General features: G+C 40.5%; 3 protein-coding genes across 4 annotated transcripts in view; 1 reads left to right on the top strand and 2 right to left on the bottom strand.

Annotated features, from left to right (window-relative positions):
• Nucleotides 1-46,924, top strand: part of TMEM255B (transmembrane protein 255B) — a 61,195-nt gene extending 14,271 nt beyond the window's left edge. Inside the window, exons 4-9 of the mRNA XM_079316939.1 lie at nucleotides 12,359-12,448; nucleotides 30,045-30,125; nucleotides 33,985-34,070; nucleotides 36,514-36,673; nucleotides 43,473-43,616; nucleotides 46,285-46,924. Coding sequence (XP_079173065.1) covers nucleotides 12,359-12,448; nucleotides 30,045-30,125; nucleotides 33,985-34,070; nucleotides 36,514-36,673; nucleotides 43,473-43,616; nucleotides 46,285-46,452 — 729 coding nt within the window. The 3' untranslated portion in view covers nucleotides 46,453-46,924. The remainder of the gene's footprint in view (nucleotides 1-12,358; nucleotides 12,449-30,044; nucleotides 30,126-33,984; nucleotides 34,071-36,513; nucleotides 36,674-43,472; nucleotides 43,617-46,284) is intronic.
• Nucleotides 46,925-50,981: 4,057 nt separating this feature from the next.
• On the bottom strand, nucleotides 50,982-89,770 carry GAS6 (growth arrest specific 6). The gene is made up of 15 exons (XM_079316788.1): nucleotides 89,544-89,770; nucleotides 89,089-89,255; nucleotides 75,585-75,609; nucleotides 74,763-74,825; nucleotides 70,086-70,208; nucleotides 68,438-68,557; nucleotides 66,315-66,440; nucleotides 64,982-65,103; nucleotides 64,749-64,867; nucleotides 64,187-64,376; nucleotides 59,307-59,471; nucleotides 57,659-57,827; nucleotides 56,021-56,193; nucleotides 54,976-55,201; nucleotides 50,982-51,568 (listed from the first exon to the last, which is right to left on the bottom strand). Exons 1-15 carry the CDS (start codon nucleotides 89,611-89,613, stop codon nucleotides 51,417-51,419), a joined length of 2,010 nt encoding a protein of 669 aa, XP_079172914.1. The 5' UTR covers nucleotides 89,614-89,770; the 3' UTR covers nucleotides 50,982-51,416.
• A 43,800-nt stretch (nucleotides 89,771-133,570) lies between these two features.
• RASA3 (RAS p21 protein activator 3) lies at nucleotides 133,571-261,906 on the bottom strand. Of its 2 annotated transcripts, XM_079316762.1 has the most exons (25): nucleotides 261,617-261,906; nucleotides 224,632-224,749; nucleotides 213,485-213,588; nucleotides 201,704-201,798; nucleotides 189,204-189,280; nucleotides 167,262-167,342; nucleotides 164,476-164,548; nucleotides 160,172-160,251; nucleotides 156,127-156,231; nucleotides 155,478-155,634; nucleotides 154,535-154,683; nucleotides 152,584-152,698; nucleotides 151,643-151,717; nucleotides 150,669-150,792; nucleotides 149,416-149,522; nucleotides 148,703-148,780; nucleotides 147,697-147,774; nucleotides 147,088-147,161; nucleotides 146,052-146,099; nucleotides 143,323-143,429; nucleotides 142,313-142,395; nucleotides 138,729-138,940; nucleotides 137,915-138,018; nucleotides 135,984-136,167; nucleotides 133,571-135,406 (listed from the first exon to the last, which is right to left on the bottom strand). In XM_079316762.1, exons 1-25 carry the CDS (start codon nucleotides 261,669-261,671, stop codon nucleotides 135,331-135,333), a joined length of 2,559 nt encoding a protein of 852 aa, XP_079172888.1. In that variant the 5' UTR covers nucleotides 261,672-261,906; the 3' UTR covers nucleotides 133,571-135,330. The 2 variants fall into 2 exon arrangements, with proteins under 2 accessions (XP_079172888.1, XP_079172889.1); XM_079316763.1 differs by lacking the exon at nucleotides 146,052-146,099 and having other exon boundaries at nucleotides 261,617-261,905.
• Between the last annotated feature and the right edge of the window lie 26,452 nt (nucleotides 261,907-288,358).

Below are 288,358 nucleotides of genomic sequence, written 5' to 3'. Positions count from 1 at the left end.
GCAGTCATGGATTGAGGAGCAGTGCATAGCTGGGTCTTGTTTCATTCCAAAGGCACACACAATCCAGATGGGTGAAAAACATGATCCTGCTCAAACCAAATGGATTTGATTGTAAGACATGAAGACTTCTCACTTGTTTGCTTGCTTGCCATCTCCTCCCATTACAGTGCAAAGTGTTTGCAGTTAGGAAAGGAGATGCTGGAATTCCATACAGGAGCAGGGAAGGCTGGGTTGCAGGGGGCTCCTGGCAGCACACTTGAGCTGAGAGCAGTGAGTATGCTGAGGTAGTGCTGCACCAGGCTTCTCCTCAGAAAGCATGTGGAGGTGGCACGAGCTTGCGCCCAGGAATGAATCCTCCCTAAGTGTGCCATGTCAGTATGACACCATGCATGTAGTTTTACTAACCCAATGGATGAACCGAGCTGTGGCTCACAGCTTGCACTCACACCTCTCTCCAGTGCCAGCCTCACCAAGCCACACTGTTTGCTAGGCTGAAAAGGAGCACCCTGAAGCTGTGCTGCCTACAAGGGCAGCATAATAGCTGCCAGGATTTTGAATGTTTGCAGTATCACAGTGCTGCCTGCAAGAGCCCTCACTAGGGCTGTGGGAGCTGCAGGGACAGCAGCACAGCTGAGGCAGAGAGCAGGCAGCAAGGGCATGGGAGGAGGCACAGCAGAAAAAAGGACACAGGGACGATGGGGAGGGGTCACTGGAGCAGGAGTGACCCTCATGAGATGGTGAGTAAGCACAAACCTTGGTACTTGGGATGGAAGCAGTTGTGTGCAGCACATCTGACACCCGAAGTCATTCACTGCTGAGTCCTCCTCATGTTTTCTTCATGCTAAAAAACATCTAATTTTCCCACTGACATGTCTAGGATATACTCAGATATAAACCTAGTGCTCAGCCTGATCCTTGGATTGTTCAGAGAGAGGGAGGCAATGCTTACAACAAAGCAGAACTTGAAAACTTGAGGAAGGTACAAACATGGGGCTCTGCACACAGACAGAAAAGGCAAAGCTATTTATTCAGGCTTCTCAAGGGAGGCTAAGTTTAGGTCCCTTAATATGCTTGCTTCCCAACCTCTGTCAACAAGAGTTAGATTTCAAATGAAGCGTTAAAAAGACCTATAACTGAAGTTGGAGAAACAAAGGAATGATTTTTCTCTCCTGTTTTCAGTTGATAGACTTCTCTGACAATGCAAACATCCCTGCCCTGCACTGACATTGTGTGAGGTAGTATTTTAATATCATCTCTGATTATTTGCTTGACAACAGACTTTACATCTATTTCAGAACAGAGGAATTTTTGAAGCAGTTACATGTGTGAGCCAGCTTTCAGAAGAGCCAAACCTCTTTCCCTTTTTTCAGTAGCAATATATCTTGTAAATTAGTTCATCTGAAAATGCCCACTGGGCATTTTATGTAAAGGTGATGGCTATTAATATAAACAGCCCCCAAAAATACTCTTATATATACACCTAACTTTCTCTGTTCAAACATGTTCTGTTTCATTTGCTGTCTGCAAATCAAACATTCTGGAAGAAATTAGCTTTAGTGCAGACTTTGATCAAAGATACTAATTACTGATTGATTTCATATCACATATGAGGCTAATTAAAGCAGCTTGTTTTAATAAAGAAAGACCCCTGAAATTCTGCAGATCCCCTGAGACTATCTTTGATGTTCCTGTGCAGATAAATGGAAGAAGCTTTTACTGTTGCAGGGGAAATGCGGAAAATGTAAAGGCAATCTTTGTAATTTCTAAGGTATTATTTCTCTTCTAAACTCAAGTTTCTGACAAAGTTAACAGCACTTCTTTCTTTCAGTGTTGATTTTCTGTATGCTCATATTTCACACAGTTCAGAGAAAAACAATTAATGCTGAAGTAAAAACATTTATAATGGAAGAAATTAGTAATCATCCTTCTCTTGTTTAGCACCTTTGAAATGATTGAAACTGAAAAGACCTGCTAATACCTTTTCAGGCATAAATGTGTGCTAGGCTTTGTGCTGTGATCTAACTGCACATTTCAGAAACAGACAGGATTTATATAAAGATTATCGGAATAGGTTGACACTGACACTTGAATGAGCTCAAGTGGCTCCCCTTTATCTACCTGCATTTTTTCAAAATATAACAGTATCTTATTAGCTGTTAAGTTCAAGCAGTTTATTCTTTGAGAATGTCTTCCTGCTCTCATGACTAGCACTTCAAGGCTGTAATGAGGTGCTCTTCAGGGGCATCTTGTTCTCTCCTTAGCTTCTGGAAGAGACCTTGAAGGGTGGTTTAAACTACATTCTGCAGTTTTAGTTAGCTAAAGTCTGCTAAGAGAAATCTGTGGTAATTGACAATCATATTTCTCTTCTATAATATTGAGGATATTACAAAAGATATAACATTGTAATTCTGTCTGGTTTTGAGTTGAGAGCAGAGCAGTATATAGATGGCCCATAAGCACGGTGTAGTCTCAGGTATAAGCTGCCTTATTTTGCAGGAATCAGCTTTGGACCCCTTTTTAACCCTTCTTGGAAGGGATTTGGAATGTGGTCTATCTGTGGTAGGTCTGGGAAATCTGTGCTATTCCTGGCAGTGCAGGAAAACATTCCACAAAAACAGGAGTAGAAGTGAAATGAATAACTGGAGATGTTTTGAAGGCTAGGTTATTTCACCTGTGAGGAGGAGGACAGGTGGTATGTTGGTGGGTATGAAAACACCATCCAAAGTGAAGACAAGTAAAATTAAAAGGAGAAAGTTCTGTGGGCAAGTAAAATGTAAATAAGTGGAAAAGATGTTTATAATAGTGTAATACTATGAGAGACATTTTGCTGTTATTAGTGTTATATATTCCATGAATAAAGACTAAGTAAAATACTTTTAATTTCTTTATGCAGTTCTTTGACTTTGTGCACTTAATGTGAGGATTTCCAATTTATCATAAATGTAAATACTCAATGACACAAAGAGCTCTTTTTTTTTTTCCCTCCTCTGCTCCTTCCTCTATCTTGCTGACTCCTTTTGCTCCTCTTCCCTTTTAGCCCTGGTTAAAAATACTCTTCACTGCTTAAGTGAGTAAAAAGGTTCCCAGCCAAGTGAGCATCAGACATAGCAGAAGTTAACTGGTGGGGCTGCAGGGGTAAGGGAAGGTAGAGAGGAATCTGTGGAAGGAAGGAACAAGACTTGTCTCTTTTGCTAGGAATAATCTGTTATATCAACTCACTATGGTGTGAAACCATCATCTAAGTGTTGTCAGTGAGTGAAATGCCTGAAGATAGATAACATAAATTTCCCAACAGTGTTTGAGAATTTTGAAGTTCAAGGACTCAAAGACAAAAATAGATGCTTTCACTATGTGAATTACCAAAGGAAGTGTGGGAGATGTTTCAGCTCTTCCCTGATCTCATTCCTTATGGATTAGCATTTCATATTATATGTCTATAGGTGTAAGCTTTCAGGTTTTACCAGCACAGATTCATCAGCTAGACATACAAATATTTATTTACATGCAAATATTATATTATAGAAATGAGGCATTATATTACATATGACATTATAACCATATAATACATAACCTGTAATATATGCTCACACATGTGCAGGTATGTATTTACAGCTGACATGCCCTGGCAGATGCCTGTTATGATGACAAAGAAGTCTGTGCCACTGGGCCACTGACAGTATGTCTTTATCGTGCAAAATGCTTTTTCCACTCTTCACAGATGTGTGTGCCAGGTTGTTTCAGCAGGTAAATCTGTTGTGGGAAGCACAGTCAGGTCTGTAGCAATCTTTGGGCTCCCTCATCAGGGCTGTGTCTGTCTGACATAGCTAGAGAGGTGCCACCAGGTACCTCCACCTGCAGCCTAGCACTGTTCCCTCCCTCCCACATAGCCCTGTGCTGGTCCTCTGGTTGTACCAGTCCCAGGTATTACCCACCTCAGGTTTCTCACCTCATTGGAAGAAAGAAATGGAATATTGGTTACAAAGGGGAGAAATTTTGAAAGAGATTCTTTGATTTCTGTTTGCAGAGCTCCCTTGGCAACTTTAGTTTGCTTCTGGAAGCTTAAATTCTATAGAAACAGAAAGAAGATGCAAGCCTATATGAATGAAAATGTCTTTCTGCCACCAGAGCTTATTTCCAATACTGCAGTCTTTAAAGGCTGCAGTCACCATTCTTTTGAAACAGAGACTGAAACCACAAAGTCAGTTTAAGTTCTCTGTCTTATTAAGTGGCAGTCTTTTGGGATGTGGTTCCTTTCAGATCTTGCTTGGGAGCAGCACATGGGATTAAGTGCATAATAGGGCACTTTTTAACTGCCAGTTTGTTTTCTTGTGCTGTTTATGTAATGAAAGTGTTTCTGTCAGACAGTTGAAAATAAAAGTGAACCTTAAGACCCATGAAATGTGTTTGTGGAACAATAAAGATATCAATTACTCTTCCTAGCAAGCAGGAGCCCAGGACAGAAATACTTAGTAAGAAATCTGATAAAAGTTCTGGTGTGTGCAAGGTGAAGAAGGTGAGGTGGGGTGTACCCTATGAAAAAGACAGGCAGTTCCTGAACCTCTTGTTGAAGAATTAGTTCAAATTAAATAGCTGAACATCCCTGATGGACAGATACAATCTATCAAACTCTGCAGGTAGAATTTCACTACATGAAAACTTGTAATTTATGCATTTCTATAAAGAGTCTGTGTGTGTGTGTGTGTGTGTGTGTGTATCTTGCAAAATCAACACAGTCACTGTATATGGAAAGAGAACTTGTGAAAATACAGACTTTGGTGTAAAAACAGTTCTTGCTGCTAAAACAGTCAGCACAGTCTTTGTCTGTGTAAATTCCACCATTTTTTACCAGGAAGCATAAATTTTTACGGCACATGGTATGCTATGTGCATTTTTGGGTTTATTGTTCTCATACTGCTCTGAACAGCTGTTTAAATGATGAAATGAGCTTGTTCCAGCTTAAGCAATAAAAAAGCATCCATGAAAGGAAATACATGATGAATTCCTATGTCAGCACTGTTGATCAGTAAATCTAAATTTGTTTCATTTTTGTTCCCTTTCCTTTAATGCTGTGTTTAGCTTTTTCTTCTAGACTGAATTTGATATCCTTAAATGTGTCATAATTTTTAACTGTTCTTATGTGTTTTTGTTGGTGTTTGCAAAGGGGAATTCTTACCAATTTGAAGTGCCTATTGGACAAAGACTTGATTAAGCAGGTTCTAAAACCATTAGCATTTCTCCAGCTGTGAAATCCAGATGATTTTTTTCTCTTTTCTATATAAAGGTGGCCAGAGGGTGGCACTATCTGGAAAAGCACACTAGACTGAACTGCCCTGAGAAGCCCCAGTGCTGCCCTACTTGATAGTAAGAGTCTGAAACAGAGGATAGGGGGTTGATCATACACTCAGCACCTAATTTAATGAATAGAAGAAAAGTAGAGCATTTATAGAAAAAAACCAAACAGCTCTCTCCAGAAGGAGTGAAAACAGAGGTGAAGCAGAGCACATGCACTGCACCTCCTTGAAGTAGAGGTCAGCCAGTAGAGTGCTTGTATCAATTGAGACTTGGGGCAAAATACAGCAGAGCTGTTTGAATAATCTCAGTAAAGCTGTGATGTGCTGCTGCTGGAAGGAAATCAGTGACTGCAGCAATGGTTACTGGGATGATCTGGGGTTATTAGATGTTGTGGAAGCTTAAAACAGCACTGATAATAAAGCTAACCTTATACCGGGGAGAAAAAAATACTTTTTTTTTGTTTCCTTCTGTTTCTTGTCTTAGAAAATGTAAACCAAGTACAGTTCAGTCTCATTTAAAAAAAAAAAAAATCATTTTAATAATATCTGTTGGAATCCAGTGAAGTCTCAGATTCTACCAAAATCTCAGCAGACTTGATAGTGCTGCATCAGTGGTGGCATTTTTAACTGAATCAAGACAAGCATTTTACTAATAAGTGAATGAATTATCTTGAATTTAATATGTTCATTTGCACATATATCATATTAATTCTCTGATTGCAATGTAATGGTGATTCCAGTTTCAAAGTCTTAAGTGCACAGAAATTGCTTGATACAGGTTTTTTATTCTGTAGATTGGTCATTCTAGTAAAGATTTGCTTGTAAAGCAATTTGAAATAATTTCCTAGCTATTCTAAGTCTGGTTTTGTAGCTGGTATTAGATTATGAGAGAAGAAAGAATGTATTAATCAGGTAACCTTTCCCAGTAATTTTGTTTCATGTTTCATAATGGCTATTGATTTAATTCCCACCAATCTTCCATTGCATGAAGATAAAAATAGAGGAAAATTTGTCATTATTTCATATAACATCTTTCACAGAAACTGTATCTTCGTGTATTTTTTCAAGTTAGAAACAAAAGACAGGATGAATTACAGAAAAAGTAAAGCAAGTGCACTGGTATGAGCTAAGGATTAATGCTCAAGACAACATTTCTAGAGGAGGAAAACAACAGAGAGACCTAGACCAGGGAACTATGAGAGTCAGCATATTTTATTAGGGCAGTACAATGTTAAGACAAAATGTTTCCATGCTACTTTTATAGGGACAGTTCTGAACTCTGGGCTTTCGTGCCCTAAAGGGAAATAGCAAGCAAAGAGAGAGCAAGAGTGTGAGCCCTGCTGCCGTGGAGCTCAGCACAGCCATCACAGCCCTGGGCATGTGTCAGTGTCTTGGTCTGAAAGACAGATGTCTGCTAAGGCAGGACCCTCTCCTTGAAAGGGAAAATGTAAATCCCCTCCCTCTAAATAATTATAACTTTGAGATTAAGGAGCTCTCAGGCAAAGATATGGGAATAGGAATAGCAGTTCTTTACTAGGAAAATTAAAAGAGAAATACAATATTACAAAGAACAATTCCAAAACACTGACAGTCAGAATACAGCCTGACACCCTGTCAGTCAGGGTGTTGGTAGCAATCCCATTAAATGGTGGCTGCATCCTCCTGCAGTGACAGGTGTGATTCAGCTGGAGCAGTGCTCCTGTAGAAGGGTGCAGCTTCCCTCTGAAGGTCCAGTTTTCCTCTGGGAATCCAGTGGAAATGGCTGCTTTGGGGTTCAAAAATCTCAGGTTTAATCTAGGTAAGAAAGACTTGGTTCCTCCCCCTGGCTGGAGCATCTCCCAATGGGATGATGTAATTTTATCAGTCACACAGTGGGACTCAATTGCCCATTAGCAGATGATATCTTCCTGGAGGAAGGATGGGTTGTAGAAAAGATAAAGATGATTGTCCCACCTGGTTTAACAGATGGCCCATTAACAGAGGATATCTCCCACAGAGATAAGGATCACTGCCCCATCTGGTATCAACAGATGGTGATAGAATACATACTTTTGGACACATCCTGTATTGCAGCCTAGGGCAGTCGTGGTGGTCAGATGCTGAATTCCCCCATCTCCATAGCAAACTGCCACAGCCAATGGCACAAGGAAAGTTCCCAGCAGCTCCAGGAGTCTGTTCATCTCATCAGTAAAGAAGTAGTCCCTGTCCTAAAGATGTCTGTGTGTGCCTTTAGGAGCTGGAGTAAGCAGACTCAGAACCTGTGCTCCCTTTCTTTTCTTACTCAACTGTGCTGCATAAACCTTCTTGGGCTGGGGGAGAGCCAGGACCACTGAGTTACCTTGTTAGAGATTTCCCATCCTTGGATACTTCTGCAGCACCCTTGCTGTTGTGTGCAGCCTAAATGATGAATTATCTACAAAAGTTGAGCAGCAATGCCACTGGGAGCGAAAAAGAGTAACAATTTACTGATGCCTACATATGACAAAAATTAATTGTGAGTACCTAAGGTGTAACAAAAGATGTTGCAAATCCTGCCTTTCACAATTTTGCCCTTCAGGATGTGGGGCAAGGAAAAAAGATAAATTTTCCAAACGAAAATGCTACCTTGGTTTTGAAAGTGGATTTTGATCTTGTTTTTTCTCTTTGGCATAATAATTTATACCTCTCATGTGGTTTCTGTATTCTTTCCCCTTTGTTTATCTAATTAATTCGACCTTTTTATGCATGTGAGGTTGCTTAAATTTCTCATGGGATTTCTCTCCTGCCTATGTTACACCAACTGGCCTTTTCATGTTGCTGTTTTTCCTAATTATCCCTGACATGATATTGGGAAACAGCAGACTTCTTCACAGGCAGTAATACAAAAGTCTCCTTGACCACAAACAACAAAATCACCCCAGTCCTTATGATTTATTCATTACTGCTAAAACCTAGCTTTTACTTTGATAATCCCTGTGACTGTACATTACATGGAACAGGTGAAACAATCTATTAGTTGCTGTCAGCACTTCTGCCTCCTTCCCTTCTGCTGTGGCTACATGGTGTCACCTTCTCATTTGCGTTCAATCTAGTGTAAATCTCATCTCTCTCTTCAGTCTTCTGATTTAACTCATTTGAGGGAATAAGTAGTTTCTGCCTATGGAGTGAATTTCGCTGGTTTTCTGTGTGTTTGGGTCAGCACAGGAGCTGGGATGAAGGGACAGAGAGCAGGGGAAAGGGCTGGACAGGAGGGAACCAAACTAAGGAATAGAGAAAAATATGTCCTTTGAGTTGGAAGTCAGCAATCACACAAGCTCAAGTCAATGCCCTTAGGTGTTATTAACAACAGAGAGAGGGAAGGAAATCTGAATCAAAGATCTTTGGTTTTGCTGATAGTATGAACCACATATGACTGGCCTTGCTGAATTCAACAGTGATTATACTGTGAAAAGACCATAGTTTTCTAACTTGGTAATTTGATCTAAAGATGAGGCTTAACCTAAACACCTGACAACACAGGATCATAGAATCACAGGATGGATTAGCTTGAGAAGGACCTTAAAAAGATCACCCAGTTCCAGCCCCCCTGTCATGGACAGGGATACCTTCAGCTAGGCCAGGCTGCTCAAACCCCATCCAACCTGGCCTTGGACAGTTCCAGGGATGTGACAACCACAGGTTTTCTGGGCAACCTGTTCAAGTCCCTCACCACATTCATAGTAACAAATTTCTTCCTAATAACTAACCTAATTTTCCCTCTTTTAGTTTGAAGTCATTCCCCCTTGTCCTCTCACTACATGCCCTTATGAAAAGTCCCTTTTCAGTTTTTTTTGTAGGGTTCCTTTAGGAACTGGAGTGCATGGTTTGGGCAGTCATGAAAGTCTTTCACCATCATGAATTCCTGTCATTTTAACCAGTGCACAGCTGTGAGTGGGGTTGGCATTAGTGAATAAAAAACATGATGTAATTCCATCTCCTGTGGTGTGACAACCCTCCAGCAGAGCCTCAATTACAGCCAGGCCATTATTTAAGAACCAGCCTATGGAAAGCATATGTTGTCAGGCCATAAATTGTGGAGCATATTACCTGGTGTAGTGAGAAACCTCCTAATTAGCTCAGTTGTGAAAACTGTAGGAGTCTTGTCTATGCTTCATTTTCATCACAGCAGCAAAACACCTGTCCCAAGGGCAGGGAAAAGAATTGGCTGTTGTGTGAGAAGGGGCCACACAAGAGAGGGCATTCCAAATTAGAGAAAATTAACTCACAATTAAAGTACTTATATACAGGCCAATTTCACAAGACAGGCAGTGCTTAGTTGACAGCAGAATTGTAAACACAATGCAATGCAATGAGTTTAATGGTCTTAATTTTGTGGGCTATTAATCTATAGACCCGCTGAGGTACCATGGTAACAGATGCAGCTTCTGGCTGAGATTGGTTGTTCCAGCTCCCTGGTTGCACCAGGGTGGAAAATCAGTCTGTGTTTTGGACTTGTGATAAGAGTTTTTGTAAACTTCTACTCTTACATTATCATCATCCCCATTTAAAAAGAGAAATTTATTTATTGATTTATTTAATATTGATTCATTTATTTTATATAATATATGTATTTTATTTATTTATTTATTATAGCAGATTTATTTAAGCCTATAATTCTGACCTTGTGAACATGGGGAAATCAAACCAGTAAAAAGGCTCACAGAATTAAACTCTACTTTGGGCAATGTAATGGTAGGGGCAGCCTACAACAAACTGCCCTGTGCATTTCTTAAATTTCTTTTCTAAATACTTGAACCTGTGTGGGAATAAAAAATGACTTTACAAACCTGTGGCATAACACTTACATACCCTTTTGTGAACACTTGACTTTCTAGCAAAAAATATTGTGTGACAGTGGCTCTCAACTTAACATCCATCAGGGTAATTGTGATTCCTTCTCTCCCTTTTGCTAAGACTCCTCTGTTAAAGGGTTGAGTTCAATTGTTAGGCCCACACAGTACAGTTTTCAATGTTTAATACCTGCTCCCTTGTAAATAATCAAATTCTTTATTCTATACAAGAACCAGGAGTAAACATGCTCTGATGGCAACAGCTGTAGAGAAGCCTGGCTGCACACCAATGGAATAGCAAGAGCAAAACTGTTTATTGAATAACTGTTCAAATATATTGCTATAAATAATGAATAATTTTCCTGATGACACATAATGATGTTGAAAATATAGTTAAGATGATGTGATGGATCAGTATTTTTTTTTAAGTGCTATTTCTTTTTTACCTATCAGCAAACATTCTCTATCTTTAAATGAACTGCATTGCTTCTCCTTCTAGACAGTCCTAGGCTTGTGAGCTCTACCTGCTATTTGGGAAAATTAGCTTTTGAATTTACAACAGCTCTTCATTTGGTTGTCTTGGCAATTTTCGGAAGTAATTAATTTTGTACTTGGTTTTTCATGTGTCTCGCATTCTTAATAAGTAATGAGAGATTTGAGAGAACATATAAATCTGTAATTTTTTTAAGGAATTTTTTTTTTTAGTGGTGCTCTTGTATTATTACTTTTTTTGTCATTGAAATATATATAAGGCAATTTAAGTCATGAAAAACTCTCACTGTCATGTTCTGCCACTTTGGCACCATGATAAATATTACTTCAGTCAAGAAATGATTCTAAAGAGTCTGCTCACTGAAGTAGTTTCTTGTAACAATGGATAAGAGCAGCAGGCTCTGGCTGTAAACCTTTGCCTTGCACACAACTCCTTGGAAGGACAGGTGATCTCCAACATGACTGAGGAGTGCAAAGCAAATTCCATATCTCCTTTCTCTACTGTGATTTACTGCTGATTTAAGTATGGTCTCCTAAGGCTATAGGTGAAACTGAAAGACCAGCACACTCATTAGGTGATTTAAGCTATCTCAATGAGTGGAAAATCTTGGTTTGGGGATTGTAGATCATCAATAAATTGTTCATGTGTGAAATAAAAAGCCACCTTGAGGTCAGCTTCCAGTAAATTCATCTTGAGTTCAGGCAATTTGGAAACACCTGGCTTAGTCCACTAATTATTTGATTGATTACTATGACTTGAAAAACAGGATAGAGTTATCAGATAATAATGACTTAATCAGAACTTTTAAACACTGCTGTTTTTTCAAATAAAGAGCTCAGGATCTGTAGTGCATGCAGCTGCCACAGGGCAGCACAGCCTACTCCTCTGCAGTGACAGGAGTCCACAGCCTTCTCAGTCAGATGAATTGCATGCCAAGATCTTTAGACAGCCAGATTCATGAGACATAAGACATGACTTTCCACACTGGAGACCCACAGGATAGCAGAGGTTGAAGGGTGATTCAGCCAACAGTGTTTTCCCAGGGTTTCACAAGATGGAGCTGGCTGCAGGGGGAAGGCAGCAGGTTCCCCAGATCAGCCAGTACATCAACCTCAGCCACATTTGTGTGCCCCTTTTCTCCCCATGCTGAGGATTCCAATTCCACAGCAGTCCCTATGACAGTGCTGCCTCACCTCTGATTGCATGAGACAGGAGCTAAGGGGAGATTAAAGAAGTGTGTCAGAAAGCATTGGGATTCTTCTTGCTTTTAAGTTGTACTTTTTGCCAATTCTCTAAGAGCTCTTACCTCCAAGGGGTGATATTCATTTGACCTGTGCACCCTGTGGGTTTATAGGGTTGTAGTTTCTTACTTGCCCAATATAAATATTTTTGAGAAAATCACCACTGCTGCATCCCCTGGAAGCACTATTGACATTGTACTGTTCTTAACCTAACATAAGTTAGAGTGCGTTTTTCAAGTGAGTTAGTGATGCCTTACAAATTTGTGAAAATGGGCATCTAAAGCAGATTTTGTATAAGCAAAAGGATATGTGAACTGTATGGATATAATTTTGGTAATCTGTACCTGGGCATTTCAGGAATGCATGTTGTAAAGGAGCACTAAATGACTAGCAAATAACAAAAAGGTTCCACACTCTTAACTGATGAATGCTAGAAATATTATTGCATACTAGAAAAACTAGTGTAATTGTTTTACTTAAAGAATTATACTGAAAAGATTGCTCAATCTGTTTTTCTCTTCTCAGTTGGTGGCCTCCATTGTGTTTATCAGCTTTGGTGTTGTGGCAGCCTTCTGTTGTGCAATAGTTGATGGAGTGTTCGCAGCACGACACATAGTAAGTACAGGGATTTTGTCATCTTTCAATTTTGATTATTTATGGCATTTCTAGCAGGAAAGTATTTTCTTTTGGTTTATGTTTAGCAGTATATTTGTAGTTTTTGATAGTTCTTGGTGGAGATTCCAAATAGAGAGGTCATATAAAATGATGTCATGAAAGGCATTCTAAAAGGTATATCTGCATAGGAAAGGGAGACATTTCAACCACTACCAGCGTTTGTTTCCACAAAGGCTTTGTAGGCATGGTAAGGATTTGGAATGCACCCAGTGTGAGCACCAGAAGACATGATGGGATTTGAATATGCTAGTTTATATGTTAGAAATGTGTTATTTGCTGTTCTTTTGTGATAGAATACCTAAAAAAAGCCCCAATCTAAACCCTGTCTTTTAATTGAGCTTTGATTTCCAAAATCATCAGGGAGTAAGTAGTCATATGTGCTAACAGACATTAGAGGTCAGATGTAGTATGCTAAGTAATACAGCAAGTGTGATGGTATGTGAGCCTCTCTGTGCTGGGAAATACCATGGGCCTGCTCATCTTTCTCCTTATGTTCATTGAGGGGCAGCAGAACTCCACTGGCATCAGTGAGACCCTGCTTGAATTTCTGTTAGCAAATACCTCAGAATAATTAGGCTTTAGATCTCTTGGATGTTGTACTGTTGCTGAAGAGGGCTTTAAACCAAATGTGGGTTTCAGAGCCTCGTGTTCATTTCACAAGACAAGACATCTATTGGTATAAACAACTGAAGTGTGTAATGTGAGCATGGATAAATGCTCTGGATTGTAGTCATGTTTTGTGCTATGCAGACCCTGCAGGATGCCAAAGTGGCCTGTTTTTTCTTGGATTTGCCTTGTAGTTGGTCTGGATGACAGCTGGTTTACCTGCCTCTGACAAACATAGGCCCAGAGAGCCTTTCCATGGGAGCTCCTTGAAAGAGGAGGGGAGCAAATACCTATTTAGATTCCTTACTCCAGAAAATTCAGTGGTTGTGACCTGGAAAACCACTGTCACTTACTGAATTTTTGGATCTGTCCTGAGCAGCTGAGAGAACTGGGTTGTTTAGTCTGGACAAGCAGAGATTGTTTATCTGAAAGCAGGTGATAGTGCAGTGTGGGTCAGTCTCTTCTGCTGTGTCCCAGTTGAAAGTTTGAGAAGAAATGGCCTTAAGCTGAGCCAGGGGAGGTTCAGATGGGATGCTGAGAGAGTGGTTAAGCATTGGAGAAAGTTGCTCAGTCACCATTTCTGGAAGTGTTTGGGAGACATCTGGATGTGTCACTTAGGGATGTGGTGTAGAGGTGATTTAGGGTTGATGGTTGGACTGGATGATCCTGAAGGTCTCTTCAACCTTGATGATTCTGTGATTCTGTAATTTCCCAGGAACCTGAGTTATTTCTGTGCTGCTTTAATGTGATCATTAGGAAGTGTTCAGATGGCACTTGTACAGACTTGCACCCTGTAACTGCAATGCAGCAGTGCAGCCACAGCCCCCACTGCTGAGGGTGGACACAGCTTCCCTGAGGTGAGGTACTGAGCTGGGACAGTGTGACAGTCTCAAGCACAGACACAGGTGTCACTCTTCACACCTTTCTAGGTGTTTTCAGTAGGAGAACATCAGGGCACAAAGTCACCCTAGAAAAAGCATCTTACAATCTGGTGTGCAGTTCTGTATCTGGTCAAGTCAGTGGCTGGATATGACTGCATCCCCTGTGCAGAGCTGGAGGCTGGAAGGAGCAGGTCACCATCCAGCCACTCCCCAGAGTGCTGGAGATGTACATCCCAATAACATGATCCTGCTCCAGTCACATCACGGCAGGCTTCATGGAAACTCGTGACCAGTTGTTCACATTTGGGGCTTAGTTCTGTTTGTCACATCTGTGTCTTGCTGTCTCCTTCACCCATTACACAGCAAAGCAGTACTAACTAGAACCACTTGTTGGAAAACTAATTTGCATCTCTGCACTCACTCCAACCCATTCTCCTCTGGAAGGAGCTTTGCAGGATCAGCTGAAGTAGAGGTGTACTTCACCAAGATTCTCTGACTAACACACCTGGAAAGTCTGCAGGGATGATAGTGAGTGTGCTCCCAATTTAATTACAGAAATGGTGGGGCCTTATCAAGAGAACATGTGGCATGCAGACTGTGGTGTCACTGCCTTTGGGGTGTAACTGCTGAAGAGTTGGACTAAACTGTCCTCCAGTCAGGGGAAGGACAAATTCCTGCCATGTCAAAGCAGGTGTCTAGTCTATACTAAAGCCATAAACTTTTTGTGAGAAATGCTAGCTGTCTGCAGACGGACTACAAATACAACATCTTTCACATAAATTTGGAATAAGAAATGTGTCCCCTTTTTCATTTTGTTTTCAGCTTCATTTGAGCTGGGAAGGATGTGAAGAGGATAAATCACATAATTACAGATTTTTCTTAGTATGTGCCTGCAGTGAAATGGAGACAATTATTGTTGCACATTTTCTCTTGCTCTTATGAAGCTGTGAATAGAATGATAAAATACTTTCCTCTGTTTTATTTCCCTCCCAAGAAGGCATGAAATTGACAAAATTTCTTCCAGGAAATGGATGTTTTTCAGAAAAGAGATACGTAAATTATTTAAGACTTACTTTGCTTTATAGAAGGCTCTGTATCACCATTTATAAAATTAAAAACACTGAAGGAAATGTAGCTTGATTTAAAATAGCTGTAGCTTATTTAAACAATAATGCAGATATAATTCACCTTAAAAAAAAAGCAACAACCAAACAAGAGTGAAATAAATCAAAGTTGAAATTAAAGTGCAGTGCTGTTTTGTTGAAAAATATGGTGATTAAAGGAATTTGTGCATTTGTGTTTGCTTGAGACATTTGTTTTTTAGCAGATGAGAATAGTCCAATTGTTCTGTTGGAGATCATTCAACAACCTCCTCCCACCACACAGGGAGATGCTCTGTCCCACCTCAGGCACACATTCTCTGCAGTAGCTATGGCCTCCATTCATGACTGCAAACCTTGACCATTCCACATGATCTTTAGCTTTGCTGTCCTCCAGGAAGAACCTAAAATAGCCAACAGCAAGAGATCCAGGTATGAAGTGAGAAAATTGCCTTTTCCAACCTAGTTTATTCTGTGATTCTGTGAAGGAAAAGCTGGGTGCTGTGGAAGGCAGAGTTGCTTATTCATTGTGAGATTCAACACTACAGGCCAGATGCCCTAAAAAGCCATTTGAAAATGTTTTAAGCAAGCCTGCTGGCTTTCCCATTGAAGAAAAAAACAAATAGGTGTATTCCATGTCTAACAAAGTCGTTACCTTGACAACTGGTGGTAGAAAATATGATTCAAAGAATAATTTCTCACTGGAATTAAGTTAGGTGGATTCTCTGGAGTGCAACACTAAATGCATTTTATGTTCTCCATGTTGCCACATGAGACAAAATTACACCTAATTACTTTTAATTCCTTTTCCATCCTGTATGACTCATTAATATAATAGCATGGCATAGCATATACCATAAAAAGCATCAAAGGCAGCTTGTCCAGCAGGTCAGGGGAGGTGATCTGCCCCTCTGCTCTGCTCTGGTGAGACCCACCTGGAGTGCTGCATCCAGCTCTGGAGTCCTCATCAGCAGAGAAAGAACCTGGATCCCTCGGAGGGATCCCAGAGGAGGGCCACAGAGATGATCAGAGACATGAAGCAGCATTCCATGAGGACAGGCTGAGATTGCTGGGGTTGTTTAGCCTGGGGGGGAGAAGGCTCCATGGAAATGGGACTGGGGCCATCCTGTACCTAAAAGAGGCCTGTAAGAAAGATAGAGACAAAATTTGTAGGGCCTGTTTTGATAGGACAAGGGGTCATGGTTTCAAACTAAAAGAAAGTGGATTTAGATTAGATATAAGGAAGAAATTTTGTACAAGGGTAGTAAAACACTGAAACAGATTGCCCAGAGAGGTGGTAGGTGCCCCATTCCCAGGAACATTCAAGGTCAGGTTGGGCAGGACTCTCACCAGCCTGGTCTAGCTGAAGATATTTATTGCTATTAGAGGGACTTTAGAGGTCTCTTCCAATCCAAACTGTGCTATGATTATTTTAAAGGCTTTGCAGTTGTATCTTTCTTTTTGTTACTAGTTACTACTTTTATAACTGAAAACTAGCACTAGTTCAGTAGCGATTTTTATGCTGATGATCCACTGGGGTAAAAGAGTTTAATTGGCAAACTTCTTAATTACAGAGTGCTTAAGTTTGCAACCAGTTCATTTTGATGCCAATGATCAACTATCCCACTGTATTAATTCTAGTATTAGACCTTGCACCTGACACTGAGATGGGAAGCACTGATTGCATTCCTAGACTACCAGCCATTTACAGGGTGGGTTAATTCTTTTTCACTAGCTTAGTTCAAGGGTTGGAGTGAAGGAGGATTTTGCAGCCAGTTTAAGCCCATCTTCCAAGATTTCTAGAAGACAACCCCATTCACCCATCCAAATGAAGTTGACTATACTTTAAATCAAAGGGCAAATACTTTGAAAAATATTTTTCCTGGAGGGCCTGAAAAGCTTGGAGCATGTTGTTCTATCATTTTTGTTCCCATTAGTCTGATATATTTTCCCTGTGAAGCACATTACAGCTTGGAAGTGCCCAGTCCTGTGAAAGGTAAATTAATCAGAGGTATATAAGTCAAAAACCCCACAACAGAAGTCAGAAGGAAATCTAGTAGAAGAGAAGGCACTGACATTGCTGACATTACAGAAGAGTTTCAGACCACCTCCAAAAGCTATTTTGAAACCAGATCTGAACTGGACATACAATGCTAAGCTGTGTTGATGTGAGCAAAGTGGTGGGACCATGTGGAGTTTGGCCTTTATTTGGCAATATAGGAATAGCCTGTGGGACCATTGCTAGATTACTGATTCCAGCTCTGGTATTTCTTGGTGCTTTGCCAAAGACCTTATTGACTTGGAAAGAGTTTGGAGAAGAAAAATCTGAAATCTGAAGTGGTAGCTTTAAGAAAAAGTACTCAGAAGTTTGATTTATTTCATTTAACATAGAAAAGGCTGACAGGTAAATTGATTATGGCCTTTCTAAGGTATCTGTGTAGCCAAAGGTTATCTGATAGCAGAGGGCTTTTAGTCTCTCACACAAAAACAGAAGAAATGCAGTGAGTTGAAGTCAATGCTAAAGAGATTCAAACCATGGAGAAGATGAGGTTTTGACAATAATGAATTATAGAAGCAGCTTTGCCAAGGTTATGGATAACTCTCCGTCACTGAAATATTTTAATCCCAGGCTTCTTTTTTTGTAACCTTATGAAGCATATCCAGAGGTTATGAGCTTGAAGCATATGGCTTGGGATGAAGTTATTTAGCTTTTGTTATTCAAGAGGTCATTCTAGAGCAGGGTCTTCAAGAAAGGCTCCCATTAACCCTTTTTATAGTCAGGTAGAAACTCTATTGGCTCTTGTAAAACCTGTCTGTGTGGTACCAGGGCCTGTTCTCTGCTGGAAAATGTTTAGCATTTGATAGATTAAAAACATTTGAAAACCATTTATCAAGATTTCTGATCTAGGTTTGGTCTTAAAATCAACAGAAGAAAAGTAATCTTTAACATTACCTTAATAATATTTCTACTAAAACCACTATTCCTCACATAACACACAAGACAACCCAATGATGAAAAAATTCAATATACTAATATATATATGAGTACATATATATGGAATATATTGGATGCCTCCAGGGACTTATCAGCAAAACTGCCATCTTGCTAATATTTTCTGGTCTAGAGCACAGATACAGGGTTTTTGTACCCACAAATCTGCAGTCTGATATTCCTCTGTCTCCAGACAGGCAAGTCTGAATATACTGACATTACAGAAGAGCTAGCACTAAGCATTAGTTTGGTTGCCAGGTATTTTGCAGTAAGAAAAATAATGGCAACCTTTTTTTTTTTTTTTGAGAACCCCTTATGATCTTATGATTCCCCCTTGAGTTTTCAGAGCCTCTCACACTGTCAGGGATAAAGGTCCAGTTTATACACCTCTTCTTTTTTTCTTTTTTTTTTTTTTTCCCTGAAATTCCTTTCAGGTTTAGCCAAATTGCAAATTCTTTAAAATCTTTTTTTTTTTTTTTTTTTTTTTTTTCCTTTCCTGCTGTGACTTGTTTTCCTGAGGGAAAAGGGCTGTTATTGTGCCAACCAAACATAAATGTCTAAACCATTAGACAGCACATACACTGTGTTTGGATATCAAAGAGGAATTCACTTGTTGATGAGAAGGGAAAATAGAGGTTCAAGTTCCTTTCCCATCTGCCCCACTGTGTAGGACAAATGCCTTCACTGCTGACAAAACCAAGGATTGCTCCAGGATTCCCTGGATCCCTGGCATAAACACTGGTGCCTTGGTTTCCCTCTGTGAGATGTAACAGCCCAAACAGATCTCTCACTAGTGTCATTGCTTTGGTTGTTCAAAATGCAGCAAAGCAGCTTTGAGGGAAGAGTTGTGTGAAGATGCAGCACAACCATCCTACTAAAATTACATGCAATAGGGAGGGAGGAAGACTACTCTTTTATTTTAAGTTGGGAGTTGTGGGAAAATGTTAAGGGAATGACCCACATATTTCGATATTTGAAAGCTGATGGTTAAATGCCACTGCCATTTAATTGCATGATCCTGTTGCACAGAGATCACAATGTCAGTGTGCAACTGGGCAGAATTTTCAATGCATTGGGGCAGTAGCAAATCTAGTATTTCATATTTCTTTGGCTCTGAAAATTAATTTATTTTCTTTTAGCTTTCCTTCTAGTGTTCTTAGATAGGCATGAATTCCATTGAGTATATGGTAAAACAGCTCCAGAAATAAGGAAATAGTACAGGGAAATTCTACATATTTTACTGATATTAATAATCATATTATTAATGCAAGAAATAATATGAGATGTGAGAAAGTGAGAAGGATTTGATCCAAATTTAAAATTACACTGGGATTTTAGATTATAGTCTTCTGCATTTGTACATAGATTATTGGCTTCTGCATCTGTGTGGTTTCTACACATCCAAAAATCAGGTGAGTAGCAGAGACAGCAGAACTTGTTCAGCAGTGCAGAACAGCAGCCTGGGTCAGGGCAGATCTGTTGTCTGCTTCCATCTTCACTTCATTGCTTTACAAAGCACAGGCCATGATGGAATTTATGCAAAGCACACAAAGCAAGTTAATTACACTTTAATCCTCAGAAAGGTGGGTGACTGGGGCAAAGGTCTAGCAGTCTGTTCTGAAAGGCATAATCTACTCCACTCTGATGTGCTGCCAGCAGAAGATAATTTTCTTTATTGTTTCCTGTTCTCAGAAATGTTCCTAGACTAACAACAGATGTTTCTTTTCTATGAAAAAAAATCATGGCTTTTACATAGACATATAGAGGGAGAGAATGTAACCACCTGCAGACTTCAGATTGCAGCAAAAATACTTCATCGTTTTTTCATCATTTCTCAAAAGAAAAATACAGTTTTCTTTGCCCAGTGTAGGAACTAGTGGAGTGAAAAAATGGATCTGAAGTTGTTACATTCTACTAGAGTAAAAATTAAAGTATTATTGAAGTAAATATTTCAGTATGCTGCAATTTGCCCTTGCATTTAGGTTGTATTTGCTTCACCTTTAAGAAAAAAACACAATTAATATGAATAATCATATAATGGAGCAGGAATTTCTCTCTCTGTGGGTGGATGATTATTCAGTTGCATTTAATGTCCATGGAAAGTATGTTCCCAGGTATTCAACAAAGTTTTGATCAATGATTATTGATGGCTCTGTTAAGAGCTTATTAAAATTATTATGGAACTTCATGCTTGTGATTTATTAATTTAGTCCTTTATGATAAAACCAAGAAGGTAACATACTTAAGAAATTTCTTTTACCAAATCTGCCTAGAATTTTCTTGTATGGCTCAGCACAGTTCTCTCCACATCCCAACTGTCAGAATACCCAGTGACTTCTTCACCTCTGTAGCACTGGGCACCATGTACTTCAACATTTCTGATCTTTTAAACCATGTGAGCTTCAAAATTACAAGCCAGTGGAGATGTGGAAAAGCTAATTGTACCTGAGCAGTCCAGGCATTCATGAGCCATTTCATTGGTTGTTTAGGCTATTTTACTTTTAAAACTCATGTATTTTCATTCCTCTTGAGTTTTTCTCATTGACATATTCCTCTCTTACATTTTGGGTGCCAATTATGGAGTTCCTCCCATTTGGATGAGGCCTGTCAGCCTGGCTGAGGTGTGTCAGTGGGGGTCTCCCTGTTACAGGATTGACAGGGAGCTTTGATAGCAAATTGCTGGGTACAAACTGGCTGGTTTCTGCTCAATACTTAACATAAGAATGTCATGCATAATGTTGTTATTACATTAATTAAATTATAATAGGGATACAGTGCCACACCCTGAAAATTAAAATCAACACTGCAATGTTAATTATGCCTCCAGCATTTTATTTGTAGATGTAGATATTCAATATATTGATATATTGCTCAATTAGGTATATTTAGTGCAGCCTCTTTTCCTCCCTTTTGCTATAAAATAAATTCAAAAGAGCCTTATAAATTAAACCCCTGTATATTTCAGTCAGCAGGATATTCAGTATGTCAGATGCCTAAATGTCTTCCAAAATGGCATTTCTGGCAGTAATATACTTAGAGATTTATATGAGACCAGTGCAGTTGGTAAAGCATGGTGCTCATAATGCCAAGGTTGAGGGTTTGATCCCTGTGTGGGATCATTCCATTCACTTAAGAGTTGGACTTGATGATCCTTGTGGGTCCCTTTCAACTCAGAATATTCTGTGGTTCAGTGATTTCTTACATATTCTGATAGCATTAAGGCAATAGCAAGGAGATGGAGCAGTTTTTCATGTATTTGAGTCACATTACCAGAAACAGAATAAACAGTTCTTGCATTCTTGTGGAAACGTTAATTACTCACATGGCACAACATCATTACAATCAAGACAGAGCAATCAGTTCATATAACAAACTCTATAATCAAAGTAATGTAATCAATGTAAGTAATCAACTATAATAAGCAATTAAATACCTAACTGCATCAAGCAATAACTAAAATTACAGCCTTGAATAGTATCAGCTAATTGCACCATTAGAAACTTGTATAAAAGCCAGTTGTAACTCTAAGTTTTTGACTACACAACATAGCTGTTACAGGTGTTGTGGGAAGGTTTATAGCCTCATCCTGAGAGACACTGGCTAGCAAGACTTGACTAAAGAAAAGCAGACTTGTTCCTGAGCCAGGCATGGATTTGCTGTCAGTCCAGTCTGTTCGTGCCCATTGTCCAACAATGGGGCAGCTCCAGCACCTGAAGGCTTTTCATTTGACTGTAGCAGTCAAATAACTAGGAGCACTAACCTCACCAAAGTAAAGAATAAGACTAAGGTTACCACTGCAAAGTATTTGCATAAAATAAAAATAAGTGAGAAAATATAAAGTGAGACAACCATGTATGTGTGTTTTTCAGCCATGACAGTGTACAGGTATTCTGAATATTTACTGGTTTGAAAGACCTGAAATTAATTTGTACTGCCAAGTATTAAGAGGATTCTGTAAGATCCAGTCTTTCTGATTAAATAGAAATACTAAAAAGAACCTCAGGAAAGCACAATGTGAAGTATATCTGGTATTTGAAAGTAAAGTTTTAAGCCCCACCAGCTGCTTTTCCTATTTTCAGCACTGAAGTTGGGTTGTTTCAGCATAGCAGACAAAATAGGCAGGGTCTCTGAAGAAGATTAGCTCTTGAATTCATGCAAGGCAGATGTAGAAGTGCAGGAAAGGGTAAGTGCTGTCTGCAGTCTGCAGTGGAATTGCTCTCGTGGCATGACTTCACCCCAAGAATGTAACCAGATACCGTGGTGGCTGCCTCTGCAGTGCTTAAACAACACTGGGAATGTATTATTTGCACCAGGGGATCACTAATGTGTACTCACAGTAGCAGTATGGCATGGACAGAGGCATGTCTCTGTCTCTGCATCTCTTTGAAGGGTTTGATCAGCTGTGCATTTGGGAGCCCTTGACTCCTAAGGCACAGGCAGTAAGTGTAGGAACTGAATTAACACACACTAGCCATGGCTGCAGCTTAGGTAAAAAGAGCGCTTGAAAACCTAATTTTAGGGCTTAAAGTTTCTTAATATACTTAATATAAATATTGAAAAACAATACTAAAAGAATGGAAAGCATTCTGTTTCTGATGATCTGGTTCACTTCAGCCCTTGGCAGTGGCATGACCTTGGGGCTGAGCTGCTGCACTCACACAGGACTGTGGGAATCCAGAAATGGCTCACTTTTTTTATAGCACTCCCCCTTCCAAACCCCACCCAGCATGTGCTATGCACATCCTGACAGCCTAGGACTTTCCATGTCAGTAATCAAGGTGATGCTAGCAAAAAGGCAAAACATCAGAAAAAGTAGGAAACAATCACTAGTATCACAGAGGAGGAAAACAGCTGAAATGCAGACGTGGAAAAGCCTGGAGGCCACTTGATGAAGTGAAACTGGACTGACACATTTGGATTCAAAAGCTTATTATGACCTTAGTGGCTATTACATAAAAGTTGTTAATAATTCTAGAAAAGACTGTCTTGGTGCATGGTCAAAAGGTGAAAAAGGAAGGGATTATAATAGAAGCATAGAATTATTTAGGTTGGAAAAGACCTTTAAGATTATCAAGTTCAACATAAAATTAACACTACCAAATTGAGTAGTGCATTCAATTTTCTGACCATAACTGTACTTTCCCAAATTCCTTAATTTAAAAAAAAAAAAAAAAAAAGGTTTGTTTATTTCTGTTTTACAATTTCTCTCTTTCAGTCATCTCTCTATGATGTCCATAGCTTTATTTTCTAGCACCTGGACTTCCTTTCAGGGTCACAGTGGTTTTTAAACCTGAGGTTTTGTAGCAACCACAGCATTCCAGATAGCTGTCAGCCAAATGCTTACAGCCTGTTTGTTGTGTGGATTCAATTTCCTTGTGAATAAGAGAGATGGAGATGCAATGGCAGCCTCTTTAGAATCTCTGGCACTGACTGAAAGAGCACATTCTGGCAAAGGGCAGGAGCTGGTGCCTGGCACTCCATAAGGGCTGTCCCAGATATTGAAGGGAGGAGAGAGAAGCCCACTGTGCCTCATGGTGGTGGTGAAAATTTGATATCTCATGAATTATGAGTAAGGCATTCTGTTGGACTATCAGGAAGTTAAAGACTTTTTAACACAAGAGAGGATACAGGTCTTTAGGAAACTAGCTGTTTTGAAATTGTTATTTTAATCAGTTAGTTTTCTGGCAGTTAATGTGGGTTCAATAATTGGAAATACAGGCTTGGAGATTTCAGGGGTTATTATATCTTCTTTTTCCATATAACAGTGAAATTCTGCAAGATAAATTGTTTTCTGAAAGCCATTTCTGCTTCAGAAATTACAAACTGAGAACTGAATTGCAGGTTTATCTGCCAGTGAGTAAAAGCCCAAAAAACTCAAAAAATCCACCCTTGTTTCTGATTCTAGAGAGGTATGGTCATATGCTCTGTGTGGGGGTTGGGCAGCAAACTGAGGTATAAATGTTTTGTTCTTCAAAGCTGAAGCCCTCTCACTGCAGTATTGATGATACTAGCCTTGGACTCAGAAGTTCAAACTGGCCAGAGCCAATATGGAAACTGTTCATAAAAGTTTTTTAAATGGACATATTTCATTTGTTTATGATTGAAAGAACAAAGATTTTTGTATTAATTTCTCCTGTGAATTCCTAGGATTTGCCAGCAGTCTTCTCAGGAGAAGCCCTTCTCATTGGGAAAGCTGTTGTAAAAGATGGAGAAACAGCCCTTGGTCAGAGAGAGACAGGAATTACAAAAGACCTGTAGCATTTCCTCTCATTGTTTGTACAGGGTTGGATCCAACCAGCTCCAGCTTGGGCCCCCAGACAGTGATCCAGCCTGCCTGCTTTCCCAGGCTCCTAACATGTTGTCCCTTCTCTTAGGAGCTCCTTTTATCTTTGCTCTGAAAGCCCCCAGGTTTGTATGCTCCCATGTGCTGTGTGCTCTGGGCCAGTGTGGGGCACACACAGATACCTGTGCTCCATTACCCCTCCAGTGGAGCATAAAGCTAATTGCTAATAACATCTATTTGTTCATGTTTCCATGCCTGTTTTCAGGAAGTTAACAAAGAGTGTGATCTTGAAGGGAATTATAATCTCCAGAACACTCAGCTGTTGGCACAAAGCTGAGCTGGCATTGAAGGGTGATGTTTCAGTTTGTTTTTAGGATTAAACTTGAAAAATCTTGGCAGCTATCCCTCTCCTATTCATTGCTAGCTTTGATGTAGATGAAAACAACTGAAAACAGAAAATTAAAACTTGACGCTAATGAGACACTGAAAACATGATTCTGGTTTTGGACTCCTCAATTTTATCTATATTCATCTTTTACATGTGACCAGGATGGTTCCTTGCTCCCCAGGCCAACTGGCAGGGTGAAGCCCACGTCCTCACTCTCAGAGTCTCTTGGAATGTAAATGGAAATGTCCAAGATACTTGCTGGGAATGGTTCTTGGCCCATACTAATTTACAAACCATGCCCAGAAATTATTTTGGAGGGGTGATAGTTTGCCCAGGCCAAAGCCATCACCAGCAGAGTTCTAACAATTTAATGAGCTTGATGCTCGAGTTTCAGCCCTGGGAACATTCCCTGGCACTGATTAATCTACACCTCTCTCAATGCAGCTATGGAAGCTAAGACTAAATAAATACTGCAATTGGAAAAAAATAGCCCTCACTGTATAATTATTTCAATAAATTATTAGCTATGTTTTGTGAAGTATGGCATACATTTCAGTCAATACAGTTTAAGCTATATCTCCATTTTCTGAAAGTGAGCTTACACATAAGGGAGATGGAATTTTCCCTATGTTATCCAAAATATATCTGTTCTCCAAGGAAACAAAAACTGGCATAGAAAAAGTTTCTTTCCATACCTCAGTGAAGAGTCCTTCTACCTCCCCACAGACATTTTATCAAATCCACCAAAGATACTGTTAAAAGAGTACTTTTCTTAAAAACATACTGCAATGCTCCCACCATCAAAGAAAATGTGGTGTTTCTATTGTATGCTCTTAGAATGAAGCAATCAGCCAAACCAAAACTCTCTATATTTGTATCAAATCTTCTCTTCCTTGGCATAAAGCCTTCCCTCTTATGCATCTGTCACTCTCAGGTTTTAATACACATACTAGAAAAGTATTGAAATAAAAAATTCAAGAAGAGGGAAAGCTACAGTTTGCCTTGTAGGGTTCAAGGCTGAGCATTTCTGATTTGTCTGAAATTAAAGGGAAGTACTGGATGTCCTGGGTTTTGGGGTTTTTTTTGACACATCTGAAAATTTTCTAAACTTATCTTGATGGTGTTCTGACTGTACCTGCTCAGTATACACAAACACACTCAAATGTAGTTAGCTAAGAAATCATCTTTTCCAGTGCTCAGAATTGAATAAAACCTGTCCATTTTTCCTTTGCATCAATAAACAAACCCAAGAATATAACTACATTTTTTATAGATAATTCTTCCCCTTTTTACCAGCCTACATGTTTTGTCCTCTGCATGTATCAGCAGAGCTTTAACCAGCAGAACTTTCCCACCTGCCCATTCCCACTTAAAGGGACTTACACAAAGAAGCAGAGAAGGGGAATGCATTGTTTATTATATATTAATATTACACTTTAGGTATTGCATAGCTCTGTTTCAATAATAGTGGTTGAGGAAGTTCTTGGTATCAAATGATATTGAGTCAGTTAAAAAGAATATTGTTGCTATATACTTTAGAGTTACTCTTAATAGATGAAAAGTATACATATAGATACACACACACATATAGTATTTAAAAATAGCTCTGTCTCAACCACTATTGCTATAAACAGTAGAATAAAGAAGTATCAAGGACTGATAGGTATATATTATTTTCATACACAATCTGTTGTGAGCAATGTGAAGTATTTTAAGTCTGTCAGGAATACTTTTATAGCTTTAAAGTATAACTCAGTTGCCTTTGGTAAAAGACACTCCTACAAAGCCCTTATAGCACCCCTGGGTGCTTATGTGGTGTGACATACCACTGGATAACTTTTAAACACTTTTTAATATCTGTGTGGTGCCTTATTCATATAAACACCTTAGCAGACAGACAGACAGACCACAGCACCTCTGTGGCATGAAAATGGAAGATTTTACCAATGCAACCTTTTGGCATCCCTAATGTATCCTTACTTAAAAGCTGTGTTCTTTAGGTGTGAAATTCTGTAGGTGTCTGGACAAGGCCAATGTTATCTAATCTTTGGTTTTTTTGTACGCTTGATCATCACTCGTGTATTTGATTGCACATAGGGGTGCATTTAGAGAAAAAGTACTTTTTGCCATGACTGTGCATGCAAATGTAATAACTGTATTCATTGTGATCACTTCCAAGTCACAGCTCTGACCTTTTTGCTGCCCAGCAATATCAAGCTATAATGTCTGGTATGGATTAATCAATCACCTCTTTCCTCAGAGAACAGTGCTCCTTCCAGTCACAAGCACACTAGGATGAAAAGACCAAACCAATAAAAGGACCAATTTATTTTTTAAGAGCATAACCCAATTACCTGTGCTTAGAGCAGTGTCAGCTGGCACAGGTGGCTCAGAACTGTGCCCATTTTGAGTGTCCAGTCTTAGTTTCTCCAAGGATGGTGACTCTAAAACCACTCTGGGAAACCTGTTCCAGTGTTTAATCACCCATAGAATAAAAATGTTTCTTCTTATGTTTAAGTGGATTTTCCCACATTTCAGTTTGTCCCCACTGCATCTTGTCATTTTTCTGGAGATAAATATGTCTCCATCTTCTTCACTTCCCCATCAAGTGCTGATCCATATTGAAAATGTACATGGGAACCTTCTCTTGTCTTGGCTGAACAGTCCCAGCTCTGCTTCTCTTATGACAGATATTCCAGCCTGTCCATGGTCTATCTCATTCTGGGGAGCCCAGCACTCCAGCCCAGGTCTCTCTGAACAATGACATGGTCCTGTGCTGTTTCAGCCACTCATCCCAGTTTTGTATCATCTGCTAGCTACCCCTCATCCAGTTCAGTAATTGAGATGTTACACAATATTGTCCTAGTATTGACCCCTGGGGCAGACAACTATTAAATCACCTCCAGCTGGACTTCATGTCACTGCCCCCAAGACTATGACCTCAGCAGTTCTGCCAGCTTTCAGTCCACCTCACTCTCCATTTATTTAGCCCATATTTCATCAGCTTGGCTGTGAGAAAGACTGACAGAGGGATTTGTGAAGATAAAGAACCAGAAGCAGGTGAGTAAGAAGCTCCACTCATGCACCAAGCCAGTCATATTGTGCAAAAAAGGCACTGAATGCTTTGATCTTTACTATGTCTTTGTATTGTGTTGCCTGCCTTATTCAGTAATGTGCACATATTTTTCTGATTTCTCTTTTGCTCTAATACACCCGACAGAAGCTCTTCTTCCTGCCCTTTGCAACCCCTGGACTGAATTCCAGGAGAGCTTTGGCTTTCCTAATCCCATCTATGCATGCTCCTATAATTTTTCTGTTTTCCTCCCTGGTGATTTCCCGTTTGTTGTGCTTCTCATAGACTTCCTTTTCATGCCTGAGTTACATCTGGAGCTCCTTGTTTATCCACACAGGCCTCATGCTGCCTTTGCTTGATTTCTGCTAGATGGGATGAACTGTTTCTCAATTTGGAGGAGATGAACCTTGAATATCAACCCACTTTCCTGCACCTCATTGCTTTCCAAGGACTGTATCCCATGGGATTCTTCCAAACTTATCACTGAATAAGCCAAAGTCTCCTTTCTTCAAGTCCAGAGTTGGGATCCTGCTCCATCCTCTCCAGATTCTGAACCCCACCAGATCATTCATGGCAAGGCTGCCCCTGACCTTCACATCCCTGAGCAATCTTTCCTTTTTTGTAACTGTGAAGTCCAGCAGAACTCCCCTCCTTGTCAGCTCCTTGTTCTGGCAGAGAAACTACAATCCTCGTAGACCTCCCAACCAGATCTGTCCCTGGAAGTCATGGCTAAAGGCTAATTCTTTCCCAGGACTGTGCAGGAATGTTGACCTAGTTCAAGACATGGCATGCTGTTTGTGTGGTATTTGCTTTTCCTCTAGAGAAAAAGAATTACTAAAGCACTTTTTTCTTACACTTATGTAGTATAAATAAATATTTTTGGATGCAGGAAGCTAACCTTTCTGTAACCCTTGAGAGTTGGTGTCTAAACTTGCTTAAGTTTGCCAGAGTAATCAGAAAGGCAAACAAGCTGATGGAGGAGCTTTAGTCATTGATCTGTCTGCATTCCTGCCTAGCTCTGCATTTTAACTAATTATCTATTTTGGATCAGCACATTTATACAGTTCACACTTCATTATCCAGCAAGCAGATAATACTCTGCTTGTGATCTGAAGCAGTGCAGATCTTTCTGCAAAATTTGAGTTATTCCTAGATGGATCTTAATGGTTTAAAATGCAGTGAAAATTAATCAGTGAAGATTTCTGCTAACAATTTAAATAGTCCTTTGTAAGTTGGCATGGAAAGAGGGGATGCAGGTAGTGTGTTTGTATCTTCTGTCTTGGATCTGGTCTAACTGACAAACTGAGGAGCAATGATCAGATCAGGACTAGATAAGTGATGGAAAGTTGAAAAAGTTGTTTGTTTGGTTGGTTTTTTACACAAACATAAATAATTCCAGCACTGCTTTGGAATAGACATTGGTTCATAGAGGACTAAAGTTGTCAAATCCTCCCAAAACAAATATAGTCTAGTCCTGAAACTGACTGAGGTATGCACCCTGCAGCCTTCAAAGTGGCTGTTTGCCAAGGTCAGAAGCACACATTTTCCATCTGGCCAAGGGTATTTCATTGTGTTCTTCCTTTATATCAGTTTGTGGGAACTGTTACAAGCAAAATATGAAATATAAGCAGTGAATGCATCTTTTGTAATAGCATAAATGGAAAATAAAGCAAAACCAAACAATGTAAATTGCTTTATCTTTATTTCTTCATTATTCTTTGTTTTACTTCTGGGGTTTGAAGTGTGTGTTATAAATGGAATACTCAAACTATTATCTATTTTACTTTGTTCTTACCATGGACATTGCTGAAATTCTTTAAAAAGCAAGTTCCATATCTTGAAAAAAACCTGCAAAATAAGTCTTGGTTCTTAGGTAAAAAACTGTACCAGAAAAAAAAAGAGTGACTGGACCATTCTCAGAGCAGTACTATTTGACGTCAAGTGTGGTAAAATGACATCAAGTGGTTAAATGCCAGAGGTGGCATCTTTTAGAGAAAAACAGGATACTCACATAGCTTAGTGGTGGGGTGAAGATGGAAAATGTAACCCTGAGGAGAGGCATTCCAGAAAAGAAGCCAGCATAGGGGTGTGAGCTGTTTACCCAAGTGACTGCATCACTTCAGCTCCACAGAGCTGTAAGCATCCACATGGGGACATGGTGCCTTCCACTTCCTCCAAACCAATCACTTTTTTGGCTGTTTTTCTCTTTACAGGAACCCAGACCTCTGTATAATAAAAGATGCCAGTTTTATTCAAGTGGAATAGGATTCCTGTATGATGCCTACCAGACTGAGGTAAACAAACTGACCTCATCATGTCTTCATTTCTGCTGTGCTGGGGAGGAGTGGGGGGGATGTTTGACAGCATGTCTGTGCACATAGGTCATGAGTAGATAGAAATCCCAGTTCTTCTCCCACAAGTGATTCCCTGCTTGTCCAAGCCTCTGATGGTTGCAGATCACTACAGTCAGTTTTGAGGTTTTGAGTCATCATCAGTGTTTGTATCCAGCACATTACTCTGAGGCTGGAATGATTCCTAGTCCATCTATGCTGTAGAATAACTGTCTCTAATGTGTTTGTCACATTGGCATCTTCCTCTAAGAAGGCTTTCATAGACTCCAAGTGGAGTAGGAAATATCTAAAGTAATACATTTGTATCATCCAGGAGACTTCAAATCTCTGTATTTATCCAGCACAGCCCAAGAACATCAGTGGTTTGAATGCAGCATTCTTATTATCTCAATGACATTAACCTGGTCATAAAAGTGCCCATATCCAACTGCCTAGTTTCCTGGGAAGTCCAGATTTAGTTTCTTTTCCTATTTTATTATTGTGGTAAATTGGTGAGTGAATAGAAAAGCAAATGGAGAACAGCTGAACAGTGTGTAACTTCTAAGAAGCCAGTTGTTCTTCATCACCATTCCTGCCTTGGCTAGAAAAAGGTGTATGGGGAATGTTGCCACTAACACTTCTAGAAAGCTTAGTCAAGTATACTACCAGGTTAAGCAGCTCCTTAAATCTTGCTGCTAGGGCATGCTGGTGTTGATTCCAGAAAATGTCTGACAAAAATATTTCACTGATCTCCTCATGTAAAGACCGACCCAGACAAACTTCTGAAGTGTGACAACACCCTTTCCTGTAAGATTTACTTCTTCCTCTTCTAGAGTCTGCATGCACACTCAGACTCAGACATGGCCTGAGAAATTCTTCTGATTCCTTTAATAAGTGTGTGGTTGGTGTCACACTGACCACAGTTCCTTGCAGGTGACCCCAGCCTCAGGCTTCTGGCCAGACAGTTTTCCACAGCTCTGTTGATTCTGGGAATGCCTAAACTTGGGCCACCCAGAGCTCCTTCCTGTATTCTGGAAAAAAACCAAGCCCCATATCTTTTAGAAGTGTAGGTAGTTTCTAATAATATTCTTGTCTGGTTGTTCACTGATTTACAGTCAGTGTATGTTAATTCAGAGTTAAAGTTCTATAGCATTTATACTTGGCTTTTGCTTTTCCAAAGGCAGCCAGGTAGTGAGCAGGGGACATGCTCTGCATGTCAGGCAAACATTTAATTAGAAAAGCAGATTGTTTATTGACTGCAAGTTTCCTTTTGATTGACATCTCTCACCTGTAAGTGGTCTCCAGCTCATTTGGTTTGCCTGTTTCAGCTCTCTTTGCTCAAAGCAGAAAATTTTTGATTTTCTTGCAATTACTATGAGAGAATATATCTTCAGTTGGTGCTGAGGGGATAATAAATCACAAATGTCCAGGACATGAAAAAGCTGTGTGTCTGGTCACTGAAATGCAATAATAGGTCTGGACATGCAGAACACCCACAAATGGCCTCTTTCCACCACCCTTGCTCACACCACACACAAATTTGTTTATTTTGGTTTATTCACTGTTCCTCTAAAAAGGAGTGTCTTGTTCTATGCATGTTTTTAAAATGCAGAGATAAAAATAGATAACTACAGTAACTTCCTTGGCCAGTAATATGTGTCTCATAGTGTAGAAGCAGCCAAAAACATGTTTAAGATCATGCTGATCTCTGTGTTTTGTACTTCCAGCCTTCCCCATTAAAAGAGCAGACTGGCCTTATTATTGCTTGGAGAGGCAAAAGTTACATTTACTTCCTTTTAGAAGTGGTCCCCAAACCATGTATCAGAACAAATAACTTTTTAGCAGCCCAATCCATCTTATAAAGCCCTCCTATCCCAATCATGCATGTGTATTTTATTTAGGGTATTTTTATTTTTTATATTTATTTAGGGTATTTTAACTCTGCAGGTCCCAGGCCATTTTCCTGCATACAGGAGGTCAAAACCAAAGTCTGAAGATCCCCTGAATGCAAAAGTATAGGGCATCCCACAACATGGCTGAGGTAGCCCACTGTGCTCCAGGGTTGGTTTTCAGCCTGCTTTGAGAAGTAGGCATGTGGGATGGTTCAGTCTCTGCCTCTTAAGCTGATGCAGTCAGTGACAGTAGGTGCTCCTCTTCTGCAGGAACCTGCAGCTCAGGCTGGCAGCTGCTGCTGGATGAGACTTCAGGCCCTTAGGTGACACTCCAGTGAGTTCAGACTCAGTACAGCAATGGTGATGAAACAAGGTCCTGTCTCAGGGTGAGATGTCCTTGTGACAAGTGTCTGTATCAAACTCCATTTCCAGATTGCAGCCTAGGCTGAGACTGTCCTTTCCTAAGCTACATTTTGGGATTGAAGAGATGATTTGTATGAGACACAAGCCACAGGTACAGCCTTCTCCTGAGCAACAAAGCAATCCCAAGGAATAATTTTAATCTCCTTTAAACATTAGTTTTGTCACCCATCTTCCACTGCTCAATCAAATCCTGCCAAGGAGAAGTGTGGCAAGTTGGAGACCAGTTGTGAGATGAACTTCCTCTGTTGCTGGGGGTGTGTATTTAAGGCTTTCCTTTTTGCTGGGAACAAGCAGGTGAGGAGTACAGACTCACCAACAGTGACAGCTTTCATACTGAATGGATATACAGATCCAGGGCTTAGGAAGTGAGAAACATCTGGTTTAACATCTCTTGTGGACACTGTTCCATACAGAAACACATTCATGGCTAAGCCAGAGCTGTCTGATAAACTTGTCCAAAGCAGGCATGTATTTATCCATTCAATAATACATTTTAATTGCATTTTGTGAACAAAAGATCTATCAGTGTTACAGAGATTTTTTTCCTATCAAATAAAAGCTATAGAAAGAATGTATTTTCCTACTACTAGCTTTTAAAACCTGAAAACTCCCCAGTCAATTTCAAAGTCAATAAGCTAAAACTCTCAAGGAAAGAAAAATGCCTTACATATAAAGTATTTCAATTGGTCTGTACTGCCAAATAGAAGTGATTAATGCTTACCACACTTAAGGAGTCATTAAAATGATTTTGTGTCTGTATGGAGAGTGGCTTACGTGTGCCTGCCTTTATTTTTCCCACATCTGTCCATCCCTGCAATTCCTTCTCACGCAAATAAACCTTTTAAGTTTTGTATTCAAGAGCCTGCAATAAATGGTACTTATTTGCTGAAGTGCTTGGATCTTTTCTGAATTCTTCTGTTTGTGGGTTTCTTCGAGACTGTTCTTGCTGTTGTTCATAATTACTTCCTTCTTCAGGAGGGTTTCACTGAAAGGGGAGAGCTCCCATTTATTGTGAGCTGTTCAGATAAATTGTCTCCCTTGCTATTTCCCCACTCTAACAGACTGGTTCTTATCCATCTCAGTGTTTGCTGCAGTGTCTCTCCACACCCACTGTCAGTTTGTCACAGCTGCAGAGGTCTGAGTCTCCTGGCTGCAGAATAGCACCAGGCAGTGCAGCAAAGTGCTGGAAATCCCTGTCAGTCCTGGCTGCAAGCTGGTCCTGGGAGCTCTGGGCTCTACAGAGCAAATGCTCTCAGACTCAGGGGTTGTCCTGGTTAAAACTCCTGTGAGCTCAGGGAGGTCCTTCTGGCTTCCAGTCATGACCTTTGGAATCTCATGATCTTTCTGCACCATGGGTAATACAACTTAACAGTGTTATAGTAGCTGGGTTTTTTTTTGTTTGTTTTGGTGGGGTTTTTTTGGTTTTATTTTTTTTGGTCAGTGCTGTAGGATGATTCACACAATACTGAAACATTGAGGATAAAAGTAAGCTTCTACTTTTTTGACAGGTTACATGTCATACCTTAAACAGCAAGTGCCAGCTGAAAGTGAAGAGTAACACATGCTATTGCTGTGATCTGTACAACTGTGAGAAGTAAGTACCTGTGTGCATTCCATGGCCTCTGAGAAGTTCTTGGTAGGTTGTCCTTACCTGTAAATGGTAGGGCCTGCAGAAGTAACAGGGAGCTTATATGCTGAGAAATGCAGTTCCTCTGCAGCTAAAATCCTGATGGCAGCACAAAGGTCAGGAGTTGTTCATTAGTGTTGGCATTATTTCAGTTTCTTTAAATATGTCCATAAGTTTTTTGCTGTGTGATCAAAACTGATCATCCCTGTTCAGATACACTGTTGGTCTGGCAATGCATTTTTCCCATTAGATTTACTGAACCTTCTGTTTGGCTCATGCTTTGCACATCTCACTGTCATAGAGTCACAGAATGGTTTGGGCTGGAAGGGACCTTCAAGAACATCCAACTCCCCTGCCAGGGGCAGAGACACTCTCCCCTGGACCAGGCTGCTCAGAGCCTCATCCAACCTGGTCTTGAACCCTTCCACTAATGGGACATCCACAACTTCTCTGGGCAATATGTTCCCATGTCTTACACCCTCACAGTGAGGAATTTCTTCCTAATATCTAAATCTTCCCTGTTTTTGTTGTAAACTATTCTCCCCTATCTTATCTCTCCCTGCCCTTGTATATCATCTTACTGTGCACTCTCATGCAACCCTCTACAGTTCAGCCACAGTCACTTTTCCTTCTTTCCCCCTGTGTATTTCTCATCTTTCTTCCTTCCTACATCTATTTTATTTTGTTTCTACCTCTTCTTCCCATGCTAGCTGCCCTGAATAACCCCAGTCCTCTGTAAGACTTGGTAGTGTGGTGCCAGACATAAATATTTTAGGCATAGGGAACAATCAAACTTCTGCACAAGGCTTCTGCATGAAAAAGTAGCTCTTAGCCAGATGACATCTCAGCTAGAGAAGTAAAATGACAATTGGGACTAGAGGGAAGTGATTTATGCATCCATATTTATTATGCAGATGGGAATCATAAAATGAATAAAAATCTATAAAATGGATCAAAATCCTATGCAGAGTCTTTTGCTTTTGTAAGAAATGTTAAATCTGGACATGATGGAAGTATACAAAACAAATGACAAAAAACTAGGGAATGCTCAGCTTTGGTACTTTTTCTATGACAGACAGATGATGGAACATCATATTTGCAACACAGTATGTATATTGTGAGAATGCTTCCTTCTGTGGTTCACAGCTAATGCCTGCATGTTAACACTGAACCAAACAGCCCAACTCAACACAGAAAAGATCAAGGGTGTTAAAGGGATGAAAGTATTTGGATCTGTCAAAAAAAGTGATGGAAACTTGCTTAAAGCATAAAGTAACCACAAGGAGAGATCAGGCATATTTCCCTTTCAGATGGAGATCCTCAGGGCCATTTTTCTAAAGCATTGAGTTTGTTTGAAACACTTGGGACTGATCACTGCTGTGACATTATCCAATGATATAATTAAATGTATATGTTCTGCTATTGTCAACATTCTACAGTGGACAGCAAGACCTTATGGCACTGCCATGGCAAATCCAGGGTAAATAAGCAATCATGCTGCTCTGGACTTGTCAATTCCAGTTCACAGGATGGCTAGAGAGAAGTAGGAGGGGGCACAGGCCCACAAAGGAATTTGTTGTCAGCTATAGAATAGGCTGATATGAGGGCAGGATAGTACATCTGATGGCAATCTGATGGCCCTTTCCTAACAATGGAAAAACAGGCTTGGCATTTAAAAAAATCTTTTCAACTCAAATAGCTGCCCAAGGAGCTCATTAGTGGGCTCAAATTAAGGCAGGTACTGGAAAGAACTGCAGGAACCTGTGGTTTCAAATTTTGCAGTAGGATATTTCTGGCTTTTGGCAAGACAGTGATGTGCAACTTCACCACATGCCTGATTTACAATAACCAATGTGGTGTAGATATATGAACAAAGATTTCTGGATAGTACAATCCAGAGTGTAAAGACATCTTTATACTGTACTGTGTTGCATTAATTTGGAACCACAGACACCATAAACAAATGTAGCCAGTTGGCAATATCTCCCTTCCTGTGGTTGAATTAATGCTTCAGCAACTTGCCTTCCTCAATTTCTGAGATGCCAGCAGATTTCTAGGTGAGCTGGGAAAAAAAACAAAGCTAAGCAAGCTGGATCTGGTAGCTATATGACAAGGGCAGCATCCATATACCAAGATTATGTGTCTGTATAGAGACACTGAACAAAACACAAAGAAGGATCCACCAATCAGCCAAACTAGGATTGGTATTAGTTGGATTATATTTGATGCTGGCTTTAGCAGAGCCAGTTTTCCAGCAGGGCTTTCTCTAGTTCTTCTGAGCAGTTTTTGGTGGGAGCATGGATGTAGTGCTTTGCCAAAGAGGAAAGCAAACAGGAAGGAGTGGGATCCTTAGTGCTCTGCATTATGTGCAAAACTATTCCTGCTGCAATGACATTGCATTCTCTTTCAGTTCAGACCAGTCCTCCAGCTACTATGAATTTCTGGGTGTGAGCAGCTGTCAGGATGTGCTTCACCTGTACAGACTGTTATGGTCCTCCACAGTCCTCAACATCATTGGCTTGTTTCTGGGGATTATCACAGCAGCCATTCTTGGGGCATTTAAAGACATGGTAAGGCTCAGAGCTTTTTTTTTTTTTTTTTTTTTTTTTTTTTTTTTTTTTTTTTTTGCCTTATGTGGGGGCTTTCTGCTTGTTGGAATTATCAAATTAGATAAAACCAAGGAAGTATAGATGTTCAAAGGAGAAGTTTTAGATGTGTTTCCTGGGTGTTGTGGGAGTCTGGAATATTATGAGCCACCTCAGAAGGTACCAAGAGTGTAACACAGGTTCTTGCTAATAGCTCCCTTGGGGCAGATTAGAATGAAACACTGAATGCCACTGCTTTTAAATAAACAGTGTAGAGTTTATTATGGAATAAGTTGGTTGCAAAGGAAAACAGGCATGAGCCATTTTGGTGGTTATTATCTATAGTGATACAACATGAAAGCATTGCAATATGGAAGTTCATCACCCAAGTACACACACAAGGGGGAAAAAAAAGAGAGAGAGAGAAAAAGGACAGGAGTGTGAGGATCTCACCACCCACAGGAGACAGGGCTTGGTTGCTGCACAGTCATGGTCAAAGTGGTGGTCACTGACCACATCTATATGGTGGTGAAGAGAAATCCCCAGAACACAGCATCTATTGGAAAAATTCATTCTGGTTCAAGTGAGGATGCTCAGGTACTTCCCACTGGACAGGGAGCTTGATATAATAATGTGAATTATGGGGTATTTTGGGAGCCCTTGACACCTTCTAAGAAAACACATCCTAGCTGCATTTGAGTCAGTTATGTCCCATCAGCAGAGACCAGGATGCTGAGGCCACAATACATCCCTGTACTTCCCTAGGGAGAGGAGAGGGACCCCCTCAACCCAGGGGTTTGTGCAAGGGAGCACAACTTAGCATGACAAGGGGCACAGTCCTCTCCACAGGATCCAGCTCCTATCTCACTCACAGCCCATCGTTCACCCTGTGCCTTATCAGATCAGATATTTAGCCAAAAGTTCACCTCCTCCACCTCACCTGAGCACCTTGGTGTCTCAACAAATGGGAGAATGTTTTGAGTTGTTGTCCCTTAATAATTCATCCTCTCTCATGGATTTTTCCTTTAGGCGAGGCTGTTGCCAGCTGTTCACAGCTAAGTGGGTCAAGCCTGGACAAATACATGAATTGAAGAAAAAAACTACAACTATGTGAACAAATGCTGGCAATTCACTTAGTGGCATGCTTTTTTCCCTTCTAATTTATCACTGAAGTTGTGGGCCAGCACAGAGTTTGAGTATGCTAACATGTAAAAGTCAAGTCCTACCTGTGACTGCTCAGCCTTGTGTTGTTATTTTCCCTAAAAATGGGAATGAATTCTGAAGTACCAGTCAAGTTTTTATTTAAACAGTTGTGTGCTCAGGACACTTCAACCTCCTCTTTTGTTTCACTAGAGTGCAGCCTTGTAAGTACTCCCTGTGCCATACCACTGTGTTGTGCTGATGTGCACCACAGCATTCAGAAAAGACCCTGTGGTGGGAGGGATTCTCCAGTAAAATCCCTCATTTGCCTGGATTTACTGACACATTGAAGGGTGAAGTTTATGTTCCTGGGGTTATCCCTGTCAGTGGCCATGTTTGCTCAGGCAATGCCTAAAGACCAAGCAAGAGGCTCATGATTTACTAGGCTCTCAGGAGAGCAGTAGAACTAAATGGGCAGAGGCATGGAGATGGAGATGGAAATGAAATGCAGGAGCCAGAGGGAGGTGTGATAGTGGCACGGGTTATCTAGATCCATGGTGTGTCTGGTGACTACTGCAGAGGGGAAGAACTCAATAGAAAGATGGGTAGAATGAAGAAAAGAGAGAGAGAGAGCAGGAAAGAGAACGAAGAGAGATAGCTGAGATGTACATCAGGATAGGAGGGGGAGAACTGGCAGGAAGGGGCTGCTCAGAACTGGTACCCAATGAGCCAAAGACCCAGTCAGACTGGAGACCATCCAGGCCCAGCTTTGACCACCAGCATTCCTTAGCAAGCATGCCCAGGCTATCTACAAGTGCTTGAAACCATGCTTAAAATAGAGCAGGGCTATATGAATTGTTTGAAATTCACCTTTGTTAAGAGTTGCAACATTTCCTGGACATATTCCTCTGTCTAGCTTAAGCCAAACAAGCACACTGTGCTATGGTGTGTAAGAAATGTGCAGCTGAGCTTTATGTAGGGGACTCCTGCAAGGAATTGATAATAGATTGCAGCCAGCCACTAAAGAGTTGCAGCTGCCCAAAGGGAGTAAAAGCAGCTTTCCCATCTTAATTCAATCCCTCCCTGTGAGAGGAGCAGAAGGGGAGCAGAAACAACAGTGGGAAATGAGGTGAAGAGCAGCTTGCATGTGGAGTGAAGGCAGCCATCATCCCCAGTAAGTTTTTGGGAGAGCACTGCATCTTAGTATCAATCTTAGTACCACTAAATGTTTTCTCCTGCCTAGCAGATGGGTGTGAGTGCAGCTGTGGGAAGTGTGCAGAGAGCCAGCCTGAGTCCACCTAACCTGTCTTGCTCAAACCTAAGCTTACATGAGGTTTGGGCTGGTGCTTTGATACAGCTCTGTGCTTTGCAGGGCCATCACTGCACTGCTCATGAGGAACACTGAGCCAAGGAGATGTGCCTGGGATGTGGCACATTCCCTTGCTGGGGGACAGAGCCTGGGTCACAGTCTAGGTCCTCTGGCTGGGTGGCAGAAAACCATGGAAGGGAATTGCAGCAGCAGTGGCTGTGCAGCTTGACCCCAAGCTTAGCTGGAGTGAGTCTGTCAGGGCTCCAGCTAAATCCTCATCTGAATAAGCTGTTCAATGTCTCCACTGAGTGTGAGCAGAAAAAGGATGTCACAGTTCAGTGGAAATACGAGTTTGTGTCAGTCACCTCAGCTTGTGAAAGTATTACTAAAGCAGCAATCCGAAATTTGTGACCGCCCCTTGCTCCTGCCTGGGCTTTTTCAGCGTTCTTTTGAATTAGTACTAGAGATAATTTGCTCATCTGCTGCTCCCTTTCCTTATAAAAGGAGTAAACTCTTGGGGGAAGACAAGAGCCAAGAAAACATCAAGCAAAAGAGGGGAAAAAAAGGGGGCATGAAACTGAAATAAAAAGACCAAAAAATAAAAATTAAAATTTGTGAGAGAACTATTTAATTTGCTTTAAGATGTCACCTTCTCACATAAATGCTCACTGGCATTTTGCAGGGAGAACTGCAAAGCCCCCTGAAATGCCTCACGGCATTGCTTTGGGGTTGACTTCCAGAAAACACAAGGCCAGGCTGACTAGTCAAACAAAAAAACATCATGTTTATCTCTGGGGAATGCTGGCAGCCAAACCATGCTACAAAGGGGAGTTTGCAAAACAGTGCCCTTTCATTTAAACCCATCATATTTCCTGGACAGAAAAAAAAAGTGTTGTTTTGGTTGTTTCGGCTTTTCTTTCTTGTGACAAATTCCCTGCAGACCCTGGCACGCTCCCTGTGGTTTTGCTGCCTGCCTGAGGGCTGTACTGGCTCAGTGAGAAATATTTCATTTTCTCCTGACCCCCAGGGTGTCAGCTCAGTGGCTGCTGTGTCACCCATGGGGATGGTCTCTGTGTTCTGCAGGGTGCTGGGGGAGCTGCAGTGGTAGCAGCAGGAACCCTTTACAGCATGCTTGGATATAGGACATGGAGGCAGCTACCTTAAAGTCACCTATAATAAAAAGGAGATTAAGATACTACATCAATAGATGCAGCCAAAGTACCCCAAATGATAACACTCTGTAATTATTTCTTCCATAAGATGCAGGTAAAAAATTACATAGAAAATTTTACTTGTTGATACTGAGTTAATCTAGAAATTCCTTTCCCCGTCCCAGTAGTCATTTGATGACTTCTGGATTTTTTTCTGACACACCTTGCCAAGGAATCTGCCTGCCCTGAATTTAGGACTGCATTAATCTGAACTACTGATAGTCCTGAGGGGAGGATGGGGGGAGTGGAAAGAGGATGCCTTTTAAATTTCTTTTTAATTAGTCTCCTTGCAGTCCTTAGAGGAATCTGAACACAATAAATAGCATTGCTTTATCCCCTCTCTTCTTCCTTCATCCTGCTTTAAAAAGGAAAGCAAAACTAACCCCTAATTACTGAACTACTTGTCATGGGTTTATGTCTTAGCACTCTTGCAGCCAAAGGTGCAGTCTGATGTGAAAATTAGCTGGAGGTCAGACATAAATGCTCTGGCAGGTCTGTGTGAGGCCAGTGAGCTGACACTGTTAGCACTCCCTGGCTAGTTCATTGTTCCTTATCTCTTTGACTTGGGTGTTGGTGCAGTTTAGAATGTCTCAACCTCCCCATGTATTTTAGGTGAGTGATTTAACACAGAGTAATTACTGGAATACTTGATAAAAGCATCCAACCAGCTTCAGTAACCCCAAATTGTTGCTGGCCCTGGGCTGAGACCAGACAGCATGGTAATAAGGTGCTGTGATTAGTAGATGTAGCATGGATGATTCCCCAAATTTGTCTTCTAGGACTGTTGACATGTTCACCCTTAGAAATTAGAGAGCATTGCTCTGTGGGTGGATGGAATGTGAGAGCACTGAGAGAGGTTCCCAAGACAAGCCAAAGGGAGTCAAACAGCAGCACCCAAAGACACCCACACCAGAAAGCTGGTGACAGATGCAGAGCAGGCATCTGTATTTCACATTTGTGGGTAAAGCAAGTGTTTCTTGAGTCATTTATGTCAGAGGGATCTGATGTTGTCCCTCCTCTGAGGGACACTGTGCACTGTGGGGCTGTGGTGCTGGTTCCAAACCTTTGGGTCTGAAGCAAGCAGGTCACCTGCTCCTCCTCCTTACTGCTGAGGCAGCGTCTTTTCATCTCTCCCCACCATATCCACTCAGCAGGGCAGGTAGAAAGGTGGGTACTTTGTAGGTGAGAGTGTTTTGAGGGGGTACCTTGAAGACTTGCTTTCTCCCATGAAATAAACTCTCTGACTTTGATCCCAGTCTTTCTCCATGCCAGCTCCTGAAATGCCAAATTTATCCAGGAAACTAAGGCCTAGATTTTTCAGTAGCCTTATGTGGTACATCAGTGACCTAGATGATGTTTTCCACGTACAAACACAATTAATGTACCTCTTTCTCAATCACATAGAGATCTCACACTGTCTCCAGAGGATGCAGTGGTTTATATCTCCCACTGATAAACTAGAAAGAAAAAAAAAAAAAAATCCTGGCTGCTGCTTTCAGCATTTGTCTGGCAACTACCATATTTTATTATTTCAATGAAGAGAAAATTCCATGCTCTCATGTGGAGGAATCTGCTAACAAAAACAAAGGAAATAAAGGAAACCACTGGATTTATCTCATGAAAATATTTCACAAAGCTCTGTTGCTCTGTTATCCTTCACAAATTGTTATATAGCACAGGGTTTTGGGGTTTAACACAAACCCTCTTTCATATTTAGCTTTTGTTCTTTTTTCCTGACCAATATTTTTTAGCTGGTTTAATGTAAGCTATTACTTCTTCCTGCAAACTTCATTTTGCATCATAATTAAAATACATGCCACTAATGCCGTGAGAGAAGGATTTTCTGCAGTAGGAATTGAGCACATTGAGAGTGATGCTGGAGAGCCAGCAGCAAACTCCATTTCCCAAGTGAGAGTGAGCTGTGAAAGAGGAGCAACTGGTCTGAAGGGGAGATCTGGGTAACTCCATGCAGGAAAGCAGAGAAAAAAGACTTGAGGGCATCAGGGAGTTGCTAATGGAAGGAGTCTGCAGCAAATGGTGAAGGACTTGGTGTTTGGTGCTGGATGAATAAGAAGAGGCAGCCAAAGCTGTATGCTGTGCTCTTCAGGGTGTCTCAGATCTGAAGTCCTGCCACTGCTTCTGTAACTGTTGCTAGGAAAGCACCAGCAGCCTTTTTCCAAGGGAAGAAGATTAAAAAATAGTTGTGTATTTTTACTCAGAAAATTCATTCCAGATACACCCTCCTCTCATTCTCTCTGCTCTTTGGTTTTTGTACTGCTGGTGTTGTGTTATTAAATAGAAAGTTGTTAAATTATCTTGTTGCTTGTGTTAGGAGCAGTTCCTGCTCCAGCCCTCTGTGCATTTGTCCTGGTTTGTAGGACAGGTGTCTGCTAAGAAAGGCAGGAGCCTCTGTTTGAAATTGAGAATGTAAACCCTCTCCCTCCAAATTATTATAATTTTGAAATTAAGGGGTTCTCAGGCAAAGATATGGGAAATAGGAATAACTGTTCTTTACTAGGAAAATTAAAGTAGAAATACAGTGTTACAAAGAACAATCCCAAAATACTGACAGAGTCAGAATACAGCCTGACACCCTGTCAGTCAGGGTGTTGGCAGCAGTCCCATTCAATGGTGGCTGCATCCTCCTGCAGTGACAGATGGGGTTCAGCTGGAGCAGTGCTCCTGTAGAAGGTGCAGTTTTCCTCTGAAGGTCCAGGGATGATGTGGAAAGGTTCACCTTTCCTCTGGAATCCAGTGGGAAAAGGCTGCTTTGGTGTTCCAAATCTCAGGTTTTATCTAGGTAGGAAAGGCTTGGCTCCTCCTCCTGGGTGAGCAATCTCAAAATGGGATGATGAAATGTTGTCAGTCATACAGTGGGACCTGATGGCCCATTAGCAGATGATATCTTCATGGAGGGAGGATAGGTCATAGAAAAGATAAAGAACATTGCTGCACCTGTTTTTTAACAGATGCCCATTAGCAGAGGATATCTTCCATAGAGATAAGGATCACTGCCCCACCTGGTTTCAGCAGATGGTGATAGAATACACACTTTTGGTCACATCTTGTATTGCAACCTAAGACAACATTGTACTGATATATTGTTGTCTTCTGTGCTCAACAGGTACCTCTGTCCCAAATTGCTTTCAGTGCTGCTCCTCCTCCTCAGATCCTGTACAACCCTGCCCAGCAGATCCTGACATACGCCGGATTCTGTCCTTCTGCAGCAGCGATTTCTACGTACCCGTCCTACCCCCTGCCCCTCCAGGTACAGTACAAAAACACCCTCAGCAAAAACACCTGCAGAAAAGTGTCAGCTGCTGCTCGGTACAAACCTTGCAGAGGTCTTAGCTGGATCCCAGCTCCCAGGTCTGTGGGATGACTTAGTCTGTGCCTAGATTTATGGTCTGTTCTCAGACCTCAGGCTTTCTCTGGTTGTGCTTTGGACTCTTACCTGCTGATGAGGTAAAATTAGCCAAGAGCAGAGAGGGAAGGGGATAGAAACACATGAAACTAGACTGAAAAGATTCATGTAAGATCATGAGGATCCATTGTGACTGTTCAGTCCTGTGTCCACTGGGAAAAAGAAATCCATTGCATTTACCCCAAGTTCTTATCTGCACTCCAAAATAAACACAGTTATTTCCCTAGCTTTCTAGTTTTTCAAATAAGTGTGTTCATTTATCTCCCTTCCCCTTCATAACATTCAGAGGCAGACACCACTAGCTGTCAGAAGAGGTTAGTGAGAAACACTGGGGTGGTTAGAAAGAAACAATGGGAAAATTTAACTGTGTTCCTGGGAAAAAAATAAAAGCCACCTCCCTGTATTTATTAACTCATTATGTTGCAGTTTGGAGAGAAGTAATTTCTGCATCAATATATGAATTTAAAAAATCATTATAAACTTATTCAAAGGCACAAATCATGAATCATGGAAGCAGGAATAATTTGGAACAGCCAGAAACTTAACTGTCATCTGCCTCCGTTGCTTGAGAGCTGTGGGATGGCAGTCTGAGGTCTTCATGTTCCATCTAAGTGCCTCAAGCTGCTGGATTCAGACCTTCACAAGCCCTGATCAGATGGCTGTAGTCCTTAATCCCAGTCTGGGCCTGGGATTCATCTGATTGAACACGGGCTGGTGGCATGTAGGAATCTGGTGCTGCCTGATAATGAGATCAAGTGGCCACCTGCCCCTGCTGCTACTCTGAGAGGGTCCAGGTTCAGGTCCCATTGTGCCCTGGTCACATATCCCATATCTGGGATATCCCGTGGCATCCCAAAAGGGCTGGACACTTAGGTGTGGGAAACTGAATTAAGTTTTAGCTGTCCACAGAGTAGAAGACCCTGTCTGAGCTGGTCTATCCTTTTGAGTCACCAGTGGATTATTTCAGGCTAAAGGTATATGACATTAATTCCTGGTCCTCTGCTGAATCCAGTATCTCACTGAATAAATTCTTGTCAGAGAAGCAAAGTCTATAAAATAAATCAGCCATATACAAAAAGAAAGGGTGATAGCAGGAATGCATTTTGAAAGGATGTAACTAGCATTTCTTTTGTTTACTTTGACAATAATGGTCCTGATTAGCTGGGCAGGGATGATGGTAATGACAGCAGTTATGGGTTATGCCAGTTATTCCTGCTGGAGAAGAACTCACTGCAGAAACAATTCCAGGCAAACAGACAGAAGCAGTGGTTGCAGTGTGAGAGGGGAGGGAAGCAACAACTCCACAATTAATAAAACCCCAAGCCAACCCAAACCCACACCAACTAGGTTTGGAGCTGATGTATCTAGCAGGTCTGTCAGTACACCTGCACTGCCTCAGAGTTAAAGGGCATAAATGAGCCTTTCTATTGGGATGTCCCCATTCTCACTCACTAAGTCACCATGTGGTACAAATGCAGGACAACATGCTCCTTGCCAGGAGGGTTTGACCCAGGGCAGCAGCTCCAGCTCATGGGGCCCCATGGAGGGAACAAGCACCTTAACATGGGGTCTGCCAGCCCTGGACAGCTCTGAGATGCCATTGTTCAGGGGCTAGCCCTGGCCCCGGCCTTCTAGATTGTGACTGTTAATTTTTTTAGCAACAAGGAACATCTTTTGCCTAGATTTTTCATTTCCCATGAAAAAGATCCATGATTACTTTATATTATTTTTAAATTCCATGTACTTTAAGTTCATTTACAGGCTGAACCTGAGGGGAGCTAACCCCAAGTCTTTAGTTGAAGCCCACAGACTGCTGGTGTATGAGAGGAGTAATAAAATCCTCACCCTCTTGAAATCAGTGACAAAACTTGGTTTAAAGCAGGAGTAGGATTTTATCCTGAATATTATTCTCTACATGCATTCTCTTGTTTTAATGAACCTTGCTTGTTCCTGAAGATGGGCTACTTCCCAAGCTCTATTTATTTTTCATGCCCTTTTCAGCCAAAGCCCCATCATAGCTGACAGCCAAAGAGGGAGACACATGCCTACCTGTAAAATTTTCTCTTAAGATGAATTGGGATTTGGCAAAGGAATAAGACCTTGCATTTATGCAAGTATTATAGCTGAGATTAATTACATTCTGAGGTAATTTAAATTTCACAGTGATGCCTGGAAACAAGCAGCTACACGTAACCTAATCAGTCAGGTGCTGTGCCTCACCCAGGAAGCCAAGCACCTTTTCCTGCAGAAATTCCTGTTCTGCTCTATTGCCTAGCTGTCTGCACAATGTCTATTAAAAATGGCTTGAGTTACAGATGGAATCTGTCTTGTTTCACTAGACACCATCATTGCTACACTTAAGCAGGTGCTTTAGAACTAAAGTTAATGTTGTGCTGCAATGTGTGAGAAATTTAATCATGGGGTTCATTATGTAACACATGGCAAGCAACACAAAACTGCAATGGGGTTGTAATGCTTTACTGAAGAAGTTATTTTTCTTTGTCTGATACAGCCTGCCAGCAATTTTCCAGGAACATCATCTACTGACATTTCTTTATCAGAAGAAACTCAGCCTCCATCTCAGTCCAGCTCCAGCTATGGTCTTCCCCCGAATGCTCCAGCCCTCTATACACCAACTTACTGCTTGCCTGGAGAAAAGCCTCCACCATATGCACCATAGAACAAAGAATTTATTTTAGTAGGTGGTAGACTTTTATTTTGTTTTACAGAAACCTCTGGGAACTGTGCTGTGCAGGCACTAGAGTTCCCAAAGGAGCCCAGCACAGAGTGTGTTACTGCCAGTCTGCTTTTACCACATCTCCCTGTGAGCTGGGCAGAGCACACACCACTCAGTTTGCTTGCACTCAGATGTAGTAGAACTTTCTGGCTGCTGTAAGCATGAGGTGTTCCCCTCTCAGTCCACTGCAGAATAGATTTCCTTCAAGAGGAAAAATGAAGAAAACACTCCAGATATGTGTTCTGCTTTCATAAATCAGTATGAAGGGGTTTTAGCCTCTGTTGTCTGAGTGGGTAATCAGGAGCTCTCAGAGTCAATCATTTTGGGTAGCAAGAGTTTGTTTGCTTGTAGTATCTAATAACTCTTCTGGTGAAAGTGTTGTACCAATAAAGTGTGGCAATTATTTTACAATAAAGTTCACTGTGTACATTTATACTATACCTAAGGCTGTATATATTTGGAAGGAAAGGAAAACAAAAGAGCAGAGGAAAAAGTATCCTACCAAATAGTTTTCCTTTCCAAGTTTCAGATAGAAAGGCTAATTCTATTTGGGCTATTTTATCTGAACTTTGTGCCAGTCTAGTCTGCATATTAGCATGTCACATTAATGCACTAAAAATACCATTTCCAGATGTGTATTTTAGGCTGCACATTAGTGTTCAAATTAATTCCTTTCTTGTCAAAAAAACACCACAACCAAGACCATTTTAGGTTAAACATCCCTTGTTTAATTTTAAATTAATCCAAGACCTGATGCAGGCCTTTTACAATGAGTGAAACACAGTGAATGAAGAGGACTGATTCCTTTATTTATTCATTTATTTATTTATTTTCTTCAAAGGCTAAGCAACAATAGCTTTGGCAGTGCTCTTGACAGGAAAAAAGCCATGTCCCTGTAGTCTGCACCTTGCCTCCTCGCTGTGCATCACATTAGTTGGGATTCCTTTTGGCACAAACCTGCCATATTTTGGGACAGTACTTACAACCAGCTTGAAAACCCATCTAAATGCTGCATCCCTTCACTGCATTTTGCTCGTGCAGGAAGGGTGTTGGTGCTGCTTGCTCCATAGGTCTTACAGTCTAGACAGGCAATGAAGCTCTAGAAATTTCCTGAAATGCCAAAGAGTAAAACAGGGAAGGTATTTCTCACTAACATTTTAAGCAGCTGCTCTGTATTATGAAGATAGTAAAAAAAACTATATAAACAAAACCAGCTTACTTGACAGTTTCCTTTGAAAGGAAATTACGCCATCAGACCTGCTTAAAATAGAAAAAAGAGCCATCATCCTTTTGGATACTTCACAACTTCCAAAAAATATCTGTTAATTCATGTGTTTTACCTCTATGTATAAAAAGCAGATTCAGTACTGATACACATAAGAAGAGAGATTAATTTTTATGGACCATAAAAACCACCTTTTGTTCAATTAAGGTTTTTCTGAGATGCAAAGTTTTAGGCCAGGCAGCAGTGATGAGGTGCATTATGTGTATTGCTGACAAGGTGAGTTATTCAAACGTGGCTGAGAGAAACAAAAGTCAGAGAAGAGACCATTGGTTTTGTTTTAAACATTAATTTAATGCATCCAAAATGCTTAGAGCTTGTGCAAATACGTGCTGTGAAGAGCACAGTCACTGTGATTATGAAATAAGTGAAACTACACATCTACTTCTTTTTACTTGCTGTGAATAAACCAGGGGAACCTCTGGGGTTCATTTTGAAGGCTCAGAGTCCAGAACAGACTTGATCACTTTGGGTTGAGCACCTAGACTAAGTGAACAAGGATGAAATCAGTGCTTTTTTTTGGTTGAAGCAAGTGACTGAGAAGGAATGAAGGAATGCTTACTGCAGCTTCCTCTTCCTCCAAACCTTTCTCCAGTATGGTACTGCAGTATGGTATTAAAAAAAATTCACCTTTACACAACCCTCCCATCCCACCTCTGCCTCTTCTGTCCTTCTCCAGACAGAAATTCCGAGTTTCTTTTCTAAACCACACTTTGAGTCAGGATGCATTGTGGTCTATGCAAATTATTTTCACATACATGTACACATATGCAAAGGGAGCAGTTTCTGCTCTGAGTTAGAAAATTAAATGCTGCTGTACATGTGACATTTAGTGTGGAACTGCAGAGTACCATAATGTACCCACAGGATTCACATTTCCAGGACCCAAAATAATTCTGGCCTCATAAACAGGGTCACTTACATTAACACAAAGGCCAGACATGTTTGTGATTCATTTATGAATCACATGGTAGTTTTTTGGGAGCTACCGCAGAGATTTTATAAAAATACCAGACATAAAACTATTTTGGTAGCATGTTTTATTTGAAGAGAACAAAGTAAAACAGGGCTTGTTTCATCTTCTTGGTTTAAAAATAGGTGTCTTCTGAGTCTGTATTTTTTTTAGTGGAGTTACTCCAAGTTTAAAAGATGGGAGATTTTTGTGGTTGGACCCCAGCTGGCAGCCCAGCCCCAGGCTCTCGTTCACTGGGATTGGAGAGAGAATCAGAGGGGTAAAAGGGAGAAACTCATGGGCTAGATAGAGACAGCTTAATAGGTAAAACAAAAGCCACACATACCAGCAGAGAACAAGGAATTAATTCACCACCTCCTGTGAGCAGCCAGGTGTTCAGACATCTCCAGTAAAGCTGGGCAATGTCACATGGAATAGTGACTTGGGAAGACAGGACCATCACTCTGAGTGCCCTCCCCTTCCCCTTTGTCCCCCAGCTTTATGTGCTGATCATGATGCCATATGGTGTGGAATATGCCTCTGGTCACTTGGGATCAGCTGTCCCAGCTGTGTCCCCTGCCAACTCCTTGTGCACCCCCCAGCCCCTCACTGGTGGGTGGGGTGAGAAACAGGAAAGGTCTTGACACTCTGCAAGTTCTGCTCAGCGATGGCTAAAACATCCCAGAGCTATCAACACTGTTTTCCAGCACAAACCCAAACTACAACCTCATACTGGCCACTGTAACAAAAACAAGCACAGAGCTGTATTTCGGTAAAGGACAAAAATAACCATGAAAAACATACAGAAAATAAAGCACTGCAGTGAGGACTTTCTATTAAACAGAATATCTTCAGGATTTCCAGCTCTTAGTGAAGAATATTAATGCAATATTTCTTGGGTACTCCATCAAATCCAGATCCAGAGTCATCAGCTGTAACATAAAATACTTTCAGAAACAAGGTGGTTTCCCTTGCTCAGCTGAAAAAAAGCAAAAACATAGAACTACTCCTGGATTTTCCTATCCATCCACAGTCTGTCAGTAAGTTATTACTGCCTAGTGAGAAATTCCTTTCACACTTGTGTCTGGTCAGACCTGACACTAGGCCCTTCTCCAAGTATAAATGAGTAGGTTGGTTGAATGTGATAAAGTTCTGGTTTTTTCTGCCCCTACTGCATTACTGCTGATTGATTTGCTCATGGTAAGAAGCTATGATGCCATGTCTAGTGGCTAATAGAGTACTTTCCTCTTCTCTGCTAAATAAAGCAGGGATCCTTGCCAGAAAATATGCTTGAAATAGTTTCCCCCTTCTTTTCTCTTCTCCTCTGGACAGTTGTATCTTCGCAGTTTGGTCACAGATGTCGCCACACATGAGGACTATTAGACTAATGTGTCATCCCCTTATCTGCTTAGGGAAAACATAAGATGACTGGCCAAGAATAATTTATAAAAGACCTTGTGGAATTAGACCTTTTTAATGCTAATCCTCTGAAGGATGGTGTAAACTTAGACACCCAGTACTTGGATTTTGCACTGCAGCATATACCAATATTAGTTTATTAATTTGATGCAAGACAAGGACCAAATAAAACAAGATTTAAGTGACTCAAGACAGGCTAGGCAAAGCCCATCCCAGCTTGAGAAGGATAGCTGAAAAACTGAACACACTTTATGGCTCTGAAACCTTTCCTGCATAAACCCCCGTGGATATTCTCATCTCTTGCAGTTCAGCCTGGCTAACTCTCACAGCTCAAGCCTCTCTGCTCCCACTAGGCTCACAGCAAATGAGCCAGCCTAAAAATGCAGCAGCAAAAATATGTCATCACCATCTAATATTCTCCAATTCCCAACACCTCATCATTTACTCCAGCAGCTATTGATACAAAAGCCGTATGGCTTTCAACTTATTGAGTCTTTTCATCTAAATGTTTCCTGCTGACCCAACTTCATTTTCCATTTTCTGTTGACCAAGAGTTTTTCTAAAGGTCACAACTGAGTCTTCTTTCTGTGGTCCCAGAAAGAGAAACTCTAGCAATAAGAATAGCAGCCACCATTTGCTCTGCAGCTGAGAAGATACGAAATTCTGATGTAAGCATATAAACCCCCAACCTCTAAAGGGGAAAAAAAAAAATCCAAATCAAAAAGCAGCCCTCCCCCCTCCCCCAGTCTAACCCCCACATCAGGCACAGTCTGAGTCATTGTCTCCAAATACCAGAATACAGAATAATCTCAGTACAGGTAAATTAAAAACTTGTATGTAAATATTTTATTCTCTCATATTTTGCAAATCAGAAAGCAGTGTTTGGTAATAAAAAATAATACAGAATTATTATTTTTCTTCCAGTCCACACTCATATATTACCAAGTTTCCCACATTACAGATGAAACTGTCCCTTATAGTCTAAAGATAGTATTCACTTTCAGTATATTCTGTACTTTTGACTTATTTAATATTAGTCTTCTGAACTATTTACAAATATATTACAACCTTTAAACCTCAAAGCAAAGAGTATTTCAATAATCAATCTGACATAAGGATCAGTAGCTTCTACATAACTTCAGTGTTCAAGAGAAACTATACACGCAGTGCGGTAGATCTGAATAATTTATATCTTTTAAAAAAAGAAAAGCACTGAAAGTTTCTGAGTATAAAACTTTCTCATTGCAGTGGTACCTACTGATCCTCCTGGACTGGAGGACAGGAGTGTGAGGTGATGTCACTGTGCTTGTAGAGAGCCTCATCCAAGTCCAGTGCCGTGTTGCTCAGCTTGAGGGTCATGCAGCCGTGGTAGGACGCGGTGACTGGAGTGGAAGTGACAGGAACGTCTGTTGAAAGGGGAGATAAACATCTCTGACAGCTGTTTCTAGATAAATACCTGCCCTGCCCAGGCTCAGGTGGCTCTCACTTCAATGAATTCAAGCTCACCTGTTGCCATGCTGGCGTTTCCACCTCCCCCTGCCCTCTCGCCAGAAGGCAAGAGCACAATCCCGGGCATGAGGAAAACACCATCTGTTCTGGTGCACAAAAGCCCTTCTCCCAGGCTGAACCCTTCCTCAGCTGCTGTGTGTCTCTGCAAGGCCTCCAGACCTGATGAAACCATGAAACTTTGTGCTGCAGAGCAGCAAGGCTTCGCTGCAGCCCCACGTTCTCCCCCCTCCATCTCTGAACCCTCTGCTTTGTTATTAGTGGAAATGTTAGACCCTCCTCTAATGCTCTTTCTCTTCAAAACAGCTTCCAAAAGATTATAGGAAGAATTTTATGTCAGGGAACTACTTTCCATATGCTGCCTCTACTCTTTGCTGGACTCATTTTTACCCCAATTTTGCTGTGTATGAGCACAGGAAGGTAGCTGGCTTTCATCAGAAAGGTGCTGGAATGCATCAGTTGAATTGGTCAGGCTAATAAGACTAATTTTTACTTTGGAGATCCACAGTGACGTTCCTTTAATCAGTTTACCAGGGGCAGAAAACAGATGGCAAGGAAGAAGACACTAAGTACAATCCAATAGACCAGAGGAAATTAGTCAAACTACTAACTTCTGTAGTATCATGTACACACTGACGGTAAACAAACAAAAACCCCACACAGTAACAAAACAACAAGAAAATCTACATGAGCTCTGTCCTCTACCTTTCCCCAAAGGTCATTGGTTTATTTACAACCCAAAGCTGAGCCAATCAAATTGGTTATGCAATGGAAAATAATGAAAATCTAAGAGAATATTTAACTTCACAGTGATTCAGGTAGCTAAATAAATCACTTATCTTTACATTGAAGCAAGGACAAGTTGAACAATAGTTGTCCTGTTGACCCAAGATTATATGAAATTTAAAGTGTTCTGCCTGGATATATGCAGGGCTGATGGGATCAGACACAGCTCAGACAGAATCTGGGACTGAGTGGGAGAGAACATTTGTGGGAGATCTGCAAGCCACAAAGAAATACTATAAATCTCTACAGCTTCCTGGGGGAGAAGTACCATTGCTTGGTACTTGCTTTAATTAATGATGTTATCTATTTCCCATTCCTCCCCATTTACCAAAGTTTATCTGCAAAGTCTGCTTAAAGGAATGCAGCATCTCTGTTGTAATACCTCACACAAAGGTAAACTAAATTTGAGTCAGAAGGAGTTGAAGTTGTGATTTAAAAGCTTGAAGACACATCTAAGGAGTTAGGCAGATTGCTACTACATGTACCACAGGGCTGACTGAAAGGCAGTGTGGTCTTTCTGATGAAATTGTAAGAGATTTTAAAAAAAATATTTCTTTTTGTAGTTGTAAATCATATGAAATATTTCATTTTCTGTTATGACTAGAAATTGATCTGTCCAAAATGTGGTCATGTTAAGATCTGAAAGCCCAGTTTAAATGTTCCTTCACCTGGTGGAATGCAGATTTTCTGAAAAACCACCTATGCATCCCATAAATTACATAATTTAGGATTTGCCAGAACTGAAAAGCCTATAGAAAATGTAATAAATATCTATGTGTTCCCTCTTATCTGTTGAAACTCTAACTAGTATTTGTTCCACATATGCAACATTAGCTGTGCTTAGGATCAGACTTATTACACATTTGGATCCAGAATCCTTTCTTTATTTGTGGCAAATGGAATAAAGACATGAAGTTTGACCACTATACTGTTTTTTCCACAGAGTATTGAAGCATGGAAAAACCAAAAAACTACGTAATGGTTTCAAAATCTGAATGATCCAAACTCACTTAGATCTGACCATTTGCTATTGTTACTTAACCCAGGGTGATTAATCCAACTGAAGTGCTGAAATGTTTACTTATTTGGCAAATGACAGGGTTTCTCATGCAAGCACTGGGTTCCTTTCAATGGCAAAAGCAGAGTGCTGGCAGAAATTCCTGTTGCTAAGCACAACAGATCAAAGGGTGGATAGCAGCTAAACCTACAGCAGCCAGCTGAGTCTGAGCTGCCACAGCCATGGCAACTATGACACTTAGTTCTGGCTGCACCAGAAAAATTAAAAAAAAAAAATAATTAAAGATTAATTAAAAATTAAAACCTGTGCTGCACCCAGCGCAGGCAATCTAAGCAAACCACAGAGAACTCGGGACAGTGACAGAATGAGATGATTTTCTGAGCTGTGGAAGCCTCTTCTGTGCATCTGAGAGCAACTTCAAAGAAAGCAGGCAACCTCACTTGCCTGTACAATGGCCAGCTTAGATAATTCAATCTGAGAGTAGAAAATGCCACGTTTGGGATTTCAGCCTTGTTCCTGCCACAGTGTGAATGTCCCAGAGTATGTGGCCTCTCCCTTTCAGGTGTGACTGGGAGCCATTTGCATCATCAGCATAAAACCTCTGCAAACTCTTGCTCGTGGTGGGGACAGCCTCACCATGTCCTAGCACATGTGGCACCTCAGCCACCCTGTTCCAGCCTGACTGCTCAGCACCTAACAAGAGGCCAACCTTTGTACCTCTCCCTTGCTTGGGCAAGTAAGGGCAAGATTCTGCTTAGCTGCTAGCATCATGTGCATCAGAGACATGAGTGTTCCTTTAATAGCATTCCTCAGCAGAAGGGACTGATAAACCTGTCCAGGCAGAACAAGAAACAAACTCCCAAACTTGGCCAAAACTCACTATTCAGATGAAAGTTTGATCTTACAGGTTCAGAAGAGAGGCACAGACTGACCTCCCAGAAGAAACCCTGTTGTTGTTGAAAAGGCAGAGAAACTACAAATGGTGTTAACCCCTTGATTGTCCCTGCATGCCCTCTGCTGGGAGGCAGTCAACTGTGTTGTGCTGTGACCAGTTCAGAGAGAGCATCAGCCAATGAAAATCCCACACTGGACTTCCCAAGTTCAGGCAAAACAACTTGAGGCCCTAATACACCCCTCAAAGAGTGCTCCCATGGATTCATTACATTAATAAAACAGCTGGAACCTGCAGTCCAGCTCCTATGGATTTTACCAGGTTTAAGATGATGACCCATTTTACAGCAATCCTTCATATTAAATAATTCCTATTGTTGAACAAGCAAAACCTCCTTTTTCTATTCTTGCCTCCAGCTGCCCTCAGAAGGACACAATCATTCAAGGAATGTGCAACCCCAAATCCATTATGCTCCTGCATTGCAGACAAAGCCTGCCCAAGCAGAAAAAGAGAAGGAGTCTCACAGCTTGAACAGAAACTTTTTTGCTGACTCTCAGCTCAGCAAGGTGAGTTGGAAGTTTGTGGTCCATGGTACAAAACTGGAGGCTCACCTGGCAATCCTCCCACGTATGTCTTCACTGACTGCAAAGAGCTCTCCAAGGTGGACAGACTCTCCTCCAGCTCAGAGGTGCTCAGCTCACTCTCTCCTGCTAGCCCATCCACCCTCAGGGATAAGTGATCTTTCTTGAGGAGGATGTCTACAGAGTGTTCCTTCTTATCACAGAGGTTTATTGCCAGTCTGGACACAACTGTGTTCTCCAAGGCCACGATGATAAACTGAACAGCAGGGAAAAGAAAAAAAGAAAAACAGGCAGTAAGCAGAAAAATACCTAGCTACACTTACCCAATACCAGGATGAGCCCAATGTGCCCTTTATTACAAATATTTTGCAGAGCCTCCAGAGAATTAGGCTTATTACTATTGCTGATTGTGTTCTGAGCTCATTTGCATAGATGAAAAATCAATGAACAAGTGGGACTAATTCTCTGAGAAAACATGGTTTTAAGAGAATTCTTATTGGGTCTTGCAGAAGTCATCATATTGCACTGGAACCAAACTGAGTGGAGCTGCTGCACTATAAATGAAAATTGGCTCATGGGATTTAGTGAAATGCTTTCTGGTTTACCCTTGTGAAATGCCAGAATATGAATATGCCAGAATGCTTTGTTATGAATGCCATTAAATAGTAGCTCCAACACTCCTCTATAACTGGCCTTTCCCAGCACGTTTCCCATCCCTAAAGCCTGTCTCCTGGTTACTCTGGGACAGTTACTGATAAGTGAGAATGGAAATCCCTGGTTTATGGCACTAAACAGTTTCTGTGCCAGAAAAAAAAAAAAAAAAAAAAAAAAAAGTCTGCATTCAGTAGAGCAGATCTTTTACCTAGGCCACATTTGCCAAGAGGTCCCTGTTAGCATCTGACACCCACACCTGTAAGAGGCAGAACTTCAGGGAAGCACTGTTGTTTCAGACCATGCTCTGAATGGGAGGGACAAATAGTGAGGCAGGCAGCAAACCTGACAACTGCTTCTAAAATTGACTTCCAGTTACCAGGAAACAGCAAGGAAACTTCTCTACAAAAATACTTGTTTGTACCTGTTGTTTCAGTTTCTTTGTGGAGTGATAGTCAATCAGGGATAGTGATAAAGGGACAGATGCTTCTTCTGTAACTAGGGCAAACAGCACACCAGTATCTGTTGCTGGTTGAATTACAGCATTTACTTCTATTTCCCAATTTGTCTTGGTTTCATTTCCAGAAGAAAGTTGAACTGCAGAAAAAGAAATTAATGGGACAATGTGTCAAATGGGTAAGCTGTTCAATTTCTCCCTGGAGAAGAGCATAGGCAGATGAGCATCTGAAGAGATTTTTTATTAAAAAAAAATAATTCCAAAGCACCTGAACATAAAATCAGACTAGATAATGGCATCCAGTTCCTCCTGTTACCTTATGCATTCTGCTGCTTTTCAGAATGTCAAAGGATAAAATTAAGCTTTTTTTTTTATCACAAAGATTTAGTCAAATTCCCATGGCTGCCAACCTGACACATTCAAAGATCTGCTCCAAGATTAGTCAATCAAAAATAAATTTTTGAACCAGTCTGCCCAAAGATCATTGAGAAATCTAAGTTGAAATTCGACACACAAAGGAAACATTTCTATGAAAGCCTGTATTAAACTCAAAATTTGTAGAAGCATACTACATCCATCACCTACTCAAACTCTTCCTGATCACCAGTCTATCAGAAGTGTGGCATGTTTTATTTCACCTGTTGAACCCTGAATTAAACTTCCTGGTATCTTTTTATTGCCTCAGTGCCCTTATAATTTAAAAGGTAATGAAGGCTGCAAAGAAAGTTCTCAATGCTGCTCCTGCAACCTCCCTTCACAGGAGTATTAGGTTTGCTACTTCACCACATCTTGAAATACAATTAAAAAAAAAAAAAGACATAGACACTTCACCTGCACTTTAGATGATGCTTTGTCTTTACTTTGCAACTTTTGAATCCATGTGCTAAGTAATATAACAGACACCTGGTACTCCCTAATTTGCCATGGCACAACAGAAAAATCCACATAACACTGAACAGATGGCTCCTGCAGAGCAGGACTTACACACCCCACTGAAATTGATGGCCAGCACTTGTGTGGATTGAGAAATACTGACAGCTGATTACACAGATATGCATACACAATAATCTAGAACAATAAAAGGGTTTGTGAGTGCTACATTAGTATGGACAAGTTTGATTTGAAACCTGTTATTACTGTGTGCCAATTTAATTGGCTTCTATCAGAGATATACTTGATGCATTTGTCCCCAGTGTAAGTAATGACACCCCGTGATTAAAAGTGAATCCAAGACAATAGACAGTATTAATTTTTCTGTCTATCATAACCTCAAGATACATCAACATGGCTTGCAGAAAACAATGGTAAGGACTGGAAGTACCTAAGCTGCTGACAACTCTAAGGTTGAGGATGAGCTGGAGCCAGTCTGGGTGTGAAATATATTAATGGAGCTACACAGAAAGAACCTAACCCTTGCTGGGAATATTTGCACTGGCTCAAACTATCATATATAGGCCTTCCTTCACTAAGAACCACAAGTTTAATCTTTTCTGCATCAATCAACAGTGATTCTGGCATACATCTAAGTTTTACACTGTTTATTAACCAGGTATGGTTAATGGCAGGACAACAGGTCAAAAATAAAAAAAATCCCAGCCTACTTACTGTAAGTAAGATTAAACACAGCAAAACCTCGGCCAGGGTAGAAGGAGCCTCGTCCTGCCACAGCAAAGCACTGCATCTTTTCATTCATCTTTATGGTCTCTTGGATAGAGGTGTCCTCCCCATTCAGCCAGTTCCACGCCCGCATGCAGCCGTCCAGCCGAGGGTTTATCTGGGAGGACAAAGCAGTGTCTTATGCCTCAAACTATTGTTCAGTGAAGGGCAATTGTGTGCAAAGGAATGCTGAGTTTTATATGATACTAAATAGAAGAAATAATTTTGATGTGTTATGCACGTGCAAACCATTAGGCAGCAACGCCAATCCTGCAACCACAAGTGTGTGGTCAGTATTTCCCCAGGAAACTTCTCTGAGCTCAGCTTGTCTCCAGACCAAAAGGGCCCTAGCTAGTGCAGGATTTGGTTGTGTTGATTCTGTAAGCTCCTCTATGTGTTGCCCATCATTAGCACAACTTATTTCTAAAGCTCTGTAGCCAAAGCTCCATAATTCTGCATTGTGAATGCTGAAGGCTAACCTGAGGCTGAAAATCCAAATCTTTTGTCACTGCAAACAGCCTGCATTACACAGAAGACAGACATTGGAGCTGATCACAGTATAGGATTTTGGGTTCTGGTTCAAGGAGGCTGCCTGCACCACAAGACCAGCACACCACTCTGTACACATCTTATTCCTTCCAGCTTCTAGTTAGCTATCTTGTACCTAATGTCAGCAGTCAAATGTGAGTCAGTGTGCAAAGAGAAGGTTCCTTGCAAAGCCTCTAAATCAGCACCACTTCTCCCAATTAACTAAAGGAGGGAGAGAATTAAGTGTCTGAGACAGGATGAAAATCTGAGGAGTTTCTAGCTCTCAATCCTAGATTCTGACTACCCTGAGCTTACTGTTTCCAGCATGCAGGCCCTGAATGACTTTTTGTGAGGCACAGGAGCTGTGAGGCTCAGCTGCTGCCAGTCACAGAGCCACAAGCTTGTCACCTCATTTAGGAATAAAGAAATGCAAATTTGGGTTTCAAGGTGCCAACTCTGCTTGTGGTGGACATTCAAACCAGCCTGAGCAGCAGCTGTTCCAGAAACACAGCAATCATCCAATCTCACCCAAGGACTGCCTTAACTTTTACACATACACTGTATCTGCTTCAATTAGGAAGAAATAAAGAAAAATAATCTTCTGTTTTTCCTTGGGTCTCACTACACTGACACAGCAAATGCAGTGAATTGTGATAAGCTACACTTGAAAAATAAACTTTGGTTTGTTTTTGTTTGCTCTAGACTTAGCAGGCACAGTGGCACCCTCACGCAGCAGTGTGCCCACCCACCCCTCCCCTGGGCCCCTTAAGCCCTCCAAGCCAGCATGACCACTGTGAATTTTGGCAAGTGCTCCAGTTTTGCTGTGCCCTTACTCTGCAGGTGGGATACATCTTACCCAAACAATCAAAAAAACTGGAGTCTCAACTTTGCTACTGGCTTAGGCCCCTGCTATAATCAATGGACAGAAAGCTGAAACCACAAGGTGATAATTCCACCTGTTTCAGGGCAGGCTGAACTGCTCTCAGGAGAGACCTACATTACCCCAGGAGAAGATGAAATCAAGTCCTTCAGGCATGCAAAGGAACACAGGTTATTATGCTATACTTACTGGTAGAATAAGGTCCTTTGTTTTGAAAGGAATTCCTCCTACTGTCAAATTCAGCTGATACACTCCCTTGTCTAGTGTAAACAGGTCCCCTGAGACAGCTATTTTCATAACTGCATCCCTGTTGACTTTTACAATCAAATTTCTTTCGAGTTCCTCAACAGAGATCTGAAAAAGTAAAAATCCAAATTGTGAAATTCAGTATGAAGAGAACTTAGTATCTGCAGCCTCAGCTACAGGGCAGACCCCAGAGAAATCCCCAAGACAATGAAATATTTGCAGTCTTCAAACTTCTTTGTTCACTTTTTAAGTCACACTCCATCTTGATACATAAATCTACTCTAGAAAGCAGTCTGTGATTACCCTTAATGGTGAAGAGTGTCCAGCTACTTCAAACAGCTACAGAAAAACATGAGTGGATTAAATACATTACTTTTGTAGGCAGCTATATTCAAAATGTAAATGAAATAATGAGCTATTAATGAGAAACTTCCTATTGCAACTGCACATTAAAGGAAAACCTGGAAAGACAAACAAGATGTCTTTTGTTGGATCAGTGTAAGATAATACAGAAGCCTCCCAGACCTAGTCTTTGAATACTGACCTCTTCAAAAAGCACAACAGAGGTTGTAATTTTTGAGAGGGTAATAAAAATGTGTAATAGGCAATAACTTCTCTCTCAAAAAAGCATCTGCAAATTTTCTCTCCATGTCTCTGCAAAGCTACTGCTAGGAAGATTCTATTACCACTGAAATAAAAAATAAAAAAATAAAAAAATAATAATTTTGGTTATGACCAGACTGCACAGAGAAGCACTGTAAAGGTTCTTTGGAGGGAGAGAAGGTGAAGCCCAGAGGTGATGCACCAGACTGCTGAACAGCAGCCAAGATTCTGCTGCCTTGGGATGTGGGTCCTGCTACCAACAGGGTGTTCTGTGTTCTGTGGCTGTTGCAGAAGACAATCCCAATCTTCTGTAGAGAAGAAGAAAAGAACACACCTCTTTCATAATCTTCTTCCCACTCTACAACAGATACTTCACCTATTCACTGTTCATCTGAGCAGCTCTGCTCCCTGGGACACCCAGATGCTGCTTCCACCAGTGAGCAGAACCAGTTATCTATTTCAGAGGATGTTTAGACATGTCCTTCCCTCTCCCTGCTAGCAGGCTGGGTCCTGAGCATTTTTCTCTCTGCATTTTGACTAGCTGTCCCAAAATTGCTCTTATCAGCCATTCTGAGCTCTTACTCTGTGGCTGTAACATAGAGGAGGACAGGGTTGAGCAGGTTTATACCCAGGCACTCCCTTTGGATTGTAGTCTTCAGCAATGAAGATAAAGTGAATTTGATAGTTGGAAAGATTATTCACAGACTTTCCTCCTCTCATGAACCTTTTTTCTTCTCTTGTGGATTCCAGTACAAGCTGGTTTATATTGCTACAACACTGTTTCCACCTGGTGTGTTGCTCTGTGCCACATCCTACAAGATTGTGAATTTATTTGTCTGCAGCTTGCTTGTTTAAAATAGCACCTACATCTCCAGACTGCATTCCATGGAGACACACAAGGCAGTCTCAAACAGGCTTTTTTTGGGTATTGGATGGTAGTAAAGCCCATTCAGTGTGTGGGAACATAAGCCCACAGGTCCTGACAGCCCAGCTGGCTGAGCTACATGGGCTGTGTAGCCAAAAACTCACACAAACACCTCTGCTCAGTGTCGTGGTCACCACTGCCCTAATGCTCTGGGCTGTGGAGTGCCACAAGGAGCTGGCACAGACCATGTCCTTGCTGCTGTACAGACAGTGGGCAGACACAGAGCTAGCAGGAATTGGGAAAAGCCAGCAGCAGCAGTGTCCATACTGTGAGGAAATACTGCTACTTACAGGACCACCAGAACACAGGGCCTTCTGAAATTTTATTAGATTGTAGAACAGGTAATAACATAAAAATAAAAAACAATAAATTCTGAGCTCTTAGCTTCCTCTGATCTTGGATACAAGCAAACCCAAATCAGTTCAAACTTCCAAAAGAAAAGGGGTTAGTCCCTGTGGGAATTCTCAACAGATTCCAGTTTAGGAAATCACATTCTGCCTATTTTACAATGCCCTCTGGCTGTTTAAGCTCCTGCTTCTTAGAGTCAGAGCTTAACTCCTGGTGCACCCCCATCACACACAAACCAAAAGAGGAAGCATTTCAGCAGTTAGCCTCCTGCTCCAATTCCTTGCTCTTGTGGCAAGGAGAAGCTACTTGCTGCCTGCCCCTGGGGACATTCAGGAGGACAGTTCTTATAGCTAAGGGTTCCCAAGTTGTTAGCCATATGGGCACTCAGCTTTGTGGTTTGGATTCATGTCCTGGATAGGTCATAGCATATAGCCAGCCTTTCCTCTATTTTTGAAAAACAAGTAGACAGCACTGAAAAGGGACAGACCTACAGTCAGCTGCAGGGTTAAAACCAAATACCAATCTTGTCATTGCTCAACTTCCAGCCCTGACATTTAACAGTGCAGGTAAGTTATTATTTTTGCTAACCAGACTGTGTCCTCAGAGCAGTACTAAACTAAACACTGAAAATAAGACAAAATGATGATTGTTTTTGGAAATGCAAAACAAACAGAAGGTGAGTGCATCCTCTACTATCATAATTTCCAATGTGCCACTTCATCCAGCTGGATTACACACAAATGACCACATTAAAAGTGGTTCCTGAAGTTTGCTTGTTTGTGTTTTCAGTGATGGTTCAATGCTCATTTCGAAACATCTTAGGAAGGGTTAACACCAGAGAAAATACCTAGGTAGAATATTTGAAAATGCCATGGTATTTCCATTAAAGTATACAAGTTTTGCTCAAGAGATGAGAACACTGCTGGTGCTTTTTCACATCTTTTGCTTTGAAATACTCATTGTTTTTCCATCTGCTGAAAGCTAAATAGTAAAATTGCTATTTTCTCATGACCCATATGAAGATCTCTCCAGTATCCAAAGTCCTCTGGTTAAGATCTAACCAAAACTAAGGCCTTGATTCTGTGCATACTGAAGTCCAGACTAAAGCTCACAACTGCACCTGAGCCTGGGCTGTGATATCTGAAGATTGTTGGGGTTGTGCTTCATAGAAAGTGAGGCTGCAAAGTACACACAAGTCCATACTTAAAGTGAAATGTGTGGCTACATGTTTTATAACAGGAGACAGTAAAAAGAGATTCTTAAACAGGATTTCCTAAATTTAAAAGCATGCCAGACAGAGAAGAATGGAGAAATGAGGGAGGGGATAAAATGTAGGAACATATTTATAGTTGTATCCCTCAGCCATAGATATTAAATGGCATTTAGAGCTGTGTGACACTAGATGTCAAACAGAAGAGAGCCAAGTATCTCTAGGGTGAAAGCAAGAGATAAGAAAATACAGTAGACCCAAACTAATATGGGGTAGTTTGTAATTATCCCATAATGAGGTCTGGCACTTAACAAGTATGTTAGCTCCTGTGTTAAACGAATTAGCTTAGTGACTGCTGATTTTTGTGAATCCCAAGTCACCCCAGTGGCATCCACTGTGCTTTATACATCTTCTGTCACCATCCTCTCTTTGCAGGCAATTACAATTGTCTTATTTCAAATTAGCAGAACAACTCTTACCATAAAATTCAGTAAGAACTGGCTTGAAGCTGTTCTTATATGTAAAGATACAGCATGTCACACATTTTGTCTACAGCTTTCCAACAGCACTGAACCTCTACAGTTCTCCATTTGGAATCTAAAATTGTTTTCTGACATTAAAGAAACTGAATCAAACATCACCTCATCTGTTGGAAACATTAGCAAATATCAGTAGTTGATAGTGAATGTCTTCAAGGACTTCTTCATTTATTAATTAGAAACAAATTTTTTCCCACCTTGCTTATTTCTTTAATGTATAATTTTGAGTTTTTATATACTAAAATTGTAAGCCAGAAAATGATTCACAGTTACCAGTATCTGCATTTGTCTCATATATGTGAGTTAGGTGAGAACTTCCCACCCACTCTACAAGAGGCACATCAACTTAAAAGTTAAAAGAACTAATTAAGAAAAAAAAATGAAAGGAGAGGAAAAGGCAGAAGTGAGAAAGCATGATAAACTGCTCATCTAGTGTAGATCATACTGCAGGATGTTTTTCATGATCCTGACACAAATGGCAACAATCATAACAGTCCCAAAATCACTAGTGGATGTTCTGTGAGAGTGCCAAAAACATGAACCCTTACAATCCTTACAATCTCATAATCTGGGATTATGGTATCAATAAAAAGATGCTTTAGGGGTTATAGTGGTAGTGCTGGGTTGACAGCTGGACTTGATGATTTTAGAGGTCTCTTCCAACCTTTTTAGAAATTCTATAGTTCTATAATACACCCCAATATTTTTACAAGGGAAACAGTCTAGTTTGTATATAAACAGTATAAAAAGTATACTGTAGCATAAGAGATTTGTCAAGGCCTCAGAAAATCTGAGGCCTGTGACTAAACAAATTAACAAATAAACAAAAGCAACCACACACATTCCCAGACCAAACGCACTTGGAAACTTTCTTAAAAGAACAGATACAGAGTTCCTTCCCTCTTAATCACTTCCAGAGGGCATCTTCTTGAGGTCACCTTAGTCCTACTGCATCTCAAAGGCACTGTTTGTGCAGGTGGTTGCTCTGGTTGTACAAATTAGAGATGCAGTCTATATTACAACGGATATCAAGTATAATTCAATTCATTAGGAAATATACCCCATTCTCACCTAGAATGTGTAACATAGCGGCATGCATGGATAGATAAGCTGGAAAAGCATTTTCCCAAGAGTACCCACAGTCTATCAGCCCTTGCTGAGCACTCCCCAAGTGCCGGAGGGAGGGCTGTGTGCTCACCGTTTGCCACATGCCGTGGTTGATGAGGGGCCCGGTGCTGGTGGCGCGGCCGATGCCGCTGTACTTCAGCTGCAGCTCCAGCCTCCCCTTGCGCAGGGCCAGCACTACCCACGTGCTGTCTCGGTGGCCTCCAGCAAAGAAAAGGATACCTTCAGGATCAAAGGTTCTAAAGTCGAACTCGGCCACAAGTCTGACCGCACAGGTGCCAAGAAATAAATTAGTTATGCAGAGTTCAAAAACCACAGGGTACTTTCCATACAGATAGCATCAATTCTAGCAGCTCTAAACTCTGTTAAAACATACTAGCTTTTAATGCATTCCTGAAAGCCTTAAGATGTGAATACAGCTTTTAAAACATCATCAAGAGTAAAGAATGCAACACTATATTTCAGTAATTATCCTAACAGCTCTGTGGTCAAGACTGCCTTTCTTAATTACTGGTTTAGGACTTCATAATCCAAGCAAATAACAATGAATGTAGGGTCAATTATTATTGTAACAACTCCCTTGCATGCATCAAAGCCAGTCAGAGCATTTCAGCATTGTTCTAAATTGTCCTCACCTCGTCAGTTGTTTCCTCTTGAAGCGCAGCCTGATAACAGGAGTGCCGCTGAACATCCTCCCCAGGTGCAAGGATTTAATGCTCCTTCCAACAGCAAAAGGCACACATGGCATGATGTTCTACAATCAAAACACATTTATGAGTGCTACTTCTCCTCACACAGCAGAAAGAGAATCAGAGAGTGCTGCAAAGTAAAGGTCTGTTTGCAGTTACAGCAATGAACTCTGACATACCTCACATGTATTCATGTCCTGGGAAAGTTTCACTCCCCCTCTGCCATCACAATGACAGGTGTAACTCCCTGGTGAGTTGACACAGGTCTGTTCACAGAGCTTTTCTTCACACTCATCTATATCTGCATAAGACCAGCAAAGAAGATACAAAAACGCTGAATTTGTTTAAATATGACAGAACTGAGAGAAGGCCTGAAGTTTTGTCAGAGGAGGTTTAAGTTGGATATGAGGAAAAGGTTTTTCACCCGGAGGGTGTTTGGACACTGGAACAGAATCCTCAGGGAACTGGTCACAGCACCAAGCCTGGCAGAGTTCAGGGAGCATTTGGACAAAGGTCTTGGGCACATGGTGTGACTCTTGGGGATGGTGCTATGCGGGGCTGGGAGCTGGACTCTGTCCTTGGATCCTTGTGAGTCCCTTCCAACTCAGCTTATTCTGTGAAATCTATTTTCACTGACAGATTCCAGCTGCCCAAAGATACATAGCAAGTCAGTGGGAAGGCTGGAAGCAGAGCTCAACTACTTGTCTGCTGGAGCAGAGCCCTGGGTTTTAACTTCTAGACAAGACTTCCTTCCTTCAGGCTCCTTCTGCTATGCCTGTACTGACTGCTCCCGCTCCTTGCAGTCAGGGACTGCATATAAAACCTGAGCTTCTCATTCACTGTTTCGTTTTCTTTTTTTCTCCAGCTATTTTTTATCTTCTTCACAAACAAATGCAGGAAAGCAAACTGTGACAGCCCACAGGCATCTCTTCAGGCAGAGTTTAACACTTCATTCCAACAGGACTGGTTGGAGGAGTGTGATTTGAGTCATTACATCAACTTAGACAAAAGGCAGGGAACAATGCTGGTTTTGGAATACTTTCAAAACTTTCTCTGTTGAAAAAGCCTGTGGCAGTGTAGCCAGCAGAACTGTGCATGGCTCCAGTACATATTGAGTTCCTAGTTCAGAGTAATACCACGAGACAGGTTTTGAAAAAAAGCTACTGCTTTGTAACTTTTCTTGTTCTATGAAGAGAGGCAGCAACATGCACAGATGCTTCTGAGCTTTCACCAGATCTTGCACTTGTTGAAATTTCAAGAAATCTTAGTACTTTGGCTCCTACAGCTTGATTCAAGTAATGAAAGACTGAACTCAAAAATGACAGCAAGCTCGATGAACTGAAAATTGACCACAAACTGCAAACTTACTCCCAGCTAGGGAAAGGGAATAGAACTCCATTGTGTCACCAAGATTAAAAGAGAAATTAAAAAAGCTTTTACTGAAGCCTGAAACTTCTGGAGTTCTACAGATTTAAATTATATATTAAACACTAACATACTTCTTGAGCTTACCCTGACAAGTTTTCCTCAGGTCATCGTACTTGTAGCCTGAATCACAAAGACATTCATATGAGCTTATCAAATTTTTACAATGAGCTTCTCCACAGATGTCTGCTGATGCTGTGCATTCATCTATGTCTGCAAAACAAGCAATTAAACAACATGACTTCAGAGGGGTATAATGACTGCTCACATGGAGTGAGCTTAGGGCAAGGAAATCCCTGTGTAATTTTGAAAACTGAAAAAGCAGTATCTTTAAGAACATACTTTTAGGGTTAGCTAGCTATAAGAAGTGACTTCAGGCTTCAAAAATCAGTTGGTCTTTTTAGCTTAAGCCATTAACCACTGTTGGAAAAAAACCAATGCAAAGTGAACCAGGAGAAAAGCTGTAAAACAAAACAACTACCACAAAACCAAAAAGCCCCACTCTCCCCTATCAGGGGGGCTGAAACTGCAGGTTAAAAAAAGCAACAGGCAGAAACTTAGGAGTGGCAGTATGCCTTTTACTGAAGGAACACTCAGCCTGTGGCACTTCAGAGATTTCTGTTCTGTGTCCTCAGAATGGCAAACAATTAATTTTCATGTATTTACAAAGCTAAGATCTAAATCTGCTGGTCTGTAGTGGCAAAGGAGAATTGAAACAGCTCAATTTGTCACAGAGGACAAGCCATGCCAGAGAGATGTGGGGTTTTGCCATAAGGGTAGGCAATGAACTGGAACTGAAGCCCATAAAAAAAACCTGACTGTTTTCCACACATGTTAACTAATACCCTGCAGAGTCCCTGTGTTGACAAAACATTTGCAGTATACCGAGAGTTTAATATTTACTTTTGCTTTCTAGTATGTGTTAAAACTACAGTTACACATCAATCTTGTTGATTTTCCCATGTATGAATGAATTGGCTGAGTACTCTGTGTAGCTTAGCCTACAAATCAAGACAAGTGGGAAATTTTGTGTGTATGCTCATGCTGACAGGAACAAACATAAAAAATGTCAAAATGTAGTGATAAATCTGAGCTATCAATAACCACACCTGACAGTAATCTCAGCAGCTGAAAGGTCACATCTTGAAGCTACAGAATGCTCATATTGCAGTGCTCACAGTGCTCTAGGAAACAGTACTAGGGTATGGAACAAACATACACAGGAAAACAAACACATATGTCAGCCCCTTGCCATCCACCTGTGCTGACTGGCACCAGAGGACAATACAAAAGTGAAGTTGGCTCTTCTAAGTTGCTGCTCCCATTAGGAAGGGACACCATGTAATCTGTACAGTCATCACTTTTAAGAGTGGAAGTGACATAGAAACAAAATATTGCTCTTTTTTCTTTTGCTGGTAGAATTAATAAGTTGTTTAGATCATGTATGCAAATTGTTTAGAAATATGCCATTACATCCATCTCTAAGAGATAAATATTCCTGGTTTTCCATAAGATGAACATAACTTTAACAGCCACCTGCTGTTGAGTTATTGAGTTTGTCTCAGCATGAAGTTTCTTAACACTTTTAAAATCTCAGTTGCTTAAGTTTTGGTTATGTAAATTCATTCAGCAGTTTAAATAAGAAACTTCAGGTCCTCACTTTCTGTTCTCAGCTGCCAAAATAAATAGCTGCCAAACTCTGCTAGGGCCTTTCTACACCTATTAATATTGTGTTGCAGTGAATTTAGCCATCTGTATCTATCTGAATTCATTAGCTGCTGCACACATCCAAATCTAAAAAAATCAGAAACACACAAAAGAAAAACAAATGGCTCACATACTACAACACTGTGAGACTGGAAAGAATCATAACAACACATCTGGCCAGCACTTCCTCCTCTCAATGTCAGGATATGAGGGCTGATCAACCAAACCAATTTAGCACAATCCAAGCCACAAATCCTCCATGAATCACGCCTGTGTTATGCTTTTGAGAGCATCATGGTCCCACTGCTGACAAGCCCAGACATGCAGCCTGGCTGGAGCACCCAGCACAACCCCAGCAGAGTAAAGCTGAGAGGAGCCACCAGCAAGTTTCTGCTGGGCTAGGGAGCAGAACAGGACTGCTCAGGGCAACCCAGCTCTCCAAAATACAGACACAAGTCACAAAGCATCCCCCTTGGAGCAAACAGAGTCCCAGCAAAGCTTACCTTCACATATCTTGCTGTCTTTAAGAGCATAACCACTGTAGCATGAGCACTGGTAGCTGCCTAGCTTGTTGAGGCAGAGCTGGTTACAGCCACCATTCTGTGTTCTGCATTCATCAATATCTACAGCAAAAGAAAGTGTCACAGTCAGCTTTTCACATCTGCAAATAATCCACAGGGTGAGAGTGGAATAGGCATTGGGAAGCAGAAAGACCAAACAAGAAACAACATTGCAATTGCAACACAGTGATAACAAAAAGTACTAAGATTTAATTCAAACACTTTATGCATACAAGCTCAAGTTTGTTTAACTTACAATAGAAAAAAAAAAAAAAAAAGGAAAGAGGAGGATCTGTAACTGAATAGTATCTCCTTCACAGCTCTGAGAATACCTAAAAGTATCTTTAGTCGTTGTGGAGGCAAAGAAACTTGTGTGCAGAAGCAAACTGATTGTGTACTTTATATCATAACTGAATACTAAAATTATGTATGGCAAGTAAGTTCAGGACAAAAGAACACTATATTGCTACTATTACAGAACTCATGAGAACACAGGAAGTTCCACGTTCACACCTGCTGAACATTGTGAGCTTAACTGTGCCCCACTGAAGCTGGCAGCAAAAGCTTCACCCTCAATCTACCCTACCTGCTCATCAAGACATGATGAGCATGTCTATGGGATGTCTATGGGATTCCAGAGTTAGCTGATGGGTAAAACAGTAACTCATGGCATTTCATTAGAAAATAAGCTTCAGACTGACCAGTGTCTGAGCTCTCAAAGTCAACTGAATGCTGACTGGTCTGTTTTCTGAATTGATTAAATAAGATGCTTGAGTGATCCTATAATCTCATCACAACATTTACATGAGAAGGAAAGGTTTGGATCATCTGTTGCCACAATTCTGGATTGGCTGAATATGATTTCCAGTAATTACTTACTATTGGCAAGCAAAAAAGCAGTGGCCCTGACAGGATGCCTTGCAGGCAGAAGAAAAAAGCAAAACAAGGAAACCAGAAAACAAGAGGAGGGAAGATAGCTTGTAGAGAAAGCTCTGTGGGCAGCTGGAGCTTCTTGCACAAATAGTTTCTGTCTGAAATTCTCTTTTGTGGTGGTGGAAATACATCAATGGAATATGTGGAATTAAGTGGACATGGAATAAGGTCAGACTAGCAAGGAGGCTTTGACAGACTAATTTTATCAGTTTGTGTGTCATCAGACTCAAACCTCAACTTGACTTGGAAGTCATTGTTCCCATGCAGGGATGCTGATGGGGAGATGAGCCAGCTTCTCTGGCTCTGCAGTCTGTGATCTGCTACACCAGGGCTCACTGCAGCAGCTGATGCAGCTCTGCTGAAAAGCCACTACTACTCTATTTCTGCTGCTGCTTTTAGAGGGGTGGAGCAGAATTTTGGATCATAACTACTTGGATTGCCCTGCCAAGATCAAGCTGAGCTCTACTAGAGTCGTATAAAAATGTTGATGTGAAAAAACTGCCTGTTTCCCAAAAAGGTAAAAACATGAACAGTGTGTAATCCAGGTTCAGTTCTGTGACTTTTGAATTTTGGAGCACAATACCAGTGATCATTTGAGAATACAGCAAAACCCAAAATATCTTTGTTAAAAGAATAAAAGATAATGAAACCAAATTACCTTTTTCACACCTTTTCCCCTGCCAGCCACGCTTGCATTCACAATAGAAATCCCCCTTGAGATCCTCACATTTGACAGTCCCTTCTTTGTGGCAAGGATTGGGAGAACACTGGTTTGGCAAATCTGATTTACACAAGAAATTAAAAACAAAACAAAACAAAACAGAACAATACATTAAAGTCACAGACAACCAGGTGCTTCACTCTCATTAGAAGATGGGAAGCCTACACAGTATTGGAGAATTACTCAAAAATACTTGCACCTGGCAAAACTATAAGCTAATTCTTAGTGCTCACATGCCAAACAAGCTGTGCCAGGAATTTTGCAGAGTACATGAAGCGGAATTTGCTTCATTGCAAAAGGGAGAGAGTTACCACCCCCATATCTGAAGGACACATTCCGAAAGAAACAACTCAAAGTATCTTATTTTTCTACTCTCACTAATTTTTGATGGAAAAAAAATTCAAAAAGCAATATCAACTAAATACTCAAGAAAGGAGGGGTACACTTTTCCATCTTCAACTGAGGATCTTACCAGAGCTGATAGATTTCTGACTAGCAAAATTTTATAAATGAAATTTTTGTTAGATCTTTTCTATTACACAGAATGAAAATAAAAGATGAAAACCCATATATCAACAGCCAAAGAACAGCAAACTATGAATCCAGTTTACAATCAGCACAATGTTCCTATGGGGATTTTTAATTCAAGTTCAAGGATTTGGTAATGATTTTCCTCATTGGAAAGAAGCAGGGGAGTAGTCACCACACTTTGGGCTCCAACTGGAGCCACCTGTCCAAATTCACCTACCCACTTACCTGCATAACACCCAGGGACAGTGCTTCACAGAGGTAGCTAAAGAAAGGATGACAGAATACCCTTGTTTCCACAAAAAAAAAAGTGAGCTGGTAGCTATCATGTAGTAGTAACCAGTTACCATCAGTGCTCTAGATCACTAGTCTTCAAAAACATCAACGTGTTAAGTGTTTCCTCAAGTTTAACCAGAAGGGACAGCATAGAAGCTCATTTTGCAGATTGCAAACTCACCAGTTCAAGAGCCTTTCTTTACACCTATCTCCTCCCAGCACTTGAAATGCCCAGTGTGCACACATTAAGTCAGCAGCAGCAGAAAAGACCTGCACTGGTTTCCATGCACTGGTTCTGCTGAGTCCAGTACAGACTCTTGATATTCTGAAACATGACTTTGTAACATGGCAGGAAGGCTTTTAGGAGAGGAACTGCTCCTAGATTAGCAGCACCACCAGACTCCTCAAACTGAGAAAAGTTAAGACTCTACTTTTTTCAGGATTGTTCTACTTCTACATGTCTCTTCTTAGCTTCTTCTGTGTGATCCTGAAAGTCACTGTCATGAGAAGCTGCTCTGAAAGAACTTTAACACTTCCATGCGTGCAGGCAGTAGTAGCTTCACTGAACAGCATTTTTGTTTGCACTGTCTTGGATTTAAATCTCAGCTGGTAGAGGTTGGCAGGCTTCTCCAGAGGTCACGTGTGTGACCTCCCTGTTCAAGCAGGGCCACCTACAGCCAGTTACTCAGGACCATGGCCAAAAGACTTCTGGCTATGCCAGTGATGGTGACTCCACAAGCTCCCTGGGCAACCTGTGCCAGTCCTGGCTCATTCACACAGTGAAAAAACTTTCACAGTGTTCAGACAAAACCTTCCAGGTGTGCAAAGGTGGGACAAAGCCACAGCCAGGCCACACAAAACAAAGCAAAGCTACATGAGCTGTCTTAACATCCACCTGCCAGAACACCTCCCAGTAAATCCCTGCCCAGCTGACACACTGCTGGAGGAGCTGGGGAAGGAGAGGACACGTTAAGGTGGTAAAGAGCCACAATAGAGCAAGGATGTTCCTTTTCCTAGACAGATCAGAGGGTGTACATTAAACAGAATGCTTTAGTAGATCCAAGTATTTTTGCTTTTTAGCAGCACACACCAAGCCTCCTAAATATGGCAGTGTTTTCAGTCATTTGATAAGCAAATCAAGTCAACAGGGTTATGCACAATTTATCTGATGCATCCACAAGTTTCTGATTCTTCCCCTCAGACTGGATTCTGACATGCCTTGAAGAGCCAGATGGTGGTAACACTGTCCAGCAGAGTAACAACCCATGGTATAATCCATGGATATCAACCACAGAGATTTCTATCACATCAGCACTCTGCTGATTGTTTGTTCTCTCTTACCATGAGAGTTTGAGAACATAAGACACACTCTTACACTCTTCTGGTGGCTTCACAATTGTGCAATTCTGCTGGCTCCATAGAAGGTGCTCCTGATTGAAACCATTGCAAAATAAATGTTTTTATTCATTTACATGACAGATTTTAGTAAAGGTGTTAAAAGTAGTGATGAGTATGACCTTTTCATGTGCTTTGAGCTGTGTCTGACAGCACCTATGAAGCTCATAAGTGCAGACAGAGAATAGAACTACCAATTCCATCTTTGAAATTTGTATGGAAACAGGACTTTGCTTATGCCTGCTGACTATCACTTTCAGTTCATTACTTTGTTCTGTGAATTTATTTTTTGATACCCACAAAATAGTTCATATTGAAACTTCATAAAATGCTAGGCTGCAAATAATATTACACTCAGTAATCTAATAGTAAAAGCTGGGTACATGTGACTTAATAAAAATGTGATTGTGTTTTTTAAGGCCATGTGAAGCTTCATTTCCCAAAAGTCCTGTAGAGTTTTCCAAAGCCTTGCAGAACCAAATCTTTAAATCCTAGATGACCTGCAGGATGTCTTTTAGAAAAAGATCCAGATATTCAGAGAAGGTATAGGTATCCATGTGTAAAGTAAGCATCTATCTGCAAAGCAATTATAAATACTGATTGCAGTCAGTGGAGGTAGTACAATAAACTGAGTCCATACAAGAACTCAGGTCTCCCCAGAGCAGACAGGGTTTGGTTGGAGGAATCCCTCTAGAACCAGAGATTATCTCTCTGCTAACTCTGATGGGAATACTGCTCATACAAGTACCCATGCTGAAAATACCTATTTACACACTGTATTGAATCCTCTGAATCTGGAGCTGAATCCTATCTGCAACCTGATCTCAAGAGTTTATGAAATTAGGAATCCTCACATATTCTGTCTAAGCTATCTAATCACTGTCACACTTAAAATTTCCACCTTATTTCCAGTATAAACTAGCACAGTTAATCACCCTCCAGCCCTTAGGTTGTCCAATGTTTTCGTACACCAGGTTAAAAGAACCTTCCACTACCTTGTTTTGAGAGGAGAAAGGCTGTTAAGAAACAAAGTTTAGAAGTGTCTTGCAGGCACAATCCCATAGAACTACACAGTATTTTGGCAGCATCTGTGAAAAATTAAGAGACCCACTAGAAGTGGCCAAACACGAAGCCTGTCCTTCTTCCAAATGTATTTCAGGCTCCTTCTCTCTTACTTCTCCTGTGAACTGATGATGGCCAGCCAAAACTCAGCCATTTAAAAACCTTTTAATATTTTAATGGGGGAAAATATTATCATTTTCTTTCCAAACCACTGTATCTGCAATGGGCAGAAATCCCTAAAAACAATTATTCAGCTTTTATTTTTTCAGATTTTTTTCATCACTACCCTTTAGATTTTCATTTCTGAGACCCTGATTAGTTGTTTTGAACAAGTGTTCACAGTCAATACCAACATTTTCAGCAGAAACTCCTGTCTCTTTGTTGTGTCACATGAACAAGTACATTGAGCCTCACATCCCAATTTGGTGTAGCTGGCATAGTGCAGCCAGCACAGGTACCACAGGTCTGAGAATTCCCAGTTCAAAGGACTCAACATCCTAAAGTGATACTGCTGCAATCTTCACATACCACTTATTAACCTTGGAATTCACTCTTAAAAAAAAGGTTTTAATGCAGTTTATAAATGTGAAAAGTTGACTAAATACTGATCCCGCTTTGATGAAGCTGAATTAAACTTGATCACTATAAAAGACTGAAATCCAGGGCTAAAAAGAAAATAAATAAACATAGATCTGATTTTCTCCACATCTGAACTGCTCACAGGACATATTTGAAACACTTATGCAGTTTTCTACCTCTGGCACAGCTAAGGCAACTAGAAAGATATTAGAAGAATTCATTAAATTCTCTTCTCTAGTGTTAGTGAAGGACAAAAACCCCTTCACCCTCTACAAAGTTATCATTTTGGCTTCCAAACTGATTTGAGGTTTGAAAGGTAGCAATATTCAAAGCATAGTCACATGATACATGAAACTGATTTCTTAATGTAAAGAAGGCTGACAAAGTGTGGTTTGACTTTAAACTCCTCTTGAGGTTTTTGAACATAGTGAGCCAAAGCTAGCATTCAAGAGAATAGAAAACAAGGTACCAAATGTAGTGTACAGCCTTATGGTACCTCCTATTTCTTGTCCCTCTTGCTTCTCATATTATTCAAACCTTGGGAAACTGTGGGAAAGAAATTTGCATCATAAAACATCAAAGCACTAAAACTTGACAGTAAGATGGCATTAGGTTATAAAGTGGGAAAGATTTTGTTTAGTGGTATGGAGTCTTAAGCCTCAAGAATAGGAAGACAAGTATTGAAATACTACCAAAAATAGAGATGGATGAGCTAGTCCCACATCCTCAGGTAGAATAACATTTAACTACAATATAAAAACCAAAAATGCTTACTATGAACACATGTAAGGAAATCTGGATTTCTTGTATATGGCGACCCATATTTCTGAATACAAGCTGAAAAACAGAAAATGAAATTGCTATTGTTACAGTGGTCAAGGACAGCTGTTCAAAGCATGTAAAATGATACCTGGCCTGCAAGGATTTGCAAGGTGGATATAAAATCTGTGCAATATTATCATCTCCCACATGTCTTAAAGTTCTGAAGCTTTTAGCTTTGATGTACAGCAGTTAAAAGCCATTTGAAAAGGATGATTACTTAACCAGTTGCTACTATGATTCTAAAACTAGGGTATTAGCTACTCCAATTTGACCAACTTAATTACTTAAAACCTCCAAAAAGCATGTTTTTTTCTACCACTGTGGCATTTGTGATCTTAAGTACAACATACTAAACACAAATAGAAAACAGTATGATGCCATGGCTATAATACAGTCAATAAAATAAGCCAGTAGCTCAATGAGGCACCTTTTTTAAAAGGTGATTAGTTTTTAACGAATTTAATTAAAAAGAGAAAAAGGTAGAAAATTACAAATTATTTCATAACACTGCAAGCCACAGATATATAAGCAACATCAAGATTTTAACATGCAGAAAACACATGAAACATCTCTGTCTGCAAATGTGCACATAAGTAAAAACACACACCGCAAAGTACAATAAGGAACATGAAGGCTATCTTAAAAGTTAGCAATGCATGCTTATTGCAATCAGATTTCCATCACTTTCCTTAGCAGAGACTTCAGCTGGGACAAGTTCAAGTGTAAGGCACATGCCAGTACTCCCACAAAGTGAAAATAAAAGCTGCAACTCACCCAAGTATTTCGGGTAAAAATATTCCTGTAGAAGGGGAAAGAAAAAAAAAAAAATTAATCATATTTGTTTCTATTTTCATGCTATTTAAGAGCAGCTGTTATTTTAGTGGTCTTTCATGGCAGTTGTTTAACAATTCCAAACACCTAATTTCCTTTTATTCAGAACAGGAAGCAGCACAGTATTATACATGCATTTTGTCATTTGAAAAGGACAGAAACATTAGCTCATGTCAAGGTATTTTTTTCTGATAGCAGCTGATCAGTGATTGAACGTGAAGACACCCTCCAAGAGATAAAGCTGCTGCTGATGGCATGAGGTAGAGGAAGGAATTGGAATCTAGGGGCAAAACCCTAGAGGGAAGAGTACAGGATCATTCAGACACCCTGTGCCTCCTCGAAGGCATTCTGCTGATGCAGATCATGACCACCACAGCCACTAGAAAAAGCACCTTTTGCTCTTACAAGGAGCACTCTACAACTCAAACAGCACCTATTGCTGTACCACCCACACCTCACATCCTGGATGCTCAAAGAGGGGAGCAATGACACTTTGCAGAGGGGGGAAAATTGACATCCATTGCTCTAAAACCAGCCTGCAAAGGGCATTGCCATTCCTCTTGCCTACATGGTCTTACATTACTCTTCCCTACTTTGCATCAACAAAGTGCAGCCATACAGTTAGAGCAGCATCATTTTGCTGATGTGATGTGAATCTAACCTTGCATGTTAGAATGGTCAGCCTGGTGAGGCTTTGGGAGTCCCATGACTGCTTGCACCAACACAGAGAAACAGCAGAAAAATGCACTTGTGATGCATGGAATAATGGGAGATTGGCTGGAGCTGACAATTGTATCACATTCTTTAAAAAATACGAAACTTCATGGCCAGGAAAAAAGCATTTTTTTCCACCTTCATGATGGTTTTCGTAGTATTTAAGTCACTAACTGAAGTGCTGTTAGAATGGTATTTGGGGCACTGAATGAGGAAAAACTTATGCATTGTATCAATGCTTAATTTTTTTTTTTTTTTTTTTGCTTAAATAAACCATTTCCCAGCTAATTATGAAAGCATATGCACAGTATAATTATCTTTCATTCAAGAGGAGCAATTTCCATATTCACCATCTTCAGTGAGATTGGGACAGTAAATACCCTGCATTCTACAAAATTAAATTGGTCTATACAATGTGCAAGAGAAGAAACTAATTTATCTTCTCCTCTTATTACAGATGTTTGGATTGGATCTGTACAGGCATGTGTAAACAACATGATTCAGTTTGATCTGGACTGTCCAGGGCAATCAATTGCTCTGCTGTAATTTACCAGAAGAATCAATTGCTTCTGGCAAATATGCTCCAGTTACTGAAATGCACCATGTAAATATTCAGCTTAAACTATGAGAGCATCAGCAAGCAAGAATATACTTATGTTAATTTTCAATTCTGACATGAGGATGATATGCTTGGCATCTTTTGGGGTTGAGCTTTGAAATGTTTCTTCAGCTTGAAATGTTTCATCAGAGACATGAGCTCAGAACCCACTACTCTTCTGTTTTTAAGGTTTTAGTTTGGAAACAACCAGTAAAAAAATGCAGTCAAAATAAAAATAAATCCAAGCAGTCTAAGTATTTAGATGGGTCCACATTTGTGCTATAACCACAAACTGAACTTCAACAAGTACTTAAGGAGAAAAAGATTTGGGCATGTAATAAAATATTCCAAATATTTCTTTCATTATTCCCCCTTTATTCCATGTACTTCACAAGAATGTGCAGATGTATTTAACCACCAACAGGATAATCCAAACCCTGGCAAGAACAATGGTTTTGGCACTCACAGGACAATAAATAGAAGTTTTCATATTCATGACTATTAGCCTAATTGCCCCCTGTCAGTGTTGGCAAAGGCATTTTCTCCTTGACCTCTGGTGAATTGGTTTAGTGCTAAAAAAGTGGTATAGAATTTACTTTTGTAAAAGTAACTTCCAAATTCAAACCAACTGTGTATTGACTCAATGCCAGTTGAACAGCAGATAAGTGAAACTCCAAGGCATTGTACCACCACAAGCTTCATTCCACAAAGTATGTTGCCAAGTAATTTTAACAGGAGGCTATTAACAGAAATTTAACTCTCCTTTCCCTGTCTTTCTCATTTGCTTATTTTATACAAAAGCACTTGCTGATTAGTAGGTTTACAGATTTACAAAACCTGCTGATACTACCATGTTCACAGGTTCCAACATTATTCATTCTTGTATGATTAGCTTTCCATTTTTTTCCATACTCAAATTTTCTTACAACTGGCTTCTGTAAATACATTGACATATATTTACATTCAGAGAAAAGATTAATCAAGAATGAAGGATGAATGACCTTACACCTTGAGAAAATGAACCTGATTGAACTGTAGTCCCTTTTCATAAAAATGCTGATGAGAAGTTTCTTGGTTAAAAACCCAAGCTGTGCCTAACCTGGTACAGATACACATTATTTCTCATGTGAGCACTCAACTCTTCAATGTCTTTTCTGTCTTCTGTGATGTACTAAGGTTTAATGACCCCCATCTGTCAGGGAAAATGAAAATCCTATCGACAGTCAAGCCCCTGTTAAAAGTGTGCAACTCATCTTTCGACTAGAAGTGTTCAATTGTATTGTCAGTATTCTACAAAAATGCCAAGAGAAGTGCTTTAAGGTTTGCAAAGAAGGAGCTGGCAAAGATGCTGTGTTACTATTTTGCTGATTTCTCAACAAGTCACCTTCAATTTCAGGCTCAATAAACTTCTCACCATCCAGAAAGTCACACACTGTTCACAGGATCAAACACAGGAAGCTGTTTAACTGTTACCACTAGGGTGGCAAAAAATCACCACATAATTATGTAAGTGTCAAATTTTCAGTTTAGATTCTCACAAAAAAGGTCAACATTTAAGTGTGGTCAGCCCTTCCCCTTTAGATCTGTTTCCTAATTACTGCTGAAAATAAAAGCAGGAGCAATTGGCTTTTTAAATAAAAAGCTATAAAAAAAGACATGTTGGACATAAACATCCTCTGGACAGGCTGCTGCACAGACACTGACCTCACCAAGCTCTCTAACCCATCTGTCCTGTAGTAATGTCCCAGTGCAGGCAAAAGGAAGACAAAGGCTGCAGAAGCTCCAACCTTCACTAGAGACCAAACATCACAAATGCAGCTTCAAAAATTCCAACCTCTGTGACTGTTCCCACCAAGGAAACTTGAGTGTATTTCCACCTCTCTTCTTTGTGACCCACGTATCAGCCAGCATGGCTGGGATGGGAGAAGCTGTAAAAGTCAAGGGCCTGGCAGCAGGACACTGGCAGCCTGAGGTGCCCTACTACACAAATGGTTCTTCTGTAAATTATATCTTTTATCTGCTGCCACTACAGGTCAAACGTGTAGTACGACACACCAGAGTTGTACCTCACCCGTGAGTTACATGCCATGGGCCACCCAAAGCACAGCTCAGCAGAGATCTCAGGTAAAGAGGAAGAAACAGGAGAGACTGGGAAGTGCCTCACATCCTCACATCCCCACCCTTTCAGGGAGGTGCAAAGCACAGCATCAGGCCAGTCTCTCCAGGCAGGTCCTGGCTTGCTTTCTTCAGCTCAGTTCCAGAGACCTTTCTCTTGCTGCCCAGGAGACAGAACTGTGCTTTAACAGAAGGGATTTAAGCTCTACAGCCCCCATCCCTTTCACACAAATATGTGTACATGCTAGAAGCAAGTCTTCTGATTCATTAAATGCAATTTTTTGCTTCCACAACAGTGTTGCAAAATCTAAGAGTGCATATTTTTATTTCAAAGTACAGTGACACCAAACATGGGTATAAGAATTCTGTTCATGGGGCTGTGTTCCTCTTCCACCTGCAGCTGGAGCTTACTATTACCCTGATAAAACAACCACTACAACACTTAGTCTGGACACCTAAGAGAGCATAATTTTAGAAGTGTCCTCAAAAAAATAAACCAAAGCAAACAACTCCTCAAAAACTCTGGGTTGTCCATTTTTATATTTGGCTTTTTCCCTCCAAATGATAAGAACAGTTTCTCTGGGGCCACCCCCACGGTGCCTCTCATTGAAACAACTGAGGAGAACAGCAACATGAAGGTGGGAATGCACAGCTGTGGAGAGGAAGGGGCAGTAACACCTATGTCAGCCTCCCTGCCAAAGGAAACCTACATTGTGACTGGGGTCACCATCTATTTTCAGCTCTATGGCCAAAGTCCATTGTGGTAAAATCCAAAAGTTAGTGTAGTCCTGCTGCGTTTTTAGAGAAGATGGAAAAACACCAAATCAGAACAGGCGTTAACATGAGTCACTTTATAAAAATAGCCCTTCTGAAAACATAACAATGACCCTGTCAACACCAGGAAAATGTTCTCACTCTTGCTTTACTTTAAAATAACTGGTAACACTGGAGACCTTAGTGCTGCTGTTTATTTTGCTTGCGTACCAGGTCAGGTAAGACTGTAAGGCATGGACTGTAATGAAAATCATGTTTGAGCTCTAGAGGCCACATATAAAAGATATAGATTATAGGAAAGTTGCTCATGTTTCTGGACAACTGGCTCTTGGTGGCCCTGCTTGGGCAAGGACAATGGACCAAAAGGCCTCCAGAGGTGCCTGCCAACCTCAACCAGTCTGTGATTCTGTGACTGCAGTGCCACTAACACTGGAGCATTTCACTGACTTGTGTTAGCAACAGTGATTTCTAAAAGCACTTTCTTAGTTACCTAGTTACATCTAAGAGAGTAGCAACAACTCCCACATCATGCCCTTTCCTTATTTCCATATAATGACTCTCCCTTTTCCTCTTTCCTTCAGGACTGAATGTTTGTCTTGGACATGGCCAGACCTCATTTATAAATGTTCTTCATGTTTCCACAATGTGGGCTTGCATTATCCTTAAAGAAATTATTGCTACCAACCATAATTGGCTATAACTCAGTGTTTGCCAGTTTTCCACTGTGACAACCTGGGAATGCAAATCACACTGATGCTCAAGAACTCTCCTTCTTTTTTAACACTCAGCCCCAGACTTTAGGTGCACAGCAAATCTCTCAAATGAATGCCATCTTGCACAAGCTTTCCTTCTCATCATGAGGGATCCATTACTCAGACAGGTTAATTTGCTTCTTATTTTGCTTTGTGGCAATCTGTATTCTTTATAGGAAGGGCAAAGAGAACTTCTCTTCACAATTTGGCAAGTGAGGAATTAGAGAAGCAAGTAGGTCACATTACAATCCAAAAGCAGCCTTCTAGTCTCAACTCCTACCAGACAAGTTACAGCTGCCTAGGGTAAGTTTTAGATTTTTTTGTCCATTTGTCAAGTATCCACACTGTTCTGCTATTCAGGTGCTCAAAAATTGCCTTCAACCAAGCTGATGAACTTTCCAAAATAGAAGCATTCAACACCACACTCTCCAGTATGTCTTCCATAGAGACTGAGTCCCTCTGCAGAATCCTCAAGTCTGAAATAAAACCCATCCTTTGTCATAACATCCTTTGCTCTGTTCTGGGCAGCAAGACTGTTTCCCAATAGCTTACTGAGCTGCCACTTCAGCAAAAACTGTTTCACTACAATGAGGAAAAAACCACCAATTATTGGAATGCATCATTAAAGGGGAGGGAAAATTACTGAAAGGAAAAAAAAAAAGACAAAAAAAAAAGTTCACATATGTCACAGATACTTTAAATTTTGTAAGGGTGCAGAGGGCACAGAGACATGATTTCTATAGGTGGCCTGAGGGAGGGTTTGATTAGACAGCAAAAAGTGTGAAATGGATAACTGGTGCCAAATACTTAAACAAAAATAATTTGTAGTGTGATTCCAATTGGTTGCATATGCTTTTAAGTTATTCTGACAGAAATCTGACCACAAATGCATTGAGCTTTCCTCCACTGCTTCAGAACTGAACTCTCCCTCCAACTGCAATAGTGTGCAAGATCTCAATTCGATGACAAATGTTCACTCAGTGTTGCTTGTTTGAATCCTTACTTGTTGCAAGAGTTACAGAATTTGTATGAGGGTAAACTAACACTCATTCAGGTAGTTTAGTCAAATTAAGGAAAAGAGTACATGACAAAAGACATAGCCTAAGTAAAAGGCTGTCTCTCCAACACCATCTATATTTACTCTGTAATTATTTCAGTCATATTTAAAACTGAACATGTCATATATCACATCAAACATGATTTAAATATCTATGATCTCTCATAGGTTCTGTGACATTTTATCCACTGAAGTTTTTCCCCTCCTTGTAATGCAATTCTGTTTCTTTAGATCTTGCTTATCTGCAGAGGTTGCAACTCATACTAACATCACTCAATCACATAAAGCATTTAAGGATTTGGACTCAGAGGGCACAGGGAAGAAAGGAATAGGGAAGTGGCATCTTAGATGACACCACGCCCTTGTGACAGAATCTGATCTCATACTTCCCTGTTCATTATTTTAATAATTAAGTAACTTTTGCTTTTCTGGAATTGAACTAGAACTTGCTATTCCAGGAATCAGCCAAATATGGTAGCTTTCCAGGAACATGTGATTTTGTGCTGTGCAAGCACGACCCATTGTCCTTTTATCTCTTCATTTATGTACCCTTCTGTCCTGGCAGGTGTGTAGAGTGAAGACAACACCAACACTTTTCCCTTTTCTTAACTTCCCAACTTTGCTCTCCTTCCAGTTCCCACTGCTGATGCTCAAAACAACAGGGAGAAAGCACAAACCCATCAATAAGCAAATTTCCCCACAGATCTGGTCCATGCATGCAGAGCCTATAGAACAGCAGTCATAATGAAACTGTGATGAAACCAAAGATGCAGAAGGGAGATCTGCTGAAAAACTTCAATCAGATTCTCCAAGGCTTGGATGTTCATTCACTGTCATGACAGGCTGAGCTGTGACAATCATTTCTGTTTCTCTTCCAGCACCTGGCTTTCCCATCCTAACCTCAGGCTGTGCTTTCCACAGTGTCAGTCCCTGCTGGACTGGGCAACTGATCCAGCTGCAAAATTACCATTTTTCTCTGCAGACAACTTTTCTTTAGGTTAAGTTACTTTAACTGGTCCATGCAGTTAAATTGCTGTAATTTCAGCCAAAATTTCACCTAAATTGCTATACAAGGATGAAAAGAGGAGGCAAAGGAGTTGCTTATGTTTACCAGATCAGCTGAGGGGAGAAGTAAACCATTGCTCTGCTCCTTCTCAGTTTCTTCTAAATCTGCAATAGTATTTCCATCCTTGTTCTTCATTACTTAGTGTAAAGCCACTGCTTGTAATTCATTAAGTTCACTCAGACTGTGGAACACACATCAATCACAGCTGCCAATTTATACACATTCAATGTTTCTCTTAAACAGCTGCACTAAAAAAATTGTATTAATTCCCAGTAGACTGCTCCTTTTTTTTTTTTAATTTAATAAAGCAAATGAAATTAGCTAATTGCCACAAAACTGTTCTCTTAATTTTTAATTGTCTTTATTCTCCTCTCACATATTTATTAAAATTTACTGTACTGCTCTAGAAAACTTACTTACCCTAACTTCATCTGTTTTTCCATTATCATCCATCTTGAAACCAGTATAAACACCCCACTTCAATTCTTAGCATCTTTTTCCACCCTATCTTCAAACAGTCCCTCAACATATAAGTCCTTTTTGTCTTCTCCTGCTCCTTCCCTCCTCCTGCACAGGACATTTAGTGTATACTACTTTTGTGATGTCGTGTGTCAGTATTTCCAGGTCTACTCTGAATTTTTGGGCTGCTCAGCCACGAGTAGAAACTGATACAGATCAGGTGGGTATGAGTTCAGCACAGTTGATGAAGTTGTGTCTGCTTCCACCAACAGCAAACTTTGCTCACCCTTCTCTATAACTTCTGATAAATCAGCATTTAGGCAATAAGTGCATAACCTGCCTCCTAAGGAAGGCAAGAGTATTTTTGTCTCCCTCCTGCTACTGAACACCACCACTGCCAGAAGATGCTGTGTCTGCACTGCAAAGTAGATGGGAGCATCCTGGTCCAGAGTCCCAATCCTTTTGCCTTGCAGATCAGTTAGACCCACTGGATTTTGGTACAAAGCTCCCTTGTCTTTTATACCAAACTACAGGAAGAAGGAAAGAAAGGGAAGGAGATCACCTGGTGGACACCCAGACTTCATCCCAACAGGCTGGGATGTCACTGTGGTATATACCTGGTCACTCAGATTTTTGCTTTCTTTTTCTCTCCTTCAACCCCTTCCTGGACAGAAGTCTAAATATACCCACATTTTCTTTCTCAAAAGCTATTAAACAGGTACCACTGTGCCTGGGAATCCATTCTTCCATGTACTAAGACCAAGCAGGTTAAAACATCAGCACAGAGTTTTCCAATAACCCTTCCTCTCCCTCTGCACCAACAAGAAGAGGTAAAGAAATCTATACCAGCTATAAATCCAGCCCTTTCTCCATGCTCTGCCAAAATATCAAAACAAATCAGTATATTGAGAAGAACTGTCACAGCAAATAAAACCAGATTTTTGCCTGCATCTAGAAAGGAATATTCTATACAGGGATGATGACATCTGTGTCTAAAGACGACATCAGTATTTTTCATGTCTAGACTGCACAACATTCACTAAATTACTTAAAAGAAATTTTACACTGCTTCACTCCCTCAGTAAGTCCTCTCCTCCCTCTACATGCCTTCATACTTTCTTGATTAATATTTACATCTACCTTGTTATTCTTAGAAATAACATCTAAACATTGCCTGGCAAGCCTGCCTCCTAAAAGATCAGAATGAAATTTGGATGATCCTAGTCCATGGATGAAGCTCATCTGTGTTATCAAGACCATGCCATGTTATGGAGCACATAAAAAATAAAACCTAGTGAGCCACCAACACACTGAAACCCAACCAAACTGAGCCTTATTCCACCCTATACACTGCTTCATCTGCATTTCAGCTTCTCAATAAACCCAGCCTAGCAGAAAGAATGCTGACACTGTTGGATGATAAATGCCCCCAAAAACTTGGTCTGGTGTCACTGCTGCCCTTGCCATGAGTGGGAGAGTGGAGTAGATTCCTCTTCAGTACCAAGTTACACTGTGATTCTCTGCCAGTGCTTTGTGTATCTGACAAGCTGTAGATTTTAATAACATTTTGGATGCAAGTCCCTCAAAAAACAGAATTTTCACGTGTCTGCCTATGAATCAGATGTCCATTCTGCATGCACATGGAAACCAGCTGGCTTTCCTCAGTGCTCTACTGAGGGCCAAACCCATAAACAGTAAACACAGGTGGCCAGGCTGACCTACATCAGCGTTTCTGGTGTGCTTAAGAGTTTTCAATGCATTCAGCATGGTAATTTCAGTGGTCAGCTGCAGGAAGAGCAGTAATTCTTCAGCAGTAACAGCAAGCAAGATGTGTAGGGACAGATACTGCACTATGGTACCAAAGGATAAGAGGCTGCATTCAAACATCTTCCCCATGCTGAGCCTTTCAAAACAGAGAAACTGCTTGCACAAGGACACTTTTTTCTTCATTAAAATACAATGTTTTCTGTGAAGATCAAGATCTTCACTCCCTTCTGCCCTTTGTTTTACATGCTTGGATGACCAGATTTTTAGAACGGGTCAACCAAATTCCAGAGTAGTTTATCAGTCACTTAACAAGCTGTAATACCTTGACTGCATACCAAGGTCAAATATTTCTGCAGTGCTGCTTTTATAAGGCCTTGTCAACATCTTAAATGAGATAACATTCTTATCTCTGCATCCAAGATATTTTGCAACTTCATCCCATCTATCACACCTAGCATATATTCTGAATAGATTACATTTAGAAAAAGTCTGCATACCTCCCATCAAGATGTTTTCCATCCTTCTTTTTTTTACCACCATATTATCTTTTAATTTTTCTGTTTGGCACCTCTATCATAAATGAAATTACAAAACAGGAACTATCCCAGAATTCTGCACTAATGTTTAAGGATGTTATAATCAGCTTCATGAAAAAGGTAGGCTGCAAGACTCATTAATCCAGGCCACTCACTTTTACCATGTATAGTCATACAAGTGGCACAGACTGAGTTTTGTTCTGCCTCTTAAAAGAAAAAAAAAAATCTAAAAATGTTTCAATTGATCTTCCTTCCTCTAGTCTGAGCGAGCTGATATTTATATTTTCCGTAACATAAAAGACAAAAGCTTCACTGCCCTGCACATGAATGGCCCTTGGGCCCTGCCTGATACACTATTCTTAGCAGCTGATGTAAGCAATTGCACATGTGGCAAAATCCACATTCAGGTTTCAGAGAATGTGCATCTTCTGCTGCCTGCAGATGTTGTTCTGTAAAGCTGATCACTGAAACAATGGAGGGCACAGAAAAAGGCTGGTCTGATATAGGTATGTGACACTATTTCATTTACTGGTCTGTCCAGGAAATATGTATCTTTCTGTAAAATTTTTGCTAGATGTTACAATTGGCTGCATAAGGTTATGGTTTTACCTGGGTAGCATCACATGAGCTACTTTACAGCCTTGCTTCATCTTTTACCTTAACTTCTGGAACTGTTTTATTGAATCAATTAATACAATTTCCTATCACATCTTTAGGTCATAGTCTTGAAATAACACCTTGAAATTCTCCTCACATGACCACAGGATAGTCAAGAATGACAGGGTTGGTAAGGAAGACTCATACATTTCATTAGCATCAATGGAGGGGAAAAGGGAAGAGGGACAACACTTTTGGTCTGACATCACAAGCCTTTCTTGAGGTTAAACCAAGAAGCATCAAGATTGATTGACTCATCTTAAACTAACAGAGTTGTCAAGGCTGCAAGGCCATTGTTCCTGTGGGACTGTAAACAGCCAAATGCCTTCATAGGTGCTCATCTGATGCTTTAAGACATGGGAGATGCAACAGGACAGATTGCACTGCTGTGTTCATCATGGCTTGCCTGCATAGCCTCACAGAGATCAGCACAGGGCAAAAAGTGCTGTAGCTTTTCTTTCTGCTGCAACCTAAGTAGTCAATCCCTGTGACCAGGTTCAGTAGGCACATGCAGAAATTTCAGCCTTCCCAAACTACAAGGAATTGTCTTCTGTCAACAGCAATCTGCACATTTCCCTGGTCAACAAAACCTCACTTTACCAGCATGGATCAGCTGCAGCCTGACAATATGCTGAAGCATGATTGCAGTTGCTGTAACTCTTCAAAAAGCTTGGTGTTGTTTAAAGAGTTTTTGGCTTTTCTAAGTCAGGTCTGTCTCAACCAGCATCTTTCTTCTGTCAGTCACTATGGCTGGATGTACAACAGCATCAGTGAAACGACAGCACAATAACTCCCTATTGTTTAAAATACACTTCCATTGAGAATTAATACTCTGTCCACAAAATCCACAGGTACTGCTAGAGGAGTAGTCACCTATGCATTAAAAAAACAGTGAAGACTTCCAGTGCAGAGTAGCAACAGCCCCCACACATAACCTTTGCCACCATGCATTAGAGAGCTGCTACTGAGCAACAGCTGCCACTTTTATGTCACATACTGTTGCAAAAGGGAGAGGAAGGGCCATAAATCCCCCTGATTTATTACAGCACACTTGCTTCCCAGTCCAATTGAAACAAAGTAATGCAATGAGTAGGACACTGCACTTAGCAAGCAAATTCACAGCTATTGGGAAGTTTGTGTCTCAGAAAAGGCAGGATCTTATGTCACTGCAGATCTAAGTGTCCTGGTGTAGAAGGACATATTAGGGGACACAGACACTAGAAGCCCATCTAGCCATTTGTCAGGTTTTCAGACTAGAGTGAAACCTAGCAGCAATAGCAAAGGAAATACACCAAAAAATCAGAATGCTTGCAATGACAGAAAGCCAGCATTGTCCTACAAAACATCACTTTATGGTGGTATCATAAAGAATTTATACTCTATGTGAAAAGAATTTAAACCAAAATGATTTCATTATTGTCATTTCAGTAGGACAACTGAGTATTCTTTACAATTTACAAAATCAGTAGCAAATACTGTTAAAAAGTCCTGATATATTTGAACACTACCCTGCCCTTAAACTGATCTATCAATGCATTGCCTTTGGCTACTTTCTTGGCCAGCAGCCAGTTAGTATAAGTAGTGACCTTGGATCACCTTTGTTCCAGAAGGCTACAAAATCACACTCACCATGGTTTTCCCTGTACTCAATGCTATGTGATGAATATTTATACTGAGTTTGAAGTTATATTACTCAACACTAATATGGAAGTAGTTGTGCAAGCCACTCTCACGCCACTACAATCATCCACATCCTGAAGAATCTCAGTTTTTGCAGAACAGAGGCAAACACTGCTACATGCAGAAGTGACTACACATACACATAAAAGGTGTAACATTGAACACCACCTGGGCAAGTGTTCCATATTAGTCTCAAAAATAAAGACTGTCAAAAACCTATCACTTTGCTTTTGCTGTATTTACTACTGCCTGTGACAGCAAGCTACTGCACTCCCTATCCAGTGCTGAGGCTGCTAATGAGGCACACGTGTCAAGACTTGCCTTACTGAAGCATAAAACATCTCTGCTGAGTCCCTCCCTTGCCTGTGGTTTGTGTCTCTGTGTACACACACACGTGCTTGCTCTCTCTCTCCCTCTCTGTCCTATCTTCTCCCTAGAGCATCATACCATTAACAGGAACATGCTGTGCAGAACTGAGCCTCAGTTTGAACACCAAGAAAATCCACTTCCTACTGCTAAATCAATGCCAGATCGTCTTTGCAATGAGAACAGCCTACCCAAAACAGTGTTGAGAGGAGGTGTAAAGTGACTGGAGGAGTAAGCCAAGCTTAGTAAAGCATCCACATGCTGCTTGAAGTGACAAGACTGAAGTGAAAGTCAACCTAGATAAGACTGGAAAAGACAGCTCCATGTATGTGTGCAGTCTGTGAGTGTGTGAATCCATGGTGTTACAAGTGCAGCAGTACCACATTCCCATATATATGCTCTCCTGCTGTCGTAGCGACATGTCCTGAACCTACTGATTCTAAGATGCTGCCCAAGCTGAATTGGACCCCATAGACTTAAGAGTGGTTAGGACATTCTTCTGAGAAACCCCAATTATGGTATATGCTGCAACACCAAGGGGATTTTAAATACAGCTGGGATGGGGAGCTGGAGGGAAGAGCAGGTAAGGTATCCAGACAAAGAAGCTGTATCGTTATGTTATACTGTTTTTGCTTCATGGATTTAGACCATGGGTGAGCAGGACCCTTCTGTGACAGCCCTACAGCCGCTGCCAAGCTGGGCTGCTCACCCAGACCACGCTCACCGAGCCTTGTTCAGGCTGAGCACTAGGTGCCTTGCAGTCATCCACCGAATGGCCTTGGGTCCCGCCGCTCCCGATGCCTTTCCCAGCTGTGCCGGCAGCTGGCATCCAGCCGCGGACAGAGGGTGGGCGGGAGCGCGGAGCCGGACATCCCCCCGGACCTCCGCGGAGCTCCGCGTCCTTACCGTCTCTGGGTCATTCTCAAACACCTCCCGCGCCTCCTCCTTGCTGCAGTGCTCCTCCACGCACTCCCTCTCCAGGTGCCCTTGCCTGGTCTCCTCGAAGATCTGGTAGGCTCGCCGCTGCCTCTGCCGCAGGAACTGGGCGGCTTCCGGGGCGCGCAGCAGCACGGCTGGGCAGGAGCGGGAGGAAGGACGGGCAGCGGTGAACAGCTGAGCCCGCCTGGCCGCCCCGGCCCCCCGACCCCCACTCGCACCCCGCCCGCCCCTCCGGGGACACCGAGCGCTCTCCTGCCCAGGGCTCCGGTGCATCCCCAGCGCGGCCCCTCTCCCGCATCCCCCCGGCCCCGCCGCCCTCACGGCAGCCGCTGCGCATCCCCCGCACCCACCGCGCCCCGCAGCGCACCCGCGCCCGCACACACGCGGGGCGGCGGGGGATGCTCGGCGGCGCGTGTACTCACTCTGCGAGCAGTCCGCCGCCAGCAGGACGAGCAGCAGGGCGGCCCCGAGGGGCGCCGCGGGATGCGGCATCTCTGCGCGGCGGCGGCCGGGCCGGGCGGGAGCGGGAGCGGCGAGCGCGCTGTGCTGCGGGAGGGCGGCGGAGCCCGGGGGCAGCCGCTCGCCCGCCTTCCCGATCCTCTGCGGGCGCCGCAGCCTCACGGGGACACACAGCGACACACCTCGCGGCGGAGCGGCGCCCGGCCCGGCCCCGCTACCTGCCCGGCCGCCGGAGCCGCCGAGCCGAGCGGCGGGGGCGGGCACGGCGAGTCGGGCCGATGGGCGGCCAGCGGAGCGGGGAGCGTGGAGCGGGCGGGGACTGCTCCCGCAGCGCCAGGCACACCGCTTTAATAGCTGCGGGGCACCGCGCTGGAAGGGAGAAACTGGCACCAAACCCAGCCCAGTCCTGCCATAAATTAGAAAATTGGGCTCCCCACACGCACCAACACAGGTTTTCGTCAGAATTGCATTTTGAGTTTGTTCCAGTATTTTAGGGTGAGCTCCCAGGAAAGAGATGAATTATTGCCAATATGTTGCAAGCCATGCTTTACTGTCCCTTGTTCCTCCGTAGTTACACAGGACACGTCCACTATAGTTAGCTGTAACCTAGAGCTGTAGGGTCAGAGCTCAGAGCTGCACTTAGGCTACCTACTTCTACTGCTTTGAAGCCATGCTTTTCTGTATTGCTCTGTCGGAGGGTCAGTGTGACAGATAGCTCCAGTAACGCCATATCTACACATTCTTCAAGAAAACTTCAGTGGCATAACTTGTTTCAGAAAAAGAACTTGTCCAGTTTAGTTACTCAGGTATATATATCTAATACAGTGTATTATATACACTGTATTAGATATACAATAGATATAGATACAATCTATAGATACAACAGATATATATCTGCAACTAGATATACAATAAATAATGTGTCTCCATAATAATTACTTCAAATACAATATAACAAATGTAAATAATGTATTTATATCACATGTAGTTGAAGTAAGGTAGGTGTAAACAGAAGAACCACCCTAATTAAAAGCAACTGTTCCTAGGCTGGTATCTTCTGTCTGGCAATGGGCAATAGTAGAGATACAGGTGTAAGGTATAAAAACACATGAACCACCACTGAGTGGCCTTTTCTTTCTGTTTTCAGCTCCTGAAGTGCTGATGAAAAGCTCTCAGGTGAAAACTGTACAGCCACAAATGTGCCACTTCTCTGTGAATTTGTCAAATAGCTTTTGGATCTGTTGGTACACCTGGCCTCCAGGAGTGGTGGGAAGGTCTCAAATTCACACAAAGGCTAGACAGGAGCTTTTTAGTAAAGTTAGTTTTAAATCCAGTACTTAATAATTTTACAGGGTACTTGAATTTTTGTCATCTAAGAAGTGTGAATGACCATGCCCTGTTTGTTTTCACCATACCAGTTTATAGACCTCTCTCATATGATTTCAGAACCATCCTTTTTCCTGAGCTATGGAGTTTTAATCTCTTACTTGTTTCCAAACCCCTTTGAGCTGGCATTGTTCAAAGGAGCAGTCCTTCCAGTCCCTGTTGCTTTTTCCTGTCCTTTGTCCACATCCATTTCTTGTGCTAGCATGCCACAAACTCAAGCAGAATAATCCAACAAAAATGATTAAGTTTTTTTCAGATCAGTTCCCCCACTGAGTTCCTGAACAGCTGCATAAATACCAAAGGGGAGAGGCTTTCAGGGATGACAGCAAGTATCTGCAGGCAAAGGAGCTTGGACCTAATTTTGTCAGCAAAGCTGGCCAAAATGGTTTATGAACCTACAGCTGAAGGCAGAGGTTTCCTAGGACTGGTTGCCACTTTGTGTCCCCCTGCCCACATCCACAGATGTGGCTGTGCCATTTCAGCTCAGTCACCTGGCAGGAAACTCTTCCTTTTTTTGAGTTGTGGGTGTGTGCTTTCTACCAGGTTACTGTGTTGAACCAGCTCAGTGACAGCATGAGGAAGTGTGGAGTGGGATTGGAGCAGTAAATCTATAGACTACTCTGGGATTGCAGCCTGAGCCCCCCAGACAGAAACCATTCCCCATCTTTTCATCCTGCCCTGTGTGTTTTCTGTTTATACTTCTTTTCAGACAATGTGGACAAAACTACATGCAATATTCAAGACATGATTTCATAGAAACAGTGTCCTGCTTCTGTTTTTTTCTTACTGTTTTCAAATATTGCATGGGACTCTTCTTGGACTGTTCTTCCCAAAGACCCATGAACAAGAGATCTGAGATCTCTTGGAAAACATTTTCCTGAATGTTGGTTTACCAGTGAATACAGAAGGTGAGTGTTGTCTTTCATGGGTGTGTCACCTTGTGTGTCTGTATATTAAATTTTGCTTGTCATTTATTACCCTGTCATGTTAAGAGTGTTATCAAGTGATACAGCCAAGCCAACTGAACAGCTTCTTGTTACCAAAACAGGTTGTCCCACTCTGCCTTCCCTCTATGTTTCCACCTTATTCCTGGATGTACAATCTTTGTATGCTTTTGCTGATGATGTGACCTCTCAACAAGTCAATTTAACTCACTAAGCCAAAATAAAAGTTTGGGGTTTTTTGCTGAAAGTCTTCTGATATTCTTGATTACCAGTTTAAGATTTGTCTGTTCAGATGAATTTTGTTTTGTCTGCCAATTGACCTCATGGCATTAATCTTCTCCATAAAATTTCTGGAGATGTTGAACAGCAGAGATTTTTGTGGGTTCTGGAAACTGCATTATATTGTGTAATCTAATGATGAGCTTTCTTTCTTTCAGATTTTTTTATCCTTTTCTGTTTATCCCATATGATCACATTTTAAAAGCATATGGTAAAAGATGAGCTCAAAAGCTTTTTAAAATCCAAGTATCTAATATTATTAGAACTATTCTTATCTAAATAAATATCACTCCTTGAATCTCAAATGGGTTTGCAAAACAAGACATCCTTCTTGGTATGCAATGCTGATTCTTGTCCAACATATCATTCTGTTCACAGTTCTATTCTTTATTATGTTTTCCAGTAAGTTACTTGGCACAGACATCAAACATTGATTTTGGTGAGCTCAGAAATCTTTTCAATACTTGTATTTTCCACCTTCCATTCTTCTGGCATGGTAGCATTCAAGGCAGATTTAAGCAATGAGTTAAATAAAGCAACAGTTTAATTTTCTTCAGAATTCATGGATTTTTTTTTTAATGTTGTCTGGTCTCAGTTGTCCTAGTAATGTCTTAGGGAACATGAAAAACAGGATAGGAACAATGCTGAAAATATATTAAAACAATGTTATATGAACTGCTTGTATTCTCAGCATTTTAGTCCCATTTTAGACTCTCTTTTGATTTTAGAGTAATCCAGACACAGAGGTTTCCAAATATAAATCTGAACCTGTAGGATTAGTTTCCATGGGTCTTTGGACACTAGCCAGAAATATACACCAAATTTAACAAGTTTTGAGAGAAGTGACTAAAAATACAACTAGAAGGTGTTCAAGTGTCAACAATCTAAACGTGATTCATTGATTAACAGACCCTGAGACACAAATCCAAATTCCAGTGGCAGTCTCTTGGTTTCTCTTCCTTAATTAACCCCAAAAGAAACCAGTGCACAGTGAGTAGCCAGGCTGCAGGGATGTAGCAGAAAAAGGTTTAACTGAGCAAAGTTCCTTCAGGTTCCTGCAACTAATTAATTTGTAATCAGCAAACTTCAGAATGAAACTAAAATGTCTAGAAAAGAGTATATAGACCTATGTATATAGTATATAGACCTATAGATTCTATGATTCTATATAATCATTCTGGACAAGAGGAAGGGATTCCCAAGCCTGCCCTTCCTTCCTCCTATCAGTCCTCCTGCCAGGGTTGCTAGGAGGTGCACAGTTCTTTACTTCTAAAGGAAGTGTAAAGCACTTTTTTGATCTCAAGAAAAATTTAGTTAGACATCTCCTATGAGTTGTCCCACACTGCCAAAGTATCTCAGATTTTAGAGCAAGTGACTGTTTCCCATGCTCATTTCACATCCATTTCCTGTTATTTTTCCTTTGAAAGTGTTCTTAAGGTGTCATTCCTGTTTTTCTATTTTTTCTTCATTCTATGAGTAGGGGGAGTAGAAGAATATGAGATTACATCAGAATATTTAAGAAATTAAATAATAGTGGAGGGCAGCATACTTAACAAGAAAACCCTCTGAGAGTAAGAGAGCCAATTCCATGATCCTTGACCTGAATGCAGTACAGGCTGGCCGTATGCCAAATATGCTCAGCACATTAAGATCTGGAACTTGCTGCTTAGTTGCCAACTATGATTCACGGGCTGATGCCAGGAAATAAACTGGAAGTTTCAAGGCCAAGGAAGTTCTGAACTGTCATCTTGTTCTCTCCGTGCCTATCTCGGTTCCAGGTGAGTGAGATTTCCTTTCTTTAGAGGCTTGAATGGTGACTGAAAAAGGCTTTGGACACTAGTAAAACCAAATTGTTTATCTGGGCAGTGGCACTCCCTCTGCAGTGAGACAATGAGCAAACTCCTGGGCAGAACGTGCTCCTGCCATCCATGGATGAACTCTCAGACTAAAGTCACCAACCAACAGCACCAGACCTCCTGCCACAGCCTACAGGACATCACACTCCTGGTTATTATACACCTCTGCAGGACATCAAAGGGTTGACATGGGGATGCAGGACCAGAGGGTTTTCTGTGCAGTGTGAGTCACCACTGAGCACCAGGAGGCAGGGAGCCCTGTGGGGTTGTTGTATTTATCATGACAAAAGGCTGTGGGGAAGAAGATCTTCCATAACTGATTCTGGATTTTACTCCTTACTCCCTTTGAAAAAATTAGCTTTGCTTTTCTCCATTTTAAAAACAACCTCTGTATCTCTGGGATACAAGCATTAGATTGTGGAGTTAACTGCATTGAGGAGGAAGCCCAGTTCCTTTTATGTCACTCATGCCTTTGCATGTCTGTTATCCAGTTGAGCATATTACATTCAGTTGTAATAGATTTCTTGCTTGTTGATTAAGCACCTGTTGTACCATCACTAAATGTTTCTCTAGTGTCCCCTTATGTTGCGATTTGGCAAAGAAATTTTGTAGAGATTGAAAGGTATCTTGATTTTCACAACATGTTACAAGGCAAAGAAGGGAGCTCAAAAACTGGGACTACTGTGGGCAGACAAACCATAAATAACTCTGGAATGCCCCTGACAGGTAATTTAAATCAAAAAGTAGAATCCCAAATATCCTACTGTTCTATACACACATACACAAATCTTGACTGTATGGAAAAATTACACAAAAATTCCTTACTGAAACAGTGTAATTTTGAAGGCCTGAGGATTTGTAATTCTCTTTCACTCAAAGACGAAAAAGCTCCTGTAGCAGTGTATGTAACTTGCCCAGGAGGACCTCAGTTAATTAAAGTATGGGTTCCCACACTGAAAATGTAAGATTCCTTCTTGTCATCAGCAGGAATTGAACCCAGTCTGCAAGACAGGAACCTCTGATGGTGCCAATGCAATCCCTGCTGCTTGGGAAACCTGTTTGGGACATCCATCTGGACCTTCTCCTAATGTGCCTCTGCTGCAGATGAGCTGGGGCTTTTTGCACAGCCTGCACTTTCCTTTTTAAAAACAGAGTTTTGAACATGTCAACTTCATTTAATGCCTGTCTGTTAAGTGAATTGAAAGAAATTTAAATTGTGAAGTATTTGTGATGATGAGAAGTGAAAGTTGGAAAGTAACCAAAATAGGATGTGAGTTTTCTAAGAACATTTTCAGGCACTCAGCATGATGCTGGATAGTCATGCAGCTCCACTGAAAGATGTTACTAATGCATATGTGAAACCTTATTCAAAGACACACATTGATGTAGAATGAAAGTGGTGATGAAAAAGAATGTCAGAAGGATGGGAAACTGCAACTAGATGCAATTAGAAGCCATGCTTGCATTCAGGCTATTTTCAGATTCAGGGATAAATACAAAAAGCTACTTTCTCCTATTCCAAATATAAGTCCTTCATGGAGTCACACAAACATGTGCCTTTGTTTAAATCAGACCAATATTTTTGTGTGAGCATGTGAGATTTCATCCAGAGGTCTTTAATAATGTCAATGACATAAAATTCTTCTTCTCTAGTGTGTTCAAGTCAAACATCTTCTGATAAAAACAACCACAAAAAGGTGCCCTTATACTCCACAATTTGAGTGATTAGCATGTATTAACTCAAGAAGAAAAGGGTTAACTTTCAAAATACACTGAATTCTAGTGATGATTAAATGGGTGAAAAGAATAAGCAAATGTAGATTAGAGAGAGAAACAAAGACTCGGGTAAAAATTGGAGCTGAATACATGGAGAGAAATTCAAAAGGAAGGTTGTTCATCTTTCACACATGTCATTTACTCAAAAAGAAATTTCATAAAAGAGTCTCTAACTGATGTCTCTCTTCAATAAGGGATCCAAACCCTGTTTTCTGACAGCAGTGCATTATGCTGGAGGGAGAAGGAAGAAGGCTTCTTTTCCTACAGGTGCTAGTGATGCCCATGTCCATATGCTGAGCTGAATGACCAGAGGAATAACCTTTGCAAGGGACCAATTTCTCTTCAGGGCCATCAGTTTCCTGCTGGATGCTCTGCAGCTGAGACAACTGAATCTTGCTTTGAAGCATTGCACCAATATGAACACTTCTGTTTTCTCTGATGTCCTTGACCCAGTGGAAGTGTTAAACAAGGGGCACCCTGATGATGAAGAAATTATCACAACATGCCCAATTGTCAAGGAAGAGTTGAGAGAAAAACTCAGTGACAGCAGATGGAGCCCAGTTCTGATTTATACTGAGAGCAAGTGAGCTCAGCAAGACTGAATCCCAAACCAGGCTCTGAGAAGGAATGAACTTAGGAGTGATGTAAGATGTTTCATAAACATTGCTGGTGGACAGGATTTGTGGGGTTTTAGGCCATTGGTATACCAATGTACAATGAGGTCATCATGTGTTCCACATGTGCTTGTGTCCTAGGGGATTTTTAGTTAGATGCTTGAATAAAACCTAAAAAAAGAATATAAATAAATTCAAGGGCAATATGAGGAAGAGAAGAATATTGCAGCAAAACAGTAAGAACAAATATATTCCCATAAGATGCATTCTACCCTACAAAACCTCACCAGGAGTGATATAAACACCAAGATGGCAAGTGGAGATTCTGAGACATTACTTGAGTTGGAGCTGTCTCTCCAAGACAGAAGGGAGAGCACTGATACCCACTGCTGCCTTTGGAAAGGGCTTCTCAGCAGGGAATCACCATGTTTCTTTATCACTGTCATTAACTCCAAGCAATAAACCCCATAACTTGAAAAATTACTTGTGTGTTAAAAAACAATTGGCTTATTGGAAGTCAGTGGCTAAATTCCCAGCTGTAACAAAATATCATGGACAGTGAGAGACAAAAACAGAGTTTTAATGAGATGTAGCTCTTGCCAATGCTTTGAGCTCTTAGAGGGAACTCTGCCCTGAAGCAGCCTCCATGCATCAGTCTGGGCTTGGAAGAAGGGAGAAGAGCTGCCACTGCAGAGCAGCTCCCAAACCCTGATCCCTGGGGCAAGCTGCTGGTTGTTGGGAAGAGTTGCCTGGTAACAAGGAGCTGCCACCTTCTCATTTCCAGCTGTTAAACTGCATTGGAAGGAGCTGAATAATACCAGAATAGAAACCTAGCTTATAATTTGTGGTTTAATGCAATGAAATAGGAGTCATTTTATGGCATCTCTGAATTGTTTAGGACGTCAGTCTTTGCAGCAGAGTTCTAGTCAGTCCATGTTGTCAAATGAAAACAGGGCTTTCTGTAATCTTTTATTGATCAGCTTCTTGTTCCAACAAGATTTGTCAGTGGACTTCTGTAACCTCTGTGTAAAGGATGAGGAAAAGGTAATAGCAGAGGAGATTTTAACAGAGAAGGATAAGAAATAGACATAATCAGGAAAACAAAAAGTCATTTTTTGGAAAGTGTATGTAAACCTATGTACTAAAATACAAACATTTATATTTAATTTTTGTATGGAAAATACATTATCTGATGTGCTGATTTCTCCATCCAAATGGAAATGCATACATTTAGTTATTGATGATAATAATAATAATAATAATAATAGCAGGAGTCTAAATTTAATTCTAAAACAGGTGTTCTGCTTTCTTTTCTGGAAGGGAAATTCTAGCTGTCCAGTTTGGGAGGGACTGAGACGTGAATGAGGGGACAAAGCTGAGACAGTTGAACCCAAGTAGGCAGAGGGAACATCCTACACTATATGGTGTTATGACCAATAGTATATAAAGCTGGAGGAAGAAAAGGAAGGGGAATGTTTTTACTAATCGTGTTTATCTTCTCAAGTCACCATTTTGGTGTGATGTTGCTCAGCTTTCCCAGGTTGACTGGATAGCTGCCTGCCCATGGGAAGCAGTGGATGAATTCCTTGTTCTGCTTTGCTGGAGTATGTGGCTTTTGCTTTCCCTGTTTCACTGTCTTTGTCTCTACCCACGAGTTTCTCACTCTTACCCTTCTGGTTCTCTCCCCCATCCCACTGGGGAAGAGTGAGTGAGCTGCTGTGTGGGGCTGGAGTTCAACCATGACATTCAGAAACTATTATTGTTGTTGTAACCAGGGAAATTAGGGAGGGAGAGGGATATCTAGGTGAAGTATGACTTCCCTTTTCCATTACAGATTGCTTTGAAAGATATGGTAATGTCACAATACATTGCCAGTGAGAGCTGGTTTTGAGCCTGCATTTTGCTAATTTTATCAAAATCAAAACCTTCTAGCATTGGCACTTAAATGGGCAAGAAATACATCAGGAAAATATCTTTCATTCATGTGCAATCTGATCTTCAGGTAAGTTTACTAATGTCCTCTTCTCTACAAGAAATCTTCTGTGTCTTAGGAAGATAATGATATTGTGAAAACAAAAGCCACAAAAATAAACCCAGTCTGTACCTCCATCCATAGATGCATACAAATATGCACATATATACATCTCCATATCCACGTGTGTTTGCCATGTCCCAACATCCTACAAACATGAATCAGTTAAGCTTCTTACACCCGTCCTCTGAGACAGGAAGGTATTATTCCTGTTTACTGATTAGAAAGCAGAAGTCTCAGGGAAGTTCAAAGATAAAACCCAGGAAGAGATGGGATTGACTTTATTTCTTAAAGTCCAAGGAAGGAGGTTTATGTCCAAGATTTATGCTACCATCTTTTCTTTTTGTTGTTTGACTTGATTTAAAAATTTCTATGGCAAGGAGAGAAAAATCATGGAATAGAATAGTGTTCAAATAAAAGGAGAAAATTATTGTTTCCTTTTATGTTGAGATAGGGAAAATCTTTCCTTCATCTTAGCTCATATCCAGAGCTGTAATTTAAGAATGAAGTGCTGATTCTTCAAAAAGAAATTTAGTTTTGCTACCACTGATGCCAATTGGGTCTGCAAGCTCTACCACAGGAAGAGATGAGTGAGCAGCTGAGAAAACCTGAATGAATTACACTCAGACTACAATAACTAAAGCCTTTCTTGGATCTTAAGGACTGGATCCAGAAAAACAATGGTCCAAATGACCCAGTCCAGCACCATGGCATTTTGGTGGGGGCAGCCTAGTGCATAATAAAAACTCAGCAGAACCTTGCTTTTAATGGAATAAATGGGGCAACACAGGTCTGGAAGGGCAGCAACCCCTTTTACAGACTGGTATAAAGGCAAATAAATCCACTCCCACTGCAGGACACTGCCTGGGGCTTTCTGTGGTGCTGACTCTTGTCCCTGAGGAATGCAGCCTCACTTCTTATAGACAATTCTGCGAAGCAATGGAGAGGATGGAGGGACCTATGATGCTGTGGTGTATGGAGAGGATGTTCAGGAGGGAATATTGTCTCCTACATTAGCCTCCTTCAGATTTTAATGGTTTTTTATACATTATTTTATATACAATATTAAGTAACTGTATGTTGTTTGCAACACGATCCAAACACTGGATGCTGATATCTGCTGCAGATTCTTCTCTAGAATTACTCAGAAGTTACTTGTATTGACTCTCTTCAAAGGTAACCCTGTCACCAAGTTTCTCTTTGTCTATAATCACTTTATTTTCATCTACGGTTTGGCACCAGCTGCACCAGGAAAAGGCACATAATTACAGTTTGCTTCTAAGTTTTTTCACCAAAAGTTCAAATTCTAAGACCCAGAAATTGGTTATAACTAAGAGAAAAAAATTCAAGTATTCTGTTAGAAAATGGTGTCAAGCAAAATACTCACAGATCAAACCTATTGCAAGAAAAACACCTTAATAACTGGAAAAAAAAAACCAAAATAAATTGAAATTTAAGAAACTACAGTTGTTATCTGGCTATAAAATTAAGTTCAGCTGTTTTATTACTAGTGCTTCTCAATTCTTATTTTTATTGTGTGTATTGTTTATATATTGTGCTCTAGAAATATTTTATTGCATAAATGTTTGGTTTATGGGAGGGAGGAAAGGGTGGGAAAAAAACCCAACAAATAATCTAGTGTATTTAAGGCTTTCAGTCTGTACATATGCTGCAAGGAAGATTCCAACAGTGAGGCTTACTATATGCCTAGAGCATTTGTTGCCTGGAAATGAAGCTCAGCTTTCCACAGCACTTGCCACTCTATTGAAACTAGAAATCTTCAATGTGCCCATCACTTGCAAGACACCAGCTCTTAGAACAAGTGTAGTAAATGTACAGGAATGCCCATTTTGGGGGTGAAGCCCCCTGAATCTCACAATGTGCACAATGCACTCCTTCTTCCTTCCCTGTATTCAGCTTTAGTATGCATCCCTATAGCGTTGTGCAGCTTCCCATGGGGGCTGATAAGCAAATTGCTTTATTTTTTTCTTTCTGTAAAGGATGAAAACGAATGCAAATGACATTCATTGTGGGTTTTGATGTGTGTGGCTTGATGCTTATCAGCTCAATTATCCTGCAGGGAAAGGAATGGCAGGGTTGTGTCTCCTCGTCCTACATGGAATTTAACAAGGAAAACCGTGAAACTCTCTGTGTAACTGGGGCCTTCACAATTCCAGAAGTAGAGTGGGTTCTCTAGCCAAATTAAAGAAAGTGGAGAATTGCCAAGGAAAACATTTTTTGTCCAGTTTGCTTATCTGATGTTACCAGCATTTAGTGATACATTATCATAGAGAGTTATTTCCTCTGTTAAACATAGAAGCCAGAGCAAGGATGGATAAACAATGCATGTACACAACCCCCAAGTGTTTAATTATTTTTTCTTACCATGGCGGAAAGCAGGGGTGGAGGGGGAAGGAGTTAAAATTAAACATTCCTCAAAGAGCCCAGCTACTGCTTTCTGTGTTGGAATTGTCTCCACCAGAGAAGGAAACCTGAAGCACAGAGCAAGTGGCTGTCCAGCAGCCAAAAGCTCTCACAGAGCCCCAGCCTGCAAAAGAGGAGCCTGAGCAAAGCTGGGGGTGTGACTCAGGGTGACCCACATCTGATGGCCTGGGAAATGCACAGGAGGAATCAAACATCTTGCCTGCTTTTAGATGTGTTTGGAGCAGATTTTGTGTCTGATGCACTCACTCCAGGCTTTGTTCATGACAAGCAGTGGTATGCAGATACCAGAAAGGGCATGGTTCAGCTGACACTTATTTCAGGATTCTAGTTTGGGATTAAATGATTCACATCCTGAATACATTGGTTAAAAAGAGACTATTCCATAGTAGATATCTGTGTTATCAATATTTAATTGAAAAAGCCCATAGGCCACCACAAGATTTCCTTGTGGTTGTTGCCATCAGCCATCATTGGCCACTGGGATCTGAATGGCTTTGCACACACAACAGGCAGAGGGAGGGACAGGAAACCAGAAACCTTCCTTTCTATGAATAAAATCCCAACCCTTGAGTGAAATGAGTGAAGTTGCACTGCAACAAGAAGTGATGAGGATTGTCTACCCAGATAATGCAGTTTCACAGGTAGTTTTCCCTTGTTTGGATAATTCCAGTCCATCCCAGACCAGAAGTCTGAGCAAATCAGAATGTACAGAAATATTTTGAAGAGGAATATATGGTGCAGTAAATGTGGCTAATTACCACTATAAACCAGACTTCAGTACAGCAGCTTTGCTTTAATGGAGAGCTGTTTGTTAGGATAAATGCTAAGATAACATGCAAAGGACCAAAGCGGTTTTCCATGATAAATGTCTAGAATATGTTTTTATGTGGGATAGCACCCCATTAACTCCATACCTGGAAGATGAGGAGCAGAGCTTTGGCTGAATGTCCAGAACAAGTTCTGGGTTGTGAGATCTCTGTGTGAGGGAGCAGTGACATCTCAGCTGACCTTCAGGTCTGGCTCAGGTAAGGCTGTGCCAGCACACTGCCTCCCGTCCCATTACTTGGAGGGTAAACCAAGAATGGGGATGTCATTTCCCCACTGATAATCTGCAGGACATTAGATCCTGTTTGCACATTAAAATGCACTTCAACATGCTAAAATACAGCTCCTGCCTATACCTTTTTCAGTTAAATTGTGCCAGGTGAGACATAGTTTCTTCCAACAGCATATTTTGGTTCTTAAACTAGGACTGGCACAGGAGGAAAAATGTGTTTGCTAACCCTTATGTACAGCAAACAGGTGTTGATGGCAAAAACATGTTTTGCAGAAGGTCCCAAGTAACCTCAAGGCTGAATAGAGAGCTGTAGAGTTATTTTATTCTCTGCCAACAATCCTGGGATATCATCCAAAATTACCTGTGGCTTCTTGAGTTTAGTTCATTTGTAGCTGAGAACCAGCAAGAGAAGTTTGTGAAAGCATCTATATACATAAAAGCAAAAAAACCCCATAAAGTGACATATTGAGGACTATGTCTTGGCAACCTACATATAAGTCCAGGGGAACACCATAAACATACATATGTAAATATACATATTTAAGCATGTATACATTTTCCAGTAGCCCCTTGAGAGCCACAGTATTAATTCATGATGCTGAAAGTCTTGATTCAGAATGACATCAATCAACACTGAGTGTCTGTCAGAAGCTGGTGCTTTGGATTTCATTACATTGTCTCACAGTGGTGTGGAGCAATATCTTACATCCAGTCCAGACAAGCTATCAAGTGTGTGTTACTTCAGGCATGCAGAAAGTCATTTGTACATCTTGATTTGAGGCAGACTGCTTATGTTCTTTCATGGTGTGGAGCTGTACATCTAGATTAATGAGTGGGATCCAGATACTAAACAAGAGTTGAGAACATCAATGCTTTTGCAAATTTAAACTTCTCAGTCAAGTCCTGGATATTTTCCTCCAGATAATCCTCTAAACTAAAAATTAAAAAGAAAGAAACCAGGCAAATCTTGCATCTAGATGCAGTCTAATGAAATTTGAATTGGCAGCAAATATTTTTATTTCATAAGAATGAAATAAGATAGGGACAGTATAGTGGAATCAGCAGAAAGTACCTCTAATCCTAAATTTCTTAAAACTCACTAAAAAAATAGAAGCCTAGACTAAGCAGTCTCTTGTTCTCTTTCTTTAACTAATTTCTAGAAATTAAGCTAGATCAAGCCCCTGCAGTATAAAAAACTCCAAATCTCACAGGAATTGTTAGAAGTTTGCAATATCCTGTGGTGGGACTCATCTGAATGGGACAAAAAGATGAGATAAACAGAAGATGGACATTTTCCCTGGTGTGCTTGTAGGCATGTCCATGTACCATCTAAAACTGAGTCTTGTGGACACCAACAGTTCTGTGGGTGTGAGCAGAAAAGATAGAACTAAGCCAGAGAAACCAACAAAGAAGCTGTTCACCATTTCTGTGGAGATAGAGCAGTTGCTCCCACATGGAAGCAGCTCATCCCCACATACCAGGCTCCACCTGCCAGGTACAATGTCACTACTTCAGTTCATAACATCAATTCAGAGCTCTTGTGAAGCTGGGAGAGGGGCATGGAGTATCTTCTGCTTTAAATGACACTATACAGTCAACTTCAATAGGTTATTTATGGATCCAGCTATAATATCTGCAGGAATTCCCAAGACCAGGCCAACTGGGCTTGCTCAGCTCCTGTGCCCAGCAGTGGCAGCAGAAAGCCCAAATTGGGTCAGTCTTTGCTATTGTTTCTTCATCTGTGGGAAATGTACAGAGGGCTGTGATTGGAATCAAAAGATCTGCAGTGGGGAAATAAAAAAGCCTAAGGGATGCAGAGTGGTTTGAAAGACTTCAGGTTTGTCTACATCCACTCATTTTTCCCTTTTCCTTATTCTATGGTACTTCAAGAATACTGTAGCATGGAAACATCTTAAGTGGAAAGAGTAGGCCAGTTATGGAAAGATATACACTGAACAGGGTCTGACATCAAATAAAGATCTTCCTACCACATGCAATACTGGCATGGTCAGGGTTAATTTCATGTGTGGGATTAAAAATTCATGCAGCCTATTTTGAGTCAAAGGACCCTTTGACTTCCTGCAATTGAAAATGGAACGGATTGAATTTTTCATTTGCCCTGTTTATATTTACATGTTCTTGTATTTGTGTGGGAGTCTTGTGGGTCATTTGGGTTTTGTCTCTGTGACTGTGGCATATTTAAAAAAAAATCCTGAAATGTCAACGATACCAAGAGAAGACAACAGTGACTGTCTGAGATTACTCTAAGCACTCTCTTTCTTGCAAAAGAAGAATAGAAAATTCTTATCTACTTTTAGGAGAAATAGAATAATTTATGAAGTCTTTCAGGAATTCTGTACAGCTTAGACAATTTTTGTTGTCATTGGGGGAAACAGCAAAGTTTGGTACATTGCTGAGAAATGCTTGTGCCTTTAGCATCTCCTGAAGACTCATCTTCAGTTCTATTGTGCACCACAGTGCTCCATTCTGCAGGTCACTTCAAATCTAGTTCTGATTTTAATGGGACTAATGGCAGTTCAAAATACTCCCTTTGGGAGCAAGTGTATACAGCCCCTTTGTCACTTCAGCTGACAAAAGTTAAGTAACTATAACATTTTCCTTCTGAAAAAAATGGAAATATCATTAAAAATGAGCCTAAAATAGATATTTACATAATGAAAAAAGACTGTTCCTTATGTTCTTCCAATTTGTATTCATTTTGGCTCCTTCAACAGCAGCTATTGGTGATGGAGTAGTTGAAAAAGAACAGAAGTCATTGAACCAGAGTTAAGTCATGTAGACCATGACCCATATGTTCCTATTAGGTGACTTGCTACACTTGCTCAGTTCCAAGCTGAAAGGAATATGTGTTTCTCTGGGAACATACAGCTTGGAAAAAGCATATAGATGATAATAATAAAAAAGCATGCAGCTGAAAGACACATCTATGAGTAACTGATGCTGAACTTTTTCTCAAAATCCATCTATTTATCAAAAATTTTGATGTCTGTGCAAGCATATTAAGAGATATTGAGTGATGTGGTAGTTATTGGAATCATTACAAAACCAACAAACTTGAAGAGAAAACCAGCTTTTCAACATTCTCTTTACTATAGAGGACAAGCAATAGAATACTCTGGTAAAATTTTGAAACTTCACAGTTACAGTGAGTAAGCACTCCATAAGGAAAGCACAGTTTTGCAGCAGGTTTCAATTACAACCATAGTGGATTTCAGGGCAGTTGCATCAGCTTCTATATGCTGGGTAAATCAAGAAGTTGATTAGCATGGGTGAATTGTGCAATTAGAAGGTTGTGCTTCTTCCCTCACTTATTTCACCTCCATTTTCCTCTGTAAACACACAGATTTCTCAAGAAGAAGTTGGCATTTTCAAAACAGGCTTGTAACAAACTGTAGGCAGGTTTTGCCTGTTCAGTGATCAGGCTGCTGATGAAATTACCTTCCCTGAGAACCCAAGAGTCTGTGGCCATGTTTGCTATATATTTGGGTAGTCTGTTCAGAATTATGTTGAATTCTTGCCTTATGCAGGCACAATTTCTATTACACTATTTGACAGAAAAAAATTAAATACTAACAACACTAACATTTTCCCAGCTCAATCACTAAGAGGCAGACCTTGCTGTTTGGAAAGTATGTTTTAAGTGAGAGAAGGGGGAGACTTCACAAAAGATTATATGTTATTTGATGATACTTTAAGAGCAAACTGAGAATTGGAAAAAAATCTATAGGATAAATATGGGCTCTATAAGCTTTAAAAAACCCCAGTACAGAATCCAGCTGACCTTTAGGACTACAATTATACAATCAGCAAGCCAAATACCATGATCAATTGTTTATGCAAGACTCAATTTTCCCACCTCCTTTCCAGGCCTCCTCTGTCCCTATAGCCTTTCCTGAAAACCCTTGGCAGTGACTGACTGCACATCCTTGTAGACAAGCAAGGAATGCCCCTGTGATGGTCTGAGTCCCAGTGATCTCTTTCACCCTGCTTTTGACTGGGAGAGCAAACTTCCTCTGAGCAAGAGGCAAGGGAGGATGAAGCATCACTCCACAATGATGTGCTCCCAGTAGGAAAAGGGGAATGCAGAGCAAGAGATGTTTTAAGCAGATCTGAGGGGACTGGTGTGTGTGTGTGTGTGTGTGGCTGTGGGGGGGTGCCTGTGAAGATGGTGAGGATAAGCTGTCCAAGCTGGGAATTGTTGACTCCATCAGTGCTGGCAGGTGCAGCAATGGAGGCTCGTGCAACACCTGCGAGGAGAAGGTGCAGCATCCACAGGAAAACTAAGGGCTGTACCCCCTTTTCTTGCCTTCCTCTTCTGCTCTCAACAAGCCTGGAGGTGGGGAGGAGGCTGCAGGAGCTGCAGACAAAGGGTGCAGCTGAGGTGGAGGCAGGCAGGGCAGCTCCTGCCCCCAGAGTGTCTGTCTGTGGCCATGGGCACACAGGCTCTGGAGCTCACAGTGGCAGCAGCAGATCTGCTTCCAAACAGGGCAAGAGGTGGGTGGAATGAAGACTGGTTCCCCAAAGGGTCCCAGAACTGGTGGACAGCACCAGTGTGACCACTGTGAGGGCAAGGGGCTGGTGGACAGACAGTGGTTAAAGAGGCTGTTTAAAGAGAAGCTCTCTGGGAGCTGGGATAGAGGGCTGGCTGTGCTGGAGCAGAGGGATAGGGGAGCTGTAACCCACAGAGCTACCAAAGGGGAGCATGCTGAAAGGGCTTCAGTCCGTTGAGCACTACAGTGATCTGTAAAAAAGAAGGACAAATTCCCATCCTGTCATTGCATGGATGGCCAATGACTTCAGAAAAATTCAGTGCAATTTCCTTTCCAAAAGAAAATGTTGTTTTGAAGTAAGCCTGTGCATTTCACAGATGTGCCAATATACTGGCTGACACAGGTCCTATTCCAGAAGAAGAATATATTATTTCTTTTTGATAGGAGGTCAAACAAAGAAGGGAATGGACTGAAACCAAATTCCAGTATATTTGTTATTTCCAAGCTCCTAATTCAGAAAAACAGTGTTGCGCAACATTTTTTGCGATTTCATCCATGATTGTTCTCTGAGGGATCAACATTACAAGACACACTCATGTGGACAGCCTGGGCAAATATCTCCTTAAAAATTCCATGAGGATGAAGAACAAGACTTTCTGGAAATCATTCAGGGCCAAACACTGTCCAGATTCCATTTGAAGAAAAAGACATGTACACAAATAAAGCATGCAGAGAAATTTTCAGACTTCAATGGCAAATCTCATTTTGTTTTTGCCTCTCAGATAGGAAGACTCCCATGCTCTTAAAAATCCTATAGCACTAATACCTCTCCCTCCTCCCTCTGCCCCCCAAAAAGGATCTTTCAATTTTAGCTTCTCACTTGGAGATCTTCACACTATTCTGCTCAAGAAAGCAGGGCAGAGGGTCAGCTAGAGCCCTGTATTGCTTCATGTTTAGCTGTGTTCTGGACTGCTCTGCTCAGCTCTCTGCAGCATGAGCCTGACCCAGAGAGCCTTAAGCAGCACAAATGTGACCTGAGTTCTTCAGGGATCCTTGGTTCTGATACTGGCCCTTGCCAGTTTAGCTGAGAAGAACCATCCTCTAAAAGTTGCTTTAGTGAAAGAAAAACCAGAGAGCTCCACCCTTACCAGCCCCTGTTGTTGCAGCCAGGTGTGCATGGTGTCAGGCAGCACAGCTGGCAGGGTTGCACCATGTACAGGTGACATGGGAAGGAACAGGGAAAAGATTGGGAGTCTTGGGAAAGACACAGTGATATTCCTTTGGTTTAGAGTTCTAGTTGTCTTCCTTCATCTCAGGGTTTCTAGTATTTTGGGTTTTTTTTTTTTAATGATGTATGAGTTCATCTGTACATGGAATAGGCAATAAGCATAGCTATAAAAATAAAACAAAGTGAAAGGAAAGCAAGTGCAGAGGCTGGAACACTACCTGGAGGTATAGCAAAAGTTCACAAAATTAAAAAACATGTGAAAACAGATTTTGTTGGCTCTTCTGCTCCCAGAACCAGTTTGGGTTATTTTCTGGGACTCCTTTCCCTCTTTTTGTAATTTTCCAGGCTGGCTAAATTTCTCAGTAACTCTTCAAATTCAAAAGCAAACTGTGGCTGCAGGAGCACATCTGTCTCAGCAGTCACACTCTTTTGTTTTCCCTTCCATCACCACCAAGCACTCCTAAGTCACAAAGCTGAGGTCATTGCTTGATGTTTTGCACAGTTCAGCCTGTGCATGCCTGGGACTTTGCAACATGAGGATGTCAGCTGCAAAACACCCACCAAAACCAAAATGGCTTGAGACGTCATCCTACTGCAGTTCATCTGTGTGCCACAGATCAAGGGTAAAAAATGTTACCAAACCAGAACATTGCCCCTAGCCCCAGGTGAAGGGAAGGTTGGAAGCTCACAGTTGTGAGAAACAAACTACAGAGAGCCTGGGGCACAATATATTCCTCTTCTGAGTGGCAGCTCTCCTGACACAAGCTGTCCTGAATTCACCTACTTTTTAACCTACTGCAAAAATTATCCTTAAACAGCAGCAGTTTTGGGGCAGTGTTTACAGGGAGCATTCACAAAGTGTTAGAGCAGCAGTAAAGGGAAATTTAGGTTTGCTTTTCCTCCCAGGTGGCAGCTCCCAGCTATGCACAGATGAACCTGCAAGGGTCCAACTCCAGTCTACCTACTTCTGAGGTTCCCAGCATTTATCTTCTTGCCACCCAGTAAAAAACATTCAGCTTTACCTCAGGCTGCCTGATTGTGTAATCTCAGCCATCTTTATTCCCTCAGGCACAGCCCATGTCAGCAGACCCAGTTTAGAGGAATTATCACCTTGTGCATCTGGTCTGCATGGTTCCATCCCTGCTAACTCTGCTGATACTCCTGCTAATCCATGCTGCTGGTGGGGGTAGACCACCCACATGTGCATCCCCTGATCTGCAGCTATGGAATCTGGGCTTCCACTCCCCCTTCCTCTGTGTCACATCAGGATCAAGTTTGTCACATTTCACCAAGCAGGAGGAATAGTTATTTCTCTCCAAGATAAATACTGAAAGACTCTTAATTCACATTCAGCCTCAATAAAGGGAAAAGACTGAAAATTTACAGTATTATGTATTTCATCTCAGGGTGACTTCATGGTTGCCCTCTTCTCCTGGGAATCCATCCTGAGCTACAGCTGCTTCAGTAGCTCTCTCTCATTCTAGGTGCAGATATGGCCTCATTTGCTGGAGCAAGAATCAACACTGTGTTTACACTGCAATAAAGCCTAAGGAGTCCCCCATTTCTCAGCATTTTCAAGGTGATTGGTAGCCAAAGGGCACCACTGAGCAGCTAGTCCTATCTGTCAGCCATGCAAAAAGTCAGTGATTTCTGCTTATAAGCAGCAAAAAGAATCATTATTTTTTCTGACTCAGCTCAGAGTATTTTGTCATGTCTGATTTTGCTGGAGGCTCCAGCCCTCCACGCCAAGTAATGTTATCACACAGCAAGAACAGCTAAGTAGCCCCAGATGGCCTGGTTGGTTCACATTAGCCTCCTAGGTTTTCAGCAGCACTGTCACATAGCCTGTTACTCTTGGACAGTGCAGAGATGGCTCTCTGGAGCCAGGTTTGTGAGCAGCCTAGGTGGATGCTCCAGGGCTCCATTCTGAGACTCGGCACTTTGGCTTGGCACGTGTTTAAAGTGCTCAGGGTTTGAATAAATCACATCCCTGAGCACTACCATAAAGGAATGTGGATGATACTCTCATGGTTATCCACAACATCTTTGTGGAGATTTTGGGAAGAAAAACAAATAGCACCCTTCCAAATATTTTGAAATGCTACCTCTGACTGTGAGGGAGAAAAAATTTAAAGAGAAATTAGGCTGCCATGAGTTATTTGGACTAATAACCACCAGCAGAAGAATAAGTTAACTTCTAAAAATATTGTTCAGCCAAAACCTCTGTGTCTGGTTTGGGGGAGGTTTTTTACTGATCCGTGCAGTACTGCACGCACTCTAAAGATTAAACATTCAGCAACTTGATAGGCAGGTTTAGCTCTTAGACAAAGTCATCACACAAATGTTGTTCTGCATAAACTGAGACATGGCATGGTTGGTACCGAGTGCTGTGGACCCATCATCACCCATCATCTTTTAAGGTGATAGTGGCTCATTTTATTGGTAACAACTCCAGCTGTGGTCTCAGCCAAGATATTCTATCTGCAAAAATTGAACTGAATAGATCTGCAGAGGGTTCTCTGCGTGGTATAATATAACAAATTTGTTAGATTTACTAAAGTGTTAGGTTTGGAATTTGCTATTCAAGCATTCCTTCAATGAGACGCAACAGATTTGACAACTTGTTTAAAAGAAAAATCTGGTCTCCATTATGTGCAAGTGCTATGTCATACAAAGTTGAAATAGGAAGACACCATTCTTTTAGCTCAGTTTTGGTCATTTTGACTATATCCTGCCATTGATCTATATCTGGGCCTCTAAGCTGTGTTCATTAAAAGGCCTGAAATTGTATCAATGGCAGGATATGGCCCTTTGTTCTTTCATGTCACAATCACAAGGAGTTAGAATGGGATCTGGCTCCCAGGACTTTGAGCTGGCCTGCAGCTTTATGAGAGTGGCTTGAATCCCTCAATGAGAAAAGCCTTTGGAAAAACAGGCTGCCATCTGATAGCTTCCAAGCTCTGACACTGCCAAATAAAAACTACTTTTCCACTATATGAGCATACCAGCCATTGCAGAGCTCTGGTGGTGATTTGTAGTTGATAGCAGGGTGTCCTTGGATCTTTCTGGCAACACTTCTTGACCCACCTCCATTTATTATGTTTTGATCCCTCATCAAACAGATGTTTGATTTCCCAAGTGCTCTTGCACACTACGTTAGTCTTGTTCGTGCATGGTTGGCTGGAGAGCAGCAGAGAGGAGGGAGGAGAGCTCTGACCATTCTCCTCTTTGAGAGTCCAAAGCTGCCTGGTGCCTTAGGGCTCCTCAGAGTCCTGAAATTCTAGATATTCTTGCCACATAACCCCACAACCTTGCTTCTTCTGTGGCTATGCATTGTGCAAAAGGAAGGGTTAGACACACTCTTGGTGGTCCAAAGGAGCTCTTTCTCTCCAGTGTCACAGCCAGCACCTTCCAGTGCCAGGAAAGGGCAGAGCTGAAAACATTTCAACCCCCAAACACGTGGGATATGTTTGTTATAGCCAGAGACCCTGGTGTCAGCTCAGTAAAGCAATATATGCCATGAATATCTCCAAAGAAAGGTGACAACCTTGCAATCAGTGATCCAAACTGCTTTCACTTATTTTTATTCACAACCCATTTCATGTTTGGCATTTAATGCCAACCAGAAACTCATTAAAACTCTCAAAGTACTTGGCCAGGAATACTATCTTGAAATTAAGGCTAAATAACTAAGACAGAAATTAGTTTTCATCCAGAACACTCTTGTGAAAATTATTTAGTCATTGATTCTGTACTAAAAAAACTCCTCTATAATTTTGCAAGTCTTTGGGAGTAGTTTGATATTGAATACTATTAATAGATAAGGTTAAAAATAAGGGCCTTTTTAAAAACCAATGTCACAAATTTAAATGAATATTTTATTCATACAGAACAAATACAAGGTTGCAAGCCTGTGTTTTTATGCATACTATATTATCAAGAGAGTCACAATACCCTTCTCAGCCATTCCAGAAGTCAATTTTTCAATTAGATACTTGTTAGTGAAAGCAGAATAATTTTGATGATGATTTTATGGACATATATTTTCTAATCTTAGAAAATTTGAAACTTGTTTCCAATTTTTTTTCTTATTTATGTATGTTATTAACAGATGTGAAGAACATCACAGCAGAGGAGTATTCAGAGCAAAAGGTCTTTAAGCATAACATTATGTGATGTTCCAGTGTTTCCTCCAATGGACTTGGATTCCAGAGGATGCATGATTGACCAGCTCACAAACTCCCAAATAACCAATACTAACATATTGTTCATGTACAACCGCTAATGCACCTATTTTAAACCTTCTGTACTTTGAAGCAATATTAAAGTGAGAAGGTCATGGCGTAACTCTTTCAAAATAAAGCATTTTGTTTCACTATCAGTCACAACATCTGCTTACCACAGTCAATGTCAGACTGATAGAGATAATGTGCAGTCTGCAAAAAAGTGGAAAGCCCTTTCAAAGCTGCCTTCCTTTTCAGGTGCAAGGCCCAAAATCACTGGAAGGGACAATGAGCAGGGCACACCTGGAACTCAGGTCCCCAAGGGCTGAAGGCAGTGAGCCCTAAGCAGCACAAGAGAGGAGCTGCAGCTTGCCTGGGAGCTTTGCAAGCTGTAAATCCATGACAAATCCTCCACCTCAGCATTTTCAATCCTTTCCCTCCTGTCTCATTGAAGGAACCTGTAAGGTAAGCAGGAACACTTTGAAATTTGAACACAAAGAGACAATTAAGGGGTTGAGGAGAGGACACGAGCTAGATCAGTAAAATACCACTACACTGAGCTTCTGCCCATTGCAAACCTCCTGAAGCAAGCAAGGATGCAAATGATGCCTCCTGATGGCTCCAGCCATCCTGCATAGGAGAACAGTTCTAAATTCAGTTTCCACAAGAGAGATGTATTTTTCTTTTACTTGGATAGTGGTTAAAAACAATATTTGGGTTATATGTTGCTTCCTGCCTGAAACAACACCTCCCCTGCCTACCCCAAGCTGCTGCTGCTGTATGATAGAGAAGCAAAACACAGGCTTTTGTTTTGGACTGCTTACTGGTTTGGAGGCATTTCATGCCTCATCATTAGCTGATGCTGGGACTCAGAGCTCTCCTGTGCTGTGCATACTATTAACCAGCTAGCAATTTCGAAAATATTTTTATTGCTGCTAATTACCCTTCAGGGAGACTGTAAAACAGAGTCTTTATGGCAATCTCTGAGCTGTTCATGCCTGGAGGAAAAATATGAGAATGATTAGCCATGTTTGCTAACCAGAGCATCACAGTGATTGTCTCTATGTTGCTGTGTCTGACTTGTGCCAGGCTGCTTGGGAGATGTTTACAGCTCCCCTTCTCACAGCTATTCTGAACTGTGATACCCACTTGGGAGGGAAAAGAGTCATAGTTCATTAAGTGTGTTTCTGTTTCTGAAATATGCACGTCATCCAACCTTCCACAGTAGACTGAAGACATCCCAGTTTAAAATAACTACACAAAACTGCATGGCTTGGTCTAAGGCAGCTGAGGGATTTTGGTGGGTGCTGTGGAGAGATGTTGTCCATGCAGTCCTGAGTCCATCCACATTTACTCCTGGTGTCTGTGTCCACCATATCGCCCATGATATCCATGTCAGTGGGGGCTGGGGAAGGAGCTCCTGTGGCAATCTGGGACACTTCAAGAGCTGTAGCTCTGTTCTGACCTGGGCTGCCCTGCCAGGGCTAGTTCCACATGGAACCAAAAAAAGCTCTCCCTCTGCTCCTTTACCTCTGACCACATGGGATGTCCCTCTTTCTTTAGTGCCAGCATCAATGTAACTCCACAGATGGCAGGTGGCAGGATATGAGTGAGAGTGTTCAAATGGCTGGGGACTAGGAGAGGCATTAAGATGTCTCCTTTTGTCACCCTATAGGTTCGATACAGAGAGAGAGGGGTTCTAGCAGAAGAGCATCATGAAGTCTCACCAGGGTGTGCTCCAGCCACACACCTGGCCCCAATCTGTAGAGTAGCACCTGGCTCTCAGGGTCTGTGTGACACTGTGATGCACCACAGCAAAGAACCAGCACTGAACACGGCTGCAGCAAAGAGAGGGTTTCTTTGTGTTCAACAGGAAGAGGAAAGAAAGAATTACACTCAAAAAAGGTAAGAGAAGTGAATAAAGCACAATTCCTTCTAGTGGACTGAGAAAAGGAGAGATGAAAAGCAAACAAAAACTACTGAGACAAAGCAATCACAACAATCTCAACAGCCATGAATGTCCATTTAGAGCCTTACCAGGGCAGGGGTGCCCAGCATTGCTGAAAAATGTCAGTGGGCAGCACAAGCTGGGGAATAAGCCTTATCCATGGCTCTCTGAGTGAGCTGCCTGCTCCTCACTGCCCTCAACATCCCTCAAATGGAGATGCAAGTGCAAATTGCTCCCTTCATGCTCCTCCTTGGCTGCCACACAGACACTGAAGACACCAGCTGCTGGTCCCTGCCTCCACCCATGGAAACCTGGATTTGCTTCTGGGCCCAGCACAGGGAGGTTAAAGGATGGTGAGTCACCATCAAGAGCGGTGTGAATAGCACCTCATTTTGTGGATTTGAACACTGCAGGGCAAATTAAGGATAAAACACTTTCTCTAAGCTTGAAATTACATACTTTTGCAGGACTTGAGTCACACTTGAATATTTTAAAACTCTCTTAGAATGCTTAATTTTATTTTTCAGGAATAATAAGTAAGATGGGACAAATTAAAAGCTGTGGCCCAAGCAGTGCTGAGCTTGTGTGAGGGTCAACAGAAAACTACATTGAAGTTTTCCAGTTTGGCTCATCCTCCTGTAGGAGACTTTTGAAAACTGTCTTGTACTCAAATGCTCTTTGTGCTCGAGGTTTTCCTTCCACAGCTAGAAAAGCCCAAGGTCTGGTAGATCCCTGTCAGATTAAACTGCAAAGTAGAGTGGAAAGCAGCAATTTTGATTTGAAGTCCCATATGTAAAAAACCTTTCTATCCCAGGGGATCTTGAACCCAAGCAGCCTTCTCTCAGGAGCCAAAAACTTTTCACATGAACCCCTTCCTGGAAAGATTTGCATGCTTGCCCTGATGTAATCTTATAAAGAAACTTTGTCAGTAACCACAGAAACGGAAAATCAGAATGTATCCGCTGAGCCTGAGCCCTGTTTCTGTCAGGAAACGCCCTCCTTTGTTAAGTCTGGGTGCCTGCTCCTTCTTCACCTGTGCCATGCTTAATTGCTGATCCACCAGAAGAGAACCATCCAGCAGCTGCTTGGTTTTATTCATGTCAACTCAGGGTTGGAACCCTCATTGTATGTACCCACTCCCCCTGATGTCTGGTTCTTCTTGAGATTTGGGGCAGCAATCTCTGAGGCTCTGAGCAGTGAATAGCTATTTACAAATAACAAAGTCAAATTACTCTCACCCCTAAAGTGCACTTGGCTCTGTGGGTGAGCAGCAATGTTTCCTGTGAGTGCTGCCAGCTGGAAATGGGTGGAAGGTGTGCCTGCTACTGGGATGGATACTGAACCAGCTGCCAGCAGCCCAGGAGGGGATGTGCCAGGTGAGGCTGATCACAGCAGCACAGGAGGGGATGTGCCAGGTGAGGCTGATCACAGAAGCACAGGAGGTGATGTGCCAGGTGAGGCTGATCACAGAAGCACAGGAGGGGATGTGCCAGGTGAGGCTGATCACAGCAGCACAGGAGGGGATGTGCCAGGTGAGGCTGATCACAGCAGCACTGGAGGCAGGGCTGGGCACACAGAGACAAAGCCAGGGCTGACTGAAGGTCCTGCTGGGTGGAAGGACACGTGCACACAACACATACACACACTGGTCTCCTGCTGCCCATGCCACACTGAAAGGATCTCCACTGGACCTTTTCATCTCCATGAGACTTTGTGGACAAGAGACATTAGAGCTGGGGGTCAGTCGAGAAAAACAGAGCCTGATGCCATTGTCATTCCAACCCATGTTCCTCTGTGCCCTTCCCCAGAGTGTGAATCTCATAAACAACCCACCCAGGGAGTTATCTTTCTCTTGACAGCCTTCTAGGCTTTAGGTTTGAAGACACAAAATGCTTCCAAGCAATGTCAAATGCAAGGAAAGCTGGTATCTGCTGCCAGCACTTGCCCTTTATGACAAGCTTTCCCAGCACACAGAGGTAACATGAATTGTGAAGTTGTTGAAGGCAGCACCTTCCTCTGTTCACATGCATTTTTCTGGACTCTGCAAAGAGCAATGACAGAGATGTTAAAAGAAATTAATTTAAAAGATTGCCAGGAGGCAATTGCAGACAAGCCTCTCTCATGACAAGTCTCAGCTTAGATTATTGATTTATCTTTTGTGCATTACACACCTTGTGCACTGCACACGTTTCAAAGGCCAGGATATTTTTTGCAGCAATGTCAAAACATGAGGAAATGAATTAAATATCCACAAGAAGAAGTATTATATGGGAGGTTCAGTCTCAGGAACAACTCTACTTTTAGGTCCTGCCCAGCATGGGCCACTAGCCCAGGGTACCCTGTGGGATAACCTCACTCAGATAAAATGATGAATTGCTACAGGGCCTCTCCAAGAAAGTCATGTTCTTGCTAAGAGCCTTTGTCAAAGTGAAATCCCACTGAATCATCCCACTGAGGTTTTTGGATCAGGCCCATCAGCATCTGAGGCTGAAGGAGCATAGATGAGATAATTTTCAGCAGGAGCATAGGAGAGGAGTAAATGTCCACATTGCATTTTCTACAATTTTCTCTATAGAAGTTGGAAATCCTGGGCATGAGCACACCCAAGTAATTACACTTCGTTTCTGGAAAATAGCAAAGATGAGAAAAACACCCAACTCTGATCACAAGCCAGTTGGGTACCTTACCTATGAGCAGCTCCTTTCCTACATTATTCCCATTTTGATACCAGCCATTGTGGTGAGATGGTTATACATAAATCTCTGTTTTCCACATTCATCGAATAGACATGGACCAGACTGGTAGAGTCCTTAACACTAAAACTTGAATGGTGATTTGTGATCCATCTTGCCACCCTCAGAGCATGAGGATGAAAGCTGAAATCCTGAAAACAGTCAGCAAAATCAGACAAAGTTCCCTTTGACTTCAACAAGGGCAGGATCAGTCCCAGAGGACGGGTAGCTTGCAGTATTTAATCTCAGCTTTCCAGAGCAGAGAGCCACATCAGCCCTCACTTACATCACCATGCTGTAGTGCTCTGAGGCTGCTTCAAGAAAACAGCTGCTGAAGGAAGCACAGGAAGAAAGGGTGGGACAAAGTGGGCCTGATTCAGGTTCTGAGGCTGCTCATGAGTTTCAGGTTCCCACTGAAGCCACCCCCTTGCAGTAAGTGCCAAAGTGCCTGCACAGCTAAAGGTGATTTTGCAGGTGCACACAGAGGACCAGCCAGACAAGGAGCATGGTGTGTGAAGAGAGGCCATGGTGTCATTCCCACCCTGCAGCTGTGGGGATGCTGAGCAACACCTGGGCCTGGGCAGTCCCCTGCTCCTAAATTACCTCTTGTGTGATACAACAGTAGGGAGGCAGCAGCTGAGAGGTGTTTTTGTGGGCTCTGGGTCAGCACTGAGGCAGGCAGTTAGAGGAGGCAGTGAAGGTATTTGGATTCCCAAGCTCTTCTGTTGTGAAATTCTGGCCATAGTGAAGCCGGTGGGAATTCTGCCACTGCCTTTCACCAAGCCATGATTTCACCCCATAAGCATTAGTTTTTCCTCTCCTCCCAAGACCAGTGCAGATATTAGAAAACCACATTTATCAGGGTGTTGCAAATATACACAAACGCGCTTTCTTTGTCAAGAGGGGCCCAACGAGCCTAAGAGAACAGGCTGAAGAGCAGCAAGGATACAATGCAACAAAGCACAAATAACACAAGAAAAGACTAAGAAAAGCAGATTCAGTCCTTAGGAGGAAATAACATTGTGTTCTGCAAAAATAATCAGCTGACACGTGCAGCTTAAAGCACTCTATGAACTTTGTTTTCCTAGCAGTGTCTTCCTGCAGTACCCTGCACACAGCCTTCACTCTTTGCTCAAGAATCAGGCAAATCAGATCAGATGGCTCATGACCAGCATGACAGAGAGAAAAGCCTTTCCTGACAAAAGATCTTGGTTTTGTTCAATGAATTCTAAACACAAACCAAGCCTGAGGTGATAAAAGGAGAGAGATGGTGTGGGGCATGGGACCAGCAGGACCTCTTACCTTTGGGCTTTCTCCAGCCCATGCCAGACCATGCACCAGGTCCAGCTTTCATGTCAGGAGAAGGAGAACACTTATATTGACTAAATTTTTTTTTTCCTGTTTTTTATATCCACGTGGTGGCACCAATTCAACTGGTCATTGAGAAGGATCAGGTGGTGGTGCCACATACATGATTCACATGGTCGCAAAGTGTCTCTACAGGTGACTGTCTCAGGCTGATCTCTTGAGTTTTATCTGATAATTAACTAAGTGTTTTAAGGCAGGATGGTTATGAATGTCTGGTGCTAAGGGAATGCTGCACAGTTAACATGGCTGCTTTCTAATAAATAGCATCTCATCCTAGCCTGGAGTGCTGCCTGTTTCTGTCAGATACGATAAAAAACAAAAGATGCTGTAGCAAGTATAAATGAAACCAAAAAGGGAAACAAAACTGATGATAACATAAAAAATATGGATTTGAAAGGACACTTCCTAAGTGACAGTTTTTTATTTAGCACAGAGGAATTTACCTATGTTGCAAATTTTTTTTCTAAAGGGTTTAAACATGAAGTCTGCCAAATGACACAAAACCCATGTAAATACAGGGGAACACAGCCCACAGCAGCTGCCAACCCACAGGTATGGAGGGAATTTGGCTCAGTATTGCATCTGGTAACATGACCTGAAAAGCAAAATTTTTCACAGGAGAGAAATTCCTCCTGGGAAAATCTGCTGAGGATTAATGGCCTCTCTCAGGACAACTGCTGAAGATACAAATGCATTTACACACTGCAGTCAAACACTACCTTCTTATTTTCAGGGCTCCTTTCATAGTTGAGGTACATATGAAAATATGTAGCTATGCTGAGGGCTCCCACCTGAGGAGATCCCTGAGGACCTTGCACAGACAAAAACTCAGCACTGACCCTCTGGCAGGGCTGCAGCTTCCTGCAGTGACCCTGGAGGAAACCAGCTTAGTGAGTCAATGGGATGTGGATAATGTGGAGCCTTTGCTCCTGTCACCATTAACTTTCTAATCCAGAGGGAAGCTCCTCTGTCTGGAATTGGTTTGAACCTGCATGTTCCATTGAGGTATTATCCTTGCATGGGGTTAATGTCAGTTTGGTGATGGGAGGGCAGCATTTCAGAGTTAGGCTGTGAAATTTGCTCTGATTTTTAATATCCACAGGGGACATGAGCATGAGCTGGTGAAACATCTCCAGCACCATCAGACTCGTGAAGTGCGGTGGCCAGGGTAAGAAAGTCACAGTGCAGCATGTCACATCTGATGATAGCAGGAACTTGCCCCAACCACAGCTGATGTGGTGCTCCTGCAGAGCAAGCTGGGGCTCCTCAGAAGGGCTTTCCTCATGCAAGGTTGCAGAGGGCAGCTCCCAGAGAATTGTCCTGCCATCAGCTGCTTGCAAAGGATGTTTTGCTGATATAAAAGCTCAGAGGAGAAAAGTAGCACTGTCATCTACTGATTCTTATCCAAAACAGCAAAATCCTGCTGATCTAGGACAATGTAGCATCACATTTTGTGACTATGAGAAAATATGCCCACAGCACCATGGACTTGAGCAAGTGTGATCCATTGAGGGCTGTCCCAGGGCAGCACCACACACAAACTCACCACAGCAGAGATAGGGAATATAATGTGAGCAATCTGTAATTTCTGGGGGCTCACTCATGCAGCTTGGCTCCACTAGTCATGCCTCTAACCTAAGACCCCAGCTTTTCCTGATTTCCAAAGGAAATCAAGAGAAATATTTAAAACCTTTTTTTTTGTTGTGTTTTCTTTGGAGGATGTTGGTATATATTGAATCTGGAATCTTGAAAAATGGAATTTCTACCTCACAGGTGGAAAACCCTTATTCTGCAGCATTGCAGAATAGCTCACACTGTGCTGTGGGTCCTTTCTGCAGGATGATGGTCCTCAGAGGATGACTGCTTATAAAGGGCTCCTGAAAGACTAAGAAAAGACAGGATATTGTTCATGGCAGTAAATAAACGTGGGGAACCCACCCTGACACAGACAATAGTTTAGAAGTCAGGCAACACACAGTTTGTATTTCTGGCTGCTATCCTGAGTGGTTTGTCCTGTGGGCTTTTTTTTTTTTTTTTTTTTTTTTTTTTTTTTTTTTTTTTTTTTGCATGTATTACTGCATCTTGCTTATTTTGACTGTCAGTTGGAATAGGTATGCCACTGGCAAACAGTGGGATGGAGAGTGCTATTTGCATATTCAAACAACTGGCTTTCACACAAAGTCATGCTACATGCTCTCTGTGTGCATTCTTCAGTCAGGAGTCCCCAGACACACAGATTTATGGCAAAGTGCAGTGATGCTAGAGAAACTAAGAGCCCTGTGCTCACTTCTACAGTTAACCAGCTTTAGTATTCCTTTTTCTCTCTATTGTTTCTGCAGTTATAAGTACATAAAAGCAGACAAATTGGTGAAAAGGGAAAGGCTGTTCTCGACTTGAGAATCTTGTTGGTTTTTTTTTTAATATCAAGAAAAACTGCATCATATTTTGCAATCTAAACTTTTTGAACTGAGGCTGCCAGAATTTTGCACTTATGCAAAAGCAGTACAATTACCATGTGTCTCCATCAGCACCACAGAAAAGAAGTCAAGCTAACATTAAACCTGTCCAAAGACTTCTACACCACACGTCAGTCAAGAGCTCCCACAGGAATAGTGCTGAGCCTCTTTATGGGGTTTTCTAGTGACAAACTTGCCAGTTTAAATTTCTATTTCTCAATGTTTTCTGACAGAAAAACGTGCCAAAAAAGTCCTTTGGCTGAGCTCCTCCATCGCAGTGGCTGAGTGAATGTGCAGAGCCAGCAGCTCTCCTGCCAGGCAGCAGCTTGGTGCCTCTCACATGAGCTCAGGGGATTCTTGGAAGCTCTGTGTCCCCACAGCCAGGAAGCAGGCTGTGCTGGGACATTGTGTAAATCTTCCTGTAACTCGCTGAATGCTCCTTCAAGGCCCCAGACCAGAGGGGAGGAGTCTTCCTCAGCTGACTAGCATTCATTCATGTTCAGCTGAGAGGTAGGTGATCCTTCCTCAGCCCTCAGCACTCCTCCCTCCCAGTGATGCTCCTCCAGCAGATCCCAGCTTGGAGAGAACATCTCCAGGGCTGACTGCTGCCTTTGGGATGCACTGTGAAGCTCTGGTCAGGCAGAAACACTCACCAATTGCAAAAAGCAAAGAATTTCAACCAGGTTGGAGCCCTGTCTGCAGACCTGTTCCCATCCATAGAATCTCCTGCCCTGTGCCTCTGCTGGGAGGGGAGCTCAGGAAGACAGTGCTCTCAGTGCCAGTGCAAGAAGTGAAGTACTGTGTGGTTTTCACATAAGTCTGAAGACCAATATTAAAATCAGAGTCCATCCGAGGAGAACAGTTCTCTACTTTAGCTCCAACGATGGTGGCACTGCTGACACAAAGTTGTGGCTCCTCCATCCAGCTCCTGTATGCTGGTAAACAAAACCTCATGCAAAATAAAGAGCTGCAAACACTTTGCTACAAAAGCTTGGCTCCATCCTTCAGTAGGATTCACTCCAGGTCAGCTCAGCTAACAAGGTGTGCTTCCACATCTCCACAGGAAAGCAGCAGGAAGACATCAGAGACAGTGGTAATTTCCCCAGAGGGTGACTGCTTTTCTCTTACAAACACCTGATGTGTCTCTGCCACTGGGACCCAAAATCCTGCATCTAATCAAGTCCAATATGCTGTATATGAGGCTCATTTTGCAATGTACCTCTAATTTTTTTTTCAGAACCACTGAAGGAGTTTTTGGCAAACAGAAATAATTTCTGGTGCACAGACTAGACAGCTGCTGTGTCTGGTAGCCCACAGAGATGCTTTTCTGGCCCAGAGGCTGGTCTGATGAAAGAGGTGGTGCTGGTCCCAGAGGAGTTGTGAGCCTGTGCAGAACCACATCCAGCTTGGCTCTGCAGGCTTTGCTCTCCATCTAATGGAGGCTTTGAGTCCTCTTGCAGCAGCTGGAGTTAGCTCATGAAAGCACTGGCTGTGGGGACACACTCCTTTGGTTATAAAGGCTTTAAAGCAGCTGCTGGGAACTGCACTGTGAGGCTTCACAGTATTTCTGATCCTTTGCACCAAAAGGAGACAGCAAAGCACAAACATGTCTTTGGGTCCCAGAGGTACCACCTGTGGTTCAGAGAGACCCAGGGTGGATGTGATACAGTGTGAAAGCAATGAGTGTCTCAAATCTGTCTGGCATGGGCAGGTAACATCCAGGGGCCTCATGATGAGTCCTCAGCTGTCTTCCATTTAGCAGCATGGAAATACTCTGTGCCAGGGCTGAAAACAAGGTGGTGAAAGGGAATGAGGGGGTCCCATGCCAGATCAATTTTCTAAATCATGAGTCACTTCTAGTATGTTTGGTGATTGATCTTTCTCCAGCTAGTATTGAAAAGAAGACAGTTTGCACCCAATGGGGGAAAGAACAAAAAGCCCAAAAGAATCAGGCTTCCCTTGGCACCTTTCTTGGAGGCCTTGAGCAGTTCATTTTTGGCTTGTTCCTAATTTTATCTTTCCCAAGATAGTGTATGGTGTCTGTAGGGGCCAGCTGCAATTCCAGCCAGCTGTTCCACCAATTCCTGTGGTGGCTGCATCACTTGGACAGGTAACAGGAGAAGGACAAATACAAACTTCACAAAATTTATATTCAAGAGAAGTACTCTGAACCTTGCAACTTTTAATTCTGCTTTCCCCCTCCACCAAAAAGTCAAAAATCCCCATGCAGGCAGCTGGATACTTGGATGCACTTGGAACATTTGTTCAGCAGTAAGAGACTCCAGTGACAAGTCTGTCACTTACAGGACAAATTAAAAATTTTAAAAGAAATAGAAGGCTGAAGTAGTTTTCTCTCTGTCCATGAGGTAGCACCATTGAGCTATTCACAGCTAAACCCAAAACTAACCTGCCTCAATTTTACAAGCAGAGTTTCTGCAGGCACAAGCTGCCTGTCATTTCCCATTGACCATCTCAAGAGATCAGGTTTACCACTGTGCTAACTTAGTGATGAGTCAGGCCATGCCAGCCTCTCTTTGCCATTTCCCCCCTCCATGACTTTTCCAATTCCTTGCATGAAAATCAGTGTTTTATTGACTATGCTCATATCATGCCCTTTACCAAGGATGTCTCTGGGTCCCTGGTGAGTGCTGGTGAATGCAGACTCTCCCAGGCTCTCAGCTGGCCAGGGCTACCCTCAGCCAGAGCCACCCTCAGCTCCCCAGGGATGAGCAGAGAGAGCAGGACAGGCTCAGACTGCAAACTGCAAAATGTTTCAAAAAATATTTACAGGTCTGAGTGGGAAATTCAATTTGAGCTCCTAGGGGTGGTTTTTGTCTTAAGTACATGAAAAGATAGAGAGAAACAGACAAGTTAAATCTATTCATGGACACCTACATTTGATTATATTATCCACCTCTTGAAGACATTGAAGAATTGGAGAAGAGTGCACTTTGCTGCCAAACATTGTCTGGAAAACATCAGATCATGGCCTACAGGACATCCACTTTCCTCCAAGACAGCTCTCTGAGTTGTTTTTATGTACCCTTGCCAAGAAAATCCACTGGTTAGAACAGAGTGAAAGAATCCAGCTTGCAGAGATGCCTTACTGGCCCCCTGCAAGCCCAATGCTCTGAACAACATGTTTCCTACAGCAAAAAAGATCTCAGGGAAAAGAATAGAAAAAGAAACATTATCTTATGTAAGGCTATTTCCATCTGCAGCTGCAGGGTTGATGGGACCCACTCAATGGCAATCAAGGAAACACTACCCTTATCCTTTCAAGTAGGCTGCATGAACATCAGATTAAATTCTTCAGCCCCAAATGGCATTTACGTCAGGAAAAGGGAATTATGCTTCCAAGAGTTTCTAGGGACACAGACTGTGCTGACATCCAATGATATTTACTCCCCTGTGTGACACTGCCAGGGGCAATACAAGAGTTGCCCAATGTTTGCTGATGATGTATCTGATACACAAACAGGGGTTTTTTTGTTTGTTTTTTTGCAGTGATTAATTTGGTTGCAGCAAGAGAAAGTATTGTGCTTTTGAGGAATACAGCAGGACATGGAAAGCTGCTGGCAGATGGACACTGGTAATTTGGAATAAAACATGTCAGCCCCATTGATGGAGGCAGGGCAGAGAGGGGAAAATGTTTCAAGAGAAACATGCAGTAAGTGGGAGATTTCACCCAGCCTACCCATTATGGTGCAGCAAACCTTGTGCTTTGTAAGATGGAAAATTATCTGTAGTTCCAACAAACACCACAGGGCTGCTGACGTGTAGGCAAGTCCTAGAGGAAGGAAAACTGTAGTGTCCTTGGAATATATTTTGGATGCCTCAGTCTGAGCTGGAGCAGCTGTGCTGCAGACAGCTCTGCACCATTGAGGACTAAGTGGCCACCCTCAGGGATCAGCACTGCTCAGGCTCTCCAGCCCTCTGGCAGCCTGACTGCATGAAGGTTTGCTGGGAGGTTTTGGAGGAAGGCAGATTTCTCATTTCTCTCATAATTCTGATAGTCAACAGGCATGGTGTCTTTAGGCCCCCTCACTGAAGGGCCAGCTGACAGACAGACAGAAAGCTCACACTTTAGTTTCTGCTGATCCTCTGAGTGTCTGGGTGAATATCCTGTAGGTGAGGTGCTGCCACAGCTCCAGTAGTGCTGTGGATGGTCCCAAGCACAGACAGCAGTGGCAGCAAGTGAGAATTACTGAGTGAGACAGGAGCACCTCAACACCCCCAGCATGCAACTCCTGCATCTCTCTCTACTGAATTTGGGTTAACAGTGGTGGCAGTGCAGCCTGGCTATTTTTGCACCTTCTGCCTCAGAGATTTACTGATGCAGGCTGACATTGTCCAGAGGGTTTGTAGGGACAGTGGCTCCCAGCAAAAAAATTGAATAGGCAACAGAGGAACTTGAGAATTGCTGTGCTTAGCAGGGCTTTGAGGTGCCTTTTATTTTAAGATTAAGATGCCAGCTTTTAGTTTTGGTAGGATTTGAAAGGATCTAAGGCTGCAAGGGCCTTCCTCTCATCAAGGGAATCTGAGCAGGATGCTCAACTCCTCTGTTTCAAGGGAACTGTACAATAAGCAGCTCTCCTGATTTACCTCTCCTGACTCCAGGGTTTTTTGGGGGCCCTTGAAGTCAAGGCCCCTGGACTTGCTCCAGAAGCTGGTTTTGGGGTCAGGAGCTGTACAGGCAGTGACAGATCATGTCTGCTTCTCCTCTGCCACAGCAGAAACACAGAGTGCTCAGGAATGAGTGCTTGGGATTGGCTCAGGGAAACACCACCAGCATCCCTCAGGGATTATGTGAGAGGGAATCTGTTGTATGCAGTGAAGAGGATACATGTACAATCCCTTTGTGCCTCCAAAATCCACAGTCCAGAGAATGGCTTAGGGGAGAGGAGTCACTGGGATGTTGGAGCTGTTACTCGGGGTGAAACATAATCCACCAAGGCCTCACAACTGAATCCAAGTCTTGTTTTGTTTGCTGATAATTCAAAACCCTGAGGGCAAAGATTTTAAAACCCATTTAACATGAGAAAGTGTTAGAGACTTGGGCTGATATAAGTGTTTTATATACTCACTGTACCAAAAACATCTCCCAGACCAACTTTCAGATTCTACTGATGAGATGGGGGAAGCCCTCTGTTAGTGAGTGCTAGACTGCCAGACAGCCCAGCTCTCACAGAGCAGACTAAAGTGTATCTGGATAATGAGGTTTTGGCTGTGTGGCTCTCATTGCAGCAAGAAGAGGTGATTTACCTAGACCATTATGCTGAATGTTTAAAGCAAAAATTTACCTGGAGCATGCAGCACCTTTCTCTCTCACCCACATGCCCTGGAGCCAGCATGCCCTGGAGGGCAACAAAGGCAGAGATTTAGCCTCCAGCAGGTTTCTCATAGCTGAATTTGCTCTTCATTCACCCTTTTCTTCATTTGCAGTTGCAAATCACAGAGAGCTCCTCAGTGCTGGAAAATGTTTCTGCTAGGTTTTAGCCCAGCAGTGCCCTCCCCAGCTCTGAGCAAACACACGGTAACACACAGCTCTTGTCAGTGGGAAATGGCCTCTCCACGTTTTGCTGAGTGTGAATCTTCCAGCAGCATCTCACCCGTGTCTGTTATAAGAGAAACAAAGCAGATAGCAGGGGAAAGGAATATTCTATCTCACACTGGGTTCTTCTCTCATAGGCTTTTGTACTTGCCACAGTGTCACTTTGAGAAGAGCAACCTGAGCCAAATCCACCTCACTGGTGCAAGATGAACCTAATTTTGTCCTTTGCCCCAGCCCTTCCCACCAAAACTCTGCTTTGTACTACAAAAGCAATGACCATGGTGAAATAAGAAAGTGAACTTTAGCTGACAGAAAACGAGTGTGAGACAGACTAGCAGCAGGAATTTAAGTAGCAAATGGGGTGGGAGCAGATAGTCACCTAAACACAAAGCCACACATTGAAGGAAATCCTCTGTATAAGGTGATTTGTACATATGGAAAACCAGACTGAAGCTCTGTTTTTCTGTTTTAATTAGCATCTGCTTCACAGCTGGTCCATGTCAACCCTGACAGCCAAGAATGAGATACTCCAGCATCTGGAGACAGACATCTCAGCTAAGCAGAGCACAAAACATCCAGTCTGGCAAACACAGCTGAAAGCTGCCTGTGCCACCAGCACACAGGTCCTGCCCCCATGTCTGCCAGGGAAAGGCACCAAACACTGACATTTAGGGGGGTTGCATAGGAGGAGCTGGCTGAGAACTGCCCTGCTCCCAGGCCCAAGTGTTGGCTCAAACCTCAAGCAAACATTTCTTAAGAAGGGATGTCTGCAGGTCACGCGTCAGGTCCCTCCCAGGGAAAAACCACAGAGCAAACAAGAAGAGATCAGCTGATCTGTGCAGAGCACTGAGGGGAAGCCACAAAGCCAGAGAGATTTGTGCTTCCCCTTCCAGGATGTGCTCTGGAGAGCTGCCCCATGGCCACAGCCTCCCCAGTGCCAGTTGGGCATGTCTCTGGCAAACTCCCTGGGCCCCCTCAGTCCTGCCAGGGATGGCTGGGGAGCAGGATCTGCTCCTTCCCGGAGAGCTGCTCATGCCATGGGAGCTCAGTGACAGCAGCAGGGGCTCTGGAGGTCAGGGCTTGATTCAGGTGTGCCAGGGAAGAGCTCTGAATGTGTAATGCTCAGGAGAGGACAGGAAAGAAAGCTGTGGAGAAAATTTCTCCCCTGTCCAGCTGAGGTCCCAGATCCCTCCCCAGACCAGGTCTGAGCAGCTCCCAAGACTGTTGGCAGTGCCTGTTCAGCACTGCTCCTTCTCTCTCCAGCCCTGTCCACCCTGGGAGGCAGCCCAGCTCCTCTAGTGCCTGGACACCAGCACAGAAGCAGAGGTAGTTTGCCAGCAGCTCTCTACTAAGGACTCCAAGCTGCTGATAACTCCACCTGATCCCTCAAACAAAACAGTAAGGCACAAAAGATGTTTTCTGTGTCTTAAGGATGGGCTTGAGAGCTGCTTTTGGTCAGACAGCTGAGGCACTCTAAAGAAGTCTCACAAGATTGATCAAATATAGTAAAGCAATATATTCTTCCTCTGCTAGTGCTTGCAAAAACAATAGGGTAATATACCCACTTCCAAATTTAGGAATGCCAGTATCCTTCACATTGCTTATAAGTTTGGGGTTTTTTTTTCAGAACATAAATCCTTTGGGCCAGCTCTAACATAGATGTGACAGTAATGTGGATGAGGATGTACTGTATTAATGCCCTAAGGCCCTCTGGCCTTGGATTTCCTTCCCAGCCACCCCAGAAATGACCACAGGTCTGATCCACACCACAGGAATCACTTGTGGCACTGAAGACTGAAATACACTGCCATTTTCCAGTGTGAGTTCAACAATAAGGATGCACAGCTCACCCAGTCAAGTGTGTTTCCCTTTGCACTTTGGAAAAGAGGAAAGAACAGCAAATCAGGGGACCAGAGGTTGTTAAAAATCAGAACAATATCCCACACATGCAATACAAGTACAAAGTAAACTGACAGCAATGACCAGGAAAGTCCTTGCTGCTTTGGTGCTCTGGAACTAAGCAGTGCCACATGAGAATTGCCACTCTCTTTGTGCTGAAGCAGGAGGGATTTACCATTCTCACCTGGCTGCCCTCTGCCAAGCAGGAATATTGTTTTATCTGGCATCCAATACAAAACACGAAAAGAGTGGTGTCTTTTTCAGTGTTCATCTTCCTTCTTCCTTCTTCATGGGTTTCAGGTAGTAGTTTCTCGTTAGTCAGTCAGTGTCACACTGAGGGTCATGGAAATCTAGTTATTGGGTTAAAAGTATAAATAATATAGGTGTTAATTCTCTTTTGGACTGTTTAGCTTTAAGAGACCCTGTAGCACTTGGATCTTTCTCTGTTTTCCTCACTTCTAGCAGGTAGCTAGAAGTGCTATCTAATACTCTGTACTTTTTGGTAAGATTTAATAAAGAACCAAGCTCAAACACAAGAAAAATCTTTTCCATCGTGTATTCATTAATCCTGACTCTAAGTGAAGGCAAAAGAGACTGAAACAAACCAGAAATTAAGTGGTGCAAAACTCCCACCCATGATGGGCTCCCCTCACAGTTGGGTCCGTGCTGGCACAGGCTGAGCCCACCAGAGCTGGTGTCCCAGGCAAGCTCTCCCAACATCACTGCTGATCACACCCCCTGAGCAGGACCCGGGGCTGTGGGATGGATCCTGCAGGAGATCCTGCACCCCCATCTAGTGGCCTCAGCTGTCCCTGTGACACCAAAGGCAGGAGGGGAGCAGAGAGTGAAAATGCACATCTCAGCAGCTGGGGTTCCCTCCTGCCACCTGGCTGGGCAGCTCCAGATGTCTGTGCTGCAAGAGATCATGCCAGGCTCTTTGCAGTCTACAGAGTGGAATTAAAGATTTTAAAGGTTTGGTTAATTTCATCCTAAAGCTGACATTCTAACAAGAGTTGTGAATCACACTCGAGAGAGGTCTCTCTCTTTCCCCTGACTATTGGAGGATGGGTTACTAATTGAAATGTCAGCATCTACATGGTGGACATCTGCAACTGAGAGGAAGATCCTATTTTCTTTGTCTGATGATGTCTTACTGAATTAATTTAAATACAAATCTTGCTTCTCACAGATATCACAAGAGATTTGAGATTGCCTGGTTAAATAACACTCTAACAGTGCTGTCAGAGTTGTGTATGAACATATTCAGCAGGACATCCTTCTCCATTCCCTGCAAAAGAAAATTCACTTCTGGTTTATGCCATTTCAAAGCCCCTAATATCTGATTTTGAACTCAGCCCCTGCCACACACACAGGCCTGTGCTTGGGACAAGAGGAAGGTGCTGGTTAGCAGGATCTGTCTCTATCTGTTCTGTCCAGGCACCAGGGGAGGAGAAGAAATTGGGGTAGTTTTGGAGGGGCAGGGCCAAGGAAGGAATGAAGGCAAAATTTGTGCCAGCCTTGCCTGCAGAGCCTGGGGAGACTCCCAGCAGCCCTGCCCTGCAACACCCACATGCAGGGAGCCAGGAAAGTGCCCCACTCTCCTCCTTGCTGGCCCCAGGCAGCTGCAGGTGGCCCATGCACATGTGGCTGCATTGGGGGCTCACAGGGTTTTCAGCTCTGAAGGAACACAACAGAAAACAACAGCTCTCCTTCACAGCAGGAATTGCTTAGGCAGGAGAAACATGCAGGGAAAATGAATTGCTGGACAGCTCAATTAAGAGAGCATCATTCATCTTTGGGAACCCAGTGGGTAAAACCAATTCTGATTTTTCTCCTTTAGGCTGCCATGGCCTCCTGGCTCTTGATTTACATCAACTGTGTCAGGTCCCAACATAAGAGCTGATCAGGCCTTTAATAAACACTTGGTCTTTTCCAGCCCAGGAAGATGGGTCCTGCCTCCCCATGAGGATTTTCATACCATTCTCCTCTTAATGAGACTGATACTATCTGCCTAGGTTTGCCAGTATCTTCATCCCTTCTCCTGTAGCCACAACTTCTGAACAAAGCAAAAGCATTTGCTTTTGGTGAGACTATCTTTGGTTAGAAAAAAATCATCTCTTTGGTGAGACTCAATGCTAAGTCTTCTCAGAGGGCTCTACAAACTATTCCCAAATGAGGGCTTTTTGTTTACTGTTCCCTCTTCCTACATCTTTGACAGAAATTATACCAAGGTGACCTGTTCAAAATGAAAAATAATAACAATATTCAAACAAAGGAGATTCAGGCCCAGGTCTCTAGTGGGAAAACTAGCCTGCCTTTGAGCCTCTCACAGTCTTCACCATGCCATCTCAAGGCAGCAAAGGGCTGGTGGGGAGGCTGCCAGAGCAGCTATCACATGTTCTCTGGTGGTAAAGCCCCCCAAGTGTCTTGTCCTCATCTTGTCAGCTGTGCTGATGCAGGTGTTTATGAGAGTGCTGTAAACCTGGTTAGGTAGATGGTCCAGGTTTTTCCAAAATCTCCTGAGAACTCCCAATGATTTCATTGACTCAGTTTCATCAGTGCTATTAATGGGCTGCAGGACCTCAGCCAGGGCAGCAGAATCTCTGTTTGGGGCCTTTCCACAAGAGGAGACATGCCATGGAGCTGTTCTCACAGCACTGTGGCACAGCAGGAGGCAAAGCATTTGCATCTCCAGACACCACAGATGAGGCTGTCTATTTTTAAAGATGCTTTTCTCAGCTCTCCAGTGATCCTCTGTAGTCATGGGCTGTCATGGCTGCCAAAAAGATAGCTTCTATGGACAATGAGGAGTAGGAATTCTAGCAGAAAAACTTGCCAAAGAAAGCAAAACACAAGGCATTTCAGGGTAACCCTCTCTTTTTTTTCTTTTCTTTTTTTTTTTTTCTTTTTTCTGTTCACTGTTTGTATTTTCAAGTATTTCTTTCTCCATCTTAATTTAATAAAATTAATTTCTTGTATTTCCATCACCAGATTTCTCTACACAAGAATGATAACTACATTTTAGTTTTCATCCCCAGAGAAATAAACGGCTGCATTTATACAAAGTGTCTTTCTTAGACAATTAAATTTACAAATTCATGCATTTGGTTCATGATGGCAATCCTGTGCAGTGCTGTCATCTCTATCAAAACTTACTCATTTGCTTGTAAGAGTCCATATCAATGTAGCACTGTTGTTATGGCCTCATGTAAACAATAAAAAGTGTACTTCCTTTTGACAGCTTTAGGATAGAACAGTGCAACTGTGACAGAGGTTAAAGATGGTGAATGAATTTAGTAAAGTAAGTCAGACACCACACAGACCCCACCCTTGTAGAGAGAATTTGTTCTCAGCACTAACCAGACCAATGTCATCTAGGCCATGCTTTTGGTTAAGATTCAGCACAGCAACATTTACAAACTAATAAAAAGCCAATTTATGTTTTCACCATTTCAACCTTCCCTACATCTTACCCAAGCTGCTGGTTAGCCTTTTGTTTAACCAAGACTTCCACATCAGTTTTGCAGTTTTTGCAGTTATTATTTAAGCCTGCTAACACCAGAAAACTTTGTGGTTGAAAGTAACAGCTTTGCATAAAATCAGTAAACCCAATGATGTTAAATTTTCAGGTAAATTAGAGTGGCCCAAATAGAGTAGCAGAAGAAAATTAAGGATTGAAATGGAAAGGCAAGTGTAATTTGTTCACAAATTAGGAGGGCTAGATTCTATCCTCCTAGTTTAATCCTCTAGATTAATCTCCTAGGATGCTGTTTTATTTTAAGAATCCAGAACAACTGATTCATGATGACTCCTTACAATCTTTTCTTTCACAGATCATATCCAGAATCTTATCCATAAAGGAATACAGTGCTTCTGTCCTAAAACTTCCCCCGTTCCTCAGTACCCACTTGAGCTTTTAATAATTTATTTACCATTTAATGACAGCAGCCCAAGGGCCAGAAGGAAATGCTGTCTTCAATCAGCCCTGCTAGCCCAGCTGCAATGCATCCAGAGAAGGTTGCTTGTGGGAAGATGCTGCTCTTGATCTCCAAGCACCACCCACTGTCAGTCCTCACACCACACTCCTCCTGCAGCTTTCATTTCCTGGACCTAATAATGGGGCTGGCAGGATTCACACATTCTGCTATCCAGGTGAGCTTTAAAAAAGTGAAACAGCACAGAGTATTGCAGAAAGTGCATGGGAATCACATGAAGTTCATGTGCCTCAGATAGGTGTGTCACACAGCCTTACCTATCTGGGTCCTGTCACCACATCCTTCCTGCCCCAGCACATTGCTTCAGCAAGGGAGAAAACAGGTACAGGGAACTTCTTTAGCAGTAGAAGTCCCAGGAGAGAACAGCCCAGCTTCTAACCTTTTTCTATCAAAAATAATTTTGTTGCTTTTCAGCCTCAGACAGAAGAGAACTGACCTGACTTGCTTATTTATCCCTATATATTTTTTTTCTTTTTTTCTATTTTCTTCATTCCAGACACAAGGGATGCTGTCCCAAGGTTCCCAATCAAGCTATTTTTCTTGTGGGCAGCATTTCTGAGTGCTACTGAAGATAGCATCAGAAACATATGCTGCAGACAGACAGGAGATAGAGGCTAAACAAGGAAGAGGAAGCCCAGTTCTAATACAACCCCCTCACCAAACACACAGTGCTACGCTGTAGGAAAAGAAGATTTCAAAGATTTCCTATTGACTTAAGCTAAGATATATTGTTAACACTGGATGAGACTGAGTGAAAAAGAGAGAGAGAGAGCTGGAAATGGTGTTACAGTCATTTTGCATTTAACTCACTTCTTACAAATCCTGTGTCAGTTTCCTACCTCATTTTATGTAAGATTTTGTTTTCAAAACAAGGTTTACGGTTCCTCAGCAAAACCCCACATTTACACAATTGTGGTTAAGTTCACCTTCACCAGGACACTGGTGCTGTGTCTTCCCCCATCAGTTTGGTTTTTGCTCCTGGATGTGGTTTATCTGTTAAACCACTGCTGTCACCCAGCTCGAGCGCCTGCAGCAGCTCGTCCCCAAGCACACGCCTGGGCTCTGCTGAGGGACACCCAGTGCAGCACTGCATAAACTGAGTGAACACAGCCTGAAAACTCCTCAGCAGCTTTCCATCCTTGCCCAGCCTCCCTGGAAACACTCTCCAAGAGAACCAGTGTGTCACACCTCTCAGAGCCAGACTCTGTGCACTATTATCCAGAGAGGACTGGTAAGCTCCAGGAGTATGACTAGCACAGACCTCAGCAAGCCCAAGGTTTTGTCACAGAACAGGTTCTAATCAGAAGGGTGGTGTTTCCATAGGTCTGTGAGCCAAACCAGAGGCAGGCAGGGTGCTGTGGGCTCAGCTTGTTCCTCCTGTCCTTCCAAATGGTCTCAGCTCACTTATTGTGCAGCAACACAAGGAACCAGTTCAAGATGCTGGCCTAGCTGGCAAGCTTTCTTTGCTAAGGTAGTTTATGGCTGGCTCAGATGCCCAGTCAGAGTCCCATGGGAGCAATGCTGACAAGAAAAGGGGTGGGTGGGAATGGAAAGAGGAGCAAGGATGGAACTTGGCAGGCTACACTCACAAGGATTTCCATCCATGACCCCACTCTGAGCAGATGCTGAGCCAAGAAATATGCTGGTAGCCATTGTGAATTTAAAAAGACTCCAAACGTGGACACAGTTTTCAGAAATAAACCATTTCTTTTAATTGGCAATAGAACACACATTACAGGTCATTAGTATTTTATAAACAATATTAAGTTACAAATACATGTTAAAAATTGCAGTTCGTGGCAGCTAAAAGCTTGGAGTCCTAAATGCATCTTTGCAATGCTTCATTACTTCCCTTTCCCCAGTCTGCTGGGTGAAGATGAATAAAAGATCATTTATCATCTACTAGAAGGTGGTCTACTATATATTAAAACAAAACCAAAACTTAGTTTCTAAGAACATCACTAACAAACAGAGGCATTCAAAGTACTTTAGCCATCTTAAATCATATCAGATGCAATGAGGACACAGTTAAGAATTATTCTTTAACACTTGAAGCAAAGACACAGACATCTTCACATTAAACTGAACAATGCTTTCTGATTCAACTCAGTTTAAAACTTGTACTAGCTTCTACCCCACAGAGGCCTAAAGTCCATCATGCAGGCTTCCAAGCCATCAAAGCTAGATGTTTGTATATCAGACCCTTACACAGAGAAAAATTATGGTGTACAACTAAACAGCATACATCAATATGCATTGAATATTTAGAAGATCTTTATTCTTCTCCTTTTGTTGGTATTAGTGAGATACACAGCTCATCCCATTTTTACTACACTCATAGCATTAACAAGTTATCATTATGCATGTTAATATACTAAATATCACTTAACAAGTCTCTTTGAAAAAGTATTTAAAAACATTTTTGGAAAAGTAGAAATCTATTTTCCAGAAAAGCAATGGTACTAGGATAGCATGGACTCCAGTGCATAAACATCCTTTCAGAGAAAACCCATCTTGACAGCTTCTGTGCCTGGGAATCAGCATGTCTCAGCTGCCAGATTCATATTCTATTTGTCCTCTTCACTGTGGTGACAAAAGGTGATCAAAATCAGCTCACCTTGCCTTTCAGCTGGCAGACTTTCAAAGATTACCATTTACTGGACTGTGTAAGATACACGTAGCTTTGACATGAGTTCATTTCTTACTTGTATTTATGAGAGCCAGTTTTATCCATACTGCTGAGATTGCATCTTCAAATCCAAAGTCTGCTGAATGTGCCTGGAGAAATGACTTCGTATCTCAAAAATATCAAGAGTACCATTCAGATTTGAATTTCTATTAAAAACTGTGCACAGTTAGCAAAAATTACACTGCTGTAAAAACAAAAGGCCTGCTCCTTGGCCTGCTCAGAATACAAGCTACAATGTAGATGATTACACCAGAGGGATTTTTCTCTGCTTCTTTTCTAAATGCAGGCATTAAAAGTGTTACTAAGCTTTTCCTAAGACAGCATGTAAGGGGTGTGGCATAATATACATTAATCAGGAACAAAAAACAGTAACAAACAACCATTCTAGAAAATGCTGCCTATTAGCAGTATGCTTGGTTTCCAAAACACAAGGAATTGCATGGGAGTTGTCAAGATGAAGTCCACACACCTCGATCATTGAACTGATCACTAGATTCCAAGAAACCAAAGCAAATTTAAAAATACACATGACAACTGCCTAGAAGGCAGGGTTTTATCATCTGTCAATAACCAGATGAATAAAGTGCATAGCAACTATCATAACAGTTTCTTGAAAAGAGAATACGTTTACCAAGTCTCAAAGTTTGTAAGCTTGACACTTATCCATACATTTTGCTACATGTGTGGCTTCCCTTTTGTTTTGCTATTTAGCATCACTAATCAACCCTTCAGCACTGTCCTGTGATTTCCTTTGCACTTCATATGGAATGTGCTGAGATCTCTGACTGTTGCCTGATGTATGTCTGGAAGCTCTTGTCACCAATGGGATGCTCTCTAAAAGAAAAGAAAAAACCAGTATTATACAGAGAGCTTTCTGTCAGGACATGAAAATATCAGAACAGAAAGTGGAACACACAAGAACTTTTTCCCTAAATTTGATTTTCGAAGTTGCAATTGTAATGTTAATACTGCATTTTACTTGAGCTAGAACTGACTGAATAGATCCTCTTTTTTGTCAGCCATATGCAGGATACTTTATGTGTACACAAAATACAGTCATGTGGCTGTGTCAGCCACTTTTTGTTTTTAAACCAACACTCCAAGATAAGCTGGTAAACACATGTATCTTCTGCTATTAACTGCTCAGCTCACCAGCATGGGTTAAAAATTTAAAACCAACAGTGTAACAAACCCACATTTAAATTTTATGAATGAAACTGTATTAAAAACTAGTATTAAAAATTTTCTTTCAGTGCTTTAAAATACTGTGTTTAAATACTAAGTCACAGTGCTACTCTGTATGTATTTGCAGGATCTTTTTAGGACAAAATATGGTGAAAGCCAGAGTATAAGCAAGGGAAATACCATCTTCCAGGACCATTCCCCTGCTTGTACAAGCCATTGTACTTACTGGCTTCCATACTTTGTCTTCTTAAATTTATCCCTCTTATACTGAGCATGCTCCTGCTCTAAAGTTCCAACACCTTCAATAATCAGCTTTAGTGTTTTATATGTCTCCTTAGGGTCATCAATGATGAATGTAGAATACTCTTCCTCTTCAGGCCCATCATACACAGATTTGCTCCCACAGGCCTCTGGAGAAAAAAAAATAAAGTATAGGAATAGATATCAGGCAGAGGGAAAAAGCAAGACAAGCAGACTAAAAACACTCAGTCTGGGGTTCATACAGTTTCTTGGTTTGCTTCTGTATGACCACCACGGAACTGTGGCTGACATCAGCAGAAGTAGTTCCCTGCCCTTTAGCTGGGCTGTTGGGAGGCACAGAGGCTGTCCATGCCTGTTCCCTCCTCCTCCTCTCATACAGAAAGGGCAGCAAGCCTGGCAGCTGCTCCTGGCTTGGTGGGAAGCTGTCCTTTGCTGCATAGGCAATGCTTTAATCTCAAATGCCATTACCTGCACCCCATGCACACATTCTGGAAACTCTTACACAGGCCTGTCTCTGCCAATGTGCTGCAGGGTTGGCCTGCACAAAGTCAAGTATTCACCTGTTGGGACAGGTTCCATCCCCAGGCAGCAAGTACAGGCTGAACTTGAAAACATTATAGGCTGAATTGTTTTACCACATTACCCCTACAGATTCACACCATAAGCATAAGCAGAATATGCCATAAACATTGCCTGGCTGCCTGTTTAATGACATATCCAAAGGGGCAAGTTTTACCTCTGTACCTTCTGATCTTACCAGGGAGTCTCCCTAAGAGATCTGGACACTGACTACACAGGACCATCCACAATATATTTCCCATGTCATCTATTCCTGCACTGCAGCAGGGCACATTAGAAGGGGAAATAAGGGGAAAGAGTACTTTACTTTGTCTCTCCTTCAAGCTTTACTGCTGTCCCAGGCTCAGCTTTCAAATTCCCTTCCCCTGGCTGCAGTGTCTGTGCCAGACCTGAGTCCTTTTCCCCAACACTGAAACTCGATGCTGGCTCTGGCAGCGAGGATTGGGAACAGGGGAAAGCTGGGCACCAGTTCAGACAGCTCGGAAGTGGTCAGGATCTTGAGTTTGCAATTGCACAGCAGCCAGGAACAGATTAAAGTGCTTTCCAGTCTGTGTGTTTGACACCACTGGCTTATCTCATATTATAAAATAAAGTCCTATTTAAAGATCAGTGCCACAGTGAAGGCTTCCCTGCCACTCCCTGTGCTAAACTGGGATTTCAAGTCTGGCACTGTGTACACCGGATACTTCTCTTGGCATGCCTACTAGTACCAACTTCCTCTGCTGTCTCTTCTTTCTTTTATCCTTTCCATCACATCTCTGCTTCCCTCAGCTCCTGAAAGTTTCCCAGCCAAAACCCCACTTTTCAGCATGTCACAGGCATCCACAGGTCATCCTTGATGGGTAATTCCAAAAGAGCCTTTCCAAAGATACCATTTGTATCCAGCCTGTTCTTAGGATCTGAATCAGGGAATGTGCATGCACATGACTTCTGGTAAGACAAAACCATATTCCACTGAAACCTCAACTTTGCTGGTGCTTCTTGTCAGGATCAGTAAACCTCTGGTTCAGTGCTGGCTCTGATTTGTCAATTCAGAGCATCCAAGCAATGCTCTGTGTCTGCTATTTTAGGATGATGTGGTTAAGACTATATTTCAAACAACTGTTATTACGCAAAGAACCTTTTACAGACCATGAGACTGCACCAAAAATAATGCACATAACTGCCTGAAGACAGCAGAAGGGGAAACAAATAGAATAAAGGCCACTATGTTCTAGGATGTGATTTGCAAGGCCAGTTGAACCAGAACATGCAACTTTTCACAGGTATTTTTGCCTTGCTAAGTGAATTGGAGATGCAATGATCTTTAATCCTCACCTTGCATCTTCTCCAATTTTGGCATATACAGGTTGAAAAGAGAGTAGATGCGCTCAGTTTCTCTATCTCCATCTATATCCAGTTGTATATTTGCTGGCAGGCCTCTGTAAGGCATCAGGAAGAGAGGTAAAAGTTATATGCTAAGCAGTATATTATGGCACATAAAGCACTTAACAAAAAAACAAGGTAAAAGTGAGTTCTCATGAAAGCCAGCAGACTGTGGGTAACAGATCAAAACCTTCCATTTCTTCCCAAAAGAAGACAAGTTCAAACTTCTTTATGCCTCTATTTATCCAGCACCCTTCCACTGACTTGAAAGAGAACACTGTATCAGTATCCAGACATTGTGGTGAATTAATCAGCTACAACCAGATGGAGGAGCCAAAGCATTGAACTTCCAACTAGCCAGGTCTTATATTCTGAGTCTAATTACCACTACAGTCTTACTTCTCTCAGTTTAGATGAAAATTGCTTTCTACAAATCAGACAGTACATCTTCGTTTAAGAGAGAACATGAGTAGTCCCTGAAAAGATCAGTTTAGAATTAAATCTATCAGCAGATGAATGCTTCAGGAGTTTACAAACAGGATATTGAAGGTTTTTTTGACATTTTTATTAATGACAGATGATCAAAACTAAAGTCAAATCCACCATCTCTAATCCTAAAAGGTCAACATTTTGATCAAGACATGCAGAATCAGGAATACCAACAGATGGCCTTTGAACAGCTGTACACCGTGGTTAACTGTGCACCTGCAAGTCACCCTGCAGAGACACATACCCATGGCAGTAGCTGCACCCATTGGAACCTTACCCTGTGCAGGGTGTGCAGCCAGGGGTGTTATCTGCAGTAGCCTTACAGCAAAGCCAGTGGCCATTGAGATAGGCTGAGGGATGGTAGACTGTGAGCCGCTTCTTGTTGCACTGGCTGACTTTGGTGAGGATATCAATCCAGTCCTTGGCCTCCACACAATTGTTTGCTTGGATGTACAGGACTCTCCTTTCAGGCTGGATCACCTGGAACATCTGCAAGTAAAGCACAGAACAAAGCACCAGAATGAGACAGCAAACCTAAGACTAGACTCAGAGTGAAGATTTATTGCAGGAAAAACACAATATACTAAAAGAATGGACCAGTAAATCCATTTCAAGACAAAACCAAGCAGAAAATGTGCCCTTAAAAGAACAAGACCTTTCACCTGGTAAAAGGAATAAGATATCATTCCTGTAGATGATTTACAAATAGCTAATATCAACTTGCTGCTTGGGCCTCAACAAGATTTGCTGTCAGCCTCAGGGGAGCAATTTTAGTAATGCTGCAACTCCAAGTTTTGGAAGGCTGACAGAGGAACCCAGTGCTGGCCTGAAAGGAAACACTCATCAACAGGAGGCAGAAAAGAGAAAAACAAGAGTTTGGATCCAGCCTTAGTGACAGTTTTGCTTTAATACTGCCCTTTCTCTAGTCCTTTTAGTACCTGTTCCAGCATGACCCTTGCCTTTTAGTAACTTCCATGCTTCTTCTATAGCTGTTATTAGAAGATCACACAAATACTGTTTCTCTTTGACTGACATCAGATGGGTTATATAATTACACATTAATTCTGTTTTACAGCTTAACCACTGAAAATCTAAACTAAAGTTCTCCTACCTGTTCCAAACAGCCTGCAACTTAAAAAGGCATTTCTTTTCCTCCTCTTGAGGAAGGAAATTTCTGATGCATAGCCTTATTGCTTGATTACACTCATCACACACTGAAGATTACTAAACTCAAATTTAGTGAACCTAGCTGCAAATTTTGGAAAGGTAGATTTCTTTCATTTCCTCTACTTCAGCAAATACTTAATTTTAATTCATTTTCCTCTCCCTTTCAGGTATGCCTAAACTATCTTTCTCCCCTCTACTTCTTCATTTGATGATTCAAATCATTAGACATTACACTGCCCATATCATATGGAAGACAATTTCCCAAACAGCTGGTTTCATTGTGCTATTTTAAGAAGAAAACCAGAGAGGTGCACACACACACACAAGCCCAACAAAAAAATATACAAACAAACCAAACAATAACAACAAATCAGACCCAACAAAACTGCAATTTGCCTTTGTTTGTTACATAGACCTGAAATACCAGCTTGAATTCTGCACCTAGCTGGTTGGGAGAATGTTGCAGACTGGTTCCAAGCACAGTCCTTTCTTCTTTTGTGATGTGCATCATTCCAAATAGCAAAGGGAAAACTCAAACAACCATTTCCCTGGATTTAGTATCCCTATTGGTATCAGACAATAATTAGAAAGGCACAAGACAGCATGGCAATATAGGAACTGTTTGGTATGACCAGTCCAACAGTGCCAACTACACACCAAAAAGTCCTTACAAGAAAACTCTTCAGGGCATAACTGGCAATTGGAGTTTGGGAAACAGGGATGGAAGGAAGAAAAAGGAAAATAGGAGTGTGCAGTCCAACCCTCTATTAACACAGAGATACAGGGAAAAGAATTTTAATGTTTTGCTGGGGTAAATGGAGCATCCTGTATTGCAAAAAAAGGAACAGATTTAAGGAGTATGGCTTTCTGTAAGGGGATACCAACCAAAGTGATCCAACATATGGCAACAGTTACTGCAGAGCCCACAACTGAGCCAAGAATTTCAAGTGGCTGCAAGACCTTTACACTACCAAAACCACCAGTTGCCTCTCAAACAACAGAAGACCAAAGCAGTACTTAAAGCCATCCTCACATTCCCCAAACTGTGCTTAAGAACAACAAAGGCTACTGGCCTTACTGACAGACAGGCAGATTTAACACAAGTGAGAAGGACACACTTGGTACAATTCAGAGCACAGATACACAGAGTATTTAAACAAAATGAAAATTTTCATCACACAAGCACCCATGAGGGAATATCCATTGCAAATACATCTGCTGTGGTGTTCTGAGAATTCTGATCTTGCTGCAGTAATCCATTTATGTAAGGCAAGAAAAACAGGAATATATTAGCACAAGAAGGTGGCAGCAGTATTTTCTACTGTTTATGGAAAGACTGAATCTTACTTTCTGGAATGGATATAGTCACCTTGATTTCCCAGGTAATACTGAATTTAAGCAACCAAAATAGCACAGGGTTTTTGATGTTAACAATATATTTTTCTGATAATGAATCTTCGCAACACAGACATATTTTGGATGCTCAGTCTCCAGCTGATTAGACTCAGCATAAGTTACAGAATTATAGCTCACTCCTCTCTACAGACTCAATCAAGTTTTAGCTCAATCAAGTTAGTTTGCAGAGTGCAGTTGGCAACAGTTCATTGCATGTAATAGCTGCCTTCTGATAGCCTAAATTATTTTGAAGCTTGGTTGGTTTTTGCCTATGTAATAGTTACAACTCTAACAGAGCAAACTACAGTACAATTGAGAAGTGTTCTAGAAGCAGGTGCAACTGAAACTTACTCCATGTTTAGGCAGAGAGAGAGAGATGCTACCAAAATAATACCTAAAACTGGGGAATACTGAAGAGCCTGGAACTGTATATCACTTTTAACAAAGAGTTGTTTGGGGAACCTAATATCCAGGGCAGGATTGAGAACTGCCCTGCATGGTACTCACAAGCAGTGTAGATGGCAGGAAAGACTTACGGGTAGAAAAAGATAAAAGTCACAACCATTTATTTGTATAAGTAAGTCTGCAGTAGATGGATGTGCAGAAGTAGAAAAAAACTGAGCTCTTTTTATGCTTAATTTTAAATTCGATTTTTAAAGGACTGGACTCAGTTTTACAGGCAGAGGTGTAGGACAAAGGCTCCCAACATCACCCAAACTCATCAAGTCTGTTCTTTTACAATACTGAAGTTGGCAGTAGTGTTCCATGCATGAGAAATACAGCTGTATTTTATTCCCTAATGTGGCAATCAAAATAGTAAATCATACTAGCACAGCATAGATGTTGTTTTGGCAGATATCCTAACCCAAATTAAATACAAATACACAAATCCATATATATATATGTACTTTCATGAGCCAATAAAGAAACCTAATAGCTAATAAAGAAGTTGTGATCCTTCCCAGCTATAAGCAGTGAGTTCCTTCCCACCAGAGGCCTGGCAGAAAGGGCAGGGGCTCGATCATCTTACCTGTGTGTGACCTTACAGAGCTGACAGCTGAGCAGCAGCTCAGGACTGACTGTGCTGCAGATCACGAAACCCAAAGACTGCTGACTGGGCTGCTAAGAATCTGAATGGGCTGTACTTTTGGAAACTCCTGCTACTATATACAGAACAAGCAGCTGTGGTTGTACATCTTTCAATAGAAATCCAATCCAGGTTACAAAAGGGAAAAAGGCGATTAGGCCGGTGGATCTGGAGCAGCCTAACAAATACATTAATGAAGATGACCTACTTACATTTTTCATTTTAAAGGATTCCTCCTCTAGTCTTTCCACTGCCAGAATGTTTTCAATTGGAATGCTACACAGAGGGTGATCACCTGCAGAACACACAGACACACAGATAATGAGCCACATACTCACAATTCATATTCAACTTTTGCCCTTTTTCCAAGGGCTGATTCAGTTTCTTTGAAGATCATTTTGACTGCATAAGAAAAGAGGGAAAATCCTTCACTCAGCAGGCATTTGCTAGCATGGTCCTTAAGTATTATTTTAAGTACATTTCTGTTTTCAGCTGCACTACCTGACACTGGCAAACCTCTTAGAAACTGATTACTGCAGCAGGACACAGTATATTTACTGCAAAGGTGATAATGAAATAAATTATTTCTGTCAGCTGAACTGAACTAGTGGTGATGCAAGATCTCAAAGCCAAGTGTGAAATAATGACTGGCATGATCTGAACATACTTCCTTATCTTTCTTCCTCCCTATGTACTTATGTGATGGAAGGAAGTGGTATTTTTTGTGTACTACTGAACAAACAGGAACAATTTGCTAAAAGCAAAATCCTTGCTATTAGACAACATTAAATGAACACATTTTTAAAGTTCAAAGACTGCAGGTGAATCCCTCTCAACTGCATCCAGTTGTGCCAATGCTACAGGATTTATGAGCACATGTTGAGATGCATATGACAGTGTTCAATATAACCCCAAATTCAGTTTGAGGCTTGTAAGATTTATTCCCTAGAACAATCAAAGTAACTGAAACCTACAGATGATATTAACTGATATTAGACAAATATTACCAAATACTTTGCTAACTTACTGGCTATTGTGCTATCCAAGAAGCTTCCCTGTCAACAGACACTAAAAAAAGAGCAAGAACATACAGGCTGACAGACATGCCTGCACTGTGTCTTCTACAGTTACAAATCTAGATCTCAGTCTTCTACTCCTACACAATCCTTATGTTTAATCTTTGCTTCAATGTATCAAAACAAGACAGGCAAACCTTTGTTACCTTTGCTTTTCTGATAGGTAAACTCATGGTTTGTCAGGCGAAACCATCTCTTCTTGAAATTTTTCATACCAAATCGTTTTCTTCCTTGTGCTCTCTTGATCATGAACCTAGTAAACAGGGCACCAATTGTTACAATACATGCTTGTGTGTATAGAGTTACACAGATAAATGTCATTGCACTTGCAAAGCTTTAGGAGGGGACACAGAGTGTTTCCTAATTATTGAGATATTTTCTTGGCAAGGAAAAAAAGAGTCACATTTGGATGGTTTAGTGCATCTATTAGTTAGGTCTGTCCTTTTTCCAGATCCAGATGAGGGGCAAGACATGTAACTTGACTTGTAGTTAGTTAACTGAGCTGCAGTTTGTGCCCTTTCTGCAGTTACAAACCCAGCTAAATGGTTTCCTAGTACAGCAGAAAAAAGGCAGAACATAGTTAGTACTGCTCTGCTAAGCTCAACCTGTTGACTCTACAAGCTTTATTTTTTTTTATAAAGCTGTGAGAAAGCTCAGAAAGTTCAGACTATGTTTAATAATTAAAAGGCAGGTGTAAAGAATCTGGAGCACAGGGCCTATACCCTTACATGCTTTAATCACTCTCAAGCTCTAGAAACAAAATCAGGATGTTCCACAGCCTCATTTGCAATTGCACATAGATACTGCAGTTGAAATGCAATTTCAGTAACATACAAAGTGATCTCATGGCTGGATGGTAGAGCACCCCCACCCCTTCTTTAGCAGATTAGGGGTGCTCATTTAGTGAGTTGTCAGTTTTAATTAATTTCAAACTTGAATGAGATTATTGTGAAATTAGTTTACTGGGAAACTGTGATGCATCCACCACTTTCCTAACCACTAAATCAATCCAAAAGCTTCAATGTGACTTTGGTGACTTCATACTGCTCAGCATCACTTTTGTTAGATTTTGTAAAAATGTGTGTGCATATGCAGCAGAGAGTTGGTAACAGCTATTCTACACATTACATTGACTATTGTGCCAAATACAGAACTGTGCAATAGAGTGGGTAAAAACTACTTACTACAGAGTAGTTTTTATCAAGTAGGAAGGCACTAAACAGCACAAAGAGCACACAGAGAACAGTGAATGACCTGGTTTAAGACTTCCTTTCAACAGCAGAGCTAAAATGCTTAGAACAGCTAAAATGCTTAGAACAGCTATTACTCTTTCTTGCTTCTGGTACCTTCAGTCACAAATAACTACAATACCTCTGACCAAACCACAGGTCTGTTTAAAGCTCAAACAGAAACCCAAGTTCCTTCAGACTTTAACTATTTTGTAACCAGCTGGGCTGGTGCCTGCTGCTCATTCCAAGCTGTGTGGGCATAAGCTGACAAAGACTGTCTACAGCAGCAGATTTCATTTTTTTTAACTGGTTATAGTTACACATGTCTCATTCTTCAAATGGTCAGACAGTTACTGTCTTGGTCCTTATTCTAGGAATACTTGAGAAATACTTAATAATACCACATGATTCAGGTTGTCACCAGTTCCACTGGCAGTAGCCATCATAATTCCAAGTTAAGGCAAATTTCAAAGAGAGAACTGATACCCTTGGGCAGGACAACATGCTTTTCAAGTTAGTTTCTAGTCCTTCTCATACCAACACTTAAAGGTGACTTAAGATTGCAAACTTCTACAGAGTCTCCTCTCTTTGAAAAACACAAACTTTGTGGCAGAGCTAAGAGCATATGTCTAATTAAATTCTTCATAGCTGACACAGCCAAGTGAAAAATGTGCTTTTATTTTACAGAGATAGGTGACTAGCATTCAAAATCACAGAAGTTATAAGGTCAATTTCTTTGTTTCTAGCAATTGCAAGATGTATGAGGAGTCAGAGCAAACAGAAGCACAAAGGAAGAAAAAGCCCAAGAATAAACCCATTTCAGAACAAGGTGATTGGAGATACTCTTTCTTCTCATGCTTATGGTAGACCTCAGTCTGGATTCACCTTAGCTCTGCTTGTAGGTATTGACATGCCCTTTTCACCAACCAAAAAAACCAAAATTAGTTCTCCTTTTCATTCTCTTCCTTTTGGAAAGAACCAGGCAGGCAGCTGCTAAGCAGTGATGGCATGATTGATGTCAGCAAACCCAAGTGCCAACAACTAATCTTTTCATTCAAAAGTACTTATGCTATAGCCTTCCATTTGATACTCTTAACAGAGGCAAAGATAGATTAAAAACACAAAAGCAAGCAAAAATATTGCAAAGGCAAATAGAAACCCCACTAAACAGCCATTCAGTCTGGAGAAGAATCAAATAAAAGGCTGTGAAAAGTCTTACAATAAAACATGGTAATGATGCAAAAGATAAAAATAAAAAAAATAGACTACTGAAGGCAACTTCCACTTCTTAGCCTTGAGAATAATTTACATGAATACTACTTAAGAAGTGCCTAGAAAATGTATGGTCTCTTCATCACTTTCAGTAAGCACTTCAGGATCCATACACTGCTTCTTAGTGCCCTGCCTACAGATAGAAATCTTTTATTATCTATTTACAGCAGGTTTTTGTTTTAAGGGAAATAAAATAAAAGATCAACATCAAGAAACAGGTAACTAAATGTTCTCTGCTGGGTTTACACAGGCATTTCAGGATGGTTAAACAGAGTACTTCCTCCCCAAAGTTAAGTCAGACAAATCTACTGCTGCAAAGGACATGCTGTCAGCCAGTAGCTACAGCAAAGCAGCAACTGCCTCTACCATCTTACCTGCATGAACTATTACCATCAACTTTCTTTACTGTTAGTTTAAGAGTCCTTACAACAGCAGCCACAGGCCGAGCAAGAAAAGACAGAAAAAAATCAGACAGGAGCAAAAGAAAGACAGAGGCAGAAAAAATGTTTTACAGTTAGAGGGTAAATGTTACAAATTATAAATTTATTTTGAAAACCAAAAGGATGATAAATGTATGGAATTAAAATAGACAAAATTGCTTCTAAGGACCAAGGTTTATCAGAGAAGTGAACTGTCAAGGTTAAATAGAAGAGGCAGTCATGTTTTCAATGAAAATGTAGTTTTTGCATTACTTAAAATGACCACAAAGGCTTATTTTCAAATGGTATTTGATCTTACTGAGCTCTGACAAATCTGGATTATTTTACTTTCTTCCTCCCAGCTCAAAGAAGCTGTTTCTACAGTAGATGTTCTTAACAACCCAGTTTTCTAACAAAAAAATGTCAACAATTATATGTGGATCTGAAATTAACACAGCATATGGAACATACTTCCCAAAAAAGGAAAGGTACTAAAACTATGAACTGTTCCAAGTGCATGTAAAATTTTCCTCAAAATGGCCATGATAATAGTTAGCATATGTATCTCATAGGGCAGTAAAAGCAAATTCCATTTGCTTTCATTGATTTATTCTGTTTTCACAGTCTTCCAATGTCTTCACAGTGGAATTTTACAGCTTTTATTCACTGAAGTTCAGGAAAAAGACCCCAGCTTGATTTTAATACAATGCTGATCTAAGGTTATTTTGCCTTAGCTCGGCTAATTAAGTTCTACACGCTTCTCCTTCCTCCACTTATTTCAAAACACATTTATATTAAGATGTTCAAATCAAATGAAAATACATTCAAATCACCTATAGCAACCACAGACAGCAGATATTGCAAATACAAGAATTTTCCTACATTCCTCTCTGATTGCATGAATAGAATAGGGGTGGCAGAAGAAGAGATGGCTGCCTTAGAATGGTAGTAAGCACACGAGTAGATGGTTTTGTTGTACATGCATACTTACCCCTCTTTAAGCAATATAGGTTGCTCTATGCTCTTATGATCTCTTCTTCCTGAAGATGAAATTAGATCTAGAAACTAAAAGGTGAACAAAAAGCAGATGTAAAAATGACAGGACCCCGCTACCCAAATTAAAATCTTTCAACATTTGCATAGCACAGAGGTACAAGAATATTTGTAAAAGTAGTTAAACAGGAGATAATGGCAGAAACTTGAGGAATTTGGGAGGTTTCCTGGGTTGTAACCTAAAAATAGTACAAATGCTCTTAAGCAGAAGTGCAGATGCCCAATACTTTTTGTTCTTCTTCTTTGTTACACAAATCTTTCACTTTCTTTTGGACTAAGCAACTTTCATCACTGATCTGCAGCATTCTACAAAGTACACACATCTCAAAAGCTCCAAGTAGCAGCTTGTTAATCCAACCTAATTATTAATTAGAAATAGATGCAAAGAAATGTTACTATTGACATGTGTATAATTTGACAAAAATTTCTTGAATATTAGTTATCAGGAGTCTGTTTTTCTCAACAGACTTCCTGGTTTACTAGGATTTCTAGGATTCAACTTCAACAACACAGCTGGGTTTTTAGAACCTTCACATACATTACTTACATTTTTTACTGCATCTGCATATTTCTGTTCATTGAAATAGTCATAAAATGTAGCCATGTAAGATTCCTTGAAATTGGCCTGAAATAAAAAAGCCAAACCATGCATATCATTCCCACAGTTAACACAGAAAATATTATTTGTAATAGCAGTAGGTCAGGAGGAGAGCCACTGCAGATAGAAAGGGATTTTTCTGGCCAGAAGTAAAATAAGCAAAGTGCTTCTTTCATGTACAGCTTTCTTTCATATACAGCACACATTCAATAGTACCAAACTTTTATTTCAGAGAGGCAGCAGAATGCATTTCATATGTTCAGTTACTACAGTTAATAATGCTTTCTTGAAATGTTTCAAAATTCTGCTTTGGCTTTACATTTTCCTCCGGACAAGAAGTGAAAGGAAAAGAATTCTACTGTCTTGAAGGATTCATAACTGAGGTACACAGTCACCCACAACTGCCTGTGTGAATCCTAACAAAACCCCAACCATCCCAAATTACCACCAGCTACAGCAGTGTGGTGCCTTAGGTATCCTTATTTCAATCAAACATCCAGAGCTCTAGCTCTAATCTCACCACTGAAAGAAAACTGAACTGGTATGAAAAGGAAATGACAGCCCTTCCCCTTGCTGGGTGACCTTTCTCAGCTGAGTTTTTAAATGCTGAAACAATCTATAAAGCCCTGTAGAGCTGCTAATTGTGTATCATAGATAAGTAGAAAACTTAACAGGTTCTCCTGATCATTGTCCTTCTTCCAAAGAAAGAACAGAAGAGTTCTGAAAGAGATTTCTATATTGGTCACAAAATTTTGCTTTACTGAAATCTAGTTCAGATTAAGACAGATTTAGTTTTCCTCTAAACATGACAGGCTTATAATCAAAGCAAACATAACCAGTTTTGTATGAGCCTAGTTCAACTAAAGCATTTTAAAGGCTTAATTACAATTAGTGATAAAAGATTAAAAAAATCACTTTCCTAAATTAAGCCATTAAATGAAAACAGCATACTTACAGATTTAGATTTTGATAAACTGCCTAGTGTTTGAATGGTTTTAGAGATAAGTGTCAAAGTTCGAGAAGTCTGAGGATCCTAGGAAGGAGAACAGTATTATATGGACTAGCTATTTAAAATAATGACTAGAGGAAGGTAAACTATATTTCTTTTTTCACTTGGAGAAGAGTAGCAAAAAATTAGAAAAGACCCCTAATGAAACACTTAGGAAAAAAGTTGCTTTTATATTAAAAGGTTTTTGGCTTGTAAGCCATCATGCTCCATAGCTACTCTACTGACCTTTAGAGGTCCAAAGGCAATCACTCACAAAACAAAACCAAGGCTGCCCATGTCCTCCCCACTCCCAATAAGAACAACTACTGGAAGCCTGACATACATTGTTTAACATCCAAAATATTTCCAACACTGCTGCCAATCAATCCAGCATTAACGTGATGTGGCAAGAACAAAGCAATGACCCTTCTTCCACAGCAGCTTAGACCATCTACCTTGTTTGTCCTTAGATTTCACTCTTCTTCCAGTATCTCCCAAGTTCTTCACATACATAGTCATTCAACACATGCTGAATGTCCAATACACATATAATAGATCTTTGAACTACCAAACATAATTTTACTAAAGACTATTAAAAGAACTGAAGAAAGAATCTTGAGAGACAGACTATGGTTACAGAACCATAAACACAGCTAGAAAAAAACTGATACAGTACTTACTGGATGGTGTGGTGTAAGCTGAAAGAGGTTTGGAGAAAGTATGGCAGGAGCAAAGAACCTCAGGAAAATAAAGCTGCTGACAGCTGTGTACCTTACATCTAGGTCACCTATTAAAAAAAAAAAAAAACCAACCAAAAAAACCTCTACTCAGCATTTCAATAATCCTTCCTAAAAAGCCTCATGAAATTATCAGAGCCTTGAGAGAGCTAACTCAAGCATGTGCTGGATAATGTATGTATTTGCGAGTTACAGGATTAACTGATGATAGAGGATTTGGAGCCAGAGATCAGCCAGCCTAACACAAGGAAATGTCAATGAGAGCCTCTTTAAAAAATAAGCAGGTTCACCATATAAGCTGCAACATCATTCACTTTTCCACCACACAGGGAATTTCACAGACATCTGCTATTCCATATATGCACTGAAGTATGATGAATAATTTACATAGTTTATGAAATGTTCAGCACAGAGGCCAAGTCTCAGTTACCTACTTGTAGCCCTGAGCACAACTATTGTACAGACACCTAATACATCCAGTTGGTAGTCACAGTTACTTACTTATTTAAACATAAAATAAAGAGCATAGCAGTACATTCAATGGTTTTCCACTTGAGCTTGCCTATTGCAAAGTGACTGTTTGAAAGCTGAACTCATATTACTCTGTCAAAAATTCCTTACTGTAATCTGCTTCACTTCCTGAAAATACATAGTTTCATTGTTTTGTTTAATTCTTGTTTTACACTGTCCACTTACTCTCACAGAGTCAAAACAACTAAGAGGGACTGGAAAAAACTGTCTCTTGACAGCCAGAAAACCTTTGCAGCACATGGCCTCCTAGAGTAGTGAGCTTGCAGTAACTCCAAATTATAGACTGGCTTTCATTACAGATTGACATGTAAGCAGAAAATAATTCCACTGCAGAGAATCTGCAGAATGATCCATTACAAAATCCTGAATACTTGAAAATTGAATGTGCTTTGCAAATACTGAACACATAAAAGATCATCACAATGATCTTTTTAAATGCTGTTTTCCTTTGAAAGATGTTTAAGAAAAAACTCCAATCATCATCAAAATTCATGTTCCTTTATTGAATGAGTAATCGATGAGAAAACAGCATTAACATACTGCAAATATTATTTTTTATAAACTGCTGTTCAGTTACTAAATCCAACAGGGATCATGCAGACTGCTAAACTACTGTATTTAAAAACTATCATTTATGTAAAATAAAACTATATATATAGTCTCACCTTGAAAACGTTTGGCAGCTGATTCTCTCAGTGAAAAGAAAATATCACACATCACTGTAGGGCAGCTTACACCAGATTTTGTAATTACAGTAAAAATGCGATCAACATATTGCCTCAGATTTTCCTGGAAAAATGCAAAGATTATGACAAAATTAGTATAATTTTCTGCTGTGGAAAGTGGTACTATTCCTGGTTTTATTCATAGTGGCATCATTAAAAGATTCCCACTTCCAACATTATACACTTGAAAAACAAACTCCACTCAATTATACTGTTTGGGAAATGCACATATTCAAGAAGAAGAGTAAAATTATCATTCCTATCAAACCAAACATTACATGATACAGCTACATGGCAAATCATTCCTTCTTCTAGCACTGTTTGCTACATCATCAGCAGAATCAGAGAATCATTAAAGCTGGGAAAGATCTCTCAGATCACTGAGTCCCACAGTTAACCCAGCACTGCCAAGAACACCACCAAACCACATCCCCACGTGCCACATCACACACCTCTTGTACATTTCTAGGGATGCTGATTCCACCACTTCCTTGGGCAGCCTATTCCAGTGCCTGACCACCCTTAAGAATTCTCCCCCAATATACAGTTTAAGTCTCCCCTGATGCAACTTGAGGTCCTTTCCTCTAATCTTGTTACTTGGGAGAAGAGGCCAATCCCCAGCTTGCTACAAGCTCCTTATAGTTGAAAAGAGAGTTCTCCCCTGAGCCTGCTTTTCTCCAGGTTAGCCATATGCTAAGTTATCCTCAGGGTAGCAGAAACAGTCATTAACTTTCTACAGGTATTGAATTTATAGCATAATGTAAAGCTGTTGTGAAATAGTTATAAGAGTGGTATCAAGAAAGCTTACAGTGTATTCTAATAAATAACAAAATTATTTGTAAGATCAAACTTCTGAGGACCTCAGTTAAACTTGATGGCATAAACAGAGACTGTTTTGAAAATCTAATACATACCCTGTTATTTTCCAGGTTTTCACCATCTTTTAATTTCACAGGATCAATTTCACAAGGTTTATGGACCTGGCAGATCTAGGAAATATAGTGAACAATTGATACATAAGTTGATCTACAAGTACAAAAAGTTTTGTAAAAAGCATAACCTGGTAGCTTTTGAGATGAGAGGTAAAAGGCGAAAGCCAACTTTAAAAACAGTATTTGTTTCTTTTAACAGCAAAGGTAAATTATGTGTGATCTTTACTTTTTTCCAGAAAGTAGTGTTAATTCATTCTACCCTTTCCTACAACTGAAATGCAGAACTGTTCTTTAGACTCTCTCAAGCAAGGCTGTTCAAGAAAAGTCCCATTTTTCCAAAACAGTCAACTTTGAAAGGATATCCATATTCTTTAAAACTTGACATTTTCTGATGAAACATTAAGACAAGAACAGCTGAAGAAATTGTCAAATCATTTAAAGGAAGTCTGTGGTCTGAAAGTATTGCCCAATTGCAGCACTAAAATACCCACACCCCCCATTCTGGACTGGACAGATAATAAACCATTGTTCCAACATGTGCATCACATGCACAGTTATCTAAGAATAACTGTATCCTTTTATACTCACTGGATGAAACACATTACTTATAGCTTCACAACAGCTTTTTATTGTATATACTATTTATTAATTTCTCAGAAACAATATATGCTAGCTTTTATAAAACAGAGTAATGTTGTTTGATAAATAGAAATTTTCCTTTAATGCAATCCAACTGTTTCTGAGTTGGGCGACTCAGCTGTGGCTAACCTACCACACAGGACTTTAATGCAGAAACAAGCTAGTAATAGTTACTAAGCATTATTCTTACAAAGTTCTTAAAATGAGAATTAATAAACAGTATTTGTTCTCTGAAGGTCTTTATGATGACTTTTTACCAAATATACAGTCTGAACTGTTCTTACCTCATCTATAATTGGCTTTAATGTAACTTGCAGATAATGCATCCCTGCCAGTTTCATTGTCTCATCAATGCACTTGGAAGTTAACGAGTTTCCTCTGAAAATGGTGTTTGGATCTCTGGAAGTGAACAATTTTCTGTAATTTAGTCTCTTTGGAATGAACTGCTAATACATGGAAATAAAAGCAGCAGGAAAAGGTGACAGAATCCTGAGTTTGCGTGCACAAGCAAAACCTCCCTTTGACATTAAATGCAGTCATGCAGCATATAGTGCATTTCCAGGGTTAACAGAAAAGCAGCAGCCTTGGAAAATCCAGAGGGACTACAGATCTTCATTGTGTCCTGTGCTCAGTGCATTATCCAAACACACAGTGACACACAGGCTCAAATCAAAGAGGCCTACAGCATAAATGTGGGAAACACATCTGTGCTCACATGCTACTAAACAGTTCTAATTTGAATTAGGGAAAGAGGCAGTGATTTTAGTCTCACAACTACACTGGATATTGCACATGACCTACTATTCGCACCTACAAAATAAGTACTTGTGAGCTGGGAGGAAGAAGAAAACACAGGCTCCAATGGCACAGCCATATTTTCTAAGGGACTTAGAGCACTGTCCTGTTACAACACAGCACTGACTCCAGTTCAGCCCTGACAGTTGTGTGGCAAGGTTACACCTTGCAGACTCTCGTGTTTTTCTAATAATCTCTTGCACAGAACTCATTTTGTACTGGACATACAGCCTCCATGAGTGCTAAAGTCTCAGTCAGCTGCTGTCACATACCTGTACCTCCCTGCTTAGCAATTCACTTTATGCAAATAGGTACATACATCTCATCTACAATATGCACAAGCAAAACCTGGATCTGAAGTTATTTTCCTGCTCATATACACACTCATATCTTTCCTGTTTTTTACAGCTTACTATGGTTGTACTATTTACAAGCAGCAATAGGATCAATTACTCTTCTGGATTCATGATTTTGTTTCACAAAAAAAAAAGTAAGCTCACTGCCTGTTACAAATGCCAGAAAGCCCTGAAAACAAACATCATCTTTGCTGCTTCATCATAGGAACATGACTGACTAAGGATCAGCAAGTCTCCTCATGCTGCAGCAACCATGCTGTTTCAGCCAACCTGCAGCTCAGAAAAAATACACCTACCTACAGGAAGGAAAACACTTGATCCCCCCAGACACTCTGAAGAGAGCCAGCCCACACAAAGACATTATTCTGTACTAAGGAAGTCTACAGTCAGTATCTGTCATTCCCCTTCACTCTCAATTGTCTCTTCTACTGCTAGTCATGAGCATGAGTAGACAGGCACAAGGACTGTGGCAACAAATATTCTTTAGGACCTGCTTGGCATGAACACTAGAACTTACACTATTGAACTATCAGCCCACCAGTAAGTCAAACAAGGAATTCAAAAGAAGCAGTCAAAAGAACCCAACTTCATTTTCTGTCGTCCCATGCCAAATTCAATCCCATCCTTAATCCTTTGCTCCCTAACTGGGACAATTAGACACACAGCTTTCCTTAAATTTTCATGATTAGGAAGAAAGTTGCTTGTTGTTTGGAACTAATGCAACACTTACTCATCACTAAAACATTTATTAGTACACAATAAAGCTAAAATGATTTCATATGAACAGCTGAAGGTAAAGAAAAATTTCAGTTATCATATATACCTAAGACTGAGTAAAAATCCCTGCCCTTACATGTTAGAACAGTCTTGCAAATAATTTTCACAACAAATGATGGGAACTCCTTCTAAAGGTCAAATTAACCAGATATTGAGAGCACTGAAAGAATTTAGAAAGAACTGTGTCACTCAGGTAGGAAGAACAGGAATCACCCTGACATTTTCTCCAGAAATTGCATATTTCTAGAAACTGAGTAGAAGATTCTAGTTTAGATATTTTTGACAGCAGTTTGTTTTTGGTACTTACTGAGTTCTCTTCACTTCAGCATTCGCAATGGCACTTATGAAAGGCACAATTCTGCCATAGTGTAAGAAAAGCCTGACCAGAGGTATGGCCGCTTCCTGTTTTTCTCTGCAAACTTCACCCAAAATATGTGCAGCTGATGCTGAAACAGGCTGAACAGTGGAAAATAAAAACTTTGAGAAATCTTCCCAGAACAACCACTCTTTCTATTCCCATTAGCTTCTTAATGCAGAACCCCTCACAGCAGTTGCAATGGCCAGTTATCCAAATGTCTGTATGTAACGTGGGTGGACATTACATCCCAGTTTTTGTGGGCTGTAAATTCTGGTCACAAGAGGGCAGCAGCTTAAAAACAATTACAGTACAGTCTCTTTTTTATCCTCCACATTTTTAATGGCTGTCTTTTCAGTAAATGTCACTTGCCTGGGAAGCAAGTGAAAAGAAAGAACTCTATCTAACCCTTTGCAATTTCAAGTCCCAGTGAGTAAAGAACCCAGTTCTTTTACTGAAGAAATAAAAGCACCATTCCAACTGTAAAAAGTATACATCTGGCCATACATGGTCCATATTTCAGGATTAGTTCTTGGTTTGGATTTTTCTCAATTATGCAAACAAACCTGTTCCTGTCCAGTAAAGGAAAACAATTGATCAAACTGAAGCTTACTTGGCATTTTAAAATGTAAAATAAAAAAAACACAGAGAATGTGCTGCTGCTAAAACCGCCATGTTCCTTCAACTCCCATACAGAATGCAAATAAAGATCTCTGCAAGGACTGAAAACAAGCACAAGGGATATGCAGAGCTTAACAAGGCTGTGAGGTCTGAAAAGGAAGCATTGAGCTCTCTGGTAATTACACAACTATGTGCCAGTAAGATAGTGACAAATATTCAGAGACCCCTGTGAAGATGATCTGCAAGTAAACAACAAGCAACACAAGCAAATTACCTCAACATCTGCAGATTTTAGCAGGACATCTCTCAGAGGACTGTAATAGTCTGAGGAAAAAACATGGTCCTCAGTGTAAACCACATTTAACCTTAAGGAACCGAGGTCATCAGGTTTCAATGACTTGTTACCATTATCTCTGGGCTGCAGAAAATACCTGGTATGCAAAAAATAGGACAGAAACTCAGTGCTGAAACACAGGATTTTCTCAGGCTACATATGAGCATAAAGAAACTGCACAGATACACAGAGTATTTATATATGTATCAAACTCTGATCTGAATCAGACTTAATTAAGTTTGCCAGTCTGTTTTGCACCAACTGCAGAATGGGAAGTTCTGAACATAAAGATTTATGTAGATAGGATTAAAAACCCACACACTAAAACCATAGCACTGCTGATGAACTGCAGTAAATAATATAAAAACAACATACTAAAACTCCCACATGCTACAGAGAGGCAGACTGAAACCTCTAATCACATTATCAAAACTTCTTGTTCTTACACTTGCTAAGATTACTTTGGCTTGCTTACAAAAAAGATACAAATTAAATCCATTTAAACTTTATCTCATAGCAGTAATTACTCTTAAGTCTTCAGAGCAGACATATGTTTCTACTTATTCTCCAAAAGAAAAATGTCAAATACCATGCTTCATAAGAACTAGACTGTCGGAGAAATTTCAGAGGGAGTCTCAGTTCTCCTAGAAACTCATCACCAAACTTCAAGTTACTGGCATTCCAAAGATCAACCCTGTAATAAAAACAAATAATTTAAAATACTATTAAAAATTTTAAAAATAATAATAAAAAATTCCCAACATTTTTTTCCCCCCTCTAGTCTATGAGTTACAAAGGCTTGAAATTGCACAGCAGTGGTTTCCAAACAGTAAAGAGATAACCTTACCTTAGACTTCTGAAGCCTTACAATTCACCTCCATATGACATTAGCAAAAAATATCATTAAGATTTTATTCATCTATACTGTTTCCACTGTCCATATTGCCAAAGATTCACACAGCTGTCTGGCTATCCCAAATAATGTAAAAATACAGGTACAGTGGATACCAGGGGAAAAAGCACAAAGTTATTTAAGGACTACATATTGTTAGTCCCTGTCTAATTTGGGATTACTAACAGCTAAGTGGCACCTTTACAGAATTAGTTCTACACATTTTTTCCCAGTTTCTAGCTCCTAGGAAGACTCCTGTGTCAAGCACACAACTTATGGCATCTAAACTAGTTCTGTAGAGATATTCAAAGCTGTAGGACAGCTCTACCATTTAGTAGAATCTGTGGCTGAAGCTTACACAAATTATGGCACTCGGTCCCTCACATTTGGGAAGTTCTGGTATCTATCCATAGATGATCCTTTCTTCCCTTTCATATGCTCTTCAACATCTGGATGGAAAACAACTGCACTGAGATTCACAGCAGAAGTACTGGTGTCCAACCCAGCTTGTAGATAAATGTTACCATCCCCACCTTGAGGCAAGGATTTCAAACTCTAGGGTATTTGCTTCTGTATGTATTTTAAGGTTTTCTCCAAGAGCTGTTTTTATTAAAAAACAAGATCAGCTGACTATTTTGCAGGTAAGTGACAGCTTGAATGCGCTTTAAACTTTTTTTGAGGGAAAACAGTAAATGGAAAGAAATACAGGTGTTCAACTAATGACAATTTTTAGAAGAGCAACTTTAACTTGGACAAGGTGCAAAGTTGTCCAGTTGTAGACATATTCACACAATCCTCCTGGTGTGAAGCAAGTAACAGTAGATTGGCCAAGAAACAGATGTTTACAGTCCTGTTAAAGGTTTATCCTACCTTATGCAAGGACAGAATGTGTTACTTTTAAATCCTCTGAGACTTGTATCTCTCAACAGTGTCTCCTGCATTAGCTGTCATACACTAGACACACCATCAGCTCACACTGCATGCCTGCTAGGTAAAGTTTTTCAGACTCTGATCATTTGGACAGTATTTCTGCAAGGCAAGAACTCTCCAAAAGGAAAAAACTTCTTTGAAAATTCAACCTTCTCTCTCCTTCCTCAATATCAGATGGGTTATCATCTTGCTAACCAGTTCAGACAGCTAAGCAGCTTGAGGAGGAGAGGAATCTTTAAAGTGTATTTACACAGTCAAACTTACAATTTACCAAGTATTTACAGGCTACTGGTTTCTAATTTATCCAAACTCTTTTGAGATGCTAACTAGCAATAACACTTTCAAACACAAACAGCTAAAGGGTTTCCCCACAGTTACAGAAAAAAAATCAGTGCAAAGGATCTGTACAAGAGAAACTAAAAATTCAAAGTAGGTCTCATACTCTACAGTAAGCAAAGCAGGCATGCAAATTCTGAAGTTATTGGTTTGTGCTCTTGGAGTAGAAAGAATAAACAGCACTTATTAAAAATGTTAATACACAGATCTGAGTCTAAAAGATTCACTGTTTCTCAATATTTTTAAAAGGCAAAATTATGACAAGTGTTATTCTGAAACTGGTCAGATTGTAGTCACAGAAAGAAACAAACAGAAGAGAGGGGGAGGAGAAACAATGAATTCACCAGAACATCTGGTCCCCAAGTGTTGATATGCCCTGCCTACAACTTCCTACACCCACTCAAAAAAAGAGAAAACTTTTCATAGCTTTACAGAGAAATCATGAGAGACTAAGTCTCCTCTTTACCCTGTGGAATTTTATTTTTCTCAGGAGAGAAAAAGAAAACAAGTCCCTAAACCCATAAATTGTATGATCTGTCCAGAGGTCTTGAGGGCAATCTAACTCTCACTAAATAGAGTGGAGGAAGTGAGTGGGAGAGGAAGGGGTGCCCAAGATGGAAACAAAAACACATTGTCCCATAGGGGACAAAAGCTCTAAGTAGAATTTGCTCAATCAAGACTAACACTTTATCTTCTTTTGCCTGTTATTATTTAAGTGCTTAATATTCTCCCAACTATTTTGCAAGTCTCTTCTCAAACTATTAATCTATACCACACTGTGATATATATTGGTTTTTAGGAATGACAGAATTTCCTGAAGCTTAGCTCCATATACATTATTGCTACAGACAAGTCATTTGTCCAGAAAATATACTTAGCAAGTAAAACAACTGTATAATTTAATTTAGTCCAGTAGTATAAAATAAGAATAATTGAAATATTAAGTGATATGTAACTGCTGTATGTCAGTGTCTAGCCTCTCCTTCAAAACTATCAAAAAATCTATCAGAGAATCCTAGCTGTCATTTAAAATCAGTGCATGGCTGAACATCATGGTTAGAGACCAGACTGGGCCTTCTGTGACATGGTGTCTTTGTCCAGTTAATACATACATCCCATGGAATATGGGGCATGTTACTTCATGTCTGCCTTCACAATGCAAGGCTTACCAGAAATATATCTAGTGCTAGGATTAGGTCACCTGCTGTGCTGCAACACTGACACCACCAAAGCAGCTCAGCACTGCACCTGGGCCTTTGCTTTTACTCCTGGGAGTAGCTGTGGGTTGCCCCTGAACCAGCCACCTTTGCACTGCCTGATGCAAATGTTCTCTCTGAAAGAGCACAGCTCTTGCCTCTCTCACATTGAATAGTTTCCCTTTCCTGCCTCAGAGCCATGGCAAACACAAATCTATTAATGCTCTCGTAGTGCTGTGACACTACATTGAACCAGCAGCTGTCACATCAGAACAGCCCTCAATCCATTCATGAACACAGATGTGTTTTGCTTGCTGGGAGCAAGTATTGCTCCCCTTGCCTGGTCTCCCCTTTCCTTACAGCCAGTTGCGATTCTGAAGGAACTATGGAGCTTTCTGGGAGATGCTTCATTACCTCTCTAGTGACAATACATGGAGAGGGAGGCAATGCTACCACTCTTCCTTCAAATACAAACATAAAGGAGAGGGGAATTTCTCCCACTTGATGCAAAAACAGCAGTATTCATTTACTATGCATGCAGATGGCCTAAGCCTCAAAGTTTCAATAGTATGTGATGGTAAGACATATGTGACACTTTCAAGTTTTGCAACTCCTATTGTTTTCTCGCCTCTCTTTATATTCACCTATCACAGACACTGCTGCCTGGCCTCAGCAGGTTTTAAAATAGTGCTAAGAGGGTAGCACAGGGTGGGGTGGGACTGTTTTGGTTTTGAAATCAGAATTGCTTTTTTATCCCCATGCAACTGATTTCACTTTTATCATACCAAATTTGCAATAAAAGGGTTAAAGTTGAAAGGCAAAAGAGAAGAGAAACTGTCTCTGCCCCAGAAAAACTGAGTTCAAGAGTCTCCTTTCAGGGAAGAAGGGCCTTATAGAGATTGCTAAAATTAAGGGATAAAAGAAAACATATTCTGTAACTTAGAGCATCACAAAGCCTCTGGGCTTTCCTGGAAAACTGAGGGAGAAAGGAAAGGAGAGCCCAGACATGAAAGACTGCTTGATGACAACTGTGTATTAGTGCACATGAGAAACAAAGGAAAATAATAAAGATGTGTCCTGAATCAGAACCACTACACATGTTCAAGACAGAATCTACAGCACAGTGGAGGTAAATAAACATGCAGATACAGTGAAAAAATGACAAAATCATCTTGATTTATCAGCAGAAAAACCATGCTTGCCACTTTGCAAACACAGTCTACTACAAAGTTACACAACACTGGAAGACAATTTTGTGTTAATAATGTATTTCGTATTACCTAATCTCCATTTTGTCCACTTCATCTACATCTTCAATGTCAAAATGGGATTTCTTGTTGTAGCTACTGGGTCTTGTAACCTAATAAAAAGGAGGAAACTTTTAGCAGCTTGATCTGATACAACTTTTACAAAGCTTTGGAAGAGCAAAGTATTTTACTACCAGCAGTGACTTTCAGTTCTGATACTGAAAACATTCAAGCAAGTAAAAAACCAGATTACTGACTATAAAGTGGTGGTTACACCATCATTTCCAAAAGTAAGCAGACAGTCCATATTTTTTTTACAAAGAAAGACCATCTTTATTATTACTAGAACACTTGAAGTTTACATCAACAACAGAAAAATACCATGGAAAGGAGCACCACTTTCATAATCCATCTAGGTAAAGAAAAGGGTAATTAATATTTATGCTTTAAATACAGCTGTACAACAGATGCACTGAGGCACTCTGCAGAGCATGGGGGAGGAACCACAGCCACCCTTAAAAACATTTTGCAGTGTATCCAATTAACACTGGAAGTTCTTCCTGTCTTGATATCCTGGAAGTCAATTTAACCTGCCCATATAATAAATACCAAGCAGGCCAAGAGACCTTAGCCCGTGTTATGCATATCAGAATATATAAGAAGCTGCACAGTTCACCAATTGTATTTGCAAGACTGATTGACAAGAAAGCACAGGCAAAGAAAAAAGTAAAAAGTAAAGAAGTATAGAGCATTAGCATAAAAAGATTTTGCACAAACATTTCTTAAAATTTGTTTTCTACCATGACTGTAAAAACACACTGGTGGTTGTATTTTTGCACAGTGCGTCAGAAACTTAAGAAAAAGGCTACCCCACCCAGCTGAAACCACAGCAGGAACTGATCAAACACAGGGGTGTATGATGATGTGTGGGTTCAGCTCTTGGTTGCACACAAAAGCTGAACTTTATTGTAGGTTTGAATATGTTTGCGGCTTAATATTCCCCACCCACAAAAACTGGCTTTTATTGTAAACTTGAGTATTGAGTTTTGTACTGTACATGAGACAAATATGGCAATTAAGGGAGGCAATGATACAGTTGCCTAAGTGGAGAGGAACCAGAAAACAATCTTTGGCAGAGGACACTCACAGCCTTTTTCATATGTGTATGTGTGAGGCAGGCAATATTTTCAAAGTGATACACAAAAACTAAAAGGTACTACTAGCAGCACTGGAGAGCAAATGCTCCAGATTAATGGAATCAAATGCACGTGACAAACCCTAGAGCACAGTGGATTTAAATACAGTCTACAACTTCAGCAGTTAAACACAAATTTCCTCACCCTAGCCTTGCAAAAACTGCACTGCTCCCACAAAGTATGCTACAGGCCTGCAAATGACTTTCTACTGCCATTGTGAAGCTCATGGTGTAATTTTTGATAATGAAGTAAACTTATTATCTTATTATCTCTAACACAGGTGGTGTTCCAAAAAAACTGCAGCATAGGTGTAACTTATGGTATATCCCTTCTAAGTAAAAACTTTCTCAGAAGTTTTGCTGGAATCTGCATGTATGACATCTCCCTGTTCACCCATACTTAGTGTGCACATCAATACAGCTCAAGAGTGGTATTCCAAAAGGAACAGCTGTATGGAACTGGAGATGAGGAACCTCCCAGTCCACAGTGCTGAAGTAGCTAACCCAAAACACTGTACTATAAAAGGAGCACAACTCTGATGTGTTGGTCCCTTTCACCTGGGAAAGTTGCAAAGCCATTTATCAGCTGCTCAGGTTTGTTTCAGCACATGCCAGTTTACACACAGGCCCCCAGCACTTCCCTCTTGAATTCCTCTAAGAGGGCCATTTTCCTGTAGCTGCACACCCAGCTCCACACCACTGCAGCTGAAGCAGTGGTGAAAATGGCTCCTAACTATCAGGTGCAAGTTTCACTCACCACACCCCTTAAATAAGCCCTTCTATTTCCCAAACCAACAATAAGCTATCTTTCATTTAGAAAATTGAATCTCTGTGACTTTTTGGTTGTAGAAAGGAAAGCACCAATTCACTGTCTGTTACAGATCAGCTTCCTCCTTGGAGGCTCGGACAATCCCTGTGCTAGCAGGCTGCAGAAAAGCTGATGAAGCTGTTTAGAAGCAGAAAGTGACACGCCTGTCAACAGCAGGAATCTCAGCTCCACAGGAATCAGAACACTTCGTTTGCATGCACCAGCCACAAGGCTGCCCACGTCTCATTAGTGAATGTATTTCCCAGTCACAGCAGTTCTACAGAACCTTGTTCCTTGAAGATGTTTAGCCTGATTTGTACTAACTACTCTCAAAATGACATAAATCTACGATGGCTCTGTCTGCACTAAGGGTATGTTTATATTTCAGAGCTCTGCCTGATTCAGTCATTTCCCAAGCTCTGCTCTTACCAACACTGAATTCATCTTGCTCTGAATTAGCAGAACAACTGGGGTCTGGGCTTGAGCTCAGGTTTTGCATTTGCTGGTACTTGCATGCAACCCAGCTCTCTCATAAAGGCAAGCTAAGCAAGCCCCCAGCCCCCTCCCTCCCAACTCCAGCTGGAAGATGCTTTGATTCTCTCCTTCCTCTCCCAGTATGCCACCACCTGCTAAGTTCAGTGTTTATACACCAAAGATTTGCTATTTCTGCAGCACACAGAAGGCCAAGGAATCAGGTGAAGTTTTGGTGGCTTACAGTCTGAATTCTTGGACTACATTCTCATTAAAAAGTTCTCACTGACAGGCTCCTCCAGAACTGCCTATGTTAAATAAGGAAGCCCATTTTAGTTTATTTACATATAGCATCACTCTCATATCACTGCCAAAGACCTGTGGTCTGGGCCAGGTGAGGGACTGAAACCCTGGGTAAACACACAGACAGCTCAGTGCAGTTTCAGCACTCGGTCTCACGGGTTCTCTGCCCCTCTGACTGTGCCCATCCAGCATCTCCAGAGTCTTATGGAGCCAGGAAGCAGGAACTGCTCACTGTGAGCAGGGCAGCTGTATTCTAGGATGAGATGTGCTGGGGTAGCAGAGCAAAGATCACCTTAGACAGCTACCCTGGCCTACTCTCATGGCTTCCAGCCCTTCAGGCACCACAGAAAGTTCTCCTACCAACCAGGAACTTGCTAAATCTGTTCCTTGTATCCAAACACATTACATCACCAAGAGCATGTTTCTGCTGGTATGACAGACTTCAGACTGGTCAGTACAGCTACTGGCTGCTAGGCAAAGAGGTGGTTTGCAGGAGAGGGAAGGCAGCAATGTCAAGAGTGTCATGTGCACTTCAGATCTACACAGTGCAACAGCACTTGGATGGCTCCTCTCTCCCCAGCTCCCCTTCCTGACGTGGCTGTGGGCCAGAACTGATTCAAGAATCCACATCCCTAGGTGTCATTCCTATGCCAGCAACAACTTCTAATGCAAATGTGACCTGAATGATGCGAGCCATGTGAGCAGAAAGGGCTTTTTAATCTATGCCAACTGCACTGTGCTCCTCTAGCTTTTTTTCAGCAACTTCATAATTACAAATACTTTTTTGAGGTGTCTACTGAAATAGAACAGTCAAGCATAGACCAGGACTATGATATCCAAGAGAAAAAGAGAATGATACACATACTTTAGAAGACAAAATGAAAAGTTTCAAGAGAGATCTAAATTATAAACACATGCACATATATGTATGGACACACCACAATTAGGGCTACTCTTGCCAGAAAGAACCAAAATGAAGACTTCATATAATTTATACTTTATCTTAACTGGACTTGTTGAAAATGCTCTGTATTAAATAAAGCTACAGACGTTTCACCCATTTGGAGAAAAGGCATTGGTATTGCAGCAGACTGGTAGACAGCCAGAACAACCAATTTAAGTGTATTTTTCCTCTGCAGTTTTCAGTATTCCTAAGGAGATAACCTTCTCCCACTGACTGAGAAAGACAGGGTGGAGCAGCTCTAAAAACACAGGCTAAGAAAAAAATAGTTTCTCTGTGTGTGTGGTTTGTTTGGGCTTTTTAAACTAATTTTCAGATACGCTTTTTTCAAAACTCTAGTGGGGTGAGTTGTGATTAAATGTAAAGCCTGTTGCTCAGAAGTGCCCAACTTGGAACTTCTCCTAAAGAGCACCTGAGGTGAAAGCAGGATACAGCTCCTTCAGCAGACGGCCAGTCTGAGCCTGGGTACTTCTTTCCCCTGCACCATGCTTTGAAACAGTCTTCAAAGATGACAGCTGGCACAACATGGAGCAGGATGTCGTGCCAACTATCCACAGTATAGTATTTCAGCTTATCACCCGTTCCTTTGAAATACCAACCTCAAAATAAAACACTTCATCAAAATGCGGATTGTTGGTCTTCTTTTTAACTTTAGTCTTTTTGGCTTCTGATCTGAATTAAGGAAACAAAATAAACAAAAAAAAAAGGGTAAGAAACAACATTAGTAGAAGTGTGATCTTAGAACAGAGCCACTGAGGAGGAAATAGCCATCCACTTGATTTATCAGATAAAACTGGAATGCCATGTGGCTCCAGCACAGCAAGGCACAGACACTTGCACACATTTAAGAGAGAGATTCAATGCATTCCTATTTCTCTAAAGTGGCAGTAATCACGTTTGTTATCCCATTTTAAACACAATTCCTTGAACCCTTATTCTATCACTTGCTTGACATAGCAGAATCTTTTATCTGTACAAACTGGGCTCTGCTCTCCAGCAACATTTGGAGGATGGTGTCAGTCTTGACGTGACTCAAAAATTCCTCATACTCTAAAAACACAAGAGACTAAGACTAGCATAGCTATTTCTGTGATTCATATTTTATAATTCTGGTCTGAAAAATCAATCACTGCTTTTCAGTGACAATCAAAAAATCCAGAATGGTTTTTCCAGTAAGAATACTTACTACTGCTGTACTAGCATACCTTTCCCTGCAGCACCAGCAGCACTTAGTTAATATGGTGGAGAATTATTATGAGCAGTGCTGAGCATAAGTCTCTGTTTCTACTGTTCTGTAGGTTTAAGATGTGGCAGACCTCCTCCCAAGCACTCAGCAGGCCTGACCAAGCTCTGGACTGCCCATTCATCCCCCACAGGCCATGCCATCCACCCGTGCCTGCCTTTGAGAGCACAGACATTGACTGCTTGGTGCTGGGCTCAAGCCAGCCAATGCATTTCTCACAGGCCAGCCAACAGCTGTTTGATGGCTCCAAATGTTGTGAACCTATGCTTGATTTGTTCTCACTACCTACAAGAGAAAAGCTGTGTGCTGTCCTGTGTCACCAATCTTACCCTACAGCTCTGCAGGCATAGATAAAACAGATGCAGATGGAGAGGCACATCAGCCATGTGGAAAACTGACCTACTAATCATTTCATCCCAGAATCTATCATTCATTTCTCATGCACCAAAGCTGCTTAGATGGCTTGTACTGCTTATTCACTGGACAACTCTGTGTATTGCACAGAGGTCAAGCAAAGCTGGGTCCAATTCCAGTGCTGCTCCAGACTTCTCGTGTGAGTTGAATGGCCCTGTCCACCATTATACAATATTTTTCCATGTATCATACAGGCACAGAAAGAGTTGTGGTCAGGAAGTCTGATGACTCTAAGTACAATAGACAGCAGCACGTTTGTTGAAATTTTTATGCTTGTCATTGCATAATTGCAGCTGAATAAAGCAGCTTTCCTACTCTAAAATGAGAGGCACTGGAAAATCCAGAGAGGAGAATGATGTACAGATTAAGAATATCCCACTATTCCTAGGAGAAGCTGAGAGATAAGAGAGACTAATCTCCTCCAGGACACAGGACAGATTGCCAACCCCATCTCATCAGTCACACTTGCCAATCAGCCTCTTTACTGATAAACCCATCTGGGAGGGGACTGGGAAGCAGGATGTAGAACGGGAGGCGATTAAGGCAGCACAATTATTGAGCAATTACAAAGCAGTCAATGGGAAGCTGCATGCTGCTTGCTGGAGATAGGAGGCAAGGCTTCTCCCCCCCCACCAAAACCCAGATAGGAATAGGATAAGGCTATGCTCCTTATTCTCAAGGGAATACATTATTAATAGTCATACACTAGCCAGAATGGTGGGCATAGGGAAACAGACAAAGGTAAATTTGGACATTCAAGGGTTAGTCAATCAAGCTTCTTAGAGTTTCAATAATAGTCATTTCAAACAAATTACAGGCTTAAAACAAAGTGTACAAGTCAAATATACAAGTCCATTAATGGAGATAAGGCACAACACACCTACACAAAGATGCAGAATACAGACAGGCTCAAAGACTCCTCTGCATGCAAGGTAAGTATTTGTCAAGAATGCTCCTTATTTATAGTATTTTCAATAAATTGTTGTAAAACATTATTAATAACCCATGCTACCAAATCTGATTCTTTGCGGTCACAGCAGAGCTGTTTTGTTTCTAAAATGACACAGACATAAAAGATGACTAGATAAGCAGAAAAAAAAACAAAAACCCAGTGACATCCAACAGCACAGGAAATTTTTATAACAGATGGGAAAATTGAATCTCAAATTTAAACTGAAGAGCATTATGCAGAATCTCATCACTAAAATCTCATTCCAAATTTTATCCGTGCTATTATGTCTGCATATATCAAATTACAGGACTGAGCCATTGATGGTTTTTGACATACACATTAATTTGTCACACCTTGAAAGCAAAGACACTCTAAATATTCACATGCAAACGTGCATACTCGGCAAGATGTTGATGTATTCACATTTCTCTTCCACCCTGCCCAAAATTAGGCAATGAATTTGCTCAAAAACTGGCCTCCAACTGTGAGGTGAGAAGATGCATAAATTAAGACTAACCACAAATTATATACTCTGGGATATTCAAATTATTCAGAGATTATTCCGATTTTTTACATAAATCAAAACTGAAACAAGTCTCAAATTACTTACTCTAGCATAATTCAGTAGCTCATCCACACACCCACCTCAACACTTAACATATTCTAGCAGTGTCTACAAATTCCCAGATGTCCAGCAGAGAAAGCGAATTTCTAACAGACAAAGGAAACAGAAACCATCCTTATAAAATGGAAGCTCTTGAATGTGCAATACTTGCCTGGAGGGTCCTGCTAAGGTAACAGTGGCATAGGGATCACATTGCCCGTTCACAATGGGCAGCCCTTGGCACTCCAAAACTCTAGAAAAGAAGAAAATGAAGACAAATAAATTAAATGGAAAGAGACTGGAGTGAAAATAAAAGTAAAGCATTTTCCTATTTTTTTTATAATATTTTACACTAGGAAATTTAAATGTCACTAAGCAAAAACATTTAATTTACACTTAAATTTGAGAACACATTTTGTTCTTTAATACTGACTTTAGTTAGGGTCAAAAATACTGTTAAATTACTGAGAAACCTTAACTCAAAGGATTCCTATTATGCAAACACAGCAATTTAAGGTTCACAAAGTAGGAGTCTGCTGTCAAGATGAGAGCTGTCAGCACTTTAAAATTTTGTGACAACTTATTCACCAAAACACATAACCAAAATTTATTCCATAACAGAAATATAAAAAAACCCCACACAGACAGATCCCAGAAGCAGCTAAGTAATTTCTCAGAATAACATTCATGAAGACCTCAGTGCTTTTTCAAAATTTGGCATGAGCTTATTTGTAAAGTTGTGTTAATTACAGACCAGGAAACAATATGACACAGTCATCCTTCTGCATGTTCAGCAGCTCTGCACTCAAGTAGTAACAGACACACTGGAGGGACACAATGGAACAAACTGGGGTTTGCTGCACACAATTGTGGGAAAGCAGCACTTTTGCACTCTCATTTCAATATCTCTTTGGGGAAGAAAAAAAAAAGAATAATAATAAGAAAAAACCCAACACAACTACCCCCAAGAAGTGAAAAAATGCTGCACGTTTCAGAAGTTGAAACCTACTGAGGAATGCAGCACCAGCTGGAAACAAAGACAGATAAAAGACTTTCCAGGACTCTCCTCCCCACAACAGGCTCTGCTTCCAACAGGTAACCTGCTGGGCTATGTATTTGCACAATTTTAACTGGAAAATTTCAGTGAAGGCAAACCTTGAAGTTCTTGGGCAAGTGAGTAGTACTATCATTGCAATGGGAAAAATCATGCAAAATTCTGGGTGCCATAACATCACATGCAAAGTAATAGCCATTTTACTATTCTCAGTGACAGTAACTACAATGCAAAAGAATATTAGGATGAGCCATAGAAAAAAATCAGTAACAGACAGTGCTCCACAATTTCATCCACAAGGCAAGTTATTTGGTAACATATAGTGTAGAATTTAAATACAGCTTAACTACAGGCCTATTATTACTCTCCATAAAGGGAGAAAAAAAGTAATATTCTGCATCAATATAGAAATCATTTTTATACCAGGGAAGATACAATATAGATAGGTTCACAGAGCACTACAAGTAGAAGAAGACTGAAGATCACACTAAGGGGCACACACTGGTAGTTGAAATGACACATTACATTCATAGCTGAATTGTCCTGTCCATGGCCTCCCAGAATGAAGGGCTAGGTAGCTGTCTTTCAATACAGACAGCCCCCAATAATGCACTGACTCACAAACCTCTCAATGGCACAGCCCTAACCTAGTCAACTCCTCATTGCTAATGCACTAACACTAGTACAGAATTATGTTCTGTTTTTGGATATGCAAGTGGAATCATACACCAAAACCACAGAGAAAGTTAGGAAAAACCTGGATTGTACAGGCCATATGCTGCTTTTATTTCTGGGCATCATTATTTCACTACAAGTTTACCATCCACAGACAGAATTTAGAAGCCTCTGAGCCATCTAGTTTAAGCACATATCTGATACTGCAGAGTGATACAACACAAACAGTGAAATTCAAACCACAGATTCTATCCCAGCATCAGCTGGAAATACATGGTGCAAACTTCAGGAACCCTCAACATGAAGCAAGATACAAAACACATAATTTGGTTGCCTCAATGCAATGCATACAGTGCCATTTAAGATGACTTAGTGTCTTCCACCATCCCTTGATGCTGCTCCAGAGAGGCAGGAGGTACGCATGAAACATAAATTTCACGTGGGTAGCTCCACATCTCCCAGAGGCCTCATAAATAGACCAGAGCCTGTTTTCAAGCAATCAAATCATACTCCAAATTCATCTAGCTTACCTTACAGAGAAAGTACAGAATAAGCTTTTTTTTTTTTTTTTTGCACATGTAATAATACAAATACTCAAAATTGTAAGGGAAATGTCACTTTTTAAATTTCAAAAGGACAGATGTGAACAGAACAAACATACAGGGACCTTTACACTGTAGCCTTCTGACAGAGTATCTGTCAGTGCAGGAGGAAATCCAGTAAGTACCAGTAAAAAGATTTTATGGAGAGGCAGGTGCAGCTTGATTTTCTTACAAGTAAAGACAGACCATTTTCCTTCCAGTGGTCTTTACACTAACAGGAGCACATTCACAGCAGAAACACTCTGCCAGTGAGCTACAGCAGGACTACTGGCAATTCTTTCAGGTTGGCAGGTGTAGTTTGAACACATTCCTATCTAACAGAACAACTGTGCACCAAGTGTACACAAACTCCTGTGTTCCAATGCTTCCTTAAAGCAGTCTGGAAGTTCCTTAAAATGAAATAGTAATTCAATGGCTTTATAGCAGTCAGCCAATTTTCTGCTGCTGATAAATGGATTCCAAGTGAGCTGTCATCCATACGGGATGAATTATGTGAAATTTAAACAGTCAGAACATGTGGCCAGAGAGAGTATGATTCCTGTTATAGTAAAACAGTTCTTTCAAGAGTATGCAGAAAATAGAAAGTGATCCTAGAGAGTATAATATACACTTGAGGACATACAGAGTTTGGAAATCATTACACAAACAAAACAGAAAATAATTTTTAAAAGCTCACAGATGTATTTGAATGATGGAAAGTGTGAACTCATCCAGACCAAAAATATGTGTACCCTAACTGTACACATGCACAATGGCAGGCTCTATTCTAATATTGCCACGTAGAAAAATTTAAGGTTTTTCTTGTGGGTAGCTCTCTGTTATCACATCCATCATCAGCAATGGTTAAAAAGGCAAGCAGTATTACCAGCTGGTTGGAGAGAACAGAGCAATGTACATCACTGGGCACCTGCAATTTGAATTGTGTCTGCTCTCCAGAACACATGGGGAAGAACAACAGATGGCTTCTAACCACTCATAGCTCTCTCAGGTCTGTACTCTCCAGCTCAGAAAACAGAAGTTATCCATCCACAAACAGCTCACAAAATCATGAATGGTGTGAATACCATTTCCTCACAAAATAAGAATTATGGTGCACACAATGAAATTACCAGACAGAAGGTTTAAAAATAAACAAAGGAAGTACTTTTTCTACACAATGAAATTGCAAAACTTATTTCCATTTAGTGTTGCGGAGACTGAAAGAACACATGGATTAAAACCAGCACTATAGAAACTCATGGAGCATAGGCAGCTATTAAAGCTTAATGGTCCAGAAGCCTCCTTCAGCTCAGGAAATCCCAAACTGGTGATCAGGAAGGGTGCAACACTGGAGCAATCATACCACTTGAAGTATCTCTCACCAGAGAACACCAGCACTAGGCTAGACTAGAGAGGCACTTTACACAGTAGGGTAGTTGTTCTGCTCTCTGGGGAAAAAGTAAAAACAAAAGGAAAAAAAGAAAAGAATAAAACAAAATACACAGATGTTCTTGTGCAGTCATGATGACTTAAGAGTAAGATGCTTCTTTGTGTGCAGCTGGAATAAGAAAAGCAAAAACAACCTTGAAAGAAACAAAATGTGGGAAAACAGGAAATAGACATCAACAGACTGTATCACAAGCCTTTCAGGTAATTTAAAGGCAGTCATTGTTTAAGAATGTTGAAGAAATCAGGCAAAAGACTGAGGACTTAGGATTTTGAGGAAGGAAGGCTGTGTTTGGAGAGACGCTCATTCTGGTTCTTGTCTCTTCCAAAGCATTATGAGGAGAAACAATAAAATTCAACAATGAACAGGTCTGGCTGACTCATGTTAGAACACTCTCCTTAGCAACAGGATACTGTAATGCTAGGGCTGCTTTTGTTACTGTCATTTTCTTCATGGGAAAGTTGCTAAGTCAATTAATGCTCCTCTCTCCTAGCCAGGTCCCAAAACACTGGCTTTACCTGGCAAGCAGGAGAAGAGCTAGAACAAAATGTCAGCTACTCAGAGAAAATAAAATGGAGTCTCAGTTATGCCACATGGCCATTATGTTATTTAGACTTGACAGTTCTTATCTGGATTAGATAGAAAAAAAACATTAAAAGTGTAATAAAGGATGATCTTGGGAAAGGGAGGTATAGTGGGAAGCAGTGAACAAAGCCAGTTATAATAAAATCTTGCTCTAGTCATCTGCAGAATTAACTTAACTAACATCTACTGGAATAATGAAAAAAACCTAGACAATCAAGATTATCCAAGAACTACAAGTCAACTCATCAGACCCCAGAGAAAAAAAATGTCTGGTGGCTGCCAGATTCTTGTCTACCCAACTGGTAATTTCTCACCATTAGCTGTCTGGAGCCCAGCTGGGGCAGAGTGAGCCATCCCCCACAGCTTGCCTGGCTGGGCAGAGCTAAGGTTAGTGCTGGGTCACATGAGAAAACTCTCAATGCAGCTGCCTCACTGTATTTTGCTTGTGGTTTATAAAATTAATAGGTTTCAAGAAACAAGGCAGTTCAGTTTTCAATGTGGTTCATGACCAAACATTTAGAAGAGTAAATAAGCTATGGAAAATTCCCAGTTGGTAAGAGAAAACCTCAAAAACCTACACATACCATAAGCCCTTGTGTCTATAGAAGCTGAGAGGGTGGCAGGAGCAGAAGGTCTTGAAAAAAATAGAGAGATTTTTCAACAAAGACTAAGCAGCTCATATCTGACAGTACAGGCATTTCCTCTGCCTCTGGGCTGCCTAAGCAGTGTAGGCTGTAATCTCTGACACAACCTACACAAACCTACTCAAAACCAGGCTTAATACAGGTGAGCAACACCAGAATAATCCAAGCCCACAGGCATTCCATGCTCCTGCCCTGGAACTGCAAAAGTTGTTTTTAAATTGCAGCCTTTGTGATTAGTTCAAGATGCACATGTGTCATCAGCCTCCTTGAGTGTCAGAATGGACAAGCAAAGTAAAAACAGACCAAAAAAAAAAAAAAAAAGAAAAATAGAAACCAGAAGGGACATAGCTGTTCTTAAAACTTGTGTATTTACTGCTTTTCCAGAATAAATCACCTCCAATTTACTGAGTAAGGCTCAGTTTTTTCCCTGCTTTCAGCCTAGTGTAGGGACCAGCACACCATTCCCATTCTGCTTCTTAAATAAGACTGTTTTCTTACTGTGACTCCTCAAGAGAAAATAAATAAATTTCTTCAATACAGTTGTTTTCTATTGCTGTACCATATATTTTAACTGATGGTGTCTGAGATCAGTGTAGGTACTTAGCAAGTTTGCTCATCTATTTCTATCATCACCATTCCTCTATTTAAAGCTTTTGCTTGTTCCACCTTTCTTTATCTTGAGACTTCATTTCATCTCACATGCACATTTTTTTGGCCATACTCGGGTTCTGCTCTGCATCATTTTAAAGACAAGAGGCTTCTTCCTTGCTTGCTCAAGTGATCTAATGATTACTCCAACACTCAGTACTTTGTGAGGTAAGCCTGACCAGACAAATGCCAACTTAGAAGCAAACTTGTGGTAGATTTGTAAGAACTATCATAAAAACAATGCATCTTTGGCTTATGCTAAGTACTTTTTTGGTAAAGTACATTTCCCAGAGCTGGGTATATGACTTAGCTTCTTAAGTCTCTAGATTTCTCGCTCTCTTTTTTTTTTTTCCTTCCCAATTTTTCATTTATGCTGACTAGAGTCATCTAGTAACATATGTACTATCCTGAGTTCTTTGTCTTCCAAGGATAACAGAACACCTCAAAATAGTCTCTCCTTGTGACTGGGCTTCTCATGGCACATAAAATAAGGCTATTACTCTTTAACTTCATAATAGAGCAGTCCAGACTTTTTTGCCTAGTCTGACAGCAAACAGGTGATGTCACTTCCTTGCAATGTTCAGTTCATTCCTGAATGTTCTTTTCTTTTGGTGCAGCTTTGCACCACAAGCTGAGCTCCTTTCTCATTCCCGGTGGTTTAGGAGGAACTTTGCTGTAATGCTGCATGACAGACTCTCACGTACACCTTGGCCAACCTCACATCTGGTGGGCACATGGTAGCTGCTCTCAGACCAGTGAACTTACACCTTCCACTGCAAGCAGGAATTATTACCAGGCCTCCTCCTTATTCCCATTATCACAGCCTTAGTAAACCAGTTATATTCACATGTTTCAGAGGGGCTTTTTCTGAATGTAACTCAGACAAAGTGCATTCACCACTAATAAGCAGAAAGGTGCCACGTCTAGCTCAGAAATTCCCTGAATCATAAATTTTTGGGGGCCAGAAGAATGTGTCATTGTATGACTGCTCTCATAATTCTTCATCTCTCAGACAGACTCAGAGTTAGCATCCTGGGCTGAGTCTGACCAAATGCTACATCTGTTTGTGCACCTTCAGACATGCCTTGCATTTCCCCTTTACTTCCACAAAGTAACTTACTGGATGTCCACTGAGGATTTAACATAAACAAACAACCCTTTTTTGTCAAGGGGCTGACCAATTGGCCAGTTTCTTCTGGAACAAGACAAAATTTTTACAGTTTACTTGATTCTGGCTTTAAACTCCACTCTGTCTTCATCATCAAAAATACAATAATTATTATGCCCTAAGCCTCTCAAAATTTCTTTACCAATCCATACTCTGACTTTAACTTGCCTCTGTCCCCAGGCAATAACAAAGCCAAGAATATGGAAGACATATATTGAATCAAGGCCTGGTCCTCTGGAAGATCATTTGAAGCCAAAGGATTATGCCCACTCCCAGTAAGGGAACTCCAGCAAAAGATTATTTCAGAAGTCCCTATTCCTTGACTTTTGGAAGTGATCTATTTGTACCAAAACAAGATTTCCTACTATTCTTCTCACCTGAATATTGTTTTGTACTAGGAATAGAGCAGTTTCCTCTGATAGCAGTTCTCACACCCTGGGAATTGCTTGCAATGATGTGCTCTTCACAATGATGTGTTCACCTTCAAACTATGACCCTCACAGATACAAAGGTTACAGCACTGTGTAGTGTCTGCTGACCACTGACTGTGCCACTATGGTAGAATGAACCAGGGAAAGGATGGAACAATGTCCAAGTAGATACAGCCATTCTGAACAAAATACATCAATACTTGCTTTATCATCATGATTTTTCAAGATATTTTCCCATTACATTATTTCATCTCTCCAAGAAACCTGAACCCAGAGTCTTTATTCAATCCTCATCCTCACTGCTGCTCTCCAGTCTAGCCTCCCACCACTCTCACAAATTATATTTACACTCAAAACTACTCCCATTTTTATTGACCTTAAGGACATCAGAGGAATAGTTTGTGCAGGCAACTATTTTGTTTTTTTTCCCCTTTAGACTAATCCCCAAAGCCTCCATGGCAAAAGCACAACAGAAACCTTGAAACTGAGATTACAGCTGCACTACCTTTTCTTCCCCATTTCCAGTTCAGCTGAAAATCATCATAGTCCAACAAATTTAGACATGTGTTTAAACATGTGCTACCCTGAACAGATTCCTTCCCAAGCTGACCTACAACAGTTTTTGCAGCTTCATGCAGATTAGCTTTTGGTCTTAAGTGGAAAATTCTGTATGCACAAAGTTTCTGTCACACACACACAATCCTTGTTAACACAAGGCTATCAATGGTGATTTCCTTCTGAGAGAGCAAAGGAAGAGGAATTGATTGCTAGAGTCTTACTTAAAGCAAAAATCTATTTCCCAGGTATTTTACTGAAGGTATTTTACAGCAAAACAGGGACAAACACTCATACAAAGCCAGTAACATAAAGAAAGTAAGTGAAAGCTAAGGACAGCCCCTACTTCTCCATTCTACTAAATCCTACTACAGATAGTACAATAAAACTACATCCAATGCAAAAATCCCTACTTCATTAAATACAATAAAGAAATACTGTCAACACATATGCATCCCTAATACCAGTATCACTTCAAATAAACTGCAAACTTTTCATGTTATTAAACATCTACACATTTCTTAAAAGTTTAAAAACAGACCTTTTTTCTGCTATTAATGTGGGAGCTGTCTTCCATACTACAGTTCAAAACATTCCATTTTCTTTCCAATATCCACTCTAAAAAGACCTTTAAAAGCACACATTTACAGAGTGCCATCTATACTAAAGAGAGCAGACTAAAAAGTGTGTGTCAGCCATCCTGTTCTCACAGAAGTTAATCAATGAGTAGTTAGGCCAGTTTATGAGCCAATTGCAGGAGAGTTGCAAGCTTCCTAAAAGCCTCTTCAGAAAACTCTTCAGTTATGTCAATATTAAAAAATGGTTAAATTATCCTCTATGACAGTAGCCTGAGGCTTTAAGTAGAGATGCAAGCTCACTGAAATTTTGAACTATTTTGATTTAGTGACTATTCCTGGCACTGACATCATCATTTCCTTCTGCCTTAGTCTCAGACTGGCAACCCCAGCTATTAATAGGGAACAAGAACTTAACGACAGGAGAGAAAAGAAAAAGGCTAAGCAAGAAGTTAATTCTAGTACATGCTGATATTCAGAGAAGACAAAAGATGTAAACACAAATTAAAGCAAAGCAAGTAATAGATAAAAATTATGACAGAAATGGAATAGGAAAACAAAAGAAGCAGTACAATCAGGAAAGGATAAATGATGGTACTATACTGATTCTTGTAGGGGCAAGTGAAGAAATTTTAATTTCATGTAGCATGGCAGAAAGCCAAGGAATAGGTCAACATATCAAGGCAGTCTCAGAAGCACTCATGTTAATGCAGTGTGGTGAGAAATGCAAAAGGAGCAAAGCACAAAACAGCAGCAATTACAGTACACAGCAAATGATTAGAGCCCAGCCAGCAGCTTTAGCTGAGGTGACTGTGGCCTGCAGCAATCCTAAGTGGAAGCAATGAGATCCTGTCTGTACAGGCTGATAAGAAAAGAAAGAAGATGAAAAAGCACCATGGGATTCAGAGGCAGAAAGGCTGTTATGGCTAAATAATGAAGCCAGACCACGACACAAAAATCTCTCATGTCATTTTTATTTGCTTGGAAAGGTATATTGGCCTCAGTGTTCTGTATGGGAAATACAGGTTTTATGGAAAGAAAACTGCAGTGATCTCTGACTTGAGACCTGTCCAAGTTTAACCTGCTCCCAGGAAGGAGCAGGCACAGCACAATCTCTACTTTCAGGCAGCACTTGGATGTCACTGTGTACATGCATGAGCACATAAGCAAACAAAACAAGCTGCATGAGCACATCCTGACTTTTCCTCTCCACCAGCCAGCAGAGGCCAGAAGCATCTAAAACTATTAGATGTTAGATACCCATATGAAAAGAAGAAGACAAAATGAAGAAGCTGTTGGAATAACTCACACTCATCCCTAAGAGAGTGTGATACATGGCAAAACAAAAGTTACTAAGAAATCACTCAAAAGCTTTTGAGCCTACTGGCAGGAATCTGATTATGAAGTAAAAGATAAGGAAAAAGTTAAAAGCAGGAGCTTTAAAAAATTTATAACAGAGAGAAGGAAATAAGGCACCCTGGTGGGGAGTGGGTAGGCATGAGTGTGTGAGAGTGGGGGTATTCAACTCTAAGAAACAAAAGAGATAAACAGAAGCAGCTCATCTTAGGGGTTTCCTACCTAGCTGGTGAGCAAGAGTTTCCTTCCAAGTGCTGAGTATTGTCATGACCAACAGATATCCCAGGCTGGCCATAGGCAGTAATATTTTGAATAAAAGTTTAGACATGTTTGTGAGTGACCTGAACTGACAAACTCCTGGAACAACTGGGAGGACATGAAGTACAGCAGATTGGAAAAGAGTATCTAAATCACATGCCATGACATATCTGAACCACAGGGCCCAACAACCCAGGACTCTTGGGCCAAGAGAATGCATCAGCTGAGAAGCATCTTTTGGGTGATGGGGGATGCACACAGGAAGGGAATACAAGGGAATGAGATTGTTTAATGAAAGCTGTAGCATCAACAGAATGTAAACTAAATCAGCTTCCTCTCATCTCTACCTAATATAAGTACAATGACTTTTCTACTAAATAAATTCTTGAATACTCCTCCACTTAGATTTTCACATCATATATTGAATTAGATGTAGTAACAAATACACCTTTCTAAATAAAGGCAAAACAAAAATAGGTTGTAATTTATACAGAAAAGAAGTAATTATTTGTGGAACTAGAAAGCAATCAAAGGTGCCTTCAAACACTTCATAGAGGCTACAGTCTTCTGTAATGAGAATGCCTTAGCACATCTGAGGTAGGTGGAACCTTTAATGCTTTAAAAAACTCAATTGAAAGAATCCAGTACAACTCTTGATTATATTTATATGAATAATCAGACAACCTAGGATCTTGATTAACAATAGCTATTTTTAAAGGGCAGTGATCTTTGCTACACTTTGCAATACTTTCATTAAGGAATTCAAATTAAGTTGGTTCATCAGCCCTGCTGAGGCCTGATGGCAGCTATGCTGCCAACTAAGTTCCAAAGTAACGCTGATACACTAAATTTTTTTGATAAGAGAACTGGGCTAAAGTTATACAAATTGTGTCACAGTGAACATAAAAAACCTCTCCAACTAGAATTCACATAATAGTATTAATAACTTGATTCTGTGAGCATTTACATATCTAAAAAGATGTGTCAATGCATCTCATTGCAATTACAGACAAGGCAGCATTCAAACAAAGGAGGCAAAAATTAAAAAGCACACAGTATTTAACATGGAAATCAAGGCATTAAATCCTCAAAAACTGCCCTTTATTAAAAAAAAAAGAAACCTAACCCAGACCAGAAAGATTCAATTTAAAGCAGATACACCAAGTCTGTGAAAGGAGAGAAGCAGAACAAGAGAGTCTCCTTAAGCAAACCAAATAGCAACATACAGATCAGGCTTGTTAACTTTCATTTACCTAAATTTTTTACACTGATGCAGATAGAGCTATTCATAGTATAGTTTGGATTAGAGGGACCTAAAAGATCAAAAAGTTCCAACTCCCCTGCAATGGGCAAGGACACCTTTCACTAGACCGAGTTGCTCAAAGCCCCATGAAAGAAGCACAATCATTTGCTAATACTTTTTCCTATGAAATTAACTGAAAAACCCATATCAATGTCTCTGACTTGGCAAAAGGAGAGATCAAACAGGATTCATAAACCATTTATTTCAAAAACAGCTGTCACAGGATGGTGACTTGGCTAATTTGAATCATTCCTCTGGTCCTACAAGGAGACCTGCAGTAGTGTTCTGTGCCTAAAAGATCAAATTGTGAATATAATACAGAAATTCCATGAAGGATGTTTTGTGGCCATTCTATAGCAACACCCAAGCAAGTAAGTCCAGCCAACAAAATCTTCCATTAGTAGTGAAATATCCTTAATAAAGCATCATCCTCTGCAATGCTACAACTGTAAAGCACCAGACTCTTAAGACTCTCCACAATTTTTTTATTTAGGAAAATACCTAGTCATCACAGAGCAAAACCCAGAAGGTGCCTGGAGAGGAAGCCACAGACTTCTAATGGAAGACAAAATCCCTTTGACCCGTTTGACAGGAAAAAGCACCAGTTGCAATTACCTGCACAACAAAAGCCCATCCAAATGGTAAATCTGGTAGCCCCTACCAGGAGCAAAACATTACACAAATTGAAAACAATTTCCCCTGGCACACTGTTCCATTTGACTTTCTACTCTGAGAGGCCAGTCACGTCATAGGTTTAGCTAAAACCTATGATATTCCATTCAAAGAAGAATGTGCTTCACCAAATGGTGGTTATACCATTGCTTGTGCAGGACTAAGCCTCTAGAGATGAAAAGCAATTAAAAGTGCTCTTTATTAAAGTTTTTAGTGGCTTGTCACTTCTTCTTATGGAAAAACAAGATGCAAATTAGGGCATAGTTAAATAAGCATGTTGGTATAACCAGCTGTAATTAATAGCCCACATCAGCTTTTTTTAAAATTCCAGCTATTGAAGGAAGAGTTCATACTGGTGTTATGTTTATCCTCATAGTTTGGGACAAAAAGGGATCTTCAGGATCACACAGTCTGGCCTCTTTTGAGACAATGATGAAAGCTCACACCTAGTAAATTTGTGCAAGAAATTCATGATGCTTACTTCATCTTGAGAGCACATTTCTAAAGAGCAATCGAGGCTTACCTCAAAGGGATCACAACTATTAAAATATCCTCACAATGTTTAAATTGTCTGCTGATTAATAATCATGACAAAAAACAAACAACTCCTACCCCCAATTGTTTTACTAATTGTTTGCCACTAGTCTTGAGCTTCCAAACATTGGTAATTAGTTATGGTAGGAATAAGTAACCATACAATCAGAAGGACTCTCTTCTAAATAATGTGCAAACAGATATCACTGAAACAGCCAGGTTGAGAAAGACCTCTGAGATCAAGTCCAACTTAGCACCTTGCCAATTAGACCATGGCACTCAGTGCCACATCCAGGGATGACTCCACAGCCTCCCTGGGCAGCCCAATCATCCTTTCTGTGAAGAATTTCTTCCTGATGTCCAGCCTGATCTTGCCCTGGCACAGCTCAAGACTGTGTCCTCTTGTCCTGTTTTTGGTTGCCTGAGAGGAGAGGCCAGTGCCCACCTGGCTACATCCTCCTTTCAGGTGAGTGTAGAGTGGCAAGGTCCCCCCTGAGCCTCCTCCTCTCCAGGCTGAACATTCCAGCCCCCTCAGCCACTCTTTACAGGACATGCTCTCCAGACCCTGCATCAGCTTCATTGCCCTCCTCTGGACACACTCCAGAAGCTCAAGGTCCTTTCAAAACTGAGGACCCAAAACTCAAGGTGCAGCCTGTATTGGATCCAGCCTGTCCAGGTCCCTCTGCAGAGCCCTCCTGCCCTCCAGTAGATCAATACTCCCCCCATCTTGGTGTCATCAAAGTTTTTCTTGCATAAATCCAGCAGTCACTCACTTTAATACATATTTACCAGCTTTTCCATTTTTCCTGTAGCTCTTCCATGAACACTTCTGAGTTTAACATCATGCTTTTTAAGCCTGGTCTCCTAAAGAAAGAAGTTTAAGAGAAAATGCTGTCTGTACTTGTCAATCAATCTCCTGCTGATAATTTTTTTTAATCAGTTGGTGCTTTCCACAAAATTTGAATAAGTGGTAGAGATTTCAAAAGATACTCCAGTTCTACTAATTTTACTAAACTCTCTAGCTGTGCAGAGAAGAGAACTCCCCTGGGTGTCCCTAGGGAGGAAAGGGCTGCACACAGCTGTTCTCAGCAGCTTCTGACTGAAGAGCACATAAATAGTGAGAGTCTGCTGTTACACTGTGCCACCTTTCACAAGCATGATGTTTGGGATGGGATTGGGGCACAAAACTGGACAATACAGCAGTGACTGACAAACAGCTAAAAGGGTAAAACCATACACAGCAAATACATCTGCAGCTGTTTACAGTCCAGCTGAATTGTTGCCTCTGTTTGAAGCTTGCATGAAATTATTACAAAACCATCAGCTTGGAAGCAAGTCAACAGCAAAATAAATCAAAATTAACTGCACACATCAGTGCCTTCAAAAGCACATCCTCCTTGACAATTTCATGCTTACTGCAGTTTCTTTCAGAGTATTTCCCTTTTCTCTTAGTATTTTTGAGAAAAAAAAAAGAGAAACTAGCAACTTATCTTGTAGGGCAGAAAGGAGTGGGACACTAAAAATGACAGGTCTCAAAGTGTTATTAAATTAAAAATGTGTACTGAAAGATTTTTAATCTGACTCACAAGTGCTTTTTATGTTACAAATACATAATTGGCAAAATATATGAATTTTTCCACAATCAATTCTGACTGAAATTTCAAAAAAAATGGTATCCAAGTCAAAGGTATATACCAAGACAGATTAGTAGGGGGATATAGAGTTGCTACAAGGTGATTTTAACACTGTGGATTCTGGAAAGTACTCAGTCACAGCACATAACTACTTGCATTCTCAGTACAACAATGCAACCAGAAGCATGAACACTATTTCAGATGGAGTAGGGCAAGAGATATTTTCTCATTATTACCATGTCTACTGTATGACATTTTACAATAACTTCCTCTCAACAAGTCCTTCTGTGAACAATGAACTTAATGACAAGTGTTTCCTAGGTATTGTGTACCATGTCTCTACTCTCCTTAAATCTGAAAAAAATTCAAAAAAAACCAACAAAAAAATCGCCCAACCTCAACACTTGGGGCCCTGCAACTTCCTCTTTACCCTCCAGCTTCCCCTGTTTCTATTCTACCTTGATGTCTGTCCCTAGTTCCATTCTGCTACCTAAACAGCATGTTGGCAAGGGAGCAACAAACAAAAAATTTACAGATTTAAAAATTTACCTCCATTTATAATCCCAGTCTGTGGCTACTCTGTGTAAAACAGGAAATATTGTCACATTATTTACACAGAATCATTTACTGCTGAAAGAGAATGGCTTAAGACTTACATTTGAGTCTTTAATTACAAACCAAATTTTATATCTATTCCAGAGAGTCATGTGATGACTATCCAATCTCAAAATGGTGAGCACTTTAAAACATGCTCTGCTGGAGGACAGTCTAATTGAAGTTGTTGTTGATTGGGATTACAGATAAAATGATACTTATATGTGATTTGCATAAAGAATTCCATGAACAGAGAAGCACTGAAGAAACACTGAATACAAAAACAAAGAAGTGTGAAACAACTTCATTTAAGTGGGAAACACAGCAGTAGAAGACAGTATTTCTATATATCAGAGGATTAATGGAGAAAAATTGAAACTTGATTTAGGCTACTAAACAGTCAACAGACACTATGGTGGGCATGGAGAAGCACAGCACAGTGAGCTGGAAGGAAAGAAGTAAAAATTGATGCACTACATTAAAGCCTTATAAAGATACATATCTCTTCTCTCTTCCCCTCTGTACTCCCAAAACCCACAGCACTACAGCATTTAATGATAAAAGTACCAGATACTATGTAATTTAACCTCTGAGCATTTTTCCCCATCAGTTTGTTATGAAACCCATACAAGATTAAAAGCATGATCAAGATGCAATCCTGCAGGAAAAGGAACAGCTTGATGCAGAGCTTGCTCTCCAGAGAAAGGAGATTGTAACACATTTAATGGATGCATGAGTTTATTCAAAATTAAGCCATGAAACCTCTTTTACCTTCATTAGGATTCCTTCCCAGGAGCAAACAGAAGTTGAAATTTTTTAAAATACTGTGTGTTCACCTGATTGATGCATACATTAAACTGGCCTTCTTTTAGTTACAATACATTTTTCCCCCCTAATGGATCCAGGTCATATTTTAGGCAGGAAAATAAGCTTCATTTGACACTGAAGTGAGTTCAAAGCTGGCTGCATGTCTCTACAGAGGAATGGAAACTTCTCTAAAGCAACACAAATGTATATTCTCTAAACTGGAAGGAGCAAGCCCAGAGGTCACTCTGCCTGCACTCCTACTTTCTGCTCTTAACAGCATCAGAGAGGACCACAACAGAAAGCCAACAAAATTTGGTCTTCACCTCAATAGGTAAATACATCCATGCAAGCTTTCTCTTTAATCCAACTCTTCAGACAAATTCTTTACCTATTCCTGGTATTTGATTAAGATAGTAATGCACTAGAAAGTAAACTAGCTCCAATGTAAATGAGAAAAGCAGGAAACAAGCTAGCTAGCACAAGGAAATTCTCCGATGACTCAAAGGTGATGCCTACACGTTTTATTTTACACAAATGTATTTAAGCATGTTCCATGATTGAAGGACTAGCTACACTTCTGTAGTTTTTCAAGGTGTCTCCAAATGCAATCACAGGAGGAAACAGCAAACCTGCACCAGACAAGATGGGATCATGTTTTCCTCTGATGCTTTAGATTAGCATCCAGACTACTGATCCAAAAGCAGGAATGGCCATTATCTCAGCCCTTCCAACCAGACTTGATATATGTAACTTGGCCCTTCTGGAGTTGTGACCAACAAAACAGAAGGGCTGAGCTTCTGAAATTTTCAAAATGAAGCATCGTTTACCTTAACCTTAGAAACATCATATTGCATAAGAGACTTTTAAACAGTTACATAACGTCAATCTCATTTAGGGCAGTGATTGTCAACCAGTGAGCAGCAATGGTCATGGACAAGGAAATTCAGATCTATAATGGGAGAAACCAGAGAGGAAGGTCAGATGCAGCTCACTGCATGCTCTGTGCTCTATTCACATGGCAGGGAAGGCAAAGGAACCATCACCAATCCCAGTACTCCCACCCCTAGGCAGAGACCTTCTGCTTTAACCACAAATCAAACCTTCTTCCTTACCTCCCTCTTCCTCTTCAGAAGGCTTTTAAAGCCCACAGATCAGTCACTGTTCTTTTAATCATCCCTGAAGTGTTTATCCTAGGGATGTCATACCTACTTATTGTCTCCTTTCCTGCTTGCTCTTGTAAACTGCCCATTCAACTTTGTTCCACATGGTCGGAACACATCTTGTAGAGCCCTCAGGAGAGTTGCACAGCATTTAATTAATAAATTAATGCAGAGCAGCCACATCTTCCATACCAGAACTATAAAATTTTCATTTACCAAATAAAACTTCAGCATTGATAATGTATTTGTAGCCTTATGAACTGTTTACTAGAAAACTGTTACTGCATATGAAAGACAGCAGTGGCCTCTGAAGCACATACTTTGTTATTTAGCTATATGGATTTACTGGGTGGGAAAATAAAAGAAGCAGAGGGGAGGAGGGGTGAGCTCTCCAAAGCAGATGTTTCCAAGCTTTTTTAAAACTAAGAGACAAGACATAAGACAACACTGGAAGGAGCAGCTGGGGACACTAAATAAATACAGACATTTAAATGTGACTAATTACATACACATGCTGGAATTCTCAAAGGATGATCAGGGAGCCAGGCTCCCAGCTCACTCTGACTTTCAACAGGAGTTCAGTGGCCTGCTCCTTCAGGCATGCTGCAAGATGTCATCCTGCTAAATACAGAACACTGCCTCTAAATGTTGCCTCTAGTAGCTTAACCACAGCAAAGCCTACAGATTGCTACAGAGCTATCTACAGGAGCCATCCTCTTTATTAAATAAATACTGCATGTATCTGCTGTTCCTTGCCTGTATGGCTCTGACAGATGAGACAAAGTCATCTGGACAGCCCAGGGGCATTAAAGCCTCTGGGGAACCACCTTTCTGTGCTAAACACAAACATGTTGCCCAAAAACTGCTCTAACAACAGTGGGGAAAGGTTTACAAAATGTCTAGGGATCCTTTCTGAGTACTTCAATTGTAAAGCAGGAAAAGTTTCTGTATGTGGCAAGTGGCTCATATAAAAAATTAGGGAGAAGTACACACCATTGATTTTCAGATGTATTCATGTAATATGGCTATACACACATGTTCATGATTTAGTTCAAACACTTCCACCCAGAATGGCTACAGAAAGAGAATCTTTCCCTGGTCATTTTCCTTCCTCTGCATTACAGAAAAAGAAAAATGCAGTTTTTAAGATGCAGAGGATTAAGGTCTGTTTCAGCTTAAAAAGCATGAGAGAAAAAAAAATAAAATATAACATTGCTCAAGCAGCTGCCAGAAGCTGTGTGTCATCACAAAGGGGTGTGTATGTACTTAAGTGGCCGGAAGCATGGGAAAGTCTTGACCACTTCTTTCCATGGCCTGTCTTAAAAATGTTCATAAAATTACAGATAGATTTCTGGCAGGTGACAAACAGGAAACAGCCTCCCCTTCACAGACAGTGGAAGGTGAGGCCAGATGTTGATAGTCACAAGAGGCAGTGGCTGATTGTGCAGAGGGCCAGGAAGGCTGTGGCTGTACAAAGTGTGGTGGAACACACTGCAAGATCTTTTGTGAGTGAAAGGCAGAAAGGGGAGAAGACAGATCAACTGAGTAAGACTCTTTTTCTCAGCACTCAAGGTGACTCATTACATGGCACAACAGTACTTAGTAAAAATGCAGCTACAGGAAGGGTCCAAACCTCAAAGTCCATGCATGCTGTTTGCTGACACACTCGGGCTGCACATCTGCTCTCTTTGTATGATAGGAATATACACATCAAGAGCCTGCATCCCAAGTCCTGTATCTGGGATACAGGAGACTTACAGGGGCCAGTCACAAGGACCAACAGGTTTTGCACCAGGTCCCACAGGGGGAGCCCACAAGTAGCAAACTCTTCCCAGAAGGAGCATCCAAAGTGAGAGTTGTAGTTCTTACAGACAAAACAGAAGTTGTTGCTGGGGGATACAAGCAGTGAGTGTTGTGCCTACATCTGTAAGGCCAATGTAACTTTTAAATCCACTAATGCTTCTCCTTTTAATCTCTTTTGCAGGGATTCAGTCCAGGAGATTGTGCTGTGGCAGCTGGCTGAGCCTACGGCCTCTGATGAAGCACAACAGCTTAGTGGTTTAAGACTAAATGAAAGTACTGAATGCTTCCTAAGGAGAAGCTATTAGGTAACAGTTTTTGAATTGAATTTTTTGCTTCCTCTGCAGGGGCTAAGGAAGCACACTTGCCTTTTGCATTTTTTAATAATCTACTACTTAATGTTCAAGAGCTCAGCACTTAAATATTTTAATTTGCCCTTCCATTCAGATGAATTTTTCCATCCATTCATCCAGCTGACTGCCACAGCATGCTCCATGGGACTGCAGGCTGGCTCAGCCCCAGCTGCTTTCCAGGCTTTTTGGAATGCAGAGGTGGCAGCAGTGTGAACAGGCTCAGAGGGCACACTGATAAATACCTATGGGTAAGCTCATATCTTCTGGAGAGGTAAAACAGTTTCCTAATGGGGCCAAGTCTTCATTTAGCCTACATAAGTGGTCTTTGAAAACAAGCACTACTCTGGGGCTTAAAAAAGCAAGTGTCTCTAAGGTATTTTTAAACAGCTACCCACTGGATACAGCTTTTGTTCTCCTTGTAAACCTGAACTGTTCAACCAGTTATATGTATGAGGTCATTTGCAGGGTATTGTTTATCTTTGTAGCTAAATGCTCCATTTAAAAAAACCTAAATATATATATTTTTTTAAACAAAGTCAAGGAAGTTCACAATACAAGCATTAGATTCATCAGAACAAGTCAGTTTTTAAGATGAAGTGATTCTAGATTCTTGCTCTTATTTTTACAGCCTTGACTTACTTGCTCACTGTAATGTTCCTGAGATACTAATAAGAAAATCAGTTATTTTCACAATACTCAAATGGAAGCTGCACTTCCCTAAAACTCTCAGTCTCTGCTTTTTGCTCATGACCTACCTCTAACAAAGGTTCTGCCTCTCCTGCCTTTGCTGCTCTTCTCACTGGCAAATTCCAGCTACACCGACATTTAGCTGAGCATTGCTTAATTACCACACTCTTTTCTTACATGCTGAAGCACTAGAACCAATATGTCTATGAACAAACCTGAAAGAGATTTCAGATCATGTGGAAAAATGTCAAGAGCTGCAGTTTGCTGTAGACCTTCCTGAAACAATCAGTGTGGCATGAAGAAAAAGCTGGACTACAGTTTGAAGTGCTTTTTTTCCCCCCTGATGTAATCATTCCCCTTCATCATTCTGTTCTTTCTTGCAGCTAAGACACATTCCCAAGAAAACTTTCATCCATAGAACTACATACTCCAAAAACTTTCTTCTTTCCCAATTTCCTTATTTAAACTGCTAAACTCTATTGTCACTTACCACACAAATAACAAATAAATGTGGAAACTAGACAAAGTCAGTGTCTAGGTCAGATACTGAAAAGAAGGTGGCAATGGGAACAGACAGTAACAGCAGACAAAAGCTTGCTTGAGCTCTGACTCTCAAATTTTATTTCTAAGACACCTGGCCTCATTATGATTCAGTGTTAAAACCTCATGATTTTTCTACACATTGCAGCTAATACACTGAACAATACCTAGCAAATCATGGTTACAGAATGCTTCACAAACCAATCTGTTTTTTTCTCTGCATTGTAGAAAGTTAATGAAATAGTCTTCAAATCAAGAACATATAAGCACAAATTTGAGTAAGTTTTTAAAGTGTGTCTGACCAAATGAATAGAAAGCTAGAAAATCACACTGTTAGTCATTGCCTTACTGCTATTCATGAATCAAGAAGCTGCATGTATTACATATTAAGAAGGACTTTTTCAGACACCTATTTCTAGCATTTCAGAAGTTCACTGAAAAATCCATTGGTACTGTAATGTTACCAGGTCACACTTAACTGAAGACAAAACCTTGAAAAGACAGCTGGCTTTGGTAGGACATACTCTCAATAAAACAAACAGAGGCAAACACTTCTGAAGATCCTTCAGTACATCACCTAACTATTCAAAACAGACAAGAGCAGAAGGGCATTTCAGTTGATCTATGTTTGCAGAGTCATGGATATCACAGGATCTCAACCCACAATTAGGGTTCAAAGGATACAGACAGAAGGATCTGAGGCTGTATCACATCTAAGGAGTGCAGCACACACTTTCAGAAAGGCCAAGACAAAAAAAATCTTAATGTGGTAATCAGGACAACTACACTCCTTTTCCCTCTCTAAGCACACTATCTCCAGGCTTGCTTCAAGGAGAGTCCAAGCTCAGTGATAAACCTGCTGCCTTGCATGTCCCACACACATACACCCTCTCTGACAGAGAAATTGCCTTTTCCCACCTATTTCCCCTAGATCAATAACACTTAAACAAAAGATGCCAGTCTAGGACTTGGTAGATACAGGTTTGAGCTCTGGCTTCTCAGAATGTGTGTGACCGTCATCATGTGGTCATACTCAAATTGTGCAATGGAAAATGACATAATGAGGTAGCAGCTCATTATGCTTCCTCAGGTAGCAGCTAGAAGAAGGCTGGGCCCTCCAGGTGGTGCACAGCTATACTGACATGGCAATTTTTGTTCTCAAAGAGATACAAGGGTGTATGCACAGGCAGGCAGGACCACTTACCAGCAGATTCTCATATCAAGACCAGGCCTACAGTGATGGAGGTCACCATATGGGTCACCTGCATTTGTTCAAGGTCCTAGATATAAAGCCCACCAGGACAACACCTTAGCACACACAGCAACAAAATGATATTAAATACTAGTCTGAAAATTTGGCTAGTCAGAACTTTCCTAACAGAGCATTTAACATATTGACATGACTTCCAAACAGCTAGAAGTGTATGATGCTAGCAGTCTGATTTTGACAGCTCTTCTGCCAGAGAACACAAAGCATTCCTCAAAGAAGCCAACCAGCTCTGCCACTGCTTCTGAGGTAACCTGAAAGGCTTTGGTGTGGCCAGAGAGCAGCAGTCTTCCAGACTCATCCTCAGAGGACACAGAAATCTTTCCTGCCATCTGTGGCATCTCTGTTTCACCTTGAATGAGACTGGATGGCAGATTCTGAGGCTGCCTTAGTAAATGATAGCAAACTTTTGTTTTGAGTCAGCTCTGTAAGACTCACCACACACGTTGTGCTACAAATTTACTTAGCTGGTAAGGTCCTCAATGCAAATTAGAAGGACATTAATATTACCCTTTGATGTCTTTTTAGCATTTATGCCATGACTAAATTGGATAAGGGATTTATTAACATTTAAGACTATTAGGAAGAAAAATACATAGATTATGTGGAGAGAAGGAAAAGGAAAATAATCTCACACCCAATAAATTCATAAGGATATTTCTGATTAAGAACACTCCATGTCCAAATAAGTGTGTTGATTCCTCCAGCTATGTTTAAGTGAAGCACTGCACACTGTTTGCAATCAGAGTGTTTCTCATATTTTCACAGCTACATTCCAAGTCCTACCGTGTTGCGAGCTTGTGGCAGACAACACCAGTGTCTGTTATGACTTCACTCAGCCTCAGCTCCAGGTGGACCTTCCCCTGAAACACACCAAAAACACCACAGGAAAAGTTAGTTTTATGCATAGGCACTCACATCATTCCAACTTCAACCAAAGCAAGCCAGTCTGTGCAAGTAATTCCAGAAGTATGAAGAATAAATAAGAACTGTATAACTAAGGTCTTTGAACTGCCAGAGAATCCAGACTAGTAGTCATTCAACTAAATTTTGGGTGCAAAATTCTCACTATTATGTTATCTCTATGTTGTACTAATTGACGGATATGGACTGTCCATGGTCTGACACAGAAATGTTGTGTTGGAGTTGTAATTAGCATTTTAAATATTAAGCAAGTATCTGCAACACTATTGTTAAAAATGATTACCATGGAAGTGTGTTATAAATTAGCACCTACATGTTTTAAACATCATAAAAATAAAATCTTTTAAGCAATATAAATTGTAAGACAAGTATCAATACAACTATATCAAACAACTATTAAAGAAACACATTAAAAATGTTCAATCATGTTGCTAGCATTCACAGCATTCACTGTTACACAGACTTCAACTCCTTACCATCACATCATTATTATGACTTGGGTCAAGACATTATCCTTCAATACACTTAGAAAATAAAGGTAAATGTGAATACCAACTGCATTTCTCTTGATTAATCCCATTGTACTTCAAAATGCAAGAAGCCACTGCCACTGACAAAAATGCAGCATCATTTTACAGTGCATATACAGTAATGCAAAACACATTTTGTTATCGACCAAATCTGACATGCCAGCAGTGCCCAGTCATCTTCTGCAAATTATCATAGTCAAAACTGAGCCTTTCATTTTCATTACTCTCTCCTCCACCCTTTGTACTAAAGGATGCTAAAATCCACCCTGCTAATTAGTCACAGCTCTAACATGAGTATCATGGTTACCTCAAATCACACAAAATTCTTTTGCCACTCCTTTTATAAGATCTTCCAGATCCAACCTTTGATCTTTTTGTACAGGACCAAAATTATTGCCAGTAAACTCCCTATCTCTTGAAACTAGTTACTACAACTTTCTGCTCTATGGGGATATCCATCCTGGGCAGTAGAGGAGAGAAAAGATGAAACCCTGGCCTCAAGTTGCACCCAAGATTCTCTTTCCCTACAGCAGATTTGTCTGGACAAAAGCTGGTGAAGGTAATCCAAAGCACAACAAGGAGTGCAGCAATAGTTAAGGAGCATAGACACACAAAAGTTCAGTCCAAGGTCACTCCCTGGTCCTCTCATGTTAAGAAGAGCAAACACTGGACTCAGGGTCTGAATAGCTGTCCTGAAGACACCTATGAGGGATCCTGTATCTTACTGCTGAATTCAGTCAGTCTTTCTCTCCCCTTCCTAGTGTATATCCCTTATTCAGTACCATTCTTTCTGCACTACCTTGAATGCACACTTCATGCTTTCACTCCTCAAACCTTTGTCATCTACTTACACCTTCAATATTGACTCAGTAACACTTTCTCCTGTCTGAGGGCTGGAACACAGACCCTTCAAGTACATGTGGCAGACCATAGTGGTGTTCATCCAGAAAACAAGGAAGACAACCTCTCCAATTGAAGACAAGCTCTTCAATCTGTATAAAGTAGCAGAGGCACCACAGCAGCTTGCTGGCATTATGAACAGAGAAGAAGCCACATGAGTGTGTGAATTTCAAACAAGGTTTCTGCCATATGTCTTTTGCATAATTTTAAAGTAATAAAACCACTACCATCCCCAATGAAAAAGCCAAATGCTGCATTCACCTGCTCTCCTGATTTGTGTTTCAGTGACACAGGTACCCTCCTTCACCCTGTCAGTGTGTGCCAAAGTCAGCATCTGTCACTGCCTTCCAAACTGAAGCCTGTCCTCATGCACAGGAGCAGGATTTCCCTGCACAAGTGCATAAAAAGCCACTTCTAGATCCAGCTCTTAAGGACTACTCACTGTTCCACTGCAATGCCCACTGTATCTGTATATGACAAGGGCTGGACACATTATCAGCTAAGAACTCTACATATGCAGAACAGCTTTCTTGCTTTTGTTTTACTATATTTTCCTTGCTCTTCAATGTTCTTTCTCCCACTGGCTGCATATTCTATTATGGGATCTAAACCATTAGCCTCTGGAGAATAAATTTATATTATGAACCTGTAAAACCCACTACTGCTATCTTTGTTGATATCCTGCTAGCTACCAGAGAAATGCATAATAATACAAATTTTGAAGAAATTAAGAGGCAAGAACAGAGACTTAGTAACTTCAGAGAAAATATCACTTTGTAGAAAATAACAAAGTATACAAATGTTTTTACAGAAAAATTTCTGCTGGTCTTAAAAGTGAGACCAACCCTTATCAGGCTTGAGAGCAAATTTGAAGTGGCCATTTGCTCAGTCTCACACAGACTGAATAAAATGGAAGCTCCTCATTTCAGAAATTAGGTTGAAAAAAAAAATTAAAATTCAGCAGTGTTTCACACATTTTCCTAGCTACATTAAGCATAAAATGATAGTGCTGCCTCTTCTGGGCTAAAAAGCCTTTTATTCTTGTAGCTTTAATCTTTCTCTTGTGAAAGCTTTGAAAATGGTCAGCTGCTCAAAAAGTGACTCCAAGCTTCCTACAGCAAAACAGAGGTCATGAGATGACTGGGATCAGCAGCCTTCAACTATTCCCAAAACACCTTCCAGTGTTTTACTTCCAGTTAAAAACCTAAATACCTTGAAATAAGGTTACAGTAACACACTTTGACAGGCTAAATTTACAGAAAATGTTACACTTATATAAACAGAATGCTTTTTCCCAAATCAATTATACCAGTAAGCAAAACATAAGGATTCATCTGAAAAAATTCACTCCTGAGAAATGGCATTAGTTGAGTTTACAAAATATCACATAATTCATTTTGAAAAGGGAAGACTGAAAACTGCAATAAATCAGTCCATAAGATCAAAAGTTAATCTAATCAACACGAAGGTCAACTTATAATGGATTAAATGTACCACAGAAACAGAGAATTGCCATGATCTTTGACTGACAGTTTGAAATAAAGTCATTTATATTTTTATTATTAGAAGAACTACTGTAATAATAACAAGAGTCTTCTATTGTAGTAGTTCTGCCAAGTTTACAAGCATGGAAGATTAGACAATGTAACAGAACAAAAAAAAAATTCCATTTTACCAAAAGCTGAAACAGTAGTTTCATCCTGCTCAGAGAGAATCCCTCCTTTGGAGCCAGGGATTGAGTCTAGGCTCAGTCCTGCATTATGAGGCTACGATGCTTTTTTTTCCTTTAGAAGAGCAAAAAAAATCTGAGAAAAAATTTGGAGGTTTGACAATTACTCAAAACCTTTCCATTAACAAATATATTTCAGGGTGTTCCTAGAAGCAGCTATGCTTGTTAGCATAACCTTCTCTTTTGGAAGGGTTAGGACTCCTTTTCAAGGAACAAGCTGAAGGAGTGTCAGTTCAGCTGCTGAACACTTCCTTTTCCATCAGCTCCAGCTGATATGGAGGGTGGGTTCACAGGTTACACCTCCTTCCTAACCACATCTAACACCACATCAAGGGGCCAGCTTCCAGTTTTCAGTTATTGATTAAAGAAGCTATCAGATGACTGAATTTCTTGCAGGGAAGCAGACAGTATTCAAAAGAAAATCAGTAACAAAACAAAAAAAATCTTTTGAAAGGCCTTACTGAGGGAAACACAACTTATACTATGCTTGTTAAATATAACCTTTACTACACAGTCCGTTATCTGACAACTAAACTGAAACTGATTGCAAGTTGGCAAAGAAAAGAAAAAGCATTCTAAAAGTCCTGGTTTTATAGATACAGGAAAAGCCTGTCTCCAACCACCTCCTTTCTGCCTGGAATGCAGCTGTGAGTCACTGCAGATTGAAACACCAGAAAACAGTTATAAAGCAAATAAAAGTACACAAATCCTACCTGTTTCATGTTTCCAGCAGCTGCAAATTTGTGGTTTAATTTAACCACAGTACTTTGAAGGAAAAGAAAATGCATGACCACAGATTATCCTAAAGTTACTCTTATGACAAGGTTCTGCCATCCTGGCATAAAGCAGCTTTAGCACCCTGAACAAGGCCTGAGAGGCAGTGTGTCAAGGTCAGCAGGACACCAATGGGAGCTGTGTCAGAGTGCAGTTACAAGCACACAACTTGCCCTGGAATCCACACCCCACAAGAACCAGTGACTGTAGATTCAGATGTAACATCCAACCTACCTCAAAACAGATGCAATCTGGTGTAGATTCAGATGCAACATCCAATCTAGCTCAAAACAGATGCAATCTGGTTTTTCAGAGAAATATTTATGAAAAAGCACTGACAAATACCAGGAACTTCTGTACCCATCTGAGACTTTAGAAGATGCACAGAAGACTGTCAGTCTGTCTAAGCTCAAGATAGAAGCCAAATCTACCCCAATTTCCTAAATAATTTAAAACCAAGTATGAATCAGGCCTCCATCCTTTTTGTTACTTCAAATTTTTAGAAATATTTCACTTTTTAAAAACATCAAAGGAAAAGAACAAGTCTTCACTGCTCATTTTACACAAAACCAGAAAATACACAGCTTGCTTGAATATTAAGTATCAGGTCAATAGCCTTAATATCCAGGGCTCACACAGCATGATAATTTGCTTCTACAACAGAACAATTGTTGGTATCACAAAAACTCCTAAATAAGGTATTTGTTTACTATTAAACCTGCTGGACAGGAGGTTTGTGGTCACCTACCTTTCTACTTCTCACTAGCCTACATAATTTTAAGGAACTCTCCCCTCCAAGGTGGGAGTGAACCTCGATGAAAGTTTTCCCAAACATTTATTCCATATGGGGACACTTCTCCCAGCACAACTCTGCTCTGCTTATTACTCAGTAGTGTGGAAAGAGGGACTGGAACCCACTTTTGGCTCCTTACTCTTCATCCTGCTGGTAGAATGCGACTGCAAGTCTCACCCCAGTCTCACCCCAGCTCCTGGAGATGGAGGAGGGAAGAGATGTAACAGACATGAGCTGTAGGAGAGGACTAGGCTAGGCCAGGGACATGAACCACAGCTCATTACTGACTCATGCCAGTACTGCTTTTTTTTTTTTTTTTTTTTTTTCAATCTCAAATTCAGGACTGTGATAACACTGGTGTGCTGGTTTATTTTCCCTTGCTCCAAGTTGTCTGGAGAAACAAGCATTGGAAGAACTCAGCACTGCACAAAGATAATTCCAAACTAGGTCCAAATACAGGTCCAAACCCGTGCCACCGCTTTCTCAGTCTTTCCAAATTTTATTTCAGGATATAAGCAAGTGTTGTTGAGCAAATTCTGTCTATTCTAAAACCTTTTCAGCCAATTTCCCAAGAAGTCACTTTCTGCCATTAGTAAAACTTAAAAGCAAACAAGAAAACAGAGCCAAACCCTAAATGCTGCCCTTGAGGGAGTGGGAGAACACACAAGGTCAGGCCTAACAGCAGGTTTGAGAGCAGGAGGAGGAAGGAGTTTGTTTGCTGTCTGTGTTTGCTGCTTATAACAGCTGCTCCTTCCTTTAGCAGAGGGCAGCAGGCGGCTGGGAAAGGTCCAAGGATCATGCTAGAGATCACAGCCTGCCTGCTGGACCACAGCACAGCTCCCAAGAACTGGAACAAACCCCAGCTGATTGCTGAGGAAAGTGCAGCAGCTCTATTCAGCACTGCATGGATTCATAAATGCTAAGCAAAGCAGAACTGATATCTGCTTGCTCTCCATATGTGCAAGCATGTCAGAATTGTTCAGGAACTGGCAAACAACTTCACATGGCATAATGTTCACCTTCCTGTTTCTCTAAAGGAAGAATACTGCCATATGGTCAAAATCCTTACAATTAATCATGTTTTCTTCTCAAATAGTTTGATGGGATATAATATGTAGATGTTGTGAGAGACAGTGTTTCACTTCCTCAGACAAATTTTGTTCTGCAGATAAAAAAACTACTTATGCTACTTTAAAACCATGTACACTCATTATTCAGCAGTAGGTGTTCCTCTCCACATCATGTTACAGACCAGCTATTGAAGAGTAATAGACCAAAACTTGATTGGCTGTCTTAGCCCTTTGTGCTGTTAAGTCTCAATACTGTGCTCTTACATTCACCTAGGGAGGAAGTCTTGCCACAAAGCAGGATCTGGTCAATAGCTGCTCTTTCTCTTTACCACAAACATTATTTACCATTGCTGATGCATGGTTCAGTTGTCTCAAATAATTTTGTCAGTAGGCATTCTGCCTTGAGAATCTCCCCACCCTATCAAAACAGACATGTCACCTCTCTTCAAAACAACTACAAGATAGAAGCTTAAGTGCCACTGCTCAAAATATAGAGGGTAGCACCCATTTATTTCCTGTGTGATACCAAACCTGGAAGCAGCTTCTTTGATTCCCATGCTTATAGTAGGTTGTACAAAATACATCAGTGACTCATTTTTATGCTACAAGTGTTTAAGTACCTAAACAAAGACAGTACATATCAGTGTTGGACAGTGGGCATGCAATGCTCTTAATTGTTCAACAGATAATGTAATTCTACCAATTACTGGAGTGAAACTGCCCTATACAGTTCTTCCTAAAGACAATTAACCTTGTACCTTCAAATGCATATTCTTAATTAACAATTAGCAACAGAGCCATCACAGTTCAACATGACTTGCTCCACATATACAAAGAGCATTGATTTATATAGAACAGGAAGCAAGCAGACATGGGAAAAACCTTGGAAATTTCAACAAGGTGAATAAAAATAACAAAGTAGCACTTCCAGCTTCCTCCACAGATCTGGGATAAACTTCTCCATCACACAAGACTGAAATTAAGAAGAGCCAATTAAAAAGCTTTTGTGGTAAAACCTTGGCTCTGATGAACTTATGGCAAAACTCCCACCCCAGGAATGCCAAGATTTCATTCACAAACCCTGATACTTGGGATACAGATTCTGCATTCAATGGGAAGGTGCTGACAAAAAGAAATGGTGTTTTTGAGGACCACGCCATGCCTTAGCTAGATTCTTCTAGCTAATATACAGGCAGCATTTCAAAGCCACTAGTTATGTACAGAAAGACAAGAGGATTTTAGATGTACTCTCCAAAAATAGCCATAAATAATGTTTTCTATTAATGAAGTATAATATACCACATGACACTGATACCAGACCATACTCAAGAACTGGCATGTTTAATCAACAACAGTCAAAGGCCTGCATAGACAAAATGCTAATGTGGTGAAAGGAAGAGGAAAGGCTTTTGGTGTCTGAAGAAAGTACTTAACATTAGTAAATCATTGGCACAAAGTTTTGAGTACAGAAGGTTAAAATGTGAGACAATTTGCTTCCTCAGTGTTGGTTATCTGCCCTTTACATGCCTTTTATTTTTATTATGTTGATAGCCAAATAGATATCTCAGACACATCAAAGTTCTCATGAGAAGGAAGGGGAAATGAGCAATTTTCAAGTTTTTGTCAGACTTTTTTTTTGCCCAGACAATGACTTTATACAAGACCTTGAGCATAACTGGCTTTGGAAAAGTTTTCTGTCATTTAAAACTGAGAACTCAGCTGTAAGAGGACATGACTATTTCACATTTGTCAATGAGGTGGAGGAAGTAACTCAACACACACTTGAAAAGGGGAACTTTTAAAACAAGAGCCTGCACATGAAAACATGTCTGAATAATCTAACTCTCAAGTCTCCCCCACTTTGGCATATACAGACAACATGGAGTATGCTGGTGTATATAGATATCAATCAGAATATCTCTGAATCTTTAACCACTTCACTGATTACATGTACTCAAAGGCTATTTAGGCAGCAAAGTTCAAACTGCACAAAACAGACTTAAATCATGAACTTAATGTGAAAAAAAATAAGGGGAAAACTACTCAAAACCAGGAAAGGCCTTTTAAAGACTGCGTGTGCACTTGGGCTTAAATTCCACTGAAAACACATGGACCACTGAGAGCATCTGTCATCTACAGCCCTAGGCAAATATCTGAATCAGTTACTGTTGGGTAAACTTCCTTCTGTAAAGAAAAGGAAAACATTCATGGATCAAAAGAGAGGTAAACACAATAGCATGGCAATTTTTGCTTCCAGACCTCAAAAGATATGACAATGAGAATACAGCAGGTCCTGAAAGACAAATGACTAGTAGAAAAGAAATACATCCCATATAAACCATGCAACATTATGCTTGTTCTGACCTCAAGCAGTTTACAATGTTGTCTCTTCTGCTCCTAACCCCTCCCCTCCAAGTGAAGCTACCTGATTGTTCATAATCTATTTCAATGCAAAAGTTAAACCATTTTCAATTCAGTAATGGCTCAATTCCTGTTCTACTTCTCACTAAAATATTTGGGCAGACATTGGGCATTTAACTCTGTGCACAGTACAGAGGAGGATGTATGCTTCATCAGAAGATGGGAACTTAAAATTCCTCCAGCTAAATGCACACAAACTCACCTGTTTATAGATTTATACTTTCAGAACAAGTTTCTCAGTCTGGAAAGTTAAGCCATAAATTAAACATTAATGGCTGCTGTCAACTCCCATTCTGTACTCTGTATAAGAAAACTTCCCAATCACATTTAACATTTTATTCTATATTTAAAAATGAAAAATTCAGATGTCATTTGTGTTTGGCATACAAATACAAAATACAAGCTGCTTACTCTCCACAGAGCAGATCAAACTTAACCACCTAGAGCACAAGTGCTGTTTCATCACCCAGCTATTATCTCAACAGCATCCAGGGTATCCACTGAAAGGACTAGAGCAAACTATGCAACGTGTAATTTTCAAACTAGTGAGAGTAAAACCAGCCAGTAAAATGTGGGGACATTGATGTACCAGCAGAGTAAATAAAAACCTGTCAACTTCAAGGGGCAGTTGCAGCCCACTGCTAAATGACACAGCACTGTGCTACTGTTTTCCCCCAACTCGGGCAAAGGGAAATTCAGATGCACCTCGTGATGCTGGTTATCTCACCAGGTAGGTTTGCCAGACCAAATGGTAAACCAAACCCACAAAAGGCATATGGTTTGTAATGCCTGCTCTGCATCTGTGGGCTGAGCAGCTGCACAGCCCCACCTGTACTGCTGCATGTGAGACCAAACACAACATGCAGGTGAGATCACAGCCTCTCAGCAGCACTCAGCCCAGACACACAATGCCCTCCTTTTTCCTTCAACAGGAGCAATCATGCCAGACTCCTTTACTTGCTGTGAAGCAATAAATGGAGGTGGCATTAAAGCATCTGACAGTAATACTCATATCTGTGTAGTCTGACAATTAATGTAGTCCTGCTGTCAGTAACACCCTTATCTGCAATAAAATTTATGGAGTGATAATCTCACTCCTGACAATACAAAGCACCTTTGTAAGACAGAACTGGCAATCTTCTAAAACCATAAAACTAGATTCAAGGTCTCAAGCTAAACACCTTGGAAACAATCTGTGATGAAGTTATACAACGTTAACACTTACATACTGATTTTTTTAAGTACACAGGAACTCATATAAATGAGGTACAAACTATGTTGAACAAATTTTAAATTCTTCTCATTAAACTTCAGAAAGCTCAAAATATCAGCTCTTACATCACAAGTGTTATTATCTGTAATTTCAAATCAGTCTTTCTGTTCTGAAAAATGAGGTACCATGTCCCAGAAGTGGGCCACAAGAAACACAGCAATCAATACCACTAAAATTTGAACAATCCATTATTTTTAAGGTAGTTTTTGGTTTCTGACTCTGCTGGCTGCTTAAAACCTGGGTATTGTCAGACTTCACACAGGCTAAAGGTAAGTCCCTCATGAGTTTATTATTCTTACTCAGTTTCTTTCATATCACAGACTAATGTATTAGAAATAATTAGAAACCTGGTCTCTTTTTTCAATTTCTCAGTCTGACTGTACAACCCCAAGCAAGTCACATTCTTTCTGACATTTACTCTCACTGTATTCAAAGTGTGGGAGTGACAATAGATTACCTCAATAGATTGCTGTGATGCATAACTAAATAGCCATGAAGTGATCTACAAACATGGAAGATGTAAAACAGCCACTAGTTGACAAAAGCAGAAGATGCAGGACTTTCTTGGTTCAATGTTCAATTGATTAGATTACATTGCTAGAAGGATAAAACTAATAGTTGGCACATTAAAACTGCCTTTGTACTAGTATTTGTATGATTCACTGCAAACATTAACTACTAAAATTTCTTGAACTATTTTCTTTAAAATTGGAGGAAAACTGAGTAACTTTATATAAATACTCGTCATTAACACAAGTATTCTATTTTCCCTTACAAATGAAAAAGGCTTAGAAGGGCAACTGAGATACCACAAATGTAAAAGATACAAACACAAAAATATTTAATTTAACTATCTTCATTTGCATAAGAATTCATATAAACTATTTACAAGGCTGTTCCCACTATTACGGAAAACCAAGGCTTGTCGTAGTCACAACATGAAGACCAAGGAATATTTAAATAAATAAAAATCAGACTATTATGTAAATCACATTTACTTGTAATAAATGCTTATCATGGAGCCCAGAAACAGATTTAACAGTCGGGCTCTAGTAAGGATGCAAACAGTGGAAGTCATAAACTGTACAATTACAAACAGAGAACATGCTTCCAGCAAATCCTGTGCTCCTCATCACTCCAAAACCTGGAGCTGCCTGCAACTTATATTATCAGCACTGCCCTAGAAAGCACCCTGGTCTAAAAAGCTTCCACACACTCACTCTGTTTGAGTATTGTAAAAAACAAACAATGCAGAAGCTTATCTAAATATTGGCTTTCTTCAGCTGATAAATTGCAAAGGGAAAGTTTTCATATCCCACAGGAAATAAACACTCAGTCTATTGTTCTACAGGCACAGTCATAAGAGGCTTTGGGGTAAGAAGACAGGGACACCAGGGTAAACAGAACAGATCTCATCGTTAAAAGCCTGTTAAAAGCCTTTCCATCACCAGTGACACTGAAATGTGGCATTAAAGAGGATCAATATTTTACAAGAGAATGTCAGGCTGAACAGGCTGTCCTGAGTCTTCCTTTGTATCACATGCACAACAGTGTATTATTTGTCTCTCCAAACAAAAATAAAACCTAATCTTGCATGTATTTTCAAATATGCTTCACCATTCCACACTATGTGTTGGAATGTGTGTGCATTTTAAGTGCCATTTTCCAACCTGGTATGTACAGATCTGTGGCTGTTTGGACAGACATGACACACAAAATAACACATGGTAACAGGTAAGATGGCCTTTTATTATGGCTGTGCATTCTCTTTTTATACATTTTTTTAACACAGTGTCTACTTCATTCATTTGTTACAATAACACAACTTATCATGTTTATTGGTACAAAGTATTCAGCATCACCATTTTGGGCAGACGTTTTACAAGAATTCTACAAACAGATAATAGTTTTGGTTTTCCAACTGTAGGTGTCCTGTGGTTTGTTTTTTTTGTTTTGTTTTTTTCTGGTTCTCGTGTGAACGATCTTGCCTTCTTTTTTGCTTTATGGCTAAACACAAATCTTATCAATTTTTTTTTCCTGTCAACTCACTCTCCTGACTCACAGACCAGCTGTCAGCCTCTTCCACATAGATCTGCACACAGACTGAAAAGCCAAGACACTGTGTCCAACCCTACCACGCAGAAATATTTCCTCCTGCATTTATCTGAGATTTTGCACAGGTCAGATATTCATGTTTCCTCCTAAACAAATATTGTGGTTCAAAAGTGATCTGTAATACATATTTACAGAAGAAAAAAAGTAACTTGCACATCCTGCTATATAATTTTGATTTCTTGCTTTGTTATAATTAGTTTTCATAAGATTTAATGTTGTAATGGAAAACTGAATCTGCTTCAAAAGAAGGGAAGTATGGAGTCTCACTGTGTAAAAAATTTGCAATTTAGGCTGAAGTAATACAATTATCAGCATTTTCGTTGGTTGGAAGAAGGCCTCGAGATCTGGCAAGGAATGTTTTTCATATTTAAGATGTACTTGTTGCCATTCCTGTGGCAATCTGCCAACACAATTATTTAAAGCAGTACCTGCAAATACTATTTGCAAGATGGCTCAACTGTTATTTATAGGGCCTGAAGTTATTCCATACTTGAGAGAAACACACCCCTCCTTCTATCAGAGACCTGATAGTTCACATAGCTTTAATTATTTCTGTAGGCACAATCCTGACCCCCAGTGATTTATGCACACTTGTAATGCACCCTACACTTATCACCAAAACCCAAACTATACTAATGGGCAACACTTCTTTTTTGTAGAGAAGCAGCACATCTGTCCTAGAGCTATCAAACCCATGAAACTGCCATGGCCTTGTTACAAATACTCCTTTCCCATGATATTTTTTTAATCATCTCACCTGTACTTCTGAATCAGCATCAACATGCTGGAGTTGAAACCAGGTGTCTCTGTTATGATACTTCTGCAGATCTTCTTTCTGTATAGCTACCTTTCCTGAAATAAAACAAACCACAAGCACAGTTGAAGACATGCTGTAGCTCTACCAAGATATATTTCCATCAAAACCAAGTTTTAAAACAATGATTTAGGGCCCGCCCTATTCAAGAAAGGCTTTAGAGCATGGAAATATTTTTTTAGGGAATACTTCTTCACACAGTACATAATGATAAGCACAATACTGATGGATCATACAATTCTGATGATCATCTTTTTCCACTGCACTTTGTGAATGATTTGAAAATTCCTGAGGTTCTACTCACCTAACATGAGGCACTGGACATTATGGACAAGCTTGTAAATATGCTTATAATAAAAATGCCATTGTTACTTTTCTGAAGTGCAATTAAGCTTGTGGGAAGAAAAGCTTGGAAACTGTTGCAGAGATTTTTTTTGTGGCTGATGTCTGTAACAATCCCAAATTAAATGTTCCATGCACATGTTATTGGCAACAGTATTTCAGGATGAGGCATTCACTGTATAGTTTTGTAGGAGAAGGGAAACAACCAGAGATGTCAAGTCACAGCAGATTCCCACATCTGCATTTTGAGGCCCTGTCAACCTCTCTCTCTCTCTCACTCAAATCTTTAAGATCTCACATTACAAAAGCCAGAGCCACCCAAGGGCCATCCCTGAGTGCGGAAAAAAACCAGGAGGGGAGACCCACCCCAAAACAGTGAAGAGTTTTAACTCTCACATTTTTATACCACTCTTACCACTACCAAATTAGCTGTTTTGGTAGGTACAGTAACAGCACCCAGCTCCACGCTGTGAACTAAGAGCCCACATGAATGCAAAGGGTCAATGCAGAAATTTCTGCCCAGTCTCTCAGGCAGTATGCAAAGCACTCTCTGAGGGGCAATGAAACTTTTTTCAAGAGTCTTTCTTTGTATACACAGAGCCGAGCGTGGCACGCCTGAGGAGCACGTGATCCTCAGAAAGCTGCTTTGGGTTGGGTGGCTCCCCAGGCACTGAGCAAAGCAGCATGTTTGAAAGAATCCAGGGCAGTCAGACACATTGACAAGGCCCAAGGAAGCTGGGGTTTGGCAATGGGGTTGGGTAGACTTTTGCTGCTAAAGTGAGTTGCTCACTTTGCAACCACTGCTTTGTAATAAAAACACAGACTTTCTTTAACCAAATGTTATTTAATAAAATGCACCAATGGATATAGTTTTGGGGGAACAAGATTACCAGGGCTACCTAAATTCATGCAGTTTGACCAGATGTCAGTAATACATTACCCCAGGAAATGTTAACAGAACATATTTACAAAGGAAAAAAAAAAGAACATGTGATCAAAGACAACAAAAGTGGCAAACACAAAGCACTCATCCTCCCTTCTGAAATCTGAAAGCTTACAGAAGTCCTAGCAGCAAGTTATTACACACCATTCATGGCCTTTGCCTTTAGCTGGATGGCTTCACCCAGCCCTCCTGTTTGCTGGGCTACACCCCATACCATGCTGCAGCTGCATTCTTCTGTCACCTCAGGCTGTTTCTGATGACAGTTTCCAGATTTCCAGGCCCAGTTCCTAAACTATCCTGCCATTTTTCCAAACTGCCCCCCACAGTATCTGCCAGGGTTTCTGCTCTAGCTTCCCTTTAAGAACTTCTGATCCATTATTTCTAAGTCCTGTTCATTCTGTCCTCGGCACCATTCTCTCACTGCTGAGCCTGTAGAGATAATCAGATCCTGATAAACATTTAACTAGAGATTAACAAGGGAGACTCTCTATTGGATATGCAGAGCAAAACACTTGAAACTTTTTAGAAAAGCAATAATTTAATTACACAAATCTACAAAATAATATGGCAGGAAGGGTAAATAAGACATCTGAACAGAAGACACCAAGTTATGCTGCTGAGAATCTGTGGGATGATGACTGTTTTTATAAAGCTTCTACTTTTATTCTCCAATCACAGTGGTTTGTGGGGAACCTAGTTTCTCTAAGACACTGAGAGGAATACATTGAAATGCATGACCTTCCACTAACTGCTTTGGACCTCAATTGAAATTGTTTACTTTCACTGCTGGCTATCCTCACTCCACCCTTTAATCTCTTGCAGAAATCCTCCACTCAACTGCTGCATTGCACACACTTTCCAAACACTGTCACCCACAATCAGTCCCATTCACAGTCACCTCCCATGTAAGGAGTGCCTTACAGAAAACCCAAGGATGTTTTCCCAATATCTGCATTATTTTTATATATATATATATGCATATAACATAGCATAAATGGTGAGATCACTGCCCCTCTTTGAGCAGGGAGTTCCACTGCTCTCTGCATCAAGGATGGCAGGGTAGCTCAGATGGGTCTGACCACAAAGTCAGCACATGATTGCAGCACAAGGTGCTCACAGGCAATGGCACGTGCCTCCAGCTCTGAGGGAGTTAACGTGGTGATACAACTGTTTTGATTAGGAAACTGTTTGAACAGCACTGTTTGCTCTGCACACAAGTTTTATTAATGACTGAAACTTATTGACTGGGTTGGCTATAATCCAGGGGTTTTCATTGCATACCAAATGATCCACAAAGAAGAAAAAAAAAAGAGGGTGGCAGTAAAAAGAAGGCCTACAGTTTGGCCAGTCTAAACATATACAGAGATATATTACTGATAAGGCAGAATGTTTGATCTGGCCTATTAAACAGTTCCCTGCATACACACAGAGGAGCTTCCCTCTGTTCCTGTGACGGAACAGATTCCCTCACAATTTGTTAGTAACTCTTTACCTGCACCAGCTACATCCATAGGCTCATCCAGCTCACATTCTTCCCCCTCCTCATCACCAGACCCACATAAAACTCAGTGCAGAAGCTGAGAATGGTCATGTTTCTGCCCTGGTCTACACAGCCACTGCTCTTCCACTGGCTGACCTGCATCTGACCTGGCTCAAACAACTTCCAGCAGCACCAGAACTAGGTTAAATCTAGGCCAATAATCACAAGCTGTTGGCACCTGTCATTTGACCTGACACTACACGATAAGAACCTGTAATTCTCCCTGAAGATAAACCTGACACAAGAGGTCAGAAAGATTTACCACCACTCATTTAAAGCATGTTTTCCTCTTTGTGGTTCTTCAGCATGCTCCCAAACTCGAGCCCATTGTTTTGCACTCTTTCTCAAGACTTGGGTGGCTTCCAGACAGCATCAAGAAACTCTAAATCTTGCACCTGAGGCACCCAGCCACTCCTGCTGGTTTCCCTGGAGTGGCCCCAGGCTGCAGAGTCTGCATCTGTTTAAGCTTTTAGACACTGTACGGGAAGAGGCAGGAAATAGCTGAGCTTGTTGAACAATATAAGGTGTAATTTCAAAACTTAGTATAAGTTAGATTTTTACAAGTTAGATTCTCAGCAATAACCAGCAAAGTAAAAACATTCTTCTCATCTGAACTAATTTCTTTCTGAAGCCTGAGGCTCACCAGGACCTCAGACTGGGGGAGGGTAGGAAAACCTCACACACTCCTGTGTGTTTTCCATCCATATGGCAGCATTTTTCCTATCACCCACCCCCCCACCCCCCTTTCAGGCTGAACAGATCTTCAGTGGAACATTTAAATCCTAAAATCTGTTCAAAACAAGGGTGCAACATGCCACAACTGAGTTCTTCCTTCTGTGAACCTCTCTTTAGGGAAAAAACAATATACCTATTATTGAGGGGGCAGCTTACAGATTAATAAAGCCACTACCTAGGCCCTGGATGGTTTTAAAACTGCAAATTCAACTTTATAATCCCTGGTACAACCTGATTTAAGAGCCTCCTACATTCTTCACCCATGCACCCCTGTTGTCTCAGCAGGGCATACTGAAACTGTTGAGGAAATCAAGCAAATCTAAAAAAAAACCAAACAATTAAAACAAAACATTCAGTGCAAGGAGAAGAGAGTAAGAAGTAGGTTTCATGGGTCACATGTGGGTGGTGTTGGCATTTTTAACCCAAAGGTCATTTTGACTGATCTGTTTTAGAGCTTCCCACTTAAGAGTCATAGTTACAAGACAGAAGGAGATCAGTAATTTGGGCACAGAGGCAGAGATTTTGAACAGAGAAGGGTAGGAATTTCTGGCTATACTGCCTGAGCAAGCACTTGTGGAAGCACTGCACCCCCAGTGCCCATCTCTCACTGGTTACAAACATTTTTCCAAAGCAGCCCACTAACTTGTCTCTGAACACACCTGGGCTTGTTAAGTCAGGGTCAACTTCTCCACAAAAAGACTAAAAAAATTGGTAATTTGGCTCAGGCATTCTCCATCCATGGTTACCTTCTGTCTGCATTATCTGCTGGTGACAAATGGGTTAGGCATTGGCTGAAGGATTATATCTCACCTTTTGAGAGTAATTTTCTAGTTTGTAGATGAGATATGCGAATATTTATGACAGATGTTAGACTAGTAGATTTCTTTACTGAAATAGTAGCACAGCAGCAATAGGAAAGAAGCTTGCCATTTTAAAACTTGAAACATGATCCAAGACATTTGGATCCAAGAGTTGTTTTACAGAAAACTAAAATCAGAGCATTTCAGAACTCTTGTATCTTCTCTTTAGGTTATCTTTATCTTGAAATACCTACACAGTGGAAACAATAGAATTTTACACACTGCTGCCAAGTGAGCTGAAACAATATCATATTGTATTTTTTATATAATACCCTTCATTAACAATGACTTCAGTACAGTTAATTTACAGCACAGGGTTAGGTCTGAGTCACACATTAAAAGGCCCCAAAAGCCTAATTAACTGAATCTTCTGTCAGCTCTGAACAGACTTTTTCTCCTTCCTATATAATGCAGTGTTAGGCAACAAGTGAGCCTCAAAGCTGCTTCTGAAGTTGCTTCATGTTAGTATTTTAAGTGCACAGACACACTGTAGCACTGTATTGATTTAATATAACTGATATGAAGGTGCACAAAGAAAGTCGCTTTCAATAGCTGGAAAGAGTAAGGACAAATCAGAATCCATTTTAATCAACACTTTAGGCTGTGAGAGCCTAATTATCTTGAAACAAGAAACATCACTGCTATTCCAGCCTACCTGGAATTTTATGATTATATGTATGAAAGTTATTTGTGTTTAAGTGAAAGTACAGAAACGCTGACTGCCTTGTTCAAGAGCAGCACAAATTCACTCACTTCTCCCATAACACAGAAAAAGATCAAAACAAGCTAACTCCCTATTTCAGAATTACAAAGATAAGGATGAGAATTAGGGGCAAAATAAGGCTTCAGAGCCCTAGAAGCAGCAGAATTGCTCCCTCATGGCTCCTGTGCAGTGCACCATGAAGCACAAGCACTATTAGACCATCTGCTACAATGGGTAAGAATTTAGTGGCAATAATAGCAGAACACTTCAGCACAGCATTAGTGCATCCACAGAGAGTACTGAGGTATGTGATATCCATTACCCCAATTTCATTTGTTTGGGTTTTTAAACTAGTCCAAATATACCAAGAATATCACTTATTAAATCCATTTTTCCCCTTTGTGGGATTTATCTTGGATAATAAGGCAGAGATAAGTAGGCTGTGGACAAAACATAGCTTCTATCTTAAAAGTTGCAAGCTGCAGCATTGCATGAACTACCTTCTCTCAGGGTTGTTTTGCTGGTCACAATGCAAGAGATCTCACCTGGCTTACATCCAAATTTCTGCTCTGCCTTCCTGTTAAAAACAGCAAAACCCCCAGACAAAAAGAACCCCCCTCAACCAGTGGCATCAGCTCTCTGGGCCCTTAAAATGGCCCTGCATATGGGACACTGGGCATAGCCTCTGGCTGGTTGCAATGGGAGAGGATTCCTGAGCTCCAGACTTGCACTCACCACTGTCTGCCTCACAGCAGGCACCAAAAACCTGAGCCTGCTGCCTGCACTCAACAACCACCTCCTCCATTCCCTCATTCTACATACAGAAAATATTAAAACTTGTCATGTCAGGAGGAGGGCTGCACGAAAAGACAGACAAGGTTCTAGCACATTATACTCAGTAGTTTTGTTTATATTTATACTTCTAGGGTGAAGAAGAAAAAAAAAACCCACTTTTTGAAAGCTCAACTTTGTTTTCCCGCTCTTGGGATCACCCATCATGTTAAAAGATATTGTGAATGCAGCCTAACAACTTATTCTATGCAGAGAGTATTTACTTTAGCCTTTCTATGTAGCTACAGAGAACCTTTCCAGGATATTTCTAGTTTATATCTTTTTGAGAATTGTCATTGTGGAAGAGTCATCTGTTTCCTTTATTTCATTAGTAGATATATTTGTATCATACTGAGTAGATACATTACTCCCACCTCATCCACCAGTACATTACAGAAACAGTAAACCACTGCCTAAACCACCATCAGGCTAAAAGAAACAAAGGAACACTATTTTCTACTGGAATTCTGATCTTAGCTTCATGCTGCATTGGAAATCGTTCTTGCACTTAACTAGCAAGAAGCACAGCTCATCAGGGCTGATTATTTTAATTTTTTTCTTTTAAACCAGTAAAATAAATAAAAAGGTGATGCTTCAGCTACATTTGCTAACAGTTACCTAATAACAGTAGATGGTTTGTTTTGATGTTTGGCAATTAAGTGTGGCAACTCTGCAAACACCCCCTCAGCTTTGGAAGTAGCCATTAACAAATGCACTGCCTCAAACATCTTTCAATTCCAATGTGTTTTTGTCTCCAAGATGATTTGGTTTCATCTACTTTAGTCCAGATTAGCTAAGTTTAACTATTTCTGGAGGGTAAATTTGTTTTAGTGCTTTACTTTGCTTCACCTCACTCAGCATTAAGCAGGAAGAGAGTTACAAACTGCCAGGATATAATGGCCACAAGAGTCTCAGTTTGTCATACAACACACCTAATAACCTGTATGAAGGTGACTTAGAGCAGTTGTATTATTGCAAATGTAATTAACAGACTCACACAATAGTCTTTTCCCTCTGGGTTTCTGCTCCTTCACTGAAAAGCTTACACATTTCATATCTGTGCTCTATTTAGCACCATTCTATCCCCATCAGCACAGCAGCATTTTGTTCTATTCAGCTCCTGCTCAGCACAGATGTTGTCAAGTTAGTTTCATGCATCTCTTACCAAAACATATGAAGTGTTGAGGTGAAAAAGCCAAACTGACTTATGTAGAGGATAAATAATTATGTACTTATCACCTGAAGGACAGATGATATCAACTAATTTCTCACAGAAGTGTTAAGTGATTTGGTGTGGCATATTTCCTGTTTTTGAACTGATCTGTAGGTTTAAGGTCACAACCTGGCAGCCTAAGCTATTCATTACTCAGCTCAGGACACATCGCAAACATGGTTTTCCTCACTAAATCTAGCTCAGTTATTGAGGTATGAAAAGCCCAGTTTATTGTTATTGCAGACAAAGCATGTCTCATTCAATATCTCTAAAAAGCTGAAAAATACCAAAACAATCATTAAAGAACTTTTGTATGAGATAGCAGCACTAATATCCTAATATTCCTTCTGCTGCATGTAGTCAGAGACACCTTTTTTCCCCATTATTACTGGAGTGGCACAGTTTTACAAGTTAGCTGCATTTCTTATATGTTTTTCTCATTGTAACAACTAGATGGAAATAGCTATTCTACATATAATAGACACATTCTAGCAAATTGGCCTACTACTGCTACTTGATCATTCAGAAACAAACAAATGTGATTTTAAATTGCATTTACCACTGCTTTCAGTAGTATATTCCTACTTAAAGCATCTGAACATATTACATAATTAAGTACATAAACTCCATCTAGTAACAGTGAATATCAATTAAACAACAACTCAAGACTAGTCTACTTTCACAGTAACTGTTCGCTGTATTTTGTCTAAAGAGAAAAATAATATTTCAGATCCACTGAACTCTTCATTGTCTTTATTATATTTGCACTTGAACCAGCATCCAAGAGTCTTCCAAGACACCATTGTTCAGAAGTTGTGTCTGTTAAACTAACAAAATCCCAGATGTCTTAGCAATTCTGATTAAGAAAATGCAAATGTAATAAGCAAACAAGCAAACTCAAAAGATATCTTTATCTGCACAATCCTCTCATCCTGTATGCCAAAATACTACAGTATGCTCCAAAACATATCTGCTACACATGTTCCAGTTTGAGTTTGTTTGGCTCTTCTTGGAAGTTTGTGTCAGAGGTTTCAGGGGGCTGTTGTTTTTTCATATTCTCTCTCCCACATCTTCCACTTTTGGTAGCTTAACCATTCTCATCTGTCACACAATGAGTTTTGCATTTCTGAAGTTAAAGAATTTACCATCACAAGCTTATACTTTGTATTTGAGTAAAAGTATACCTGAGCTCCAGTAACCCTTGAAGTCAGTACTGTAACACCAAGAGAAACTCCTCTAAACATGTAACAGTGAACCAAAAGGAATTCTGCTAACCAACCATCTTCAAAAAAACAGCTACTTGCCAAATTCCCACCATTATGACCCATATGCATTCCATCCTCTGTCTCAAAAGCCCCTCAAAACCAGCCCAAAAAATGCAAAGAGATGTCAAATACTGCACATCTCACACAGGTAAATTCACAAGCTCAGTAACACATGGACATAAAATTAGTCTCTCCTGGATGGAAGACACAATCCCCCAACTTTCTCCTCTAAGAAGTTCATTACTAGATGAGCAGGAGTAACCACATTTTCTTCAGCAAAAGTCTGTCATGATAACAGAATGTTACAAGTCATCTTTGGAATGCAAACAAAGGGCCCCTGATTCAGAATTTAATGGTTCAGTGGAAAAGATCTCATTCTCATAGCTCTACTCTGACAATCCTTTTCAATAGGGACCTCTTCCAAAACTTCCATGCTCAAGCCTCTTAAAGTAAAGGTTTAAGTCTTAATACTAAGCTGGAGACACATATAACAACTATTGTTTTTAAATGTTACAGATTTTTGTCAAATTAAAGAGGTCCCTTGTTCAAAAAAAACCTTTATTGTTGAGCTTTGCAGCTGCTGACTCCTATTCCATAGGAACTACTGAAAATAGCCACAAGCTGTTACTCCAGAGCACTGTTCTCTTTCCAGAAAATTTTCCTACTACAAGCAGAACTTAATGAGTAGTATCAAACTGAACAGTCATTCTGGATTTTTTTCTTCCCTACATTGCTATTTAACACACTTCTATACCTTTGAAATACTTTTCCAAATATACCTGAAATAAGGAGAAAGGGTAACAGAGAGAGGAAGAGAGGAAAAAATATTGCAATAGATAATATGCACTGTAAAATCTCAATGTAGACAGCAAACAGCAGAGTTTTGACTTCTAGTGCTACATCAACACTGACACCAAGCCAGGTGGTTTGGTTGACACACTGGAGAAGGAATGGCACCCAGGGGAGCTTTGACAAGTTGAAGAGGTGGGACCAGGGGAGCTTAATGAATTAAACAAGGCCAGCTATACAAGGTTCTGCACATGGGTAAGGGCAATCAGAAGCTCAAAAACAGGCTGGGCAGAGAATGGATTCTGAGCAGCCCTGAAGAGAAGGACTTGGCAGTGCTGGTGGACAAGAAGCTCAACATGATCTGGCAATGTCCACCTCAAAATTCCAAGTGAAGTGTATCCTGGGGCTGCAACAAAAGCAGTGTGACCAGCAGGTCTAGGGAGGTGATTCTGACCCTCTAACTCTGCTCAAAGTACTCTCTGGTGCACTTTGTCCAGGTCTGGAGCCCCAACACAAGAAGGATGTGGACCTGCTGGAATGAGCCCAGAGGGGGGTCACTAAGCTGATCAGGGGCTGGAGAACCTCTCCTATGAAGACAGGCTGTTCAGCCTGGGGAAGACATGGCTCCAAGGAGATCCTCATCTTGGAGGATGCCTCCAAGGGCATGTAGTGATAGGACACGGGGCAATAGCCTTAAACAAAGAGCAGGTTTAGAGCAGACATTAGGAATGATTTTTTTTCTGTGAGGGTGATGAAGCCCTGGAAGAGGTTGTCCAGAGAAGCTGTGGGTGCCCCATCCCTGGAAGTGTTCAGTGTCAAGCTGGATGGAACTCTGAGCAACCTGGTCTAGTGGAAGGTGTGCACTTCACCATGTTTCAACCAGGGGCATTGAAACTAAATGGCCTTTAAGGTCACTCCCAACCCAAGCATTTCTATGATCCTAAGACCACTATAGTAACACACCAGTTTGCCTACCTGTGGATTCTGCAACACATACAAAAGTTAATATTGCTATTTCCTGATGAAAGTGAAAAATGAAAGCTTGAACAATGATTCAAGTATGAAAATAAGAGTCTTTTTATTTTCTGCATGTCCTCTTCACAAACTACTCCCAGTATCCTTGAGATTACTCTTGCAGCTCCTGAATAATTCCCTTCAAGCATCACAGCTTGATTATTAAAACATGAACTTAGGAAACATGGAGAAATATTTTCATTTCTCTATCTGCAATTTCACATGTCTGACATGTATTAAGTGGTTTAGGAGACTGTTTTTCCAAGAGAAGGAGTAAAGCCCTGAGCAAGAAATGTCCCTGGTTCATTGATGGATCACTGCAGCTGCTGAAAACTGGTGACACACAAGAGATCAGACAATTTCAACAATGAAAAACTCATCAGCTGAAAGAAGAGAGATGTTATTTTCAAAGTACAAGGGAAACTAGACATTAGAGAGAACAAAAAGCTTTGCAAAAGCTCACTGAACATCAAAAATTGACTCCCTCCCTCCTCCTCAGGATGTTATATGCACATGAGCTCACTTATGGACAAAGATAACAATGACCTGCTTTCCCAGCTCATATGTAAAACAAAAATTAAAGAAAAAGCTTGTGACTGCATGACAAATTACTGCCATGTAAAGATACATGTAAAATATCTTCACCACCTCTCCATGGTTTAATATAATAAATTTTATGCCATTGAAACTGTTGCTCAATATCTGATAACTTCCTCACTACAACCTCTGTCAAGATAGCTATAGCCATGGTACACACTACTTATTTCTAAAGAGATGAATAACTAAACAAAAAAAGTCCAAAGTGATAAGGTGACTTAAAATAGAAACTGTGACCCTCAATAACAGCTAAGCATTTAAAAGGTTTTTATTCCTGCAGAGATAAATGGAGTGTCACACAATTTGCTGCAGATGAAATGCACAGCAAATTTCTGGAAAAGCAGGAATCTTGTCAATATCAAACAGGTAGTGGAAGTCCTTTGGATCTATTCTGTAGGTGACAGCTTGCTCTGATACACTCCACAAAATTCTGCCATCATTGTACTTGGGGTACCTATGGCCAGTAGCTATTCCCCTCTGTGCCTTTTGTTAAGGCAGCCATAGTTTAACAATGCTGCACGCAGGCAAGTGTGAGGGCCCTGGAAAACTGCAAGACTGATTGCCTTGCACTTAGGAAAAAACATAAAAAGTAACATTTGCAGAAACAAATGAAGTTGTAAACATTTAAACAAGATTTTATGGCCTCTTTTAGTTAAACTATAATCTGCATTCACTATCACAACAGACAGATCTTATCTCCCCAATTTTTTATACAGAATATGCAATATTGAAGGCATTTTTGACAACTGACAGAAGGACAATACTTAACAGTACTTACCACTATCATTATCAGTCCTATCAAGGCCCCCAACTTGTAAGACTACATATGGTGCAAAAGTTATAATCCAAGAGAAATAAACTGCAAGGAAAAGAGTAATTTATGAACACATACCTATGATGGAATCCCTTCGAAAAACATCTCTGTCAAAAATATAAAATGACAGATGGCGAAAGGTCCGAGGAATTTCACAGTAAAAGTCTTCTCCATAGAAGGGGCTGAGTGAACAAAAAAAAAACCAACATACACAAACACAGACACACACAAAAGAAAAGGGAAATAGATTAGTGTTGGTGTCCTGAACAAGCCAGTGTGTTTATATTTCGCACCCAGAACATCACTACAGACTGTGATGGTCTTCCCCACCAATTAATGTGGGCTTTCAAGCACTGTTCCATTTTGACTCCTTCTAAATATCTTAAATTCCCCACAGAACAAGATTTTTTAAAGAAAATGAAAGAACAGATACTTCTTTCTATCTTGAAAACAAGTGCCCCTTTACAAAGGGGGCAGAGACCACATTGTTAACATACAGTGCCTTGAAGGGGAGAGGGAGGACCCTGCTGCCACAGAAAGCCTACAGTAGAACATTAGGATAAAGATCACAAAAGCATATATGAACAGGATGAGAAAAACACAGTATGGTTCATGGCTTTTTTTTTTTTTTTTAAGGCATTTAGTATACTTAAAATAAAATGCCTACAGCCATTGCATCTTCTCATCCCCTGCAAAGTTTCTTATTTAAAATCAGATTCAGTGAACTGACAGTAACTAAGCCTTGGAGCTGGAACCATGCTTGTTACCTCAGAGCACTGAATATCTATTTTTGCATAGTGGAATTGTATAGAATTTGTTTTTTTGTTTTTGTCTTTTTTTTACAGTAGGACTATATTATTTTTAAAAAAAATGACAGTACTATCTCAGCATGGAAAGCTCTTTAGGCACCTAAGGGGCTTTCTTTGGATCCTACTAATTTAAAGGGGGAAAAGAAAAATCTCAGACACCTGACATCAATCCTTTCAGTTTCTCTCTATCAAATTACATGGTTAAGGATTTACTCCTAGGAACTATAAGCATATATCAACATTATTTATTCATTGACAGGTCTACCATTTTACACAGACCTTTCATTCCAAGTCACTCATGCTTCAGTGGATTTAAATAAGTGGATGCAATTCAAGTCACATGGACAAATACAGCAAGCACTGCAGATATAGACTTAAAAAATAAATCTAATTCCAACAGGCCAAAAACCAGAAAGTTTTTTCTTCCCCTCTTAATCACAAGCCTCTTTATTGCCTTGCTTTAGTTCAAAAATGAGACAGAATTGTGCTGTAGTTTAAATCACTATTATTTTTTTATGTTAGAAAATTAGATAAGCAAGTTATTAATAATTTCTTGGACTAGCTTTTAAATTGTTCATAGTTTTGTCAAGAAAGATCATTCCCCTGGCTTCTTTCAGGGATGTTTTACACCACCCTAAATTTTTGCTTGTATTTCTACCTATTGGAAAAATACGCTCTCTCAGAATTACCATGTTCCCTCAAGAGCTAGCTGACAAGTCTCCCTTCAAACACAAAGGCACTGCAAATTAGTCTGTGTTTGAAGGGAAAATGCCACATTAATTTCATGAAATCCAGAGACATCACTCAGTATTCACCAAGAACATTATTTAAGTCACTACTCCTCTAGCCACACAGAACACATGTTGGATGAACAACAAAGCCCAAGGCGCACCCACAGGTTAAACTTCCACCACTGAAATGATTTCCCATTCCCTGAAATAAATGCATCCATCTGTAAGCTACAAAAAAACAATGTGAGGCCACTCAGCCATCCCTACAGTGGAAGCAGGGGAGGGAAACCTGACAGGTGGAAATGGCAGCTGCTTTGACTGCTTGTCCCAACTGCCCCATCCCATCCAGCACTCTTTGTTACATCCTCTTCACCCACTCTGCTCTGAGAGGTTTTATTTGGTAGCAAGAATTTCACAGCCACACTTCAGGTACAAAATTCCTTAATTCTGTGTTACAAGCAGCTTCTCCCAAACTGGGCAGTACATGACTGTCCCAGCAGCCATGCTTCTGCTGGCAGCCCCGAGGGCCTCATTCTGTGCACATCACTTGGTGCAAGCTTTCACACACAGGCTTAACCCTAGGGGGCCAAACAAATGCATTAATACTGCCCAAATATCTAGTGCATTATACATGCAAAACACTTTCATCATTCTGAGCTTTAATACTCTATTCAGCCATAAAATTGTCCTCTCTGCTGGAAGAACATGACAGATGAATTTATTCACTAATGACCTTAGAATGAAACTATACTTAATGAACTGTGGATTATATATCTGATCCTTCATCAAAAATATGAGGGAAGCTCCAGTGTACTGCAAGTCTAAAAGCAATATAAATAAAAGTGACTTATACTGAGCATAATTTAATGATTCTGGAGGGAAGAGCAGGGAGGAGACATCAACTGGAACCTTTGGCAAGTCCCACAGCAAGACAAACAGAAGTCAGAAAAGCAGCATGGACAACAGGAGGTACCTAGCCCAATGCACAGAATCAGAAAGAGACTAATTAACAGAAGAAGGCTGTGAAGGCTGTTAGCCATGCAGGGACCATATCAAGTCAGTACCATGGCACAAGGTTATTAGTCTGAGATACCACCAACAGAAGAAAAGCTTTGTTCTGTTCTTGGCTTCTCCCCTCTGAGATTCACAACCTCTCATCACTCAGGTAACATCCCTGAGGTACACTGGTTCTTAATTAATTAAAGCAAGCAGATTTCCAACACAAGCATACTCACTCTGCACTGGGTAATTAGCCAGCAAAGCTGTAACTGTAAGAACACACATCAAGATAAATCCAATATATTCCCAACCCAATCTTGTGTCGTTCTGCAGAAACAGTAACTTCTTTCTGAAGGAATCAAATGCAACCACACAAATACTTCCAGCTTCCAGTTAAATGTGTGCTTTTTCTCCATGTATCTCTTCAGAACAGTACTGGCTTTGTCTCCCACCAAGACCTGAAGAGCAAGAGGTCGCAGCAGTCAAATCCCATGATTTATTTCCCAAGCTAACTTATCTTGAGCGAGAACCCCAGGGCTCCAGAATGGTTTTTCCAAAAGAACAGCTAAATCCCTCCCGCAGCGTCTCCTCTCTCTGAAAAGCCAGAATTCATCTGGTGGGGACTCAGTGAGTACTTTTATTTTGACAGAGCAATTAATAAAAAGCAGCAACATCTGCCTACCCAGCCCTCAGGAGTCTGACAACATCCTCCAAAACAAATACTTGAACTAGCCCAGCCGAAAACTCAGAAATCTTTCAAGAACCAAATGAGTTCTGATCCAGCTTAGAGGTTTTGAGTTGAACTTTCCTCATAGATGAATCAGCCCTACACTCAGGAAAAATTTTATTCATTCAAAGTGGAGGAGTAACAGTGAGGGCCTCCTCCCCAAGCCTGGCAGCACAGACTGCACATGAATATGATTACAAGGGAAGGGCATGGCCAAGACCAGTGCTGTCATTATTTCAGCTTCTTCTGGACTTCAAACAAGTGATGGGACATAACTGCTGAGAGCAGGAACTTTCCAGGTCAGAAACAGTGGATCTCTCCTGAAAACACAATTCATCTCCTTCCAAGCTGCACATAACTGCATTTTCAAACCCAGCTTCTTCAGTAAGGACTACTAAGTTTAGAACAGCTCTGCTAAATTTGTTTTAGTTTTGCCATCACAGCAACAAGAGTGTTAGTGCAGGTATCAACTAGTCTAGAAATGCAGAAAGATCTGTACCAACTTTTAAATTCTTGTTCCAAGCTTTTCAGGCAGACAAGGGCCTGATTAGCCTTCTATTCCACATACTCTCACTTCACACTCCTTCCTCGTTTCTTTTTCAGTACACATGCATCACTAATATGTCCTGAAAGAGGGAAGCCCAACCTCAGCAGTCCTTTTTTCCTCAGGAAGCACAGGGCTCTCTTACTGCATAGCTTTTGTACAGCCTCTACCACCAACACACACACTGATCAATCTCTCCTCAGGACACTTTTCCTAGTATGCTTCCAGAGCTCTCATCACAGAAACACAAAAAGTAAAGTCAGATAGATGCATAAACAGTGCAACCAATTTGAATCTTCAGGCACACCCACTCTCCCCTTGCCAACAACTTGCTTGTTCTGAATGCTTGTGGCACAGGAGCAGGAATACCAAGAAAACAAAACTAAAAAAGATCCCTCTAGGTATTGTTTCACTTACTTACAGCTGTCCAGCCCTCCCCATTTCAAGATATCTATTTTTGAATGTCTTCTAATGCATGTTTTGGCAGTGGATATTTTCAGGAGGAGACAGGGAAGGAGAAGAGAAACAAAAACTACTGTGCAGGTCAAGTGGAATGAAAGCAAATAAGGAAGAGAATCCTTACTTAAACAAAATAAACCCTCTAAAAAGGGTTCAAATATTGTTCACATTTATATATTTTACTAAATCCCAGAAGCATACCTGCAACTTTATAGCATAGCTTCATATATATACTATATCACAAATAATATTAACAGAGAGGAAGAGATTTCATAAAACAAATGTTAAATGTAAAACACTTCTTTAGTTTCAGGCTGTTACAAAACCTCATGCTTGTTTCTCAATACTTAGGATTCGCTAAAGCAGTTTTGTTTTTGTGTTGGCACCAGTACTTCAGTGGATGAAGTGAAAGAGCTGCATGATGAATAATAATGAAACCCCTCAAACCAGAATTCTTTGTGTATGGATTTTTTTTTTAACCTCTTTTGTGATTAAAAGTAAGGACTATTAACATGCCACAGACAACTTCACATCCTCTGACTATTTTAAAAGGTTTAGAAATACTGAATTCATCCTGCTGCATGAACTGAACAGCAGAGTTCACATCACCATGTGAGCAGGAAGCAAAATCAGTCTGTACAAAGGAGCACACTTGTTTGTTTCTACTACTAAGCTTTTCCTACTACTTGGCTAATACTTTTAATGCTATGCTTTGCAGCATATGTAAAGGGAGTGGGGTAGAAGAGAGAAGGTTTATTCAAAGCAGATACAGCAAACCAAATAAAATCTGAATGCACTTCAGTCTCCTACTAGACACAAAACTAGAAGACACAGACAAATAAGACAGGCTCTGTAAAAGCCAGAGATGTCATGGTAGCTTTCTGACACAATTTATTAAAAATCACTGATATTATATTTGAAGCACAGATTTGGCAGAGGACATGCAACGGGAAAGTACATGGCACAGGAGGCAACATCTAAATCCAAATATATCACTTATGTCCACTGTTGAGAGTGCTGGCTGCAGTCTACCAGACACCCACTGAGACTAAGTGAATTTTTTCTCAGTCACTGTGCAGAGACACTCAGATGAACAGTGCTTTGTTACACCCATAACCAGCCCTACTGCACAGAGAAAAAAATAAAGCAGTGTGCATTTTCTCAATCCTGTGCTCAGAAGAGACAGACAGACACACGAGCTATAGTTATCAACCTCACTTGACAGTTGCTGGTTTGGCTCAATGAGGCTTACAAGGATTATGATAAATTGAAGCAGCAGCCGTTTGGCCCCTGGTCACCTCCCAAAATATTCTGTAAGATGACACACACAAACAGCACAAGTCACATTACAGCTGCATTTACTTTTTTTTTTTTAATCACTCAAAGCAGCCTACAACACCAACAATTGTTACTCACATGGGTGGCTTTTCCTATAGATAAATGCTCTCATTCATAAGCCCTGCCTTGGGTCTCAAGGTTCACTTCATTCTCCTTCTTCCATTAAGTCTTGCTTCCCTTACTGGCACTCTTCCCAGCTATATTGCTTCCCTGCATAGCCATGCAGTGCTTGCCTTCAATAATATCCCTGACCAGGCTGAAGTTGTACCCCCACCAATCCTAAGCTTTTCCCTCAGAGGAATCAGAGCTGAAGTTTATTGTCATTAGGAATTCAAGCCATGGTTGGGTGCTGTCACATGCAGAAGATGGCAGACCCTGGGAACACGCAGGAGTGAAGCTGCAGAACACACTACAACACCCACCTCGAGGCCTCTGGGCTGGGAAAAGCTGTTATTTCAAGGAGGTGAGCTGGCAATGTAAGAATGTAGAAACAGCTAATGCAGCTAACTCAGATGCAACAGCTAATTTTGGCAACACTCCAACTAAGGGAAACAACTTTGTGTTTAAAATTTGAGAAGTGGCCTACATCCAAGATGTTATCAGAACATGAAAAGTTTAGCTATGCAGACAAACTCCAAACACACAGGGAAAAAGGATTTAAGCAATCCTAGAATTAGAAAATGACATTAAATATAGCAGTAGAATAACTTAAAGAAAGTTCTGAGAGCGACTGGCTGAATTTGTTATCTGATCTAATCCTAAAATAAAGATACAGCAATCACTTAATAAAGAGAATATAGCCTTAACTACAATTTTACAGCACATTTCAATATACAGTTACAAGCACACTGCAGACTTGAAGTTCTCATTGTTATGTTCACCAGAGACTAGCAAAAAAAATAAAATTTAAAAATATGAAGACAAGAGGTGGGAAAGTGGAGAAAGTGCCTATGGCTTTGCATGCTGTTTCATTCAGCACTTTGATCACTATGTTTAGCACGTGAAAAATTCCTCAGTGAAATAGTGGTGAACTAAATAATCACAGACCCAAGATGCTTGGCTCACCTCTCTAAAGCACACACTGTCAGACATTTGATTCTTAGCGTACGACAGATTTTCCCTTTATTCATATCCTTGAAACAAATTTAGAGATGTCACATTCCTTCCATTCTTCACCTATGATTTGAGAAGCTGCCTTGATTTCCTGTTGCAGCTGACACTGCCCTTTAAGTGAATGGGCACATTTGATGCAAACTGCAAAGGCAAAGTCAGTCTTAACACCAACAATCCAAGAAAGCTCATCCTCAGGAAATATCTGTAGCTAGGAAGCACTCCTGGATGGTGGAGCCTGGAGTAGGGAAAGCTACTAATGGGGGAAGATAAGCAGTTTATTGAGCAAAGGGAACTAATAGGCAAAATTCTTGTCAGGCTGTTTACTCCCAGCTCAGAACTACAGAAAATTTATAGATCTCTGCATTTAAGAAAACAGAGTCTTTCTAACATGCTCCTTAGGACACAAATACATGAGTCCCTTCACGTACATCTTTGTTAGGTTATATGGAATGGATCCAAATCTATTCAGTGTCTTTGTAGATGATGGTAATATAAATATTGAATGACAAATACAAAACAGAGAAGCATATTAAATCCTGGCTCTAACTGACCTCTCCCTCATATCTTATGACTTGCATGTGACCTTCTTAGAATTTACTAAAAGCTTGTGCCAAGTTTACAACAACAGTGCTGCTTGAAGAGTTCAAGATTCTCTCCCTGAGAACCTGATTCGAGACCTCAGTCTGACCAATTCACTACTCTTGCCCAAAGATCCCAAGAAAAGTGGGATGATTCTGAGCTACCCATATAAACACCATTTTCATGTTGCTCTGTGGTTTTGTATGAAGGCCTGCCTCAGTGGTGACCAACCTTAGACTCGTCTCAGCCAGTCACTACTAAGTTTATCACAGCAGCCCTCAAAATCTTCCATCACAAGGCACCAGTGCCCACCATTCAGTTTAACAGCAGCCAAGAGGCTGGATGGCAGGAATGACTTAGGTTCCATATTGTAATTTATGAGCCCCACCTGACTGCTGAACAGAGGAGGTAAGATTCACCATGCTGGCTCCTCTCAGTTTTTGAGACACAAATATAGATAAAGGGCATCAAGCTCATAGATACTGTCTTCAGAGCACTGCTAAGGGCACTTGACTGGACAACAGGATGTGCTGGTTCAATTCTTTTGAGTTCTGAATGATTCATGCATTGTTGAGTTAAAAGGTTACTGCTCTCAGCTGTCTTCTCATGCCTCTGCCACAGTCTAATAAAAAAAGAAAATATGTTGCAGAAGATTAGGACAAAGCTCAGGGAGGCAACTTCTTACACCATCCCAGCATAAAAGAGGAGATGATGAGTCAGAGCCTGAAGGTTCTATAACAGATATTCCAAGCAAGCCAGAATTGGAGATTCATCCAAGTCCCTCTGGGAAGGAGAGATAACTGCTTCCTTTTTTCTAACTGCCAGTTCTATTTAAGCTTTACACCAGAAGAAAGTCTGCATGGAAAAATATACATTTATGCAATGCTTAGTAGAAACCTAACGAAGCTCAATTGAGAAAAAAAAAAAAGGGGGGGGGGTAATTCCCAACTACACAAGACATTGTATCAAATGACAAGCCTTTCCATGCAGGTGAAGACAAAAAAAATTCAGAAATGCTGCAAAAGATGGGCTTCTCCAGGATAAATCTGAACAAGACATCATTCCAGAATCAGTAGTGCTAGGGCTGCATATGAAAGACCTCAGAATTCAGATTTGACACAAAGCATCTTGTTTTCTATAGACTACATAAAAATATTTTTTGAGCTTATTGCTCAAATAAGTTATTTGTACTTACTAGTAAAATTACAACATTAGTAAAAATACAAGCAAATCTTTCTAACTTTATAGCAAGCCAGACCATGAAGCGATAAGAAGTAGAAAACAGGAATGAACAACAGATCAGAGCCAGTGCTCTCCCCTTCAGATTGCAGGGGAGAACTGTGTCAAGCTGTGTCACCCACTCCAATGCCAGGCACTCAGCATTTCAGACAGGACTCAATTTAGCCAAGCATTGGCTCAGCTTCACATCCCTGTTCCCAAACATTGTGTATCACTGCAATACCTCAGAAAAAGGGACCAACAAAACTCACAATTAAGCTGGCAAGTGCCTGCCAAAGAAACACTGTACATGAGAACAGGAATTACATGGCCCATAGGGCACCTAAGCCTCACCTGCCCAATAACTCACTCAGTGGGTTAAATCAATCTGCAAACAAGCATTAAACAGTGGAACAGCATGACTGGCTCCTCATCCCAGAATCCTACAAAAAACAACAGACAACTCTAGTAGGGTAGGCTATCATCTGAAAACCATCTTCTGGAACTCTATGTACACATTTCTTCTAAAAGATGTAAACACAGTCATGAAAGATAAAGTAGCTGTTTGAGTGTGCCTCATGAAGTAAGAGCAATACCTACTTACAGATTGGGAAGACATCCCAGAATTACCATTCATGTATTCAGGATTTTTCTCTGCTTTTCTTTTATGCCTCAGCAAAACAAAGACAGGGAAACATCTATATGGCTAAATGCAAAACTGAGTTGTTATCAATCTCTACAAGTTATATTCAGAGACTGTAAAGCAGCAAGTTTTCCAAAAATAGTATTTGAAAACAGAAGCTCACACAGGGGTAAGGAGGCTCCCACTGAAGACAGGAATTCACTAGGAGAAGAAAGAATGGCAAAGGAGACCATCTTTAGTCAAGCCTTAGATCAAAGAAAATAGGATCATAATGGGATTTTGAGAGGTCACCTGGTCTCATCACTGTTTTAAAACTGGAAGATCCTTATTATTTAATTGAGACTGATCATATAGAACCTACTGAAAGCCATCAGCAATAAATACAAAACCCAACAAAATCTACTCCAGTGCTTCAGAAGCTTTAACAGATTTTTCTTCACAGTTAACCTCAACTTCCTTCCCCACTGCAATTTGAGTTCACTATTACTTGCAACATCCACACTGGACAGACCAGTTCCCTCCCTCTCAAATTTTTGTTTTGGTGGGGGGTTGTTGTTAGGGATTTTTTTGGTTTTGTTTAATTTTTTTATTTACATATTTATATCTACTCTCATCCCTCTTCTCTAGACTAAACAATTCCAATATTTTAACCTTTCTTCATGGGTTACCTTTTCCAGACCACTGATCATTGCTCAGTTCTCTCCTGAATTCACCACAATTAACAAAATGAACTTAGTCTCGTCAGGAAACTAGAAATCTTCCAGTTTTGCACAGCCCCAGTGTACCTCTGAAAAAAAATCTGAAGACAGATGGAACTTTTCCCACTAAAGAAATTATACTTGTTGCTTATTTTATTACCAAGAGTTTATTTTTTCAATAGAAAAATGCTTGGATTAATTCAAGGAAATGACATCAACTATTCTCATACATCCTCACTTCCCATCTTCCATTTTCCTGTGAAGCACTAATGATCATCCAGGAAAAAAAAATAAATTAATAAAAAATCCCAAAGCAACAACAAAATTTATATGATCTACAAAATCACTTTTAAAGAAGCAACTGGTTCAGAGGTATTACGTTTAGGGACACCTCATGTCAGCTGCAGGGGTGAGTAAAAAAGTATGCAGACCAATTTTTGATTTTTGTTTGTATACAAATAAAAGAGCATTAGCATCATCACTGAAAAACACTAAGGCTTAAGGATAAAAAATTACATGAAAGAACAATTAAAGAGATTTACAGGAATAAATCCCACTCACATTCTTGAATGTGTCAGGTACTTCTGAGTGGTTGGGAGTGAGTCTAGAAATACTTCCTGAAGTACATTATTTGCAATAACAAGACAAACAGCAAATTCTTTACACATTACTCAAATTGGGAAAAGGGTGAGAGTTATCTTTTAAGATAAAAGTTATAAACTTGATTGTTCCTTGCTGCTTCTTTCCTCTCCACTAAAAAAAAGCTTTGCTTACCAGAATATACATATATACCCAGCCTATTTTCCTTTATTTTTTTGATGTCTAAGGATTTCCAGAAGAAAACATTTTAACTTTGATAAATGCTTCTCATTTTCTTTCATTCTACATTTGACCTCTGCAATCTCATATGAATTGTCCAAGATAATCAGACAGGCATCTTATGTTCAAACCTCTCCTTTCAGTTACAGCCTCATGACATGAAAAAAAAAAAAAATTAACTCCCTAGGGCAGCCAGACCAACACAAAATTCTGAGCTTAGAAAGATGCAAAATGGAGTTTAGTGCACTTTTTCTAAATTGAGATTTTAAAAGCTCAGGGAAATACAAAACAAATATTGCAGAAAGAAAGGAGAACTGGTGTTTGGAAAAATTGTTTGGAAAAAAATTAATATGGGTCGCCTTGAAGAAGGCATTTTCCCCAAAATACAGAAAGGTATCATGACATTACAGTTTTTACCACTACTGTTTTTAAAACTGGAAGAAGCATCTTCTCCTCTCCCCTCAAGAAAGTATCTTTGGAATATTGAACAAACCTAGTAAGCAGAGAATCAGAAGAGTTAACAGAACATTTATATATGTATGTGTTACCATAATGACTTCTCCACTATTTTGGTCCTGAAAACCTCCTCCTGGTCCAGGTTTACAGTACAGTAGCAATCCCTCATCTTGTTTGGCCCCGGATATGTAGGAAGATTTTTGGCTTCACCTAAAGACAAGAAAGAAAAAAACCAGAAAGATTATGTATTAAAATGTTATCCATGAATTAGTCACCCATCAACCAATGCAGTGTCAGCAACACAGCTAAAGCACAGGATTATAGTTTCCTTCTCAGATGTGAAGTCTCTATTAAACTTTGCAGCAGTCTCCTGTATTCAATGCAGCAGATTCTGACAGTCACAAGGTTTAGAGCTCAGCTAAGAACTCAGCTGTCTGCTCTATCCAATTTATTCCCATGTATTTGCATGCAGACTATTTCCTTCCATACAATGTTTAGGTTTTGATCAATGCTCCCCTAAGACATCAAGAACACCACACAACATAGCAATCAACCTTTTCAATATAGCCCACTGATTTTATCCTAAAGCCATTACCAGAACACAGCAAACTGTGCAGATGACAGCTCCACCATTCACCACGGATGTGGAGATGGAAAAGTCACTTTAGTTACAGCCAAAAGCCTTAGATCATAAGCTGGACTTCAAAGCACTCTGAAGGGATAATTAGCAATTGTGAAACTGCCTGAGGTCCTTACACAAAGGTACTAGGCAAGTCATGAATATTCTTCACAATAAACATTTGTTTCAAAACTACAGCAAGAAGTATGTATAATTAACAACAACAAAAAGGACAGAACTGAGGAACTCAGACTAACCAAGAGACTACCAAACTCAAGCATATGAACCAAAAACAAAATCACAGGTTTCCCACCTACATATCCATTAACAACCAAAGCTGAGCACTACATTTCCTTGGCTGACTGATAAAAATCAAAACTCTCCAACAGGAAACTGGACAATGCCCCTCATAGTTTTGCTAAAGTATGTATCACTATGTGGATGAGTGATTTAATTCTGAAGAAAAAACTCTGACCTAAATGTAAGTCTGCAATGCTCATGGTCTTGTTTACTGTCGCTCTTCCAGTAGCCAGGGATTATTAGCACATAGCATGGGTACTAGATCATCCTCTCCTGGTAAAAATACAAGGAATAAAACTAAAACTGCACAGACCAAGGGAACACAGGCTTGTTTGCCAGTACAGAAGGAAACTCTAAATGATGGTTAACAAATATAACTTTTTATCCAAACTCCACAGCTCAGCTTCAGTGCACTTTCCTAGACACATTGTTTCCCAGTCTCCAGCTCCCAAATAGCTTTGTACTATTTAAGAGAATCGCCTTGCTTTTTTTCAACACTGTCTTCAGTAAAGACAGACTTTTTCCTTTTGGCAGATATGTTCCACAGCAATCTGATGAATGTGCCTGTAAATACTGAAGATGCATAGCAAGGAAATGCTGAGACAACCTATCAAGGAAAGGCATAAAATGACACAGGATTCCATGTCCTCCTGCCTATGACCTCTTTCTGGCACACTGTTCACACAGTTTTGCTAACTGACTCATGGTATGCCCTTGGAAACATCACACAACCACATTTCTTACAAATGGCTTGTATACAGGTGACTGTATGTGCATATGTTTTCTAAAGCTGACTGTGGAGCGCATGTAGAGAAACTAAAAAGGGATTTGAAACTGTTGCTTCAGACAGTAATGCCTCACTTCAGAGTTCTTCTAAATAAGTTTGTACTTTCAGCTCAGCTGATACAACTTGATAACATTCTTCCCACTTCCTTCAGAGTTGAGAGACACCGCATTAAAAAATGTTGTCTCCACTAAATTGAAGGTGTGACTGGAACATCTGTTGCTGCACTCAGTGTGGTGTTAAACTAAGCTGAAGTGCTAGCAATAATTTAACTGCAGCAGCTCCAGAAAAAAAAATACATAGAGGATTATTTATTGATGGCTTGCTCATTCTGCACTAAAGTCTATCTGGCCATACTAAATCTCCAAGTTTTATTCTTGCTAGTCTGAGTTCAAGCAATTTACAAATCAAATGTACTCATCTCACACAGACTGAGGCCTCCAAGTCTCTCTTCTCTCCCCAAGCAAATTCCTATTAATTTTTCTCCATTAAAGTCACATGAGAGCAGCCTCTTTCCTGGATAACTGGGTACAGTTCCCCAGTGAGACCGTGTCAACAGGAAGTGTTTCACTAGCAGTCTGATAAGGAAGTCTTCCTCCAGGGCTGGCAGAACATTGTTCTCACGGTTCTTCCAAGAGAAAGACACAACTTTTCAAGCTCAAAATCAAACCAAAACAGTAAAACAGCTTCCCTTTTTCTCCACTCTTCCACTTCCTACTTCAAGATTAATGCATCTCCTGAAACAAAATCTCTATTTTCAATGTTGATTTTCATTTTTTTTTTGATTATGCACTGTATTCACTTAAGCACTTAAAGATAATAGCTATGTCAAGTACTCTGTAAGAACCACATTTTTGAAAACTCAGTTCTGTTCTTTTTTGAAAGTCTTACATAAGAAAGCCCACTACATTGAAACCTAAATGCAGTGTGAAGAAATACACCATTTAGCTCAACTAAAAAATGGCTATCACCACCACCACAATGTTAGAAAGTGCACAGAAGGAAGATAGAGGGAGAAGACATTTTACAGTAATTTCTTTCTTCAAAATGAAAAATATCCTGAAAAACCACTGAGACTAGAACAAGGGATTAATTGACCAACTCAATATATTAATCATGTTACTGACTTGGGTAGCTTACCAAAAAAAAAAAAAAATACTGTTTCTTCCCAACACCAGCAGCAGCCAATGGCTGTTTAGATTCCTCCAGCAATGAACAGTTGAGAAAGAAAAATTTATCAAGCTTTCAAGCATAGCTGAAGACTCAGCTCTCTAGCCAGATATTTTAAGTCAACAAATGCGCTCTGTTAGAGCTTCGGTTGCTCTTTAGATTCCTCCAAGACAAAGAAGTTCACTCTGTGGCACCATTTTGCCATCTACAATGAAGCTGAACAATCTGATCAGTATTCTTTTGTATTTGCTACCAGCAAAATGAAAAAAAAGAAGGCCCTGAATACATGACACAGTCATGCACCATTTCCATTTTCTCAAAAAACACAGCTGATGAGATAATTTATTTCAGGAAAGAATTTAATCACTTAACCCAGAAGAGGCATCTTCATCAACTGCATTTTCAAAAGCCAAATCCCTTTTTTTCTTCCCTCTATGTGTGTGAAGTACCTGTACACTAGAGAACTTGGAGAGGGCTTGCAGATGAAAGGTCAACACACTTGCCTCCAAAACCTTCAGTTTTCCACTTCCACTAAGAAGAAATGGAATGTTTCTTAAGATGTCTAAGACCCTGACAATTTAGACTACACAAGTACTTTGTTTTGGAGCATAAGGCTTCCATTTGGAGCCACAGCAGCAGAATAATCTGTTCAAGTTTGCAATAGCTTTTCCCTCTATCCCTGCACTTCTAATGGACATGGGTCCTAATTTAACTGTGTGCCGAACTCAATTTAGCACTAAGTACTTAAACCTAGCAAAGCTGATTTTAGCTACGGAGAAGTTAACATTGGGTATTTTGGACAAGTCTTAAAAAACAGACTCTACAATTCTGAATATGTCACTGGCTTGCTATCTTCTCCCCATTCTCCTCATAGAATTACTACAGGGTTGATACAGTTCTAAAATAGATTACCATGGCAGCACACATAGCTTAGCTTGAGCCAGGCACAGGGAAGGCAACAGGATGGTAAAAGATGAAAGAAAAACTCAGAATTGTATTCATCTTCTCTGCTCTTTCCAATGTTGCATATTTCTGCCCTGCTAAAAAACTGGCAATAAAATGAAAGCAAGTAAAAAAAGCTCTTCTGCACATATGGCAAGGAAGTGGACTGGAAACATAACTGGTAAGAACTAAAAAAACTTTGAAAATGCTTCTAGGAATAAACAAATATATACATACATTTCCTTAAGGTTTTGCCACTTGATATTTTTGAAGCATCTAGTATTTTTAATTGAATTCAGATGCTTTCCATTGTGTTATCTTTGCTTCTGACACATTTCCCCAGATACAACTTTCTGAAAAGCAAAGAATGCATGACAGCCAGGTATTACATCTACCTTTCACAACAAATTTCCTGCTCTTGTGCTGCCAAATATTGGGTCACCAGCACACACAGATCTGCCAATCTGAATGCATTAAGGAAGACTTTGTAATGCATTGGCAGATTTATCTGTTTTCCAGTAGCAAGATACTTGACCAAGATGGCATCAGAGAACCATTTCTCAAATTGTTTCAGAAAACAAACAAACAGAAATCTACCTCCAAAAATAAATCCAATAAAAGCAGCTGAGCTTTCAATGCCAGAGCATTTGACTTCAGGGAGCATAATGAAAGACTTGAGTACAGAAACAAAACACCTAAAATCTAAAAAGGGCATCTTATCCAAACCCACAACAATCCACTTTGTTTCTGCTATGTTCAGGAAAACACTCTCCCAAAGAAGCTTTCAGGGAAGCATTTCAAGAACAAAAACAGAGCAGCAATGTATGTCAAGAATGAAAAGCTTCTCCTGTTCTCGTTTAAGCTCTCTATCTCAATAGAGCTGCTGGAAATCTTGAAAAATTATCTCAAGCACTCCTTTCAAGTTTTCTTTCTTCTGAGAAAGCATTATTGCTTGAACATCCACAGATCAAGCAAAAACTGAAAAAGGAAAATGTATGTACACCCAAACCTCTGATTACCATAATTTATGCTTTAAAAGCTACTCATGCACAGAATTTAGCATACATGTAAAATATCAAAATGACAGCAAGTTTCTAATTAATACTTCATTTTACTTAATACGGAAATATAATAGCACTCAGCGTTGATCAAAACACACAGAAATACCTAGAACTTCATGCCTATGCATTGAACTGAACTGAAACAGTGGCACTTATGTTGAATGCTGGAAAGCAGTTTATTTTCTTGCAAATGAAAGATTATATTTTTTGTAGATGAGATGGGGACTAGGGGAGGGATATGACTGCAATACCTCAGGAAGAACTTACTGAAAAAACAATTCCTTTTAGTATTGAAATGGTCCCAGTTGAAATGCTTCCATTCACATTAGAAAACAATTTTGTTACTGAACAGCTAATGTGATAACCATCTCTTCTGCTTTCAAGCATTATATTGATGTCATATAGTTATATTTGTATATTATTCCTATATGTAGACATACTGCATCGCACAGAAAAGAAAGTTTGAATGAATTTTTGTCTTTCCAAATAGAAAATAGCAATGAAATAAAATAAAGCTTAAAAGAACCAGTTACCCAGCATGCAACTATGGAACTATGTAAGTAGCTCAGTGCTCTTTTGTACTTCTCTAGTAAAATAAGCACAATAAACACTTTCTAAGCAATATGTGCCAACTGTCAAAAACATTCTTTTCCCTCCACTTCTATGTATAATTCTCACAGACTGAAAAAAAGACAAGCTACATAAATCAAATATCTAATAAATAAAATTGATATATTAAAAAAATTTATTTCTTTTAAAACAGATGTGGCTAGAAACACTACTTGCCCAACAATCTCTTTGCTCAACCATTGGTATTTATGTACGCACACATGCACACGACTTTCCTCTCATGGAGAGGCAGATTGCATTAGATTTCTAAACCAGGTCACAAATAGCCATCTGGGAAGAGATTTTGATGATCTGGAAAATGAGATTTTTAGATGACCTGTTCTTAATCTAAAAGCCCTTGCTTGCCAGCCTCTTTCCACGTGAAATGGTGATCACATTTTATCAGGGAAGGCACTTCCTCGACAAAACAATAGTGAAGATCCAGGTATTGGCAGCAACCCCTGAGCAGTTGGATACCATGGGCTTGACACCACAGCACTGCTCCAGCAAGCTGCCACCCAGGACAGCACATCATGCTGATTACAACTTTTTAAACAAGAGCATTGTGTGGAAACCTTCTCAGCTTCAGGGGAAGAGCACCAACCCCAAATCTTTTGGCTTGAAACTGAAGATCAGCACCAGCTGATACCCCTATCCACAGCCTCGTGACAGGAATATTTAGAATCTGCTAAAATCCCATCTGCACAATCCACTTCACCAGTACACCCAGTGCCATACTACTATACTACCTCCTTTCCCCTCACAGGATTATATTCTATACCTGTAAGGAACCTTCATACAGATCCCTCTGTGATGTGGAGCCTGTTGTGGCACAGCAAACTGGCCTTTCTATCCACTGTAAAAATTGCTAAGCCTAACCAGCCACAGCCTGCATGGTGAACAGACTCAGACCTATCACTCAAAATGGCAAGTAGCCAAATTCCCTTTTTCCTATACATGTGTGAGCAGACATTCCAATGCTCCTTTTGCAGCCCTGGAAGTCCAATAAACTGTCCACATATCTTGCTTTATTTTTCTGGGTGTGACAGAAGCAGCTGAGGGTATTTTCACTGGAGAGCAATGAGAAGCTGCAGGCTGACAGTCTTACTTTTCTTGTAAGAAGAATGAACAGAGAGAAGGCTCAAAAGATCTTGTCATGATCTTAAGTACTTAAGTGCTTACAGCACAAGGGCTGTTAATCAAATCCCAGGGCTGAGAGGAAAGATGCCTATAAAGCAAGTTTCATGAGAGCTGTTTGCAAAATTAAGATTTTAGTTTGTACAAGAGGAGAAGCATAACTCTCCTCAATTCTTTAATAACTGGTTGCATGCTACTTGCCAATATTGTGGTCAACAGCAGGCATCAGGTTTCTCTAAAGATCCCCTTAGAATAGTAACTTAATCCCACAAAATAAAAAATACACAGTCCAGCTGCTTTTTAGCAAGACTGAAGCTATTCTGTGTAAAAGGATGCTTTGGAGGTATTCTGCTGTTTTATAGTAGAATACTGCCAGGAAAAAGGTGTTCTCAAGGAATTTTCATTTAAATTTGGCTTTCTTGTGGCATTCTAGTGTTAGCATATAAGTTGCTTTGATGAGATTTTTTTTTTCCATATTTCTGCAGAAAACTGATGAATTAGCTAGACTTTTTTATCTGTTTTGATACAAAGTTAGACTTGGTTCCACATATATTATTTTTCAATCCAGCTTGTCTTCTGAAGATGGTACTTTGCATCAAGACACCTCATGCAACTTCTCAGCTGCATTTGATAGAGACTTGTGAGGTTTTTCTTACAGTTTCAGAACTGCAGGGACATTTGGCTGTCCTACAGGTTGTTCTGAAACCTCTGAATTGTGACCTTTGTTTAGATTGTGGTTTGTGCAGCTCTTGGTAGGTTTTTTGTTTTTGTTCCGAGGTGGGGCATTTGTGAGGAGGAGTTGCTTGGTCTGGTGGTAGTTGTTTTTTAAAAAAGAAAATCAGCTTCCTAAAGTTATAAAAGACCTTCTCTCAGCAAAGTTTAAGTCAGTGAACATCTGTTGTGGGAGGCCATGAGGGAGAGATTCAGGCTGCAGGAGGGGGAGAGTAGCTGAGAGGAAGCAACTTTAAACAGGCTATTCCATCATGGAGCTGCACTGAGCAAACAGCAAGCAATTTCAGCTATTTTTGGAAAAACAATATGACACAGGAAATACAAGTAAATGATTTACAACATCAAACAACAAAATCCAACAAGTGTTCCCTTTTGAGAGCCTCTGTACTTGAGTATAATTTAAGATTGCTGCTCTGTAGTAAGGAACCAAGTCATTGCTAAGGAACGAAAGCACTGCTCTCAAAAACATCAGGGTAAGCAAAAAGAAATGACTGTGGAAATAAGTCTTTTTACTTTCATTTATATTATTTACAGACAAAAATCAAAAATCATGTCACAGAAAATAAGAAAAAGGACAATTTTTATCTATGTACATCTCATTATTTGTAATTGTAGATCAAAAAGCAAGGGTTGTGTGGAAAAAACAATGAAACACAAGCAAAGATAAAGGAGTGATCCCCTCTCTTCTAAAACACTAACCACTTCTATCCCAACAAGCAAACCATAACCTTTTAGAGTAGAGTAACATGAAAAGTTCAGATCTGCCAAAGGTTGTATTTTGCTCAGATTAAAAATTACTAACCAAAAGCAACAACTGCTGAAAAGCCAAAGCTTTACTAGTGCTGTTAAGTAACTGGAACTGTTTCTTCTAATGATTCCACTGTCCACAAAGGCCCTTGCTTCAGAATCACATCTTCACCAAGCACAGTCCTACAGGATCAAGTTCAGATCAGGATCAGTTTGGTCCTCTGGCTCCACAGTGTTCAAACCAAAATAAAACCTGGCTATTGAGAAACAGGGTGATTTTGAGCACAGAAGTTCAAGGCAATCTTGAAAACCATCTAAGATTTAGGAATTAATTGAGAAAACTCTATCTTCCTCCACATTCAAAACACTCTCCCTATTACAAAATTAATCATCATAAGGGAGAGAATAAGGTTTTTATAACTCCTCAACTTGCTTTACTTTAGTCTTTCTTCAAGAAAAGTGAAAATAGGTACTTTCTTACAAGGAGATCAAGTTATTTTTTCCCATTTAAATATTCCACACGTTTCTTCACAAACAACAAGCAACCTCTGCACTAAGGCACAAGATAAAAGGAGAGTGAAACAAAAATTCCACTTGGACATCACTAAGGTTGGTGCCTTGTATGATTATTAAGGTGACATTAAAAATGCTGAATAGTCTGTATTGCACAGATGCACGACAACAGTACACAAGAATTTACATAAATTATGTAATTTCTTGTTGCTGGCTTGCAGTTCTGTTAATGAAGCAAAACCAACAGCACCTCAACAACAACATTTTAAGGTGCCTAAAAGCATTTGAGCTTGACTATCAAAGCAATCACTTGCCAGCTTGCAGTGCTGTGCAGCTAAACTCTTAAGTCTGCAGATGCAAGTACACACTGCAACTGATCTACAAACCCATTGTTTTCTTCACAGAAAGTAAGAGGACAACATGCCTCTACTCTGAAGCCAGACTGCCTTAAGTACAGTCAGCACACAGTTTAGCCCAAGAATTTCTAGAAGTGGCTACTTTCAGAACATCCATACATTGAGAGAACTGGACCATCATCATCCAAGATCCTAAACATTCCATTTACCATGTCAGCAGGCTTACTAAACAAGTAATTTTCAGAAATCTCATCAGCACAGGATTCCTGGCTCCTTGTTGAAATAAAATTTTTAGTTAGAAAAATAAAGATGAAGATAAACTGACCTGAGTATAGGGAAGAAATTACAATTGTAGCTACCACTGCCTTAAGCCTTGGAACGTTTTCAAACTGCAAGCTAAGAGTGCATGAGATTATTTTTAAAACAAGCTGTAAAAATCTACCCACAAATCTAATCTAATAAAGGAACTTGACTGACCAGCACTGAGCAAAATGAACTGTAAAAAAACAAACAAACATTCCCCTACCCAATTTCCCAGTGTCCCAGTTGGTGGCTGGGGGAAGAATCTTTTAAGAAATGAAGTTCACATGCACAAATACCTAAGCATTTACTTGTTCTTGCTTGTTCATCTGCAGCCACAGGATCAGGTCCCCATCCCACAGTACATAAGACCCAACAAACTCATCTCTGCATCAACTAACTGCCAAAATACACAGTTATGTTGTCTTCCAGGGGAAGCTAATGCAGCAGGATTAAACAAACTTCAAAGTAACATAGGTCTGTTCTACTCCAGTAGATATTCTCACAGAAATAAGAGCAAGACTCAAAATTAAATTTTGGTTGTAGTTAATCACCTAGAGACTGAGTATTTTTCAAATCTGGCAATGCTTTTCAAAAGCTGGGTATCCCCTACGAGCTGCATATCCACACCCACCATAAAATTCATCCAAAGCTGAATTTTAGCATATTTCTTTAGTCACCAGATGCATCTCTCTCACACAGAACGATAGGAAAACTAACATTGTGCACTAGTATTTGCAATGACTGTGGGTGTATGACACCCGTGAGAATCACCTGAAAATTGGAGACAGAACAAGACCACCACAAAAACCTTCACAAAAAAAACCCCAAACCATCACTATTTGGACTTTCTATAGATAATCTCATTTTCTCCCACACTCATCTGCACCTCTGCCTACTTCATGAGCATTTTCCTGTCAAAACATTGTTAACAACTTACAACATGAAAAATGCAGCTGTTCGTAAGAACCAGAATTAAAGTTTCATGTGGATCATTAATCTTTCCCTCTATTCAAGTTTTCATCTATAAACTATGACAGAGTTTATAACCATTTATTTCAGCAACTTCCATCCCTTTACCGTGTCATAACTCTCAAGGCACAAACCAGATATTGGTCCTGGGGATATTCATAAGATGCAATACTTTGCACTGTTTAGGTGTCTGCATTAACAGCTACTGTTGACAGACTCCTGTGTAAGAGGATCTGGGCCTTAATATAACACATTTTCTGAATCATAATTTGTTGTCCATTGACTAGATATGGAGCTTAGCCAGCTAACAGTTATGTGTTCACAACCATACTGCATATACTTCCCCCTCCCTCTTCCTACTTGTGATCTGGCCACAACACATTTTCTGCATTAGCTTGTCTTTCAAACTGCTACAATGAACCATCACCCCTAAAATCTTCCAATACCAAGATACAGGACTTCAAGACCCTTCATTACAGCATATCACATAGTGGGGACTGGGAACTGCTACTGTCCCAAAGTTCTTTGAAACTTCCATTAAATCTTGGCTCCATCAAACACTTCCAGGTACAGAAAATTCAGCAAGAAGAATTTCTGCTCCAAATACTAAAGTCTGATTCAGGTACCACAACAGTAAGCCATCTATGTTAACAATTTTTTAAATTTTTTTGGTATATTGTTATTGCTTTTATAAATCTATAGGTTTCACAAAGTTCAAGCTACTATTACATTTGCAATGTAGTTTCTGTTCTTAAAAGTATAATGAAAAAAGCCAAGTTTAAGCAAGATGTATTTCAGCACACTGGGTTACTTAAAATTCACCTGCCTTATAGACAATTCTTTGCTAGTTACTATGAGTCCCGAATTTAATACACTAATTTCAGTGGGGCTCAAATAACATGTCAGTTACCATGACTATAATAGATTTTTCAGTATAATGATGCTACTGAACCTAAACAGCAAGCAGTGGGGGAGCATGTAACGGGTAAGCAGGCAACAACCTGTGGTGAGATTTATTTTTTAAACAAGATTTCAAACAGTGACTAATCTGATTGCCCAGAGAAGGAGAACATCACATGAATCCTGGCCTGAGGAACAAACCTAATGAAGAAAGCATGACTCATGGGGCAGGCAATGTGATGAGAACCAAATGCTTGATCATCCAACTTCAGTAACTATGGGAAGAGAAAACACATTTACTTCTTCACTCCTTAGCACAGAGTATAGATAACACAGGCACAACACTGCAGAAAAACAAGCAGGAAGTTGAATACAGCCATTTATTTACAAGCAATGATCAAAACTACAGACTTCAGAAGCTTGTGTAGCTCTGTGCTCCAAAAACACATCACTTGATATAAGGAGCTGAGATTCTGAAGAAACGTCTGAGCCAAAATTACAATATTCCCCTGCAATTTCCACAAACATTCATATGATTAAAATTTTTATTTACAGGGAAATGTGTAACTTTTCATGAATTGTCTGTAATCCTGTTGGGTTTTTATGCAAAGTATAAAGTGGGTATTAAAATGGAAAGTGACCTATTTTCCTTTTCAAAATTATGCAAAGTGTTAATATAATGAAACTCAACTGATGTTGGTTTTCTTTCAGTCTTCTTGTCTAGTTTACAAGTTAGTCATATCAGCTGCAGAAAATGGGGTAAAATCACACTGACTGTGAAGTATTCATTAACTGTTAAACACTTTGCATACTTTCTACTAGTGAAAAAAGCAGAAATAATACAGCTATGCAGAAATGAAGGAATTCTAAAACATGAACATGAGGAATATCTGGCAACTGCTCCAAAATACATTCACTAAGTTTTATTGTTATATGCATCTTCAGTTTCACAGCTCTAACACAGCACAAACCTACTCTGACTTTGCCTCAGTAGCAGGTGTCCAGCAGTAATGACAGCTGTACCAACAAAGAAGACATTCTCTTTCTTAAAATGCTTAAGCCTACACAAACATTCATACATGACAAGGGAGGATTAAGCTTTCAAAAGGGAAGGGCAGGTAAAGGATATTTGACAGGATGGAAGTACAAAGGAACAGCATTCCTAAACATAATGCAATACAAAAGATATACTGAAATGTAGTGTTAACCTTAACTTAGAAGCCTAATTCTGAAAACTTTGCCAAATCAAACCAAGATCCAGCTCCACAGTCTTTGAGCCAACAGAGCTAGTTGGAGACAGTGGCTTGCTTTCATGACACACAGGTGAAGAAGGCACTACAACCAAGCTTATTCCTCAGCCCAACCACCAAAAAGAACAACACACATTTAAGTACATTCAAACTCACAGTTTTGAATCACAGTTATGTGGTGCAACTACTCAGTCATCAAAAGCCCAAAATACACAAAACCTTGGTTAACTCTGTCATCAGCACTTTACAGAATACATCAAGCAGGCAGAAAGTGATAATTTACCCACACACATCAACTTACAGTTCATCTTTTTCAGAGCCCAACAGAAGTGAGAAAATCATGTTTTTCTTGCTGATACAGCATGCACTAGTTTTATCTCAAACTCAAAAAACAGAAAGCAATAAATCCTTTCATATTTATTGAGAGTCACTATGAAACTATGCCATCACATGCAGTCAGTGTCAATAGGTATCTAAAGACCAAACTATACATGTGCAATATCAAGTTGACTTGAAATAATCTTCTCAAACCCCTGTGCAAATTCATGGCTTGCAAAAGAACAGGAGTCTGGAGTCAGGGAATGCTTCTGATAACCATGTGCAAAATGAAGTTGATTTCTGGATTATATCACACACTTTCACAGACTGTTAGGAAGTTCTTCACAGACATTTACAATAACCAGCTGCAGAAGTTAAAGCACATAAATAGACATGCCCATCCAAAGTCTATTTGTTGGATAAAAATATTCCCTTTTTTTTACCTTTTAGGGTAGAACACAAGTTACATAGAGTAGATGGACACAAATCTATGTGCACACTGTACTCATACAGTAGAGTGGAATGGGGATGAATATGTCAGAAATTTGGCTACCAAAACAAACTAATGCTTCTTTACCAAGATCACCCAAGATACAACGTCATTATTTCAGCCTGAGTTAACCCCTTTCTCATTTCATGTGGTTTCAAAAGTGGTCCATTTATTTTTCCAAAGCAATACCACATAGCAAAGTTGTTCCGTGCAGGAAGGTTCCATCCCCATGCAAGAAGCTCTCTCTTTTGGCTGAAGACCTGGATTTCATCCCAATTCTGCTGCAGATTTCATCTGTGATTGTGCACAGTAAGTCACACAGCAAACTTCCATGGTCAAACTCCTTCCCTCTCTAATACCTCATAATCAAAATGCAACTTCAGATCCCTCAGATGAGACTACATGGGAGCAATACATTACAGTATTTGCTAATGCAACTGCATGAGAGATTGCACAAGCTGCATCTGGGGGCCAGCAAAGCCATCCCAGCCTGACCACCAAAGGGCTCTCCTGTGCAGCATGTCAAGATCAACACCTTGGTCTGGGAAGCCTCTTGTCATAACAGCACAAGGGGGGAATCAAATACAAAACAGAATTTACCAATGCAGAGCAGTAGACAAAGCATCTGGTCTTTTTAACAAATAGGTAAAACAAACAGCTCCCAGTCAGCTTGACAGGAAATATCTCACTGTTAGCAGTGTATGCTTCCAGCAGTGCTGTCACATCCATACAGAGAAAAAAAATGGCCCCCAAGGGCTTTATTGGAAAGAACACCAATTTAGGCATGAAAAAAGGTACTGTAACTGTTGCAGAGCAACTTGACAGGAAAATGCCTTGTGACAAAAATTACTTACATAGGAAAGACACTCTTTATGAGAAGCTCCCTGAGGTATTCCATTTCAAAACAGAAGGGCGTAGAAACTCCCAAGTGGAGAAAGGACAGGTACACAAAACTGAAGCACAGAGTAACACAGACATAAACCCAACAACAGCTCTCACCAAAAAGTTCAAAGTTCACCTCTAAGTACTCCAGCACTGTTACATCTCAAATAATGATGCCATAACCACAGTATAACCATGCTGCTGCCAGCTATGGAGTTAAGAGATCCAAAGAAAGATATTTTCCTCTCATCTTCCCAAGATAAGCTATTTGTGAATAGGAATGTGAATTATTTCAAAAGATGCGCAGTCAGAACAGATCTTTCCTGTACTGAAGATTTTTGACTTGTGGGGGTTTCTGCAAAAGAAACTACTTATTTCTTATTTCCAGCTCTTTCTTGTTCTGAAATTAATATACTTGCATTATGAATTCAGAAGTGAGGCAATGGGTATACCTGCAAGCAGGAAAACTAATGCAAGTTTGCTATTCAAGAAAGAAAGTGCCTATAAAGCCAAGCAAAAACATGAGTCTTTAAAAGAAACATCTATGTAGGTAACAATATTCTGGGTCACTGCTATTTGCTTATTTCTTGGGAATTCTTACAGTTATCAATCAAAGCTTCTCTCCTTTGAAAGGCAGTTAGATTTCTGTGCTAATATGTTCTTAGCATACATAAGATATTCCTCCAGAGAAACAGCAAACACTGTTTAATAGCATAAGTTTGGCAGGAAAGCTCAAAAGCAAGTATAAGTGATTTTCAACTGAATTGCAAGTCACTATCTTCCTTTCCTATACTCCAACACACTCATTCTGCATCAGAAGGAAATAGTTACAAGGGGGGTTTTAGGCAGGGAGCTGTACTGTCCTCACCAGTAACACTGCAGCTTCACAGCACTTGCAGCCAGCACAGGCCAGCTGACTGCCCATCTTCCCCACGAGGAGCAAAAGCACACATTCACAGCTACACAAATCCATTAAGCACAACAGACCACATCAGCTCAGATCAGATCTTGTGCAGACATTAGCCCTGACACTGCAGAGGTTCCTGATGGATCCACACCACAGCCTTTTGCCTTGCTGCAAGAAATGGGGCAGCTGCATGGCACTGGACACATATTTCATACAGGCTTATGGGATATAAGCTCCTGGAAGATTTGAGGCTGCAATCTCAAGCACTAGAACTGTAGGATCATTTTTGACAGCTACTCTTGCTGGCATTGTTCTACAATGCCATTGATTCAAAAACTCAAGCAAAAGCAAAAAAATCTGGTCTACTTATGGGAAGATCCAGTTCAATTCTTCATCATTCTCCATTCAGGTCTGTATTTTCTGACCACCACTGGTTAGCCTCTCCACTATGGAGTCTTTTGAAAAAAAAAAAAAAAAAACCTATTAATCCTGCAAAATTTTCCAGACGTAACAAAGTCTTTCTATCAAAATCAAAGGGAAATAAGTGAAGAAAGCCAATCTATGTAAAACAGCACCGAATCTTGGCCACTCTGCAATGTTTGAGCTCAAATAAATCAAATTGAACTTTTTTTCCAAGGCATTCTTTGACAGTCAGCTTCTCTACTTCCATTTATCCTTCCCTTTATTCAGCTGAATCACCACTTTGATTGAAGCTCATACTGTACATTATCTCTTTCATGAGATTTCTTGCTCCTTACCAAAATGAGTCTAAAATACAATCAAGAAACCCACAAGGTAATCAGCTATTCAAGTGCATCCATACCCTACTTACCATCAGTAACACTTATTCTCCATAAGACAATTAAATATTTTCCCCAAAATGGTGTCACCTGCTGATGCACATGCTGCCTCTAACTCCATACAACTGCATACTGTCAGCTGAAGAGGCTGGTCCTTGGCTCTCCATCTCCAGTGCTTTCCCTGAGAGCAAGCACAGCCACTGCCTCTGCTGGCTCAGCACACTGAGGATGGCATGGTGTGCCCACGAGTGAGTTTTTACATTGGATCAGCAGGTTCAGCTGCCTGCCAACCACTGCACTCCAGGGCAGGAGCTGCAATAACAGCCCCTCTACAAGACAATGCACAGTTAGAGCAAGTGAAGAGTGTCCCATTAACACTGATCTCTCCAGCTGCATTCAAAACCAGCCATGGAGGAGACATATCAGAATCACTGCTTTACCAAACTCATCAGTTTCTACTGCAAAACATTTTCCTCTCCCAGCCAGCACAGTCATTCCCTGTGATGCACATGCAAACTGAAGGTAAGCAGACCTATTAGACTTTATTAAAAATACTGTCTTGAGATTATTCACAACAGCTGTTTCCTCTTCAAGCTAGTGGAAAACAGATGGCAACATAACAAGAGCTAGATAATTTTAAAAATTAACTCTAAAACATGACACTTGTACAGGATGTCTTCCACTCATGCATCTCCAAATGGGATAGTAAAAATAAATTGATGCCAAATGTCATTTTGCTAGTACAATATAGCATAATTAACATATCAAGAAGAAGGGCAGAAAGAATACTTCAAATTGCACAGAAAAGCTGCATGTTGTATAGAACACAAAGCTCTTGCAGATTCTCTACAAAACCACTGAGAACATTGTTTATCTCCTCTGTCAAACACCTACAAAGCCTGATAGCATCACGACACCTACAAAGCACCAAGACAGTGCAATTATAGGTGTGGAGAATAGGGGTGTATACTTTTTAATAATTATTAGCAACTCCTGCCAAGATTCACATGGGTGGAAAACAGCAAGGAAAATATTTGGAGTCATACTAACTATCTCTGTGAACATAATGAGAGGATTTTATTTGTGTCAGTCTGGCTCAACTGCAGCCCATCAACTGCATTTCATACATATTCCATATGCTTAAGAGTAAAATTTAAGAAACTATAAATACTCCACTGTAGCAGTTTAAACATACGTTGAGGGAGACCATGTATCATTGAGCTACCACATGTTGAAACAATTCCTACCAAAACATCAGCATTTATGAACAGACAGCAATGAGTCCTCAATCAGTTATGCATCTACAGAACCAATTTAGAGCAAAGGAAAAATTTTGGACAGAAATGAAAGCTATGCTTCTGACCACCTACTTTATGGGAACAGTTTAGGGTAAGTGGTTATCTTTTTTTTTTTTCTAATATGCTTAGCACTGATAGGCAGTATGCAACAAATCCCTGAACTACCAGCTCACATTTCAGGATCTACTAATGCCTCTGAGTCTCAAATTTAGAGTAGTGAAGAATATAATTCTACAACACTTCACTTTTCTGGGCAGACTCTTGGAAGTGACTACTTAAGTCTGGTATATATTGAAGAACTTATAAGGTGCAGCTTTTTTTTTTTTTTTTCCTGGCAGAAGAATTTATTTATTTTAAAAACTAACAAAGTAGTCTCTGCCAATCCAGACAATTTTCCAAACTCTACTGCAGATCTACCGAGAAATACATTCACTTCTATTCTCCTAGTCCATTAACATGCTTGGTACAAGCATCCACCACCTATTCTATTAACATTTCTAAAAAACTAGAAAGTAAATAACCAGTGCAGTGAGATATCATCAAAACTGGTCCAAAAGAAAACTTATGTGTATGTATATGTGTTCATCCCCCTTAAATAAAAAACCTCCAGCACAAAACAAACCACATATATAAATTGTGCCAGATGGTTAGCATATTTAAAAACAGAGATGGTTCTAAAATCAGCTCTGGATACACTCGACCCTATCAACAGCACAACCCAAGCCACAGCCCCTGTGATTCTTCTACCCATCATGTTTATTGCTGTAATTTGAAGCCAATGTGCCTCAAAACAGCAACACTTGTGGTCAGTAAGAATATATACAAACTGAAATACTGTTCTCCATAATAATATATAGCATATAATAATGCAGCTGCTTTACATTGTATGGGGTTTTTTTCACACTGTATAATCATGTGTTATAGAGATATATGAAAACCCTACACAACTTGCAAGCAACTTTTAACACTGAAACTCTCTTTTCAGCTGACATTTAAAAAAAATCTTACTTTCATTCTGATTAATTATTCTGTTGGTGTTTGATACAGCTTTATCTGGGATGAAAGTATTCTCTACTCTCTTTCTACAAGCATAATCAAATATCACATGTCACTAATCTTTTACTACATCATAAATACACCTGAAGTGCCTGAATAGTGAATGTTTAGTGTATTGAAGAGCTAAGTAGTGAAAGAGAACAATTATAACAAAAAAAGATCATTTCTTCCACACCATTTTATCTGACTTCCATTCTAAGGGTAGAAGGCTGTGTTCTGCAACTTGCCTGCCACATTATTCAGCAAATTTGTGATCTCAAGCAAGACAGTGAAGTCTCTGACATACTCATGTACTCTCTAGCTGTGACTGTATGAATCAACTTCCTCTATTTATGGAAAGTGGGTACTAAATTAACTCTTGCCTTGGCATTTATCATCTACAAGCTTCATTCTCAAATTCACGGGATATCCTCTGTCCAGCACAGTCTGCCATTCCAAGTAAGTTGTGTAACTCCTGCTGGCATGGCTGACCAAAGCCAACACATGTTCATATTGCAGAGGTAAAAAAACCCAACCAATAAATTGCTACAGTCTTGTGAAGCACAAAACTCAAGTAAATGACACCCAGACTGCCATTTCCCATTATCAGACCCACACCCAGACCTGTTCAAGTGGTACCTCTTCCATTAGTTCTCTCCCTTTTGTAAAGGCAAAGTAGACATAAACACATGCATCAAAAATTTGTCTTGTAGATTAGGAACTGAATTTCCAAATCTTTAACATAAATCCCACCTCATTTTCTTCAGGAATCAGAAGTCATAAATGCTGCCAGTCAGGCTTACATTTAAATGGAAAGTGATGGGGCACATGTACAGTTGATAACTGAAAAATAACCACTTAAAATAAATCTGCCAAGGAATCTAATTACATCACTGAGCTTTAACCACTTACAGTGTACTTGCAGAAATGAGAAGGACACCCATTTAACAAGCTTCCTTCCTCTTCAACAAGCTGCCTTCCTCATCTTTCCTCCACCCCCTACCTCAGATCCCCATTTAAATGCTTTACAACAACCACCTACATCATGCAGATTATCTAAAACAAAGTTCTCTCCCTTGTTATCATTAAGAGCTGCAAATTACCAACAGCTCACACCCAGGGGAAGATGTTTACTGAATAGATAGTACAGCTCTGTGGTCTTCTCAGCAGGGAGGAAAAAGCCACTTAACTAGATAAGCCCTCCTTTCAACTTCTCTCCACTTCCACCTTCCTGCTGTACTCTTGAGCTCAAAGGAGCACCTAATCTAACTTAGTGCCAGAATCAACATTGCACTTAAGTAAAAGAACTTACATACAACTCCAGCACTAACAGTCAAGCCAAGCCATAAAGAAACATTCAATAACTTTCTGTACACATCTTATGGGCCCTCTCTGCTACTTTGTTTTGGGAGATTCTGTATCACTTTATTTTAGTTAACCGCTGTGAATTTTCCCTTCTCAACCATGCAACTGCTGTCTCCTTAACCTCTGCTTAACTTGATTGCCTCTCATATCCCTGCTCTTACACAAGCAAGATACCCTTAAACATATGGAAATGCTTGATGTCATGCAGCAAGGAATTACCAAACCCACAAAGTGCAGATTTTATGTGCATCTCAAGAGAAGACAAAAATCTCTAAGCAATTTGATTATGCAGAACAAGCCTCGGATGCAGTTAATACTGTATGCAGCATGTAGATGCAATACTCCAGTATGTGAATTTACCATGATATGCATTAGACTACAATTCAAAATATTTTGCATGTGTTATTATTGCCTTTTCAGGAAAGGAAAAGAAATTAAGAGTGATAAATTCTAACTCTCTTAACCAGGCAGAACTAAGGAGGAAGACAAGGAACCACATGCCTATCTGTAAAACACCAGTCATTACTCTCCCTTCTGTGGAAGGAGCATATTGCAAATACTGCTGTTCTGAGACACACCACTGTCTTTCAAAGCAGCAGGAAACTCAAATGCAAACAGAACCAACCCTTTCATCTCAAGTACAGGTCTGCAGGGAGAACCACAGCTGAGTTCATAAGCTAATTTCTATAACCCTCTGTCTGCAAAGACGGCTTCAGCATAGCTCCCACAGAAATAACACAGAGAAGTCTCTAAAAAATCCTTCTGGGGAAGGGGGAAATAAAAGAGGCAGGAAACAAAGGAACACTGAACTCTAATAGGTCTCTTCTGCTGATCAACAGAATGCTGCTGACATGATGTAAGGGCAGACTTGACACAGCCTGGAGAGAAGTAAGGGCATGCACCAGAAACTTCACAACAATCAGACACGGTTTTCAAACCACAGAAAGAGGGAAGAAGAATAAATCACTAAAAAATGTCATAGAATGAGAGAGCAAGATATTAGTCAAAGCACATGGATGATGCAGGCACAAAAACACAGCTGCAAAAGGTTAAAGAGACTTCAAGAGAATTTCCTTTCTGTCCATCCCAACAGTCTAATTAGCAATCACTGTAACATACTGTAGCAATAGCTACCAATACCTAGTGCCTCCCACACTTGCCTTATCCACAAAGAGCTGTGGAAATACCCACAAGTCACAGTGGCTGCAGCAATCACAACAGGGGGCTGGCTCCCCTCACCCACAGGATGTGTTTTATTGCCACAGTCAGTGTTACAAAACGCACAGACCTATTTTCTGTTATTGCATCTCCACTTCCTCTTTTCACCCTTTACGATTCACACCATGGTTATCCCGGGATCAGGAACTGCAGGAGGTTTTATGATCCAGGGCTAGCCCAGACAAGATGTTAGGTGCCAGGGCGCTGAGCGAGCCTCTCGGCAGCCCTGGGGGTCTCGGCTCCAGGCCAGCTGTGACACAGTGCAGCTGTGTAAACTCAGCAGCCTGCTGGGGCGGCAGCCCTGCGAGAAGGGCCTCATGGACACCCTTCCCCACTTCTGGGCTGCACTCCAGCTCAGGGCCTGGGCCCTGGTCAGAGCTCGGCAGGTTTGTCTGCACTCAGCCATTTGCCTCGCCAACCCTGACTCTGCCCTGATGACTTAAATGCTGCTGTTTCATTGAACCTGCTCATCACTGCAGAGCTCTCTGGGGGTCACCAGGCTCTTGGTAGACCCCGGCTAACATCATGAATCTGCTCTACCCTTGTTTGGCTACCCCATTGTCCTGCCTGCTTTGCTCTCATGCTCAGCTTCCAGCCTGCCTTTTTTATAAAGTAATCCCCTTGGAGCTCTGTGACAAGTGGAATAGGATAGCCTCACATTAAATTAATCTTTTGTTTATTCAGATGTGCTCTAAATATTAATAAAACACACCTTTATATCAGCAGGGCACTGGAGTTCTGTTACTACGGTCACAAGGATCAGTGGAGTATTTAACTATTGTTATTCAGAACAGGGCAACACTCAACAAGGCTAAGCAAAAGGTTATGCTGTAACAAAAGTGAAGTGCTGCTTTTCCAAAAGATAAGCAGCTATAATACAAAACAAAATTTATTACTAAGGCTATAGCAGACTTTTGTTTAGACTCCAAACAACTAGAACAGAAGTTATTTGTACAAACCAATGCTCTACACCAGGACTGAGACCTTGGTAGTGCAGTGCTCAAAATTCCATTACTGTTAGCTTACAGAAAAGTACAGAAAACTGTACTGAATCCTGCAGATCAACAGGGAGAGTCTAACAAGCAGGGAGGGTGGATACATGAGGGAAAGAGAAAACAAAAACTTGGTACCAGTTTCTTAATAATGGCTCTCTTTTTAGCTTCTGTTCTTCAGAACCAAATAGAGTACTAAGGCTGTTTTCTCTTAAACTTTTCCTATGTCCCTTAATTGTTTCAGCTAAAACAGGCAACATCAACTCAAGAGAAGTCAGCTTGTCCAGCAAAGGTCCAGGTGTAAAAATTAAGTATTAGGTAGCCCTTGGCATTTGACCCTAAATATCAAAAACACTTAAAAATAATCAAAATTTTAAAAAAAAAACACTTTTGATCAAAAATCCCCTAAAATCCCAGAGAATAGAAATCAGCATCTTTTCTGATGCTTGACAGAGATATTTGCTCTAGTACTGCATTTCATTTCTCCAATACTTATGGCAGGCAGGACTTCCACTGCAACAGCCCTATCGTGTCAGGAAGACACACAAGGCATCTGACTCCAAGAGCAGATTGACAAGAACAGGATCTTGAAAGGAAGGAAGCAAGACTTGGCTAGGCAGAGAAACAGAATCCTGCTTGTCCTCCCCTGTCCCTTCCCCTGGCAGGGCTCTCTCATCACCCTGGGCACAGCTTAGCCAAAGCCAGTTGATTCCACTTCTACATATAGCTGGAGAGGTGCTTGTGAGACATCTGCATTCTGCATCTCAGCAGGGGAAAGCACATCACAAATGAAGTAAGCAGGAAGAAAGAAGATTGCCACAATGGAATAACTGTGGCTAGATACATATTCAGATCCAAGATCCTTGCCATTTCAATGAAATTGCAAAAAAAAACCCCGTAGAATTAGATGGAAATTGACTGGTAAATACCATTTTTCTATCCTGTCCCCTACTTAAGAGGGTCAACTCTATCTTGAAAAAGGCTGGATGATTAAAGATTCTACTGTACAGTAAGGAATGCATCAAAAGAGCTCAACAATGCCAGTACAGGTTTTGAATTAAACATATGGGCAGAAAATCATGTATTCCAAAAGAACAGAATGCAAATGATGGCAATGATAATAATAATAAAAAATTAATAATAATAAAAATAAAATAATTGCTCATTCCACAAGTACCACACATCCCATGGGCTGAAAGCAGTACAGTGTTTTTCTTTTAAAAGTAAATATATAATCCTGTAAAGGTGAGAATGTTGTGTACACAAAAGGACTCAAGATGACAATGAACAACCCTCATGACTGTAACCCTCAGTTTCAAGTGTTTGACTCTGGAAGCACACCGGTGATTAACAGACAGGGGTAAACAACACAAGCCTTTTAGACACTGCTTCCAGCTGCCAGGAACATGAATGAAGACATATGTCTGATGCCAGAATGTCACAGTGAGACAAACACCCAGGCTGTTTTACAGGCAGAACAGCAGCTACATGTTTCAATGCAGTTTCAATGACTTTCCTAAATCAGGCTTTCAAATTATTAGCATAAAAACTCATTTATCATTAAGGCTAATTAAGCAATTAATGAACTTTTAAAATTACACCTGAGGAGACTGTAAAATTAATTAAGCAGATCAGGTCAAACTTACTGCCTTATATCTTGAAGGTTTAGAGTAGAACCACCCAATCTAGATTATTATAAGAGTACAAATCAATTTTCTATAACAGCGATTACACTGTCTACAGCTAAGCTGTAATTCCTGATATGATTCTGAAGCCTGGGTATAACTAAAGGCCTTTCAGAGGCATCACTAATACCACAGAAGATGTACAGCAGCATCCTTTTGAGTTAGTTTTAATTTACAAGTCTCAACCTTCTTCCCTTTCCCCCCCGCAAAAGCTCTCAATCACTGCCCTACTACAGAATTCAAGTTAGTCCCCATCAACATCCAACTAAGTGCTCCATTCCTCAAAGAAAATACTAAAATATACTCTTGATATTCTGTTTTAAAGATTTTACTTGAATGATTGTTGAAAAAAAAAATTTTTAAATCCCGATTAAAGTAAAGCTAACCCATTGGCTCAAAATCACGTTCAGAAGCTTTATATTGTCGTCATCTTCATCCTATGCTGGCCTATTTTAGTGCTAATCTCATATTCCCAAAAGAAAACTATCATTCAAACAGAAAGCAATGCAAAGCACAATAAAAAGTGGCACACAGTGGCTGAGCTATAGCTCATCCATCCCATACCCCGTTTCCCCTGCAGATGTGAAGGCTCAGTACTCCAGCACAGCTGGTTTCAGGTGTACCACAGAGGTCAGAGAAGCAACAGACACTTTGTCAGGGAAAAAATACAAATTTTAAAAAAGCATCCATGTCCAAAACAATGGCAAAACATCAAGAAAAAAAAAATAATCAAATAAATGCATGACACCTGCACTAAACCAAAGTGCACTGTGCTTTGCCTCTGTCAAAACCCAACCTACCCCAAGAGAAATATCCCAATTCTATCTCCTGCAGACTCGTCCATAGAAGATATATACACTGCAAAACACATTAGCATTTCACCATGACACTGAAGACACCAAATGTTATACTTATAATGCAGCAAAAGCAATGATAAATCACCATCACTGTCTCCTCCAGAAGTACGAAGAGAACCAAATTCCTGTCTTTAAGGCACAGCTACAAGGTGCTGCTGAAGAAAGTAGGTGGAAGCTCTTGTCCCCATCTCATATTGTGGAGCTCAGGAGGGCAATAGGGAATCTGACCCAGCCCCATACCCAGAGTTTTCCCACCACATAAGTAGTGGGTTTTCAGATCACATTCTGTAGCATTGAGTAAACCCTATGCAAGGCCAGAGGAGTTTTGGCGTATCTGCAGCCTGGCACAAATTCACAGACATGTAAGCTCTTACTTGGTTCTAAGCCCTTCCTGGATAAGATATTCATGCCTGACCCCATTTCATTCTGCCACTGTGCATGGTCTGTTAAGCACAGAACTTGCTCCTATACGTTTCCCACTGCAGTGTGCATGGTAGCACTGAAGCAGAGACCCCACCTTACAAGCATCTGGTACTTCTGGTTATAGATCAAACATCCACCAAACACGAAAAGGAGTTTGATACAGTACAACTGCACCTGAATAAGATTCCACTGGACCAGGAGAAAAATACACCTTACATTCCAGAGATTGACTGTGGACAAGAAAGCAAAGCCCATATTCAAGAGCATGCAGTACAAGTTACTTTCAGAACTAGACTACCAATTCCCATTACCAGTAGCAGGGCACCAGCATACCAAGAATTTGCAGGTGTTATCAGGAAACTTTATTAACCACAACATTTTCCACTAGACTTACAGAGACTGGTTACATTTAATACTGAAGCTGGCTTTAAAAGTAATTCAGCTCTTTTTTTTTCCACTTTCAAACTCACAACTTTCTGGAATGCTGTCACAGAATCAGGCGTCAAAACACACTAATTATCAGCCTGTTAGAATTTCACTTTTACTGAAATGATTTTGCTCTACTGCAACATTCCAAATTCCCCCAAGCACTTTTTATTCCCTGTCAAAAATCACGGAATCACCATTGAAAATCAGACAGGCAGGAGTATTGGTCTGAATAAAAATTAGCTTTTTTCCTCCCTCTCAGGCAAAAAATAAAAAGCCATGGGGGAGTAGGGAGAGGCACACTATCTTGAAATCTAGCTCCTTCCAACTCTAACACACAACACCAACTTCCTTAAGTCCACTGCAGGCACCACCCCAGAGAACAGAAGTTGACTCTACACATCAGTAGGAGAGGGAAGGGACACTAACAGCTCCCCCAGCTTTAAACAGGGCTGAATTCACCACCACTGACCACAGTCTCCTTTCTAAGCCATCACCATCTCTGAAGCACCTAAGCCTATTCTGCAGCAACTACCTGGAGCTCCTGTTAGTGAGAATTCTGGTGCTCACAGTGGTCAAGCAGAATCATCCAAGAGCTCCTGGCCCTCAGCATTGCAGCAAAATTAATTATGTGGAACAATCTATAAACACAGGGTAAGAAAAATATTTACAGGAGAGTAGTGCTGGTCAATTCCTACCTTACACTTAGGGCAAGAAATGCTAATAAAGCACAAATGTGGTTCTTCAGGTATCTTAACAATTTGAAATTTGAATATTAAGCAACATCAGCCAAAGCACTAAACATGAAGTATTTACACTGCAATGTGATTACAAGTTAATAAAGAGGAACGGGTCACAGAACATTTCCAGAAATAGCTGATGGGTCCTTTCTCTCATCTACCAGGGAATCATATTTTACACAAAACTCAGAACTTGAACAGTATGTTCCTGGAGGCAAAATGCAACTTATCATTTCAGGAACTGAACTAATAGGTTAATGAGCCAGTGCTGCAGGGATAAGTACTCTGAAGAAAGCCTCTTAGGACTAGACTTGGTCTAGGCTACTGAGAATTTTCACAGATCAAGACAAGGGCCTTACTGACAGTTACAACAGTGCACCAAATTCACAGGAGCACAGCTCCTCTGGCTTGAGTAGAATAGGTGCAAGTTTTCCAAGACCTTTACTGCATCCCTGAAACAGAGCATAATACAGTCTAACAGCAACAATAATCATCTACAGACCAAAATGGCTTTTGGGTTTACCAAATTCCCAGACACACTGAGCAGTACCACTACTTTTATATATGTGCAGAAGACCTGAGAGCCTTAAAAATGGTTCTGTGCCCATATTGCATGTTGAAAGACACACAACTGCTGTAGTTTTACAATTCTGCCACTATTTTTGCATACCTTGTGGGAAACAAGCATTCTTCCCTCAGCTGCTTATAATATGTAAAAAAAATATAATGTGCAACTACCTCCATGTACAACCTATTTCATGTAATCAATTACATATCTGCTGTCAGGGACATTTGGAAAAAAAAAATCAAGGGAAGACAAGAAACTGTACTGATCAGATCCATAGAGGAGTGAGGTCTCAGTGCTGGCATTCCTTGCTTTTCTCTACTAAAATATATTAAAAGCAGCTGTAAAAAAGCACAACCCCAATATTGAGTTCTCCATGAAAGCAAATGCTACCATTTCAGAGATATTCCACAAATCAAAAATGGAAGGGAAAACAGCAAGTGCATTAATAAAAAGAAAGAACAATGCTTCCAATGCAAGTCACATCTTAAGAGCAGGTGCTTTGTGAAGAAGTTTTTGAACATATATTGTACCACTACAGCATGAAAATTGCAATCTCAGAAACAGCACTCACAGCTGGTAAATGGCAACAACAGAAGAGCTGACCACTGGACTACGAAGAACTTGCATTTGTTCTGGAAAACTTGGGGCAGCCACTCAGATACGTTAAGTATTCATAAAAGCACAATATTTTTTCAGGAAGAACAGCACAACTATTTGCAAAAAATGAGAGTAATTATGTTAGACAACTGCATCTCCTCTTTTTCACTGACTATGAATTATCTGCAGTAATGCAATCCCAACAAGTAAATCTAAATTTAATATAGCTGTTTTGGAGAGGATGGATTGGTTTTGTTTTAGATACACATAACTCTCACATTGTGCCACAGTGTCAGAGCTCAATTTCCCAAGGTTGTGTTCATGTGTTCTATAGCAGTCATCAGCTTTTCAAACCAGAATCAAAAAGTAACTGTAGGATGTCACACCCTGTGTCTCCTGCAAAATAGATCTAATTTTCCATTACAAACTGGTGATTGTTACTGGGCAGGGGGAGGGAGAGAGGGAGGGAGGGAGAGAGAGACTAAGAAAGGCAGCTTTTGTACTATCTACCAGATTTTTCTTCTATTTCTACCACCCTCCTTCCTACAATTCTGAACGACAGCCAGATAAATCAACTAAACTATTTTTCACTGAAATAGGACAACAAAGCATCTGAGAAATTTCATAACACAGTTCAATTTCACTTTTCAATTACACTGTTAAACACAAAAACATGTAACTACTTTTAAGAACTCACTAATTGGTTTAAAATGCACATCTTAGAAGATGCTAAGAGAAATAGCTTTCAGAATGTTGCACTGTAGTACTCAATGAAACAGGAAATGAGGAACAAAGAAAGGAATTTCATAGATTCCAGATGTACTCTAACACCAGCTGGGAAATACAAGCAAGAATCAACTCCAGCCTTGTAAAAAGCTACCACTAACTAACCGTTTTCTTCTAGAGTTCTTGAAAAAAGTAAGTAGCTGTAAACAATTTGTAAATAGCAATCTTTTTAGAAGGAATTGGAAACAGTAATAACAATAAACTTCTTCCCCTCCCTCCTATTTTAAGGAGTTTAAAACTCAGCCACCAGTCCATCTGGTTTTTGAGCTGCTTTTTTAAACATAAGAAATCTGTATAGACAGTCATAACAGAAGCACAACTGCAAATAAAATACTTCAAGTTGTCCATTTTCCAATACTTGGAATATTACAGCTGCATGAAACTCAAAAGCAAGGAAAATTTAAAAGACAGAAAAGTTGACTTATACTACACGCCTTTCAGAATTTAAATTTGCAAATTGCCATCAAACAAGTTATCGGTCACTTAAAATTTTTATTCCTACATCTATAAATAAAAACCAACAAACAACACACTCCAGATTAAAAATCTTTTAAATAAAACTCCTTCACAAGTTCAAACACCCTTCTGCTCCCTGTTTAACACATCTACAATGTTTCATATTCCCTTTTTTTGAAACGCAAACTAAGGTCTTTCAATGCAAACTTCTTCTAAAAGGATTTTGAAATCTCTTAGTAACAAGTTTAGAGACAGACAACTACATTTCCTCCCAAAGTCTCTGTAACATATGAAAAGAAAGCTTAAGCATACATCTTATGGAAGATCTGTGTGTCCCTCTCTTCCCCTCATCACAGAAATATGTCTTCTTTCCAGCTTCAAGACTTTTCATTCATCACACATGGAAGAATCAAGACACTTCATCTAATGCTCATCCACCCACTAGCAGCATATAAAAGTACATTCACATTTATGCAAATTAAACACTGCATCAAATGTTATCTGTTCAAACCTACCAGTCATTCTTAAATAAGTGAAACCCTCTTACCACCACATCACACTAATCCATTTCAGTCAATGGTAACACAGTCACAGCTACACACTCCAGCAACAAGGAACAGCAAGACTCAGTTGTTGGCTAATGAAGGGACCTTCCTTTCACCCCACTGCTCCCTGACAGCTAGTAACAGGCAAATGCACAAGTCTCTGGTGAAGTAGAAAAAAATGGTAATACTTCAGAGGTCTGGAATGAAAACTGAACAGCAGAAACATTAATCAGAAGCCTCAGAAGTCTTCAACGTTTGTGTTCTTTCCTCAACAGACTTCAAAAATACAGATGCACTATATTTTTCCCCTTCAGGCAGAGGGGGGATTAAAAAACCAAACAAACCTCAAAGACCTCAAACTTTCCACTGAATATATGAAGTGTTTTACAGTTGGCAAAGATCCATTAAAATCTGAGAAAGGAAAACAGGGGGAAAATATTCCAGTTCTTCATAATTTTGAAGCTTCACGATTTTGAAGCTTCACATCTCATTTTGCAAAACTTTCACCCAGAAAGTCTTCTATAGGAGGAAAACAACATCTGAAGTTTCAGGGAAGTTCCTTTCCCCTTGGTAGAGGGTTAGGATGGGAGAGGAAGGAAGTTAGATTTGTTTTGTTTTTACTCCAAAACAAAGCTGTTATTCGGATCCTAAATTCAGTCACCAGTCCACTACATTAAAGAAATCAGACACTGCTAAAGAACAGACACTTCATAAGGTTTAGCAAATGTCAGTAAAATCAGAAGGTTAGAATGGGCAAGTCCACAACCAGCTTTTCAGTTTAATAACATATAACCTGTATTAACTCCAAGCTTAAGCTTTTCCTTGGTGTAAACCACAAAATACATAAACCTCCAGTACTAGAAAGTTTAAAAGCACAGCATTAAGACTTACTAATGCATGTTTTGACTATTAATATAAGCCTTAGGTGACTTGCTCCCCAGAAGCATTAACAGTCCACTGGCATACACACATTAATTTTTCTTTGACATATTTGGCTGAACATTTGTTGGTCAGATCAATATGAGCAATGCAACTGTCTGATATTTACATATTTTACGGTATGCAGCCAAGTCTACAAGCCTCTGATTTTATTCTAGGCTTCTTGCTCTCACAAGACCTAGCTGTAAGATTTATTCTCCAAAGACATCCGTTTGCAAAGTGAAATGTATCAACATGAGAGGCATTAAGTACTCCTTAACAACTCAAAGAGGATTTTACCTCATCGTTTTCCTCAACATCCTCCAAGAAAAAAAAATTGCTACACGAGATACTCAAAGAAGTGCCATTACTGACTTTAACAGAATTATTCCTAATTTATACTCCTGTAATGGAGATCAGTCAGTGAGAAAGGAGAGGGAAATTTAACCTGATTAATACTATCAAAGGCATTTTTGATGAGTTTTTTCAATTGTATTTTCTAATCTTGGTGTAGGCAACACTGTCCAGTGTTTAGATGAGGTCTTCCTTAAATGGAAGGGAGATCAGTGCATCAGTGCAACAAATGACTTAATATGATAAAAGTGTTTAACAACATAACTGCATAAGGAGAAACCTTGCTTTGATGCAGAGAAAGGGGAGAGGGAGTTCTGTTAAGCATAAGTATGATAACAAACATTAGGTGTCCCAGTTTTAAAAGACAAGTGAGTGACAGAGAAATGGGGCAACATGTGTGACTATTAATTAATACCAACTAAAACACCTAAATTTCATAAACAGCTAAGGCTCCTGAAGTGATTCAATCAGCTCTCGAGCAGAGATACAGATACATTAGTTTGTCAGATAATCCTCTTGCCATTCTCACTGGGGCTTTAACATCTGTTCTCCAGAGCAGATGACCAAGCTGGTAGGTACTGGCAGGTAACATATAGAGCACCATCAAGAAAATCTACAGTAAGGAAAGGGAGTGAACTGAAGAGAACCAAAAGAGTCAGGCAATGTCATGATGCTGCCAGTACCCAGATATGAAAGCAAGGGATCACCTACTGTCCCCTCCGATTTCCCACACATGCACATCCAGTCAAGCTCTTGGATACTTGTCCAGAAACACCTCTGACAATCACTGGAGTGCACAGCTCACTAAAATGGAAAAAATGAAACCTGAAAAGAAAATTAAGTTCAGTCTTTCATTCTGCTTTGCAATCTGAACTGGATTTTCTTTTCTGCAAGCAGAGGAGCATTAGTCAACAGCAGGTGTGCAAAGAGCACTTCATGGCTGGGAGCAAGATGAGTAGGGAAGGGGAAAGACAAGACCTGCATTCTCAGCAGCATCAAGGTACTAATTTGGGTGAGCATATCATGATTTCATGCTTTGGACTGCAGCTATCACACAGAATTGAAGCAATATGCAAAACATAAAGAACAGCATCAGGCAGAAGAGACACATAAAAACAGAGCAAGAGAAGCTAATACTGGCATCTAACTAACTCAGCAATTTCAGAACTAAAATCTGGTTTTAACTAATGATAGTGAAATAGTAAAAAAAAAAAAAAACAAAAAAAAACCCAAAAAAACATTAGTCAGTCTGACGAGTAATTCAATGAAGCGTTCAAAAGCATTTTCTGGAAAACTGAGAAAGATATCCAGCACTTATATGTCCTTATATAAGAGCATTTGGTACTCTGACCACTAGGCAATCACTTCCATGAAGAAACAAGAAAATTCTTACTTCTCATAAGACAGATTAAATACCAGTTTTTTCAAATGTACCAATTGCAAAAGAGGACCAAAAAAATTAACAAGTTTGCTTGTTGACATCAAAGGCCCTGAGCAGGTCTGTTTAACAGATTCACCCCTGTGAATTTACCTCCACACACTCTAAAAACCAAAACATGGGCTTTTACTCATACACGAATCCTTCTCTACTTAAAAGAAAGTAAGGCTATGGATGGAAGGCTATGGAATTTGATATCAGGTTGGCAGCCCCAAACACAAGTATCTTCTCCAAAACTATATTTACTGCAGCATTTTTCACTGCTACCTCTTGTTTCCTCCTCTCACTTGCAAAAAATATGGTCTCCATTTTTGCTCCAGCCACAGCTGCTCTTGACAGTCCATAAACAGCCATGGAACTCTGCCTCCCAAAACAGCACTGGTCCCAGACCTTTTCCATTCAGCACACTGAACACAAACTGGTCAGAACACAACCACCAACAAATCTACAGTTTCAAATACTCAACCAGCAGTGACAAATCTGTATAATTTATTCTGCACCTTCCATGGCCTGTGAGACTCAAGTATTAATTAGCATTGCTACAGTCAATCAGCAAGAATTTTAAGTTGCCACTTTATTTTACCTATGCAACATCAGTTCAAACTGAACTTGTTAACTTTTTAATGTGAAGAAAAGATCTTGAGAAGTCTTGAATATATTCAGGGCAAGATGCAAATAGCTCTTCTTCCTTTCTTTACTTCTTGGTCCTCTAACTTAGAAACACTGGAAAAAAAACATTGTTATCATTACAAGAAACATTTCACACTTCCTAAATAATAATTTTCCATTTATATATATATATATATACACATACATACACACAGATATATATATACATAGTGAGAGAGAGAGAAAGGTACCTGGGAAAAATTCTCTCATTCCAAAAATATCTATTCCACAACCTTTTGCCCCATTTAAATGGGAATAAATCCTTTTACAGTATTATGCAATGAACATATTTAGTCGTAATTACTTCTACAGGTAACCACTTAAGGCACTAAATCCCAGCAGACAACATTAAAAGGGACATCTTCTTAAGACAAAATGGATTTCCCTGAACAACCTTAGTATCATTAGACTTAAAGGAGACCTTAAATTTGTCAGGGACAAGATAAGTTTCTTCTTAGCCTGGGAAATGCAGAGACATCTCCCAAACTTTTACTCTGTACCAAGTTTAATGATGGAAGCCTGTAAATACCTTCTCTTGGCAATTGACCTGCTTAAACAACAGTAAACTAGCACTTAACTAAATACTCTCCTTGACTACCCAAGACTCTGTTTCACAAAGTTTAACTGCTTTCACAGTGTCTTAAACTATACAGCTCTGCCTGAATTAGTAAAGAAGGCACACTAAGAATAAAGAGGCAAAGAGATGGCACATCTACAGACCAACCATCCTCATGCTGTCAACTGGACACAAGGTCTTACAGTTCCTAGAAAATGGGGTGAGTTTAGAACAGGGTAAGTTGTGTGTGAAGCACTAACCTACACCAGTTAGGAAGTAATTTTTATCACAAATATTTTACTCCTTCATGATTCTGATCACACTTAGTGCTAAAGACAGCTTATGCTGCTGGAATTCCCACATTTTAGACTAAGACCTCAACACCCTGTAACCACAAAACAGCCCTTCTGAAAGATGATAAAAGAAAGCTTTAGAAGTTCATAATGTCTTAAATGGCAACAAGTGCTCACAGGGCACAAGTGGATTGTTATTATCTGCCAGCTCAAAAGAACAATGAGCAAAGAGTCCTCCTCATTATATCACAGTCCCTATAAACTCTCAGTGTGCAGTATCCTCCTGCCCCAACTGCTACTTTCAAACTATCACACAGAACTATAACAAAATCAACTACTGCTAGAAAAAATACTATTTTAAAGCAGAGCCAAATGCCCTTAAGCATAACAGTACTAGATTTCAGGGACACGAAAAGCTTGCTAAAGTGAAAATTGACAAATGAGCTGTTTCTTTAGATTTTTCAAGTATAAACGATTTCACAAGGTAAAATTTGGCAGCAGGTTCTCTGCTAGCCAGCATATAGCTTTCAACAGTAGAAACACCAAACATGAGCTTTTATTTTTTTTAACTGAAAGTTTAATAGTTGATACCATTTAAGGAGAAAAAAAGGTAGCAATTAAGTACAGCATATTTATTACATATTAACAGTACAACAAAAGTCATGTTGTCAAGCAGAAGGACTCTCTTTGTAGTTTTTCCAGCCAATCATCAGCTATAGAGCCTTATGTCGTTTCCTTTCAGGTTTTGAAACACTGACTCATGGAAATATCAGCACTGCACACTTCCTCAAAGTGGCAATCTTATAGGAAGTGTTTGTTTAGTCTTACATGACACATTGTTTTGTTTATGTACAAGGGATTCCGGTAAAAATAATTTTCAATTAAGGAAAAAAAAGACATAAGCACAACGGTTTCAGTTATGGGAAGCCAAAACAAATCAATTTCAACCAGACATCTGAACAGCACATTCATTAACACAAGTACTACTTTTTTTCTTTCTACTGTACATTACTTCCTTGCAACACAAGCAGAAGTTGCCAGGCATTAACTTCTTTCAATTCAACTAACCACAAAAGAAACTCTACAAGAGGCAGCACAGTAATAATAACAACTCCTCTTTACACTGGTACTCACATTGACAGTTCACATTGCTGCTCCACAACTTCAGCATCCCAATGAGACATTTTTAGGAGGTGCCACACCTGAGTGGGGCAAACACACAGCTTCCTACAAAGCCTAACTTTTTCAAGATTTTCAAAAAAGGAGACAGATGGCTCAGGCTAAATCCAAGCATGACTAGAACAACCCTCCTCAGAACATGAAAGCACTTAGAAGATCCAGGATGCAATTACCCACTAGCTAAATGTGGTTGATTCCATGCAGTCCATCAGTCCCAAAAGAACAAGTTATGCGAGCAGAAGAAAATGCCTTCAGTTACCTGCAGCTTCTTGGAAATACAGGACAAGCCAGCCCAGCAGTACACTACATTGGGGCATTCAAACATCTCTAGGCTAAAGATGCTTTGCACAGCCAGAAGCCTCCCAGCTGCATCCACCTCCCCATTAAGAGAGGCATGCCAACATAGGGGTCCACTCTGTTTGCACAGATTCCTCAATGCATCAATCCTACATTTCATCCAATTTATTCTAAAGCACACCTGTATATCAGCATCCCTGCTCATGATTTGCCAGCAGATGTGCTACAGAGAAGGAAACACCTCATCAGATCAAGCACACACTGTCTGAAAGTCACAGATCAGTCAGAGCTTGGCTGCAAAACAAGCTCCCAAAGAACAGAACTGACCATTTCCACAAAATGATAAATCAAAGCTCACTTAACCCACTGAAAGATTCAAAGCCTCCTGTCACTACAAAAAAGAAAACCAAAATACCAATGAATGGGAACTGCTGAAAAAAATGTTCTTTTGGGAATAGCTGAAAAAAGTAGTGTCATTCCAACATTCATCATTGGAGGAAGAAGTGCTTTACATTGAGGATGGCAGAGCACTAGAACATACTGCCCAGAAAGGCCATGGAGTCTCCTTCTCTGGAGACATTCAAACCCACCTGGACACTTTCCTGAACAACCCATGCTAGGTGACCCTGCCTTGGCAGGGGGTTCGCAGTAGATGATACCCAGAGATCCCTCCCGACCCCAACAACCCTGTGAGTCCGTGACCTCCCTTCAGATCCAGGACTTTCTGTAGGGAGCCTACAAGCTCCATATACAAATTCTAGGAGATTAGGATTGCTTTACAAAACCAATCTGATTAGGAATACTGCCTCAACCCATCAAAGCAATCCCGCCGCTTCCTATTTTCTGCGAATTTCCCAGGAGACAGTGAGCACAGGGAGGTGAGTCCCTGCGGAACACGAGCGGCAGAAGCCGCGGGAGCGCTCGGCTGCGCCCCCTGCCGGGCAGCGGCGGCGCGGCGCCGGGCATTGTCCCGGCTCGCCGTCCCGCGGGAGCGCCGCCCGCTCTGGCGGCACCGGCCGAGCCCCGCGCGGGATGCTCGCGGCTCTTCCTCTCGCCATCCGGGCTGGAAAACAGCCGCGATGCTTGCTGCAGCTCTACGGTAACCAAGCGCTCAGCTCTGATAGGGGTTCCGCTCCGACAGCTGAAGTCAGCACCAGGATTAACTTTAGTCCGCGATATAATGAGATTAATCTCAAGACTTTTGCTAGTGTTACTGTCTTCGATCTTTTCAACAATTCAAAGAAATTCCCACACTCTCGTCAATTTCAGTCGTTCAGGTATGAGATCATAACTGTTTTCTTCCCCAAAAAAACAATCAAACACAAACACCTCAGCCACAAGTCCTCATCCTATACAAGAGATATGCTAGCCCTTTTACTAAAAAACATCAGAGAGAAACAATTTGCAATATCACTCACATGGTGTCCGGATTTCTCCCTTGTGAAAAGACCTTTTTATTTTCCCCTCCCCTCTTTGAAACAAGTCTCCGACCACACTCTGTAGTCTTATTGAATCTCTTTTCTGGATGTATACGAGAATATAAAATGAACATAAAAATGTTAGTTTATATGATAAAATTTTAACTCTTAAAAACGGCTATCACTAAACTACCTGTTGACAATTAACGAGGAAACGATCCTAGCGATGTTCTCTTTGAAATGCTAACACCACTATCCAATAATGAGATTTTCTACGTAATCTCACGTTTCAATTTTATCTAACACGCCAATTGGTGGCTGCAAGTTTGCTTCCGAACGCAGGGAAACGCAAAGGGAGATTTTTCAAGGGCTTTATTAGGAAGCCACACGCCCACGGTAGCAGCGCTGTGAGCCCGGCGCTGAACTTCGCCGCTTCCCCTGCAGCGCGCAGCCCCCGCGCCCCGGCCCGGGCAGCAGAACCGCTCCCTCGGCATGCGGCACCGATTGTCTTACGGAAACGAGGGATTTCCCTCCCAGCCGGCACACTCAGAACTCGACCAGGGAGAGTTTAATCCGCTCGCTGACATCTGTCGCTTACTTTCTAATAATGTGGTTTGGAACTCGCTCAACAGCAAGAAGAAGAGCGAGTCTCCAAAAGCGCGAGCCGGAGGAAGCGACAGCAGCCCCTGCCTGTCCCCCTGCCGAGGGAAGGGGCTGAGACAGCGGCTCCCGCATGCACACGGCCGCTTTGGGGCCGGCTTCACACCAGCACGGCCAGTGACACACAGCGCTGAGACTCGGTGACGGCCTCCAAACTTTTACAGCGTAGCATAGCGACAAAAATGAAAAAAAAAAAAAAAAAGAAAAAAGAAAAAAAAAGAAAAAAAAAACCAACCTAACAAAAAAATAAACACCAAAACGCGCGAAATCAGCCGAATATTCTGCGGCGCCCGGAGTCCCGCCGGCGCTGCCCGCCTGCCGGACGCTGCGCGCTGCCCGCCCGTCCCCGGGCACCGGCCGCCCGCCCGGCCCGCGGAGCCCCCGCGGAGCCCCCCCGGCCGCGGGCACCGCCCGCCCCGCCGCCCCGGCGGGACGCAGAGCGCAGGGCAGCGCCGAGGGGCGCTCGGCACCGCCGCTCCAGCGGGGGCTCCCTGCCCGCTGCCCCGCGCTCTCACCGATTTTAATCCTGACGCTCTGGAAGACCCGCAGCCCCTCTTCCTCCACCGCCATGGTGGTGCCGCCGCCGCCGCCGCTGCGCCTGACGCTCAGCAGCGCTGGAGCCCCGCCGCCGCGGAGGCGCGGGGAGCGGGCAGGAGGAGGCAGGCGAGATGCTCCGCCAGACGGGAAGCAGGGAGGGCGGCCGGACGGCTCGGGACGCAGCGGCAGCGGGCTGGAGCGAGCGAGGCTCAGAGCGGCCGCGCAGCCCAGCGGAGCGCAGCGCCCGCCGCTCCCCCCGCGGGCCCGCAGCGCCCGCCCCGCCGCCGCCCCCTCATTGGCCGGCGGGGCGGCGGCCGCGGCGCTCATTGGCCCGCTGCCCGGCGGGGCGGGGGCAGCGCGGGGCAGCGCGGAGCGCGGCAACAGCTGGAGCGCGGCCGCCCCCCGCAGCCCGGCCCGGCCCGGCCCCGGCGGGCAGCGCGGGCAGCCCGAGCGAGCGCTGACTGACGCCGGGGCCCGCTCGGTGCCCCGCACCAGCCGCCTGCAGCAGGCGCTGGCGTCATGGCGAGAGAGGGAGGGATGTGCAAGTCCTCCTTCCCACACAGCCATAAAGAGAGGGCTCTAGCGATGCCCCGGGTTGAAAGCCATTCATTAGTGAGGAAAAGAAGTCCCGTATTAAATAAACAAACCCGTTTGGGCGCTGGGAGCAGGCCAGTCTGTCTCCTGGCTCCATTTGATCAGCGGCAAAGCTGGCTCTACCTGATTGCACGGGGAGAGCAGGGAATTCAGATTTCAGACTTGCATGATTACACATTAAACAGCAAGAAATAGGACTCGTGTCAGTGTTCGGTGCCAAACTTTGGGTCTTGTAAAGTCAGTAATTGAAATACACCTTCCCTAAAGGTCTGGCAAAAGCAGAGCATAGAGTTCAGTGGAGGTCTACAGATTACATTATTTCAAAAACTAAAAAAATCAAATTACCTTTGGTGCAGTCACAAACCCCCTAAAGAGGCTTGGGACATCCCTATGCAGAACAGCCCAGGCACAGCACGGTTCAGCATGTCTGATAAGCACAACAAAATGCCCTTTCTCAAGCCCGCAAAAAAAAAAAAAAGTACAATACAATTAAAATACTTTCCTGTTCCTGCTCTAATTTCAGGAGTGAAAGAAAGGCAAACTCAGTGAAGATAATCTATACATATATTAAAATCTAGTAATGAAGGTCAGCAAGAAATCAGAAGGCAAATCAGTCACATGTGGTATGAAGTCCATACCAAAGTGATGCATGCAAGCTTGATGAAAACAGTTGCTTGAATCATGGAAGGTGCATCATATAACAAATGCCCTTTATAACCAAAAAAAAAAAAAAAAATTAATTAAAAAAAAAAAAAAAGGTGAAGTGCTGAAATATAGAAGAGCAAATGAAAAGTTGGGAAGAAGCTACAATAGCAGAGGAAGTCAGCTTGTAGGAAAGCCTGAGGCATCTGAGTTTTCCCACACAGGTATGGGCCTACCTAAAGGAAACTGGCAAGTTCACAGCCAAAAAAGGAAGCAGTGAGTTATCTTAAGGAACTACCTTACTGTGTCTTCCTTGTCTGCATAGCCAAGTGACATATGTAATTTGATAAAAATACTTTTACAGCACAGGACTCTAAAGAGATTTTATAAAACACAGTCTTTCATTTACCAACATCCATGCCTTAATTCCTTATTCCTCGCTGTAAAATGCCCAATGTCCTCTGTAACCTCATTATACCTATTCCACCATGTGCCATCTTTTCTTTTATAATGCTCTCAGCTCACTCCCAACACTTTGGCTCCTCTGCTTGCTGGTCCTTCACATCCCCCATGACACCTTCAGTGCCCCCTGCCCTAATAGCCTTTAACATTTTCTGCACCATAACCCAAATTTCAATTGTCACGATACTTCTGATTCCCCAACTTTTGTCTCACCTTCCAGCTTGTCAAGGGGCAACATAAGCAGCAGTCTAAATAGAAATTACAAGAATGCTGACCAGAGAGCTCACATTTTAAGAAGGACATTGTCTTAGATCAGCTAACCTGATGTTGCCTCTCAGATGCTGGATGTGACAAACAATTTGGGGGTGTGCATGTCTGTTTAAACATTCTGTACATGCTCAGATATAAAAAGGAATACACAAAGTCTGTTGCTTATGCTCCTTCACCACACATGCACATTCCTTGAACATATTGCTACAAAATAAATATAAGCCCACTGGGCTATCTCACTGAAGAAAAATGACAAGCAACTGTTACACACGATGCTGTACACAGGCACAAAGAATTGCAGCTGTAAGCAGTGGATAATGTTTAGCTACAAGCAAAGGTAAATGTACCCTGTGCTTAGGATCTTTATAAATCTTCCTCAACGGCATCAGGGAGAAACCTGCTTCCATGCTGTAAATATTAGGGACAACTTGTATAAAATATTTGACTTCTCTATTTGCTTTTGCTACCTAAGGACTTCAGCTGGCCTCGTTTCCTTGTTGGAAGCTTTTCTTATCTGCAGAAAGTTGACCCCAAAATAGTCATTTTTTCAAAAAATCAATTTTTCAATTCTCTTCCCAGCACTTGCTGCTGTAAGGGTTGTTGTCAGCATATACTGAACAGACTATCCTTCCCAATTTGCCACTGTATTCTTTTCAGACAGTCATGGCACTTCTATCTATATCCTTTATACCCAGGAAATGAACAAATATGTGCACCTACAATACCAGGCATTGTACATTCACAAAAATCACCCCTTTACATGCACCCAAATTTGCAGTCAAAGCCCACCACCTTAAATCTAATGTCATTTGACTCAGAATAAAATCACCTTGTAAATCTAAGGTGCTGGTTTTCTCCCACACCCTAACCTCAGGTGTTGCTTGCAACCTCTCCCTGTGTAACACTGGTCTCACAAGGGTGTGTGGTGTAACACATTTGTTGGGTAAAAAATAAAAATGCACTGTCACGACTCCCATTTGTATATTGTGAAAAACATGAGGCCTATAAGACATGACACTTGGAAATTCTTTACCAATTCTTTACTACTATCATAAGCAAACTGATCAGAAAGCATCTCTGTCCAAAGGTGTGGTTAGGGCACACTGGCATGCTGGGCAGTTTTAGGAATTAATACCTGCCCATGGCTACATTTCCAGTATATTTTCCAAGATGGTCTAGCTTTGTCAAGAGCACAGATATGTCCAGGAAAACTATTGCAAAATTTAACAATAAACCCAACCTTTCTCAGGAAATGTAGTGAAGCATGACAAACTTCCACACTTAAGCATAACAGAAACTACCAAGATGCCTACAGAATCAATTACCAACAATTGGAACAGACCAACATTTAAAACCATTAAAACAACCAAAAAAGTAGTAAGTAAAGAACCAGTGTATAGCAAGAAAAAATAAGGAAAAAGGTTGGAATAAATTAATATTCATCACATGAAAGTCTACAAATGGTTGCTTGCAGCTCTCTGTGCTGTCCAGCTATGCTTCTGTTTTCACACCAGATCTTTTCTGCTGAAACTCTTTATCAATGCTTTTGTGTATTAGTGTGCTAGTTTATTTTCTGTCAGATCTTGTTTTCATGACATACAGCTGAAAGCTTGTTGCTTCCTCTGTAATAAACTTGTCAAATGTTATACAGTCCAACAATGTAAATGCAAGCACTGTTTCAAAATTCTCATTAATATGTATTTTTAAAGATGTTAGACACAAAGAGTGTGTGGCTTTTTCAATTTTTCCATTGCTGAAGTGAAACCTCAGCAGCAGCATCACATATGTATGTGCATATTACGCATAACATGTGCAGGCAACATGAGGTGTGCAGCTGCAGCAGGCTGACCAAAAAAAATCTAGGCAAAGTGAAATACTGCTTTTTAAGATGTGGATGAGTCTGTTAGTGACAATGTCTATCCCGACTTTCTTCATCCAAGCCATATGGGTTTATATTATCAGCTCTTCAGAGGATTCTTGAATCTAAATTAGACTACAAAGAAGGTCATTTTCTGTGACTCATTTGTGCCAAGCAAGGAAATCATTTCCTCTCTTGATCTACATGATAGCTTTCTCTTGGGAGGAAACAGAATATAAGAAGATCTTTAATCTCCTTTTGCATTATGCAAGAAACTAACAAAATATGAACCTTCTATCCCCAGGGTAGCAAAAGCTGCTACCTATATTTATGTGAAGGAACAACATATTTAAGACAAATCTAAGGAAATATCACTGTTATAAAAAGCAAGATTATGATCTGTTGACTGAGATATTGTAATTGAATTCTAGGAAGACATAGACAGTCTTAACTAATAATATCTGTACCAGGCCTAAAGGCAGCTACTATCCATGTAGAGATGCTGCATGATATGACAAATATGCTGACTAGGGTGACCCAATAAACATTTATCCCTGGTAAAGTGAGTGCAGAAGCAAAGAAGTCTTTGTTAGAGCCTCTGCATCCTATTCCCTGTCTGTGTGATAAATCCAGGCCTTGCAGTGATACCTCTCAGAGGAAGATAGCCAAAAGTAGCCGGGTATTTTTTGCTCCTGAAGTCCTAGAACCAACCAACTGGTCAGGAAAAGGCTGCAGTCCTTCCTTCTGTCTCCATGAATAGTGAGATGTGGCAGAAACATACTATGCAAGCCGGAAATTAGGACTGAGTCTGTGATTACCTGCATCTCCCTAGGCTAAGAGTTCACATCTGATGTAGCTACAGAGGAATGATGAAACAGTGGTGAAATTGCTTGCATGATTAGTCTGGCAGAAAAACACTCTGGCCATTGCATTAAATAAAAGAAGAAAAGGAAGAGAATGATGACAAGAAGAAACCTTTAATTAGCAAAACATCAGCAACAGTGACAAGAAAACACAGATTTCACAATAATTCAGAAGTGACAAACTTTAATTGAAGGAAAAATGTGGGAAAGAGCAGATACTACTGAAGTGGCTGTTACTGACCTCTGTGTATGTACCAGCACATATGCATGTATGGTACACTCACACACTGGATAAAAATAGATCTATGCATCAGAATCAGGAAAACTGGGGATTGCATTGCAGTTACTACACTTAAAGAAAGCAAAGATCTCCCCTGTGACCCCTGAGTACAGGAAGTAAAGCATGTCTACCTGTTTTTCTTACTAGTTGCCTTTTCAAAAAATCCCACATTTTTGCTGCTTGTTGCTGGAACACGGGGCCAGGAAGAGGCCAGAAGGGGGAAAAGAAAAATGGCTTTAATTACAGGAAAAAGGGGCCAGTAAGAACTGGTTGTTACAATAGCCTAGACAATACAACTAACTTTCATGGTATATGTTTTTTAACTTTTTTTTTTTTCTCTTTTAATTCTTGTTCATCACTTCTAAAAATCTGTTGGTCTAGCTTTCTCCTAAAATATATATCTATGTTAAAATCCAAGTAGTTTCAGCAGGAAGCACAGAATGTTCAGGTTCCAATGAAGTTTACCAACATGAAATACTTTATAGTTAAACTTGCAAAAGCATTGTGTTCTGGGTCATATCTGCTTTAATTGAGCCTATAAACTTTGCTTTTATATTAAGGAACAAATCCCTTTATCTCTCCATAAAAGATTATAAAGTAATAAAACTGCAATAAGATCTTACAGAAAAAAAAAAAAACAATAAAAACTCCAGTGATTATGTACAGGAATGAAATATGGTGAATTTTCCTGCAGTTTAAAAGGTATGCATCTATTCTCATGTCTTCCACATTTACCTTCTGTGAAACTGCTAGGTGAAAACAGCAAATAATATTGAGAAAGAAAAACTGAACAGGAATAGGACTTGCTAGTGTTTTAAAAATACTGAATACTTCTGTTTACAATAAATACATGGTTATGCAAACAAGCATATAAACAGCCATATTTCACGCGTCATTGCATGTTGGCAGCCATAATCATCATTTTCATATCTCTTTTGCTTTTAAGTCATCAGCTCATTTGCAGTCTTCTCTGTTCTTTATGAGAATTAATTTCACAAAATAGGACTTCATCCTTACTCTCCACCTCCAAAGCAAAATTTCAAGCCCCCTTACGTTTGGAAGCATCAGTAGTATCTCTTCTGAGGGAACTGCAAGGAGTGCTTTTACCCTATCTTCTCCCTCTTATCCACCCCAGGGTATTGTGTAGCCACCCAGAGGAAAGCCACTGGGATTACATTACGAACATCCACGCCAAACCACACATGAAACAAACACCTCTCTGTCTCCGAGATATGTTCCAGTTTTGTGCTATAAGCAAGACCTGCAAGACAGATGCCATGAAGTTTACATTGACTTTGTGAAGCTTTGCATCATTCCCCCCCAAGCAGGGCACAGAGCTATCCCACATGCTGCTGTAAACCTTGAGCAGACTTTTCCATGTAGTCAGGCGTTTAGTACGGGTCAGGTCCTGTGGTCTTCCATTTGCTCAAATGCCCCATTGAAACCAATGCTGGGAGGTCAACTTGCAAATGCCACCCTCTCTGTGCATGGTGAATAGCTCCTATTGAACACACTGGGATTACTCATGTGTGTCAGTGACTACTAATAAGAGCAAAAGGAGCAAAATCTGGTCCTCATTAAGGACTGTTAATCTGAAAAAAACTCCTTCAGCCAGTAGTACCACTCAGGCAGAGCAACTCTGTCAGTGAGAAGCTACTTAGGAAAGGCAATATAGTGCCTTTTGTCTCTATATTTTAATACAGAATTCTTTGGAGCATCAGTTAATTATCCAGGCATGACTACATGGAGGAATTCTAGCCCACCATTGACGAGCAAAGATAATCTTATACCATGAAACACAATTAGTCAGATGGTTATTTGGAAGTTTTTGGAATAGAAGCAATTTCTCTGACTAGGGAGATTTAAAAAAAATTAAGACTGAATTAAAAAATCATACCACACTTGATACCCAAGTATTTAATTACATATTTTCATAGGTTACTACAAATGAGCTCTAATTATACAATCTTAATTTATTGCTTTCGGAAACATTCATAGCCACTAGATAATGTGTAGATTTAAGTCAATATCTGAATAAACAGCCTGGAAAACACATCATTTGTACCCAGATTGGGTTACTAGCATGATTATCATCTGCCACCTGCTGGAAATAGCTGTGATAATGCAACTAAGTTCCACAGATGGAAGGTCTGGTCACTCACGGAACAGCGGAAATGTCAAAGAGCAAAATATATTCCTTGCACTCAGAAGCTTATTCCTCTTCCACCTACTGGGAAAGTTTGATTTGTCAAGGAGGGATATTTGTGAGTATCCACAGAGAAGCCTTAACAAACAGAAACTGATTTACTATTGAGAATAACATCATCTGCCTGTGTCTGACCAGAAGGCAAGATATATAGTCTGAAACTAATGCACCCAGTTAATCCCATCTGAGGCTGGCATAGCTGGCTTGCCTCTCTTCTTGCCTCTGGAAATGGCACATTGCAGGTCTCCCTGCACCATCCCCACATTGTCTTCCAGCCTCATTCAAAGAGATTGACCACTCTGGCATTATAGAGGCCCAAAAGACTCTCAAGGTCAACAAAACCTCCCCATTCAAGGCATCTGCTCTCACTCAAAAAAACAAAACAAAACAAAACAAAACAAAAAAACCACAAAAAAACCCCAGGAATAACCCCCAGTGTTTGTATGCGGTATTCTTCAGAGAGCCAGAACCTTGTAACTTGCTTCCTCTGTGCCAGCAAAGCACAGTGAGTAACCCAAGTAAGCCAGAGGGTATATCCAAGGCAGTACTGCAGGACTGGCCTTCCTCTCTCCCTTGTGCAGAACAGGCTGAACAGTAGCAGGACACACAGGTAAGACTGGCAGTTCTAGTCAGGGGGCTGGCTTATTGTGTCCCCCTGGCTGATGACAGGACTAATTGTATTGGTGTGATTTTGCAATTGGCAGGTCTCCCCGAGCCAGCAGAGAGAATGAGACAGGTGCCACTATATCAGAGATTCAGACCTTTTTTTTTTTTTTAACCAAAATCAAACACAAGCCCTTAAGCAACCAGTTTTTGCATGCCCAACACGTTTAGAACATCAGCCCATAGTTAGTGTTTCAATGGCTCTTGCATTCAGGGAAACAGTGCCTTTCTCTGAATACCTTTCAATTATTTCTGAGGTCAAAAAAGGAGAATAAAAGAGGAAAATGGAGAAGAAAGAGGCAAAGAAAGAGAATAAAAAATGCAATTATTTTGAAGGTTATCCAGGTCTGTGTGATAGAGTGGAAAAAGAAAAAAGAATACACATCCCAGAACCTAGTAAAATTCTAATTAATTCCTCATTTTCTCCACTAACTTGTTTTAGCCATTGCAAAACAACCAGCTGTTTATAGCAGTAAGAATTAATAACAGCCCTAAAAGAAATATTAAAAATCCAAAACATTGAGCCACACATTAGCAAGAATTAATACGGGCATGTACTATCACATGCCTCCTGTGCAGGGAAAGGGCCAGGCCTGCAACAGCACCATGTCCCACAGCAGTGTACAGCATTCCCTCCAGGAACACTGGCCACAGCCCATGCACCCAGAACAATGCTTCTGTCTGCATTTGCTTTCAGTCTAAAGCCTTTGTTGCTTCACCCTGCTTTGTCTGTTCTTAGGAGGTCGCTGTGCTTCAGGCCCCCCAGTTTCCTCCTCTGTTTGCTCTTGGGAGGCTGACACCTCTCTTACAGCAACATGGTCCTTGCCTGTGTTGGTAAGTGGCCCTCATTCCAGCCATAAATTTAGCTATGCCTCATGAACACAAGTTGGCTGATTTAGTCCTGTAAAGCTTGGCAAGGGTCTGATATAGAGAAAATACCCAGAAGTAAAAAACCTGCTAGCCAAAGAATCAGCAACACCCTCCAGCCTGCAGGCACAGAAGTCTGACACCTTTGCTGAAGCCATTGCTGCAGTGACATTTGTCCTCATGGGGCCATATGGCTGAACACAGACTCTCACCTGGGAGTGTATAGGGCTGCCCAGCAAAATTCACCCAGCACTCTGTCCCCAGACATGCTGGCCTCTGGCTACAGATCAGCTGTTCAGCAGCAAGAGCATACCCCTCCCAATGCCTTCTTTGGGAACAGCACCAGGACAGGGAGGTTGTCACCCAGAAAGTGCCCTCCTCCTCAGGCAAAGGGGGGGGACAGGGCTCTGGCCTTACCTGTGTGTAACTACTCTCTATCATTCACCCATGCAGTGAGACCAGCCTTCCCCAGGAAGCTAAGGAGTGCTGCACAAGCAGACCTCCCTGTAGGAGCTCAGTCAATTGCTCAATAGTCGTGTCCTGCCCTGTCCTCTCCCTCTGTGTCCTCCTCCCACATTAAAACCACTCTGGAACATTAGCTGTCAGTGCTAGTCTTCTTGGCAACTTTTCTGGAGATCAAGGAAATTGTGTATTTCAGTAAACATAGTCCAAAAGATTCTAAATTGTCTAGGTAGATATAAATATATATATATATATATAGATAAACAGAACTTTGTGTGATTATAGCAATGCTTTTCCTTTCCTCTTCCTCTCTTCCCACCCCCTTTTCCTTCTCTCAATTTCTGAGACAATAAGTGGGAAACAACCTCTTTCTTTTCCCCCAGCCAAAAATTAATTCTAGCTCAAAACTTCCAGAAGGGGTCAAGTCTAAAAGGAAGCATCTGGTTAATCTGCTTTTGTACTGCAGTGGGGGCCATAGCCCTCACATCCCCTCCCTCTGCCCCACTCAGCCCTGCAAGCACTTGTGCCACGCTGGGGAGGGTTTGCTCACTCTCATGCACCCTGGGCAGGACTGCAGCTCCTGGATGGAAGCCTCTAGGTATGCTGCATGCACAGACACAGCACATCCCACTCATCCCAGCACAGCTTCCAGTTGCTTTTTTTAATCCCCCGAGTACAGACGGACTGTTCAGCCAGAGTCGGGTTGTGAGTTATCTGATAAGGGGCGGTGCTTGCAGGGTCAGAGTCACAGTATGGGGTCCTATCATGTAATGTAGTGAACTGACCAAACAATAATTTGGCTTCTCTCACCATCTTGAAATGCATATCTAGGGACGGGCAACGAATGAAGGCAGACTGGGCTTGATCCTCAAACACACCTGCAAGTGGCTCCCATCCTGTTGTTCAGTCTGTGCATATGTTCAAAGTCAGTGTAAAATACTTCATAGAATAAAGTGAGAAATTGCTGCAACTTAAAAATAGTCAGGAAAGCTGTCAAACAAACAAACAAGAAAACCAACAACAACAAAAAGGACAACCAATAACCAACCAAAAAACAATAGGACATATTTTCCTCTTTGTACATACAGGAAAGCTTTAAAGCCTTAGAAAAATGTACATTCACCATCCTGGATTTTCTTAGCAAATATACCAAGTTCACAGCAAATGACAAACATGAAAAAGGCACTTCTGGTCATGGTGAGCAACAGTACCTCCAAACATACCATCTCTATGGAGTGTGCAATGGCAGAAGAAGCATTTTTTAAACTTAATCTGTAACTGGGCAGTAAACATGAGCAGTTGCTGTAGCTAGCAGCTCCTGAGTCAGCCTAAGCCCTTCTGCTGGTAAAGGGGGTGGGAGAGGAAAGGGCAGGGACTCATTATTTGCAACATAGTGGGAAGTAACTCAAGAAGCAAATTCCTAGCAGCAATACCACCTGCAGAACTTACAGCCCTAGATATTTTATGAAGAGTTTTGTTTAAATATCAGACCAAAACAAAAGCAAGATTAAAAAACAAACCCAGAAACCCATGAGAATCATTGGATGCTGAGATCTCAGACAAGAAGCTGAGCATGCTCCCAGTTAACACAGTAGTCTGGTATTGACTACCTTGCTCTTATGCAGCAGAAATAAACAATTCTCTCTGCTGTATTCAAAAACTAAATGTATTTGTGTCTTAATACCGAGTGAAAAATGCATTTTTTTGCGAAAATGAAAGTATTCTTTTGTTAATTATCTACTAATTTTTCATTTGTTCTTTAGCAAGTACCTTTTCCTATCAAGAAATTACATGCAAGTTCAGTCTACAGCTTTTTAAGGATGCTTCAGAAGACTGCTTTGATTAAGCAGTGAAGCACCTTTTAAAGAATTTCCTGCTAGACCTCTAAGTTTAGAGGTGAAATTAAAAGTAGAGGTAGGACCTATTTTCCCTGTCATCCATAACAATCTTCTGAAAGAAAGGAGCTGCTGCTGGACCTTAGGTGCTTTGACATGACGACAACCATTGAAGCTGGTGAGTTTTTCTTTCTTTATGTCAAAATGAGAACCACCCAGCAATGCCAATTTCCCCCAGAGGCCAGTTTAGAATACATACATGCACAGGTTCTGAGGGTAGAAAGAGAATAGGCAACCAAGGAGGAAGTTTAAAGCCATTTCCCTTCACAGAATTTAATTGAGAAACAGCTGGGAACCCATGCCAGGTGATTTCAATTTCTTATTGGGCTATGTTTCCATCAATCTAAGGGTCTATGTTTTTCTTATATTTTAAGGTTTCACCAAAATCAGCAAAAAGATAGTGATGTCCTTCAGATCAATCCATAACAGATCATTAAACATATAGCATTTAAAAGACCCTGCCCTGACCAAAGGCCCTGCCAAGCACTTTTATGTCATCAAGAGCAAAATATAATTGTGTTATGTGTGCAGTTCAATTTTATGTAGGCATTTGAAAAAAAATGCACTTAAATTCTGTACTCTTTATTTTGACTGACATTCTCAACATCTTTCTTTTATATTTACCAGAAATTAAGAACACAAACAGTGGGGAAAAATACACTCTTCATTTCCATCCATCATTTGTCTGAAAATAAGAGTATTTGCCTTAGAGCTCAAAATTAGTAGGTATCAAGATTTTAATTATACGTCTGCTTCTGCTGTTTAAGCTTCATTTCACCCCAAGTGTAATAAAAATCACTAATGCCTATAATCAACCTTACTTCAACCACTGAAATGAAAAAGCTAGTCAAGATACATATTAAAAAGAGCACTGTCTTGTTTCTGTGTTGTGTAGTTGTGTGATAGATGTGTTGCTGCATTCACATGAAACACTGTGTAAGATCAACTTGCACAAACTGCTTTATAGTAAAAAGGAATTCATCCTTGAACCTGGTTCTTCCTTGAACAGACTAGTTCTCAATTGTGAATTTTGGTACTATCTGCCAAATCGTCCCTTTCTACTTTTCAGTACACTTATATAATGTGCATTAATCTAGCTGTTTTAAAAGACCCATGGCAGCTGCAAGTTGTAATTCAAGTTTCTCCTTAGAAACTAAGGACCTTATAAAGAAAATGCATGAACCAAAAGCAAACTTCTTCAGCAGTCTTCCAGACCCAGCTTCAGGGTGCTCCATACCATACGAGAGAAACTTCAAATGATCTGTGACAACTAAAAGTTGTTTTTGGAGATCTTGAATGAGCAGAAGAACCTTTTCTATTTTTGAGAGGGCCTGAAGAAACATCTTTGCCCATTCACTTTTCTGCCAAATATTTCCTAAGAAGAGTGAAAGCCATGGTAGCCATGGATGAGAACCACTAGTCAGCTTGGTAAATGGCTTTTCAAGTCTGTTTTGTCTGTTTTTCTTAGCAGTCAGATATCAAGCAGATAAAGAAAGGTGAAAAGGCTATTAAATCTCAGAACTATTTCAGTATGAACACATTTCCCCTGGCTTTTGAAAAGTGCATTTTAATAAATGAAATAAATGTTTTTTAAAATGTATTGCAAAAGACCAGTGGGTTTGTTGAGAGCATTACTGAGGTGTGCCATGCAATTCAAGACTCAGTAAATATAGCTTCTTGTACAGTCCTTTACATATTTGTATGAATTTTGTAGAGTCATAGATTGGTTTGGGTTGGAAAGGACCTTAAAGATTGCCTGGTTCCAACCCCACCTTCATCATGGATCTAATTAATGGCTTACACTACTGTCTTTCCTTCACTAGTGAGAAGTAGAGCTGGTTTGTGAAGTATAACTGGTAATCTATTTAAAGTATGAATGAAATACTCTTTGTTATAACATTCAGTTCTTGTTTTCTATTTGTTAGATGTATTGTTTGAAATGCTACCACAGCTATTCATTCATTTCTGTGCAGCAATGCCATGACAACCCACACGTGACTGGCTACAAGCATACCACAAGTCTCCAGGGTTTTGCTTTAGAAAAGACTCAGAGTGTTACTCACACCAATTTTTTAAGAGCCCAGTTTGCAGAGATTTATCAAGCCTATTTGTCAATTTTACCATGTGGCAACAACTATTTCAGCTAAAATGGGACAAGTATGAAGAACTTAAGGAAAAGGTGGGTACAATTGTTTGATAAAGAGCATGTTCTTTAAGACTTCATTAAGGAATATGCTTACCCAAAAGGACTACAACATCTTTCTATTAATTCTTAATGTGCTGTAAAAGCTACTGATGAGAAATAAGGTTGAAGAGACATGTTTTGAGAATATCCAGCAAATGTATGTAAAGCTTTTGTGTCCATTCAGGGTATCATAATGATTTTCACCAAATTTAGAAGTGAAAAAGATTTGATTAGTCATTTGGTCCAAATCAGTAATAATGCCCTCTTCAAAATCTGTAAGCAGTGAATAGCATCAGCAATGATTCAACTGCATTGCTACCTTAGGAAGACTGTATCACAATACAATTAGCTTTAATATGAAGAAATAGTTCTTCATTATTTCCAGACTGGGTCTGCTTCATTAACTGTGTAAAAATATCTTCCTTCCTTCCTTCCTTCTATTGTTCCCCTAATTTGACTTGCAGGTGGAAAAAAGTTAAAGATGAGGTAGAGAATTGGAATTGATGCAGTTTTCTAACTAAACTGACAATATTGAAATAAATTAATTTCTTTCTGTATGAATTAATCTCAAGAGGCTCACTACTGTTTATAAGCCTGATTATTTGAACAGTGGCTCTTTTAAAGCAGGGAGCTGGTATCAGTGTAGTTGAAATATCCTCAGCATCCACTGTTCATACAGAACTCTCCTTTGTTCAGTGCACAGAGCAGTGTACTCCATATATGCATGAGGGGCCAAGAATAGAGGTTAGAGATCACCATGATATACAGTGAAGAAATGTACTTATAGAGAACATAATATTTCCCATGACTCAGTTGTTCTCAGATTAAAAATAAGTATTAACTTCTGAGTGAAGAGAAAGAATAACTATCATGGTGAGCAAAGGATGGCTTAGAAGGTACAGAATTTTGTTTCTTATTATGGGGTTCACACCAAGCAATGATTAACAAGGTCCCCAGTGACCAAAGAGTGGCCTTTTCAAGTGCCCCTGTGTTGTCATGCTGACACTTCTAAATTCCCGTAGTGGTTTCCCAGAAACTCACTGTGCATTCTCCTGGCACAGACACAGGCTTGCTGCAGTGAGCACCAGCTACCAGAGCAGAGGTACCTGCAGCTGTGGAACCCGGGGCAGCAGGGCAATTTGGCAGGTTGTCCTGAATGACAGAGCCCCCTGAAGCCCGGGCTTTTGATCTACCAATAGAGACAGATATTGCTCTAAGAAATCATAAGGGTCTCTGCTAGGTGATGTGAAGGCTTTGCATTGAAGGAGATCACAAAAAAAGTGAACCAGAGAAAGAGAGAAAGAGGGAAATAGGAAGCAAGGAAGAAAACAAGGTACACCTCTTGGAGAAACAACTGAAAAGATGGCAATGTTTACGGATAAGTTATCATATTCTCCATGCTGCAAAGGTACAAAAAATGTCAGCATGTTTTTACGAACCCAAGAGCAAATGCTTCCAGTCTGAATAATTTTGCTATTTTCCTCAAAGAAGAAAGGAACAGGGAAAAAATACCAAAAGTTACAACTCCTTTCTGCAACATTTTGCATAGAATTAAAAATAAAATAATTCCAAAACCATCTGTAAAGTGCTGCAACAGAGATATGGGTAGGCTTATAAATGCCAAGGTTAACATGTTAGGCATATAAGAATGAGACAGAAATTGTTTCCAACAATTCCCATAAAATGAAATTATTGATAAGAATTCTACAGAAGAAATCCTGTTTCTAAACCCACCTTTTGTTGTTTCAAGTCTGAAAGAGCTGGGAAATTAAAATCAGAGTTTGCATAAATACTACATTTTGTACTTCACACTGGTGATTTGTACTGACTGGTACAGTAACAACCCTCTTTTACAAATTACATGTCTTCCTAAAGTTATTTTTTAAATAACTCATTAGTATGATAATTAAAGGCACCTGAAGAATCAGAGGAGATAGCAGCAGAAGCCAAAACTCTCACAGGTTTGCCAAGTTTAGTTTTGCTATCCAGTAAAAGTCAGCTACTTAACATGATGGGAACTAGAGAGGATGCAGATGCAGTTGGAGTTGAGAGCAGTTTCCTTCTGGGATCCCACCTCCTCTGAGATGACTGCCACAAAAAAAAAAAAAAAAAAAAAAAAAAAAAAAAAAAAAAAGCAGCTGAATGTTTTCACAGGAAGCCAAGCAGCTCAAGCAAATTTCAGACAAAGTTAGAAACTGCTAAACATTACCCCAGTCAATGCTGTAAATTATTCACCCTGTTTTAAAAGCAAGAAACCTGTCCTGGTAGTAAGTATGACAAGTCTGTTGTTAGGGATTCAAGCCTGATCTTTGGCTCATCACAAAGATGCTTCAGAAAGGGACATGGAAGACTTCTGTTGCATTCAGGCAGTGCTTTGGTCATGTCCTACACCGAGGGGTTTGTGTTGGTGATGTGCTTGCTGCTTTTACTTATGGGTCTCTTATTTTTTAAATAGCAAGTATTTCCCTCTTGTTTACATATCACTGAATCTGCCTGAGTTGGAACAGTTCATGTGTAAGTTATGAGAGAGGGAAAATATATTTCATGACAAAAATTCATTGTTTCAACTGATCCAGTGTCACTCCCTGCAGAAGCCTACTCTGAGAGAAAGTGGTCTCCTCTCTTAATCCTCTCTTCCTCTATCCCATTACCAGATTTTCTTCCATGGAGTTTACTTAGTCCAACACAGCTCACAGATTATTCTTCTCCCTCATATGTTGCATGGCTGTTTAGGTCAGATGGAGACAAATATTATTATGCTGCTAAACTACTAACTCCATTAGAAGTCTTAGATCTACAATGTGATCTTAATGATTGTTCTAAAATGCTAATAAGAAAAAACCTAGGAATACTTTCAACACAGGAAGTCCTTTTCCAGTATTCTTACCCCTCTGGCAGCATCCTAAATAGGTATCCTTTTGGAAAATGTGGCTTATCTTAGGAGTGCCAAGTGCTTTCTTAGACTAGTCTTTTTATTTCTGCTGGATGCCTAATGAAAAATACCTGCCTTCTCTTGGACAGTCACTTCTGTATCATAACATCAACACGACTGTAACCAGACTGTATGCATTTTCTACATTTTTACAACATAAAGAAGACTTTGCATCTCCAGCAGACTTGGAAACAACTTTCTTGAACGTTTTCATTTTCCACTACTCTGCTGGGCAAGTCTGGCTTTGCTGATACAATGAATCATGTGTTTAATAGTGTAACTGCTGGCTAACACAACAGAACAGAGGAATTAGAAGATCTTCCACAGTGATATGGAAAGGTATTTCCAACGACAAAGGATAAACATTTCATTTCTGTTACAGATCCAGACAGCAAAACCATTAGTGGACACACGTGCCCTAACAATATACAGCCACAAGCTGAAGGTACAGTATTGGCTATTTCACTGGGCCTTCTCATCTCCTCTCAAAAGAAATAAGGAGCCTAGCAGATGGCCACAATTTCAGGGCCTTTTTATTCCCCTCAGTGAAGTGATTATTACAACAGGACTATCAGGATCCATGAATAGCACATTCCCGGCAACATTAAATAACTTTTTTTTCTTTATGATTATTGATGAAACCAGAGTTTCAGATTAACAAGTGCTAAAGTGTTCAAATAGCCTCCTAAGATATACTTCTGCACAGACAAGAAAATACCATTGCAAATAACAAGAATAGCACAATCACCAAGATATAGAGCAAAGAACTGAACAAAAGGATGTTAACACATTCAAAGCACAAGAAATAACAATGGGTATCCTTGACTGGCAGTTATGCTTCAAAATCTTACTGCTCCCAAGAGACAAATTTTTAATAAAGGATGAGAGTGGAAAATAAATTGTTAGCTAATTACCTCTACTCACTAAAAGGAAACAACAACAAAAGAAAAACAAAACAAAACAAAAACCACCCAAAAAACCTAAACACGAGCAAAGTAGAAAATGCATGCAGCTAAACCCTGTCAAAGACTTAATTTCCAACACAGTGCCCCTCAGGCAATGGGAGCACAACCCATATAAGGACTTCAGAATTAATTTCCTTAAAATTGTTTATCATCTCACTGTGTGACATAATAATCCCCAGGCACCTTAAAACCATTTCACTAGCAAAACAATTCATTTCTTCTTCATGCATAAATTCACATGCTATATTAGGATGTGGGTTCAATCGCTGATGTTAATTTTTTTCCCATTACTGTAAAAATAACTGCTTAAATTCCTTTGAAAATGAAACACTGTATAACTCCCCCCCCACACAGAGGTTACCAACAAAAACACCAACAGGAACCCACTAATCTTAGGCATGCTCCTTAGCACTACAAGTCCTGATATCTCAAGGTAAGACTGGTTCTTTCTCCTCCTCCTGATTTCCATACTCCTATAGAAAGAGAGGAGTAAAAAATCTGGTGATCTTCTAGGATCCAGTTCTTCTTCACAATCACTCTCCTCAGGGTTATTTTGTCATGGGATGACTTAATGCACCAGTTTTAGGCACCTTTATACTACAATGTAACTAGCATCTAGCCTGTTTTGGTTACAAAGCCTGGCAAACTAGGAAGATGCACTAGATTTCTTCAGAAACCTGCTATTCTGACATTAGCCACTCAAAACCATCAGACCCGGATGAGCAGGATTTACTGTTTGTTTTGAATAGGACTTGAAGTATCTTTGAATCAAATAATCAAATATGAGGAAGGAAAGGATGAGAAAGGAAAAGACTGAATTAGTATGCTCAAAACAAGACTATTCTTTCAGCAGTTCTGTTCCAAGAGCCTTTTGAGGACAAGATGTTGAAGACCAGCTATGAAAATTGTGCTTTCCCTGCTTTCCTCCATCTGGCCTCTCTCTCTCTTCAATTCAGCCCTTCCAGAAAAGGGATTGTTTGGCCTCAGATAACTGTATAAGCAAGTTTTTCTCTTTGCCTCTCCCCCACTAATTCCCAATCCCCACACATTTTTAGCATGGATATGTGTTCTTTGAAAAACAACATGGCAACATTTTTTGCAAATTAGAAAATGCGTCAGGATGTCCAAAGGGATTCTCTCTCTTCCACTGGACTATTTCCATTTCTATCCACTATTGACACAGTCAGCTTTCAAAACTGAGATATATATAATTGAGATTATTAACATCTTCCATTTTAAAATCAAATTTTAAAAGGCTTAAAATCATTATAAGGATGAAAATAACTAATTTATTCTTCCTTATACATCTCTCCCCATTTGTTCATTACACCCAGTTGTTGCTTCTCTGCTTACAACAGTAAGTGTCCTGCAGTCCCTCCAGGACAAAAAAGGCCTGCAACTGGACTTAATCCAAATCTCACTGCTGTCAATGGAAAAGTAACTATTTGATCCAAAGCTCACCAAAGATAATGGAGGAAACCCCACTGACTTCACCAAAGTCTGGATAAGTCCCATTGTGTGCTTGTACACTGTCCGTAGCAATCCTAGCTTGTGATAAGACCCTATGAAGGCAGTTAGAGACAAAAATTGCTATGATGATTCTGGAAAATACATTGACAAATATTTATAGACTTACTCTGATAAAATGCATTCACTAATCATGCAGGCTGTGGCTGTGGTTGCAGGAGAGTGTTTCAGGGTCCAATTCACAGTATTGCAAAGACCTTTGGCTCCCTGTGTCACTATGAAAATGGTGGAAAAAAGGGTTCCCGCAGAGCTTTACCCATCAGTATCTGTTGCATGCTGTGTAGAGAAGGATACAGCAATTTTGAACACCCCATTGGATATCCATGCTGCTTGTTATGCCCTTGTAAAAACAGAATCCTTTCTTTATCCCTTCTGTACACGAAGTTGGAGAAAGACTAACTTTCTGACACTGAAAGAGACAACTGTTTGCTGCTGGAGAATATGTCCTGCATAATGAGAACAAAGAGGCAACAAAAATGACTATAAGGCCAAAACATAACATCAGCAGCACTATTTCCATGTAGTTATCAAGTTTCCTTCCCAGTGATAAACATAGCTAAGGATAAACTGCTCTGTGAGGACACATTTAAAAGACAGCCTAAGGTATAATCAACACTTCAGAAAGCCACTTGCTTATCCTGTCACATGAAATCTAATTCCAGGTCATTTTCCTCCTACACTCGGTTGAAGAGAAGATGACTTTAAATTAGTTTTTCTCTTTAATAACTGAGGGAATAAAAACAAATAGAGAGGGGAAAACGTTGCCCTACTTTAAGAAAATAATTGCAGCAAACCTGTTATGTCTTAGCAAAGCTGTTGATCCTACTGAGTGAGTCATTGCTGCTGACTTTGCCAGTTGTTTCTACAGACACCACCGGAAAAAGGGAGAACTAAAGTTGAGAGATGAAATAAAGCCAGAGCAAAAATGTAATTAAATTTTTTTAAAAAGTGGAGCAGGAAGCAGGAAAAAGTGAAAATTTAATTTACTGCTCAATGGAGATCAAGCACAATGTGCCTTGAAGATTTATCACTGGACAGAACCATCTTAAATATTTTTGATTCAGCAAGAAATTCACATCCCAAATAGGGCACAGGAATCCAGTCAACAATAGGGACAGGTTTTTGAAGCGAACATTTTGTATCGTTCAGGTGGTGGTTGGTATCTCCTGTGATTCCTTTGCAGCCAGCCTCCTTTTTGATAGACTAACTACTCACCAAGATCTAAAGTGTCTCCAGAAAGCAAATGCTGCTCGGTTGAAATGACCCAGGTAGAACTCACTACACACCACTGTCACAAATACCCTGACATTTGCACAGTTCCTTTACCTGAGGCAAAGTTGGTCACGGCCTGCATGCAAATCTGTATCATAACACTTGTCACCACTGAATAATATCCAGATCTGTGCAGACATCAACAAGAATTACTTAATTCCACTGCTGAAGCTGTGATTATACAAGATACAGAAAGAGCAGAACATTGTCCTTCTCTCTGTTCATGATTCAAATGGCAAACTCCTGTTGTTTTCTTTGGATTTCTTTGGTTTTCAACAAACCTCTCCATTAGCTAGTTAAATTTGTGATGACACCAGAAAATTAACACAACAAAACCAAACAAACCTGGATGGATTTTCCACCACTTTCTGCAAAGTTATGAATTCCAGGGCTCTTGCAAGGGATGGAGAAGACCACAGTGGAAGCAGGGGGGGGATGAGCAGGGGAATAAAAAAGTGGAAGTCCTTTGCTTTTTTGGTAGCAGGATACTGTTGTGAGATCAACTCAACTGCCTGGAAAATTGCAGTCTAAGAAATTACAGAAAGTTTCCAAGGTGTTTGAGGCAGTAGACTTATCTCCACTATCTTCATGCTTCTCAACTCAGTACATCAGATTTGTACTCAAGAGAAACTTATAAACCAAAGTAACAGAAATCAATGATTAAGCATTTCAGACACCAGCCATGTCCTCACCTCAGTACTGCACTACTGCAATTCCTAGACTGAAGGTTCACACTAATCTGAGATAAAGCCATAGAATTGTTCCTCTTGTAAAATGTCCCAAAATTCCATATAGGCAGGAATGTGTTTGGAAGACACTGAACAAAGTCTATCCTCTTAAGAAGGACCAAAAATTGGGTTGCAAAGGTCAGTTAATGCAGATCAAGAAGGAGAAAGTCCCCAGGCAAAATTCCCCCTTACAGAAGATTGACAAATACTTCACATTCTGGATTCCCAGGCATGGGAATACAAACAAGCATGAAGAAGTCTGATTCTACTTATGTGGTTTCCCCCTCTGGTTTAATTGAAGATAAACAAAAGCAGGAGCTGTGGAAAGTGAACCAGGAGAACTGAGCCATTCTGGATAGAATTACAAAATCCCAGCCTCAGTATCAGATTCAGTGATGGCACGAGGATTGGCAACAAGCTGAAAAATACATGGCCAACATTGCGAGATATCCTCGTGGGCAGTGTAAATCACAGAGCCAAAAGGTAACCCTGAGCTTCTGTTCTTTCCTTCACAGTTATTTCTGGATCAGAACTGCTCATAGAGCACATTTTGCAGCACTTTTGTGCTGAGGATTAACTGCACATGGCAGCCAGCCACACAATTAACAGCCTTTCACTTAATGCAGCCACTCTTATCAAATGAATCCCAGAGCTCTCTTCAGACTTTATTAGACAATTTGTAACTACTGTAGTTTCTACAGTCAGACTGTGCACCATGGAGAAATGGTGCTCTCAGAAAAAAATCTAAAAATTATTGCAGAAACCAGAAGCAATTGTTTACCAGTTCCATGAGAGCAACAGCCAGACAGTGCAACAACATTTAAGGTGACCAGAAGGGCACATGCATTGAGGGGTCCAAAACCTATACTGGCAAAGTAACCAGGTTCTTATTTTCATCAGTAACAGAGGTAAAGGAAATCAGCAACAAAATGGCTATAGGAGGTTTTAGCAAGCTTTTCCAGGGAAAGAAAATTGATTGTGTTTTGCATTTCCACGTCCATCTAGTGAGTCTTGAGCCCTGCAAGTCAGAAATTCCCAACTTTCTTCCCATACAAACCAGAGGGAAGCTGCAGTACTGCCCATCCAGCAGGGAGGTGGCATCAGCTCTGCCTTTACCCATCCTCCCTATTGCCTTGACCTGCTAGGTCTCTGTGGTCATGGGTCTTGATTTTTGAAGTATGTCCTCTGTGATTTGAGTCTGATTCATTTTGTGGCTCATACTATCTGTATGTTTACCATAATCACTTCCTAACCCATTACCTCTAGTCTGAGCTCACCGAAATAAGTATTTTTGAAGCCAGTACTTTCTTAACACATGTAAATGGATTTTCAAAGGTATAGCTTAACAAAATCTGCCTGAGTCTTTGGAGGATAGTAAATGGTAATTCTTCTATCTCAGGACTATCCTTTTGTCAAATCTTTGGTCCAAGTTCTAATTCCAGAGGGCTTGTTCAGAGAAGGCAAAGCACTCAAAACAAAAAGAAATAAAAATTGTGGCACTGAAAGCAAAAACAACCTCAGCCTTTTCCCAGCTTTTCTCTGAACACAATTTTTGAATACAGATACATCTGTTTTACTAAAGCTTCCCAAAACTGTTTAATCAGAGACAGAAAGCAAAGCAAGACAGCTTCAACCCAAATGGTTAAGACTTGACCAAAAACTTTCAATTAAAAGGGTGGCTTCTACAATGAAATATATGAGGCAGCTTTAATTGCTGTGGAGGCAACACTACAAAACAAATAATTTTATTAAAAGTAGTATGGTTGTAAATCCAGTAGTTTCATAGTCAGAAAGTTCCAAAATTATGGAAAAGTAAATACATACTGCAGCCTTCCCCACATCTGCTGTTAAGTCTGTGCTTTGTAATTAACAGGTACTAGAACATCTGTAAGAAATAGTCATTAGAAAACACCTTTTTCCACTCATCATTTCAGAAATGGTTAAGCCATTTGGAAGGACATTTTTCTTTTGACAAATAAGCAAACTTGATGCAGACACCTGCTGCAAACCTCTTTATCACAAGGAGAAATTCAGTAAAGTTACACATAAGAATATGATCAGTGGAAGTATTTGGCAAGATCTGCCATAACATGTGCTACTCTATGATCTTTCTGTGATTTTATAGTTCACCTGACACCAGTACATGGTCAAACTAATAAAATATCAGTCATAAAATTTCTTGTCAGGTATTTTTCTACTCTCCCTCTGTTGCAATTGAAAACTTTTTACTCATCCCATGGATGCTCTAGCAGCAGGAAAAAGTGAGAATTTTTTTTTACATAAGGACATTCTTTACCAATCCCAAAGGAAGAAAGAATTTTTCTGAACCAGCCTTTCCACTGGCCTGACTGATGGAAATTTCTCTGACTCTGGTGGCTGAGACAGTTCTCATGAAAGAAAGAAAAGGAGAATTCCCTTTCTTTCCTCTGGAAGAGGGCAGCAGCTGTATCATCAGCAAGAACTTGTCAGCTTTCTTTGCTAACCAAGCTTTGGTACCAAGAGAATAACCCTGAAAACAAGACATATAGGGTTATTAAATTAAGGCAGTGACAGGTTCCCTATTTTATACTTCTCTTTTCTGTCTGGAAGAAAAATTTTGAAAACAGAAAACTAAATGAGATGGGGGGAAAAAGAGAAAAACAGCTGAAACAAGTGTGAAAAGTAAGATGAAGGAAAGAGATCATGTTAATCATGGAAAGCAAAAGAACAACTAGAACAAGATAGGCATAAAAGTAGCCAGAAATAGCATTATTCCAATACACTCCTGTGAAAGCAATTTAGGAAGTAGCAAAGAATTCTTACACCCTCTTGGATAATGACAGTATCTGGAAATTTTACTGTCCTCAGCTTTTCTGCTTTGCCTTTATTCTGAAAGTCAGTTCTTTCCTGGCATAGTGAACCAGCAGAACAGGAGTCACAAATCCATTTTGTGATTGTAACACTATGTATCATCATATTTTGATTTCTGTAGTTTAAGTTAGAATACTGCTGTTCCTATGCAAACAATAACTTTCCACACCAAAAAAATGGACTTGTAAGGGTACTAACCTTTTTAACTATAAAGCTAGACTCACCAAAACCTGTAAACAGAATTTTAGAATTAGCTGGAGTGTGATGACAATCAGATGGAAGGATTTGTATAGTTTAGGATACTAGGGGGTTAAGTATTCTGTAAAAGTGCAGATATTAAAGACACTATGTCTTCAGTATAGTGAAAAGAACCATGAAGCAAAATGACATAAAAGCCATTTCCCTTACAATTCCCAACAAAATTCCTTTGAGATTATAATAACTAGTAAGAAAAAAGCCTAACTGGGAAAATGACTATAAGCCAGCAGTAACTGTAGCATAACTAATTGATCTGATTACCATTTGGACTTCTTTCCCCACATGACAATTTTCATCTAAGTATCCCAGGTTTTTCCAGCAAAGACCCAGCTGGATGACAGCAAATACTTCAGAGTGAGATTTTTGGAAAATCTTCAGAGGCTCTGAAGCCCCTGAGCCACTTGCCACAAATGAGGTAGAATTCATAGTAGACCAATACCCTCCCACTGCAGAAACACTTCCTTCTTTACTCATGATTTCATGCAATTTTTGTGTCTGTCACAGTAATTGTATTCACAGAGTGAAAATCCTGAAAATATATATATTTTTTCCTAGCATGCCTTTTAATAGGATTTAGCAGCTTGAAACAAGGAGAAGCAGCACTCTCTGCATGTTATAATCTACTGCTCTACCAATGGTGGTTACACCACCATTGATCTATGGTCCAGGAGATACACCCTTTTGTTCTGAAACACATATTCTGTATCACTTATTTTAAATTACACTTCTTCAAAAGAAAATGTGTAGTAAAATCGCTAATTATCTTAGCATAGCCAAGCAGGGCAGCAGCAATTCTCTCAGAAGGGCTAATAATCAAAACCAAGACTTAAACAAGTATCAGCTCTTCCTTTATTTAACATTGAATTTCATCTGCAGTCATGTTGGAGGTTGCACTTATATATGCTTTCTAAGGTATTTTCTCCTTTCTCATTTGCAATATGGATCAGTAGAAAATGTTTGAAATGCTAATGATGAAAACTTATTTTCTGAAAGAAAGGAACTCTTACACATGAGACAATGATTTTTTTATTATTGAGCTAAGAGTAGAAATAACTCCTGCCATAACCATCACCTTATAGTACTTTAGTGACTTCCACACAACTGCAAACTCCTGGCTTCAGCAAATGGGCAGTTTCTCAGGGCAGGATCCCCAAATCCACCAAAACAGAGAGAAAAGCTGCACAATACCATAGTGCCTGGGTCAAGAAGGAAAAGGATTCTTGTTTGCCCAAAGCAGTAGTGGGACTGGTCCAATGTGCTGCAGCAACACACATCCTAGAGTGCACTGTGTATGTCCAGACCCCATGTGGAGGGGTGACCACCATGCAGGGGTCAGACACAGAGCTCCATGGCTGGATGGAGGCCATCCCAAGCCACCAACCATGATGGGAAAATGCCAGGACAGACAAGCTCAGCTTCTGTTGTGCACCTCTCTTACAACAATCACATTGCAGGCACGTCATCTGTTTCCTTCAACAGTAGCTCATTTCTAAAAGAGAGATTATAAACCCTTTAAACAAGAGCCAGAAATTTAATTTAATGAACCAAAACTTCCTTTGCTATCAGAAGGAAGATGACAACTTGGCTTTAGTAGCAATTCTACTTTATAATGAAAATGTCCTATGACCTTATGGCTGAACTGAAACACCCTGGAGGTCCTCTGCTTCAGTTGGTTTTAGGCTGGATCATCAGGACACACTGTAAGGGGACAGCTGTCCTTAACAAGTTACATCATTGAACCCAAAAATTTCTTATTTCCTTTTCTGCTTTAAAAGCTACAGTTTGTCATGATAATAACCTAAAATACTTGACAAAATGCCACTTCCCTTATAATTAAGTAGAAATTTTAGTATCTTAAAATCTCTGGCTCCAAAGTTAAAACACTTTGCTACTGAAGCACTGGTATGATTACAAACTAAATACTTGAAACACAAGAGAACTAAAGTACCACTTATAAAAAAGAATGTCAAGAGTTACAGGAAATGTTAATCTCAGGGTCAAGTTCTTCTTTCATTTTTACTATTGTAAATCCAGGCTAGCAGCTTTATCTTCACTACAATTGCTGTGGATATTACATTAGAAAAACACGTCAAAAAAACCTTGATTAATTCATTTTGAAATCTTAAAGTCATCTGTACTGAGATTAACTACCAGCTCACTGCCATGGGAAACAAGAAGTCATTCTTCCTCTTTAACTCCAATCCTTATGCCTGTTTTCCTTTCTTGTGCTCTTTAAATCCTTTACTTTAAATCCTGAGCAAGGTCAACTGCAGGAGAAAAGGCTTTTTTGAATATTTGTTGTTTTTTTTTTGAAAGGAGAATAGTTTTCCAGTGGGTTATTTAGTTGAATCAGTTCATTAAAGAATTTATGAATTAAAGAATTAATGAATTTAAGACTAAGCAAGGAAGGAAGGAAGAAGTAAAGCCACATATTCCTTTGGTAAAGTAAAAACATTGACTCACTGACTGGCAGTATTTAACACCAAAATAGCTCTCCTAAGGGTTGATAGAAACATTAGAAATCCAGTAAAATGGTTGCAACTCAATAATCCATGCTGGTTACCATGGAAAAGTTATGAATATAGACACAATAAGGGTTTGTCCAAGTTAGGAATGACTAATCTGGTATTCACACACACACCCCTTTAAACTGGACAAACACCAAGTATGAGTGTATTTATTTTATTACTTTTTCATATTTACCACAATAAAAGGAATATTACTTAAATATTCCCAATTTCTTGTTGGGGTTTTTTTGTTTTGTTTTTGGGGGTTTTGTTTGTTTGTTTTTGTTTATTTGTTTTTAACAGAGTTTTTCTTGTTTCAGGATAAAATTATTCACCTGGATTTCCAGGCCAAATTTAAGCAACAATAATGTTGCTTAAATAACTTAAATAAATTTGAAGCCATATTGCCTACAGTTTTAAAAAAATTGAGACAG

This window comes from Erithacus rubecula (assembly GCF_903797595.1).
Source record: "Erithacus rubecula genome assembly, chromosome: 1".
Lineage (NCBI taxonomy): Eukaryota > Metazoa > Chordata > Aves > Passeriformes > Muscicapidae > Erithacus > Erithacus rubecula.
The sequence above is the reverse complement of the archived record's forward strand: the minus strand, read 5'-3'. Positions and strand labels throughout refer to the sequence as shown.

Excerpts from the sequence above, each read along its gene's own strand:
- GAS6 (XM_079316788.1), bottom strand. The coding sequence starts at position 89,613 with ATGCCGCATCCCGCGGCGCCCCTCGGGGCCGCCCTGCTGCTCGTCCTG. Across the intron at positions 59,472-64,186 it reads ACCACGGCATGTGGCAAACG|ATCTCTGTTGAGGAACTCGA; the intron begins GTGAGCACACAG and ends TTACTTTTTCAG. Across the intron at positions 51,569-54,975 it reads ATACGTGGGAGGATTGCCAG|ACGTTCCTGTCACTTCCACT; the intron begins GTGAGCCTCCAG and ends CCCTTTCAACAG.
- RASA3 (XM_079316762.1), bottom strand. The coding sequence starts at position 261,671 with ATGGCGGTGGAGGAAGAGGGGCTGCGGGTCTTCCAGAGCGTCAGGATT. Across the intron at positions 224,750-261,616 it reads GAGCGTCAGGATTAAAATCG|GTGAAGCCAAAAATCTTCCT; the intron begins GTGAGAGCGCGG and ends TCTTGTCTTTAG. Across the intron at positions 155,635-156,126 it reads TCTAGTTCTTATGAAGCATG|GTATTTTCTGCAGCCCAGAG; the intron begins GTATTTGACATT and ends TTTGCATACCAG.